The 271,901-nt window shown below is 41.3% G+C and overlaps 1 protein-coding gene across 1 annotated transcript; it reads right to left on the bottom strand.

Annotated features, from left to right (window-relative positions):
* Positions 1-55,952: 55,952 nt before the first annotated feature.
* LOC140476800 (uncharacterized) lies at positions 55,953-236,179 on the bottom strand. The gene is made up of 30 exons (XM_072569595.1): positions 235,834-236,179; positions 213,419-213,511; positions 210,521-211,081; positions 199,393-199,558; positions 195,477-195,702; positions 183,122-183,295; positions 174,591-174,668; positions 167,190-167,201; positions 166,988-167,071; positions 164,093-164,146; positions 153,072-153,125; positions 150,458-150,511; positions 146,301-146,354; positions 144,572-144,625; positions 140,028-140,081; positions 134,897-134,950; positions 118,712-118,765; positions 92,244-92,288; positions 90,101-90,154; positions 83,403-83,456; positions 75,528-75,581; positions 67,964-68,035; positions 67,562-67,597; positions 65,721-65,765; positions 65,571-65,603; positions 61,950-62,096; positions 61,798-61,852; positions 60,595-60,780; positions 57,356-57,433; positions 55,953-56,456 (listed from the first exon to the last, which is right to left on the bottom strand). The coding sequence occupies exons 2-30, from the start codon at positions 213,504-213,506 to the stop codon at positions 56,266-56,268; spliced, it is 2,871 nt and encodes a 956-aa protein (XP_072425696.1). The 5' UTR covers positions 213,507-213,511; positions 235,834-236,179; the 3' UTR covers positions 55,953-56,265.
* Between the last annotated feature and the right edge of the window lie 35,722 nt (positions 236,180-271,901).

Genomic DNA, 271,901 nt, shown 5'->3' with positions numbered 1-271,901 from the left:
TGCAAACTACCTGGAATTATCTTGCAATTACCTCTCTGCCTATAAATTCTGTGCCTGTGCGCTTCCCTCCAGTTCACCTGATGAAGGAGCAGCGCTCAAAAAGCTTGTGATTTCAAATAAACCTGTTGGACTAAACCTGGTGTCGTGTGACCTCTGACTTTGTCCACCCCAATCCAACACATCATCCAAATGCTAAGAGTACAGCCTCTACTTACTTGACAGGACTGATTTTACATGCTTAGAATTGATTTTTAAGGTGTGTTTATACAACTTCAATCCATCACAGTGAATTACTTCACTAAATAACTGAAAAGTAATCTTTTCAATTGAACTGAAAATGCTTGACCCTGTTAAAGTTCTGATTTTCATACAAGGGCTACACTATTTCTAGGAACCAAAGCATAACATTACAAATAGGAATTTATTCTAAATCTTAGTTTATGATCAATTGAGGAGCTTCTCATTTTTTCTATGCCATTTAGCAGGATAGAGAACTTGTGTTCTGGCTTCTAGGCAACATGCAAATTTTGATCCTTCCTCTGTTGTAGTAAAAGGTTTACTGTTTTCCACAACATTCGAATCAGTAGCAATTGACAAGATGAATTTGAAAGATGGCTGCCTAGGCAGTTGATATTTGACAAAGATAAACATCTCTGATCACAGAAAAAAACATATTTTATTTAGTGAATAACCTTTCCAAGGAAAATTACTGTTCCTTGCTGTGTAAGGGCCCTGCAGCAACCTTATGATAATGTCAGAGAGCTGCATACAACTGAGCATAAATAGTACAAAGTGGGTGGTGTTGGAACAGCCTAGTCTGCACTAATATATTACACTAAACTACACTTGTCTACAACACCCTGTCTGGAAGACTCGTGTGAGCAAATGGATATGAACAAGATAAATGAGTCCTCACCTAATGTTACTATAAGATCAGAACCTGGTATAGCTATGGTTAATTTGCATAACAGTGTGAAGTACAGACAGTCCCTAGGTTGTGAGCAGATTTCTTTTACGTTTGCAAGTCAATTTGTACCCAAGTTGGAACATAGTGCAGGACAATATAAAACAGTTGTTTGTAAGTGCAGGAAAATTTCACATGTTGTATCTTTAAAGTTACACCCGTGTGGGATCACGTAAGTACAAGCATTTATAAGTAAGACATTTGTAAATTGTGGACCCCCTTTATGATTGTACAATAAGTAGTTTTACTTTGAAGTCTCAGCCTGAAGAGAATATGTGGCTTTGCCTTCTCTCAAACCAGTCTGTCTTGAACCTAAACTCATAGTGCATCACGCACTAAAATATCTTGATCCCATTCCACAGAATAGGGGAACAGGATTGTTTGATACTTGAGTCAAGAATGTGGTGCTGGAAAATCACAGCAGGTCAGGCAGCATTCAAGGAGCAGAAAACTCATCGTTTTGGGAATAAGCCCTTCAGCAGGAATGAGGCAGGGGCTGAGTGATAAGTTGGGGGGAGGTGTGTTTGGGGGAAGTTAACTTGGGATGTGATAGGTCGATGAGGTGGAGGGGGGAAGCCGGTGATAGGTCGGAGAGGAGGGTGGAGCAGTTAGGTAGGAAGCAAGATGGATAGGTCAAGATGGCGGTGCCAAGTTGGAGGCTTGGGACTGTGATAAGATGGGGGGAGGGGTAATGAGGAAACTGGTGAAATCCATATTGATCCCATGAGGTTGCAGTGTCCCAAGGTGGAAGATGAGATGTTCTTCCTCCAGACGTCAGGTGATTAGGGTTTGGTGATGGAGGAGGCCCAGGATCTGCATGTCCTTGGTGGAGTGGGAGAGGGAGTTAAAGTGTTCGGCCGCGGGGCGGTGGAGTTAGTTGGTGTGCATGTCCCAGAGGTATTCTCTGAAATGATCTGCAAGTCGGCTTCCTGTCTCCTATCGGGTAAATGAGACATAACTTTATTGAAACACGTAAGATTCTGAAGGGACTTAACAGTGTAGATGTGAAAAGATTGTTTCTTTGGTCCTTGAAATAGGAGGCCACCTATAATTTTCTGGAGTGGACTTGCTCCTCCTGGGAGCAAATACAGTGAATGCAGAGGAATTGGGAATAAGTGATAGCAGTTTTACAAGAGGTGGGGTGTGAGCAGGTGTAGTCCAGGGAGCTGAGGGAGTCAATGGGTTTGAAGTAGATGTCCGTGTTGAGTCAGTCACCGGAGATGGAGACAGAGAGGTCCAGGAAGGGGAGGGAGGTGTCTGAGATGGTCCAGGTGAACTTGAGGTCAGGGTGGAAGGAGTTCATGAAGTTGATGAACAGTTCAACTCCTCATGGGAGCATGAGGTGGTGCCGATAGAGTCATCAATGTGATGGAGGAAAAGGTTGGGAATGGTGCCAGTGTAACTACGAAAGTTGGACTGTTCCACGTATCTGACGAAGAGGCAGGCATAGCTAGGGCCCATGCTGGTGCCCATGGTCACCCCTTTGGTCTAAAGAAAGTGGGAGGATTTGAAGTAGAAGTCCTTGAGGTGAGGACCAGTTTGTCCAATCAAATGAGTGTGATGGTGGAGGGGTAGTAGTTGGGTTGGCAGGAGAGGAAGATAAGGAGGGCTTGGACGCCTTCACCATGGTGGATGGACATATATAGGGACTGGAAACAAAAGTCACGGAGGAGGTGGAGGGTGTGGGTGGTGTCCCAAATGTATGTGGGAAGTTCCTGGACCAAGGGATCAGGACGGTGTCAAGGTATAGGGAGATATTTTCGGTGGGGCAGGAGCAGATGGAAACAATGGGTCAACCCAACCTCCTCAGCCCTCTGTAGTAAAGAATTCCATAGATACACCATCCTCTAAGAAAATAAGTTTCTCATTTTTGTCTTAAATAGGTAAGCCCTTGCTCTCAGATTATGCCCTCTGGTCTTTAGACTCTCCCACAAGGGGAAACAATCTTTTCACATCTACACTGTTCAGTCCCTTCAGAATCTTATGTGTTTCAATAAAGTTATGTCTCATTTACCCCTCTCACATGGTCAATGATGCCCTCCAGCACATCTCCTCCACTTCCCACACCTCCGCCATTGAACCTTATCCCTCCAACTGCAACAAAGATAGAACGCCCCCTGTCGACACCTTCCACCCCACCAATCTCTGGATACAGCGCATCATCCTCCACCATTTCCTCCATCTACAGTCAGACCCCACCACCAGAGATATATTTCCCTCCCCACCCCTACCAGCATTCCGCAGAGACCATCCCTTCACAACTCCCTCATTAGGTCTACGCACCAGACCAATCCACCCTCCACTCCTGGCACCTTCCCTTGCCATGGCAAGAATGTAAAACCTGCGCCCACACATTCCCCCTCACTTCCATCCCAGGCCCCAACAGATCCTTCCACATTGGCAGAGATTTTCTTGCACATCCAATCACCTCATCTATTGTATCCATTGCTGTCGATTGTGGCCTCCTCTACATTGGGGAGACTGGATGCCAACTCATGGAACATTTCAGGGAGCATCTCTGGGATACACACACCAAACAACCCCACTACTCTGTGGCCAACCACTTCAACTCCCCCTCCCACTCAGCCAAGGACATGGAAGTTCTGGACCTCCACTACCTCCAAGACCTAGTCATCTGACACCTGGAGGAATATCGCCTCCTCCACCTTGGGACCCTCTAACCACATGGCATCAATGTCAATTTCACCAGTTTCTTGTCTTCCTTTTTTCACCTTATCCCAGATCCAACCCTCCAACCCTCTTGAACTGTCCTACCCGTCCATCTTCCTTCCCACCTATCCACTCCACCCTCCTCTCTGACCCATCACTATCACCACACCCCCCCCCACCTATCGCCTTCCAAGCTATTTTGCCCCCAGCCAACCGCCCACCTCCTATTTACCTCTCAGCCCTCTTTGCCCCCACCCCACATTCCTGATGAAGGGCTTAAGCCTGAAACATCGATTCTCTTGTTCCTCGGAAGCTGCCTGACCTGCTGGGCTTTTCCAGTGCCATGCCTTTTGACTCATTAACTATATCATAGGCTGAGATGGACACATTTTTAATCAGTAAGGGAATCAAGGGTCATGGGGAAAAGTTAGGAAAGTGGGATTGAGAATTATTAAATCAACCATGATGTCATTGAACGGTGAAGCAGATTTGATGGACTGAACAGCCTACACGTCTCCTATATCTTTTGGTCTCCTCAGGAGACTGGGACACGTAGGAATATATAATGGAATTCAATATTTAATGCATAGGTGAAAGTGGAACTACAAATATTTCCCTTCCATATCAATTGCTAACTGAAAACATCATAAAATCCTTGCGTAAACCTCTTCATGAAAACTCCTTGGGAAGGACTTATTATAGACAGTGTTGCAGCACCAGCTCAGGCATCTAATGTTTTAACCTAATGTCTAAAATTCAGTTGGCAGCGAAGACAAAAGCACAGAAGTTATTCTCTACTTTTACAAATTACACCTTAAACCCCAGCCTCAGTATATTTTGTCTAATTGCAGGCACCACATTTTGAAAAGGATGTCACATCCTTCAAGAGGCCATAGAAGAAATGAATTAATATACCAGGGGTTTCAGTTTGGTAATAAAGCCTTGGCAAGTTAATATTGTTCTGCCTAGAACAGTGAACATTAAGAAGAAAGCTAATAGAAGTATTCTAAAATTTGAGTGGATTGGTAGAGTGACTAAGGACAAAATGCTTTTACTGCTGGGAGGGTCAGTAGCCACAGATTTGAGAACTGCCAAGAAAATCAAGGATGCCAAAAGTTCAGTCCTATAATTCCATAAATAAGGACTTTCTTTTTATCGTACAACTTGTTACACCCTAGAATACACTGCCTTGGATGCTGGTGCAAGTAGATTCAATAGTAACTTTTAAAATGGAATTAGCCATGTACTTGAAATGGAGAAGATTGTAGAGTGATGGAGAAGGCTTGAGAACTGATGGTGGGGGAGCAGAGGAGTCAATTTGAAAGGGCACTCTCTTCATTGGCACACAAACATGTTCTCCATCTAATTAATGCTGGTGAATAGGCTGTGGAAGCTAGAAGGCCACTCAGATATCTACTATCTCGAAAGCAGCAACAAGCTACAATAGAAAGTGATTAAGAGAGAGGACAATTCAAGAATGAGCAGTTTTCTTTTTCTTGCTGTTGCTCTAACCTCTGAAATTTTGATGAGAAAATGGCGTTTGTAGCCAGCGCACCTTTCTGGGTGTGAGGGGAACGTGGAGGGGGGAGTCAGATGATGTTGGGAGGGAAGAGATCCCCTCTATTGGGAAGCCTGAGCTGCTCTTGAATCCCATCAGAGTACGAGGGCCTTCCTGGATTGGTGGCTCCTAGCTTACCGCTGAAGGTCACCACTCCACACCTAAACCGCCCCCCTTGGCCTTCAGGAACCTGGAGGTTGACTGGAAAATTCCAAATCAACCTCCTTGAATTGGCCTCAGTTAGGTTTCTAATGAGCCTGTTGGCTACCTGTCTTGTGTAGATGAAAAGCCCTGCTGACACCTAATCTAGTGTCCGTAAAAATAGCTTGGAAATGGGATGCATCCTGGGACTGGCACACTGGTGGGCAGAAGTATATTTAGCTCCCACACATGTCTAATTCTCCACCACAGAGGATGCCCAAAGGTCAGCCCTATAATTCCATAAATCCTGAAATGTTTGGAAAAATATGATGATAACTTGGGCCTCATGTGCACTTCTAGTTAGAGCACAGAATTGGCAAAGGTTTGGTTTTGATCATCTTCACTGACCAGCAGCCAATGATAGAAAAAAGGGTGTGGACAAAAGTAGCTAAAATAAGATGTATTCTTTAGCTTGAATTTGTGGAGATTGGCACCCCCAGTATTGTCAACATTGAGCCAGGCCACAGTTTATACTAGCAAACCCTAATCAACAAATTAGTTTTTAATAGAAAATACTTTGGGAGCGGAAAAGAAGAATCATCATAGGATTACTGTGACTTGCTGGCACTTGCAGTTCTTCGTGGATGTTTAAGTATTTTCATCTCTGTGCTTTGAGCAAACATTTGGTTGCACAAACAAGCCAACCAATCCATAACCTGGTGACACTGCAATACTTTCCAGACACTTTAAACAGCAATGCAAACATGTGATGATGTAGATTAGAATTACATAGTGGCCTTGAAATTATTCTGTGTAAATACACACAAAAATAAACACTTCACCATGAACTTCTCACCCTTCTATTCTCTTGGTCATAAAGGGGTGGCATGGTGGCTCAGTGGTTAGCACTGCTGCCTCATAGCACCAGGGTCCCAGGTTCAATTCCAGCCTCAGGTGACTGTCTATGTGGAGTTTGCACATTCTCCCAGTATCTGCGTGGGTTTCCACCCACAGTCCAAAGATGTGCAGGTCAGGTGAATTGGCCATAGTGATAGGTGCATTAGTCAGAGGGGGGTGAGTTACTCTTCGGAGGGTCGGTGTGGACTGGTTGGGCCGAAGGACCTGCTTCCACACTGTAGGGAATCTAATATTAACTTTACATTCATTACTGCTTCCCATCAAATACCAATTCATATCAATGGAAGTTCTGCCAAATGCTCACATTATTCGAATCGTATCTTTTCAAGGCCAATGATTTTAGTGCAGCATCTAAAGCTCTGCTATGATTATAAGCTATTGTGAAGCATATCTTTCACACCGGATTCGAATAGAAGCAGTGCAACAATCTATGTGAAAGTCTCAGCAAAGTGCCTGTCTGTTCTCACCAATGCAGTCTAACTAGTGTAGCAAGAGGCTGGCTTGTCAAGCCCTATGTAACTTTAACCACAATGATTATAGTGTGAGTAGGAAAGAATGTCATGTTAAGAGTTCTGGGGAACAAGAAACATCATTTGCACAAGCATGTTTCAGTGATGATCTTACTTTGAGTTTCTTGAAATCTGAATTTACAATGTGAATCCTGGCATCTGAACTGATCCTAAAGGAATTTTCCATCATGTGATAATGATCTGTGAGTAACTCTTCACATCATATCTTTGCCCGATGAATTACAATACTTATTACTCTGAGTATTTAATGTATTGCACCATAGGAAAAAAATTAAACCAAAATGTTTTCGGCATGTGCTAAAATGGCATACATGTGATAATCTCGACTCACGAACTCAAATCTCTCTAATTGGTACGAACAACTCCACTCTGGAGTGTTGTGAAACTGATCGCACATATTAATGGTCTGTCTCTACTTCTGCCCACTTAAATTCCAGTGCTTTCTGTCAGTTTCACTGCTCCACTACACTTAAGGAGTGTATGTTTAGTGCTGATATCTCGGTTCTCCTGATAATTATAAATACTGCAGTTAAGGTAAATAGCTATTTATAAAGTCAACACGTTCTGTTAGACACCACATTAAATCTCCTTGGTTTATATTGTAGTGTGAGTAGAGTACATGTTAACTGTGTAACATTAGCTTCCAGCAAAGTGTAAATTATTATACTATTCCCCCCAGGACTGGGGAATGACAAAGCATCTGGATTAAAATAACTATAAAGCGGTGGTGAATGTAAAAGTTAAAACCCTATAGAAACGGGGCAGTGTTACCAGCACTGCAATTTTTGCTTTTAGGGTCTAAAAATAATGCAGAATGTTTAGTACACACTGAAACCCAGGTCACACAAAATGCAGGTATAGAGTATGATCAAATTACAGAGTTCACAACAAGTCAAGCCTCAAGGTTATATGGACGGAGTAATTGTACTTCCAGGTGTTTTTAGTTTAAGTATGAGAATTTCACACACCTTTCATTCCAATTTAACGAAATGCTAAATTATGTTTTACTAAATGCTAAATTTGATTATGTTTTAACATTACAACCAAATGGCATTCAGTCAAATACTAATCAAGTCTTGTTCTTCTCTTCAGTGCTGTTTTAATCTGGACATGACTTTTTTTTTCTAAATGAGACATAATGATAGTTGTGGCATCCAGGCTAAATCTTGATTTTTTTTTGGCTAATTCCATGGTGCGTCAGGTTTGTGGAGGGATTTTTGCTGTGAGACGTAGTGAGTTTTCTTGCCACATCAAACACGCCTCATTAACTACCTACCATCTATGTTCAGCATCCAAGCTCACCAAAGCATCTGCAGAATACTCCCACGATATCACTTTGTTCCATTATATATAACTCAGCCAACATTAGGCTCTAGTACGCCAATTACTGCATATCTACTCACAGCAGCAATCACTAGTTTTGAAAACTGTTTGCAGGATAAGCCCTGTGTTAGGATAAGTGATTAAAGTCTCAGCCTCTGTTAAAGGAAGAAAAAGAGGTACAGAGGTTTCGAGAGGGAGCTCCAGAGCTCAGTGCAGGAGTAGTTGAGAGCACAGTGACTACTGGTGCAATAAATAAAATTGGGAAAGTGAGAAAGGCTAGAATTGGAGGATTGCAGACTGGAGGATAGGAGGAGGCTGCAGACACTGGAAATTGTGGAACCATGAAGGAATATGAAAACAAGGCTTGAATTTTAAAATTGAGGCCTTGCTCAACCATGGTCAATGGTGAAAGATAGGAAGCTGAATGGGAGTACAGTCATGTAAGTGGGTAAAAAAAAGGGCATGATTGAATGCAGCGAGAACAATAAGCTGAGGCTGAGTTGGGTGATGCTGCACATAAACAATTGAACTTATTATACAGTAGGAACCACAAAGCAGGAATGAGAAGACAAGGAAAATTGTTGAAGGCACAGTCAATGAGGCTACATATTGCAGATGCTTATGCATAATGGGACAGAGCGAATAAGGCAAAGAGGTTTGACATAAAAATTCCAGGTTACGTCATGTGTTGGCTGAAAGCTGTATCATAGAAAGAAATATTCCTTTGTTTTAAACTATAATTGGAAACAACATCAGCCCAAGGAGAACATGAAAGGAAGGTTTATTAGAATAATGTCAGTGGTGAAGGGTTTTAGTTACATTGTGAAAATAGAGAAATTTAATTCTCCTTATTGAGGAGAGGGAGATTTAACAGGAGAGTTGAAAATTATGTGGTAGAATAGGCAGAGAGAAACTATTCCACTGACAGGAAGGTCTAGAATAGGGAATGCAAAATTTAAATAATTGGCAAAAAGCCAAAATGAGGAGATTCTTTTCCAGTGAGTTGGATAAAGGTGCGTGAAAGTGTAGTGGCAGCAGATTCAACAATAATTTTCAGGTCGGTGGTTGAGAATCCTGCAGCGAGTAATTCATCTCCTGACTTAGAGTCATAGAGTCATAGATATGTACAGCATGGAAACAGACCCTTCGGTCCAACCCGTCCATGCCAACCAGATATCCCATCCCAATCACTCCTACCTGCCAGCACCTGGTGCATATCTATCCAAACCCTTCCTATTCAAATACCCATCCAAATGCCTTTTCAATGATGTAATTGTAACTAGCCTTCACCACTTACTCTGGCAGCTCACATGTACCAGCTCTGCGTGAAAAACTTACCCCTTAGGTCTCTTTTATATATTTCTCCACTCACCCTAAACCTATGCCCTCTAGTTCTGGACTCCCCGACCCCAGGGAAAATATCTTTTTCTATTTATCCTATCCATGTCCCTCATGATTTTATAAACCTCTATAAGGTCACCCCTCAGCCTCTGATGCTCCAGGGAAAACAGCCTTAGTCTATTCAAACTCTCCCTATAGCTCAACTCCTCCTACCCTGGCAACATCCTTGTAAACCTTTTCTGAACCCTTTCAAGTTTCACAACCTCTTTCCAATAGGAAGGAGACCAGAATTGCACACAATATTCCAACAGTAGCCTAAGCAATGTCCTGTACAGCTGCAACATGACCTCCCAACTCCTGTACTCAATACTCTGACCAATAAAGGAAAGCATACCAAACGCCTTCTTCACTATCCTATCTACCTGCGACTCCACTTTCAAGGAGCTATGAACCTGCACTCCAAGGTCTCTTTGTTCAGCAACATTCCTGAGGACCTTACCATTTAGTGTATAAGTTCTGCTAAGATTTGCTCTCCCAAAATGCAGCACCTCGCATTTATCTAAATTAAACTCCAGCTGATACTCCTCAGCCCATTGGCCCATCTAATCAAGATCCTGTTGTAATCTGAGGTAACCTTCTTCGCTGTCCACTACACCTCCAATTTTGGTGTCATCTGCAAACTTATTAACTCTACCTCTTATGCTCACATCAAAATCATTTATATCAATGTTGAAAAATAGTGGACCCAGCACCGATCCTTGTGGCACTCCACTGGTCACAGGCCTCCAGTCTGAAAAACAACCCTCCACCACCACCCTCTCTGTCTTCTACCTTTGAACCAGTTCTGTATCCAAATGGCGAGTTCACCCTGTATTCCATGAGATCTAATCTGGCTAACCAGTCTCCCAAGGGGAATCTTGTCAAACGCCTTACTGAAGCCCATATAGATCATATCTACCACTCTGCCTACATCAATCCTCTTTGTTACTTCTTCAAAAAACTCAATCAAGTTTGTGAGACATGATTTCCCACACACAAAGCCATGTTGACTATCCCTAATCAGTCCTTGCCTTTCCAAATACATGTACATCCTGTCCCTCAGAATTCCTTCCAGCAACTTGCCCACCACCGATGTCAGGCTCACTGGTCTATAGTTCCCTGGCTGGCTTCTCAAAATCTGTCCACCATTAAAAGACACAAATCATGATGGAATACTCTTCACACGCCTGGATAAGTGCAGCTCCAACAACAGTCAAGAAGCTTGACACTGTCCAGGACAAAGCAGCCCACTTGATTGGTATTCCGTTCACCGCTAACGCACATTAGCAGCAGTATATCGCATCCACAGGTGCACTGCAGTAACTCACCTTGGTTCCTTCAACAGTTTGTTCGAAATCTGTAACCTCTGCCACTTAGAAGGACAAGGGAACCAAATAAATGGAAAGACCACAACCTGCATGTATCCAAGTTCCGCATCATCCTGATGTGGAATTATATCATCATTCCTTCACTGTTATTGGTTCAAAATTCTGCAACTCCTTTCCTGACAGCACTGTGGGAGTGCTAATACCAGTTGGACTGTGGTAGTTTTTTTAATAATATATTTTTATTGAGAAAAAATAGATCTTTTTAACACTGTAACAAGTACAAAACAATGCAATTCAAAACAGTACAAAATTAAACCCAAATAAAAATAAAAAAGATCCCCAACCTACCCTCCTGTACAAATGTATAAACATATATAGAAAAGTATAAAATTAAAAAACAACCTAAACAGGCTATTTAACTAACTAAATAAATAAATAACCAACAACAAACAAATAAATAGCAATAACTCAGCCCAGCCAAACAAAACACTCATACATTCACAGTCTATCCTCCCTGGATATTGGACTCGTGAAACATAATTGTTATGGCTATAAAAAAGCCCTTGTTAGTGTGGCAGGTAAATCTGTGTCCAGGTATTCCAAAAAGGGCTGCCATGTCTTGTAAGAATTCTCAGTTTTGTGGTGTACCATATTTGTGAGAAAATCCAGGGGAATATGCTCCATAACAATCTTCCGCCAACCCGACAGGCCTGGGATTTTTTCGGATATCCAACCTAGCAAGATATTCTTTCTTGCACAGATTGTGAGAATATTGAAAAGTTTTTTTCTTATTCATGTCCGCAGGAATTACAGTGGATAGGCCCAAAAGGAGAGAGATAGGGTCCTTCTCCACCCTTACACCCAAAATCCTCTCAGTTGCACCCACCACAGTGCTCCAATATGTTTGAAGCCTATCGCAAGACCAAAGTCAATGGGTAAGAATGCCCGTACAGACCTTGCACTTCGGACATGCTGAAGATACCTCTGGCTTAAATGTAGACAAATGGTCTGGAGCCAAGTGGACCCTATGGAGAATCTTCAACTGTAAAGCATGGGTCCTATTGCAAATTGATATCTTCCTTGTATTCTCCCAAATATCCTCGCATGCCTCTGAGGAAACTTCAATACCCAGCTCTCTTTCCCACATCATGCAGAGTCGCTCAGACTCATCTGAGGGGGCACCCCCCAATTGATGATATAAAGTACTGACAGAGAGTGTATTCTTAGCCCTTGGCACCCCCCTCGCTATGTCAGATTTGCAGGGATCATTCAAAAGTTTAGTTTTTTTAAAAATAAAATCTCTAACTTGAAAAAAACAAAGGAGGTCTCTATTAGATAACTTGTACTTCCGTACTAACTGATTGAAGGACATCATTACGTCTCCCTCAAATATATCACCCATGGAAGACATACTCCTAGCTGCCCAATGTTTAAATTTTGAATCTATCATCTTCGGCTGAAAACCTGGCATATCCACTAAAGGTGTAAACAAAGATGTTTTGCCAATATTGCCTTCCCTCTGCCAAATTGCCCTCCATGCTTTAACAGTATTGATGACTATTGGGTTGTGGCAATATTCCCTAACTGTCCTCACCTTGTCGAAAAACAGCAAACTGGTAAGAGGGCACCTTGCCTGGGAGGCTTCGATATCTAACCATATTGAAAGAGGATCCCCACAAACCCAATCACTCATGTAGATCAAAAGTGAACTTAATTGGTAATTTCTAATGTCTGGAAGGATTTCCACCCACAATCTGTGAGGCAACTGCAGTTTGGTTAATTTAATGAGGGGCGGCTTATAATGCCAAATAAAGGAACTGAACCAGCTGTTCAGTCTCCTGCGTGTTTGTTTATTGAAAATGAGGGGGAGCATCCGTATAGGGTATAGCAAATGAGGGAGAATATTCATCTTATTAAGCGCTATTTGACCCTACCATGAGCCTGGAAGTGCCTCCCATCTTTGAAGATCTTGTTTAATTTTTCCAAATAATTGAATAAAATTGGCTTTAAACAGCCAATCCAGAACTGGAGTGATGAATATGCCCAAATACACAAAACCCCCTGTGACCACCTGAATGGGAATCTATAGTCACTCTCAAGAGCTAGCTCCTTCATAAGGCCATCCATAGGCATAGCCTCTGATTTTGCAAAATTAATCTTATATCCTGAAAAAGCACCAAACGCACGAATGCATTGTATCAGGCGAGGCACTGAAACTGCTGGATTTGTCAAAAAAATTAGGACAACGTCCACATACAATGAAATCTTATGTAAGTTTGATCCCACTTCTGGAGCTGATATATTGAGATCCCCACAAATGGCCACCGCCAACGGTTCAATCACTAACCTGAAAAACAGTGGTGAAAGGGGACAGCCCTGCTGGTTGCCCCTAAAAATATTAAAATTGCTTGATCATACTCTGTTGGTAATGACCTCCCCGAGAGGTAAACTGTAGAGAACCTTTACCCCTCTTATGAAGACTTCGCCCAAACCAAACCGCTCTAGAGTATAGAAAAGCTACGGCCACTCAACTTGGTCAAATGCCTTCTCTGCATCTAAAGAAATCACCAGTCCTTGAATTACGTTAAACATTGTTGGAGGATCTACAATCCTTTATAAAGCCCGTCTGATCCTCTTTAATAATAGAAGGTAGCACAGTCTCCAGCCTTAACGCAAGAGCCTTAAAGAGGATTTTAAGGTCCACATTTAGGAGCAAGATGGACCTGTATGAAGCACAGTCTTCTGGGTCCTTCCCTTTTTTAAGGATAAGTGAAATATTGGCCTCTCTCAGAGATGGTGGGAGACAATCATGAATGTATGAGTCATTAAACATATTCAGCATCGGGCCTGACAGCATACTTATAAATTCCTTCTAGAATTCACTGGGAAGTCCATCAGGACCGGGCGTCTTTCCACTCTGAAGCTGCATCTCAGCTTCCTGCACTTCTTGCTCTGATAATGGGGCATTGAGAAAGGACTGTTGTTCGGGAGTCACACCTGGGAGCTTCAAGTCTCTAAAAAAGGATTCCATTTTGGCCTGTCCCTCCTCACAATCCTCAGATTGGTATAATCTCAAGTAAAATCTCTGGAACGCCACATTAATCTTTTTAGAATCACATGTTAGGTTCCCAGACCCTTCCCTAATCACTGTAATGGTTTGTGGGCCACTCCTCTTTCTGGCAAGGTATGCTAGGTATTTGCCTGGCTTGTCACCATGCTCGTATAACCTTTGCTTTGCAAAAGCCAGCTCCTTCTTTACCGTCTGCATGAACACGGAATTTAGTGCAGACCGCAGCACTGTAATCTTCTGTAGTTTGACCAACGAGGATCTGTCAAAGAAAGCCTTCTCGGCTGCCTTCAACCGTGCTTTAAGGAGATGTTGCTGCTCACCCTTCTACCCCTTCCTACTGGCGGAATATGAAATAACTAACCCTCTAGCATAGGCTTTGGCAGTTTCCCAGAGAACGGATGAGCTATCAACCAAGCCTCTGTTGATGTCGACGAAATCCCGAAATTCCCTAGAGAAATGCTCCACAAACTTACTATCCTTGAGAATAAAGGGGTCCATTCGCCAGTACCTTCAATCCACTGTAACGTCCTTAGTCTTAACCATTAGGTACAATGGATCATGATCAGAGATGGTAATATTACCAATCGTATAAGATGCCTCCAGATCCAGGGTTTCCGCAGGGGTCAGAAAAAAAAATCAATCCTGGTGTGACATCTGTGCGAATTGGAGAAAAATGTGAAATCCCTACCTGAAGGGTGGAGACGCCTCCAGATGTTCCACCAACCCTAACTCCCCACACAGACCGACTAACTGTTTAGTTTGTACAGAGGGTGTCGAAGGATGTTTGGGCAACCTGTCTACTGTGAGATCCATGAGGCAGTTAAAATCTCCCCCTATAATGGTGTGCCAGGATTCGAGACTTATCAATTTAGAAAAAGCATCTACCAAAAATTTAGGGGGATGAGCTGGGGGACAATAAACATTTAAAACACCGTATTCTTCCCCATTCATCAAGGCTTTAAGAATTACAAACCTCCCAGATGTGTCTTTAACACATTCCAACAATTTAAATGGGAGATACTTCCTAACCAATATGGCCACTCCCCTACTTCTGGTATTAAATTCTGAAAAATAAAGTCAGTCAAAGCCATTCTGCTGTAATCTCAGATGCTCCTTGTCATCCAAATGTGTCTACTGTAACAAAGCAATATCCACCTTCTCCTTTCTAAGACTCAAGAGTACCTTCTTCCTTTTATTTGGTGAGTGACTTCCCTTGATATTCCAGGTATACCATTTAATCAAATCATTGGCCATAATTTTCTGCAATTACATTTAAATTCCAAAGCGGAGGAACCCGAACCACAAACTGCTGAGCCTTAGTGTCACATGATCCACCAAATATAAAAACTACATAAAATAAAACCACTACATTTAACAAACCTACAAAATTATTAAAAATAAAAAACAACAAAAACCAAAAAACAGACCAACATATAAAACGCCAACAGCACTGAGTAGAGGAACTCTCTCTGCCCAGAGGGGGCAAGTACCAATCCAAAACTGCCCATAAATAGGCAGCTAACCATCCCAACCACCTTCACTTCTCCCAGCTAGAGCCGCACCGCAAACGCAAGCAGAAAAGAATAAACACCCCATAGAATATCGATATGAATAAAAAAACATTATTTTATATATAAAAAGAGGGGGAAATAAATACCCCACGCAACATTTGGTATACCTTAACTTAGAAATTGAAAATGTATGTCTTAACCACTGCCAGACATAGTTAAACCAAATTATTAACAATAGAGGGAAAAAATAAGGAAAAATAAAGCTCCAACCGGATTTCCTCCATTTCTTTTATAAAGTGATAAACACATACTCAAACAACACTATTTATACATACTACAATTGTTCAAATTAGATTAGTTTGTCCACAAAGTCTCTTGCCTTCTGCGATGTGTCAAAGAGATGCATGGATCCATCTAAGGTGATCCAAAGCACTGCTGGATATCTCAGAGAATACTGAATCCCAAGCTCCCTCAATCTCCTCTTGACACCATTGTATGATTTTCATTTCTGGATCACTGCCGCTGAAAAGTCCTGAAAAAACATGATTTTAGAGCCATCGTAAATTAGGGCCTTCGGATCCTTCCCTTGGACTCTGGAAGCCTTCATGACCCTCTCCTTATCCTGGTAATGATGGAAACGCACCAGGAGAGGACAAGGATGTTGACCCAGACCCGATCTGCGTGCTGCGACCCAGGGTAAGCCCTCTCTATCTTTAATCCTCTCATACCAGCCTCCAAGTCAAGGAATTTCAGAATCCAATCCTCAACAAATTCCACAGGCCGGTCACCTTCCTTACCCTCAGGCAGACCAATGATCCGAATGTTTTTTCTCCTGCCCCTGTTTTCAAGATCATCCACTTGGTCACACAAATTACAGACCTGCATCTTCAGGGCTTGGATCTCATCCTTGGATGAACTGGCATCAACTTCCACCACTGTGACCCTGTGCTCCACCTCATCTGTCCTCTTCTCCAAGTCTCCTAGCTGCTGCTCATACTTCTGCAGCATGAGAGAGATTGGAGCCAACTTTTCTTCAATTTGCTTCCCCAGCATCTCACAAGTCTTCGAGAGCTAGTTCACTAGATCCTGGAGAGTAATTGGCTCCGAGGCTGCTGCAGGCTGAACTCCAGACCCGGCCTCAGATGCTCCTCCTCCTTTCTTCGGCATCTCTGGATGGCTGAAAATAAAGGTAAGTTAGTTTTTGGATGTTTCTTAGGATTCCACAATCTTTCCAGAGTCCCAAGAAATCCCGATGATCTGGGTTGGGCGGGTTAAAGGACAGTCCCGCTTCTGCTGTGATGCGAAGCTCTGCAGTGTGATCTTCTCAGATCGCCGCCATCTTAGATCCCCCCCGGACTGTAGTAGTTTAAGTAGACAGCTCAGCAATACCTTCTCAAGGACAAGAAGAAGTGGGCTATAAATGCTAGTGTCAGGAGTGTGGTGCTGGAAAAGCACAGCAGATCAGGCAGCATCCATGGAGCAGGAGAATTGACGTTTCATGAAAAAGCCCTTCATCAGGAATGAGGCTTGTGAGCCAAGCAGGTGGTGAGATAAATGGGAGGGAGGTGGGGCTGGGGGGGTGAAGGTAGCTAAGAGTGCGATTGGTGGATGGAGGTAGAAGCAATGGTGATAGGTCAGAGAGGAGGGTGGAGCGGATAGGTGGGATGGAAGATTGACAGGTGGGACAGGTCATGTGGGTGGTGCTAATTTGGAGGATTGGATCTGGGATAAGGTGGGGGCAGGGGAAATGAGGAAACTGGTGAAATCCAATGATCCCATGTGGTTGAAGGGTCCCAAGGCGGAAGATGAGGCATTCATCCTCCAGGCGTCGGGTGGTAAGGGTTTGGCCCCACCCCACTCCCATTTATCTCTCCACCCCCTTGGCTCATAAGCCTTATTCCTGATGAAGGGCTTTTGCCCAAAACATCGATTCCCCTGCCCCTTGGATGCTGCCTGACCTGCTGTGCTTTTCCAGCACCACACTCTCAACTCTGATGTCCAGCATCTGCAGTCCTCACTTTCTCCTATAAATGCTCGTCATCGAGCCAGTGACACCCACATCCTATGAATGAAAGGAAAAGGATCACAGAACTATGGGAAAGCAGTAAGGAAATTAGACTGTGAATAATGCTGTCTGAGAACAGGCTGAGGCAAAATAGGCCAAATGGCCTCTTTACATGCTGTGTCATTCCAAAACTCTGAAAATGGAAGGAATGTACAGATGAATCTTGATGATCCAAATCTCAATTATCAAAATATCAGATTATTTGAAGAAGATTTCAAGGTCCTGATCAAGAGGTAAGTGTACTGTACTGAAGAAGGTTTGAAAATGCTGGCAAAAATAAAGAAACACAAGCACCTCAAACATCAGTGACTGGATATTTTTGAGGTAAGGGTTGTTGCAAAAGTCACTTTACGGGGCCGTTCATTTAAAAATAAAATGGCCGAGAACGTAAACACATGCGTGAGGCGGTGGTTCCGTCTTTCTATTGCGAGACTGACTTCCCAGAAACTGATCCTGGAAATGGTCTTGTGATCATGGAAGCTGTTCGGGACCTTGTCTGGTGCTGGGATTTCATGGTGAGGGTTTAGTTCTTCTCATTTTAACCTGTAATTTGCATCCTGCAAAGATTCGTTTGTTTAAATGGCAGACTGATTAAAATTATAGATATAAGCAAATTCTCCAGTCGAACACAATGTTAGATCAATATGGCTCCCCCTGTTCAAGCTAAAATCGATTATCCGAATAATCAATTATCTGAACGAAATAGTGCCCGCCGATGTTGTTTGGATATTCGAAGTTCCTCTATATTGAAAATAAAGTGGTAGAAATACATCGCAAACAGTGGCGAAAACAGACAGGAGCAAATAAGCTGTTTAATAGATATGATGCCTAGAATTTAATCCTATTATGTCGAAAGAATGGACTATGCTTTGGTTAGCGTGCAGCTGACCCAATATCACCCATTTTGCCCTGCCACCTGAGAGGCATTTCCAGTCCAATATCCTTTAAAGGCAATATAATTGGTTGGTCAAAGTAGTTAGTTCCAATATGCAGGAAAAATGATTGAAATGAGGTCAAATGCTTTAGCTATGTGACAGTATTCTGGTAAATTCAATGAGTGAACTGCACCAAAATTATTAATCAATTTCCTTCTCTTTTCAAACACTTGTTGATCTCTGTTTTTGCAACATTTTGTATTTTATTGTTTGCAAATTGTTTTTTGCTTGTTTGTGACCATGTTCTACCTAGAATATGTTTTAAATGACTGCTTGTAATCCAGATTCCTCGACACACATATTGAGATCATATAAAGAAAATAATATCAGAAACAAGACAGATTTTGCATTAAAATTAAATAAAATGATCAGTCTGAAGTACTGGTGGTGCCACTGGAGACAGAAATTCTGCCTACCATAGAGTGATGGCATCGATTCTTCTATAAATTGCAGGTCATGTCAGTTCAGCCATGAGCAGAGGGAATCAGATAAAATTGAGTTGGGTGGAAACCTGCTGCAACAGCAGTGAAAATATGAGTAGGAAGACTGTTGGTCCTGCTTGAAGGCAATGTTGAGTTGGAAGTAAGATATAAGGATGGCTACCAGGCTAAGGAACTGAGCAGCAAACCTCAGGGAACTGGAATGTTTTGTCTTCCGAGTGGAATTATTGAGCTGCTGGATTAGACTGGAGAGTGATCTGTGAGCTCTCCCGCAAGCCACGCACCACTGTCTGGGTGCTCCTTCGACGTCGCTGGGTCAAATTTCTGGAACCCTCTCCCTGATGGCATCTCCCTGTACCAGATGAAATGCAGTGGTCCAAGAAGGTGGCACACAATTGCCTTCTCAGGGGCAATTAGGATGGGGAATAAATGCTACCCTTGCCAGTGCCAAGCCACATTACAAATATGAATAAGGAAACGGCACTTTGTGTAAACAGGTGCCTACAGCAGCAACGTAGGATTCACTTTTGATGCTGCAAGATAACTCTAGATCAATTAGGGGAAGGCCCATGCTGCCCGACGTTTTCTTGCAGTCCCTGTTACAACGTAACCCGACCCAATCCAAACCAACACTATTGTGTGTGACTCCTTTATCTTCTTCACCCTTTCCTGTTTCTGGCCCCATTATAAAGACAAACGGAAATGGCTCGAGTGAACCATAAGCAAACAGATCTGTGAAAGAAAGCTGAACCTGCAGAAAGGCATGTTACAGAAAATTTCCCTTACAGCAAAACTGCATCAAGAATTTTCTAATCACTCCCATCAACGATGGTAATTCAAATGAAGAATATGAATAGTCAACGCCTCAACTATTTGTCACATTGATACTGATGTCCAGGTTTTTATTCACATTATCCCTTGAATAACCTCAGGATGTCCCAAAGCACTTTGTAGCTAAAAGCACCTTTGAAGAGTCGTCACTATTGTAATGCAAGGAACCGTGCAGCCAATGTGCATTCAAGGGTGTGTGACCCTTTTTAAAAATAGAATTAAGCTTCATCAGGTTTGATTAGAGCACAATTGTTGTAATATCTGGAATAGCAAGCTCTGTCTCTATTATTCTGTTACTTATATTCATACATTTCTTAGGGAATGAGTGCATTCATAAACATGTATCCCTGCCACTTGGGTGAGGGGTGGGGGAAGAGGCATTAGTTTAATGGCAATGTCACTGCACTAGTAATCCAGAGTCTCAGGCTAATATTCTGTGGACTTGGGTTTAAATCACAGCACGGCAGTTGTAAAATTTGGATTCAATAAAAATCTGGAATTTAAAAAGAATACTAGCCCAATGTGACCACGTACTCAAATCTAATGTTTTTTAGTGAAGGAAACCTGCTATCCTACATGTTCTGGCCTAAACTGGCTCCAAACCCACAGCAATGTAGTTGACTTTTAACTGCTCTCCACCAACTCACCCTCCACTCCCGGCACCTTCCCTGCCACTGCAGGAGGTGTAAAACCTGCGCCACACGTTCCCCCCTCACCTTCATCCAAGGCCCCAAAGGATCCTTCCACATCTAGCAGAGATTTTCTTGCACTTCCAAACTCCTCATCTGCTGTGTCTGTTGCTCTCGACGTGATGTTCTCTATGTTGGGGAGACAGGACACCAACTCACAGAATGTTTCAAAGAACATCTCTGGGACACATGCACCAAACAACCCCACCACCTTGTGGCTGACCACTTCAAATCCCCCTAACACTCCGCCAAGGACATGCACATCCTGGGCCTCCTCCACTGCCATATCCTGGCCACCCAGTGCCTGGAGGAAGAAATCCTCATCTTCTGCCACATGGACCCTCCAACCACATGGCATCAACGTCGACTTCACCAGTTTCCTGATCTCCCCTCCTCCCACTTCATCCTAGATCCAACCCTCCAACTCGGCACTGCCATCTTCTACTGTGCTACCTGTCCAGCTTCCTTCCCACCTATCCGTTCCACCCTCCCCTCTGACCTGGCGTCTTCCCCCCAAACTGCACCTACCCATCGCCTTCCCAGCTACCTTACCCTAGCCCTACCTCACTCGTATTATTTCATAGCCCCCTTTCCCCCACTCCACATTCCTGATGAAGGGCTTATGCCCGAAACATCGACTCTCCTGTTCCTCGGATACTGCCTGACGGGCTGTGCTTTTCCAGCGCCACACTTTTTGATTCTTAACTGCCCTCTGGACAATTTGAAAGGAAGCCAAATTCTGTCTAAGTATTTCATGTGCACATTCTACTCTGGAACTACAGCAATTTTAAATTCCAAACATTGCAGGGTTTCAAGTCTTGTCTCAAATTTTACTCCTTTTTTTCACTTTGAATTGTCAAGATGTCTCTTCTTAAAGTTGAGGGTTACTAATGACCACTTGGCATGATGTGCACTTCCAACTGAAAAATGGAGAAAAATAGAACCTGGCAAAGACTTGGAAATCAATAAAACATAGATTCAGAAATGTTGGTGGTACACAGTAACACCAATACCTTCTGAAGAAAAGAAGCTGGGTTAATACAAACTCTTCATCAGAGCTGGCATCAAAGTTTTAGAAAAATATTCATCAGCTTTCGATAATAATTCTGCCTGGATGTCTTCACTTTACAGCACAATACCTACAACTTGCCAACTTTATCTTGTCACTACTCAACATGTTCCAGTATGTGGAGAAAATCTGATGATTGTAAAAAGCAATCCACTTGCTAGCTTTCGGAACATTGGAACTCGACAAACCCTTCCAATAAGGTTATGACTGACCTGCATCTCAACTTCAATGATCCAACAATTCCATATGCCTTAATACTGTTTAACCACAGAAACAATGACAGCACACAGAGAGAGAGATATCATTTAGCCCAAAATGTTTGCACCTGCTCTCCAAATGAGTATTTTACTCCATGCTATTCCCCTACCTTCTCCCTGTAATGTATCCTTTTCAGTAATAAAAAACATTTCTTTTAAAAAATAGCAAAGAACAGAAACTTGAAGTAAAAGAAAAACAGAAGTCTACAAAGACGCAAAGTGAGTCAGCAATGGAGAAGAATATAGACGAGTTAATGTTTGATGTGGTCCACCTGAAACATTAACTTGCCCTGTTCCCATCGTATCTGCAACTGACCCACTGAGCATTGCCTCCATTTTCAGCTTTGTGTCCTTTACAGGTTGCAGCATCTGTCTTAAACAGAGTTTGACAAAGAGGGTGGAAACCATGTGATGAAGTGGTGAGAAGACTTGGGGGAGACCATAAATATTGGTATAAACCTGTTAGGATGAGTGGCCTGTTTCAATGCTGTAAATTCTATGTAAAATATGCACATTTCTATTTTATTATTGCAGTGAATAGATTGGTTTCCTGGCACTGGAGTACTGCTGAAACTCAATCTCTTTTTCAACCTTGAGCATTTTACTTGAAAGCAAATAAAAAGGAAATTTAAAGCAAATCAAAAATCTAAACAGGAGTTGGACTTTAAAATGTGCTGCAAGGGTTTTGCAGAACCAGACTAGTTTTGTTTATAATTTGCTTTTCATCTTGTGATATTCCTTTCATGGCCTCTTTATAATCTCCTCAAGCCCCAGAACACTCTGAGACATCTACACTTTCTAATTCTAACTTCTTGTGCTCCACCAAGTGAATTGCTCCAGCATTTTGGCCAAGACCATAAGCTCTGAAATTCTTTTCCCAAGTGTTTATAAATCTACTGTGTTTCCTCCTTTAGGTCAATTCTTATTTCCTGTCTCTATGACCAAGCAACTGTTCCCATCTATCATCATGTGTGTTAGTGTCAAATTTTGACTGATAATGTTCCGATGATTTGTGCTTTACCGCATTAAAGGTACCATATTAATGCAAGCTATTGTTGGTATGGAAATTTGGTGTTTGTCTCCAGCAGATAATGTTTATTCTTGCGAGTTAACTAGGGTCATGATTGTAACAGAAGGTTAATTGGTAATATTGTTTAAAGTGCAATTGTATTTACCAATATTTACCAGAGGACCTGGGTCCTTAGTGACAACCTGGTCAAGACTCCTTGACACTGCATCAACCTCTTTACATCGTAACCAACACAAAAATGACCTACTGGGAAAGCCAGAAAAGGAACAAGAACTGCAGTACATATAGACATACTTCCCTATTTGGCTATTCATGCATTCCAATGTGTGGTTTAAAGACAGATTTGGTGCTAGAGAGAAGATTTGATTAAGGTGAAGAATCCAAAATATAAAGTGGGCTGGATGACACTTCACTCAAATCAAGTATGTTTTTTTTGGGACTTATCTGACTGCATGTACTATTCCGACATGATTAATTTAAAACCAGCAAAACAGAAAAAAGTTATTTCATTCAATAATCTGTAAAAATTCAAGAGACCAAGAACTATTTAAAGCAAAAATTAACAACTTTATTTCTAAAATTATAATAGAGGATAATTAACTAACCACTAGGTACAAGTATTTACTCTAACCTATCTTTTACCTTCCCTTGTATAATACTAGCCCAATAAAATTCCCAATAAAGATTTACAAAACAAAACTTCTCATCTCAAAGCCAAGCAGCTTTTGGTTCTTCTATTTGTATCTCCCTGTGTCTTATTTTCTTCTTCTTAGGGATTCTGCTTCCCAGGTTACTGATCAATAAAGGTACTTTTAGGAGAGCTATTTTTCAGGCTGTCTTTTACCCGCTGAGATTGGCATTTTTCCTCCCAACTGTTCAATTTTTCCCTGCTCTTATACACCCCAAAGCATTGGATTGTGTCATTGGCTTTTAAGATTGTCAATATACTCAATTCAAACTGGTTTGGAGTTTCGTATTTTTCAGGGTATAATTTAAACTGATTGGCCGAATTTGAATTTGTTTTTGTCACCAGGCAACAAGCTTATTGAGTTGTTCGACCAAGTGTTACATTGTTAACTTATTGAGAACACTTGGTGCTGTGTCTGGTAGTTCTGCTGCTTTTGATTCTCTTAAAGTACTCCCATAACTTCATAACAGTACCTTCAATGTATGCCTCATTGTAGAAATTACATTTCAAAATCAAAAGATTCTGCTATTAGATATTACATGTTACAGGACTAAGAAATCAGATTACTCAAGATCTCAAGCATTTGCATTTTACTCTGAAGCTTTTGCCTTTCAAGACTATCCAGTATGTAGCTTAATGTGTAACTGCTATACCGTATTGATCAGACAGCACAGGTTTGATTGTGGTTCATGTTGATTTAGTTAGGTCACCAAACTTAGCGTCAAGTATCTTCAGTTAGAAGGGTAAAAAAACAGTTTTCATTCACTACTTAGTGCCTATTCTGGAGTATGGACACCAGAGGAGAATGACAATGAAAGGTATGCCAACAAATATATTACAATTTTGTTGCTTTCTCATTCTTGAAAGATGCATCCCCTGGATTCTTAGAATTTTTGTCTTAGACATGAGCTGTCACAGAGTGATAGAGATGTACAGCATGGAAACAGACCCTTCTGTCCAACTCATCCATGCTGACCCATCTAGTCCCACTTGCCAGCACCCGGCCCATATCCTCCAAACCCTTCCTATTCATATACCCATCAATATGCCTTTTAAATGTTGCAACTGTACCAGCCTCCACTACATCCTCTGGCAGTTCATTCCATATACTCACCACCCTCTCCATGAAAAAGTTGCCCCTTAGGTCTCTTTTATATCTTTCCCCTCTCACCCTGAATCTATGCCCTCTAGTTCTGGACTCCCCCACCCCATGGAAAAGACTTTGTCTATTTATCCTATCCATGCCCCTGATGATTTTATAAACCTCCATAAGGTCACCCCTCAGCCTCCGACGCTCCAGGGAAAACAGGCCCAGCCTGTTCAGTCTCTCCCCATAGCTCAAATCCTCCAACCCTGGTAATATCCTTGAAAATCTTTTCCGAACCATTTCAAGTTTCACAACATCCTTCCAAGAGGAAGGAGACCAGAATTGCACACAATATTTCAAAAGTGGCCTAACTAACGTCCTGTACAGCCACAACATGACCTCCCAACTCCTTTACTCACTACTCTGACCAATAAAGGAAAGCATACCAAACACATTCTTCACTATCCTATCTACCTCCGACTCCAGTTTCAAGGAACTATGAACCTGCACTTCAACATCTCTTTGTTCAGCAACACTCCCTAGGACCTTACCATTAAGTGTATACATTGTGCTAAGATTTGCTTTCCCAAAATGCAGAACCTCACATTTATCTAAATTAAACTCCATCTGCCACTCCTCAGCCCATTGGCACATCTGATCAAGATCCCATTGTAATCTGAGGTAACCCTCTTCGCTGTCCACTACACCTCCAATTTTGGCGTCATCTGTAAACTTACTAACTATATCTCCTATGTTCACATCCAAATCATTTATATAAATGATGAAAAGTAGTGAATCCAGCACTGATCTTTGTAGCACTCCACTGGTCACTGGCCTCCAGTCTGAAAAACAACCCTCCACCATTACCCTCTGTCTTGTACCTTCGAGCCAGCTTTGTATCCAAATAGCAAGTTTTCCCTGTATCCCATGAGATCTAACCTTGCTAACCAGTCTCCCATGGGGAACCTTGTCAAATGCCTTACTGAAGTCCATATAGGTCACATCTACCACTCTGCCGTCATCAATCTGCTTTGTTACTTCTTCAAAACACTCAATCAAGTTCGTGAGACATGATTTCCCATGCACAAAGCCATGTTGACTATCCCAAATTAGTCCTTGCCTTTCCAAACATGTGTAAATCCTGTCCCTCAGAATTCCCTCCAACAATTTGCCCATCACTGATGTCAAGCTCACTGGTCTATAGTTCCCTGGCTTTTCCTTACCATCTATGTTAAATAGTGGCATCACGTTATCCAATGTAAATCTTCCGGCACCACACCTGTCACTATCGATGATACACATATCTCAGCAAGGGGCCCAACAATCATTTCCCTAGCTTCCCAAAGAGTTCTGGGGGTACACCTGATCAGGTCCTAGTGATTTATTCACCTTTTTGCATTTCAAGACATCCAGCACTTCCTCCGCTGTATGTGGATATTTTTCAAGATGTCACCATCTTTTTCTCGACATTCTATATCTTCCCAGTCCTTCTCCACAGTTAATACTGATGCAAAATACTCAATAAGTATCTCCCCCATCTCCTGCGGCTCACACAAAGGCTGCCTTGCTGATCTTTGAGGGGCCCTATTCTCTCCCTAGTTACCCTTTTGTCCTTAATGTATTTGTAAAAACCCTTTGGATTCTCCTTAACCCTATTTGCCAAAGCTATCTCATGTCCCCTTTTTGCCCTCCTGATTTCCCTCTTCAGTATACTCCTACTGCCCTTATACTCTTCTAAGGATTCATTCAATCTATCTTGTCTATACCTGACATATGCTTCCTTCTTTTTCTTAAACAATCCATCAATTTCTCCAGTTATCCAGCATTCCCTATACCTACCAGCCTTTCCTTTTACCCTCACAGGAATATACTTTCTCTGGAATCTCATTATCTCAGTTCTGAAGGCTTCCCATTTTCCAGCCGTCCCTTTACCTGTGAACATCTGCCCTAATCAGCTTTTGAAAGTTCTTGCCTAATACCGTCAAAATTAGCCTTCCTCCAAATTAGAACTTCAACTTTTAGATCTGACCTAACCTTTTTCCATCACTATTTTAAAACGAATAGAATTATGGTCGCTGGCCCCAAAATGCTTCCCCACTGACATCTCAGTCACCTGCCCTACCTTATTTCCCAAGAGTAGGTCAAGTTTTGCACCTTCTCTAGTAGGCACATCCAAATACTGAATCAGAAAATCTTCTTGTACAAATAACAAATTCCTCTTAATTTAAACACTTAACACTATGGCAGTCCCAGTCTAGGTTTGGAAAGTTAAAATTCTGGATCTTCATATTGATTTGGAGATGCCGGTGTTGGACTGGAGTGTACAAAGTTTAAAATCACACAACACCAGGTTATAGTCCAACAGGTTTAATTGGAAGCACTAGCTTTCAGAGCGCTGCTCCTTCATCAGGTGGTTCTGGAGTACATAATTGCAAGACACAGAATTTGTAGCAAAAGTTTACAGTGTGATGTAACTGACATTATACATTGAAAAATACCTGATTTGTTTGTTAAGTCTCTCATCTGTCACCAGTAGTAGCAAAGCCCACCCTGGCCACAGTGGATAACATTGTCACTGCGGGGAAGTCGATGATCTACTTATCGGACCATACCCTTCAACCAGAAGAGATTGAAGTCCTGAGCAGGGGTCTCAATTTCTGCCCCACAGCCAAAATGGACCGCTTGGTTCTTGCAGCAGACACAGAGGAGTTCATCAGATGAACGAGACTCCAGGAATTCTTTCAAGGTGCCAGCAGATCCCAACGAGCCCATTGATGAACTGGAACAGTCATCACAGGGATCTGTAGAGGTGCAACTAAAGAAGGAGTCAATTTGGACCCCACCTGAGGGCCGCAGCCCTGGGCTTGACATGTATGCTCAAACCGTCAGGGAATATATAAATGCCAGGTTCATCAGCCGTACCTACAAGATAGAGCAAAACATCATCCGTTCACAACGCAATATCATCCATGCTCTCAAAACCAATCACAACATTGTCATCAAACCAGCAGAGGAGGACCCATCATCATTCAGAAGAGAACAGATTACTGGAAGGAAGTGTACCGACAACTGAACAACCAGGAACACTGCAGACAACTACCAGTTGATCCGACCAAAGAACACACCCGTGAACTAACCACATTGATCAGGACTTTGGATCCAGTCCTTCAGAGCTCCCTATGCGCCCTCATCCCACGTACTTCTTGCGTCGGCGACTTCTACTGCCTTCTAAAGATACACAAAGCCAATACAACAGAACATCCTATCGTACCAGGCAATGGGACCCTGTGTGAGAATCTCTTCAGCTATGTTAAAGACATCTTGAAACTCATTGTACTGGGGATCCCCAGCTTCTGTCACAACACTACAGATTTCTTACATAAACTCAGCACCCACGGACCAGTCGAACCGGGAACATTCCTCGTCACAATGGACATTTCAGCACGCTACACCAGCATCCCCCACAATGATGGCATCGCGGCAACAGGCTCAAGTACTCAACACCAACAACTGCCAATCTCCGAACACCATCCTACAACTCATCTGCTTTATTCTCTTCACCTTTGATAACCAGTTCTTCATCCAGACACATGGAACAGCCATGGAGACCAAATTTGCACCCCAATATGCCAACATCTTCATGCACAGGTTTGAACAAGAATTCTTCTCTGTGCAGGACCTCCAACCAACATTATACACCAGGTACATTGACAACATTTTCTTCCTCTGGACCCATGGCGAGGAGTCACTGATAAAACTACACAGTGATATCAACAAGTTTCATCCCACCATCAAACTCACCATGGACTACTCTCGACTATCTGTCTCATTCTTGGACACATGCATCGCCATCAAGGATGGACACCTCAGCACCACACTCTACCGCAAACCCACAGACAACCTCATAATGCTACACTTCTCCAGCTTCTACCCAAAACATATTAAAACAGCCATTCCCTAAGGACAAGCCCAATGCATACACCGGATCTGTTCAGATGAGGAGGAATGTGACAGGCATCTGGAAATACTCAGGGATGCCCTCATAAGAACAGGGTACGATGCTCAACTCATCAACTGCCAGTTCTGATGTGCCACAGCGAGGAACCGTAGTGACTTCCTCAGGAGACAGACACGTGCTGCCACCGACAGGGTACCCTTCGTTGTCCAGTACTTCCCAGGGGCTGAAAAACTACGCCATGTTCTTCGCAACCTGGAACACATTATCAATGAGGATGAGCACCTAACCAAGACCTTCCCCACACCTCCACTGCTTGCCTTTAAACAACTGCCAAACCTCAAACAGACCATTGTTCGTAGCAAACTGCCCGGCTTTCAGGACAATTCGACACAACCCTGTCATGGTAGGCACTACAAGATGTGTCAGAGTGTGGACATGGACACCACCTTTGTGCGTGGAGACATCTTCCACTATGTACGTGGCAGGTACTCGTGCAACTCAGCCAATGTTGTCTATCTCATACGCTGCAGGGAAGGATGCCCTAAGGCATGGTACATTGGTGAAACTGAGCAGAGGCTATGGCACTGGATAAATGGGCACCACACAACAATCAACAGACAGGAGTGTTCCCTCCCAGTTGGGGAACACTTCAGTGGTCCAGGACATTCAACCTCGGACCTTCGGGTGACCATCCTCCAAGGCGGACTTCGGGACATGCAGCAGAGAAAAGTGGCCGAGCAGAGGCTGATAGCAGAGGCTGGTACCCATAGGGAGAACCTCAACCGGGACCTTGGGTTCATGTCACATTACAGGTGACCACCAATGCACTACACACACACAAACACACCACACACACACACACACACACACACACACACACACACACTCCTTTACACAGGCAGACACACCTATATACAGACATGCACACACTCTCACACACACTCCCACACTCACACATGAACCCTGTCACAGACTTTGACCCCTTTACACTCTCACACACACAGACACACACACACACAAACCCACATGCACACATACACATATATGTTTGTGGGGTGAATTTATACTTGCAGAGTTACATTGTACTTTGCTCAAAAACTGCATGAATCCATGTAAGACTCTGTTAACTCACTTTTTTGATTAGAATCAGTCTAAACATTATGGCACAGACAACAGAACACAGGGGGCTAACTCCTTCAACATCTTATCTGGGCTGACACCAATTGTTACGGTTATTCTGAGAATGTAACATTTTAAAAAGGTTTTGTGATTTACATATGAAAGTGAAACTACCATGGTCATTCTAACAGATGAGAGACTTAACAAGCAGTCAAGGTATTTTTTAATGTATAATTTCAGTTACATCACACTGTAAACTTTTGCTATAGATTTTGTGTCTTACAATTGTGCACTCCACAACCACCTGATGAAGGAGCAGCACTCCGAAAGCTAGTGCTTCCAATTAAACCTGTTGGACTATAACCTGGTGTTATGTGATTTTTTAACTCAGTCTCAGATTGATCTCTTTCCTCACTATCTCCCTTCCCCCACCTTGCTTGTTTAAATCCTCCTGTGCAGCTCTAGCAAATTTCCCTGCCAATATATTAGTCCCCTTCCAATTCAGGTGCAATCCATCCTTCTTATATAGGTCACTACTACCCCAGAAGAGCTCCCAATAGTCCAAAAATGTGAATCCTTTTCCCATACACCAGCTCCTCAGCCATGCATTCATCTGCTCTTTCCTCCTATTCCTACCCTCTCTAACTTGTAGGACTAGGAGTAATCCAGATATTACTACCCTAGAGGTGCTCCTTTTCAAATTTCTGCCTAACTTTCTATATTCTCCCTTTGGAATCTCATCCTTTTCCCTTCCTATGTCATTGGTTGTGCTGCTCCCTCTCCCTTTTGAGAACATTCTGCACCCTCTCTGAGACATTCTTGACCCTGGAACTAGGGAGGCAACACACCATTTTGATTTTTTGCTGCTGACCACAGAAACATCTGTCTCTGCCTCTGAGCAGAGAGTCCCCTATCACAATTGATTGCTTGGAACCTGAAGTACCCCTCATTACATTAGGTCCATTCCCAGTACCAGAAACTTGGCTTTTCATGCTACATTCCCCTGAGAATTCATCACCCCTTATATTTTCCAAAACAGCATACTTATTTGAAATGGGGACAGCCACAGAAGACTCCTGCACAACCTGCCGACCTCTCTTACCTTTCCTGGAGTTACCATTTATGTGACTATATCTGCAGCTTTTCTCCCTTCCTATAACTGCCATCCATTACACCCCTTGCTCTTGTAAATTCCTCATTGCCTCTAACTGATCCATTCGATCTGATAGGATTCTCAACCAACGGCATTTATTACAAATATAATCCTCAGTAACATGTAAACTCTCCCTGAACTCCCACATCCAACAAGAAGAGGGCGGCACGGTGGCACAGTGGTTAGCACTGCTGCCTCACAGCGCCAGAGACCCGCGTTCAATTCCCGCCTCAGGCAACTCTCTGTGTGGAGTTTGCACATTCTCCCTGTGTCTGTGTGGGTTTCCTCCGGGTGCTCCGGTTTCCTCCCACACTCCAAAGATGTGCAGGTCAGGTGAATTAGCCATGCTAAATTGCCCGTAGTGTTAGGTAAGGGGTAGATGTAGGGGAATGGGTGGGTTGCGCTTCGGCGGGGCGGTGTGGACTTGTTGGGCCGAAGGGCCTGTTTCCACACTGTAAGTAATCTAATCTAATCTAAAAGAGCCTATCACTCTGCTCAAGGCCATTTTTGCTTCTTCCAATCTACAAACCCAGAAAATAGCACCGTCTTATTCCTCTACAAAACACTGCTCCAGGCTAACTTAATACTTATGACTTCAGAGACATATCTCAATAAAACATGTAATCAATAAAGAACCCACTCTACTCACTATTGTAGATTTGCAGCAAGGCTATAGTTAAAACTATTCACTTATCTGTTTCTGTGCTGTGACAACTGAGTTAGAAAGCTGAGGCTCCACTTAAAAGAATACTTTGTTGCATTGTCCGAACAGATATATGCTAAGGAACAAAATATATCTTTAATAACTAGCAATCTATTGACTGCCCACCAACCTCCCCCAAAAAAAGACTTGCGAAAGTACCCTTTTTAAATCTGTTGTGTTAAACCAAGCAAACATAAAAAGACTGCCTCCAAACTAAAACCATCATCAGCCCATGGCTTTCTTTAATAAACACAAAAAACTTCTGCTCTTGCTAACTGATTATACTACAGACTGGACTTGTGTAAAAGTAGCTCTACTATATTCTCCTACATTTAAATGAAGCAGAATGACATATGCACTGGCTAGGCTTCATTCGTCTTTCATTTTTCAAATTATTCCACACAAATGGGGAGATGTGACATCTTTATCTCAGTGCTTTTCTTAAATTATGAGAGTTCTTTCAAAACAATTTTACAACGCCATAAAGGATTCCCTTATATATACACAGATCTCCTAGTGAAATTCACTTAGAGGCTTTAAGGCTTAATTGCTTGGGACCTCCCTCAGTTCAACCTGACTGTGTGTTTGTGTTAACTAAAAGCCTTCAAAACCAAAAGCTGACCTCTATATAGGTGTATATAGAACATCAATAAGTACAGGACAGGCACAGGCCCTTCGGCCCACCATGTCTGCACCAACCATGGTTCTATTCTAAACAAATCCCTTCTGACTGCACACGGTTCATATTCCTTTATACCCTAACTTAGATGGTTTCCATGATGTGGAGGTGCCAGTGTTGGACTGGTGTGGACTAAGTCAGAAGGAGCATTACTCCTTCATCAGGTAAAGACTTCGCCTGATAAAGGAGCAGCTCTCCAAAAGCTTGTGATTTCAAACAAACCTGTTGCGCCATAACCTGGTGTCATGTGACTTCTGACTAAATAGTTCCCAGGCATTGCCATTAAGAATATCAAAAGTGCCTTTCAGGCAACTTACAGATACTTTTGTACACATCCAACATTGAAAGTATGATTGAAGCAAAAAATTCATAAGTTTTATAAGATAATAACCAAAAGTGTATTTGATGAGTATTATAAACTTTTCTGCAACTTAGAAAAATTGATCTGGAGATGAACAAGAAGAGTCAGAAGATGGCGAAAACTTTTTTCCCCTTTGAAAAGGTCAAGTAATTCAAATCAACCACAACAATTGTCATTTTAATTTTCAGGATGTTGTCCGTACAGGCACCTTGCTAATTATCTTGAAAAGTTGAGGTGCACAGGTATTTATCCATTTCCCTTGTGAAGGCAGCTCTGAATCTGTATTAATCTTTCTATTATAGAATCATCAGACAATGCACCTTCAATGTGATTGACACATGGACACTTACATTTTTAAGGTTCAACCTTGTATAAGTGCCATTTAACTAAGATACTGAAGGCCATAGAACTGCAAGGAGTCATGTATAAACAAAGCCATTAACAAAAATAAATAATGATGGGATTTCTCAAAACAATTAAAGAGATTGTTAATGTTCCAAATACTGAAGTTGTTGCGAAAAGTGAGTTGTAGTTCTGAACAGTATCAGATTTGAAATGATGGTCTAAAGAAATTGAGGGCCAAAAAAAGAAATCAAACTTCTGTTTAATCTTTGCCAGATCCACAGAATTACAAATCTAATTGCAATGTAAATCATGGATTGTATGCTGGAAAATCACTTGAAGACTATGGGGCACTTTGGTGTCTGTTATTCTGCTGTAAAATAGGCACAGCACCAATGAGTTTCTTGGCCATGAGTTTAAAATAATCGGGAAACAGGTTAATTTTAATCTCTAAACATTGGGTGAGTTGAGATATAATCATTTTAAAAGTCTTAAACCTAAACCCAATCCATTCACTTCTTTGTTTAACACAGGAAGATACAAGGGATAGACAGTCATCAGTATCAACTTTATATTTATGTAGTGCCTCTAGCATTAATTTTATTGAAGAACCCATAAACAGGTTGTGGGTTGTTTATTTAAATATTATTACTGGGCAAGTTGCCTCACATTTAACCTGTATTCCAGGAACAGCAGAGAAATTGGCCCTGACAACCAACCTCCCTGTTTCTCCCCCTCCAAAATGCCTCTGGTTTGTCTACCACTGTTTCTCATCCTGGCTGGGTCCCCCCTGCCATTTCTCTCCACCCATATCTCCCCAACCCCCCCCAACTTTCTCCCCAACCCATTTCTCACCCCACCCCATTTCTCAACCCAACATTTTTCTCAGTCTCTGATTCCATTCCCCTTTTTCTCCCTCTGTGTTTCTCACACTCTCTTTCTCAGTCTCAGAGGGGGAGAAAGAGAGGGTGGAAATCAGAGGGGAAGAAACAGAGGGGGAGAAACAGGGTGGAATCAGAGACTGAGAAAGAGATGGGGACAAAGAGAGGGGGAGTAGGAGAGGAAGGGAATCAGAGGGTGAGAAACAGATGTCGAAAAGCTGAGGGGGTGAAACAGAAGGAGAAAAGGATGATGTTGCAGGAAAACAGGTAAGTGATTGATGGGTATTTCCTCCATGTCTCTTTTGATTGTCTAAGTTGTTTAAATGAAGAGATATTATTATAGCTGAAGAGTACAGTTATAAAATGCACTTTGAAAATATTTAACATCCAAATTAATGAAATAAACAGAACAGAAGTGACTGGGCAGGTGATCTGTTGGAACTGTAGCATTTGGGTTCTGGTTAATGCTGGTACAAACCATAGTGACCAGCAAACGTAGCAGCAAATGTTTGCTGCTTGACAAACTTCAACTCGGAACTGAGCTGAAGTCCAAGCTGTGAACACTACATCAGGGCGGGGGAGAGATACTTGCTTGCTGTGCTTCAGGAGGCAGACACTCCCCCTTAAGGTAGTTCTGTTAATTTTAGTTCTTGGTTGGGAACTGAAAGGTGTGACTGTAAATGAGACTAATATGAAGATCCAGAATTTAGCTCTGGTGGATCCTCAGCTAGTGTCCTTGTCCAATATGTATGAGGTTCTTGCTCTCAGTATCAATGAGCACACAGGTTTAGGGAGGTTTAAGGAACAACCTGACTCCGGAACTTGGTAGGGTCTGGGCAGTGTTGCCAAACAAAGAAACCTTGGAGTGCAGGTTCATAGCTCCTTGAAGGTGGAATTGCAGGTAGTTGGGCTAATGATGAAGGCCTTTGGCATGCTTGCCTTTATTGGTCAATGCATCGTGTATAGGAGTTGGGATGCCATGTTGGCAGTTTTATAGGATATTGGTTAGGCCACTTTTAATTCTGGTCTCCCTGCTATAGGAAAGATGTTGTGAAATTTGAGAGGGTGCAGAAAAAAATTACAAGGATGTTGCTGGGGTTGGAGGGTCTTGAACTATAAGGAGAGGCTGAATAGGTTGGGGCTATTTTCCTTGGAGCATCAGAGGCTGAGGGGTGACCTTATAGAAGTTTGTAAAATTATGAGGGGCATGGAAAGGGTGAATAGCCAAGGTCTTTTTTCCAGGATAGAGGAGTTCAAAACTGGAGGGCATAGGCTAAGGTAAGAGGGAAAAGATTTAAAAAGGATCTGAGGGGCAACTTTTTCACCTGGAGTGCAGTCTGTGTATGGAACGAGCTGCCAGAAGAAGTACCAGAAGTACAATTGCAATATTTAAAAGATATCTGGGGAGGGTATTTGAATAGGAAGGGTTTAGAGGAATATGGGCCAAATGCTGGCAAATGGGACTACATTAATTTAGGATATCTGGTCAGTATGGATGAGTTGGAACAAAGTGTTATGTTTCTGTGCTGTACAACCATGACTGTATAACTTGTGGGGCAGAGCACCATTCAGATGGGGGAGAGAAAAGAGAAATGTGATTGTAATTGTGGTAGCATAGAAAGGGGAGTAGGTATTGTTCTTTGCAACACAGTCCTGAAGCTGTCTGCATTGATGCCATCTCTTCTGGGCTGGGAGAAACTTGGAGTGAGAGTTAAACAATCCAATTGTCATCCATATAGGTAGCAACAACACAGTTCGGACTAGGAAAGAGTTTCAGCTGAGGGAATATGGGCAGCTCAGGGCTAAATTATAAACCACAAAGATAATAATCTCTAGATTTCTACCTGAGCCACTGAAAATTGGCATAATGTAATTATGATTGGAAAGGTAAATACTTGGCTCAAAGATTGGTGTGGGAGAAATGAATTCCGATTTATCAGGGATTGGCATCAATACTGGGAAAAGAGAGAGCTGTACCATGGGAGTGAGCTTCATTTTAACCTGCTGGGACCAGCATTCCAGTAAATCATATAAATGGGGCCTTTAAGAAAGGCCTTTAACATAAATAATGGAGGGGAGCATTCAAGTGCAAGTTACTTTAAAAAATCAAAAATAAGCAAGAGAGCAGAGGTGCTGGATAATGAAAAGGTGACGGATAATCAAAGTGTGACAGGGATAGGTAAAAAATATACAGAGAAGAGTTCAGCAGAAATTAGAACCAAAGTAAGGTAATAATGGTAAAAGAGGTCAAAGTTTAAGACTTTTTATCTGAATTTGTAACAAGATAGATGAGTTAGAAATAAATGATTTGATAGTTATTGTGGAGACATAAATGCAATTATGGAAAATAAAGAGCATGAAAGGGTTAAAGCATGAAGACCACGAGCAACCTGTGTTCTGTGGAAGGCAGGGGCAGGATGGGATAACCATAGTGGAACATTCTTACACCAATTAGCAGAGTAAGGTTAAGGCTGAAAGGTCACTATGGCGAGATGAGATAACACAAGTAATAAAGCAAGTTTCTGTGTTAAGCGTTATTATGACAGGATTGGGACAATAAATATCTGGGACATGACATTAAAATATCTAATTAATAGTTAGTCGAGTCAGCTTGAGACAGGAGACTATTGTAACAGATGGAATAGCTAAATATCTATCATGACAGGTTAGTCTGTAATTGAAGATCACTGTAGCACAGTTAGCAATAAATATCTAACCCTGACATTAGAATAACATCAAGTAGAATGTACAACTAAAGAGATAATGGGAACTAATATCACTGGTTTATTGTGTAGCTAGAGTGAGGTACTTTGATTAATATAGTTGGACATGCTGTCCAACAAAAACATAATAATAAAAAAATATAAAAATCCACGGACCCCGAGGTTCGTGGGCATTTGAGAATCAGCTTTCTCAGTGTCACGGTTTTTTGTTTGCAAATAAAAGACCTACTTCTTGAAGAACTCTCTGTGTCTCCTGGTGGTTCTGTATATTTTCTCCACAACACAATATGACCAAAACTGGGAATTCATTATTCAAGGGTAAATGAGGTTCCAGAAGAGTATGCAAAAAAGGAAATGGAAGCAAGGTAGCTTTGTTCATAAAGGAAGGTATTAGTTCAGTGGTGAGTGGTGAAATAGGCACAGTAGCTCATGATGTGGAATTAGTTTGGGTGGAAATAAGGAATAACAAGCAAATAAAGTCACAATGGGAGTTGACTGTAGACCCCCAAAGAATTGCTTCGCCTTAGGACGAAGTATAAATTGGGAAATAATGGAGGTGTGTAAGAAAGTTGCTACAATTGTCATGGGTGATTTTAATCTGCACATCAATTGGGCAAGTCCATTGTGCATTGGCAACATGGAAGGTGAATTTGCAGAGAGGATCAGGAATTATTTCTTAGAGCAGTGCATTGTAGAACCTACCCAAAAACAGGCTATTTTAGTCTGTTAATGTTTAATGAGATATGATTAGTAAGAAATCACATGGATAAGGATCCTCTAGTGGGTGGCAATCACAACGTGGTGAAATTTCGAGTTCAGTTTGAGGGAGAACAATTCAGGTCTCAAATCAATGTCCTCAACGTAAATAAAGACAGTTACAGAAGCGTGAAGAAAGAGTTACCCAATGGAAGCTGAGAAAATAGAGTAAGGAGGAAGTCAGTGGATGACCAGTGGCAGACATTTGAGCAGATATTTCATCATGCTCACTTTTACATATAGATCGTGGATTTTCTGAACGCATTTGATAAAGAGGCATATACAGTTACAGGTTATTCCACAAGATAGGAGTACATGGTATTGAAGGTAATACATTAGAGGTTTAGTTAACACTCACAAAACAAAGAGTTGTGAATTAAAGTGTATTTTTCTGGTTGGAAAAGTCATTACTTGTGGAGTGCCACAAAGAGCAGAGGAGGAGACAAAGCCCCAATGCATCCAAATTTGTTGAGGATACAAAAATGGGTGGGAAGGCATGTTGTGAAGACATAATGAAGCTGCAAGATAGGGAGTTCACATTGTTGATTAAACTATAAATTGTTTGAGTGAGAGGGCAAAAAGCTGTTAGATGGAGTTTAACATATGAAAGTGTGAGGTCATGGACTTTAATATGAAGAATCAAAGGCAGATTATTATTTAAATAGGGAAAAATGCCAAAAAAAAAGAGCTGCCAAGTGATCTGGGTGTTCTTGTGCATGGAACACAAAATATTAACATGTAGGTGCACTAAGTATTCAAAAAAGGTCAATGGAGTTTTGGCCTTTATTGCTAAAGTATTGGAGTTTGAAAATAGGGAACAAAAACAGAAATTGCTAGAAAAGCTCAGCAGGTCTGACAGAATCTGTGGAAAGAAATCAGAGTTAACATTTTGGATCGAGTGAACATTCCTCAGAACTGTTTCTGGTTTTGTTCGGTTAAAAATAGGGAAATCTTTTAACAAATGTGCAGTACAAGATTTTGGTGAGGCAGCACCTGGAGTGCTGTGCACAGGTTTGGTCTTTGTATTTTTAAACATTATATACTGACATTGGAGGCAGGACAAAAGAGATTCACTCAATTGATTCCTGGGATGAAGGAGCATTAATAAATCTGACCTGCCTATCTTCTTTTCCACCTATCCACTCCACCCTCCTCCCTGACCTTCATCCCCTCCCCTACTCACCTATTGTACTCTATGCTACTTTCTCCCCACCCCACCCTCCTCTAGCTTATCTCTCCACCCTTCAGGCTCTCTGCCTTTATTCCTGATGAAGGCCTTTTGCCCAAAGCGTCGATTTTACTGCTCCTCGGATGCTGCCTGAACTGCTGTGCTCTTCCAGCACCACTAATCCAGAATCTGGTTTCCAGCTTCTGCAGTCATTGTTTTTACCTACCTTTATTCATTAACGTTTACAAGAATGAGGTGTAATCTTCTTGAAATGTAACAGATTCTGAGGAAGCTTGATCGGGTATAGTTTTAGGTGTTTCCACTAGTGGGAAAATAGCAAACTCGCAGACATAAATGGTACCCCCCCCATTTAAAACCTAGTGAGCAAGAATTTCTTCTCCCAGAGGTTTGCAATTGTCTATTTCAGAGAGTTGTGGAGGTTCGATCACTACAAATATTCAGAGAGAGATAGATTTTTGAAATATCATGAAATTGAGGACTGTGAGGAACTGGCATGAAAGAGGAGGTCAGTTCTGGGGCAGATCAGCCATAATCTTAATCAGTGGTAGAGTTGAGGGGTCAAATGACTTACTCTATTCCTATTTCTTATGTTTCAATTGAAAATAAAATTTCTGAAGCCATGCTGCTGTAAGTGATGGTACTTCCTCCTTTGATCCTAATATGATTGTAAGGCAAAACAAAAACAGAAATTAATGGAGAAACACAGCAGGTCCTGCAGCACCTATGGAGAGAAAGCAGAGTTTTAGGTCCAGTAACTCTTCTTCAGCACTGCAAGGGCTTTAGTTAATGAAGTGAACTTCCTATCTTCCAGGGATTTGTTGCAACTTTGTAACCCATATTTGACCGTTATTGCCACTTTTGAACTTTTATTCTGACTTTGTTAAAATTTGTGAAGACTATGAGCCTTCTCATCGTCATCCATTTTGTGAGATAGCATCACCCCTACTCCCTGTGATGAGGGATCACAAGCCAAAACTCAGTGTTTCTTGGGATCTCAGTAGGTCAAAACAACACCATTCATTAGTATTTTCTTCACATCTTCAAATTTGTTTTTCCGACAACTCCCATTCTATTTGATCTCTGAACAGTGATACACAGGAACAGATCTGTTAGCGAATTTGGGGATAAACTAAGAATCATACATTACCAACCCTTTGAATGTTCAATATACTTGTTTGTTCTCTGCTTTCAAAATCCCCTCAATATTTTCCTGCAGTGAGTCGATATTAGATACCGTCACACCATCTTTTTACCAGGCGTGTTACATTTGACACCTGGAAGCAGCTCTTGTGCTTTTACCTTGGATGCTATTCTCTTGAAGTTGATCTGGTACTTTGTTCAAGTTTGCAATGTGCTTTCTCTCTCTGCCTTACTATTTGCTAATTACACTGTCATACAACAAGCATATTATTCCTCTCTCACTTACAGCCTGATCCACAATGCTCCAGAACACCATGGGAGAGGTAGATATCCCAAATGATAACATTTCATACTGGTCCAACGCTTTGTTCAGTTGGATGGTGGGACTGGCCTAGTCTTCCTAAGACATTGGCTAAAAGTTATCCTTTATCTTGCCTTAGACCTTGTGATGCCTACTTTTGTCGTTTGGTCCTCCCTGCTCAGGGACCACTTTGTGCTTTCTGATCACTTTCCCAATATCAGACATACCATTACTGATCCTTATGATAACTCGAACCAACAATCATATATTCTGAAGCCAACTTCGTATTTCACTCTAACCCTAACTTCACTTAATAACAGAATAATGTTATTAGAATAACTAGTACATTACCCTCAGTTTTGTGTTGGGACTTAGAGACTTTCTTTCTGAAATTACAGATACTGCTGCAGCTGCAAATGATGAAAGTAGTTACAAGTCTCAACATTAATTTCTGCTGCAGGCACTCAAATTACATTTTCAGCCCTCTTACTTTCATCTTCCATGTGACCATAAGATGTTGGAGCAGAAGTAGGGCATCATTTGGCTCCATACTATTTTTGGTGCTATAACTCATGGGTGGCATGGTGGCTCAGTGGTTAGCATTGCTGCCTCACAGTAGCAGGGTCCCAGGTTCGATTCCAGCCTTGGGTGACTGTCTGTGTGGAGTTTACACATTCTCCCTGTGTCTCTGTGGGTTTCCTCCGGATGCTCCAGTTCCTCCCAGTCACAATGATGTGCAGGTCAGATGAATTGGCCATGCTAAATTGCCCATAGTGCCAGGTGCATTAGTCAGAGGGAAGTGGGTCTGGGTGGGTTACTCTTCGGAGGGTCGGTGTGGACTGGTTGGGCTAAAGGGCCTGTTTCCACACTGTAGAGAAACTAATCTAAAAAAATCTCTGTTCGTCCTGCTCAGTAGCATCAACTACTATCTCCAAATCTGATGTATATACTTTTGATGACTTCCAAACTCCTGATCCAACTTTCAATTTGACCTGGTACATAGCTGTAACCTGGAACTTTTCCATGTCCTGTTTCCTGCATCCTACATGCTATCTGGATTTGACAAACTTTCCCACAAGTACTGCACTTTGACTGGAAAGGGAGGCATTTAGATGGCTGATGGTAACTGCAGAAATGGTACCATCTAAATTCCTAACTCTGGGATTGTGAATTTTGTTGTTGTGACCTGGATCTCAGTGAAATCTAGTGAACCACCCCTGCCATCTTAGGAAAAGAACTTCCTTGCAATAGCAAATATTTCTTTCTGTCCTTATCACAGGCTCCTGCCATTGGCCCTTTTTTTGCCATTACTCAAAAGATTGACCTAAAATTCATTATTCTTTGGGCCTCCTACTAAATCGTTCCCAAGGGTGATTTCTAAACTAGCACCAAATTGCAACTCTCAGTGCAATTTCATTCTTTGTTGCATCAAAATGAGGGGCCATTATATTATTTGCTTCAGAATATTCCAGTTATAGTGCTTCTCAGTCATCATTGATTAAACACTTTATTAAAAGTATCCAGCCCCATAATAGTGAGAAAATCTTTTATCTTAATCTCACCTCATCTTTAATTCATATTAACAAATGAATAACCTTCAATCATAATTACGCTAGTATTCTTTGTGACAGTGTATTTCCACAATGACTCCAAATATGCCTTCAGTGACATGTTATTATTTATTTATATATGGTTTGACTCGGTTTACCTGTGTGCAGTACATGACATGCACAAAGAATAAAACTTAAAACTGCCTAAACATCCTCCAAATTATTATTTGGAATTTTAAATAGGGTGCCACAACATTCTTCAGGCCTTAATTTCTGAAATGAAACACGAAGAGAAAAATTCTATCCCAGCATCATTGTGACCTTTTTGCAGTGTATGACATTGAGCAAAGACACACCATTAGATTAATTGTAAGAAACAACAATTGCACTAACTATCTTGACTCCTTCCTAACAGGGAGGGAAGCAGTAAGGCATCTCTACAATAACATCGCCAATAAGGTCACAAAAGCTTACTGCAGGACCTGAAAATCATTTAGGCTCAGGGGAAGTGACAGATCACATTAATGACAAATAGAAATGAATAATTTGCACATGGATTACAGCAGTTTAAGGAGGCAGCTGACCACTATCTCCATGAAGACAATTAGGAGTGGACAATAAATATTACCTTTGTGTAATTTCATAGCCAGTTGAGCATGGATCAGCTAAATGAACTTTGGTTCTTCCACAAGACTAGGTTATTCCCCACCAATTATCTCACCAATACCATCTCCTCCAGATTTAATGACTAATGCAAACATATTGCTGAGTGTAGGACAGACCACCACAAATCTCGGCGGATCTCGACATTTTGCATCATAAGAAAAGACATCACGGAAAACCTGACAGTCACTTGGAATCATCATTCTCTTTTAGATTTGCAGATCACCAACTGCTGAGATATTAAGACCCACCACCTGGTGGCATCGCTGAACTATTATCTAGATTTACCAAGAGTCACCATCTGTGTGATCTTAACTCAAAACACTCAAATGTTTTAGGAGTACATTTTATTCGAATATACATTCCTAATAGCTACACATTTTTGGATCATCAGACTGGAGTGAAAATTAGCACTATCCATCTTTTACAGTTATTGTAACAACTTAAATATAAAATATACCCATTATTCCACTACAATGTTCACAAATATGTGTTATTTAACTTAGACATTAAGGGAATGGGTCAATATAATTTTATTTTCAAATCATATGCATTTTGAAATAAACCCAAAACTATAGAAAAAAGTTCAATTGCAGTCATTTTACAGACAGTATTGTCCAAACATTTGGCACTGCTTGTTGAAATGAATTCAATTTTATCGAATGATTTATTGTCACTGTATATAAGGGAAGGAATAGTGAAAAGAGTCAACTGTTGTCACATTCCAGAGCCTTTTTGAATAACTTACAAACAAAAAGAAACTGAGAGAAACTCCATTTTTGTTCTTTCTCAGCTGCTCCAGTTCAAAGCCTCACTCGGCTTTGCCGGACCCATCAATGTCAGAGTCATCAGGCTTCAGGCACCATCTCTCACCACTAGGCCCACCGCACTGATGCTGCCATTGATGTTGATCACATCCTTCTGCCACTGCCTTGCTGCCAGCCTGTGAACCTGACCTTTTTTTGCTTGACATATGCTTCTCAACAAATGATGTTTTTTTGTATTCATTCAAGTGATGTGGACATTTATTGACTTGTCCGAAATACCCCGGAGAAGATAGTGGTGAGCAGGCGCCATGAATTGCATTATGGATGTAGCCACACCCATTGCTAAGAAGGGAGTTTCAGGATTTTGACTCAGCAACAGTGAAAAAATGGTGCATACAGTTCCACAGCAGGATAGTGTGTTGCTTGGAGGGGTTTTTTTCATTCACCTGCAGAACGTGGCTGGCCAGCCTTTAAGAATGTGATGGTGAGCTGCCTTCTTGAACTGCTGCAGCCCACATGCTGTAGGCTGACCATAATTCCCTTAGGGAAAGAATTCCAGGATTTTGACCCAACAATAGTGAAGGTATATTTCCAAGTCAGGGTGGTGAGTGGCTTGGAAGGAAACTTGCAAGTGATAGTGTTCCCAAGTATCTACTGCCCTTGTTCTAGATGGAAGTGTTCATGGGTTTGGAAGGTATTGTCCAAGGATCTCTGGGGAATTTCTGCAGTGCATCTTGGAGTGCACATTGTTCCTACTGAGTGTTGGTGGTGGAGAAAATGGACGCCTCTGGATCTGGTGCCAATCAAGCAGGCTGCTTTGTCCTGGATGGTTTTTAAAATTCATTTGTGGGACTTGGGATTCGCTGGCTGGCCAGCATTGATAGTCCATCCCTATTTGTCCTTGAGAAGGTGGTGATGAGCTGCCTTCTTGAATCGCTGCAGTCCACTTGCTGTGGATTGTTTGTTGTGACTTTCCAGCAATTGATACAACTGAGTGGCTTGCTAGGCTATTTTAGAGGGCAGTTGAGAGTCAACCACATGGCTCTGGAGTCACATGTTGCCTAGACCAGGTAAGGATGGCAGATTTCCTTCCCTAAAGGACATTAGCAAATCAGATGGACGTTTCCAACGATTGACAATAGTTTCATGGTTATCAGTCAACCCTAAATTCCAGATTCAATTTTTTATTGAATTCAAATTCAACCATCTGCCATGGTGGGATTCAAACCCAGGTCCCCAGAACATTATTCTGGGTTTCTGGATTAATAGTCGAGCGATAATACCACTAGGCCATCACCTCCCTCCTTTCTTGACAAGCGTCTTCAGTGTTGTTGGTGCTGTACCCATCCAGACAAGTGGGGGGTATTCCATCACACTCCTGACTTATGCCTTGTAGATAGTGGACAAGCTCTAGGGACTCAGGAGGTGAGTTTCCCACTGCAATATTCCTTGCCTCTGGCCTGCGCTTGTAGACACTGTGGTTGTGTGATGAGTCCAGTTGTGTTTCTGGTCGATGATAACACCAAGGATGTTGATACTGGAGATCCAGTGATGGTGACACAATTGAATATCAAGAGGTTGTGGTTAGATTGTCTCTTATTGCAAATAGTTATAGCCTGGCATTTATGTTACACAAATATTGCCTGTCACTTGTCAACCTAAGCATGATATTGTCAGGATCTTGTCGCATTTGAACACGGACTACTTCAGTATCTGAGGAGTTGCAAATGGTGCTGAACATTGTGCAATCATCAGCGAACATCTCCATACCTAACCTCATAATGGAGGGAAAGTCATTGATGAAACAGCCGTGACAATGGTTGAACCTACAACATTACCCTGAAGAATTCTAATAGAGATGTCATGGAGCTGAGATGACTTACCTCCAACAACTACAACCATCTTCCTGTGTGACAGGTATGACTCCTACCAGTGATGAGTTGCCCTGATACCTATTGATTCCAATTTGTTAGGGCTCTTTGATGCCACACACAGTTGAATGTGGCCTTGATATCAAGGGCTGCCACTCTCACTTAATTTGAATCAAGGCTGTAATGAGGTCTGGAGCTGAGTTTACCTGAAGGAACCTAAAGTGGGTGTAATTGAGCAGGTTATTGATGAGCAGGAGCTACTTGATAGTATTGTTGATGATACCTTCCATCACTTCATTGATGATTGAGAGTATACTAAAAGGGTGGTGATTGGCCAGTTTGGATTTGTCCTTCTCTTTGTGTTCAGAACATACCTGGGCAATTTTCCACACTGTCAGATAGATGCCAGTGTTGTAACAGTGCTGGAAGAGCTTGACTAGAGGAGCCACAAGTTCTAGAGCACAAGTCTTCAATACTGTTGCTGCAATGTTGTCAGGGCTCGTAGCTTTTATAGTATTCAGTGCCTCCAACTGTTTTTTGATATCACATAGAGTGAATTGAATTGTCTGAAGACTGGTATTTGTGATGGTGGGGACCACTGGAGGAGGCCAAGACGGATCATCCACTTCTGGCTGAAGATTGATGCAAATATTTCAGTCTTATCTTTTGCACTGATGTGTCTGGCTATTTCAACATTGAAGATGAGGATATTTGTGCAGTCTCCTCCTCCAGAGAGTTGTGGCCTCTCCTTCAACTTAAATTTCCACCCAGCTTTGTATCATTGGCATATTTCAATATATTACTAAGGGAAGGTGGTACTGCAGTGGTAATGTCACAGAATTAGTAATGGATGCCCTCAGGTTAATGCTCTGGGATCATAAGTTCAAATCCCACCAGAGAGTGCCATTTAAAATCAATAAGATCCAGATTTTTCTTAAAGAAAGCTAGTCTAATAGCAACTGTGTAACGATTGTTGAAAATACCCATTTGGTTCACTAGAAAGAAAATCTGCTGCCCTTATCTACAAGTGACTCCAGATCCACAGTAATGTGGCTGACTCTGAAGTCCCCTCTGAAATGGGCTAGCAAGCCTCTCAGATCAAGGGCAATTAGGGATGGGCAACAAATGCTGCCTTTTTCAGTGACATCCATTTCTTGTGAAAGCGTTTAAAAGTTCTGTCCCTTCCTCCAAGTCAGTAATGGTAAAGACACAAAGTCCCAGAGGACCATAGGCCTGTTCTCTCCTTAGAGAGCGACAACTAGTGGTGACTTTAACCTAAGGGTCACAACACCTTAGGCGAGGGCTAATGTTGAGAAGGGGGGACCTTCATGATGATGTCAGCCCATTTAGAAATTGAATGCATACTGTTGGGATCACTCTGATTACAAACTAGACATCCAGCCAAATGAGCTAACTGACCACAAATTTTAAGTTAGTAATGCAGATTTCTAAATAGTTAAGGCTCCATGATTGATCCTTGCAGCACTCCACTATTACAGCCTACCCCCAAATTGAAAATTCCTCACTTACTCCCCATCTGGTTCCTACAATCCTACATTGATGCTAATATATCATCCCTAAACCCATGAATCCTTAGCTTGTGAAGTAAGTTTTTGTGTCACACCTTATCAAATGCCTTTTGGAAATCCAAAAATACTACATCTACTGGCTCATCTTTGGCAACCCAATTAGTTGCATCCTCAAAGAAGTATTATATTTGTTAAACATGATTATCCTTTCTTACTTTGACTTCCTTAGTAATAGAATGCAACATTTCCCCAACAACTCATGCCAAACTAACTGGCCCATTGTTCCCAATGTTTTTCTCTTCCCTCTTCCTTGGAATAGGTGTAACATTTCCTCACTCTTAGTCCAATTACATTGTTCTAGAAAACACAGTATTATGCAAACTTATAACCAGTGCATTTACCATCTCTACAGGTATCACTTTTAGAACCAGAAGATGTAGACCCTGAGGTCTCGGTGATTTGTTACTTTAGATCTCTTATGTTTCTTCAATATCTCCCCTCTGTTCTTATTTTATTACCTATGTCCCTCATTCTTATTAGGTCTTTAGTTACCACCCTTTATTTAGAGTTTATAAGTGTATTTTAATGTGAATACAAGCACAATTTTTAAAAATGTCTGTGCTAATTCCTCATTTTTCTTGGTAATTTCATCTATTTCTGTCAACATTTACTTTACTCACTCTCCCCTTTTCTACAGATATTTTCCCAATCAACCTGTTCAGAGATGTTACGACCAGGTGGGACCTGAAACCAGGCCTCCTGGTTCAGAGGTACGGGGTCTATCACGGCAGCACAGGTCCCTTAAGATCTAGTTTTATATATTTGCCTAGTTCATTAACTTTTTTGATGACATGCATTCACTTGGAAGTTATTTATTCCTGGATACATTGTTCTGGAATTAATTATTTTTATAAAGTCTGGTAGTTATACGTTAAAAATATTTTAAAATGCCATCTGTCTGTTTGTCTGTATACTGGAGGTATTATAGTTATACAGATTACAATCTTTTCAATCCCCACTTACATACATTACTGGATGAGAAAATATTGGAATACATAATTTAAAATTATTATTTAACAGCAAAGCAACACATTATGGACGCAACTGTATAAAAGTTGTTCATAATTGTACAAATCAATCATCTAAGGCAATCTGACAGTAGAAACTCTGATGATATTGTGTGTTGGAATATGTGGCAGCCTTGCATGACAAGAACACCGATTCAGGAAAGGGGAGATCTGAGGGTAGGTTTTCAAATCTTGGCATAATTCAGTCAAGAATTCAGATGCAAATCCAATTGGATAAGCATGCACTATTTTCCATGATCAGGCCATTTAAGTAATTATTCCTTGCGCTGAGTGCAGGTTGCTTCTTTACAGGGTGTGTCGAATGGGAAAAGCTAGAGTGCAAATCTAAAGTTATTTGAGTACTTAAATGGCAGTATAATCATTGCAGTAGGTAAATTTCTTACAGGCTTTATAATGGTTTGGAAAGGCATTTCAAAGTGTTGGCAGCTCTTGAGAAGGCTGAAGTTAAAGGAAGCAAAATATAGATGACAGTGAAGTGAGGGGGAGGCACTGGAACGGGTGGAGAGGAGGTTTACCAGGATGTTGCCTGGTACGGTAGGAAGATCGTATAAGGAAAGGCTGAGGCACTTGGGGCTGTTTTCATTGGAGAAAAGAAAGTTTAGGGGTGACTTGATAGAGGTGTACAAGATTATTAGGGGTTTAGATAGGGTTGACCATGAGAACCTTTTTCCACGTATGGAGTCAGCTATTACGAGGGGGCATAGCTTTAAATTAAGGGGTGGTTGGTATAGGACAGATGTTAGGGGTAGATTCTTTACTCAGCGAGTCGTGAGTTCATGGAATGCCCTGCCAGTAGCAGTGGTGGACTCTCCCTCTTTATGGGCATTTAAACGGGCATTGGATAGGCATATGGAGGATAGTGGGCTAGTGTAGGTTAGGTGGGCTTGGATCGGCGCAACATCGAGGGCCAAAGGGCCTGTACTGCGCTGTATTTTTCTATGTTCTATGTTCTATGAATAGAAACCCAATATGGAGACACGATTGGCAGTATTTTGAATTGTGGGTTAGGACCCTGACATCAGAATTCCCACACTGTCTGAGGAACAGTCATCCTGCAATGACCAGCCCCAAATGGGTCAATTAGTGGTGAAAGGATGACAGGCATTTGAAACCAGAGAAAACTCAAAACCAACTCTATTCAAGATAGAAGGAATGTAGGAGCAGCCTGAAGTTTAGGTAAGGAAAGATACCTTTACCTTGAGGTCCATGTCAGAAACATTTACGTATTTTAATAAACAATAGTTTGAAATGTGTGCACACATTGGAGAATACAAGAAGCAATCAGGCAGCATATTTTCAGTCAAAGGACTCATGAACAACATGTCGATCAATGACTCCACACATGTTATGGCATTGTTAAATATTTTCTGCACTTTCAAAACTGTGCAGATCATCTAAAAATCAACACGGAACATTTGTGTGGGCCAGAAATAAGCTGTGGAGTGAGCTTAATGCAACATGTGCACCCATGTCATGGCATCACGTTGTTATATAATAGGCCAAATGGTCTGATCAACATATGACAAAACACATTGGTAAAAAATGCACTTCCTGCAATCATCATTCCTTTTTGCACTTGTCACAGTTGGTTTATATTTGGTAGTGCTGTTACATTCAATATTACCACTGGGCAATATCACCCCATCGTCCCTGTATCTCTAACCAGTGCCTTTTAAAATATATCTTAGCTGAAACAGTGAGTTTTACATAATTAACTTCACAGTTGAACCCAATCCTGTCTTTACCTGATATTATATATATATTTTTACACACACATACATGGTTTACTTTCCAGGAAGCATTGCTGGAGAGTAAGAACATACAAATTCAGCTTTTCAAGCCTGTTTACCTGAAGCGGAACTCTTGTTCTCACCTGCCTAGGCTATGGAATAGTGAAGCTAATTTGAGTGTCCAGTTACTGCCCAGCTCAACATTAAAGTCAGCAATACTGTACATTTACTCTTATGAACTTCACTGCATAAAAGTGATACATGGTTAGTAACAAAATGTCTTATCAACTCAGCTTTTAAGTTAGCCGTAGGTTTGAAAGGGTAATCAGAAAATTATATAGTATAAATATATAATACTTGTAAGAGTAGATTGATAAACTCAATTTAAAAAATCAACCCATGAATGGGCAGCATGGAAATCAGTTGTTGGCACTGCTACCTCACATTGCCAGGGAGCAGGTTTCAATTATAGCCTCGGGCGACTGTGTGAAGTTTTCACATTCCCCCATGTCTGTGTTTAGGTTTCTGCTGGTACTCCTGTTTCCTCCCACAGTCCAAAGATGTGCAGGTAAGAAGAATTAGCCATACTAAATTGCCTCATTGTGTGTAGGCTAGATGGATTAACCATGGTAAATATAGGGTTACTGAATAAGGTTGAGGGCTGGTTTTTCAGAGGGTTGATGCAGACTTCATGGGCTGAGTGGCCTCTTTCCATGCTGTTGCGATCCTATGACCTAAAGCAAGGATATATCCCAAAGAGCAAGGAGGATCCTAACAAGGAGATAAACTAATTATTTTTAACCAGGGAAAGGACAGTACCAAATTGAAAGTAAAAACATACAATGTGGCAAATATTAATAGTAAATCAGAGTCATAGAGTTATACAGCTCTAACTATTCCTATACAGGAAACAGACCCTTCAGTCCATGCTGATCAGATATTCTAAACAGATCTAGTCTCATGTGTTAGCATTTAGCCCATATCCCTCTAAACCCTTCCTATTCATATACCCATCCAGATGCATTTTAAATGTTGTAATTTTACCAGCCTCCACCACTTCCTTTGGTAGCTCATTCCATACACACACCACCCTCTGCATGAAAAAATTGCCCCTTAGGGTCTTTTTAAATCTTTCCCCTCTCTCCTTAAATCTATGCCCTCTAGTTCTGGACTCCCCCTATCCTAGGTAAAAGACTTTCGGTATTCACCTTATCCATGTCCCTCATGATTTTATAAACTTCCATAAGGTCACCCACAGCCTTCGATGCTCCAGGGTAAATAGCCACAGTCTATTCAGCCTCTCCATCCAGCTCAAACCCTCCATTGCCAGCAACATCCTTGCAAATCTTTTCTGAAATCTTTCAAGTTTAACAACATCCTTCCTATAGCAAGCAGATCGAATTGAATGCAATATGCTAATAGTGGCCTAACCAATGGCCTGTACAGCCACAATATGATGTTTCAACTCCTATACTCAATGCACTGACAAATGAAGGCAAGTGTCCCAAACACCACTAACACCAACCTGTCTACCTGCAATTTCACTTTCAAGTGACTATGCACCTGCACTCCGAGGTCTCTTTGTTTGGCCTTAGTATTAACTGTATAAGTCCTACCCTGGTTTGCCTTACCAAAATGCAATACCTCAGGCATGGTAGAGGCAGGCACGGTAGATTCATTTAAGATGTGTCTGGACAGATGCATGAGTGCGTGGGGAGCAGAGGGATACAAATGCTTAGGAATTGACCGATAGGTTTAGACAGTACATTTGGATCGGCTCAGGCTTGGAGGGCCGAAGGGCCTGTTCCTGGGCTGTAAATTTTCTTTGTTCTTTGTTCATATTTATTTATATTAAATTCCATCTGTCACTTCTCAGCCCATTGACTCACCTGATCAAGATCCCATTGTCTATTGAGATAACGTTATTTCCCTGTCTACTACATCATTAATTTTGGTGTCATCTGCAAACTTCCTAACTATACCATCTACATTCCCATCAAAATAATTTATGTAAATGACAAAAAAAGCAGCACACCCAGCATCTATCCTTGTGGCACACCTCTGGTCACAGGCCTCCAGTCCGAAAAACAATAGTCTATCGCCACCTTCTGTCTCCTACCTTCATGCCAATTTTGTATCCATTGGCTAGCTTCCCCTGGATTTCATGTGATCAAACCCTACTAACCAGTCTACCTTGTCAAACACCTTGCTGAAGTCCATATAGACAATCTCTACTAATCTGACTTCATCAATCTTTTTTGTCACCTTTTCAAAAAAACTCAAATTAGTGAATCACAAATTTCCATGCACAAAGCCATGTTGACTAATCATAAGCAGTCCTTGCCTTTCCAAATGCATGTAAATCCTAACCCTCAGAATCCCCTCCAACAACTTACTCACCACTGAAGTCAGGCTCAGTGGTCTATAGTTCCTTGGCTCTCCCTTACCACCTTTTCAAAACAATGGCACCACGTTAGCCAACCTCCAGTCTTCTGGCACCTCACCTGTGACTCAGCAAATATCTCAGCAACGAGCCCAGCAATCTTTTCCCTAGTTTCCACAAAGTTCTGGGATACACCTGATTAGGTCCAGTGATTTATCCACAGTTATGCATTTTAAGACCTCCAGCAGCTCCTCTGCAGTAATATGGACACTTATCGAGACATTATTATTTATTTCCCCAAGTTCTCTTGCTTCTGTATGTTTCTCCTAGTAAAAACTGCTGCAAAATATTTATTTAGTATCTCACCCATCTCCTCTGTCTTCACATCTGTCTGACTTTGCTGATCTTTAAAGGATCAAGTTTTGCTCCTTCTCTAATAGGTACATCCGCATCCTGAATAAGAAACTTTTTGTACACATAACAAATTCCTCTTCATCCAAGTCATTAATGCTATGGCATTCTCAATGTATATGTGGAAATTTAAATTGCCTACCATTACTCATACAGATATCTGAGATCTCCTTACATATTTGATTCTCAATTTCTCACTGACTATTTTGGGGGCCTATAGTACAATCCCAATCAGTTGATTATCCCTTTCTTCTCAGTTCGACCCAGATAATTTGTTGGACTTTTTCACAGGATTATCCTCCCGAAGTAAAACTGTAACGTTATCCTTAACCAAAAATGCCATGGCCCCTTCCCTTCTCTTGGTGGCATGGTGGCTCAGTGGTCAGCACTGCTGCCTCATCGTGCATTGGAATTGGGTTCAATTTCACCCTCGGGTGAGTCTCTGTGTGAAGTTTGCACATTCTCCCCATGTCCGTGTGGATTTCCTCCGGCTGCTCCAGTTTACTCCCACAATCCAAAGATGTGCAGGTTAATGTGAATTGGCCATGCTATATTACCCGTAGTGTTCAGGAATGTGTAGGTTAGGTGCACTAGTCAGGGGTAAATGTAGAGAAAAGGGTAGGGGAGTGGGTTTGGGTGGGATACTCTTTGGAAGGTTGATGTGGACTTGTTGGGCTGAAGGGCCTGTTTCCACACTGTAGGGATTCTATGATCTATTCTGCTCACCCCAGCAGACCCCTCACCCCATCCTTCCGACAGTACCTATAACTAGGACCATTAAACTGCCAATCCTGCCCCCCCCCCCCGATAGATATGATGTCCCAGTCCCATGTTCCCACCCTTGCACTAAGTTCATCTGCCTTTCCTGTCAGGCCTCTTGCATTAAAATAAATGTAATTTAATGTATCAATCTTACCTCGTTCTCTTGCCTGCATTGACTATTTAACTTGCTCCCCTTCTCTACTGTACCAGCCTCAGACTTATCTCTGTTCTCCCTAGCTCTTTAGGTCCCACCTCCTTACTAGTTTAAAGCTTCCCAAGTAGCACTAGCAAATCTCTCTGCCCGGATACTGTCCCCTTCCAATGCGGATGCAACCAGCCTTCTTATAAAGGTTACTTCTAGCTCCGAAGAGGTTTCAGTGGTCCAAAAATATGAATCCTTGGATTAGGAAAGGTTTAAAAGCCAACAAGTTATCCAAAAGGTAATACAAGGGGAGAAAATAAGCTGACTGCAAAATAGCTAGTAACATAAAAATGGAGAAAAAGAGTTTCTTTAAATATAGAAAAAGGAAGAGAGAGGAAACAATGAACACGGGTCCCTTACTGAATGAAGCTGGGGAAATAATAACGAGGACCGAGGAAATGACATTTGAACAAATACTTTGTATCAGTCGTCATGACAGAGGAATTTAATAGCATTCTAGGGGAGGAAATAAACACAACTATCACTGGACAAAAAAATACTAAAGAAACTAATGAGTATAAAGACCAAAGGTCACCTAGATCTCATGGGTTGCAACCTGGGATTTTAAAGGGTTTAATTGCAGAGATAGTGGATGCATTGGTAGTAATCATCCAAGAATCTCTAGATTCTGGAAATGTCCCAAAGGATAAGAAAACTGCCAATAATTCCTTTAATTATAAAGGGAGTAAGACATAAAAATAACTAACTATAGGCCAGTTAACTTAACATTCATCAATAGGAAAATATTATGAATCTATTATAAAAGATGTGATAGCAGAGCATTTAAAGCCACACCATAGCATCAAGCAGAGTTAGCAAAGCTTCATGAAGGAGAAATCATACCTGATAAACTTATTACAGTTCTTTGAGGAAATAACAAGCAGACAAGATAAAGGGGGACTAGTAGATATAATACATTTGGATTTCCACAAGGCTTTCCATGTGGTACTGCATGTTTGCATTACTTAATAAAATGGTTTTGGTGATAGTATATTAACTATAATTGGCTTACTAATAGAAGTCAGAGAGTTGGGATGAAGCATGTATTTTCAGAATGGGCAATGGGATATTAGTGGAGTGCCACAGGAATCAATGCTGGGATGAAAATTATTTACAAAATATACTGATGACAGAATTAAATATACTATCACCAAGTTAATACTTTGTGTAGAAATAGATAAGAAGGAAAGTAGTGAGGATGACATAAGGAGTCTATGGAGGGATCTAGATAGGTTCAGTGAGTGGGCTAAAACTTGGCAGATGGAATACAATGTGGGAAAATGAGGACTTATGCATTTTTACAGGAAAAGCTGAATTTATTTAAAAACGGAAGGACTGCAAAAAGCATAGAGTGATTTGATGTCCTGATGCTTGAATCACAAAAAGACTAGCATCCGATTCAGTGAAGAGAAGTGGGACATCGGCCTATATTTCAAAGGGAATGGAATTTAAAAGTAGGGAGGACTTACTAAAACTACACAAAGCTCTAGTCAGACAACAGTTGGAATACTGTGAACAGTTTTAGGCTCCTTATCTTAGCAAAGATATACTGGCATTGCAGACAGTTCGGAGAAGGTTCACCAGATGGATCCCGGGTATGGAGGAACTGTCTTATGAGGAAAGGTTGAGTAGTTGGGATGTACTTATTAGAGTTTAGAAGAACAAGAGGCAACCGTATTTAAGCATATAAGAATCATAAGGGACTTGACAATATGGATGTGGAGAGTCTAGGCTCATTCATAAAGTCAGGAAGTGTGGGATACAGGGAGATTTAGCTGACTGGATACAGAATTGATTGGCGGACAGAAGGCAGAGAGTGATTTAGATGGAAACTATTCTGCTTGGAGGTCAGTGGTGAGTGGTGTCCTGCAGAGCTCTGTTCTTGGGCCTCTGCTCTTTGTAGTTTTTATAAATGATGTGGACAAGGATGTTGAGGAGTGGGTCGGTGAATTTGCCGATGACACAAGGGTTGGAGGTACCGTTGATGGTATCGAGGGCTATTGCAGGCTGCAGCGCGACATAGACAGGATGCAGAGCTGGGCTGAGAAATGGCAGATGGAGTTCAACCTGTATAACTGCGAAGTGATGCATTTTGGAAGGTTGAAATTGAATGCTGAATATAAGATTAAAGACAGGATTCTTGGCAGTGTGGAGGAACAGAGGGATCTTGATATTCTAGCGCATAGATCCCTCAAAGTTGCCACCCAAGTGGATAGAGTTGTTAAGAAAGCATATGGTTTTTGGCTTTTATTAACAGGGCCATCAAGTTTAACAGCCGTGAGGTTTTGCTGCAGCTCTACAAGACCCTGGTGAGACCACACTTGGAATATTGTGTCCAGTTCTGGTTGCCCTATTAGGGAAGATATGGAGGCTTTGGAGAAAGTTGCAAAGAAGGTTTACCAGGATGCTGCCTGGACTGGAGGGCTTGCCTTACGAAGGGAGGTTAAATAAGCTTGGACTTTTCTCTCTGGAGAGAAGGATGAAGAGAGGTGACCTGATTGAGGTATACAAGGTAATGAGAGGCATGGATAGAGTCAATAGCCAGAGACTTTTCCCCCGGGCAGGATTAACTGGCGCAAGGGGTCGTAGTTTGAAGATATTAGGAAGAAGGTATACAGGAGACTTCAGAGGTAGGTTCTTTACGCAGAGAGTTGTGAATGCATGGAATGCATTGCCAGTGGTGATGGAAACAGAGTCATTAGGGACATTTCGGCGACTCCTGAACATGCACATGGATAGCAGTGAATTGAGGAGTGCGTAGGTTAGGTTATTTTATTTTAGATGAGGAATAATCCTCGGCACAACATCATGGGCTGAAGGGCCTGTTCGGTGCTGTCCTTTTCTATGTTCCACATTCTATATTCTCGACTGAGACAGACAGATTTCTAAATATTAATAGAATCAAGGGTACAGTAGAAAGCAGGAGAGTGGAGATGAGGATTATCCGATCAACCATGATCTCAGTAACAGGCAGAGCAAACTCGATTGGCCAAATGGCCTACTTCTGCTCCTCCTTCTTATGGCCTAAAAAAGTCAAAGATGGTAAAACATTCAAAACAAATGGTCAAGCCCACAGATGTCAAATGCAGCTTCTCAGCCTCATCAGTAATCTCTGATGGACTCTCTGCTGGATTTTCCTTCCCACTGCAAAAAATGGGATGAATATAAGGCTTAACAATAGCAAGCAATCACTGCCAACCATCACATTTGTAATTTTTTTCTCTTCAAGAACTAGCTACAGAGTCAACAGCAAAGCTGCTATCAAAATTTATTTTAAAAAAAATCTGTAGGGGATAAACATACATGCACAGCACGTGGTGTGTTTAAAATGTTTGTATTGAAGTATTCCAAAATCAGTAGCATACCGTATAACAGACTGTAACTTGTAATAATTCGCTATTGGTTCATGTGCCAATTGTTTTCTTCCTGAGAAACTGTTCCTCCTATTTGGCAGCAAGTAAAGGACACATCAGATGACATGACTGGATGCAACTCCCAGACTCTGAACCGCATAAGACCGTCAAAAATTTGGTCCTTTGTTAAAAGGGCTTCGGCCATTATTATAGGAATTATAACAGCTGGATATATCGCATACTCCGGGTGGGCCTGGTGGTCCACGCTTTCCTGGGCTCCCGAGTGCTCCATTTCTTCCAGGTTCCCCATCCACTCCAGGCACTCCATGACCAGTCGGACCTGGTAATCCTGGTAGACCTAGAATTACAGATAATTCTTAAGTTTTCTTTCTTGGGTGTGCAGTGTACATTAGATATGACATGGCTAGTGATTTTTTTTGTGTGCTTCTGTTCTGCTTAACAGTTCTCACAGCATTGGACTAATTAGTAGACGGATTGTCAGATTGGGCTGCATAAAGGACTTACTATCTTTCTTTAATGAAGGAGTCTGAAGCACAGAAGAAAATAAATATAAAAATCAACTGTAAGTTAAGAATTTATGAATTCTCTAATTTACAATTAACAATTATGTTTAGGATGGACCTTCTTGCATATAAGTTTCAAGATTTGCTACTGAACCATTATGCTAGATTTTCTATAAAGCAGAACTAAAACTAGGGCTTCTGTGACACTTCTGCCGAAGCTATAGTGAATGCTTAGCAGATTCCTGTGGAAATTCTCCCTGACAGACTGTATACTGGGTATATTAGGGAAAGAAGGAGCTCTGAAATAAAATAAATTACAGTAACCCTTTATCTAAAATCTCACTCCTTTTCAATTAATTGGGCCCTAACTTCGCACATTGCTCTTAAAATTATTATTGCAACATTGTTGCAAAACAACATTGCTGTAGCAAACAATGTGAATGCACCTAGAAAAAGCATGGGAAGACGGACATGGTTCAAAGACTGATCATATCACAATAACATCAGCTAAGCATGTCCGACTTTCTGATTTTGCCTCTATGCTAAAATAACCTGGAAATCAGTGGCTAGCTTGCTAATGAAAGCACTTCCAAGATTAAAATTCATCTTATGGAAAGTCAGACATGATCTGACTCTGTACCAACACTTAGCATAATATGTTGGAACACTAAGCACACTCCATCACCTTACCTGTGTTTTTGTTTTAATTGTTTGCAGTTTTTCTAAACCTCACCTGATTGACCAGGCGGGCCAGGTAACCCTGGATGCTCTTCACCTTTCATGCCTTTAGCTCCTTTTGGTCCCCGCTCACCTAAAAATATTGATGAACTTTAAGACAATTTATTGCAGAAATTGGCATAAAATAACAGTTAATGCCAATACATCATTATGAGAACCTTGGAAGATTGGTTTTGGCAGTACTGCACCACTTGAACTACACCTCATCTACTTGTCCGAAATGTTCCTCATATGTCACACAATGGTAGCAATTTGGAATGAGTAATAAAAGTTAATGTAGGAGCAAAGAATCCTGAGAATTCAAGTCAATTCTATAAGATCATAGTTGATCTGTGGCCTAACTTCAAATAACTGCTTTTGCCTTCTATCCTTAGATTTTTCCAGCATCCACTGCCATTGGCAAAACAGAGGTCCAAGCATATGTAGAATATTTTCCTAATTTCACTTCTGAATGAAGTTGGTCCTAGACTTCCCAATTAATGGAACTAATTTTGTTCTATCCACCCTTTGTTTTCCCTTTAAAATCTCAAACTACACTTCAAATTACTGTCTAACCTCCTAATTTCTGAGGTTTATTATCCTAACTTAACCCTGCAGTCCAGGTATCAGTGTGGTACTCTCTCCCAGGCCAATGCTGTTTTGGGTTTCTCTTGGATATAAACACAACCACCTTCTCAAAGACAACTAGGGACGGGCAATACATGCTGGCCAGCCAGCGACTTCCACATCCCACAGAAAAATACCAATCACACAGGGGGGATGGTGAAACAACAAAATAGGTTCTCTATTTGAAGAGAAGACTATATACAGCCAAGTGAGATTTCTCACCATAGCTTAGGAAATGAACATCATCGATGACTTAACCCAGTCCTACAGTGCTCCTCATATCTGATTTTATGCCCATTTCACCAGGTAATATTCCACAGCAACTCACCACTCCCTGGATATCTGCTAAATGGCCAAATTCCTTGTGCCTGTGTTATCTTTGAAAGGCTGCTATGCACCTGGCCAAGCACTGGCAATCTGGCGTTACCACTCACTGGCATTGACATGATACAGCAGCTAGAAAGTCATGCTGCTAATGGGGTATAGCCAGCATGACTGACATTCCCTAAAACACACACACATAGCCCCATTCTTTTAGCCTAGTCACTGTGGAACTGTAGTCACCAGGTTGTACAGTTTTCCTGTCCTGAAATCTATCCCACCTGAACAGAGAAAAATAGGGTGGATAAAGATAAACTAATTCCACCCTTTGTTTTCCCTTTAAAAGCTCAAACTACACTTCAAATTACTGTCTAACCTCCTAATTTCTGAGGTTTATTATCCTAATTTAACCCTGCAGTCCAGGTATCAGTGTGGTACTCTCTCCCAGGCCAATGCTGTTTTGGGTTTCTCTTGGATATAAACACAACCATTCTAGAACCATATTCTAAAGGGAGAAAGTGTCATTCCTGATGAAGGGTTTATGCCCGAAATGTCAATTCTCCTGCTCCTTGGATGCTGCCTGATCTGCTGTGCTTTTCCAGCACCACACTCTCGACCATATCCTAAAAACTAAGGTCAGAGATGTTAGGAAGCACTTCTACACACGAAGGGTGGTAGATGTTTGGAACTCTTTCCACAAATAAGGTTGATAGTTGTTAGTTTGAAATCAGGGATAGATATATCTTTATTAAGCAAAGATATTGAGGGATATGGGTCAAAGGTAGGTCCATGCAGTTAGGCCATGGGTTAGCCATGATCTCATTGAATGGCAGAACAGGCTCAAGGGACTGAATGGCCTACTTCTGTCCCTATGTAATACTCTTCCTACGTCATAGCTACTCTGTCCCTAATGCCCTCTGGATACCCTCATCTGGTATTTGTCCAGTCATGGAACATACCATACAGGCAAGTAATTGGGGACAAATCTAAACATGAGCTTACAGACAGAAAAAGAGGAACACAAACCAATACAGGGTACAGGTCACACTCAAAATTGCAAACCATATGCTGGCCTAGTCACGTTGACAGTCCTTGATGGTCTTCTACAGTCAAATGTGCATCTACCAGATCCAGGTGTTGATCAGGTCCTGTCTGCTTGTACAGCATACTGCAGCTAGGTTTTGTCAAGCAAAAGGATAGCATCCTCCAACTTAATGTGCTCATCCTTCTCCCATTCCCTCAGCTTCAGTCACATCACCTCATTGCCTGCTGTGATTGTGGTAAAAACATTGACTGCAGATGCTGGAAACCAGATTCTGGACTAGTGGTGCTGGAAGAGCACAGCAGTTCAGGCACATCCAAGTAGCTTCATGCAGATCACAGCACACCAGCATAATGCTCCACACTCTGTCTGATTATACTGGAGGGCCCCCTAGACAGGTTCTATCAGCAGAAACATGTCTACAACAGCCCTATTGTCTACTCCACTATGGCCCTGGCCATAACATAGGCAAAAACTGGGTGAAGCTGCGGCACCAGCTGATCAAAAGGAAGTGCCTGCTGTACATCAACTCCCTTCCTATCAACTCCCTTCCTATCCCAGACCCACCTCAACCGTGAAACATATTCTTGAATTCAGTAGAGTCCATTATCATACTACATGACTTTTGATGGAGTGATGTTCTCCTTGATGTTCTACAAGTTATGGAGTGCCTTTGCTCAACATGCACCTCCTTTTAAATTATTCTCACTAACTCTGCGTCATTGAGATGACAATGTAAGTTGGGCCAGCACCAATGGCATGTTGTAATCTGCCTCTAACCAGCATTTGAAGCCTATGCACATTCACTCTGTATGCATTACAAATGTGTGAGAAACAATTGCAAAGAAAATGAAGCTGGAATTTGCAAACAACACTTCACGTATTTCTGCTTCAGTATCCTAATGTCCAGGGGATGTGAATCCTGCACTTTCACCCATCAAACCGACATCAACTTCATCCATTGGGCATTGTCCCAACCATTACACATCTAAAGAATGGTAAGTGATAGCCGTAAACAGAGCTCACGATGGTCACCATGAGCAATAGCTCTGCTTGGTCACCAGGTACCTCACCCTGAGCCTCCATGATCCCTTTCATCCCTCTGTACCCTGACAGCTCATTTCCACCTATATTGCCCTCCTAAATGTGGAGACCCATCACATCTGCTACCCCTCACCACTAATTAGTTGTAAAAAAGCCAGTAATGGAACAACTTGTACTGTGAACAAAGCCCCATGGGAAAGGTTTCCTGAACTTTATTGTACCTTTCATCCCTGGTAGTCCAGGTACACCAGGTAGCCCTCGATATCCTCGTCTGGCTGCCCTGCCTGGGTAGCCAGGTAATCCCCGTTGTCCTTGCTGTCCTGGCATTCCTGGTTGTCCAGGTGTTCCCTTAATTCCTTCACATTGACAGTTGGGCCTCATGCTTTGAAGTAATGATGGCAACTGAGCTGTATAATTGAATGCAAAGGATATATTTACATTGCGCCTTTCACCATCACTAGGTGTTCCAAAGCATTTTATGGGGATGCAATATTTTGGAAGTGTAATCCATGTTGTAATGTGGGACACATGTTTGCACATGCAAACTCCCACATTGTCACCATTGTGAGAATGGCCAGATAACCTGGTTAAGTGATGTTCATTGAGTGATTGATATTGATTGGAATATCAAACAGAGATAACTCCCCTGCTCTTCAAAACAGCATCATTGACATCCATCCAAGTAGGAAGGTAGGGGTTTAATTTCTCATCTGAAAAACAGTGCCTCTGACAGTGCAGCACTCCCTCAGTGCTACACTGGAGTGTCAGACTTAAATTCAGAATCTTATGATGCAGAAACAAGAGTGATACCAACTGAATCACATGTGACAAAAAATAAGATGGCATCTAAAAGTTTTCACTGTACATCACCATTCAGCAAAAATGCAGTATTAATGTGTTCAACACTCTCTATACCCTACTGATTTCAAGGTAAGTCCTACAATAAGGTGGCACTGGCCTAAGGAAAGCACACATATTCAGGATGCCAGATCCTGTCTGCTACTCCTTTACCCCCACCCAGGGAATGTACTGGCAATGAATAGGGACAGGACTTGTCTCTTGTGTTACAAGTTCCATGGTTGTCAACTGTTTAGACATGAAGAGCAGCTATAGAATATATAATAAAGTATATGATAATGTATAATAACGGAAACGTTCAGCAAATTCTAGCAACCCATGCTCGACAGCTTTATTAGAACTGGAGCATCATTCCAGCTGTTTGGCCCACTGAATTCATTCCAGCTCTCTGTAGAATTATCCAATCAGTTCCAATCACCTCACCTACGCCCATAATCCGATCAGTTTATTTGCCTCAAGTATTCAGCCAATGACTTGGAAATAGGAGTGAAAAAATATATTGCACTATCGGTCAAGCTGTAATAGTTCTATTTCAAGAAGTGAGACTGTAGTTTATATGTACTCACTGCGAAGCATGTTACTGCAAAGTTTCATTACCCGTTCGTCCGTGACAGGCTTTGCCTTAATATAACAAAGATGAGTTAATGTACAACGTATGTGCATATCCTATATGCCTCAAAACATCAATTCACTAAACTGGTATTCTAAATGTACTTACAGGTTTCCCAGGAAGTCCAGGTACACCAGGCAGTCCATATGGGCCTTCCTGACCTGAAGGTCCACGAGGTCCTATCGGGCCCATTAGACCAGGTTCTCCATTCTTGCCATCAATTCCCCTCTCACCAGATGGTCCCACATTACCTTTCTAGGTTACATACAAGAAAAGTGCACACATTACATTTGAAGATATATCACAAGAAATGGAAGAGTAAGCCATATGGCTGAACTTCTACTTCAACACCAGCTTGACAGTCTATCCTTATGTCCCTTAATTCTTTAGAACTCAGTCTTGAATAAAGTCAACACCTGAGCAGTCACAAGCCCCTGAGGTTGAGAATTCTGAGGATTCATACTGAGTGAAGGAATTCTTGCTCATCCCTGTCCCGAATGGACAATCCCTTATCCTGAGATTATGACACTTCATTGTAAATTCTCCATCCAGCTTCTCAGTATCTACCCTGTCAAAACCACTATGCTACTCAATCCTTTCACATATGATAATCTTCTAATGTCAGAGTCCAGAAATCACACAGATATTGTTTTGCACAGAAAGTAGCCATTTTGACACCAGGGGTCAAATGTTCATCGCCCAATGGATGTGGAAAATGGGTCATGAAATGGTGATATAATTATTTTGCTGGAAGAACAACTTCCTGAACACACATCATTCCTTTCATGTGGTGTTTTCATAGTTCAGGAAGATCAGGGTGTAAAACACGCATGTAAATCTTCAGTGATTGAGGTCCCATTCCATAAGAAAATTGCATGTCCTCCCACACACAATTTTCACGTACTGGTGTGGGTTTGTAAAGCTGTGATATAATACACAAAACCTCTGTTTTAAGTTCATCACCTTTGGGAAACCGGCTGAGGAGCCAGATACTAAGTAAAATTAAAATGTAAATGTTTGGACATCCTCAAATGTCACTATTTTATGGCAGGGATTCATCCTAGGACTCTGACTTGCAAAGGTAAGTGGATCTTGCATTGCCAATAGTTGTGGATGTGCAACAATTTCCATTACCTTTTCCTTTGAAGTGCCATAATATATACTAAAAATGTAAAATAAAGTTCTGCTTGTATTATTTTTTGTGCTGTGATTTAAACTAACCACTAGCTCTGGCTATTACAGATTTCTGCCTTTGTAAGTTAAAAAATATATTTGTACCTATTGCTTTCCATTGATTGAGAGGCAATTTGCCTGAAAGGGAAATTAAACCATTCTTTTCTGTTAGTTTCAGACAATATGGCTGAAAGCTTTTGTTAGGATCGCACAATGGCTCAGTGGTTAGCACTGCTACCTCAGAGTGCCAGGGACCAGGGTTCGATTCCAGCCTCGGGTGACTGTCTGTGTGGAGTTTGCACACTCTCCCCATGTCTGTGCGAGTTTACTCCAGTTTCTTCCCATAATCCAAAGATATGCAGGTTAGGTGGATTGTATTCAGAGATGTGTAGGTTACATGAATTAGTCAGGGGTAATATAGGGTAGGGGAATGGGTCTGGGTGGGTTACTCTTCAGAGGGTGTGTACTTGTTGGGCCGAAGGGGCTGTTTCCACACTGTAAGGATTATAATGCCAGCTGAAACCACTATGAATGTATGATTGGGTTTCAATAGCTCAATTGGCCTCAGTTTAGTGTATGGAATGATTTGACATTTTAAGAAACTGGGATAACAGAAAATGTCTTTGGCATGGCTTCTTGTTTGCTTATATACCTAACAGGCAACTGAAAATTTACATTTTTGGTTACACACTAGCACATGTTTGGTTTCTTTTCAGTATCTATAATAATGGGTTTGAATTCAGCATGTTATTAGATTGTCAATAGCTTATTTTTCTCCATAATTTTAAAGTAATTACCATTGCTACTGCATAGCTCCTGAGGACAATACCCAATGTATATCAGGCGAGTGTCTATGTGGGATATATGGGAGGAATGAAGTTGGCAAGGGGGAAATCTGAGGGGAATATGGATGGCGTGGGGGTTGCTACTGGTGAGGGCTTTAAATGCTGGAAAGAAGCTGAGCTATTGTATAGCAAATTGAAGCAGATTTTCTATCTTTTCCACATCCACACTCCATCATGGCTCCTAAAATGCATTGCAAACACAACTGTAGTGTGAAAAGGCAAACATCCCAGGCAAAGTTACATAATGTTGTGGCATTTTGGTAGGTGCAAGAATGCCCAGGTTGACACGTTCTGATTCCACAGCAGATCCAGACAATGTCTATAACATATGAAACATATTGATCTCTGTTCAACCTTCTCTTCATACCTTTCATATTCGTGATTTTAAGCAATTACTTTTTCTTTTAGAATTCCTCATGGATACTGCTTCAACAAAGGTTTGTGACAAAGAATCATATCGCAGAGGGAAACATCTAGAGGTCATTTTCACTAGTCACTAGGATGGCAACAAAAAGGCACTTAGTAAAAATTTACTTCTTTGGCAAAAATGGCACAGTGAAAAGGGTATTTTCCTTCAATCAGATATCAATGTTATTTTTAAATGTTCAGATGGCCTTTGTTTCAAACTTAACATCCCACAGCCTCACTTCATTCTCTGCAAAATGTTTTGTTCCACTCTCTATACCAAACATCTTGCATTTAATCTTGAAAAGAAAGTCTTGCATTTCTATTGTGCAGCTTAGGGCATTCCAAAGTGATTTAAGCAAATGAAGTAGTGTTGCCATGTCGTTGTTACTTTAATGCAGGAGATGCGGCAGCCAGTTTGTACCAGCAAGCTCCTACAAATTGTAATGCAAGCATGACAAGACAATGTGTCACGTAATGTTGCTTGAGAACTAAACATTGACCAAAGAGAACTTTGCTTCTCTTTCATTAAATTAATGGCATAGGATCTTTTCTCATTTGATATAGTAGAAAGAACCTTCATTTAATGTCTCATTCAATAGATGGAACTTCCAGCAATACAGCATTTACTCAGTGCTGCAGTAGAATATCAGTGTAGATTTATGTCCTCAAATCCCTGCAACAAACTTAAATCTTCAGCCTTCTGATCTTTGATTGTTATCTATTGAGTCACAGCTGGAGTTCTCTTGTCCAGGGCACCTGGAACACTTAAAATAATCTGCTTCTATTTATCCTGCCTAATCCCTTCACAAGGATGCTATGCTCCATCCAGTATCCACTTGAGATCCAGCCAAGGTGGGATCTGCAGATATATTTGTGGGGTAAGAAAGGGCAAAAGTGTAACTTTGACTTTCACAACACCAGCTATGTCACTGCCACTCCAGGATCCCGCCCTGCTCCCACATTCCACCACTCCCATATATCTAACTTCTTATGGTTTCCATGTTTGGCTGACTATCCAGTATTGAGGTGAACTGGAGTTGATGGGCTGTTCTGAACCATCTGATTTCTAGTTGCAGCCCACCAGCCAATAATAATGAAGCATTGCCCACCCACCAATCAAAATTGAAGCAAGTCCCCATTGCTGGGGCTACATGTGTTGCTGGCTGTCTGCCTCAGGTTGCCTGTAAGGGAACAGCTACGTTTATATGTAAGTTGGCAATGGACAGTAATTTTGATAGGAAAGTATTAGGCAGCAAAGTAAAGGATAATTACGTTTTATTTTGGTTAATTTGCAGACAATTACCTCGCCTTTTGCTCCTTTAGCACCAATAGCTCCCTGAGGAAATGTGAACACAGCAGGTTACTAATGAAACACTTTAATGAAAATAAATTACATTTGCAAACAGTGACATAAGTAGATATTCCGTATACACAAACATTTCTTTTTGATTACCTGTGGCCCTGGTGAGCCAGGGGCTCCTTCTTTGCCTTTCTCAGCCTGGATGAGAAAATACATAATACTATTACATTCAAGTATACTCCCCTGGGTACAGCTCTCTGCCAACAATATCAAATCACAGAGTCACTCTTTATTTACAAGCAAATTTATCAAAGAATTGATTCATGATTTTATCACAAAAATAAAAACTCATCCTGTCTTGGGAAAACTTCCATCTAAATTGAAAATTGATTCACTAGATTAAAATATTCCAATGTCACATTTAACAATCAAGTTTACAGCATGAACAATAAATAATGCTTCATCAGGCATTCAGTCGTCCATGTGCTACAAGTGATGAGACAATCTTAGAGAGAGTGGAAACAAGATTCAGGAGAACGGTCCCATAATGAGGAACTTCGGTTACGTGGGTTGATTTCTAAAGCTGTAGCTGTTATCCTTGGAGAAGAGAACATTTGGGTGGCACAGTGGTTCAGTGCCAGGGAGCTGGGTTCAATTCCAACCTCTGGTGACTGTGTGGAGTTTGTACAATTTCCCCATGTCTGCGTGGGTTTTCTCCGGGTGCTCCAGCTTCCTCTCACAATCCAAAAGATGTGCAGGTCAGGAGAAGTGGCCAAGTTAAATTGCCCATACTGTTAGGTGCATTAGTCATGGGTAAATGTAGCAAAATGAGTCTGGGTGGGTTACTCTTTGGAGGGTCAGTGTGGATTTGTTGGGCCGAAGGGCCTGTTTCCATACTGTAGGGAATCTAATGTAAATTCAATATAAGTGTTCAAATTTATGCAAGGTCATGACCAAGGAGATAAGCAGAAACTGTCCTTGGTTGGTTGAATAATCATCTAGAAAATCCTGATGTGAGGTTATTGACAAAAGAAGCAACAGTGACATGAGGAAAGGTTTCCTCACACAGTGAATGGTTAGAACTAAGAATGTGTTGTCCAAGAGTGTGGTGGCTGCAGATTCAGGCTTTTGAAAGAGAACTGCATAATAATGAGTAAAAAACAGGGTAACCTCCAACAAATTAAAATGTGATTGGAGAAATAGCTGACACAGACAGAACTAGACAAATGGTTGACTTTAATGCTGTAACCATTCCATGATACAATGGTCATTGCTTTACAGGATACTTAAAATACCACATTTAATTCCATATTTGTTGAGAATCAAAGTAACAGTTTTAAAATTATGGCAGGAGCAAATTAATGTGCCACTAATCCTGGAGTTGAACTGAACATACCATGGTTACTCATCATACTTCTTCTGTTGTCTTAGAAAGACTTGCAAAATGAATAATTCTGCTTTCTCTTTTATCAGTTGCACTAAAGCAAAATCTGATATTGCTATTGGACTTTTCCAAAGGAGAATGGCAAAGCTTAAATTGAGAGTGGAGGGATCCATTGAAAAACGAAAATGCGAACAAAATCAATGACAGATTTGCACAGTGTATTAACGAGCTTCAACACATTTCAGTGTCATGAAGGTTAGTAACCATGAGACATGGATGCAAGATTATCAGCAAAGAAAAAAGAAACAAGATTAGAATAAACCCAGTGCTATGATATGGACGCAATGCACGAAAGAGTCATGGAAACATATTCAATTGCCATTCAAGTGGGAATTAGATAGATACCTGAAGTAGTTAAAAAATTTCATGTCTATGAGGAAAGGGACAAATTGACCTTGCAAGGAGCCAGCATGGACACAATGGGTTGAAAGGCATTCTTCAGTGCTGTCTCACTCTATGGTTCTACAATGCTCAAGAACCGTCCCACTTCTGGGAGCCAGATGCCATTAGTATTACTTAAAACAGCAATTAGAGAGGAAGTCATTAATACCTGGCTCCCTTTCCTCCCAGGATTTCCTGGCTCACCCTGTAAAATAATATTATATAACATGAAAGTGTTAAGTGTGAATATGTCAGTGGTAAAACCAAGATATTCATTTATTACAAGCTTTCATTTAAAATGTGGATATACCTTTTGCTACAATGATTTTTGTCATTTTACAAACATTAACACATACTTTCATTTTAATTCCTTTTTGTAACATTATTATTCCAGTTGAAGAACAGTTTTTGTAAGCAATGATTTTATAAGCCAAAATCAATATGGAGTTGGTTTGGTCAAAATTTGGGGTTCGTTCAAGTTCAAACAAATACATTATTCAGAAGGTAGAATGCAATTTGGAACAGTATGTGAACTTCATGTTTAGCCCAGTCATGGATTTATAATCCCTACCTTATTTCCCTTTGCTCCAGGAATCCCAATTGGGCCAGTCTGGCCTGGAAGTCCTGGCTCGCCTCTTAAACCCTGCAAGTGTAAAAATAAAACAAATCTGAGCTCCTATTAAACTGGGGACTATTTCTTGGCTACTGCTCTGTCATACAAGTTAAATATTGGATAGAAATAATAAATGATTAATGTAATTCATGCTGATAAATTCAACCCTTTGCAACCTCAAAATTGACAAATACTTATGCTGGCAAGCACAAAATTCAGTGGGTTTAATATATTGAATTATTTGTTTCTTGTGACACTCCATTCATACTACAGTTGCCCCACATGAAGGCCCACCATTATTTGGCAGCAATTAGAGATGAATATACATGTCACCTATACACCAACAACAAATTAAAAATATATGCACTGGGATGCCAAAATGTGCATAGTTAAAATACAAGCTACATAAAAAGGACTAGATTTTCAATGCAGCAGATGGGTGTAAAACTGGATATGTGTATTCCAAACTGCATGATTTCCATTTCCATTGAAATGAAATTCAGAGCTTACTATAATAGGTACAACATATTCAATAGGTACAACATACTCATGTGCAGCAAGGTCAATGCAAAATGCAGGTAGAACTGATAAATGGCAAGTAACATTCGTGCCACCACACAAGTGCCAGGCAAATATCATCTTCAACAAGGGAGAATCTAACTACTTGTCTTTGACAATCAGAGTCATAAGCATCCATTACCATCAATGTCCTGGAAAATTGTTTTTGATTCTGAAAGCATGCTAGGACATAGTGGTGGAATCTTCCCCTGCCTGGAGTGCCATAGGCAATGATGAGAAAATTGGAAGAATAAGGCAAGAATGAAGATGTTAGAAGTTTTGTTCATTGAGTATAAATTTGCTGCTTTAAAGTTCAAACAATGACTTCAAAATCTCACCATTAAGGAGCAACTGCCCCATTTCCATGCATTTGCAGTGCAGTACTGCACCGATACCTTACTTGTACACACCACAGCTGGAGCTGACAAATGGGGTGGAATTTCTTGGATGCAGGAGAAATGGGGGATCGTTAGAAATCTTCTGAGGATGAAGCTGAGAAGCAAGGAGCAGTACATTGACCTGGAGTAACGTCCATGAGAGCGTCATAGAGCAATGTGTTGTCTAATGTGAGAAACCAGAAAGAACTAACTCAAATCCCTCTATTTGCTTAACATTGTCAGTTAAATGGTAAGCAATTAGTGCAAAGAACAAGTGGTCCCTATATTGTTGCCGAAAGGCTCTCACCTTTTCTGTTGCTGAATAAATGTTTCATTATCCACTTGATTGTATGCTTCATATCTGTGGGTGATCACATTTTCAAGTGTCTACACATTGCTGCTTTTTCTCTTAAATTCAGCAGGAAAAGTATTCAGTGGGACAGTGCACTAACATTGCAGGCTGCTAACGTTTCATGGCTCTTAAGGCTTCAACCAGCATATCATGTCTGAGTACTGTGCAGGGAAGTCCCTCATGATAGGCAGCAGATTGAGAAGAATCCTGAGGCATCTCCATTTGATCCATCCATCATTAGTTAGCCTTCAATATTTCCGAGTGAGTGTTAACTGCTACGCTGCCCTCACATGCTTGAGCATTCTCTAGGACATTGCGAAAGACAATGCTTTGTGCAGCTTTTCTCAGAAGATCAATGTGTTATGAGGGAGATTGAACATGTGAACTGCTGATAGGACACCCCTAAGCCTTGAATTTGTGTGGATCCTTCTCCCTATTGGTACCTGAAGTCACTAACCTATCTCCCTTGAACAAGAGACACCTGGAGTGAGGTCAAGATCTCTTGTTCCTTTCTTGTTTTGCCACTGATACTGAGCACCAATGGCTAAAGTGATGGAGTGCAGATCCATGCACCTAGTTGGCCGACATTGGGTGCACTGGACCTAGATTTCCATGGCTTGTATATATGAGGTGGGTTAGAACCGTTCCGTTGAGTAGTCATGATGCATGCAATGGCAAGAGTTGCAATACATGAGCCTTGGTGAGATGTGTGTGGAGAAGTTAGTTGAGGCCCTCAAGTGAGAGGGAGAAGATGGTGACAGTTACTCTGGCAGAATGCAGAAGTTTAATGGTCCTCTTCCTACAGTACCACGTGTTGCTTTTGACCCATGGCACAGCACGAATTTGGCCAGCCATCTTGGTGCAGGTTGGCTGTGTCTGATTGTGTGACCTCTTTTGCTGGTCAGCAGAATAAAACACTGTCATCTCTTCACCACCCAGCATCCACCAGCAGCCCCAGGACCCTGTTGGCAAAGTGAAGTGCCAGCTTCCCTTTCTGAGATGTGCTCTCAAGCAACACCGAGGAAGGACCAATTCCGATCTGAAATGGTGTGCCGCTGGTGCAAGTGGCCTGAATGCTTGAATTTCCTGACATTACTGACAGTTCCACCTTTCCTGCAGTGTGTTTCCAAGAGAAGGGGAGTGCAGAGGCTGGATGTAAAATGATTAAGGCAAAGAGTGAAAGATTACACGAGAAAAGTTATTGATGGACTGGGTGCCATGCAGCTCACTTGTCAGCACACTAACACAAAATCTAAAAGTTCAGTCTATCATTCAGCATGCAAACATGCAAAAATATATCAACTGATCACAGGATAGCTGAAGAATTACAAGTTGGATCTGTACACTCCACAGGCCACTGTGTATTTGAATTCTCTTAGGTTAAAAGCTAGGCCAGGAATACCTGCTCTCCTCATTTGTAGTAGTGGCATGACAGTTTGGGAATCTCATGGTTAAAGAGAGCTCCTATGATCGTCAATGCTAATAGATGAGGACAGCAAGTTTTAAATTGACTACATTAATGTATTTCTGGCAAGAAGATTACCTTTGCTATACATATCATTTACATTGCATTTACCACACATTATAATCTTCTGTAACATTTGTAATTTAACTCGAAAAACACTCTGGAGTACTGCTTTATGACAGGCTTAGTCAAAAAGGTAAATTCAAATCACCGCACTAAACTTACTCATTTTACTAAATATTTAATAAAAGCCTCTTTAACAGAGTTTGGTTTATTATTAAACTGGATATTAATTGATTAAAAACTCAATTAGCTCTGAAATATGTAATGTAGCTCATTAAATGATATTTTACACCCACCACCACTCATGCTGTATTCTAAATTAAACCACATATGCATGATTCTTTAAAAAAAATCTACTATTTTCCAGTTTTAGGGGAAACCAGAACAGAATGAGATTCATTGTAAGTGTGGAAAAGCAGAGTCAAACTTAAGGTGTAGGGTTGGGAAAAGAAAAAGTTCTACAAGATAAAAAGGGATTAGGCCTTTAGTAATCAGGCAAAAAATCTAGTGAAGTGATCCACCTGAGGACACAGAAATAGAAAGTCAAACAAGATGGACAAATTGGAAAATAGACTTATTGCCAAATGGTAAGATTGAGTGCTCTTATCAAATAATAGAGTTCTGTGGAAAACTAAAGAGATCAAATCTAAGAAGGAACTTAAAATGCACTCATTATAAATCTGAGGCTAATGAAATCTCTGATAATAAGAAATCTAGAAAGTGATGTAGAGATGTACACAGGGGCATTGGAAGAGCTAAAAGAAGAAAAGTTGTAAATTTTCAGCAGAAAATGTTTAATGAATTAGAAATTGTTTTATTTACTTCAAAAAAGGTTGCAGTACTTATTGATGAATCACAGGGTGTGATGGACTGCAGTCTAGACTGTTAAAAGAAGTCAAGGAGGAGCAAGTAGAGGCTATCACTATTTTTATAGTATACATTAGAGTAGTGGAGATTTTGAGACAATGTCATCATATCCCTCTCTCTGGATGGGTGCATTTGAGTCCTGCACCAGAACTTATTGACCATGGAAGGTATCTTTGTAAAGCAACAATTGATTATCAGCCTTTAAACTTCCCATTATACCCAAAGATAGATGGTAAAAGGAAGACAGCTTTATGATCAACTATCCTGCAGAAAACAATGGCAAATCATTGCAATATTTTGCCCGTAAGTACGTACCAATTCAACGGAAATCCATAGCCCAATGCTTAGAAATGAGGATAGTAGAAACGACCGACAGTAAAGTAAGATAGTTGTGGTATGCAACTGGGAAATACTGATATCCAAAAATGTAGAAGAGGCTGAACTGGGTAACAACTGATCAGTTCCTTGAATACCAGCAATGGGAAAGCCCTAGAAAGGTAACTTTCACTGCGTAATTTAGGCTATGGGGAGCAAGTATGCATTTTGATCATTCCTAGGCACTGCTATGGACTCATTTCCACCTTTATACATATGGACTATTTAAAATTTTCTGCTGCCCCTTAACAGAATGGACTTGAAATCCATAGCAAGGCTAAAGCATGAACTGACCAAGGTAATGCTGTGGATTGGAAGTTGTAGATGATAAATTTTTAATAAAAAAAACATACATAACCACCAGATGTTTCAAAGTGCTTTACAGTCAATGGGATACTTATGACAGTTAATCAATATTGTCTTGTGGAAAACGCAACAATTGTGCACATTGAGCTGCTACAAACAGCAAGAGATGATGACTGGGTCATCTATTTTTGTGAGAGAAAGATATTGGCCTTGGCACCAGGGGTAACTCTCCTGTTCTGCTTCGAAATAATGGCATGGCATTTTTTTTTCCTCTATCCTCCTAAGGGTGTGGAGAGGCCTCAGTTTAATGGCTTATCAGTTTCACTGTCGGTACTGCACTGGAATAGCAGTTTGGATTCTTGTGCTCCAAGACCTGGAGTGGTACTTGAAGCTACAACCTCGTGAGTCTAAGATGAGAGTGTTACCAGTTGAGCCAGAGTTGACTCAAAGAAGACAATCTTGCCATACGAGCACTATACTACCATTGAAGAGACGATGAAGAGACACAATACAGATTACTGAGATTAGGGAGGGTTTTGATGGAACGAATAAGTAAAGATTATTTCCTCTGTTTGGAGGAGATCAATGATAAGAATTTGTTGATTTAAAATTATTGTTCAAATTGACAAGGTGTGTCAGGAGAGAAAAAAATATTTGCAGAAAGTGCTGTTGGAGTACAAATGGTGTATTGCAACATTGGAAAAGACATTAAATCAAGGTCCTATTTACCTTCTGATGTGGACGTATAAGATCCCATATGGCCTTTACTTCAAAGCTGAATATGAGAAATCTTCCTCTTGTCTTTATCAATATACATAGAGTCATAGAGTCTTTCCACCAACAAATTAAAATAGATTATTTCAGCATGACCTCACTCTTGTTTAGGGGAGCTTGCTGTGTACATTATGGCTGCTGTGTTTCTGACATAATAGCAGTGACTGAAATTCAAAAAAAGGTCCTTGCTGTAATAAAAGCAAAATACTGTGCAGACACTGGAAATCTGAAACTAACACAGAAAATGCCAAAGAAACTCAGCTGGTCCAGTAGCACCTATGGAGAGAGAAACCGCTTTAATGTTTTGAGTTGGATATGACTCTTTCCTGGAATCTCTTCACTGTAAAATGTTTTACGACAGCCTTAAGATCATTGGGATGTTACATAAATTGAACATAGTACAATATAGTGCAGAACAGGCCCTTTGACCCTCGATGTTGCACCAACCTGTGAATTAATCTAAGCCCATCCCCTACACCATCCCATCATCATCCAAGGATTGGTTAAATCTCACTAATGTTGCTGAGAAATTGAAATATTTTGTTCTCAGGGAACACTGCCAAACGAGTGACTGGGGCAGACACCACTACATCTCTTAAAAATAATGAATAAATGTTAAAATCAGAGGATGATACAGGGCACAGGGAGAGTACCAGTTGAGAGCTGCTTAAACATGATTGATTAAACAGCTCATCTGTGTGAGTGTGTGTGTGTGTGTGTGTGTGTGTGTGTGATGTGCACATGCACATAAGTCCACAGTATATTTTGCATAGCGGAGAGATGAAAGATGTAAAGAGATTGGGGGGAATGTGAAGTAATCAGATCAGCCGTGATCTTGTTGAGTAAGCTTTAAGGGCCTATTCCTACTCCTAACTCATACATTCATACGTATATTATCCCAGGGTATTTCACAGGAGCAACTTAAATTAAGTTTGACACCTAACCAGACAAGGATGCAGGCAACTTTTAGCAATTGTCTTTAAGGGGGAACATGAGACAGAAAGATGGAGAGAAAGAAGGAAGAAATTCCAGAACTTAGGACCTTGTCAACTGAAGGCACTGCCACCTACTGAGCAGTGATTAAAATTAGGGATGTGCAAGAGTCCTCAATTAGATGAATGTAGTTGGGAGTTGGAGGGAATTACAGAGATAGTGAGAGGTGAGGCCATGAAGTGAATTGGAAACAAAGATTGAAATTTTAAAATTGGGGTACTGCCATATTACGAGCCAGTGAGCAGACAAATATTGGGTGAATGGGACTTGGGGTGTATTAGAATGGAGGTATAAGAGTTTTGGGTGTTATCATGCCTGCCTTCATGTTATAGTCTTCTATTTTATACAATACAATATAGCACAGGAACAGGCCCTTCACCAATTCCCAATCTTTATTGAGACCTTAGTGCTCATATGTAGTTTCTATCCCTCTGTTCACCTCAAGTACATGTATCTATCAAGATACACGTTAAATGTTGTTAATGTGCCTGCTTCCATCACCTCCACTGACAGTGCGTTCCAGACACCCACCACGCTCTGTGTGAAACATTTTCCCTGTACATCTCCCCTAAACCTTCCCCCTCTCACCTTGAACCTGTGCCCTCTTGTAGTTGACCTTTCCACCCTGGGAAAAAGCCTCTAACTATCCACCCTATCTATGCCTCTCATAATTCTGTAAACCTCTTACCAAGTTGCCCCTTAGCCTCTGTCTTTTCAATCTAAGTTTATCCGACCTCGTCTCATAACTAAAACCCTCCAGACCTGGCACCATCCTGGTAAACCTTCTCAACACCCTCTCCAAAGCATCTACATCCTTTTGGTAGTGTTGTGTTCAGAGCTGTACATAATATTCCAAATGCGGCCTAACCATAGTTTTATACAGCTAACATAACTTGCCAATTTTTATATTCGAAGCTCAGGAAAATGAAGGCAAGCTTTTAATGGTTACTTTTAAAACCACTGTCAGCAATCGCATTTAAACTGAGAAGTGTTGTCTTACAAAAACTGAATGTATAAGCACATTTTTTTATTTATATGCTACACATAACCCATTAATATTGACCTGAATCAGTACGAGGAATGTCATTTAGCATTATTCTCACTGTCTGCTCTTAAGATAACATCAAATGAAATATCTAATGCTGTTGATCACATGGATGTGAACTATAGGAAATCATTTATTGGAACTGTTTCAATAATTATATATAAGAATAATATGAATAAATAAATAATGAATACTTTCCAATTCTTTCAAACACATAGATCCAAACTTAGGTTTGCAACATCATCATGAACTTTAAAAGAAACCTATAATTTAAAGAGTTATAATTACACAAAATTTGATATCAAATGCATTAATTGAAATTAACTTGAAATTTGAATACTACTCACAGCTGAGCCTGAATGCCCTGGAAGACCTGGTAGTCCTGGTGCACCAATGTCTCCCTAAACAAACATCAAACAATAACATGAAAAGGTAAGCTATAAAGAAGCAAAGCACCCCACCAACCTTCGCATAAATTACATCATCCGCTGACATTTCAGCCACCTAGAAGTGGACCCCACCACCAGTGATATATTTCCCTCCCCACCCCTATCCACTTTTCGTAAAGACCGCTCCCTCCACGATTACCTGGTCAGGTCCATGACCCCCGCCAATCTACCCTCGCCTCCCGGCACCTTCTCTTGCCACTGCAGGAATTGGAAAACCTGCACCCACACCTCCCCCCTCACCTCCGTCCAAGGCCCCAAAGGAGCCTTCCACATCCATCAAAGTTTTACCTGCACTTCCACACGTCATTTATTGTATCTGTTGCTCCCAATGCGGTCTCCTCTATACTGGTGAGACCGAACGCCTTATCGCAGAGTGCTTCAAAGAACATCTCCGGGACACCTGCACCAATCAGGCCCATCGCTCCGTGGCTGAACATTTCAACTCCCCCTCCCACTCTGCCGAGGACTTGCAGGTCCTGGACCTCCTCCATCACCAATCCCTCACCACCCGACACCTGGAGGAAGAACGCCTCATCTTCTGCCTCGGGACCCTTCAACCCCAGGGCATCAATGTGGACTTCACCAGTTTCCTCATTTCCCCTCTCCCCCACCTTACCGCAGTTCCAACCTTCCAGCTCAGCACCATCCTCATGACCTGTCCCATCTGTCAATCTTCCTTCCCATCTATCCGCTCCTCTATCCTCTCCAACCTATCAGCTTTACCCCCACCTCCATCCACCTATTGCACTCTCAGCTACCTTCTCCCCAACTCCACCCCCCCCTTCCATTTATCTCTTCACCCTCATTCCTGATGAAGGGCACTTGCCCGAAACGTCGATTTTCCTGCTCCTTAGATGCTGCCTGACCTGCTGTGCTTTTCCAGCACCACTCTAATCTTGACTTCCATTAATCAATATCAATGACCAACAAGTGCTGGCCATGTCAGTGAGGTTCATGTTCAATGAGATAGTAAAAAAAATATATATTTATCAATCTCCTGTGACATTTTCAGATGATCAAAGAAAGTGTGGATTTGTAAAGGGCAAATCATGCTTGACAAACCTGACTAACTCTTTTGAAAAGATAACTAGTGTACAAGGGCATGTCTCTTTTCAAAAGCAATTAGATATGGGCAACAAATTTTGAGCTTCCACTTTGGTAAAAGCAGAAGTTCTGTTCTAAGGGTTACAACTGAAGTGTGTTTCCTCATTTGGAAAAGCCAATAAGATATAGCAGCAGAAGTAGGCTGCTATAAGTAACTCCAAGGTCTCTTTGTTCAGCAACACTCGCTAGGACCTTACCATTAAGTGTATAAGTCCTGCTACGATTTGCTTTCCCAAAATGCAGTACCTCGCATTTATCTGAATTAAACTCCATCTGCCACATCTCAGCCCATTGGCCCATCTAGTCCAGATCCTGTTGTAATCTGAGCTAAGCTTCTTTGCTGTCCACTACACCTGCAATTTTTGTGTGATCTGCAAACGTACTAACTATACCTCTTATGCTCACATCCAAATCATTTATATAAATGACGGAAAGCAGTGGACCCAGCACCAATCCTTGTGGCAGTCCACTGGTCACAGGCCTCCAGTCTGAAAAACAACCCTCTGCCACGACCCTCTGTCTTCTACCTTCAAGTCAGTTCTGTATCCAAATGGCTAGTTCTCCCTGTATTCCATGAGATCTAACCTTGCTAACCAGTCTCCCATGGGGAACCTTGTCGAACGCCTTACTGAAGTCCATATAGATCACATCTATCGCTCTGCCCTCATCAATCTTTTTTGTTACTTCCTCAAAAAACTCAACCAAGTTTGTGAGACATGATTTCCCATGCACAAAGCCACATTGACTATCCCTAATCAGCCCTTGCCTTTCCAAATACATGTACATCCTGTTCCTCAGGATTCCCTCCAACAACTTGCCCACCACCGACATCAGTTCACACATCTATTGTTCTCTGGCTTGTCCTTACCGCCCTTCTTAAGCAGTGACACCATGTTTGCCAACCTCCAGTCTTCCGGCACCTCACCTGTGACTATCGATGATACAAATATTTCAGCAAGAGGCTCAGCAATCACTTCTCTAGCTGCCCACAGAGTTCAAGGTTATGACCAGGTCCTGGGGATTTAGCCATTTTTATGTGTTTCAAGACATCCAGCACTTCCTCCTCTGTAATATGGACATTTTTCAAAATGTCACCATCTATTTCCCTATATTCTATATCTTCCATGTCCTTTTCCACAGTAAATACTGGTGCAGTATTTAGTATCTCCCCCATCTCCTGCAGCTCCACACAAAGGCCACTTTGCTGATCTTTGAGGATCCCTATTGTCTCCCCAGTTACCCTTTTGTCCTTAATGTATTTGTAAAAATCCTTTAGATTCTCCTTAATTCTATTTGCCAAAGCTATCTCATGTCCCCTTTTTGCCCTCCTGATTTCCCTCTTAAGTATACTCCTATTGCCTTTATACTCTTCTAAGGGTTCACTTGATCTATCCTGTCTATACCTGACATATATTTCCTTCTTTTCCAAAGCCTCAATTTTTTTTAGTCATCCAGCATTCCCTGTAGCTACCAGCCTTTTCTTTCACTCTAACAAGAATATACTTTCTCTGGACTCTTGTTATCTAATTTCTGAAGGCTTCCCATTTTGCAGCCATCCCTTTACCTGCGAACATTTGTCCCCAATCAGCTTTTGAAAGGTCTTGCCTAATACTGTCAAAATTGGCCTTTCTTCAATTTAGAACTTCAATTTTTAGATCTGATCTAATCTTTTTCCATCATTATTTTAAAACTAATAGAATTATGGTCGCTGGCCCCAAAGTGCTCACCCACTGACACCTCAGACACCTGCCCTGCCTTATTTCCCAAGAGTAGGTCAAGTTTTGCACCTTCTATAGTAGGCATATCCAAATACTGAATCAGAAAATTTTCTTGTACACACCAAACAAATTCCTCTCCATCTAAACCATTAACACTAAGGCATTCCAGTCTATGTTTGGACAGTTAAAATCCCCCACCCTATTATTCTAACAAATAACTGAGATATCCTTACAAATTTGTTTCTCAATTTCCTGCTGACTATTAGGGGGTCTATAATACAATCCCAGTAAGATGATCATCCCTTTCTTATTTCTCAGTTCCACCCAAATAACTTCCCTGGATGTATTTCCAGGAATATCCTCCTTCAGTACAGCTGTAATGCTGTCCCTTATCAAAAACACCACTCCCCCTCCTCTCTTACCTCCCTTTCTATCTTTCCTGTAGCATTTGTATCCTGGAACATTAAGCTTCCAGTCCTGCCCATCCCTGAGCCATGTTTCTATAATTGCTATGATACCCTAGTCCCATGTTCCTAACTATGCCCTGAGTTCATCTGCCTTCCCTGTTAGGCCCCTTGCATTGAAATAAATGCAGTTTAATTGATCAATCTCACCTTGTTCTCTGCTTTATCCCTGCCTGCCCTGACTGTTTGACTCGCTTCTGTTCTCAACTGTACCAGTCTCAGATTGATCTCTTTCCTCACTATCTCCCCTGGTCCCACCAACCCTCTAACCCCCCTCCCCCTCCACCACCACCACCAGTATATTAGTCCCCTTCATCTTCACATTGAAGATATTCTCTATTGACTTGTGTAGCACTGTCATCATACTAAATGGGATAGACTTTGAACAGATTTAACAGCTCAAGACTGGGCATCCATGAGGCACTATGGGCAATCAGCAGCAGCAGAATAGTATTATACCAATACAATCTGCAACCTTGTGGTCTGGAAAATCAAGCTGGGGAGTAATCCCAGTTCAACTAAGAATACAGGAGGACACACCAAAAACAGCACCATGACTAAAAATAAAGTGTAAACCGGTGAAACTACTGGGCAGTATTACATTCTAGGCATTCAGCATAAGCAGCAAATAACAGACAAGTGACTTCACAACCATTAACTCAGATCTAATTTCTGCAGTCCTGCCACATCTAGTCATGAGTAAACAGTTAAACAACTCACTGGAAGGGGAAGCTCCACAAATATCCCTATCCTCAATGATGTGGAAGCCAGATAACTTCAGCCAGAAGTGTTGAATGGATGATCCATTTCGGCTTCCTGCAGTGGTCCCCAGCATCACAAATGGCAGTAATCAGCCAATTTGGTGCACTCCACGTGACATCAAGAAACAGCTGGAAACACTGAATACTGCAAAATCTATGGACCTTGACACCATTTTGGCAACAGTACTGAAAACCTGTGCTCCAGAACATGCCATGCTCCTTCCTGCTATTCTAGTACAGTGACATCTACCCAATAACGTGAAAGATTGCCCAGGTGCATTCTGTACACAAACACAGAGCAAATTCAACCTGGTCAATTACTGCCCTTCTGGTCTACAATTGGTCAGCAATAAAATAATGGAGGTGGTCACCAATAATGTGAAAATACTATGGCTTTAAGAGATGCATTTTGTCCTTTCTTTTTATGAAGAAAGTTTGAAACAGAGGTGATGATCATTCTGCACAAGCCAATAAACAGCTTGTGAGGCCTTGGGGCATTTTACAAACAAAAATTGCAACATTAGAAGCAGCCTGAATGAGTAGGGTCAAGCTCCCCCAGTGCATGTTCTCTCAGTCTTCATTCCCCTTCATGACTAGATGGAATAGTGTTACAAAGGACAGATGGTATAGCAACTGGCAATTTGGCACATCCAATCCATGTGGATGTTTCCAATCAGGCTTCTTCTCCTCTTTCATCATTTAAATTTACCACGGTAACCTTGCATTTGATTCTCCCTCATATGTCTCTCTTGCTTCCCCTCCCTCTTTCACCTCCTCCAAGTTGTTGGGTAAAAATGTTCCTTCTCCAATCACTATTGGATTTTTTGAAGCTGAATTTATTTTTGTTTTGGCTAAGTGCTAGCACTATCAAGTTTTTTTTGGAGAGTTTTTCACCACAATGATATATGTCACTTATCGTACCAAACTCACCTTATTATACCTACCCAGCCTCTGCAACATTCTCCTTGTCCAATTCTATTCCTATCTTACTAAGCATTGATCCTAGAATAACTTGCCACTCAGCAGATAGCGACCAAAAGGCAGCCCATTCCTGGTATCTTTAAAATGGCTGCTGTGTATGGACAAGTATTGGCACTCCAGCGTTGCCTTTCACTGTCAACCAAATGGCACAGACACCACAAAATCATGCTGCCCATGGCACAGAGCTCATGGATGAGACTCCCTTGAATGTACAATGTCATTCTCTCACCAGCCCACAGCGTTTACCTGTCTTTAGCTACATCGTGTCCAAACACCCTCTGAAGCATCACTACCCTGTCCCCAGTGCTCACTGTGGTCCCACACTTTTTCATTGGCTTAGTAGGGGAGCATCAGATACAGACAAGCAATCAGACAATTCCAAACATGAACTTTTATTTACAGCCAGCAAAAGGGGACACAAACAAACCAAATAGAGACTGCAGTTCACACTGTACAATGCAAATTAAATGTTGGCATCAAGAGTATTTTACAGTCCATGATGGTCTGCTGCACCCAATTCTTATCTATTAGAATCAGCCTACCCGGTAGTATCACCACACCCTCCCCAGTAGCATCATCCTTCTCCTCAGAAAACTACTCCCGTTCCCCAGTTCCTCAATGACTGCTTTTACAGGTCACTCTTGCACTTTCCTCAGTGCAAGTTGCCCCAGGATTCTATTCACGCCAGACCTATGACTGAGTTTATCGAGCAGCTCCTCGACATGACTGAGTGGACCCCTGACCGATATCCTTGCAGCTCCCTACCTGATGAAATACGACTCCCATGAATGCTTGTAATGGCTTAACAGGACTGACCATTTCCCAATCCCCAGACAGTTATTGGATAAATTCCTTAACCATGACTAGCCCGAGTGGATAGCTGGCTGTGGCTAATCCCTTAGATGTGCTGATGACTGACACTCCTGGGGACGTGCCCCTCCTTCACTGAATTGAGGACTAACCTCTACCAATATTAAATCATGGCTATTGGTCGAATAAATGTGCAGTGTTACTATCCAGGCAGCTAGCACATGTTGTACGTTAACATCTCAGTCTGCTGTACAGAAATACATCATCCAAGCCCCAGGAAATCCCTACTGACAAACATAACAAGCTGTCAGTATGAGTGACTATGCAAAAGAGCATGCCTGTAGGAAAGGACTAATTAGTCTTTATCTCTGGTTGAAGGATCAAAACCTTAACAGACATAGTAAAGCAAGGTAAGCCTGCAAGCATACAGGTCAGTGTGAGATTAGGGTCCATTCCTGAGAGGCAGCTTGATCCAACTGTGACCTGGGTGTCTGTTCATGCTTAATCTTGCAACGCTATTTGCGAGTGCTCCCTGTAATACACGACTGCCCTTTCAAAGCGCCCTGCAGGTGGATTGGAGAAGTGCCATGAGGATTCTAAGGGGGTTGCCAAATCACATATGCCAATGTCTGTGGACATCTCATGTCCGTGGACCATGTCCTGAGAGCCAGCGGTGAACAGAAACCGCTAGGTATCTGCTCTTGCTTCAGTGTCGAGAATTCTCATTGTCTAGCTTTCTGCAGCTTTTTAGTCAGTATTAAGCTGAATATTATTGAGGTGGGTTACACAATTAATAAACTATAATCCCCCTTAATTGCAGCTTGCTGCAGCCTAATGAGAATCTTGCCTTGGCTCATGACATACATTTAAACATTAGAGTAAGCTGCTTCCCCTTCCTGATGTTGAGGTAAGCCTTGCTGGACCTCTCGTGTAATTCTGTCACAAATCTCACCATAGTCCACATTGTTCAGGCCCCTTTAAGATTCCACCATTGCTAATTATCATGCGTTGACAGCCTCTGGTTAGGATGCACCCCAAAAGAGGACGCATTCTCTCTGTATCCACTCGAACAAAACCTTTCATTATGTGTACATCTCTACAACTCTATGCTGAAGACTGCTATTAGGAGACTCCTCAGTCTACTTTTCCAACAGAGTTTCAGTGGAACTACAACTAAGCATGAATAAAGTTCTATATTTGGTTTCTCTTTTGATTGACTGCCATGCCTTCAAATTTGAGGTAATTGTTCTGCTCACTGCTGCTAACGATTCCATTTCATATTTTGATGTAAACCACAGCAATTGGCGGTACCATTGAGCAAGGGAGCCAAACAGGTCATTATAGAATCCCTACAGTGCGAAAGCAGGTCATTTGGCTCATTGAGTCCGCACCGATCCTCCAAAGAGGAGTCCACCTCCCTGTAACCCTGCATTCCCCATGCACACCCCTGGAAACTAGAGGGCAATTTAGCATGACCAATCCACCTAACCTGCACACCTTTGGACTGTGGGAGGAAACCCACACAGGCACTGCAAGAATGTGCAAACTCCACATAGACAGTCGCCCGAGTGTGGAATCAAACCTGAGTCCCTGGCGCTGTGAAACAACAGTACTAACTACTGAGCCACCATGTCACCCCCTTGGAGCATCTGAACGAAACAACTCTAGAACAAAAGGTGTCTTTGCGAGAAGGAGGACTCAGAGAGAGAAGGTTCAGACAGACAAAGGATTTCCTCCAGCTTAATCCCGTATTGTTTCATTCTTATTTGACTTTAATTTCCCCATCTACTTGTAATGACTTGATACCAGTGGAATAAACAAAATCTCTGTTTTATGGTTCTTGGGCCATCCATGTGCTCAAATCTCATATTACATTTCCATTGTAATAGGAAATCGTCCACTGCAGAGAATGATTAAAAAAAACCTTCACAGTACCGTTGGCCCTGGTGGTCCATCACGCCCAGGTGACCCCTGACGTCCTTGCTTACCCTGTAAAGAATTAAACGAATATGATTAGTTGTCCAAACATTTTCAATATGAATTATCAGTATTCAGTTCCAAGTTCATCACCACCCCCATACTTACCTGGGCTCTTTTGCCCTTTTTGGTTCACCCATTTTCCTATGGGGTGATGGAATAATACTGGACTGATGTTAAACTTGAGCAGATGCAGAAAGGATTTACAAGGAATGCTGCTGGGGTTGGAGGATTTGAGCTATAGGGACAGGCTGAACAGGCTGGGGCTATTTTCCCTTGAGCATCGGAGGCTGATGGGGTGACCTTATAGAGGTTTATAAAATCATGAGAGGCATGGATAGTATAAATAAACAAGATCTTTTTCCAGGGTTGGGGAATCCAAAACTGGATGGCATAGGTTTAAGGTTAGAGAGGAAAGATTCAAAAGGACCTAAGAGGCAACTTTTTCAGGCAGAGGGTGGCGTGTGTATGGAGGAAGTAGTGGAAGTGGGTACAATTACTATATTTGAGGAGAAAGTGAGGACTGCAGAATGCTGGAGATCAGAGCTGAAAATGTGTTGTTGGAAAAGCGCAGCAGGTCAGGCAGCATCCAAGGAACAGGAGAATCGACGTTTCGGGCATCAGCATCCTGAAGAAGGGCTGATGCCCAAAATGTCGATTCTCCTGTTCCTTGGATGCTGCCTGACCTGCTGCACTTTTCCAGCAACACATTTTCAGCCACAATTACAATATTTAAAGGGCATTTGATTGATGCATGAATAGGAAATGTTTAGAGAGATAGGGGGCCCATCCGCTGGCAAGTGGGACTAGGTTGCTTTGGGATATCTGGTCATCATGGGCGAGTTGGACCGAAGGGTATACCTCCACGTTGTGCAACTGTATGACTCTATGACAGGGTGGATGGGGAGAGACAGCGTGGGAATGGTTGGTGGGGTTTGGGATGAGCTGTAGACAATGATCTCTCTCAAATAAGCAGCCAAGCCAATGTCCAAATGGTTGGTGAAAATGGGTTCCAAATGTGATTCCTAAACCACAGTTGCACCTGCCTGATTCATTCAAGGATGTTGGCTGCCCATGGACTACACAAATCTCCTGGCTGACAGCAGTTTGACAGGGCATTGTGCCCAAACCTGCAGGGTGGATTTCTACCCTTGAAAATTTAAGATTTTTTGTTTAAATTAGGTGGATTCCTTACAATATATCCAGATTTCCCAGAGTCCAAACCTCTTCGCTGCTTCAATTCAAACAATGAAATGACAAACACCTGATGAAGGAGCAGCGCTCCAAAAGCTAGTGCTTCCAAATAAACCTGTTGGACTATAACCTGGTGTTTTGCGATTTTTAACTTTGTACACCCCAGTCTAACACTGGCATCTCCAAATCATGACTGAAATAAGTGCATTCCCATTATCAAGCAAGGTCATCTCTATTATAAAATCAAAATAATGTGAATGCTGGAATTCTGAAACAAAATAAGAAAATGTCTGAGAAACCTTTTGGCAACTGGAAGGTTTTCATCTCAATAAACCATCTTGCTCCCAGGTTAACATTTCTGTCATGGGCCTGCTGCAGTGAAGCTCGGCACAAACAGCTCCTCGTTTTCCTCTTGCTTTATGTTCTTCAGGACTCAACATTAAGTTTAACAACTTCACAGCATGACCTCTGTCCTCCAGTTTCAATACAGCTGCCTGCCCCCACCTCATTCTTAGAGCAGAACCAATTTCCACTCCTCACCCATTTTCATTCGTTTACATCTCTATTTCTCCTTTGTCACCATTTGCATTCCCTTTGTCTTTTGCCATGGGCCCCCTCAATCATTATCAGTTCCACTCACTCTGTCAATAGCATGAACACTACCATTTTCCAGTAGCTATCTGTTCTGATGAAGAGTCATATTGGACTCAAAACATCAACTCTGTTTCTCTCTGCACACATGGTGCCAGACCTGCTGAGTTTCTTCAGTATTTTTTGTATTTGGGTCAGTTGTATCACAAACCTTCACCTATATAAAAGCAAACACACATTAAATAACTCCTGTAGATTTGTGTTCTGTGATTAATATAAATTCTTCTTGTTGCAGAAGTGGTAAAACAGAGGTCTCTAAAGCTCACAGCATAGGAACTGATGCCAATGAAAGTACAAATAAATTTGTTGGCCAGTACTACTTCCCCCGACAACACCCACCTCCTCAATTTCAGTCCTTTCTCTGCTGAAGACACTAAAGTCTTTAACATTCATTTCATATAACTTGGATGACCCTCTTGTTGACTGGAGAGGCCCAGATGATGAAAAACAAGCTGTTCAAATATTTATCCTTCTATGAAAAAGACTATTTTTTTACAAAAAGAAAAAGGCTATTTCATGAAAGCCTTGAGCTAGATATGACTGAATGGCTGTCGTTTATTTAGCCACAAAGGAAATAATGAAAAATGTCAAAGAGGCAGACTTTGGTGTGTTGACTGGCTGGTTCTTTAGATGACTGTTTAGGTCCCCATCATGTTTCATTGCTTAAATCAGGTGAAATACAAACCCATACATTCACCATCCATGCTTATTGTGGCCAATTGCCCATACATTGCACAAATGGTGAGCAGCATTTGCCATTAAAGGAATCAATTATGAAGGTGCCATTTATAACATGTTAAGTGGTCTGACATTTCGAGAAGTTCAAGCAGCTTCGGTCAGCTCTTCCCATCTTATTAAAATGCAATTACACTAGTGAGAGGCCAGTATGTAAATGTAAACTGAATTTTCTGCCTCCCCTTTTGTGCATTCTGCAAGATTAGTCAAGCAATTCTCTGCCATCCACCCCCAGCGGTCCATCTTGAGATCTCTGTACCTCCTTTAGGTCCTTATTGCTCGCTGCTATTCTGCCATCCATAATGGCTTAACAGCCGCATTTCTTGGCAGGATCTGGATACTGACCAGGACGCTGCACTGGGACTGGCCAAGACAATTAAAATCCCACCCCTCTATACCCCTGGGGATTGGGCTGCTGGTCATTGTGGACAACAAACTACAAATGGATGAAATGGTGCATAATATATCACTTATTACCTATCGATGCTGGAATCCTGGTCATTGAGCACTTGAGAATGACTTTTGAGTTGACTGGCACTCCAGCACTGACCATTGTTACTTGCCCTAAGCAGGAAACAGGCACTCATATCTGAGCATTTGCAGGTCTCTCCAAGATGAATATGTTTTGGCCTTTGCGAGAATTTTATTTCTGGAAAGAGTTGAGCACTCTTTTTAAATTACATCGATATGGTTTTACCATTGACAAACCCATTCTAGGTGATCGGGACTGGAGCTGTAATGTGAACACTAGGTCACTGGAAACTTTTGAAGTTGTTTAGCCACCTTTTTCTTAAATGTAGGGAACTTGCTGTGAATAGACTGCCCTCATTAAGCTGCACGATTTTGGAGTGTAACTAGTCCCATGAAAGGGATATTCTCTATATGCTGAAAAACATCATGTTAATAATCTCATAATAAGGCCAAGCCATATGACCATCTCCAACTTTGCTCTGCTAAGTAATTTGGATGGTTATTAAACTTAGGAACTGTGCGTTCAAAAATTTGAAAAAGTATCGCCACCACAATCAATACTGTCAATACAGTTTGGCACTTGATCTCCACATGTCTGAAGATTACATACCATTAGTCCCCGTAATGACCAATTCACCCTCAATGACTCAATTACAGCCTATTGGATGTTAGTTACTGCAGCAACTATGTCATCAACAAAGAATACAACATTACTTATGATGACATCAGCCAGCTCACAGCTAGTGGGGAAAATATGAGGCTGGGCACATGTTACCAAATATTTACTGTGATAAAAAACATAAAACTCCATTTATATTACCTGAGATTCAAGTTTTCTTCTAAGATCTACACCTAATCCAAAAATATATACTTGCCGCTGCATCAGGAAAACAACTAACATAATCAAAGACCCCTCCAACCCCGGTTAGAATCTCTTCCATTCTCTTCTATCAGGCAGAAGATATTAAGGTTCATACATACTTATGAACAGCTTCTTCCCCCTTGTTATAAGACATTTGACGGGAGCTTTTTAATGCAAAAGTTGATCTCTCTCTGCACTTCTCAGCAGGTGTACCATTATATCCTGCACTCTGTCTGTTACCCTGATGTACTTGTATAGTATGCTCTGCCTGTAAAGCATGTAACACAACATTTTGCAGCGTACCTTGGTACACATGATAATAATAAATCAAATCAAATGAAAAAACAAAATTGAGGGGAATATGTCACAGTGTTTCAACGGTGAGTCACAGACAAGTAAAAGCTTCGCAAATGTGAAGTTTTTATTTTCTTGAACCCCACTGAGTACCCTTGGACTAATTTTTATCAAAGTCTCAATATTCCTTTGTGGCCAATTCGGGGTTTGTTAAGAGAGAAATATAGGGTTTGGAGCTTTAGCACAAAGATCTAAGAAATCTGTTGGAAAATTCCTGCATGAGTGCTGAAATCCCGTCCACCTCATTCAAGTTAGAATTAAGCAAAGCTTAAATATTAGCTTCTCCATGTCTGTTCCTGATCACTTGTGGCTCGCCTCACTAATTGAACACATGCAAGGAGATGGCTTTAGTTGCAAGAATGTGTTAGACTTTAATGGGCTTCCTTCTTGACTTAATGTTAATAGATGACACACTACCTTGCAACCTTAAGTTTAAATCTACCTCCATAGTTCTCTCTTTCTGGTGTCTCCATTCCTTCTCCTCAAAGAAATTCAGCACAGGAGAGACGAATGTTGATTTCACTGGGGATTTCACTTTGCTTCGTTGAAGATGAAAGGAAGGTGAGGGTGAGTCCTCAGAGATGCCCGAGGTGTTGAGAAACATCTGGTAAACAGTCTACCATAAACAACGAGTGCGAAACTTGTGCTACCTTTGAGGTGCTCATGGCAGATCTGGAATCTTTTTCCACGAGAGGACGTCACTATAATCCTCAACCATTATGTCTCCAGGTCCCCTGAGAGGGCATGAAATCATATCCCTCAATTGGTTGTATAATGTAAAATCACAAAGGTGAAAAATACATGGTTCTCCCAAACAGGACTCTATCACTCTCAACTACCCACCTGGATGTAAAGACTAGATTAAACTGGCAAGCCATATGGATCATTGGCATCAATGTTATAGTGGGAGGTGATGGCCTAGTGGTATTATTGCTGGGCTGTTAATCCAGGGACCTAGGTAATGTTCTGGGGACCAGGTTCAAGTCCTGTTGTGGTAGATAGTGGAATTAGAATTCAATCAAAATCTGGAATTAAGAGTCAAATGATGACCATGAATCCATTGCTGATTGTCAACAAAAAAGCCCATCTTGTTCATTAATGTCCTTTTGGGAAGAAACTGCCATCCTTACCTGGTCCAGCCTACATTTGACTCCAGACCCTCAACCAATGTGTTTGACTCTTAATGGGGATGGTCAATAAGCCAGCAACAAAATCATCCTATACATGAATAAAAAAGGAGTGGTTGGGGGTCGGGAGCTTCTTGCCCATTTGGAAATTTTACAGAGGGTGGGGAGGGGCTGGACTTTCTATAAGCCTTTGGGCCATTAAGTTAGCCATTTAAGGGCATTACCCATTCCCGTTATTAATTTATTTGTGGTGGGGGGGGGGTGGCCATGCCATGCGGGCTGGTGTTGGGCATGTGCTTGGGGGGCCATGGAGCACACCTTACTGTGCCCGAGTCTATCGGAGGCAACTCCATCTTTTCCCTCCGTATTTCAAGGCCATACTGTCTACTTTACTCTCCTTCAGCCCGGCCTCTCAAACCTGCCCTCCTTCACCCCCCACTTCCCTCCATCCTCATCACTGGGAACTGCCAGCTTGATCCAGTGAAACCTTAGATTTAACATTGTGTCTGTTCTCACCTTCAACAGGATAGGCTGCTTCCCAAGCCTGACCACCACTCCTGCCTTGCACTGAAGGGGCAACACAATTTCAGCCATCCAGTCAGCTGCCAGCTCCCTAACATGGGACTTCTATCCGAGAAAGGGGGGAGAAAGTTTCACCCTAAAGCAATTATTGTTGCTCCCATTGTTAAAGCAGTGTAGGCAGCTGCTGGTATCATGGGTGGGTCCCCTCTCCCCACCCCCCCAGCACACTTTTGTGGGTTGAATCAGGAGCTGGAGAGCTGGCAGGAACAACAGAGCCCCAGAAAATCCAACCAAGTCATTATCACAGAACAAAATCATTCAATCTTTCCAACCCTGAGTTGGCTCTCTGCCTGATTACATGATTAAGTCTGGGATAACCAGATTTTCAATCTGTCAGGGAATCAAGTGATATGGGGAATGGCAAGAACATGGAGTTGATTTCCAAGATCAACCACGGTCGTGTTACATTATAGAACATGCTCGGCTGGCCTGTGTGAGGGGTGCAATCCATGAACATCTGAACACGTGCTTTATTTTCTAAAACAGATTTGATTTGTAACTCCTCACCATTTTACGATTTCTCAATTTCAGAGGCTAAGGAAGAATAAATGCATTGTTTATTGTGTGATACAGTAGTATTTCTGGTGGAATAAAATTTTACTTCTTTCTCCTTCCAGCTTGTGGCTGGTGGAAATGTGGGGGCGGATTTTATTTTAAAATAGAGAAAGATGATCACTCACCGGTATCCCAGGCAGCCCTTCAGCTCCCTTTTGACCAATCATTCCTTTTTGTCCCTTGAAAAAAATGGTTACAATTTGACAAAACCATATTTATTCATAATCTAACCCCTGAAGTCCATCAAATATCACTACCCCAGGAAGTGGTCTTTCCTTTGACATGTGACCACAGAGTTTCCTAAAGTTGTGCGCCATGCTAGGCAAAATGAGTAGAGAAAACCATCAAGCAATAAAGTATCCCTCAGGAGTTCTGAAAAACAATGTAGGCCTTCTTTGGAAGCCTTTATCTACAATAATCTACAAATACAAGTGGCTAATTCACAACGGTATATTTCAGACTACTACTGTGCTCATCCTTGAGGAATACTCACTAAAATGTTTAGCCTGTCATGTAAGAGACAGTTTTCAGAAAGTAACAATACCTATCTTCCCTATATTCAAAAAGTAACAATACCCATCTTCCTTATTTATTTCCCTATTGAATGACAAACCTTTAAAAATGCAATTCAATGCAGTCAATATCTTTTGGCGTTTTACACTAAACATTATTTTGACTTCAGTGTCATCAGTTAACCGGTAACAAAAAGTCCCCCTCCTTCATGGGACCTAGTAATTCAGCCAACATTGAATGAATCTGGGATTCATTCATGCATCTGTGAAAATTTGCAAGCTCAATGGTAAGAGACTTCTTCTGCTCTGGCCTTGTATAAAACACCATGACTGGCATCACAGAAAAAAATTTTTACTTTTCATTTAAACTTGATCACCTGTCAACCCTATCCTAAAATTCACAACCAAAAAGTTCAGTAGACTTGGGTGGATGTCCTGGAACAAATGGGATGTGAAGAATGTTGTCATTTGGAGACTGTTAAAGATCCAACTGGGTTGCCATTTTTATTTTCTTCATTATCTGCATCAGCAGAAGTTAAGCTAAAACAATATGATTGGAAGAGAAGGTCACCATGATTAAGTTACTACCTAAATAACTCTATATATACACACAGTGTAAATTAGATATGGTTTGATAGGAAGATTAGGAACTGCAAATGGGTTAGGGTTAGGGTTAAGTTCCCCTGGTCTGTCAGCCCTGCAGTGTTGGAAGAGGAATGTGTATGATGCTGGCATTGGTTATAACCCAGTACTGCCATACATATCCATCTCTGAAGTAGAGAATGATTAAAAGCAGCTAGAATTAAAAGGGAAAATGCCAAGGCATCTTTGACCTTCCTAGACATCACTTTTTCTGCTTCCTCACTGTCTCCAGTGCCGTGACAATGTAAAACACCAAGGAACACAGTGTTAGATGACCCTCTTCTGACTGGAGACAGTAGCACCAGTTACATGTGACCTTCCCCTGTGCGCAAATGGAAAAGGCACATTTGTTGGAGTAAAGCACTTAAGTTCAATGCTTCTTTCCCATGCTTTATTCCAACAATGAAGGTGCAGCTGTATGGGTAGTATTTTTTGATGTTTTATTTGTCCTGTTTGTTTAATGATCCATACGGAAAATGCATTGTTCTGGTAGCAATTGTAGTTAAAAAAAGGACATGTCTGAGCATTTGAAAATCATATGAAGATTTGGCAGTGCAATGTATTCGCTCTTTCTGTGATGACATGCCATGTATTCTTAAGGTCTACTTTTAACCAATGTTATAAAATCAAACCAAATGTCTGCAATATGTCTTCTTATGAGCATATTTCTTCCTCACCTATATCCAGTTTCAGAACTCACTGAAGACATTGCTTACATTTCCCTGCTTCGGTCCAGGATGCACTAATAATGTTTACTGTTGTGGACTTCTCTTATGGCCTTTGAATTGAGCAGTTGCCTGGCTCTAATCACTGTATCAAGGCACTATTAGAAGGTAGCCTGCAGCCCTTTAAGAGCTGTTGATCACTGATAACCCATTCTGATTCCAGCCTGTACCTAGTTTAACACGAGCAATATGTAACAAGCCCTAGAACTGCATGATAATGGATTGGGCACCCATTATGCAACCCTCAGCTCAGTTCAATATATGCTCATGCATTGCCCAAACAGCACCGGTTTAAGTAAACCTAGATTTGTTCCTCTTTATATGTGCGAATGTCACATGGACAATTAAACTCACACATGTATTAGATATATTCAGGGGAGTATACCTACCTTGAGCCCTTGTAGACCTTGGGGTCCAGGAAGACCTCGAAAGCCCTGTAACAGTGAACAAATTCAATAATGACTTTCCGTACAGTTGTTCAGAGGATGCTTTACCATTTTGGAGAGCTGCTGAGAAATTCAAAAACAGCAATACAATGACAGTTTCATCAGTATCACTGGGAACATTTTTACAATCAGGCCTCAAAGCAGGCAAGGAATCTTACTCAACTTGTTGGATGAGACTTCTATTACTTTTGTCTACTTTAACACATTCAAAAGACATGCCAACATGCAATGCAACAGATCAAGAAGATTTGACCATTTTTGAAACAGCTCAGAGTTGAATCCTGGTTTGATGTTAATTCAAATGCGACAATTTGAGACAAACAGATTGACATTTTTGGAATTTCTCAGTTGTGCTTTAGCTTTCTCTCAAGTGATATTTTTTCCCATCAATGTTCCAAAAGGGCACCACAAGAAAGCACACTTGCCTTTATGCCTCAGTCTGGTTAACTGGATAATGTACATGGGCTGGAGTTTATTAGTTCGCTAGAGACCAAGTCTTAGTGATAGTGCAGAAAAGATTTACAAAAATGATTCTGGAGTGAGGGATTACGTAGGAAAGGTGGAGAAGCTGTTGCTGTTCTCCTTAGCGAAGAGGATATTGACAGGAGATTCAATAAAAGATTTCGAAATCATGACAGGTCTAGACAGAGTACATAGAAACTCTCCCAGTTTGAGAAAGGGCACCAGTGGGGAATAATACAAAATGCTTGACAAAACAACCAATGGCAATATGAAGAATTTTTTTGTGCAGCAAATCTTTAGGATCTGGAATACACCAGCCATATTTGAGAAGATTTATAGCACAGGTTGATGATAAGTATTTAAGTTAGCTTGCTGAGTTTGAAGGTTTATTTTCAGACATTTCGTCCCCATACTAGGTAAAGTCATCAGTGAGAGTCTCTGGGGAAGCGCTGGTGGTATATCCCACCTCGCTATTTATAGGTCTTGGTTTCTTAAGGTGGGTGATGTCATTGCCGGTTCTTTTTTTCAAGGGGATGTAGACAGGGTCTAAAGTGATGTGTTTATTGATGGAGTTCTGGTTAGAATGCCATGCCTCTAAGAATTCTCATGCGTGAATTTGTTTCACCTATTCTAGGATGTGTGTGTTCTCCCGTCAAAGTGGTGTCCTTCTTTGTCTGTAGATACAGAAACTAGTGATAGTGGGTCATGTCTTTTGGTGGCCAGTTGGTGTTCATTATGCTGGGTGGCAGGTTTCCTGCTGGCTTGTCTAATGTAGTGTTTTTTACAGTTCTTGCATGGCATCTTGTAAATTATGTTAGTTTTGCTGGTTGAATCTAATGGATCTTTTAGGTTCACTAGACGCTGGTGAATTTTATGCCTGTCAGGATATTGTTGATGGTGTTGTATGTTTCCTCTAATTTGTTCCATAAAATTCACAAAACAGGAGGAGAACGACAACAGACTCCCATTCCTAGACGTGACAGTTGAACGTACTGTTAACAGAGAGCTTCAAACCAGTGTCTACAGAAAAACAACACATACTGACCAAATACTTAACTTCAGAAGCAATCATTCCAACACCCACAAATGGAGCTGCATCAGACATTATTTCAATGAGGTACATCATACTGTAGCACCCAAGAACTACAAAAAGCAGAAGAAAAATATCTACATAACGTTTTCAAGAAAAACGGGTACCCAATAAACACAATCCGCTGATTCCTCAGAAACAAACCCAAACAAGCTGACACAACGCAACCAAAAACTATAGCCACATTACCTTATGTCAAAGATGTTTCAGAACTGACTTCCAGACAACTCAAGACCCCTTGGCATCATGGTAGCCCACAAAACTACCAACACACTTAAACAGTGACTAATGAACCTAAAGGATCCATTAGATACTACCAGCAAAACTAACACAATTTACAAAATACCTTGCAAGAACTATAAAAAAAAACTAGCAGGAAAATTGCCACCAGGATACATGAACACCAACTGGCCACCAAATGACATGATCCACTATCACAGACAGAGAAGGACACCACTTTGACTGGGAGAACACACACATCCTAGGACAGGCAAAACAAAGACACGCACGAGAATTCTTAGAGGCATGGCATTCTAACCACAATTCCATTAATAAATATATCAATTTAGACCCATCTACCTTCCCTTGAGAAAAAAAGAGCCGGCAATGACATCACTCACCTTAAGAAACCAAGACCTATAAATAGAGAGGCAGGACACACCACCAGCGCTTCACCGGAGACTCTCACTGATGGTGTTACCTAGTATGGTAATGAAACATCTAAAAACAAACCTTCAAGCTCAACGAGCTAACTTACATACTTATCTGGAATACACGTTCAGGAGTCTCATGAAGACAGATTTAATAATAATTTAAAAAGTAAATTGGATAAACACCTAAATAGAATAATTTTGCTGGGTTATGGGAAAGACTGGGCTGTGTTACTAGCTGAGTTGCATTGGCGGAAAAGCAGCATGAATGTAACATTCTGAATGGTCCCCTGTTCTCCAGTTCCATGATGTACTTTTTCAACTGGGGGAGCCATAGCTAGAATTGATGAAGAAAGTGGATCTTGGCAAAACCCCTGTCTGGCAGGGGTAAGCAGAGGCTCGCTGTTTTTGGTTACCATGTGTAGGTAAGCAGTGGAAATAGCACCAAAGTGTCCTGTCACAGTAATGAAGTGCCCCTTCCCTGGACAACCCCTGCAAGCTTCGATTGGATCACCACTGGAGGGCACTGATGAGCAAAATCCCGGTGAAACCACGGAAACTTAAATCCTGGATTTTCAACTCTAATTCTTTGGCCTACAATTGAAACAACCTTTTTAAAACTCAACAGTTGTTCATTCTCCTTGCACTTACCTATTATTTGCATTTTCTGTAGAGAGCTGAAATAGTGCCACACACTACCAGGGATCAGCAATGCAAGCAACTGCCTGTATCCTAAAAACCACTCAGACTAAACAATCAGTAGTGAGTAGAGTCTGAAGCAGGAAATATTAAAATATTTAAGTTAATGTTAAGTCAGTTACAAAAAATATTAACCAGAGAGCAAAAGACAGATGGCTTTGAGAGAATGAAATAAGAGACAGAAAGAAAAAGAATATAAAGAAAATCTCCAACAAGAATTGAAAGAATGAAATTCCATCCTTGTCAAATTAATTTTCAGTGTGAGAATGGCTGTGCAATATTCATTAAAACTTAGCATACTACTCAACATTAATTGCATTAAAATGGACAAGAGTCCAATTTTCCAGTGAATTAGTAAGTAGTTGTCAATACCTTTCTATATACCTCATTGCAGCATTGCTCAGCTATGTTATGATATGAAAAATAGATAGCATATTACATATTTTTGCATTTTGTTGCACAATTGGTCATTGGAAGTTGTAATTTAATAATGATGAGCACTGATAGCATTGCTAATGTTCACAGGAGATTCTGTCACATTGAAATTACAGGAAATATTGCATTTTCCGGGAAAATATTCAGTTACCTATGTCGCACAACAATGCTAAAAGGGAGTCATATAACTGCACTACGTAAACACCAATCATTCATATCGTATGTCATTTAAATTTAGTCAGCAAATGTTTGAACCTGGGAAAATAATTTTATAATCATTTTAGTTTACCTGGGCTTCTGCTTTAAATCCTGTCTTTTATATACTAACAGGGGAAAGGCAACTTTGTATGCTTTTCATTGTATTCCTGTACTCAAGTACATGTGACAATATAGATCTACATCACTGGCATCCATTTCTTATTCTAAACAAATATATTTTGAGAACCTTCTCACAGGCCCATTTCCTATTGCTTGCAGATGTCCATTTTAAGTTCAAAAGTTGAAGCCCAGCTGCAGCTTAAACTCGGTCCATCTTTGAAGTCAAAATAAGATTCAGTCATGACATCTGTTTAAATGCCAAATAGTAATTCATGAGTCTAATCTGGATACTCTAAGACAAGAATTGCCATTGTAACCTTTGGGAGTATTTCCAGTGACACAACTCCAGTGCACACTTGGATGCCAGTAATCCTGATCCTGTGCTAGTCACAGACAAGAGCTGTCCCATCATTGTAGCTTCTTGATAAACAGCTATAATTGCCAAAATTGAGCAAATCACTCAAGGGCTTTTTTCTTTATATATTCTGCAGATGAATTCCAAATGGACAGTGGACAAATGGCATGAATCTGAATGGTTGACCTTTATTTACATCTTATTGGTGGGCTGCCAACTGGAAGGTGGTATCTTCAAGTGGATCTAGTGTCATTTCAAAGAGGAAAGGCAACTCCAAGCACAAGTGCAGTGGAAACCATGTGTAAATCCGTGCTGCTTGGAGGTTTCTGGAGAATTAATTTGTGGATTCACTGCTGCACGTGCCTGTGAGAAGGTGAGGGAACACACATTGGATAATGGAATGAGTATTCACCCTGATGCTGGACAAAGGTGAGCAATAATGTCAGATTTGCTCACATCTACAGGGGTGGAAAACAGTACAATTGAGAGTCTAATGCAGGTCTGTATTGGACTGAAGGCTGGTATTCAACACTGGAATGCCACTGTGTCCAAATGTTGCCAACTCATTTGAGGCAGCCTCCTGGCAGCAGGCCAGGGAATCATGAGGCTCCAGGTCCTAATTATCGAGCTTTGGGTGGAAAGCCTATCAGTGAATAGGCCTGCAGGGGAGGTGCCCCTCCAATGCTTGGACTCCATCAGCTTTAAGCCTCTTAGAGTCATAGAGTCATAGAGATGTGCAGCATGGAAACAGACCCTTCAGTCCAACCCGTCCATGCAGACCAGATATCCTAACCTAATCTAGTCTCATTTGCCAGCACTTGGCCCATATCTCTCAAAACCCTTCCTATTCATATACCTGACCAGACACCATTTAAATGTTGTTATTGTCCCAGCCTCCACCACTTCTTCTGACACCTCATTCCATACATGCACCACTCTCTGCATGAAAAGATTGCCTCTCAGGTCCCTTTTAAATTTTTCCCTCTCACCCTAAACCTATGCTCTCTAGTTCTGGACGCCCCCACCCCAGGGAAAATACCTTGTCTATTTACCCTATCCATGCCCCTCATGACTTTATAAACCTTTTATATGGTCATCCCTCAGCCTCCGATGCTCCAGGGAAAACAGCCCCAGCCTATTCAGTCTCTTCTTATAGCTCAAATCCTCCAACCCTGGCAACATCCTTGTAAACCTTTTCTGAACCCTTTCAAGTTTCATAACATCTCTCCGATAGGAAGGAGACCAGAATTGCACACAATATTCCAACAGTGGCCTAACCAATGTCCTGTACAGCTGCAACATGACCTCCCAACTCCTGTACTCAATACACTGACCAAGAAAGGAAAGCATACTAAATGCCTTCTTCACTATCCTATCGACCTGCGAATCCACTTTCAAGGAGCTATGAACCTGCATTCCAAGGTCTCTTTGTTCAGCAACACTCCCTAGGACCTTACCATTAAGTGTATAAGTCCTACTAAGATTTGCTTTCCCAAAATGCAGTACCTTGCATTTATCTGAATTAAATTCCATCTGCCACTTCTCAGCCCATTGGCCCATCTGGTCCAGATCCTGTTGTAATCTGAGGTAACCCTCTTCGCTGTCCACTACACCTCCAATTTTGGTGTCATCTGCAAACTTACTGACTGTACCACTTATGCTCTTCTCCAAATCATTTATGTAAATGACAAAAAGTAGAGGACCCAGCACTGATCCTTGTGGCACTCTACTGGTCACAGGCCTCCAGTCTGAAAAACAACCCTCCACCACCACCACCCTTCTACCTTTGAGCCAGTTCTGTATCCAAATGGCTAGTTCTCCCTGTATTCCGTGAGATCTAACCTTGCTAATCAGTCTCCCATGGGGAACCTTGTCGAACGCCTTACTGAATCCCATATAGATCACATCTACCGCTTTGCCCTCATCAATTCTCTTGAATTTAATAATTATCTGCGCTGGCAGTGGAGTGGCGCTTTCATGTTGAGATGCCCTTACGTTTTCACATCTATCCCAGCAGCATCTGCATCTCCTCATGGGTCTTGACATCGCTGTGAGCTCTCTGTTGCAGCCCACAGCATTGGGAAGCTTGCTGTCCTTAAAATGGAGCCAATTAAAAGGCCACCATTGGGAAAGGTTGCATTGGTGGGTGCACTGAGTAGCTGGGTATGAGCAACATCACCTGAAATTGAGCTCCATCACCCACAAGACATGTGTTCAATGCCACTAATGTTGCAACATAAAGGAAAGTAAAATGTGTCCCTCTTTCCACCTATTTAACATGGTCATAGTTCTTCGCCTTACCGTTGTGTTACATCTCACAGCAGATAGGTGATATGAGATTAAGAGATAGGCTCACGACACATTCACTCTATCATGGCACATGACCTGATGATGTAAAGTTCTCAGTACCACCTTATTAAGCTCTGTCCTCTTGCAGCATGGTGTAATGAGGGCAATTTGCTGCAGTACATCTGATTTGATTAGCTTATGCCCAGACACATGACTGCCTGCAATTATAAAATGCATATGTAATAAGGTCCTGTAATAAATATTTGTTGCATTCTTCAGTACAATGTGACCAGTGTCTCAACCTTATTGCTACAAGAACTGCCATACGAATTACAGCACAATAGTGGCATCAATATTTCTCACTTCATCACACCATCTCACATCATGATGGCAATGCAGCAGTACACATCAATAAATGCTTATAAAAGAATCCTCACTGAAGATTACACAGCCCTGGATCAAACAATCGAATGACCAACCACAATAACTTGATGTGTGTACAGATTTCCAACTTACATAGCTAGGAGACAGACTATCTTTTTTCTACTTCAAGTTCAAATCCTATTGAGCTAGAATCCCACTATCTCTCTCACAAAAATAAAAACAAAGTTTCAGCCTACTTCCCAACATGTAGAGCAGTCAAAAGGCTTCTCACAGGATTAGATGTAAAATTGGCATCTAATTTGTGGGCAGCACGGTGGCACAGTGGCACAGTGGTTAGCACTGCTGCCTCACAGCGCCAGAGACCTGGGTTCAGTTCCCGCCTCAGGCGACTCTCTGTGTGGAGTTTGCACATTCTCCCCGTGTCTGCGTGGGTTTCCTCCGGGTGCTCCGGTTTCCTCCCACAGTCCAAAGATGTGCAGGTCAGGTGAATTGGCCATGTTAAATTGTCCATAGTGTTAGGTAAGGGGTAGATGTAGGGGTATGGGTGGGTTGCGCTTCGGCGGGGCGGTGTGGACTTGTTGGGCCGAAGGGCCTGTTTCCACACTGTAAGTAATCTAATCTAATCTAAAAAAAAGGTTTCTTACAGGTTCAGAATTAACATAAGTAGTCAAAGGATATTGTCAGTTTAACTCCATAGCCTAACTGTTCAGGAATCTGATATTTTAAACACCAGAAAAATTTATTGTCTATTGTGGAGCAGTTTACCTGCATTGAACAGGATGCTGAGTTGGATAATGATCAATGAGCTCATGTTGAATGGTGGAGCAGGCTGAATGGGCTGAATGGCCCACTTCTATCCTATTTTCCATGTTTTTACACTCCAACAAAAAATTAAAGGCAGTGATTTGACTATGGATTGAGCAGTGAGTGACATCTTCACCCAACTACAGCTATTTCAACAACACATACATCTTTAGCTCATAGATCAAGCCAGGAGACCTCTTAAATTATTACTTACTATTGCTAAGAAGGACTTAGATAATAAACGCATCAATTGTTTCAGTGAAGATCTGGAGAGTACTTGATAGCCAGCACAAGATATGAGTCAACTTCTGGGTTAACAGACTCACATTCATGTTGAACAGATGGAAATTCCAAGAGATCATTGATGGATTTGTCACCACATTCCACAGCAAAAGGCATGAGTAGGATTTAATCAAGTGAGTAATTGTCTCTACTCCAAACAAAGCATGCTGTAAACATCTCCTGTGCAAGAAAAAGGACCATACTGTTGAACCTTTGTTGGAAGTTGGACATCAGCATGAAGTCATAGTTGCAGACCAAAATTAACAACCTGCTGTGGGTGCAGGCAGCACTATTGCTATGGTCAGCAAAGTGCATCCAACCAGCAAGGTCTGTAATAGATACAATATGTCACAGCCATCCAGAAGCTGTCAAGAATTTTCTCATGTCTTGCAAAGCATATCACTCCAAAAGCCAATGGGCAAAAATTCTGCTTTCAAAAGCTAAACTAAACCCCAGAACAAAGCTCAACAGACCAACAAAACAGCACACCACCACAATTCTGAAAATTCATCCAATGTAAACAAACATATCAATGAAGTGAACAGTCAATCAACTGAAAAGCAACCTTTGGAAGTTGACCAAACCTCTCATTTGTCAACCTCACACACATGTCAATGTTATAAGACAAGCCATCAACATTGTAACTCATCAAAAGGCAGGTTGACCCACCCTGCTGGAGCTAGTGCGAACACACTATCACTTTGCATCCTAAAAGACGTGTGCCACAACAAGTGGTGCTCCACAGTACAATCTATAAAAGACTGTCTCAGTATCTAATGGACCATCAATTCTGCACAGTAGCACAATCGCACTGAGGTAGCAATCAGCTTGGATTCCCAAAATCCTCTACCTGCTGGCATTGATAGTCCAGCATTGGCAGAACTATCAGTATGCACAGAGCTTAGCATTGTGACCATTCACGAGATTCAAACCACATCCACAGTGATGAAAATGGATGAGCCACAGGACTTTCCCATCACAAACAAAGAAAACTAAGCAGAAACACACCAGTGAAGAAAACTATTGCAACAATGCACTGGACAGGGAGTACAAGCTGGCAACCCAGTTACAAATAGCTGGAGATGCACAAAGATTTCAAAGATGTGTGAGGTCATTACTGAATCTAATGCTATAGTGTGAAGTTTCCCTCTTAAGGTGATATCATAGTAGCTGGTAGGTGAAGGGGTAAGCTGGCAGGTTGGTAAAGGAGTAGGATAGCAGGTTGGTGTATGAAGGGGCAGAGTGGCAAGTTGATAAGAGGGTACAGTGGGTCAAGGAGATTATCCTTGTGGGTCAAGGGGTGGAGTCAGAAAGTATTCAATTGGCAGGAATGGAATGTGGTGGTGGGGTGAATGCAGTAGAATAGTTACACAGGATTCGGACATGTTTCTTATTTATTTTACATTCAACGGATAACAATTCAGGCAAGTAGGTCAGAACTTGTTTCTGATTCTAACTCAGAATTGGAGAGTTTCTCATAAGGTTCTGGACACAGGGTAATTAATTGCCCATCAGAAATTTGCATTTTCTGGGCATGTTTGTGCAGTTAGTATGTCAACATTCCAAGCGTGATTATCTGAAGACAGGAAGATCTGAGGATGCATGTTTTCTTAAAATGGCAAAAAATATATCAACATCTGGTGTACTTACTTGCCTGGCAAAATCCCAGTGGACGGGCACTTAAATTGCTGTTGGGAACCCACAAGCAGTATCCTGCAGACTGTCATTTGGATTCATGATGGAGAGAAGAAGTGTCTATCTGAAGATGAGGGCAATCATCGAAACAGAGGGGAGGGGATGACCTCGTGGTATTATATCTGAACTGTCAACCCAGAGACCCAGGGGACCCTGGATCAAATCCTGCCATGGCAAATATTAATATTGAATTAAATTAAAAGAAATTTGGAATGAAGAGTTAAATGATGACCATAAATCCATTGACAATTGTCAGAAAAATCCATCTGTTTCACTAGTATCCTTTAGGGAAGGAAACTACCATCCTTACTAGTCTGGCCTGCATGTGATTCCAGACCCACAGCAATGTGGTTGACTCCTATCTGCCCCCTGGGCAATTAAGGATGGGCAATATATTCTGGCTTGCAAAGTGTCACTCTCATCTGGTGAATTAATTAAAAAAAAACATTGGGCTGGACCTTGCTTCTTACCTTTCCACTCTGCACTGAGCTAAAATACAGTGCGACAACATCGAGTCAGCAATTCAATGTCATCCTGCCAGTCTCTGATATCACAGAGGGTAAGCAGATATCTAAATCAGAAGCTTGCCTATTCCTTTTTGAAAAACATTGACAAACTAGCTTGTTAAAGGCCAAATCAATTATCATTTTTCAGTCATTGCATGGAGATTAAAATCTCAGAATATAAGCCAGGTTTGAGGAAAGAGCACCCAGCTGAATGGAAAAGTTTGTAATTGGAACTGTGGCTGTATGTAGCAGCAGGGTCTACCACTGAAGCTGACAGAGTGTGGGCATTAGTGTACTTTATTCCATCACTTTAAAGCTGACATAGAGAAAGTACAGAGCAAAGGGCAGGGGTGTAGGAGCTGAGACTGGAACCCTTTCAGTTCACAGCCTAACCCCTCTCCTGCTTGGTGTCCTACCCAAGGTTTGGCACACTGATCCTCCCCTCCCTTCCTAATACTTGCCTGCTGGCCACTAATTGCCTGGTGAACTCTTGATTTGACAGAGACATGAGCAAACTGACTTCCTATTCTGTCCCCTCCCCAGTCAGAACCATAAATTCCAGTGTGTGGACTCACAGAAGCAGGCCAATTAGCCCATCAAGTCTTTTTTTTAGTAGACAGGTCATGGTATATTCACATTAATATAAGGCCCTATCCTGGCGCCACAGGGAAGCTCAAAGACAGTTGGGTCATGCAGGGAAGGCCAAACGTGTTTTTATTCAAAAAAGAAAATTTGCCTTTCTTTGCACATCCAGAAATCTCCTAAAAAACAATGCAATTGCCTTGCTTACGATTCATCCAAAGCCCAGTTTGCCATTCCCATGCTGGCAGAAAGACCAATAGTTGCTTCCTGCACATTACAAACAGGATGTGAAAAAGTGGAATGCTAATACGGTCTCGGAGTTAGAATAGGTCAGACATCAAATTTTCATCAACACATGCTCTTCTCTCAAGTATGATCAAAATCTGCCCAGAATGGTCCCAGACCACCTATTATAACAATTATAAATTCATCTAAGTATTATGTATTTCATGCCCATAACAGCTTCTGAAAATAGGGTCTAAAATTTTAAAGTTAATGTCCAATATACTTCATTACCATTCCTTGTTCCAGTCATCAGTAATTATTTGGATGTCACTGTAAGATAAACAATGTTTCTCTCCTAATTATATATTCAGGTAATTGGGACATTGGAAATAAAAATTTTGGTCTTCACAAAAATATCTTTAATAATTGTTGTAAAAATGTTTTTAAGCATCTAAAATAGTTTAAAAGTATTGTGAACAAAGACAAAATAACCATTGAAAAATGTTGAGAATAATTTGGAAACATACATCTTTCTGTCAAATGTTTGAACACTAAACTTTAAACTTCTAAATAAAACTACTCCCATTCATGTAATGGGGCTGTAACCTACACAGCAAATGACTCCAACAATCATACACAGTTTTGTTTCTCTCATTATGTTCTTCAGAAAGGTTAATTCAATATGCTTTGCATATTAGAAATATTCTGAATGTTACTAAAATTATATGAATTTCACGGTAAAGTACTGAGGAACTGATTGGTGACCTCTGATTAGTGGCTTGCATTGTGTAACACAGCAAGTCTATCTTCTATTTTGGCACTAAGCAGCAATGTAAAACCTTTGACTTTTATGAGACAAAAATGGTTATTGTACAAAATGTTATGACCGCTGTCTCTCTCTCTCCCACCTTTTACATTTTCATTAAAACAAATAACATACTGTGTTACAGTCGTCCTGTATAAATTAAAGCCTAAAGTTCAATTGTTAGACTACTTTGAGGATTGAATCAGAGGCCTAAACATAAAGTACTTTATCATTCTGCTTACAAATGAAAATTCATATTGAACGCTCAACTCCATTGTGCACTTTTTAAACTGTTCATTTGGCCATGATGACAAAAATATCTCAGGAGAAATGCAGATGCTGGAGAGTCAGAGTTGATAAAGCGTGGTGCTGGAAAAAGCAGGTCAGGCAGCATCCAAGGAGCACAGTTTTGTTCTGGCTCCATCACAAATAAATATCTTTAACTAACTCTTGTTGCCTCCAGTTTTATTTATGCCCAGTCACAACTGTATTAAATAGTACCTTTCGCATAAAATGTTGCAAGATGCTTAACAAGTGCATTATAAAACAAATATACACACAGCCACTTAATTAAATAATGGACACAATCTTTGATGAGGCGATGCTGTCTTGAACACTCATTAGATCAGATGATAGCAGCATTGCCAAAAAGCTAGGTTTTAATGGTCCTTTTAAAGAAGGAAAGCGAGGTACAGTGGAAGAGAGGTTTAGGAAGGGAATTCCAGTGGTAAGGCCAAAGTAATTGAAGGCATAACCACCAATGATGAAGCAAATAAAATTGTAAAGAGGAGCACAGGGATCTCAGAGAGTTGTAGGGCTGGAAGGCTACAGAATCAAGAGTCTGGATTAGTGGTGCTGGAAGAGCACAGCAGTTCAGGCAGCATCCAAGGAGCTTCGAAATCAACATTTCGGGCAAAAGCCCTTCATCAGGAATGAATTAAGAGTGGCTAGGCCATGAAGGGATTTGAAAACAAGATTTCAAAGATTTTAACTAGGAACCAAAGTAGGTCAGTGAGCACAGATTTAGTAGGTAAATTTAATGTGAGACATGCCAAAGCAGAGTTTTCTGTGTTTGAATTTTTCTGTGTTTGAAAAGTCATGTTTGAAAGAAGCTAAGGCATGGATGAGGTTTTCAATGACAAAAGAGCTGGGATGGGGCAGAGTTGTGGGTTATATTTCAGAATTGGGGACAAACAGTCTTAGAAGGGATATAGACAAACATACATAAAATATCAAGGTTATGAACAATCTGGTTTAGCTTCAGCCAGTCACCTGGGAGAGATGGAATCAGTAGCTAGGGAACCTTTGTTTGAGGTGGGGACTAATGACAATGGCACTGATCTCCCTAGTATTTAACTGGAGTACATTTTTGCTGCATGTTTCATGAGTTTGAGATATTGGGGGAATTGAGACAGGGAGCGATGGCTGGGTGCCATCAGTTTCCAGGCAGAACTGTTGTTGAGTTTTCACATGATATTTGTGATGGTCAGCATGTAATTGAGGAATGGAAGGCAGTGAAGGATAGATTGCATTGACCCTATCTTTCCTAAAGGCGCTGCTGTGTTTTGGGTTAAATTCTATGGGTACTGGCCATGTTTTTTGTAATTTAAATAATTTTTTGCTCTTATGGTTGAACCAATATTTTTAGGTGAAATCTTATGGGAGCCTGAATGACATGGGCTAGGACAAAGAATGTGGCAGAATCACACGAGAAGTCCAGCAAGGCCTATCTCAATGTCGGGAGCAACTTAGAGTCATAGAGTCATAGAGATGTATGGCACAGAAACAGATCCTTTGGTCCAACTGACCAGATATCCTAAACTAATCTGGATCACATCCACCTCTCTGCCCTCATCAATCCTCTTCGTCACTTCTTCAAAATTACAGTATCATCTAACTAAGTTCTAAGTGTTAGGGTGAGTTTCTTGCTGAGCAGCTGTGGATCACCTATCAAGGGGGATTATTGCTTGTTGACATTTTTATTAACCATATACCTTGCCCCAGTAACTCATAACTTTCCAATTTACTGCCTGTCATGAGCAAACTAAATGCTGAATTCTCAAAACAGAAGTCAGAGCAGGTACCTGGCGACATAACCTCAACTCTGGCTCTGAGGAGCCTCCATGCTGTTCACCATACAACAATGTCTCAGGGATAGATCCACGAGCACCTCTACAAACCCCTCATCAATGGACACTACAAACCCCTCCAGATCCTCATGCCAATCTTCAATCCACTTCAGGATGCTCAGGAAGCATAGACAACACAGGGCACACATTGGTAACCAGCACTGAAAGGCTACTGCAAGACCACGTTGTATACATAACAGGCATGCAGCTTACAGATTGGAACATGCTACATCGCAGGGCTAAAAACAGAAATTGCTGGAGATCTTCAACAGGTCTGGCAGTGTCTGTGGAAAGAAAACAGAGTCAATGTTTCAGGTTCAGGGACACTTTTTTAGCTTTGAAGAAGCAGACCACAGCAGCACAGCTGCACTCTCACAGTCACAGGATATGTCCACCCACAGTCCAGAGAGTGGGCAATGATCACCATGAACAGTCAGGAAATTGCATGTTGTCAGTCAGGGGCATATACTGTACAGAGCATCTGCATGTTGATTTCTGAGGAGGGTGTGGGGGAGTCAGGGTGTACCTGTAGGAGCTCAGGTTCGATTCCAGCCTTGGGAGACTGTCTCTGTGGAGTTTGCATGTTCTCCCTGTGCCTGCTTGGCTTTCCTCCAGATGTTCCAGTTTCCTCCCACAGTCCAAAGATGTGCAGGTCAGGTGGATTAGCCATGGTAAATGTAGAGTTGACAGGGATGGGAGAGGGTATGGTTCTGGGTGGTTGCTCATGGCAGACTTGATGGGCTGAATAGCCTCTTTCTGCCCTGTAGCAATTATATGATCCTCACTGTCCGATTGTTTGCCTGCATGTGATATTTTCCAACTGAACAATGACATGATGTGGGTTTACAGTGGGCATTAAGAACAGAGTAGCTGAGACTTAAATCAGGTATTCAGATGGAATGTAGATAAGGAAAGGTAAAGTGAGTGGTCTGGTAGTTAAATAATGACAAGGATGAGAGAATGGGGTTATACTTGTGAGGAAGTCTCAGCCAAGACAGCTATGTGCCATGAGAAACTTAGCTCTGTGTCGCTATGCCATTATGCTGCCAGTGAAGGGTAATATTGGATTACCAACATTTGCCCAGGTGCACTGCAGCCTTTCAAATGTGGCACAGGTGCCAGGGATGTTTAGCTTTTGGTGAATATCCACTGAGTGGCAAATTGTTTTGTCAATGACAAACATCTAGTTGAAGCTAGAATCAAGCAAGAAGAGCATCATAGATAGGTAGTTAATGAGGTGAGTTTGGTGAGATATGGTGAAAAAATCTTGCTAGGCCTCACAGTGAGATACCCTCCACGAAAGTCAACAGAACTGACACAGCCAGAAAAACACAAGTTTGGCCTAAACAAAAACAAGAAATTGCTGGAAAAACTCAGCAGGTCTGACAGGATCTGAGGAGACAAAAGCAGAGTTAATGTTTTGGGTCCAATGACCCAAAGGGTTTAACCTTCTTTCTCTCTAGAGGTGCTGCCAGACCTGCCGAGTTTCTTCAGCAATTTCAGTTTATCTCTCAGATTTCCAGCAACCACTGTTCTTAGGGTTTTTTTGTAAGATTCAGCCCAATGAGTTTAGTGAGTAATATGGCCATAGGTTACAGTAGTTCAGCACCAATTCTGATTGTTGCTAAGGTCAACCTGAGTAATTGTTTTGTATTTGTACTCGAAGGGAAATCAGAAGCAGAATCTTTGCCATTCCCTAAACCGGGGCCAGGGAGAACAACTGTCACATTCCAACTATTGCTCTGCTGGGATTACTGTAGCCTGTGGCATTGCACAATTGAACCTCAATCACCTGATGAAGGAGCAGCGCTCCGAAAGCTACTGTTTCCAAATAAACCTGTTGGACTATAACCTGGTGTTGTGTGATTTTTAACTTTAGGATCTTCTAGTTTGCATGATCCAGTGCAGTTCCACATTAGTGCACATACTGCCTGAGCATCATTGCTGTCATTAAACACTCGGTTCAGCCGCAGATGATGGAGAACATTGGAGATACAGGTTTTGTAATGAAGTAAGAGTTAGGGTTAGGGTTAGAGTTAGGGTTAGGGTTAGGGTTAGGGTTAGGGTTAGGGATAGGGATAGGGTTAGGGTCACTAGACATAATTGTCAAAACCTTAAAAGAAGTAATAATGAAAATTACACTTCCTCACTAATATTAAGGCAAAATAACTTTGCACGAGCATTGCTCATATGGTAATACTCCATCACAAGACCTTTAGCTTAAGCCTTAATATGGAACTTCAATGTATAATCTTGGTTGACACTCCAGTAGTTTGCTGCATTGTCAAAGATAGTTTCCTTTTGCATATACAACTCTCAGCCTCCATCTCTCTTTACCCGAAAGCCATGCTGCTGTTGCCAAATACTGACTTCCCAAGTTTGAAATTACAGAATAATATAATTGACAGCGTTTTACAGCAATTGTGAGTAACACAAAGTGCAATCACAAAAGATAACAAGCAGTAAGTTTAATTTTGTTCTTAATATAATAATTTGTAAACTATTGTGATTGCAATCCCATAATGATTTTGAACAAATTCTTCATGCCAAAGTGTAGAAGATTACCTGAAGACTTCTAATATTATTTTTTGTTAAGTGCTACCAGTTGGTCAAATGATATTTTAAAAATAATGTGCAATTGCAGAGAATTTGATGAATTAATGGATAAAAAGGAATACGAGAAACAAAAAGACTTCTGTACACTTTTTGATTCAGCATTTTTCGGATTACTTGCAAAAGTGACCATTTCATTGATCGAAATCACAATCTATTTACCATATGGTACCAATGAACCTCATATTGAAGTGGTATATTCATTGAAATTATTGGCACAATATTGTTCATAAAAGAAATGATATCACAAACAGGATTAAGCCTTCAAGGAAAATGTAACAGATGTTTTCTTCTGTAGTACTTAAACTTTGTCAGTACAACATGTACAGAGCCACAACGTATTATTAGAAATACCTAGAAAAGGTACTTTGAGTAGCTTTCCAACAGTTCAAGAGACATCAGAATTAACAGTGCTAGCATTACAAAATGAAAAGGAAGAGAAAATGGTGAGCAAGATCCGAGGAGGGCATCAATAACTAATGTGTTTATTTTTGTCCAGAAATGCCTAGTGTTTGTAAAAGGTCAATAATGAGAAATTCGATTGGAATGAATGAAACAGAAATAAAACAAAGATCAACTTTTATTGTAAAAACAAGATTTTAATAGCCTACACACTTCTGCTGATTTAATTTGTGCTTTACTAGAAGATGCAATGCATTGTCCAATAAATAAACAACAAATATTTATCTTAGAATTATTTTGAGGTGGAAAGCAGTGGATAGTTGCTCTTCACACTCGGGTTTTTTTTTATTTATTTATCAAAAGCCATATTGAAATGGGGCTGTGAGTTAATTCAGTTTCTTACACTGGGCTTTGGACAAGATGCCAGTTCAATTAATTCCTCCTTTTGTGCTGTTCAAAACTTATTTTTGTAGTATTAGAAAAGGTTATCATCTGTTTTGCTACTTAGGAAGTGGTCTGAAATAATACTGCAATCTACTTCTAAGAGGGATAATGTTCCAGAATATAAATCAGCCTCATGGTATGATATGGTTCTGAACAGGTAGGATAAAATGTTGAAGAGGAACTTTACCTTTTTGAAGAGATGCACTCAGTTTATGATCTACCATGATATATTACATAGAATTATGTAATTGGTCAATATTGGTATTTATGTTCAATTGGTCAATATTGGTATTTATGCTACTTGCAAGCCCTCTCCTCCTCCAAATGTTGCTCCCCCACTCCCTACTATCTTTCAATTCTCTCTCTAATATCCACTGTGTATGTGTCACATTATTTATTAACAACTTGGATAATGGCATAGAAAGAATTACGTCCAAACTTGCTAATGACACAAACATAGGCAGCATTGTAATAGAGTGTAGATGATAGCATAAATTTACAAAGGGATATTGACAAACTAAATGAATGGCAAAACAATGGAAGATGAAGTTCAATGAAGCAAGTGTCAGCTGTTCCATTTTGGAGTGAAAACAAATAGATCAGTGGACTTTCTAGATTGTGTGAAATTAAATAAAGTGCATGTAAAAAGATGCTTGAGGGGTCCAGGTGCACAGTATTTTAAAATGTCACGAAAAGGTACAGAAAACAATCAGGAAAGCAAATGGTTGCTAGCCTTGATATCTAGAGGACTAGAGTACAAGGATGCAGACATTATACTGCAGTTACACAAAAGCCTGGTTAGAGCACCCTCCCCCCACTCCACCCCCTTCCCCCCCCCCCCCCCACCCCCCACCACTGGAGTACTATGAGTAGATGCGGTCACCACATTTTAGAAAGGATGTATTGGCCTTAGAGGGAGTACAATGTAGGTTTACAAGAATGCTACCTGGACTTCAAGTATGAAGTTATGAGAAGAAATTACACAAATTAGTCTGTTTTCTCTAGAATTTAGAAGGTTAAAGGATGAGGTTTGTTTAGAAGATTAAGGTTAAGGGGTCTAACGGGAAAAGACAGGTAAATATAAATAATTTCCACTGGTTGGGGATTCTAGGGGGCATAGCCTGTGAATTAGGGCTAGACCATTTATTCATAGAATCCCTACCATGTGGAAGCAGGCCATTTGGCCCATCGGTCCACACTAACCCTCCGAAGAGCATCCCACCCAGACCCACTCTCCTATCCTAGCTTTGTACCCCTACATTTCCCATGGCTAATTCACCTAGTCTACATATCCTTGGACACCATGAGCAATTTAGAATGGTAACCCATCTAACCAGCAAACCTTTGGATTCTGGGAGGAAAATCAGAGCACTCAGAGGAAACCCATGCAGACACAGACAGAATTTACAAACTCCACACAGACAGTCACCGAGGGTGGAATCAAACCTGGGTCCCTGGCACTGTGAGGCAACAGTGCTAACCACTGAGCTACTGTGCATCCCACATTTTGGAGAGACGTGAGAAAGCACTCACACTCACAAGGGCTGGTAGATGTTTAGAACTCCTTTCCACTGCTGGCAGTGGATGCAGGATCAGTTGTTAAATTTAAACCTGAGATTGATTAATTTTTGTTAAGCAAAGGCAAAGAGCTAACGACGAGAATATGGAGTTAGGCCACATAACAGCCATGATCTCATTGAATGGTGGAAGACTTGAGAGGCTGAATGGCTTACCCATGTTCCTATGTTCCTCTGTCCCAAGTCTCTCCATCAATGTGTCAATGGTGTCTACTTCATTGCTACATGTGGCAATTGGCTACATATTCTCAGATACTGAAAATATTTATCCTAAATCTAGATTTGATCTGTTGAGGCAATCTCCTCATCCGGTCGAAATAGCTTCTCCACATTAATTCTATCAAACCATTTTATAATTTTAAAATCCTCTATCTAATATGCTCTTAAACTTCTATTTTCTGGAGAAAACACCTGGAGCTGGATCAATCCAACTTGATTTTGCATCCAATCTTCTGGTGACATCCTTGGAAATCTTTCCTGCACTTTCTCCTTTGGTCACTGTCCTTTTTTCTCATGAGTCTGGAGTCCAGAGATCAACACTTTACCATGGATGTATGCAAATCTAATGCTAGGCTGTATTTAACAGATCTGACAGAGTTTCTCACCCACTGGCTGCACAGCCGGTGAAAATCTCACATCACTTCTTTCAGGCATGTTCTGTTGAATTATGGGAACATTACAGTGGTGCTGGAAATGCACAGCAGGTCAGGCAGCATCCGAGGAACAGGAAATTCAACGTTTCGGGCAGGAGGCCTTCATCAGGAACCATTCCTGATGAAGAGCTCCTGCCCGAAACATCGATTCTCCTGCTCCTCGGATGCTGCCTGACCTGCTGTGCATTTCCAGCACCACTCTAATCTTGACTCTAATTTCCAACATCTTCAGTCCTCACTTTCACCCTGTTGAATTATGTGCCATTTGAGCATTTGACTGCCCAGAGGTTGGCCTTCCCAGAATCAAGGATCCTGCTGGAGTGATGGAAGTCCTGCCAACTGAGGCTGGCTAGCCACTGAGAGGTTGGCAGATCAACTGAACACAGTGCCACCAGAGAGGCAATAGCTTCTGCTGGAATGACAACAATGCAAGGCCATCAACTGATCCCAGGCTCACAGATAGGCGATAGTGGGAGGGGATTCACAGGATGTGGGTTACAGTGGATAGGCGATTTATGGAGTTAGCAGTGAAAGGGGATGGCTGTCAGCAGGCCATCCCACTTCCTAATGTTGGGTCCCTTGATCAGGGACTGGAATCTATTTTAACAACAAACTCATCCAGAAGCCTGGAAGTAAATATGCCAGGGTTTGCTTACTGTGATCATGGCATGGTGAATTCCCTGCCTGACATGGGGTTACCCAGAGACGGGATGAGACCCTGAAATGGGCAGACTGATTTAAGAGTCTCAATTGGCAATGGGGCTGGATGCTTGGGTGGAGTTGCAAAGATGGACTGGTCCCCATTTCCGACTCTCCTTCCTGATTAAATGCTTCCCCAGCCACCACCAAACCCCTGATGGGATGAAATTATGGGGATCGCATCTGCACTCATTAAATCCCACTCATTCGCTACTTGCTTTTGTAAAAGATTCCTCAATAATGAATTCCAAGTGTTGTTTACATTCTTTATGGATTTATCAATGCATGTTGCTGCTCTACCCACCTCTCAAGTGATGAGTGAAGCTATTCATGATAATAATGCAAAAGGAGAAATATTGGCCAAGGAATCAAAAAAAATGACTGGCTCTTCTTCAAAGAGTGAAAGAAACTTTTACATTTACCTGAGCAGTCAGAACCCTGAAAGATACCTTTGGAAATATGTCTCTTCCTTCACTAAACTGTTATCCTTGTTTGTGCTCAAACCCTAGAATAGCTTCGCATCCACGATCTTCTAACCAAAAGAAATGAATGCCACCAGGGAGGCAAGCAAAGAATTGTTTCATTGTTCTTTCTGAGGACTTGCAATTAGAAGGTCAATGCCAGTCAGTATTAACAAAGGAAGTGTGGGCTTTTCACTGGAAATTATTTTATCAGGTCTCGCTAATGTTCCTAATTTTATAGTATAAACAGATGCATAGGAATGTCGAGGGCAAAAGCTATATATTCAAAAAGGAATATTACATTAAAATACTATGAAGTTATTTTATAATTAAGTCAGCGTATCAAAAGTTGACAAAACAAATGTCATATGAAATGCCAGAATGCTGACTTTCAAGAACTTACATTGCATTTTGTTTCTCGTTGCTTTCATCAGCCACTTACATCTTCTGTTGAACTCAATCTAATTTTGAAAATTCATTGGCAAGCCAGCCAGAAACAGGAGCAATTATGGAACATTTTATCCGGAATATTCCATCCAAGTAATGACGATACCTTATGGCAATAGGAAATCATTAAATATTGAATGTTTTCCCCAGTGACTAAGACTGTGCGGTAAAATTGCTGCTCAAAACATATATTGTACATGAGGAGATGGCATAGAAAGGATAACTAATCCTTCCAGCCTGTTAGAACTGGACAGAAAAATAGTTAAATGAAATGATGTCGCAATCGAATCCTGCTGTGGTGAAGCTGACCATCCAAAGCCAGTGGGATCTTTATACATAAAGTTTGGGTCATGTAAAAGCATCAGGTTTTGAATGCAATCTTAACTCAGGTCTCCCACCAGCTGAAGGCCTGTCAGGCAAAGATCTGGTTTCAAAGAGGTCACACAGGCTAAACTGGCCAGGAAGAGCTGACAATCAAGGGTATATACCCAACTTTTAATAAAATTACAACCACTGAGCTCAAATTTTGAATGTTTTGGGTATCACAGAATCTGTACAATGTAAAACAGGCCATTTGGCCCAACAAGTCCACCCCACCAAGCCTCCAAAGAGAAACCCACCCAGACCCATTCCCCTACCCTATTATTCTACATTTAGCCCTGACTAATGCACCTAAACTACACATCCCAGAACACTATGGGCAATTTAACATGGCCAATTCACCTAGCCTATCTTTGGACTATGGGAGGAAACCAGAGTACCTGGAGGAAACCCATGCAGACACGGGGAGTATGTGCAAACTCCATGCAGGCAGTGGCTCGAGGCTGAAACCAAACCAGGCCCCCTGGTGCTGTGAGGCAGCAGTGCTAACCACTGAGCCACTGTACCGCCATATGAAGACCTACATTAAATAAATGTGTGAACCATTATTGGGTTCTCATTTCTGATTGGAGGTAGACTGTCCAAAGAAAAGGTCTGCACAACTTAGTTAAATTGTAAGCTATTTTAAATTCTAGGCTCCTGCAATAGTTTGACTAGAAAATATTCATTTTTCTTTTTAATTAAGCAACGTTATTCATTTCCGTATCTCCGTCTATGGTGATTCATACTGGATAAAGTTTCATCATGAACTGGCAGCCCACGGAGGACTTGAATTGTTAAATATAATAATGAACTGGTGACAAACTAACCTTCTACTTTGATTTCTAGGCTGCAACTACACATTTCATATTTTGCTTTCCATCGTAAAAAGCCAATTTGTCAAAATGGAGGTGAAAGATGAACTAACAATTTCTGACTCTCGACAAACTGTTCCGTAAATCTGAACTGGCATTATGGGACATTAGGGAAGAAAATCACTAGTAAAGTTGCAGGCTTGTAAAGAACAATTCATGCTCATGATCACACAGACTATGTGGTTGCTTCTTCTGGCTTTCCTTGTTCTATAAATGGAATGAATTCCAGAGCACCACTACCCCACTGCAACTCAGCATGGATCACCACAGAGGAACACAGAACATAGAACATAGAAAAGTACAGCACAGTTCAGGCCCTATGGTCCACAATCTTGTGCTGAGGGAATAGATTAGATTTGATTCCCTACAGTGTGGAAACAGGCCCTTACGCCCAACCAGTCCACACCAACCCTCTGAAGAGTAACCCACCCAGATCCATTTCCCTCTGACTAATGCACCTAACATTATGGGCAATTTACCATTACCAATTCACCTGACCTGCATATCTTTGGATTGTGGGAGGAAACAGTAGTACCCAGAGGAAACCCACACAGACACGGGGAGAATGTGCAAACTCCACACAGACATTCTGAGGTTGGAATCGAACCTGATACCCTGGTGCTGTGAGGCAGCAGTGCTAATCACTGAACCACTGAGGAAGAAATAAAACTGAATAAAGTTGCCGAACTAAAATGAAATATGAATGGATTCCAGTCAAAACTGTTGCAAGAGGCCAGAACTTGAAATTGTTAATAGTTCACTACAAGTAGCTCAGTTGGCAGTGACTGCAACAGGAGCAATTCAATTCCCATGCCATCTGAGGTCACTTCAAAGGCCTCAACTCTTCAACTTGGCTTGAAATGTGGTGACCCTAAGGGAATACTCACCACCAGTTATCTCTCTTAGATGAGAGAGCAGCATGTAATACTCTGGGACCATGACAATTTTTAGGTCGATGCCTATTCATGATTACTCATTCATGAGGAAAAAGGCACTTGTCAGAGCCACCACTAGTAACAAGTGGGTCTAACTGCAACCCCATGACTCCCGCATCTCATGATCCCAAATCACAGTCATCACTGTTAAGTGTTGCTTAGAAACTTTTACAAATAATTACTTGTACATCTATAAAAACATTACACAAAGCATTTTTTTGACATTGTGGTAGAGGCTGATATAATTATAACATTTAAAAGGCATCTGGATAAATACACGAACAGGAAAGGTTTAGAGGGATATGGGTCAAATGCTGGAAAATGGGACTTGATTAATTTAGGATATTTGGTCAGCATGGACGAGTTGGATCAAAGGGTCTGTTTCTGTGCTGTACAACTCTATGATTCTACATGAAAATACAACAACATATGAGAAGCAGTTCTTCAAAATCACAACCCTTAGCAGGGAGCTATGCTTATGAGTCATATGTAGCATGTATTCTGATATCAATTCAACCTATTTTCTGTCCATAAATGGAAGATGGTGCATCTAAATTCTTGATTTTATACTCCAGATAGGCAACACTCTCTGTCACAAGTGAAAGTATTCACCTCGAGTCCATTTAGCTTAAATCGCACGTGTAAACATCCTCACGTGTAAAACAGAGATTAAAGTTTGCATTATTTGTTATTTTTCTTATTCAATTAATTTCAATGGTTAGTACAAATGAAATATTGATTCACATTAATTCTCTCAGTTTCCTATTCAAATATGTTAAGTATTAAATCTTTAACAGTCTGCTAGTATAGTAAAAAGAATCCAAATGTCTGGTTTTCATTTACAGGAAATTAAATGTTAAGTCTGTCATAAAAAAGACCACATGAGCCTTTTATAGGTTATGATTTTCTTATTCCATTTGCTGATCAGGCTCTAAGTACAGACACCAAAGTGCTTATCTGTCGAAAACGCCCCTTCTTCCTTACTGGGCTGCATTTCCAGCAATCCACAGATTAACCACACAAAATCTTAAAAGGAAGTGACAGGGCATCTTTAAACCAGCAGGTAAAGCATGCTCCTTAAAGAAAATTAGTGCAGCTTCTCAGACAGAAGGAAGGGGAAATACAACACTGGTGAATGGTTGATAACATCAGAGGCTAAGTAGAGGAGGCAGGACTAAACCAAAACTGGAAAAAAAACGTCAATTGATCTTCCCATTGCTAGTGCACTCCAATTAATTTTCATAAGCCCACTGTATTGGGATCCCATGCTCTATGCCATCCAAGGCTTATGAATGAAGTTTGGATTCTTGTACAGTCTCAGCATATTTTCATACTTGTCACCAACTTGAAAAATGTGTTGAGAATCCTGGGTGCGAATCTTATAATGACAACTTTAGAATAATTATTAAATGACAATTTCATACAAACCCCACCTTCAGCTTCCTAAGGTGGGATATATAGCTTATGTTGTTTTCTTAATATCGTTATTTATTTATCACTCTATAAATGCCACTGCATTGGCAAACAGCTCACAAAGAAAATAATTACACAGAAGTTGAAACATAGGTATGATAGCAACCAATATCTCATTCATATCTTCATCATCTGCCAAACCTCTAGGCCTGACAGAAATTATTTCAAAAGTCTTGTCCAAATGACATTCAACCTGGTCTGTGGAATATATAAAACACCACTTAAACTTGATGGATTATAATATTAATTTAATATTGTGCATTTAGCGTAGTTATCAAGACAAGATATATGCTCAGTTAACTTTATAATATGCAACATTTGATTCTGACAAATTTGCTTAGATAATAGAATGATCTGTATTTTGTCATGATACCATGAATAATGGATTGTCAGATGTAGCAGCAAGAATAAATAATTCAGCACATTCTCATTTTACAATATCGATCCTATCATAGAATCCCTACAGTGTGGAAGCAGGCCATTCAGCCCATCGAGTCCACACGGACCCACCCTATTCCTGTGACCATGCATTTCTCAAAGTTAACCTGCCAGCCTGCACACTGCAGTATGGTCAATCCACCTAACCTGCATATTTTTGGACTGTGGGAGGAAACTGGAGCACCCGAAGGACGCAGGGAGAATGTGTAAACACTACACAGACAGTCGCTCAGGGTGGAATCGAACCAGGGTCTCTAACACTGTGAGGCAGCAGTGCTAACCACTGAGCCACCATGCTGCCTTAAGTCAGGGTTATTGTTCACCTCTGACAGAATCATTGTAATCATATAGGCATTACACCAAATCAAATATAAAGTGATGATCAAGTAATAATGCTACCTATCTATTTTTGTTTTGCTCTGAGGATTTAGATATCAGCTCATGCACTCAGTGCACAGTTGCTAATCTTGGACAAGGTGAAGAGCAAAAAGCTCAGGTGAACCAAAAAACTATGGTTGCGTTACTGGAGTATCATGGGCAGGGGCTTCAGGTCTTTTTCTGGACTTAAATCTCTTATTTGTTATTAATACATCTTTGGAACAATCTTTATAGATGTTAAGATGGTTACTGAAAAAGCCATGTGTTACAATTGAAAGGGAAATGAATTTCCAACCAAGAATGGGAATAAACCAAGAATGTACCTATCAAAGGATTTTGAGAGAGGTTATTTGTATGGTGATACTTCTAATTGTCAGCATCTTCATCTAAATAATGATTGATACCTAACCTTTTTTAATTAAACTCCATTAGAGAATAATAAGTTACAAATACAAGATACAGATCAGAAACCAGTGTTCTCTCCCTATAACGGTCCATTGTGTAAACATACCATCCAGAAGTATTACAAACCACAAAGATAAACAGCACATCCCAATTATATTGCTTTCCTATTGTGAGATGGCTGATCTCAGACATAGTGGCATAATTAGCTTGAGCTTTAGATAAGTGTCTGAAGTTTTCACTTTCCAATACTATCCAGCGAAGTCTGAAGAAGATTGTGTGTGCCTACTTTGTTTTAATATATGATAATACCAGGGGGAAGTGTGTCCTCCACCTCTCCCCTGTATCAAATTGCCCAGTGACATTCTACACTGAGGCTCAGACAAGAAGGATGACCATTGAGTTAAGGTACTGAACACCTGCTGGATGCACAGTAAAACAATTAGATAATGGTAACCAATGGGTTCAAAAGGAAACGAAAGAAAGAACAAAAAATACAAATAAGAGATTACATAACATGGTCTGAGATATGCTTCAATCTTACCATTGGGCCATGTTGTCCATTTCTCCCTGGCAAACCTGGATTGCCATTTTCTCCCTGGAAGAGCAGAGAGGTATTTTAAACTCTGCTGATGGAAAAAAAATTGTTCAAAAATTGTTCAATTTCTTTTCTTACCAATTATGAGGAAACAAGTTCAATGGATTCAGATAAGACCGAATTCTACAAACATTTTTTTAAAAGCTGTATAAAATAATTCTAAACACTGATTTAGAAGTAAAATAAACCCAACAAACTGTGGGTGCTGGAAATCTGAAACAAAAACAGAGTGCTGGAGAAACAGGTGCAGCTGGTCTTGCAGCTCCTGAAGAGAGAAACCAGTGTTAATGTTCCAAATTAAATGCCAAGGCAGGCTGCTCAGATAGCCTGTCTCAGTTCTCTGGGACTTTATCCCAATTGTGTTAAAAGATTTTAGTTCATCTCACAGTCACCTAGATCTCACCCTTCACAATCCCTCATCCATCTCCCCATGGTCCTTCAGACCCACCCCAATTCAAGCTAACCCTGTTTCCCGATCAACCCCTAATAACTGCTTACGCTCCACGCCAACTCATCAATACTCTCCCAGTAATTTTAATGGGCAATTTCCAAGAGTTAAGCGTTAGTTAAAAATTACAATGTTCTGAAAATATAATGCAGATTTCACTATACAGCATGAAATTAAAAATCTCACATTGAAAGCCCATTCAAAGCTTTTATCTTAAATCTCAAGCAGTTACCTGCTCATAAAAGTAAAACAAAAGGTTTGACTCAGACCCCATATCACAGAGACAGCCAATCCTTTAGTAACCCCTTTAAACTGTCAACCTAACTGAACTCAGAACCCAACTGAGATAATTGTAGATTTTAGAAATCAACCAAACATTCATAAAAAACATTGGGGAAATGTCAACACACAGCTAATGAAATTGCTTGAACCATGTTTTTTGATACTCTCACTGACATCTATATGCTGTCCGTTTGCATATAGTATACTTTTTTAAAGTATTGCAGATTTTCATAACTTCAGATCATGATAGCTAACTAGAGCATATCACCCATTTCATCTGACCTGTAAATGTGTGACTCCTACATTGCAAGTCAAGTCCCCTGCAGGAGCCAAAATGTAGTCTGTTTGAACTCAGCACCAACTGTTTGAACATTATCCTGCCAAGTCCAGGCTTTGATGATATGTGTATCATTCTCTGCTCCTGTTCCCCTCTCACCAAAAATCAATCTGTTTAAAATGGGACAGGACTTCCACATCTGGGTCCAGGCCACCATTTGGAAGTTCCATGGAGCCTTCACAAAAATCGGAGTCCAAGATTATGGAATGGAACTTGAGCATGAGCACAGAAATAAAGTAACACTTATAAATATAAACATAAACATATGCAACGAATACAAGTCACTCAATGTAAAGATAATTATTTGCCTGTTGAAACTTGGCATATGAAACTAATTCTTTCCTTGTCTTGAACAGAGCCCTGTCTTCAAAACTAGAGTAGTGTGAATGAGGTGAACTGTGATCAGCAGTTACCTCCGATTCTCAGTAATTTTACAATAACTCCATGAAATGTTATACAACCAAATTTCACGGTTCTACCAGGTAGCAAATAATTACATGTATGGAGAGATTGGAACTGTCAATATAATAAACACAGTTCAGAAGCACCGAAGTCTTTTATTTGTGGCAACATTTATGAAATGAAGAATATTTTGCATTCAGATAGAAAGTATTCAGTTATTGACCGGACTCTTTTTCCGAGGTCACATCTGAACATGGCTTAAGTTTTGATTATATTAGATTAGATTCCCTACAGTGTGGAAACAGCCCTTCGGCCCAACCAGTCCACACCGACCCTCCAAAGAGTAACCCACCCAGACCCATTTCCCTCTGACTAATGCACCAAGTACTACGGGCAATTTAGCATGGCCAATTCACCTGATGTGCACCCGGAGGAAACCCACACAGACACGGGAAGAATGTGCAAACTCCACACAGACAGTCGCCCGAGGCTGGAATCGAAGCTAGGACAGCACCAGGGTTCCCAGGTTCGATTCCAGCCTCAGGCGACTGTCTGTGTGGAGTTTGCACATTCTCCCCACGTGTTTTTTTGAGAGAAATAGAAATGTCGTGGTTGAGGGTATGTTCACCAAGCTGGGATGTTGATTTGCAGACAATTTATCCCCTCTCTATGTGGCATCTTCAGTGCCTTGGAGCCTCCGTGAAGCTAGGCTCCAAAGCTCTGAAGATGCCAGTGAGTCAGGGGACAAAATGTCTGCAAAACAACTTCCCAGCTCGGTGAACATAACCACAGCCACGACAACCGGCACCCGAGCTACAAATCTTTACACAAACGTTGAGAATTAAAAATATTGATTTTGGCAAATTCACAATATTTTGCATTAATTCTATTTTTGAGAGTCCAATAATGATTTACTATGTGTACAAAACAAAGAATTCTTTGTCCATTTCCTGTTGAACATCTGACCATGACAAACATCTGCTTCACATTCATTTTAGAACAGTTTAGGCTAAATTAAACAGTCTTCAGATGTACTATTTTAATAGTCTCTGGCTACTAATTTTATATCAAGGCTTTATTAGTCAATCTATAGTTTGGTACAGCACTCAGATCAAAATCAAATAAAAGGGCAATAGATAATAATTCTTTGTGTCATCACATAAAAGATAATAATTAATGCCAACATCATGAGGGGCATCGATAGGATCCTTAGTCAAGGTCTTTTCCCCAGGGCAGGGGAGTCCAAAACTAGAGGTTTAAAGTGAGTAAGAAAAGGTTTAAAAGGGATTTTTTAAAGAACAACTTTTTCACCACAGAGCATTGCTCATGTATGGAATGAGCTGCCAGAGGAGGTTGTGGAAGCTGGTATAATTACATTTAAAAGGCATCTGGATGTGTAAATGAATGGGAAGGGTTTAGAGGGATATGGGCCAAATGCTGGCAAATGGGACTAGAGTAATGTAGAATATCTGGTCAGCATGGGAAACTTGGACTGAAAGGTCTGTTTCCATGTTGTAAATATCTATGACTCTGTCACTCTAACATAAATGACAAAAGAAAATCAAGCTAAATTCTGTAGTAACAATTCAGATAAGAGTACCGGATAGTGAGAAGGTAATTCACGAAACAAAGCTTAACCTACTAACACACATACTCTGAATCGTATTTTTCCAGATCTCTGCATTGCTTCACTTTACTCTAAACGGCAAAATCAGCAATCCTGTGCTCACAGTGTGGACCAGACTCTTTGGAAATAGGGATGGAAGCAAATCCAAAATCATTTTGTGCAGATCTTCTAATCTGTGCTTCACACAGGTACAGCCACACGCTGGGACCATGAGAGCTCTGAACATACCCGAACTTCATATTTGTTTGCGCTTGGTATCTTTTTCAGGTTTTGATGCAGAATTAAACCATAGTGCCCATTTGAGCTGATCTTCCATTTGATACATCATGTCTGATCTGATTGTGGCCTCAATTCCGCTGTCTGTCTGCCCTCCAAACTCCTGGATTCTTTTGTATATCAAAAACAGTTCTAGCTCAACCTTGAATACATTCAATGGCCCAGCCTCCACTACATTGTGGACAACAGAATTTCACAGACCAAGGACCCTTAGAGAGAAAAAAACTCTTTATTGCCATGTTTAAAGGAAGATCCCTTATTCTGAGCTGTTCCCCCACACCATACATCACCACCTATGACTTCTTTACTCATGTCCTTATAAAACCACGTACCATCTGATTTATTGTAAGTCATAGAGGCATTTTCAGACTAGTATGGCTGCTGCACCTGGTATTCCCAGATGGTCTCCCATCCACATTCTAACCAGGCCTGAGTCTGCTTAGGTTCTGAGATCTGACAAGATCAGGTGAAGTCAAACCTTGAGCAGCTCCCGGGAGCAGGAAGCAATGCAGGCAGAGATCCTAATCGCTTGACAAGGTAAACAAATTAGTCCCAACAATGGAATGAAAGTTTACAGTTAAGATTAGGTTAGATTCTCTACAGTGTGGAAACAGGCCCTTCAGCCCAAGCAGTCCACACCGACCCTCCGAAGAGTAACCCACCCAGACCCATTTCCCTCTGTCTAATGCACCTAACACTATGGGCAATTTAGCATGGCCAATTCACCTGCCCTGCATAGCTTTGGACTGTGGGAGGAAACCAGAGCACCCAGAGGAAACCTACACAGACATGGGGAGAATGTGCAAACTCCACACAGACAGTTGCCCAAGGCTGGTTCTCAAGAATTTAAAGATGGGTCAAGCTTCCAGGAAGTTCTTCTGTATGCATTTGTAAATCATGCATACTTGTTGAAAGGTAAGCCTGTCAACATCACATTCCCACTCCCAATTAAGATCTCCACAAATAAGAAATAAGTTCTGATATAAGAGCAATATAGTAGGCAAGATACATAAGTCCTGGCTTTGGAGTGAGAAGCTATTGCATTGTTTTCTTTTAGGGAACTGTTATATGTGCCTTGTCGTGATTTGACATCAGTTGACAGCACATTAAGCTGCATAGGGCTCAGAGGAAAAACACTGGACTGTAATGAACATAAGTCAAGGAAGCTAGCCAAGGCTGACCAGAGAAAGGCGGAGGTTTGGGTGGATGAAGGGTAGCAGGCTGACTGGTGTGGAAAGTCCAGAATGTCTAGCTGCAATCAACCACTCAGAAGCTGGGTGAAGTTCCTAGCTTGCAGGAAATGAATGCCTATCTGGGGGATCTTTAAATCTGGTACAAGGACACTTGGCTGCAGAAGATAATGGCAGGTATGTAAACTTATAAGACAAGATTTGCATGTTCTTCATTTGTGCATATATAATGAGGTCAGAACCAACCTTATTATCAAATGGAAGTTGCCATTCCTGCACCCAATCTTAAGACAGAATCTTCCGCAGCATAAGATTCATAGAAAGTTCACCAGTAATAGAACAAAGGCAAATGTGATTAGTACACAAAATATTCTTCTTACACCTATGACACAAACTTTTCAACTATCATGTAATCAAGACCTTTCAATATTGATTACAGAAACATACAGCTATAGTTAGGGTTGGGAGGGGATTTAACTATAACTTTAATAAACTGCTATCTATAATCCAACTCAACTGCAACACCTTTCACTTATTTTACAGTCTGCAATAACTTAAGAGTTTACAATGTACACAGGATTACTGGAACTTTTTTATTATTGGCTTGTTTGTGTAAAATGTTCAATTCTGCTAAAAATACTAACAAATTCTCAAAATCATTATTTGAAAATTGATCATCTCTTGCGATCACTGAACAAACACAGCAGTGTGCATTTCAGAAGGTATTACCTAATTTTGACAATGTTATCTAACTCAACTTTAATGTCACCTTCACAACTACAGTTCCTGAATCATATTCTTACTTGTATTAAAATTGCAAGCTACATCACCAATATTATCCAGTAACAATTAAATTTAAGTTTCATTGCAACACAATGCTGTTAAACCAAAGCATGTAATTCACATGACAATATTTTTGTTCTTTTGCATTGATGTCTTTATATTTGTTATGTAACAAATTGACACTTCAGCAAGCAACAAGAATATCCAAGTTCCAATTAAAAATAAGTTGACCTTTAAAATCTCGAAGGTAAGGTTGTCCTACAAATGCTAGCACATCATTTCCAGAGAAGCTTTAAATATTTCATTTTTAAATGCTTGGCTTGAAAGCTGTTTCAGACAAGGTTGACTGAGTGGACTAATTATGTGCAGGCTCCTTGGTTACAATCCACATTCCGTAATTAGCACAGATTAACTGTTCTTCCAAAAGATGCACACCCATCATTCAACTTTTTGGTGAATGACAGACTCCTTTGCAATTTCCAATGGCATGGCCTCATTATCTAACACTGCCCATTCATGTTGTCCTTCAGGTGAGACATTTGAAGAGTTATCTTTTCACAAAGTTGAGTGGTCCATTTATTCTAATGTTTGAACACTCTTATCATGTTGCAGCAATATTTTCTAAGCACCAGTGGTTTGTAATTTTTACTATAGTAAAATTAAGTACAAATCTGAAAATCTACAAATACATTGATACTGAACACTACTGGGTAAGGGGAGTCACATAAAAGATGAGTTTCTGTGGGATTTCTGACTGTGTTCCACTTGCTTTATGGAAGTGTTCAATTTTGCTGCAGCTGCCCCTAAGTTCAGGAAAAGGAACATCTGCTTTAAAGCTCTGATCTTCCTTGTCTATTGATGCATACAATTCCACTCTGTGGAAACAGTTCTACCCACAGTAGTTGCACATGTGGAAAAGTACGATTACTGAAGTTGCCAAATACCCACTCAATGAGGCACATGCTGTTTCTAGCAGGGATCTTGTGATGGACTACTTACCTGATGCAGAGTTTGGGGGGAGCTTCATTATTCATGCATAAATTCTCCTTGATATGTTAATGAAGGGCTTACTGCAATCTTAGGGTCCCGAAGGGACATTGGTTTAATACCAAATTGAAAGCATCATTAAGATGCCCCATTTTAATAAAGCAATTCATTTGACCAGTTCCTTAATATCTACTTGTTAAGGGCTAACTCTACAATGCAGATGTGCTGTATTTAACAGGCTAGCCAAGATTAGGATGTCAAATGGACAATGGCTTTTCATCACAACACATACATTTCTCATCTCACCCAAAAACCTCCTTATTTGTTAAAATTCATATTTGGATGTGGGTTTGACTGGCCAGACTAGCATTATTATTACTCATTCTTAACTACCCTTTAGAAGATGGTGATCTGCAGTCTATGTAGTGTAGGTACATCCTCAGTGCTGCTAAGGGAAGAGTTCCAGGATTAAGTAGGTGAGTTAACAAAATGCAATAGAGGATGAAACGACACAAAGCACTCTAGATGTGGTGCCACTGATATCTGAAATACAATTGTATCAAAACTTCCCAACTTTTTGTATTCCTTACTCACATATGTAACTTATCTATATCCCTTTGCAGACTGTTTGTGTCCTCTTCACAACTTTCCCACCTATCGTTATCAGCAAATTCAAGGCATTGTTGAATAGTTTGTAAATAGTTTAGTCTCCAGCATTAATCCTTGTTGCATTCCTCTAGTTACTCTTTGTTAATCCACAAAATGAAGCATTCTTCCCGATTCTGTTTCCTGTTATTTTCTGATGATACCTCTTGATATGTAGCCTACTGTACCACAAGCTCTTACCTTATGAGTCACCTTTGATGTGGCACCATTTCAAATACCTCTCAGAAGTCTAAGTACAGAATACTTACAGTTCCCCAATATTCACGTTGCTTATTACTCCTAAAAACACAACAATAACTCAGTCAAGCAGGATTTTCCTTTAGAACATAAAAACAAGGATCAGGAGTATCCCAATCTGTACTACATCCTCAGGAGAATTCATACTCTCAACAAACAGTATTTCAATTCCATCTCAAACATCAAAAACTGTAAGTACAACAAACTTTTATCCACCCACCTCCATAACCAGCGCTCCTCAAACATTCCAGAAGATTCCCCTGGCCTCGGAAACGCCATTAGCCATGCGGCTGACGCAGCTACTACCCCCACGCTGAGTGATGATGTCACTTCCGCCCCCATCATGGCCACTCCCACAGCCACTTCCTCACATCATCGCTGATGCCACATGCTCAGTGACCTCCACCACCCCTACTGCCATGATCACCACCACTTCCACCCCCACCAGCGCCACTCACCTGCATTCTGCTGACACGGCCCCCACAGACCCCCCTGTCACCATACCCACACCCCAGAACCCCGAGGGCAACATTGCCCCTGCTCATGCCTCCACCCCCATTCCCCCCACCATCACACCCACTCCAGGTACTGGCTCCGACCCCACTCCCAGCTCCACACCCACACCAGATCCCAGCTCCTGGCCCTGCCGAGTTTTCACCATCCCTCCAGACCTCCCACTCACTGAGGACGAACGATCAGTCCTCAGCAAGGACTCACCTTCATCCCCCTCCGTCCACGCATCAATGAATTTAATACACGACGTGACATCGAACAATTCTTCCGTCGCCTCCGCCTCTGAGCTTACTTTCACAATCAGGACCCCCGCCCACCTTCCGAGGACCCCTTCGCCCACCTCCAACACACTGCATCCACCTGGACACCATGCGCTGGCCTATTACCTGCCCTCGACCTCTTCATTTCCAACTGCCGCCGGGACATTAACCGCCTCAACCTGTCTACCTCACTCCCCCACTCCAACCTCTCACCCTCACAACGCGCAGCCCTCCAATCCCTCTGCTCCAATCCCAACCTCACCATTAAGCCAGCGGATAAAGGAGGCGCAGTGGTAGTCTGGCGCACTGACCTCTACACCGCTGAAGCCAAACGTCAACTCGAGGACACCTCTTCCTACTGCTCCCTCAACCATGACCCCACCCCCCATCACCAAACCATCATCTCCCAGACCATACAGAACCTCATCACCTCAGGAGATCTCCCACCCACAGCTTCCAACCTCATAGTCCGGGAACCCCGCACTGCCTGGTTCTACCTCCTTCCCAAGATCCACAAGCCTGACCACCCTGGCCGACCCATTGTCTCAGCATGCTCCTGCCCCACTGAACTCATCTCTACCTACCTTGACACTGTCCTATCCCCCCTAGTCCAGGAACTCCCCACATGCGTTCGAGACACCACCCACGCCCTCCACCTCCTCCAAGACTTCCGTTTCCCTGGCCCCCAACGCCTTATCTTCACCATGGATATCCAATCCCTCTACACCTCCATTCGCCATGACCAGGGCCTCCAAGCCCTCCGTTTTTTCCTCTCCAGACGTCCCCAACAGTACCCTTCCACTGACACTCTCATTCGTTTGGCCGAACTGGTCCTCACCCTTAACAATTTCTCCTTTGAATCCTCCCACTTCCTCCAGACCAAAGGCGTAGCCATGGGCACATGTATGGGCCCCAGCTATGCCTGTCTCTTTGTTGGCTATGTAGAACAGTTGATCTTCCGTAATTACACCGGCACCACTCCCCACCTCTTCCTCCGCTACATTGATGACTGCATTGGCGCCACCTCGTGCTCCCGTGAGGAGGTTGAGCAATTCATCAACTTCACCAACACATTCCACCCTGACCTTAAATTTACCTGGACTATCTCTGACACCTCACTCCCCTTCCTGGACCTCTCCATCTCCATTAGTGACGACCGACTTGACACTGACATTTTTTACAAACCCACTGACTCCCATAGCTACCTGGATTACACCTCTTCCCACCCTATCTCTTGCAAAAATGCCATCCCGTATTCCCAATTTCTCCGCCTCTGCCGTATCTGCTCCCAGGAGGACAAGTTCCACCATAGGACACACCAGATGGCCTCCTTCTTTAGAGACCGCAATTTCCCTTCCCACGTGGTTAAAGATGCCCTCCAACGCATCTCGTCCACATCCCGCACCTCCGCCCTCAGACCCCACCCCTCCAACCGTAACAAGGACAGAACGCCCGTGGTGCTCACCTTCCACCCTACAAACCTTCGCATCAACCAAATCATCCACCGACATTTCCGCCACCTCCAAAAAGACCCCACCACCAGGGATATATTTCCCTCCCCACCCCTTTCCGCCTTCCACAAAGACCGTTCCCTCCGTGACTACCTGGTCAGGTCCACACCCCCCTACGACCCACCCTCCCATTCTGGCACTTTCCCCTGCCACCACAGGAACTGTAAAACCTGTGCCCACACCTCCTCCCTCACCTCTATCCAAGGCCCTAAAGGAGCCTTCCACATCCATCAAAGTTTCACCTGCACATCCACTGATATCATCTATTGTATCCGTTGCTCCCGATGTGGTCTGCTCTACATTGGGGAGACTGGGCGCCTCCTAGCAGAGCGCTTTAGGGAACATCTCCGAGACACCCGCACCAATCAACCAAACCGCCCTGTGGCCCAACATTTCAACTCCCCCTCCCATTCTGCCGAGGACATGGAGGTCCTGGGCCTCCTTCACCGCCGCTCCCTCACCACCCGACGCCTGGAGGAAGAACGCCTCATCTTCCGCCTCGGAACACTTCAACCCCAGGGCATCAATGTGGACTTCAACAGCTTCCTCATTTCCCCTTCCCCCACCTCATCCTAGTTTCAAACTTGCAGCTCAGTTACTGTCTCCTTGACTTGTCCGGACTTGTCCGACCTGCCTATCTTCTTTTCCACCTATCCACTCCACCCTCTCCTCCTTGACCTATCACCTTCATCTCCTCCCCCACTCACCCATTGCACTCTATGCTACTCTCTCCCCACCCCCACCCTCCTCTAGCTTATCTCTCCATGCTTCAGGCTCACTGCCTTTATTCCTGATGAAGGGCTTTTGCCCGAAACGTTGATTTCGCTGCTCGTTGGATGCTGCCTGAACTGCTGTGCTCTTCCAGCACCACTAATCCAGTATTTGATTTTCAGCATCTGCAGTCATTGTTTTTACCAAGGATCAGGAGTAGGCAATTCAGCTCCTTGAGCTTTTTCCACCATTTAATACGATTATGGCTGTTCTCATCTTGGCCTCAAATCCACTTTGCTGCCTGCTTCCCATAACCCTTCAATCCATTACTAATTAAGAATCTGTCTTTCTTCTCCTTAAGTTTATTTAAAATCTCCTGGCATCCATCACACTCTGGGATAGTGAATTCCTCAGACTCCTGAGAGTAGTAGTTTCTCCTCATCTCTGTTTTAAACCTTCTACCCCAAAACCATGCATTAAGGTTTTATAAGTGTACTGGAACCTGCTTAATAATATGTGCTAGCACTTTCCAAATGACTCCTGTCTCCCCCCGTTGCTCAATAGAGAAGTTACATAGGGTAATACGATGGCTCAGTGGTTAGCACTGAGGCCTCACTGCACCGTGGACCCAGGTTTGATTCCGCCCTCAGGTGACTGTCTGTGTGTAGTTTGCACATTTTTCCTGTGTCTGCATATGTTTCCTCCGGGTGCTCTGGTTTCCTCCCACAGATCAAAGATGTGCAATTTAGGTGGATTGGCCATGGCACGTATCCCATAGTAGGTAAAAACAATGACTGCAGATGCTGAAAATCAAATACTGGATTAGTGGTGCTGGAAGAGCACAGCAGTTCAGGCAGCATCCAACAAGCAGCGAAATCAACGTTTCGGGCAAAAGCCCTTCATCAGGAATAAAGGCAGTGAGCCTGAAGCATGGAGAGATAAGCTAGAGGAGGGTGGGGGTGGGGAGAGAGTAGCATAGAGTACAATGGGTGAGTGGGGGAGGAGATGAAGGTGATAGGTCAAGGAGGAGAGGGTGGAGTGGATAGGTGGAAAAGAAGATAGGCAGGTCGGACAAGTCAAGGAGACAGTAACTGAGCTGGAAGTTTGAAACTAGGATGAGGTGGGGGAAGGGGAAATGAGGAAGCTGTTAAAGTCCACATTGATGCCCTGGGGTTGAAGTGTTCTGAGGCGGAAGATGAGGCGTTCTTGCTCCAGGCGTCTGGTGGTGAGGGAGCGGCGGTGAAGGAGGCCCAGGACCTCCATGTCCTCGGCAGAGTGGGAGGGGGAGTTGAAATGTTGGGCCACGGGGCGGTTTGGTTGATTGGTGCGGGTGTCTCGGAGATGTTCCCTAAAGCGCTCTGCTAGGAGGCGCCCAGTCTCCCCAATGTAGAGGGGACCACATCGGGAGCAACGGATACAATAAATGATATTGGTGGATGTGCAGGTGAAACTTTGATGGATGTGGAAGGCTCCTTTAGGGCCTTGGATAGAGGTGAGGGAGGAGGTGTGGGCACAGGTTTTACAGTTCCTGTGGTGGCAGGGGAAAGTGCCAGAATGGGAGGGTGGGTTGTAGGGGGGTGTGGACCTGACCAGGTAGTCACGGAGGAAACGGTCTCCTTTATTCCTGATGAAGGGCTTTTGCCCGAAACGTTGATTTCGCTGCTCGTTGGATGCTGCCTGAACTGCTGTGCTCTTCCAGCACCACTAATCCAGTATCAAGTATCCCATAGTGTCCACAGATGAGCAGGCAAGGTGGATTAGTTATGGGAATTGCAGGGTTAGGGTAGGAGTGTGGGTCTCGGAGGGATGCTCTTCAGAGGGTCGGTGTGGACCCGATGGGCCAAATGGCCTACGCCCGCACTGTAGGGATTCTATTTTTCTAACCTGAGATGGGACCTTTCTAGATCTTGGAAGTTTGGAAAATCAGTGTGAATTCATCTATTATTTCACTTCATTTAAAAATCGAGACTGATGGACCATCAAGGCCTGGGAACCTTTCAAGATGCAATTTTAAATATTCTCTCAATACCTTTTCTCTGGTGCTTATAATTGTTTTAAGTTCCTCCATCCTTTTCACTTTTTGATATACAAGTATTTCTGAGATGCAGTAGAAAAGACACAAATATCTGTTCAATGCATCTGTCATTTGCTTTTCTCTTCTTATTAATTCCTCAGATTCTCTCCCTGGAGGACCAACAGTAACTTTAGTTAATCTTTACCTTTTTAAATACTAATAGAACCTCTTCCTATCTGTTTCTTTATTTCTAGCTAGACTTCTCTTTTACTTTCTTTCTCACTATTTTTAAATAATTCTTTGCTGGTTTCATATTTTGTCCAATCTTCTGGCCTGCCATTAATCTTTGAGCAATTGCATGCCTTTTTTATTCTCAATTTTTAAAAAAAATCCATACATGGATATTGTTGGTTAAGCAAGCATTTATTACCTGTCCCTAATTGCCCAAAAAGCATTTGAGAGTCAACCACATTACAATGAGTCTATACTTAGGCCAAACAAGATGAGGACATTAGTAAACAGACGGGTTTTTGTGACAATCAACATGGTAATGATAAGGCTAACTGTTAATTCCAGAGTTTTGCTTAATTCAAATTTCACCATTTGCTATAGTGGGATTTGAGCCCACGTCCTCAGAACATTAGCCTGGATTTCTAGATTACGAGTCTATTACGCCATTGCCTCCCCATAGTGATATTTAACTTCCTTAGTTAGCAATGAATGATGTATCTTTCTCTTAGAATCTTTCTCACTGGAATGTATGAATGTTATGAAATATCTCTGAAAAGTTTGCATCTGCAACTCTTGTGACCTATCCTTTAACCAAATTTCCTGTTCACTTTAGCCAGACCTGTCTTTGAACCCTCACAACTTTAAGTTTTCCACAATTTAAGTGTTTCACACTAGTCTTGGAACAGGTCTACCCTCCCACAAATTGAATGGAACATTCAATCATTTTATGATAATTGTTATCTAATGACTCCTGCACTATGAGATCATTTGTTCATCCAATCTTATTGCACAGTACCAGATATGGAATAGCTGGTTCCCAGGTTGGGCCTAGAACATGTTGATTTAAAATATTGTCCTGAAAACATTCTATAACTCCAGCTCAGATACTTCTGCAAATTTGATTCATTCAATTCATATGTAGATTATGAAAGATATGTAGTATCTTTCTCACAAGCTCCCATTATTTCTTCCTAATCAACAATACGATTACAGTTCAGGAAATTATGTACCACTCATACATGTGCAATCTTTTGCTGTTTCTTATTTCTATCTAAACTGATGCTACATCTTGATCTTTAGATAACCACCAATATCCATACAAATGCAACTCCGTGTACACCAGTCTTTGTGCGTGGCTTTCAGCTAATTCACAATCCAGCTCAATTGATTGCCACTAAGGTCTTATAGGCGAAAGTGAGCATTGCAGATGCTGGAGATCAGAATCAAGATTAGAGTGGTGTATCAGGGAGTCTCCTATGTGACACCTAATCCAAAGTTTTTTGAAGTTGAGTTAGATCTTTCAACAGTCATTGATTCAACAGTAATTAATTCAACAGCCATTGATTCAACAGTTGTTCATTCAACAGTCATTCATTTGACAGTCATTGATTCGAATAGCCATTGATTCAACAGTTGTTCATTCAACAGTCATTCATTTGACAGTCATTGATTCGAACAGTCATTGATTCAACAGTTGTTCATTCAACAGTCATTCATTTAACAGTCATTGATTCAACAGTTGTTCATTCAACAGTCATTCATTCAAGTCATTGATTTGACAGCCAATGATTCAACAGTTATTCACTCAACAGTCATTAATTCAACAGTTGTTCATTCAACAGTCATTCATTCAACAGTCATTGATTCAACAGTCATTCATTTAACAGTCATTCATTTAACAGTCATTCCAACTACCAAATTGGAGATTTCAATTGCCAAATTCACAAAATCATAGTGATGCTTCAACAGGACAGTTTCTCCATAACAGAAGAGATGGATGAGCATTTGAAGCCACAGTAAGCCTATATAGTAAATTAATGGGGGTAAGGTAAAATTGGAGGGAGAAGAGACTGTACAGTACTTCAGGTACCTGAGGACCACTACTGCTGTTTACCAGGGATTAATGCCATGTACTTTACACAGTATCAAAGTCTCACAAACCCATTTGTCCCTCTTTTCTAGTGTTACCCCATGCAAACATTTAGTACAACCTGCAACAGTCAAGATTTCTAGCAAGTTATCAGAAATACAAACTTAATCTGAAATCTGAACACAAGGAATATCCGAAGATTATGAAGCGGGGATTCTTTATTCTATCTGTATTAGGTACTTACAAACATGATGGGAAATTAAGGTTAAACAAGAACATTTTTGCAATACTTACATTAATTGAAGCCTGTGATATACACTATGTTCAGTCTGCCATTGATTCCCATAATACCTTCTTCGCCAAAAGAGAGTCTTCTCAACTGCTCCAGTTACACTCCCTCACTGTAACCAGAGATGCTGGAATAACTACATGTTTTGTTGCTTATCACTCTCCCCTGCCATTGCTACCTACTGCTAGAAATTCCTTTACATAAAATCAATCTAAAAGATCATTATTGATGCAAAGAAATGTTTACCTCACGCTGAAGTTATATTCACCACAAACCAGTCTCTGACTCAGTTTCAAGGTTCATCAGTCATTTCCGACTGCCAAGAGGAATCCCAAAAAGTGTCCTGATTGAATTGAAGTAAGTTTGTTTCTGATCCAAATGGAGATGTCATTTCTCATCAATTTGTGCTGTTATGTTGCTTAAAGTAAAGCTCACAAATATGATTATCACATTATAATCCCAGATTATAATAATTAAAACCCAGGATAATTGCCAAAACCAATGGAAAATAAAAATATCTGTAACCAGACTTCATTAATTATAGAAGAAAACTTAGCTCATCACGTAAAATTATATAAAATACAAGCACTGAAATAGCCATTCAGTCTAAATCATCAACATCAATGTTTATCTATCACATGAGCCTCATCTTCTTTGTCTTATACTATTTTATATTAATCTATTTATTTCTCCCTCTTGAACTTCTCCAGCTGGGTCAGAATGCATTGTTACTATCTACCTCACCTACACTATGTGGTTGCAGATTCCTCAGTCCCACTACTGACATATGATTGTTTCATGTACCTACTCCAAATAAGAGTCAACATATTCAGTCTTTGAAATAAAATTACTTTGCTGCCAAAACGCATGTGATGAAGCTCCTTCATGCAAACAAGAAGCCATCAAGTGATTCTACTACCAGCCAACAATCATATTTGGTTCTGGCTCACTTACAAAACATAAATAGCACTGATTCTGCATGAAAGCAAACATCAAAAGGTCATTGGAAGTACCAGCTGGATGTAAACAACTCAGGAGCAAATCGCTCAATCCAACACAGTAATGCTCAGTTATAAAATGATAAAAACTAGTACAAGAGGAATAATATGCACTCCCCTTCAGTTTGGTGTTTATTATTTTATTTTCACTCAGCTACACCACACAACTACAGTGTGTACAAAATACCAAAAGTGCTTACCATTCAACTATGCAAAGTACCTTTTGGCATAGACCACTAGTTTCATTTATTTTAAATTGACTTTAAAGGCCTCTGTGAAAGACCAATGTGCATACTTTATTAAACAGAACACCTGTCCTGCTGCAAGGAAGGTTCCAGTTCAGTTCTCATAAACAAGCCACTAATCTGCCAAGAAATGTTTGATTTGGAGCAGGAGTTATGTATCATTGGAGCAAGTAGAAGCTGCAGATTGGAATTCTAAACTGGATCCAATTATTCAGCCACAACTTTAATAACACCATATTTCAAACACATCTTACCTTTAACCCAAGTAACCCTGGAAGGCCATTAGTTCCTGGAATTCCAGGTTCTCCCTGAAAGCAAGTAAGACCAAAAAAAAACCATGGTCAAAGTGCTAAAGCAGAATGAAATATTAACTTATTTCTTTGTTCATCGCATTATCTCATTATAGAATTCCTACAGTGTGGAAGCAGGCCATTCAGCCCATCAAGACCAGACTGACCCTCTGAAGAGCACCCCAGCCAGACCCACATCCCAACCCTATCCCTGTAACCCTGTATTTACCTTAGCTAACCTACCTAACCTACACATTTCTGGACACCATTGGCAATTTAGTACGGCCATCCACCTTACCTGCACATCTTTGGACTGTGGGAGGACACCAGAGCACCCAACAAAACCCACGCAGATACAGAGAGAATGTGTAAACTCCATACAGACAGTTGCCCGAGGGTGGAATCGAACCTGAGTCTCTGGCACAGTGAGGCAGCAGTGCTAACCACTGAGCCACTGTGCCATCCATTACGTGGCTTAATGACAATCTTTTTAAGCACTGTGTAAGACCCTTAGACATGTTATTATATTAGAGGCACTGCATAAATAGAAGTTGAACTGTGATGATTAATATTCAGATTATTTTCTTTCAACTTACTCTTTACATGGTGCTTAGACCACAACACGATCACTAGTCATTTGGCCTGACATATCCATTCCAGTGTTAATGTTCCACTTGAGTGCCTGCACCTACCATTCTTCAACAAGGCTTGTCTACATTTATCTCTATTATTTTCATCCTCAGATCTTATCTAGCATTTCCTTCAATGTTTCGATGTTAATTGACTTAGCTACTCCTTGTTCTCGTGATTCCCTAATTATAATTACAACACCATTTTACCACCAAAATTGTAGTACTGTAATCTACAACATAGAGTCATAGAGATGTACAGCACAGAATTGGACTCTTTGGTCCAACCCATCCATGCTGACCAGATATCTTAATACTAATCTAGTTCCATTTGCCAGCATTTAGCTCATGCCCCTCTAAACCATTCATACTGAACATGTTTTCCTTGCACACAATAGCGACTGCCATACTTTAACTGTCGTACAAGTACAGTCCAATGGAAGCTTAATGGTTTCACTCCTGTTGAAAAGAAAATACTGAATTTCTGAAAGCAAATTGTAAATAGCCAGTCAGTATAAAATAAAAAAAAATTCAAAGAGCAAACAGAATGAAATTACTAATCATTGCCAGAGTTGGAGGGTTTGAGCTATATGGAGAGGCTGAACAAGCTGGGGCTGTTTTCCCTGGAGTGTTGGAGGCTGAGGGATGACCTTACAGAGGTTTATAAAATCATGAGGGGCATGGATAGGATAAATAGACAAAATCTTTTCCCTGGGATGGGGGAGGTTCAGAACTAGAGGGCATAGGTTTAGGGTGAGATGGGGAAAGATTTAAAAGGGACCTAAGGGACAACTTTTTCCATGCAGAGGGTGGTGCGTGTGTGGAATGAGCTGCCAGAGTAAGTGGTGGAGGCTGGTACAATTACAGCATGTAAAAGGCATCTGGATGGGTTTATGAATAGGAAGGATATGGGCCAACTGCTGGCCTGGGGTTCAGGTGGTGAAGTGGGAAGAAGAGCACTTATGTAATTGGGTTGGGAGTTAGAGCAGTGGGTGGGGAAGATCAAATCTGATGCAGTTGACAGAGAGAGGTACCAAGAAGGGATTGTGAAGGTTTTGCAGATCACCTACACTGAGAGGCTGAGCTTGTAACTCAGTGAAATGTAACTGCTGTTTCCTTCATCATATCCAAATTACAGAGTTCAACAGAAATAAAATACAACTGCTGCCACACCCAGGATGGGTGAAGTAGGTATTTCATTTCCCAAGTGGGCCTACTTTTGTGCAACTTGAGGTCCATCAAAGAGTAATAGCATTAAACAACTCTAAGCCCCACACAGTACAGAGGAAAGATATCTGTAATCACACAACGCAGCATGAGGACCTCATGTGACCAACTGTGACAACTAAAAAACCCACTCACAAGCACTCTTGCCCACATCATTGAACATTACAAATTATTGGCTATGGGGCACATGAAATGTCTTGCAGCCTGGAAAGATTAATCCTAGTTACCAAAGTAGCAATGACCTTCGAACATCTTAAAGCCTGCACCAGATACAGGAGCAGCCCACTTCACACCATTGACTATTAAACATTATGCTATGTTCAATGCTGCCTTTCTTGGAAGTGTGGATGAGAGCTGAGGTTCTCATTATTGTTCAACCTGCTACTGTATGTGCACTAAAATACTTGAACAAGGTGTAAACAATATGCATGCCCATGTCGAGGCAGCCCATTGGTTTCCTTCATAGGAGTCTCCGTATCCCAGTATTTGATGGATGATGTTATACTTGTGTGTGCTGTGACTGCTGATTGCTCATGTTACTGAGGACTGCTTTGTTTCTGTTCTTGCCCACACAGGTTCATTGGAATGGTCCCCATTGCTTCTAGGCACACTAACTGTGGTCTCCCCCATAGCTGCTGTACAAAGGACTGCTACATGAAGGGATGAGGAACATATGCGTCTACAAGCTCAGGACCAGCACCAACCTCCAGGCAATGTGAAGCCAATTTGCTGCTGAGGAACATCCAGCCACTTGAACTGTCACTGTGCGGTGACAGTGCAGAAAAGACAGAGTTGCTTATCTTCCATGGAATATGTGCAGATGGAAGCGGGGCAGGGGCAGAGATGGAGGTCAGAACAGTACAGCGGGCTGTCTAGTGTATCTGCAACACTTTCACTGAGGCCACTGAGAGGAATTGGACAACCCCTCCACATCAGGTTTCCATGTAGGTCATGTGTGAGGTGTTGTCCAGTCCAGACAGAAGATGCTGCTTGATCCTTGGAGTTTCTGCTCTGAACAACTGGAGCACAGACTGAGGTGATGGCATGGACAATGGGAATCAATGAGAGCCTCGGCATTGCAATGAATAGGACATTGTCCCAACAGCATCTTCGGCATCCTACAGTGTAGCAGTGCTGGCCAAAGCACCACAATCATGTCTTCCTTACAAAGGTCTTTCAAAGGAGCTGAGTTGCATGAAACTATCTTTCACTGACGGTGCATGCTCTGAAGCTGCTGCTGTATAATCCCAACCACAGATGCAGTCTAATATTTCGAACTTTCACAATATTCACAACATCTAATGCTCCATCATTCAATCCTGATGCAGTGTAGGTGCTATGGCAAGGACAGCCATTGTTCAGACAGGGTTAGAACATCATCTGCTGCTAAAGGTGACCAGCCTCTCTCACTTCATTCTTGCAGCTGCCGCTAACATAGCATTCACTCACACAGCTGATGATGAAAAGTAAACATATATTAACAAATGTGAAAATGCATTTACATTGAATTGTCACCATTCCATCTATGAGCTCTGATCACTCCCACTGAGTCCAGGTGCTTTCCCAGGGTCCCCAGCTGGGGTGGAACAGGGCCTGTTAGCCTTGGGGTTTTGGGTGCGTGACCAACCCAGGGTCCCCGGCTGGGGTGGTGTAGGGCCTGTTAGGCTTGGGGTTTTGGGTGCATGACCAACCCAGGGGACAGCTGTGACTAGAAAGCTAGCACATGCTGAGTGTCGTCTGCCCAGGTACACTTTCACCTTCCTCACCTTGAATTTCCCACAGGGTTGAGGGTGGCAGGTCTGGCCATCTCAGGAGTGTTCTTAGAGGAAACCTCTGGGGGAGGGGGAGCAGTCTGTATGCAGTTCCTCCTCCAGCAGATGCCTACGGAATCACAAAGTCTCCATGAGGCAAAGGGGCGCCTGTAGTGAAGGCAAAGTCTCTCAGCCCTCTGTCACCATGCCATTGGTGCTAAATACCAATGGCTAGAGTGATGGAGTGCACATCTGTGCTCATATAAAACAGTCACAGAGACTGCTAGGCCTGGCTTTCCATTGACAGCTTCCAACATCACCATGGGGGCGACTTACAAAGGCAAACAAACAGTACTGGTGAAACCCTATAACCTTTGAGTCAGTTTACCTAGTAGCTCTGTAAAAGCTGCCTGATGCTCCTGTGTCTGCCTGTGTACTTATATGAAGTCAACACCATGGGCTCTTGTCCTGTCCTATCCGAGCAGGTGCCTGACAGCTGTGGGGACATGGCAGTGAAATGCTCACCCTGACTCTAATCTAGCTCATGTTTCCAATAAGGTGCCAGTATCAGAGATGGTTGGAGGGAGGATGCAGAAGACACCATACCATTGTATCCTTCATGGAGGAGGAAATAACTTGCAAAGCAACTCTCAGAGACCCTTGGGTCTGAGTTTCTCCTACTAGTGGAAGCATCTTCGAAACATCCATTATATCCAAGTAAGTTTCAATGAGATTCTCCCGTCACCATTCTAAACTCCATCTAGAATAGATCCAGAGTCCTCAACCACTTCTCATATGACATGCCCTTCATTCCTGGGATCATTCTTGTAAACCTCCACTGGACCTTCTCCAACGCCTTCATTTGATACAAGCCAAAACTGCTCTCAATATTCCAATTCCAAATGCAGTCTGACCAGAGCCTTATACAACTCAGCAATACATTCTTGCTCTTACATTTTAGTCCTTCAAAATGAATGCTAACATTGTGTTTGCCTTCCTAACTGCCACAGACCCTGCATGTTAAACCGAAGAGAATCCTGAGCTAGGATGCCTGAGTCCTTTTGTGGTTCAGTCTACCCCTATTTTTCCTACCAAAGTGCATAATTTTCCCACATTATATTCCATCTGTTATTTCTTTGCTCACTCTCCTAGCCTGTGAAAGTCACCCCGCCTCTTCAATACTATCTGTTCCTCCCCCTATTTTTGTATCAACTGCAAATTTAGCAACAATTCCCTCAGTTCCTTCATCCCGATCATCATTATATAACATGAACAGTTGAGGTCCCAAAACTGACCCTTGCGGAATTCCACTAGTCACCGGCTGCCATCCTAAAAAAGATCCCTTTATTTCATTACTTAAACAATTAAAATTATTTTTAAATATGTGATTGATATTAAACTTGTGTATAAGACAAATACAACAATTTTACTAAATTAGTAAAATTTACTTAATTTCTTGAAAATGCTCACACATTTAAGATTGCTTACCGAAGGACCATGCTGTCCTGGAGAGCCAGGTATTCCTTTTTCACCTTTATTACCCTGCAATAGAATGATTGATAATTAACAATTAATGGGCTGTACAGTGGCACAGTGGTTAGCACTGCTGCCTCACAGCGCCAGAGACCTGGGTTCAATTCCCAACTCAGGCAACTGTCTGTGTGGAGTTTGCACATTCTCTCCGTGTCTGCGTGGGTTTCCTCCGGGTGCGCTGGTTTCCTCCCACAGTCCAAAAACATGCAGGTTTAGTCAACTGGCCATGCTAAATTGCCTGTAGTGTTATATGTAGGGGAATAGGTCTGGGTGGATTGCTCCCCGGAGGGTCGGTGTGGACATGTTGGGCCGAAGGGCCTGTTTCCACACTGTTAGTAATCTAAAAAAAAATGCCTTGAGCCACACAAGTAAGAATTATTGAGTTATATGATTAGATAAACACTGAAAACATACAATCGAAATCTGTGCAATAAATAATATTAAGTTGCTTATCTCTTTGATCAAGCTTTACGGGATTTTAGCATGCAATTATTTCAAATCTTGGAGTTGCAAGTTTCCCTTAAGAACATTTGCAGATTACTGCTTCTCTCCAAAAGTTGGGAGGGGGGAAAAGGTGAGGTTTTTGTGCATCAATAGCCACGTCTGTAAGGCTTGATAGACTTCAGATGGGCATACAGTATTCAAATTATTTTATATAATTTCAGCGGCAATTTAACAACACTGTTATGATTCATATAAATTCTTTGGCAGTCATGTCTACTTGGTTCAAAGTAAATAGCTTAAACTATAGTAAGCAGTGTAAACCTTTATTTGTTACAAAGCTTACTGCTTCATGGTACAAAGTTAAAAATCACACAACACCAAGTTATAGTCCAACAGGTTTAATTGCAAGCACACTAGCTTTCGGAGCGACGCTCCTTCATCAGGTGGTTGAAGGAGCAGCGCTCCGAAAGCTAGTGATGTGACGAGAGAACAATCCCGATTATCTGAACGAGACAGCAGGGAGTATTTTGTTCCGATAACTAGTTGTTTGGATAACTGATCTGATCGTAAACAAAGGAAGCATTCTCAAGTGCAAATGGAACCCCATGACACAAAGCCTCAGCCAGAAGCATTGACTTGTGTGTTACACCAGGCAATTTGATCAAATCAAATCGAAAGACACTCTGGGACAGGGTTGAGCCATCTTTAAGCAGATGTAAAGTGAATATTTCAGAAACGAGACAGCTAGTCAAACCATTCAGTTTTAAACAAAACTGAATTTATTTACACATGACCAAAAGGAAACCGAATTCAGAATAACATAACTATTTGAAAACCCAAACCGACATGAAAACACAACTTGACAAAGAGTTGTTCCAATTTCCTGCTACATCCCCTTGGCAAAAAGGTAAATTCAAACACAGGTTCTTATAAGAGAGAGATGTCAGCAAGAGTGAGGATCAGCATGAAACTGTTTCTTTGGGTCCCCAGCTAAAATTAACCCAAAACAAAAAGAAATTATGACAATACTGCGCCTTTAACAAGGTTATTCTATCTTTGAATTTTTTTTTCTGAGAGGGGTTGTAAACAAAAAGAAACCCTGAACTGGGAGAACAGACCACTCCCCTCTCATTGTACAAGTGTTTTTAAATAAAATGGAATCTGAAAGCTTTTTCTGATTATTGACTTAGCACAATCTGTTGGCCATTATTAAAGTAGTCAGTTCAGACATTTCAGCACCACTGTCTTTACAACCCCTCTCAGAAAAAAAAATCAAAGATAGAATAACCTTGTTAAAGGCGCAGTATTGTCATAGTGGAGGCTGCCACAATTTACCTGGCAATCTCCCAATGTAGCAACAGCCCTTCCCAACAAAATTAAAATGCTAGTGGGTGAAGGAACTGACTGGTCATTGGCTTCATAATTGGTTTAACTGGCTGCCAACTTCTAGGATTTGCTGAACTTCCTGACAATATCCTGTGGTGAACCAGAACATCTGACTTCCCTCCCAATGCCTTCTGCTGCCACTTTACAAGGCTTCACACCTCCCATCCTGTCTCCAGATGGCTGATAAAATCTAGGCCACCCACCTTTGCATGCAGTGATGTTAATTTGGCAGAGTATATGCAACCAATGAATGCACAAAGACAATTTTTGTTATGGTTTTGTGTATCATCAGTTCCACAAAATCACTGTCTTTATTTAATAACCCTTTTACTTTAAGGACTCCTTTTAAGGATTACCATTTGATTTTCAAGGTCAATGTTTTGTTTCTCAGGGGCTAATATTTTTTTTCACTAACTGCCTTATTAAGTGATATATTCACATTATCTTCTGGATTTGTACTGAAATATGGAATATTTGGACTCTCACTGACAGAAGCAGAAGAATTGATCAAATCCTCAACAATTATCAACCATCGATTAAAATTAAATTCGCAACATACAAGGAAAGCATTAATTTTCTGTACACAACAGTATTTAAATTTTCAGAAGGTAGCAGTCACAAGTTAAGAACATAGGTTTTTTTCAAAATAGCTGACATACATCTGTACACAAAAAGCCCTCAACACCTCCCCACCCCTCGAACACTCAACTCCTCCAAAGAATGCAGCGATGCAGCCCTACCCACCACCAGACATACGCTTCTCCAGTGACACCCATCACCACTGACACTTAACTTCCTCAAACACAGTTTCCTTCTCTCTCCTGTAGTCTTTGCTGATGGGCTCACCAATACCAATCAGCAGCGAGCACAGACTACAAGCAACCTGTCATTTCATTCTACTTACTGGGTTGAATTTTCCTGACTGGCCATGCCCAAGTATGAATTTTATTCTGGCAGTTTTGGGTGCTTATCCTCTCTGTCCATTTAGCATGCTGTTCCACAGTAATTGCTAATATACACAAAATCTATCAGTTAATCCTTGGTCTGATGGCATTACTTTGGAGCACGTTGAGTCAAGCATTTGCCAGCCATAATAAATTGCATGGATTTATGTGTAGTTATTAGTGAACATTAGGAAATGAACAGCACTATCACCCACTTGAAAAGCACAGAATGAAGCCAAGTTGTGCAGCCAACAACATAAGGGCCAGGAGGTTCCCATTGGAATTGAAACTGCATGCAAATCTGAGATTTGTTTGTAATTGGAGTGGAACTGGATGAGAGGTCCAAGTACTATTGTACAATTTTGCTCTCGCTCTGCAGCCAATAATGACAACCTTTACATTATTATGAGCCAAGTCTTATTGGGAAAATGGCAGGTTCATGACACACACTGACATTTATATACAAATTGGCCAGCAGTAAGTTCATGCAGAAAGGAGACACTCCACGAGTTACTATTAGATTAGATTAGATTACTTACAATGTGGAAACAGGCCCTTCGGCCCAACAAGTCCACACCGCCCCGCCGAAGCGCAACCCACCAATACCCTTACATCTACCCCTTACCTAACACTACGGGCAATTTAGCATGGTCAATTCACCTGACCTGCACATCTTTGGAGTGTGGGAGGAAACCGGAGCACCCGGAGGAAACCCACGCAGACACGGGGAGAATGTGCAAACTCCACACAGAAAGTCACCTGAGGCGGGAATTGAACCTGGGTCTCTGGCGCTGTGACGCAGCAGTGCTAACCACTGTGCCACCGTGCCGCCCACGGTGATTTATGCTGGTCCACCATTTGCCTTGCACAAACAGCTCACCATCAACCTCCCATAATTTTAAGGAATTTGTCAAATTTGCACATTAGTTGTTCAGTAAACTCACCACAGACATTTTAGTGCTTGAATTTAACAGTGTGACACTTTTCTTAATGAGGTGATAATGCAATGCCAATTCACCTTGCCAGCCCAGAAAGGGAAGTATTTAAACTGTTGAGCCTCATGACTCAATGTAGTACATTTGCCTCAATGATTTAAATCATTTATTTCATTCTTGCTTTATTTATTTCTTTTCACTCCCTTTTTGTTCCCTTTTCTCTCTCCTCTTTATTACTTCTTCTATCCCTTAATAGACCCTATTCTCCACTGTTCCCGCAGTTTCTTTCTCAACCTTTAGAGCTCAGTGGTTGAAGAGACAGACCAATGGGTCCAGCATTCACTGAAGTCCCAGAATAATATGTTAGCTTTTGGCAATTTTCAGCGAAATATTTAAACTGAAGGGCACAGGAAAATGAATCGCAGTGCATGTCAAAAGATGCCTTCTCTGGCAACATTTGCTTCCATAGTTTCATTCATGTTTGAGGGATGGGGTTGCCTCATGCAACCCCATGATATTTCCTTATCTGCCCTCTGTGGAGACGGGTGGGAACGTAGTGAGCTGACCATCCCTCCTTACTTTACCTTCAAATATATTGGCTGATGAGGTTGGGAGAGGAAGGGGCGGGGATTGTTGGAGTGTAAGATTCATCCCACAATCTTAGAAGTGGTAGCAGTTTTTCTGTTTTGTAAAAGGTATCATCATAACTGGACTGTAATCTAATTATGACGACCTGCATTATTAACGCAAGGCCAAACATTGATCTGGGAATGTAAATGATACTACACACCTTTATTCCAGGTATTCCTGGTATCCCTTGTGGCCCAGTTGGTCCTTCAGGTCCCTTTAAAAAATTGTAGGAAAACAAAAACAAATATTTTACATTTTAACACAAAAGAAACTAGAAAAACCGAATGGCCTGAAGGTGGATAAATCACCTGGACCATATGGACTACACCCCAGAGTCCGAAGGGAGATAGCTGAAGAGATAGTGGAGGAGTTAGTGGTGGCCTTTCAGAAATCACTAGAATCAGGGAGAGTCACAGAGAACTGGAAAATTGTCAGTGTGACACACCTGTTCAAAACAGGAGTAAGGCAAAAGACTGAAAATTACAGACCTAAAAGCCTAACATCGGCTATGGGTAAGATCCTAGAATCCATTATGAAGGATGAGATTTCTGAATACTTGGAAATATTTGGTAAAAATAGAGCAAAGTCAGCATGGTTTCATCAAGGGGAGGTCATGCCTGACAAATCTGTTACAATTCTTTGAGGAAGTAACAAGCAGTTAGACCAAGGAGAGCCAATGGATGTTATCTACCTGGACTTCAAGAAAACCTTTGACAAGGTGCTGCACAGGAAGCTGCTGATCAGGGCCCACGGTGTGAGAGGAAAGATACTAGCATGGAGAGAAGCTTGGCTGTCTGGCAGAAAGAAGGGAATGGGGATAAAAGGATCCTTCTCAGGATGGCAGCTGGTGACAAGTGGTGTTCCACAAGACTCCGTGTTGGGACCACAACTTTTCACTTTATATGTTAACAATCTAGATGAAGGTACTTAGGGCATTCTGGTTAAGTTTGAAGATAATACAAGATAGAGGGGCAGGTCACATTGAGAAGGGAGGGAGTCTGCAGAAGGACAGGTTTGAAGAAGGGACAAAGAAATGGCAGATGGAGTACAATGTGAGAAAGTATGAGGTCATGCGCTTTAGTTGGAAGAATAGAGGGATGGACTATTTTCTAAATGGGGAGAAAATTCAGAAATCTGAAGTAAAAAGAGACTTTGAGGTTCTAGTCCAGGATTCTCTCAAGGCAAACTTGCAGGTTGAGTCAGTAGTTAGGAAGACAATTGCAACAATGGCATTTATTTTGAGAGGACTTGAATATAAAAGCAGGGATGTAATTTTAAGGCTTGAATAAGGATCTGGTTAGACCACACTTGGAATATTCTGTGCAATTTTGGACCCCATATCTCAGGAAGGATGTATTAGCCTTGGAGCGTGTTCATAGAAGGTTCACGAGAATGGTCCCAGGAATGAAAAGCTTAACATATGAGGAACTTTTGAGGACTCTGGGTCTATACTCAATGGAGATTAAAAGGATGAGGGGGGAGCTAATTGAAATGTACAGAATACTGAATGGCCTGGACTGAGTAGGTGCTGGGAAAATGTTTCCATTGGTAGGAGAGACTAGGACCCAAGGGCACAGTCTTAAAGTAATGGGAAGACATTTTTGAATGGAGATAAAGAGAAATTTCCTCAGCCAGAGAGTGGTGAATCTATGGAATTCATCACCCTAGAGGGCTGTGGAAGCCAAATCATTGAAGACTGAGATAGATAGGTTCGTGAGTATCAAGGGGATCAAGGGTTATGGAGAGAAAGCCGGAGAATGGGGTCAAGAAACCTATCAGCCATGATTGAATGGTGGAGTGAACTCAATGGGCTGAATGGCCTAATTTCTGCTTCTATGTCGTATGGTCTTCTGGTTTTAAATGAAAGATTAAATCTGTTAAAATAGTACCTGTGGACCTGAAAGCCCTTCAATACCAGGCAAACCACGTGGTCCTTTTTCACCCTGAAAGGTATAATTTGACAAAAACATAAATTTTTGAATATTCTTTTCTTTATAAATTATTAATTCTACGAGAGATTGACCATGAACACTGATTTTAGATCAGGGTCATCTCACTGACGTTGCCAGTCAATTGTGTCTAATTTTTACTGGTTAAATCAGAATACTGTTGACTGATTATTTCTAAAAAGTACTTCAGAATATGACTGATTCACAGCTTGAGACTTTTCTTTGCCCGAATAGTTTTGAAGATTATTTTCATTTGAAAACTGGATTCTAGAACGCCAAAGGTTCGAAAAGCTGTAGACTTACTTAAAGTCAGGAAATATGGTTTCTCAGTGTCGTGAAAATTCATGTAAACATGCTTCTCTTTTATTGTTGAGGAAACCTACACAATTGAGCTCAGTATGAAATCTCAATACAGAATGTACACTCCAGAGATTTGGATCATAGATCCAGCGATAAATCTCTGAGTGGCTAAGGGGAGCTTCAGACACTTAGGGCAAGCTTTTCAATGTGTCTAGAGGGCGAAGGTCAGGTGCGTACTTAGAGAGTCATAGAGCTATAGTCATACAGTGGAGAAACAGACCCTTCGATACAACCAGTCCATGCCGAACATAATCCCAAACTAAACTAGTCCTACCAGCCTGCTCCTGGACCACATCCTTCCAAATCTTTCCTATTCATGTATCTATTCAAATGCCTTTTAAATGTTGTAATTATGTCCACATCCACCATTTCCTCAGGAAGTTCATTCACACACAAACCATCCTCTGTGTAAAAAAAATTGTCTCTTACATCTTTTTAAAGTCTCTCCCCTCTCACCTTACAAATGTGTTCCTTAGTCTTGACATTCCTCACCTGAGGGAAAAGACAACTACCATTAACTCTAACTATACCCCTCATTATTTTGTAAACTTCTATCAGGTCACTTCTTATCCTCCTATACGCCAGTGGAAAAAAGTCTCCGCCTCTGCAGCCTTTCTTTGTAACTCAAACCTTCCATACCCGGCAACATCCTGGTAAATCTCCTTTGAATCCTTTCCAGCTTAATAATATCCTTCCTATAGTTGGGTGACCAGAACTGGAAACAGTACTCCAGAAGAGGCCTCACCAATGTCCTGTACAACCTGAACATGACTTCCCAACTCCTAAATTCAAAAGACTGAGCAATGAAGGCAAGTGTGCCAAATGTCTTTTTAACCACCCTGGACATATGTGACACAAACTTTAAAGAATTTTGCACCTGCACCCCTAGGTCTCTCTGTTCTACAATACTATCTAAGGCCCTGCCATTAATTGTATAAGACCTACACATGTTTGCACATCTCGCATTTATCCAAACTTATTTTGAAACTGGTGCTCCTGGATGGCAACCATCTGTGCCTCTGGATGGTGCTGTACTTTTCAAAGTGAGAGCAGGGATAGGAAAGTGCAACTTGCCTCCAATAAACTGGCCTTTAAACTCATTGAACAGCTTGTTAATGTGCTTTAAACAGACAGAAGCACATTACATAGCTGGCAATGGGAAGAATGATGTTAAGGGAGCTATGTGTCAGTGGTATGTATTGCTGCTAATTTAAAGTTTTGTTAAGAAAGGGAAGTTATTAAGTTTTGACAAGATTTGTAGCTCAGGTTGAGGTTCTGGATGTGGGTTTGCTTGCTGAGCTGGATGTTTTCAGATGTTTCCAGATGTTTCATCACCCTACTAGGTAACATCTTCAGTGGGCCTCCAGGAGAAGCATTACTGATAATTCCTGCTTTCTATTTATATGTTTGGGTTTCTTTGAGTTGGTGATGTCATTTCCCATGGTGATGTCATTTCCTGTTCTTTTTCTCAGGGGGTGAAAGATGGGGTCTAATACAATGTGTTTGTTGATAGAGGTCCAGTTGGAATGCCATGCTTCTAGGACTTCTTGTGCGTGTCTCTGTTTGGCTTATTCTAGGATAGATGGGTTGTCCCAGTCGAAGTGGTGTCCTTCCTTATCTGAATGTAAGGATACTAGTGAGAGAGGGTCAGGTCCTTTTGTGGCTAGTTGATGTTCATGTAAACTGGTGGCTAGTTTTCTGCCTGATTGTCCAATGTGGTGTTTGTTTCAGTTCTTGCACAGTATTTTGTAAATGACATTAGTTTTGCTTGTTGTCTGTATAGGCTGTTTCAAGTTCATTAGCTGCTGTTTTAGTGTGGTGGTGAATTTGTGGGCTACCATGATGCTAAGGGGTCTGAGTAGTCTGGCAATCATTTCTGAGATGTCTTTGATGTAGGGGAGAGTGGCTAGGGTTTCTGGATGTGTTTTGTCTGCTTGTTTGGGTTTGTTGTTGAGAAATCAGTGGACTGTGTTCATTGGGTACCCATTCTTTTTCAATACACAATATAGGTGATTTTCCTCTGCTCTACAGTGTGTGTTGGCCCGTTGAAATAATGCTCTGATGCAGCTTTGATTGTGGATGTTGGGATGACTGCTTCAGTAGTTCAATATTTGGTCTGTATGTGTTGTTTTCCTACAGATGCTAGTTTGAAGTTCCCCATTGGCTGTTCGCTCTACTGTGACATCTAGGAATGGCAATTTGTTGTTGTTTTCCTCCTCTTTAGTGAATTTTATGCCAGTAAGGGTATTATTTACCACAGGAAATGACATCACTAACCCACAGAAACCCAAACATATAAATAGAAAGCAGGAATTGTCAGCAATGCTTTGCCCGGAGGCCCACTGACAATGTTACCTAGTAGGATGACAAAATGTCTGGAAATGAAACTTGCAGCTCAGCGAGCAAACCTACATCCAAAGGGAAGTTCTAACTGAGGTGAAGGCTCAGAATTAATGTTGTTTGAGCAGAATGAATCAAGAATACGATTGACTGCTTGGCACCTCGTTGGTCCATAACACTGTCATCTGCCTGCTTTCTTGTCTGCTCCATTCTACAATACAAATATATTTTCCAATCAACCTGTTTAGTGTTGTTATTGCACACTTCTGGAGTGGTTGAGACTTGAACTTTGCTCAGAGGTAGAGTTACTATCACTGTGCCACAAGAACCCTTTATTCTACAAGCCCAGTCATGGCTTTCACCTCCCCCTGAGATTTGACTTCCAGCACCTGTTCCCTCTCCGAGGCTGTGTTTAGCTGGCACCAAATTATGGACATTGTGGGCACAATAGCATCACTTCAGCAATACAGGGTCAGGAACCAGAAACCAGGTTCCCTAATTTAGGTTGAAAATCCAGCCCCAATCTTACCTCTCCCAATTAATGTAAACAGCAGAATGGCAAAATGGAAAAATGGCTGTGGATCAGGTTTTAAAGTACAGATTGCAAGAGACTAACCGAAACCTATCGTCCAAGATGCACAAATTCATCATTTGTATTTCCAGGTTGCCCTGAAAGAAAATTGTTTCTGAAAGCATGCCAGTCCATCACAGAGACTGGAATATTATTAATTTTTTCTTCTCATTTTCACAAAGAAGTGAAAAGCGCTTACAACTAAGGAAGTGTTTACAACTATTGGTTCAGTTGTAAAATAAAGCAGTTCAGCATTTAGTATCTGATTTTAAAGTTCTAATGCTCTATTCTCAGATCTACTAAAAGATTGGAGAACCACATGCAAACATATGGATAGAAGACAGAATCTCTCATTCATTATCATGAATGATATTATTGAATATTTAGATAGTGAGCAGTGCAGGCATATTTTGGAATTAAAGTACTGCTTATAGGAATGGCTAGAACTTTGGTACCTAAGAGAATATCTAAGTCAGACTTGAAATTTATAACAGCGTCCTTCAACACATGAGAGGGGGGAGTAACATTAACCTGAAAACATTCTGATTACTCATGTCGAATTAATACAATGACCTTAATCAGTATGAAGCATCTGCTAAGAATGCACTCTGCAAGAAAAGACACAAGAATCTTTCCTGATGTCATGATTTTTCTTGAAATGTCAAAGACAATTGGAGATGAATCAAATATATATCCAACTTTAATGATATATCTTCCCAATAAACTCTTCCTTTAGTATCAGTGCTTTAATTTTTATTGAAGAAGACACACATTGCATGGTTGCAAACTGATTTTGATGGTGAAGGAATAAAAATAGATAGCCTACAGTGTCTCCTTTTGGTCCAGGCTCCCCGGAAGATCCAGGCACACCAGGCTGACCCTGAATTGGGAATAAGAAATTATAAATGTTAGAAAGAATTGCAAGTGTAGATCATGCAGGTCAAAAGGTACAATATCAATTACATATATTACATATTAATTTTACAAATTAAGGAGGCTATAAAGTTATATCTGGCCTTGGTAAGATTACGATGAATGTGGCAGAAACATGAAAAAGACACTGCAACGAGAGGATAGACTACTGTATAATAGTGAATGATCTTTATTGAGGACGGTATTATAGACTTTCACGTGAAGAAAAGAGATTGCAGATCCTCTCAGAGTCAGACAGCGCTCACTCATTTCAGGCTACATAGTACTAATGAAGACAAGGATAACTACCAACACAAACCAATAATGTGCTAGATTGGTATTACAGAAAATTACAGTCATGGACTGCTTTAGAGTATTAGGTTACTCCCTCACCATTGAGGACTGAATTGATTAATTGCCCTCAAACTTTCCTTTCTGCCGGAACAAAGTCATGTTTAATCAAGTTCTTTTGCACAAGCGAATAATTAGATAGTTAAAGGAAATGTTGTCATTTTATGGGTTTTCTGAAGGCATTCTATATGATCTTACAAGAAACACTTTGAAATAAAGCAGCAGCATGGAACAGAAATAAAAGCAAAACACTGAGGATGCTGGAAATCTAAAGTAAAAATCAAAAATGCTGTAAATACTCAGCAGGTCAGTCAGCACTGTGAGTTAATTATATCAGATTAGATCAGATTCCCTACAGTGTGGAAACAGGCCCTTCGGCCCAACAAGTCCACAACGTCCCTCCGATCCAGACCCATTTTCCTCTGGCTAAAGCACCTAACACTATGGGCAATTTAGCATGGCCAATTCACCTAAATCTGCACATCTTTGGACTGTGGGAGGAAACCGGAGCACCCAGAGGAAACCCACGCAGACAAGGGGAGAAAGTCACTCGAGGCCGGAATCGAATCTGGGACCTTGGTCCTAGGAAATGTTTTTTTCCAGAACTTCCCAGTTGTGAGGAGAGTCATGACTTAACCATTAAGTCTTCCTCTCTCTTTCTACAGAAACTGCCAAGCCTGCTGAGTATTTCCATGTTTTTATTGTGAAACAGAAGTTGGTTGGTGAAGCTTAAACAGAATTAGGCTAAATAAATGTCCATTCAATTGAGAGGATTAGAACTGGTATTCCCCAGACGAGCACTGTCCAATGGAGATCATTCTAGTTATGGATATGATAATGCCACATTAGCTCCAGGGAATAAGTTTCATAGAAAATGTCTTCCGCACAATACAAGTCAATGTACTTCACTTGTATAGTTACTTATCAAACACACCACCATTTAATGCAAAACTTTGCAGTCCTTCATCTTCAATTACATTTGGAATTCTCACCTGAATTTATCAGACAGATCTCATCCTCGTGCAGGTTTTAGGTAATTTTCTCGGAAGGTTAGTCCCCTGGCTGGGGAGAGAGTGTATTTAAGTCTGAGGCGAGGAGGAATTCCTTTAATCAGAGGACGGTAAATCTTTGGGAATTTTTCTACTCGAGAAGGCTGTGGAAAGCTCAGCCATATCAGTATATTCACGACACAGATTTATAGGTTTCTAGATCATAAAGCCATCAACAGATGTAAGATAGTGCAGGAAAATGTATGGAGGTAGAAGGTCAGCCATTATCTAACTGAATGGTAGTGTGGGGTCAAGGCCTGTAGTATAGAGTTGGATGGGAAAGTGATGGGTTGCATACCTGCTCTATTTTTCCTGTCCCCACCGCGTCCACGTATGCGACTGAGCAGCTGTAAAACTCACCCATATAAATTTGTAAAACCTTTGGCTTGGCCAGTTGGAAGGCTGTGTGCATTTTCCAGTGTTCCATTTCAGACAGAGAACTGAAAATCTAGAGAGTTCAGTGTATAAGTTCACCAGGATAAATGGCTGGGAATTGAAGTTCCAATTATGAGGGGAAATGTAAGGTACTCAGACTACTTCCATTGAAGAACTGAAAATTATGAAAGGTTTTGAGTCAGTAAATGCATCAAAATGTCTTTGGTTGGGAATCCATAATGAGGAGATATCACTTTCATATTGCTATTTAGAAAATTAAGTGAAGAAAATCCTCCACTGGAAAATGAAGGATTGGAGCACAGAATGATTAAATATGAAGCATTTAGAAACAGTTATATTGTTTAAAGGAAACATAGAAAAGTATTGGTGGAAAATCGGTGGAAAGGTGGGAAAAGAGATTATCAGAATGAGGTTTATGGATTGCACTATGATACATCCTGAACGGAGATCATTGGCTAAACAGTTCCTTTTCTGTAGACTTGAGTTACGTATGTCAAAAGAAATTTTAAAACTTATGTGGAAATGTTTTCATTCGAAACTAGTCAGATTTGGTTTTTAACTATTTTTCAGGGCTCAATAGGACTGGATGAACTCATTTAGTAAATAGAGCAAGGGTCTTTAGTTTTTAGAATTGTGGCATGGAAACGATGGATGGTGTGCAAGCACAAGGCAAGACTATGTTACAGTAAGATTACTTCATTAAAAAGACCGAAAATAGATGTAATGCCCTACCTGCATGCCTTGAGAGCCAGGAATACCTGGAACACCTTGATCACCAGGTCGTCCCTTAGAAATGAAATATAAATTAAAGGTACAGTACATCTTACTGATTATCAGCACTATGTTAACATGTATGTCATTGGTGGCTCTAAGCAGAGAACATCCTGAAATTCAAGGTTCTGCATTTAAATTCCACCTCACAGCTTAAGCATAAAATAAAGGGCTGTTACTCCCGTACAATATTTAGGAAGCAGAAGTGTCAAAGGTTCTGTCTTCTTGAGATGTTAAACAGAGGCCACATCTGGGCAGAGGCAAAAGATTCCAGGGCCTTATTTCAAAATAGAGCAGTGGAAACCTCCCCAATGCACTGGTTACAATTTATCCATCAATAAGCATCACAGAAACAAAAAATAGATCATATGGTCATTATCGCATTGTTGTTTGTGGGCACTTGCTCTGCACAAGTTAGCTGCCACATTTTGTACAGTAAACAATGACAACATTTTTACATTTTTAAAAAAGTACTTCTTTATGTGTAAAATGCTTTGAGGTAACCCGTGGCTGTGAAAATCACTGCATCAATGCAAGCCTTTCATCTTTTTAGTCCCAAATATAAAGGAGTTGAAATTCAGCCACAGTGATATCTCAAGGAAAGTGTTACCCCATGCTGACCGAGAATTTCTTACACTGACATCTCGAAGATTTGCGAGGTCAGGGAGGGAAATTCCCCTCATGACTTTGTAAACCTCTATAAGGTCACCCCGCAGCCTCTGACGCTCCAGGGAAAACAAGCTCAACCTATTCAACCTCTCCCTATAGCTCAAATCCTCCAACCCTAGCAACATCCTTGTAAATCTTTTCTGAACCCTTTCAAGTTTCACAACATCTTTCCGGTAGGAAGGAGACCAGAATTGCACGCAATATTCCAACAGTGGCCTAACCAATCTCTTGCTCAGCCACAACATGACCTCCCGCCTCCTTTACTCAATACTCTGACCAATAAAGGAAAGCATAACAAACACCTTCTTCACTATCCTATCTACCTGCGATTCCACTTTCAAGGAGCTATGAAGCTGCACTCTAAGGTCTCTTTGTTCAGCAACACTCCCTAGGACCTTACCATTAAGTGTATAAGTCCTGCTAAGATTTGCTTTCCCAAAATGCAGCACCTCGCAGTTATCTGAATTAAACTCCATCTGCCACTTCTCAGCCCATTGGCCCATCTGATCAAGATTCCATTGTAGTCTGAGGTAACCTTTTTCGCTGTCCAGTACATCTCCAGTTATGTTGTCATCTGCAAACTTACTAACTATACCTCTTATGCTCACATCCAAAATTAGTAATCGGATTAGTGAGGGATGCAGGGAACTAGTTCAGAAGCATTCAGCAAATGATTCCATCAGTTCTCTTCATAAAGGGGGCAAATAGCTTTATTAAATAGTTATTTCAAACTTCTGGGGAGTTGGCACTCTTCTACTGGCCTATGCCCCACTTCCACTAGCTAAACATGTTCAGACAGCAGTCGTTTTCCAGCCATGTTTCACGAGCCATATCAACAGCTAATGATCCAACTGCCAGTTCAGGCATCAAGGACACAGGGCTGAATTTCCCCAGTCCCTGAATGATGTGGATACTATGTAGTCAATAGGGAAATTATGACAAGATTTGAAAAATTTGGTTCTTGATGTCAAGAAAAAAAGTCCAATTTTGCACCCAAATTTTGAACAATTCGATGAGACTCTCACTAGTGAGTGCCGAGAGACCGATTTGCATGCATTAATATCGCATCATTATTTATTCGAACCTCGTTTCCACGTAGTTTGCTATTCTCTCATGTACCTGAGAGAAACAAGTTGGCAACAATTCCTAAAGTCACAGCAGGTACCTGGTGACTCCAGCTCACTGCTTGCTTCCCTATGCCTGCAATTTTTTTTATCCGTACAGGTTAGAAATGGCCACCTGCCGGCCTCATATTATCATCGTGGCACATCTTCAACTCATTTAAAATATAGTCTCCATTTCAATAATACACTTTGGAGTGTACCAACACCTTTCATTGTAATGCAGCTGCCAGGCTGCTGTCAGATAGATATAAAGAAGTGGCTTCCCCTTGTGGGAGAATCTAGGACAACAGGGCATAACCTCAACATAAAGGGTCATCGATTTAAGACAGAGTTGAAAGTGAATTTCTTCTCTCAGACTGTACAGAATCCATGGAATTCTTTATCACTGGAGCTGTACAGGTTGGGCCATTAAGGATATTCAAGGCTGAGAAAGGGTTTTAATCAGTAAGGGAATCAAGGTGAATGGGGGATAAAGCAGGAAAGTGGAGTTGAAGATTATCAGATGAACCATGATCTCAGTGAAAGGCAAAGGAGACTCAATGGGCTGAACAGCCTACTTCAGCTCCTAGTTTTATGCCTGCTTTCCTTCTTCATGGCTGACCTGTTGTGTATTTTAGTTTTCCAATACTAACTTGTGCATTGTATTACATTATCCATTCAGAGGATGAAGGCTTTGCTGACTGGACCAGTATTTATTGCCTATCCCCAACTGCCCTTAAGAAGGTGGTGGTGACCTTTTGATATAGAGCCTTTAATGCTCTTTTCCATCAGAAATGCATCAAATCTCTCGTAATCTAAGAAGACTTTTATGACACAAGTAGTGAACTACATAATGTCAAAGCTGAATACTTTGAAATGAACTTGGCTGAAACCACTTCACATAGAACATTACTTGTGGCACATTCTTTCTGTAGTCATTTGGGCATTTATTATGTGACCATATTAGTGTTTTATATTTTATATTTCATTAATGGAAGTAAGTATTGAAGAGTTGAGCATGTCGGCAGTGACTCAGTCAGTGGCGTCTTATTTCTGAGTCTGAACTGTGCGCATTCAAGGCTACTCAGGGTTGAGCACAAAGGGCTGGGCTGACATTTCAATACAGCAGGAGTGCTGTTAGGGACAGGAACAGAAATCAAGGACACCAATGCTGCTCCTGGCCTAGGTCCCCCCATCTGAGCATAGCAGCCCCATCCCTACAGTGGGCCACCTAGAGTGCTGGACCTCAGTTATTCGGCCTTTGATCTTGTTGAAGTGCTTCTTATGAAAGAGATGTGAAACATCCACTGTCTCTTGCAGATATAAAAGATTCAATGACATTTTTTGGAAGAAGTGCCTAGGCAGTTATCCCTGCAGTCCTGGCTGACCATTTATCTTGTAACCAACATCACAAAACCTGACTGAACAATATCAGCTTTGAGCTTTGAAGAGGCTCCTGTGGACAAACTGGCACTTGTGTCTCTTGTATTATGTGTATTATATTATTAATATATATTAAGTGACATAAAATACAATGTGATTGCTTGGCTATGAAGCAATTAGAGAGATGTACTGAAAAGCATTGTACAAGTCTTTGTATTTCCTTTGAAACTTACTCTACTCGTTAAAAAAAAGTGTCCATCCAGAGAATCAGACATTGAACTGTGACTGCATTACTCTTTATATAATGAAAAGTGAATTTGCATCACAAATGAATTAACTTTTCTGGGACATGCAGTGTTGAGGTTGTGGCTGCATTCAAGACAAAATAATCAATGTGTTCTAAATGTTTGAACTGCCATGAACAATGGGCACTCACACGAGACATTGGAAAATACTTGTTGGCCCTGGAATTATACCACTGTGTAAGTCACCAACAGTAAGAAAGGAGAGGAAAGAACTGAAGGTAAATAGTCCCAATCATATATCATTCTATATTCTGGTGCTTATTCAATGTTCTTTTTGAATGGCACGTTTCTCTTGTTTTCAGCAAAACAGCAGTTAACTCATAATTAATGTTGCTCAATCAAAGAATTAATTTGTTTGCATTCTTGTGTCATAAACTTAATTATTTTCAGAGGACGGGATCTTTCAGCACTCCTGCATGACCAACAAAGAAGGAAAAATAATCACAATGTAGCCATTCATTGTGAAATACAAGACTTTTCTTTCAGTACTGCTTAATTTAGATGCAAGGACATAATTCCTTTTCTAGCTTACTGTGCTGTGGACACACACCAAGTAAAGAGCAAGTAATCAGTAATGCTATTCATCAACATCAAAATGCACTTGGTGGGCACACTGGCAGATAATGTTTCACAATGTAAGGAGATGAGTCATTGTGACCACAAAACCATTACAGTGGGATGTATTTCAATTGAATGCAAGCAATTGGGTGAAAATTACCACTTTGCCTTGTGCACAGAAAGAAAAGGAAAGTTTTTTTGAAATAATGTATACAGGGCAAAGACAACAGGCATAGCATTTCAAAACAGTTTCATTATACCTTATGTCACTACCTTATTAAAACAACATTTTAAATGATATAGGACTTTAGAAGATAAAAGTAGATTAGATTAGACTGCCTATAGTATGGAAACAGGCCATTTAACCCAACAAGTCCACACTGACTCTCTGAAGAGTAACCCACCCAGACCCATTCCCGTACCTTATATTTACCCTGACTAATGCACCTAACACTTTGGGCAATTTAGCATGGCCAATTCTCCTAACCTGCACATCTTTAAATTATGGGAGGAAACTGGAGCACCTGGAGGAAACCTACACAGACACGGGGAGAATGTGTAAACTCCACACAGACAATCGCCCGAGGTGGGAATCGAACCCTGTTGAGCAGCAGGGTCCTGGGTTCGATTCCCACCTTGGGTGATTGCCTGTGTGGAGTTTGCATAGTCCAAAGATGTGCAGGGGCTAGGTGAATTGGCCATGCTAAATTGTCCATAGTGTTCATGGATCTGTAGGTTGGGTGCATTGGTCCGGGGTAAATATAGGGTAATAGGGTAGGGAATGAGTCTGGGTGGGTTGCTCTTTGGAGGGTCAGTGTGGATTTGTTGGGCCGAAGGGCCTGTTTCCGCACTGTAGGGATTCTATATTTTAAAAAGTACTATATGAAAACTATCAGTGCTTACTGTTAACTGAATTTGAAATTCATGTCACCCTACTTTTCATGGGTACTTTGGTTGTGTGAATAGTGCAGCTGTACACTTAGATTTTCATCAATTCAATTGCCCTTTTATTTTGTTGAAAACTTAAGTGTGTAAAAATGCTGTTCTGTCTTGGATTTAGAGCTGGTAGAATAGGAGGACACACAGATAGATTTCAATGTAGCAAAGTGTGAGGGATAAGTTCTTGGAGGAAGAACGAGGGGAATCAACAGATGACAAATAGCACAGTTTTGCTATGGTGCAAGAACAGAGAATTACAGAGGCATTTGTGCACTAATCTTTGAATGCTGAAAAGCAGTGGTTAAAGTCTTTAGAATGCTAGGTTTTATAGATGCATCGAGCTGGATTTTATGGTTAAGATTAGAGTGATGTTGAAAAGCACAGCAGGTCAGGCAGCATACGAGGAGCAGGAAAATTGACATTTCGGGCAAAAGCCCTTCATCAGGAATGAGGCTGGGAGTCTCGGGGGTGGAGAGATAAATGGGAGGGGGTGGGGCTGGAGAGAAGGTAGCTGAGAGTGCAATAGGTGGATGGAGGTGGGGGTGAAGGTAATAGGTCGGAGAGGAGGGTGGAATGGATAGGTAGGAAGGAAGATTGACAGATGGGACAGGTCATGAGGATGGTGCTTCTGCCTTGTGGATTTTATGGTTATCTAGCATTGGGTTTGAAGACAGTGGGTGGGAGTGGGCATATAAAATCCAGTGTGTGACTCTTCCCTCCACAGCATCCCAAACCTAGTTGAAGTTTCATAATGGTCACTGTGGCTTTAGCAGGCCTGTTCACTTCTTGTTTATTAATGCAAATGATGACTGGATCACTCTTAGCACAGTGAGAAGAGAAGTCAGCATTAATGCTATCAAGCATGGTCTCAAGACACCCTCGCAAATTAATGATCACAGGAAAATCACTTTCAGCGGCTGAAGTCAAACCAAACACAAAAGAAGATGGTTTTCAGAATCTAATGATCAAAGCACTAGGGTTTCATTGGCAGAATTCCTCAGGGATGTAATTTTATTCAACTGCTTCATCAATGACCTTCCTTCCATCATTATGGCCAATGAGTGGGGCTGTTCACTAACCAGTCCAGAGTGTTCAGTTCCACTGATAACAGAGTGATCCATGCCAGCCTGCAGAAGAATGACCATGCACTGTGGACCAGGACTGCCATGCAAATGACAATGAGCCTTGCCAAACACTGAATGGAGTCAGTCAGTGCACAGCAGTTCCTATCTTCATTCTGCCTAGATTGTATATCATCAGCACAATTGTGATTTTTAAAATGAATTTTGTTCAACATGTTTTGTTGCTGCTTTGAATTACTGATATTTTTGTTTCATTCCAACAGCTGAACTTCTGGCCCCAATGTGGAAATATGCTATATATGCACAGAAATGAGTTCACAACTGCTAGAGATCACTAGGAGGTCATTTTACTAATGTATGCAGGTGAGATGATAAACGATGGCAGTAAATTACAAGTATGTTGCACTTTTGTGTGATTGCTAGAACAACAGCATTGATAAACCCATTCAGTTGTGCCAGTAATAAAAGGTTACCTTTCTTTTCTTATCCTCACATTTTTATCTTCACTGTGATGATACGCAGCCAAAAATGTATAGCACTTCCCTCACATTCCTGCTCATAACCAAAGTAGGAGCATTCTAGGACAACTACATAATTGCTTGGTGGTGGTATATACTAAGTTCATATCCATTTTGGGAATTGCACGGTCTATAAGCATCAGTAATTTCAGTTTGAGTGCACAATTTTTAGTCCCCGCCCACCCCCCGCCACACATTTAAACAAAATCTGACTGGCACTCAAATTAGAACCAAAGTGACTAAAATGCCCATGCTCAAATGAACAGCGAACATCGTATGCTAGTGGAAGACAATCCTTCCCATCCATTCTCTCAGCCCTTAATTAATGGTATTTCCACATTGAACCCATTTATCAATATGTAGCATCACAGACTTCTCCTGCCATCTTTACACATTTGAAATTCACAGATTTTTATAATTATTTATACAGCAGGAACAAGTGGAATTTTCCATTGACAGGATGTTGCCATCAAGCTACAGAGCCATTCTGCCAATCATATAAATCAGTTATGGGGTGTATGGATTTCAGATCTGGCACAATCTCAGATACTTAGCCCATATGTTCTAAACACTGACAGATCATATCAAACAGTATGTTTTTTGGCTGTTCATAGCAGGCACAACATACTCAACCAATCCGTACCTGCAAAATTCAGAAAATAATGTTTAACTTAGTATAATTTCATTTTTGCACCCTGGCAGAAATTTTCAAGTGCTCTCTGGCCACAAGAGAGGTGCCGGAGTCCGGAGGACAGGCTGTCATTCAAGAAGAGAGCATGGAATAAACCGGGAAACTGCATGCCAGTCAGTCTAACCTCAGAGAGCAAAGATGCTGGAAATCTGATACAAAACCAGAAATTGTTGGAGAATCTCAGCAGGTCTGGCAACTTCTCTGGAGAGAAAATAAAGTTAACATTTCAACTTTAGTGACCCTGAAGGACAGAAGAACAGGAATTCTGAAGAAGGATTTGAAATGTTAACTTTGCTTTCTCTCCACAGATGCTGCCAGACTAATGAGTTTCTCCAGCAATTTCTGTTTTTGTTTCCATCTAACCCCAATGGTGGGGTAACTAGTGGAAGTAATTCTGAAAGACAGGATTAATCTGCATTTGGAGAGGCAGAGATTAATCAAGAACAGTTTTGTTAATGGGAGGCCAACTTAACTGTTTCTTTCAAAGAAGTGACCAAGTGTGTTGATGAGAGCAATGTATTCAATGTAGTTTACTTGAACTTCAAGGCTTTTGATAAGATGCTGTCTGGGAGACTGTCTGATAGCAACATTAAGAGCCTTTGGGATCTAAGGAAATTTGGCTAATTAGATCCAGAATTAGCTGAGTGGCAGGAATAAAAAGGTGATGGTTGAGGGGTTTTTTTACAACTGAAAACCTATGACCAGTGGGGTTCTGCAGGGACTCTTGTTAGGACCTTTGCTGTTTGTGGTATATATAAGTCATTTAGATGTGAAAGTGGGAGAATTGATCAGTCAGTTCACAGATGATTTTAAAAAATGGCAATGTAATAAATAGTGAGGAGGATAGCTTTAGATTATGGGAAGATTTCGATGGGCTAGTCAAATGGGCTGATCAGCGGTAAGTGGAATTTGAACCAGATAAGTGTGGGCGGCACGGTGGCACAGTGGTTAGCACTGCTGCCTCACAGTGCCAGAGACCTGGGTTCAATTCCCGCTCAGGTGACTCTCTGTGTGGAGTTTGCACGTTCCCCCCATGTCTGCGTGTGTTTCCCCTGGGTGCTCCGGTTTCCTCCCACAATCCAAAAATGTGTAGGTTAGGTGAATTGGCCATGCAAAATTGTTAGGTGAAGGGGTAAATGTAGGAGAATGGGTCTGGGTGGGTTAAGCTTCGGCGGGTTGGTGTGGACTTCTTGGGCCGAAGGGCCTGTTTCCACACTGTAAGTAATCCAATCTAATAAGTGTGAGGTGATGCACTTAGGTAGTACATACAGGCAAGGGAATACATGATGAAATGGTAGGAGCCTGGGAAGCATCAAGGATCCAAGGGACCTTGGTATGCATGTCCACTGATCCCTTAGGCTAGCAAGACAAATAGATAAACTGATTAACAAGGCTTGTGGAATATTTGCCTTTATTAGCCAAGGCATGGAGTTTAGAGCAGGGAGGTTATGCTGGAAGGTATATAAAATAATTAAGCCATAGCTAGAATAATGTGTGCAGTTCTGGAATCTATATTAAAGTAGAATGCGGCAGCAGTAAAGAGGTTGCAGTGGAGATTTATCAGGAAGTTGGAGAGTTTTCGTTATGAAGAGAGATTGGACAGCCTGGGGTTGTTTTCCTTGGAACAGAGGAAACTGAGAGGGACATGATTGAGATGTCCTCCTCAATTCAGTCCTAAATCTGCTCTCCCTAATTTTGAGGCTATGCCCTCTTGTCCTAGTTTCATCCACTAGTGGAAACATCCCCTCTACTTCTATCTTATCTATTCTCTTCATAATTTTATATGTTTCTATAAGATGCCCCTCATACTTCTAAATTCCAATGAATATAATCCCAGCCTACACAGTCTCTCCTTATAAGCCAACCCACTCAACTCCGGAAACAACCAAGTGAACCTCCTCTGCACCCCCTCTAGTGCCAGAACATCCTTTTTCAAGTAAGGAGACCAAAACTGCACACAGTACTCCAGATGTGACTTCACCAGCACCCTATACAGCTGCAACATAACCTCCCTGCTTTTAAACTCAATCCCTTTAGCAATGAAGGACAAAATTCCATTTGCCTCTTGATTACTTGTTGCACTATAGACCAACCTTCCGTGATTCATGCACAAGGACACCCAGGTCCCTCTGCACAGCAGCATGCTGCAACTTTTTACCATTCAAATAATAATCCTTTTTATTGTTATTCCTACCGAAATGAATGACTCGACATTTATTAACATTGTACTCCATCTGCCAGACCTTGCCCACTCACTTGAACTATCTATGCCCCTCTGCAAAGTTTCACAGTCCTCTGCACACTTTGCTCTACCACTCATCTTAGTGTCATTTGCAAACTTTGACACACTACATATGATCCCCAACTCCAAATCATCTATGTAAATTGTGAATAATTGTCCCAACACTTATCCCTGAGACACACCACTACTCACTGATCGCCAACCAGAAAAGCATTAATTTATCCCCATTCTTTGCTTCCTGTTAGATTCCATTCTATCCACTCTAATACATTACCCATAACACCATGCACCTTTATCTTATGCAGCAGCGTTTTATGTAGCACCTTGTTGAATACCTTTTGAAAATCTAGATACACCACATCCACTGGGTCCCTGTTGTCCACTGTGCTCGTAATATCTTCATAGACTTCCACTAGATTATTTAAGCATGACCTGCCTTCCATGAACCCATGCTGCATCTGCGAAACCTTCGTAACAATTAAGAAATATTTAAGTGTACACTTGTGAGGCCAAGCGCTGGAAATTGGGATTAGAATAGTCAAATGGTTGTTTCTGCCTGGGAAGACTTGATGTGCTGAAGGGTCTTTTTCTGTGCCTCTATGATCAACCCAGAGTGCACTACCAATTACACTAATAACCAATTTCAGATTATCATTTGGTTTGCAATGTGGATTATTTATCCTTGCTAGAAGCTACATATATTTGTAATCAGGAGCTTTTCCTCTGCAGAAGATACAATCTAGGTTTTGCACTTTATTGAATTAAACAAGGTCATGGGGTAAGATAGTTCCCTGGTGTATTTCCTATGGCAACAGTTTAACCAATCAGTCAGCTTGATAGCCAGTGTGCAGTCTTTCTCATCCAGTATAAATCCTTACTCCCTCTAAATGTTTGACATATTTACAGTCCTGATGACTGCAAGATGTAAATATTTGACAGCAGATCTTTTTTTTTCAGCAAAATTGATGTATTTCATGAAACATTTTACTCTGTATTGAGTATTGAGATTGGGGTCGGGTTTAAGAGACCAGGAGAGGGTTAGAGAGTGGACGCATGACTTTGGGTGGGGAGCCTCTGATGGGCCCAGGAGACTGATGTAGGAGGTGTTTGCCCTCTTTCCAGACAATCAACCCTCACAGCTAAAGTTGCCAGGCCTCCTTCATGATATGGGCCTCCCTCCCCCCACCCGGGTAGAATAGCAATGGGGGGGGGGGGGGGGGGCGGTGGCGCGGGGTGAGATGAGGACCTTAAGTGGACATTAACTAGCCACTTAGGATGACAATGGGCCCCAGGTCCAGTCTTCACCATGCCCTTCAAAATTTCAGTCAGGTTGGAAGGGATCATGTAGGTAGCTTGATGGCCATCTACTGAGTTTTACATGCCCCTTTACCCACTGCTCACAAGCCTAAAATTGAGGCTTAAAATCAGCCACATGAGTATGATCACTTCTTATAGCAATGTAGAAATATATAGAAAATGGAGTAATACTCACAGGTAGACCATTCATTCCTGATTTTCCTGGTTTACCAGATTCTCCCTTAGATCCCTGGTTAAAAGAAAAATAATAATCATTGGACTCCAATACGTTGTGCTGTAAACCTGATAGGTCTTGCTTCTTAACCTAGACAGAATTGTGGGACAAGGGATTAAAGTTGAGGCCATTTCATTTCCACTACATTTCCATCAAAATCATCGATGAGGAATTGAAGTAGTTTTCCCATACATTTGTTTTAAAGATATAAAGTGTAAGGTACCTTTTTTGGTGTTTGCTTTTAAAAAGAAGTGGCAGATGGATTTGGCTTCAGTTTCGTGAAACTTTTTTTAAAAAAAGGTCAGAAATTCATTTGGAACAGTGACCTAAATAATAATTCCCAATAAAGCATGTCATTTAGAAAACATGTGGTGTTAATTGATGAAATGTTTATGCAACTGATTTTTTGACAGATTGAGGAAACAGAGCAGGGGCCATTGGTTTAGCTTTTGACTTCAGTTCAGAAGAGTGTTTCCATTGTAACAGAAGGGTTTTAGTTTGTGAAGTTGCTGAGCTGTGAGAGGTTGTGTAGAAATGTTCAAGTTGTCAGAACTGAGAGACATTTATGGCAGAAGAACTGGCAAGAACTGGTAGAGTTATCTCAGTCCCAGAACGAGAACTTGAGTCAGTTAAGTAAGAAATTAAAGGGTTGAGAAAAGAGTGATATTACTCTAGAATTTGAGTATCTTGATGGATATTGCTGGGAAACAAGTTGAAAGTTTTTTCTGATTTATGTTAACAACTTTCTAAACTATCATTTATACATAGCTTTATTTTACTTCACTTTCGTGTAACAAACTTTTGTTCTGTCGTTAAGGAACATCTGCAGACTTGCCTGATTATGTTCAGTGACTAAATCAAGCTCAGACTGAAACATTATCTATCAAGTCAAGTCTCACTCTGGGAGTTGGCTTATCAACTACCACCATCAGCTGGAGATCATAACATATTTAACTCCTTGTTAACCTCAAGTTTCCAGAAAGAATAATCAAAAACTCACACTCTAAATGTAGTTTGATGGCAACTTCCTTCCAACTGCCCTGAATGTAAAAGATAGCACCATGTTCAAGATAGTAGCAGTAAAGGTACTCAGGTCTGTTGGTGAAGGAATTCAGACCCTGATTCTAATTCAGATTCTGCACTTAACTACTGTGATATTATAGACCTCAGAACTTTTCTAACTGTTCATAGATTGAATGAATCAGCAAAAGATAAGCTGTTATACTCAAAAGAAACAACAATAAACTTTATCTGGAATAAACTACTAAAGACTATTAAACCTAAACAGGAATGGAAAGGAATTAGCCATATCTTGGAGAGAAGAGAGTTGACATTAGATAGACAAAACTGCTTTGACACCTGCTTGATAAACTCAAAACTTTATTACCACAAGGACAACTGATTAGCCTGAGGAAAACATTAAGAAGTTAACTACAAGAAAGCTGTGTCTCTGAACAGAGTGTGGTGTTGGAAAAGTATAGCCAGTAAGGCAGCATCCGAGGAGCAGGAGGATCAATGTTTCTACCATAAGCCCTTCATCATGGATGAGCTTGTGGCTCAAGGGGGCTGAGAGATAAATGGGGAGGGGGGGTGATGGTGGTGGGATGTGGGGCTGGAGGAATGTAGCTGGGAATACAATAAGTGGATGAAGGTGGGGGTGAAGGTGATAGGTTGGAGTGGAGGGTGGAGCAAATAGGTGAGAAGGAACAGACAGTTAACCTCAATGTAACAAGAGACAAAGAAGCTACTTCTGATAAGAAGGCATGCGGCAGATTTGTAGTAATTTGAATGAAAAGACTTTAAGAAATCATCAATATATTACCTCATAGACCTAAAGGACAAAAATTTGTATAAAAATCAAACACCAGAATTTCCCTTTAACATAAATTTGAAGAATAACACTGACAATGATCAAACAGTGACAAGATTGAACCCTGGGCAGACTACCATTGGTTGAAATCCTGGCCAAATTCCCCAATAAGCGAGTAATAGTCAAGTTGGGTTGTGAGACTTAACTTGCTTGCTTGAGGGGTCTTATTTTGTTTGGTACATGCAATAAAGCTTAAATCAGTATTGTGTCCGTGTCTGGTTGCTTGTAAGTCACAAATTAAAGGTAACTACTGGTGGTGATTTACCCACAACACTATCCAAGCCCAATGGATTAAGTGTGGCCTTCTTTGGGGTAAAGGGAATTACTTAGTTTTAGTGCTACCTCTGCCCTCTTAAAAGTCCCTTGTTGCCTCATTCATATTCCAGCAATATGCCGAGTGCACTGCTGTTGGAATATTTCTCTTCACATGGTCCTGCTTACTCTCAGCAGTATGAATTCTGCCAGGAATCCCACACCAACAAAAAACCCAGGGAAATGGGTCAGTATTAGGACAGATTAAATGAGTCAAACCTTTGGAACTTTAGTTTAAAATATACTAGTCAGGAAGTCAAAATAAAAGCAAGAATACATTATAGTGCTACACTATCTTTGATGAGGACTCAAACGCTCAAAATTTGGTTTATTGAATTGAAAATAAAAATGAAGCCCAGAATAAGTGCTAAGGAAAATATGAGCTAGCGAGTCACTGATTCCTACAGTAATCTTTACATGGTTCAGGAAAAAAGGATGACAGTGCAATTTTTCACATACATCAAGTGTCTACGTTTTATATAAACTCCAGAGCTAATACTGCTAATGTTACCCTGTACATGTGTTAACTATTGAGTAGGTTGCAATAATTTCAAGCCGTCTGTTGTAGAATAGATTGCTAAAACCACAAATTTAACCAGTTTTGAAATCAACAATATGTGTAATGTTGTGAATTGTTACCCTTGTCAGATATAGATATTCAATTGTGAACTTACTTTTCGTCCAGGAATGCCACGTAATCCTGGTGGGCCTGGTGGACACGCACAGACGGTCTTCGGCTCCATTCTGTCAGGAGGGCACTTGTCAAAATTAAATAAAAGAGTTTTAGAACAGGTCACATTTTGGTCAAGCGATAAAATTTGAATTGAAAAATTGCTAGGACTTGGTTCTCCTTCTACACACAAAAATATTACTCACCCTCTCGTCATCCTAAGTAAGAGAAAATATGAAAGAAATTAGTTAAATATGAAAAAGCATTTTTTATATATGTATATACAATATACATACATAAATATATGAATAAAATAGTTATTACACTTTGGTAGTTCTCCATTTGCTGTAAGGCATTCTGGGAAACCATGGCATCACATAAAGAAGTACTTTTGTTTATATCTTAAAATATTAAACTCTAGTTGCCAGCTCATTAACTTCTAGGAAATCATTGCACTGTATAAACACATTTTTGTTAATTAATTAATCTATTACGGCCGTTTAATGTTTCTTTCTCCTTTTCTTTCAATGCAGCTAGAAATTTACTAGAAATCCATTATTAGTAGTTCTGATTTACAGCATCTTCAAATAAACTTTTCTGATTTTGGAAAAATACCACAAACAGAACAATGTTTTCCAATTTAATTTCACAACAGACATTATCTAGCACAGTCTAGCTGATCTTATAAAGAATGTCATGCAGGTTTGAAATCAAAAACAAAGCACCTCTGACAAAAACAAAGCACTACTGACAAAAAGAAAACTGAAATGATTTTAAAGTTCACAATTTATCAGTAAATTTGGAGCGCTCAGCTTTTAAGTCTGAGGATTTTCAATTGATCCAATGTAATGTTCGTGCTGAGACAGACAAATTTTCACCAAGTCATAAGGAACAGAGAAAGAATCAAAGAAATGGAATTCTAAAGAGGTGAACTTTACTGGTGGGGAAGAGTTGAGAATGTCAGAAAAATGATTGAAAACAAGTGAGACTTGAACACAGTGAATCAGAAAATGTTACAATGGCTGTCTCCAAAATGACATGCACCATTTGCATATGTTGTCCAGGAATGCGCTGGCTAGATGGATTATCTATGGGACATGCAGGGTTACAGGGATAGGTGGGTCTGGATAGGATGATCTTTAGAGGGTCAGTGTGGACTCAATCGGCAAAATGGCCTGCTTCTACACTGTGAGGATTCTATGATTTAAGTGAGTAGCAACCCTTCAATTCAATTGTGCTCCAGCAAGGATGACAACCGAAACCTTTAGTATAATACTCTTGGTCTCATTCTGCTACAGAATATTTAAGAATCCACTAAAGTAAGTAAAACAATTAATTTAAGAAGCATCTTGTTGAGTCTGCAAGAAACAACAAAATAAGGTGAAACTACATCACTTCCTGTATGCTGTCTCATTAGCATATCATACAATCAGAATTAACCCTTTATATTACATTTAGTGCAAGCATTAAAGCAGTTTTGTCACTCCAGCAGAGACCTCTTTGCTGGAATTGCTAGGATTCTCCTCATGCTTCCCTTTGGAGACAAGAATTCTGCCATGCATTATAGTGGTCAAGTATCAGATTTTCCTATTAGGAGATAGGATTTGTACAGTGGGCTTGATTCAGGGTCAAGAGCCTGGCATGGAAGAGCTGTATATCAAATCCACAGTGGAGGAGCTTGGCAAAGCTATTGATTTGCTGTTATGTCGAGTTCAAGGAATAACAGCAATCTGATTGAGAAGACCAAATTGCACGTTTACCAAACCTCAAATCCTCAGCTCACTCCTCTACAATAGTGAACATAAGCTTGGCAAAACAAAAGGCTGAATAGTTTGTTCCTTCACTGTCTCAGCCATATCTGTAATATCTCTTAGTAGGACTCGGTCACCAGCTCAAAGGTCCTGAAGTGTGTTAATTCCATCAGTGTACAATCATTGTAAAGCCAATGCCACCTATTCTGATTTGACATGTTCATCAGACGGATGATGGCCATATGGTTAAAACCCTTCTGTATGGTGAACTAGCCAGGGGGTCACAGTACCCTGCATGTCTATACTTCCACTAGTCCACTATAATTACACTTGGAAGTGAGGTCTGATGATGGATTTTCATTCTGATGACTAAGAGATGTTCATCAACAACAGGGACCTCTGGTGACTAACTGTTTAGAAGAACATTGAAAGAAATGAGGAGAAACAAATACCTCAGCTGAGTGAAGACAGCTCAGAGAAAATAAAGGCCAGCAAATTGTGCACATTCTCAGCCTTGGTCTTTCTTTGCAGTGTCTGTCATGCCTGAATGGGAAGCCTGAGCCACACCAATGAGTAAAACAGGGTTGATCATGTTGTAAGATATTATCGTACAGGATGCAAGGCTGCCACATAATGACACAATGATCCAATGCATGGTTTTCTGATTCATAGGATGATGTGTTCTGAATTTTTGTACTAATGTATAGCACCTAAATACTATAGAAATTATAAAGGAAGTTGAGCGATGCCAAATATATTTCAACTCTACAAATAATTAGCTAGCACTTTCTACTGTTTATTTTGAATGCTTGGGCCAGCTGAAGATTTTATCATTCCTCATTTATTTTCTCTCCATGGTTCTGAAATAATGTCATGAGATAGACCTGATATTCTCACAGCTTTATTCATATTGTTTTGACTGGCTAAGAAAATTAGCAATTCAAAATTTGAGATCAGCAAAGTGAAACAATCTTTAACTGAAATTGAAAATCAAAAGATTAAGGTGAAGTCTGATCGTTGTTTCAAAATGTCATACACAGCCTTTGATCTTGCTAAGAGTAGTTCATTGTGCTTAAAGCACTCCTCTTCTGGTTAAATGTGGAGAATTATTGGTAAGGTAATGGAAATAGGTGTTTTTCTCTTAAATCTTCAAATAGATATTTTAATTTGTTCATGGGATGTGAACGGACTAACAAGGCCAAAATTATTACCCATTCTTAATTGCTCTTGAGAATCAGCTACTTGAACTGCTGCAGTCAGTGTGATGTAGATACACCTGTAATGATAATTTTGTTCCAATGGTGATGAAGAAATGGCAATATAATTGCAATGTGTATACAACAGCATTAAGATTATGAGACTTTAATGTTAAATTCCAGTTAGTAACCCACTCACTGGAAGATATGGCTTCCACATTATCAGAGAGCTTTACTGATGAAGGTGCAAATACATTTTGGTCAAGATTAGATTAGACTATCTACAGTGTGGAAATAGGCCATTCAGCCCAACAAGTCCACACTGAAATTGCAGCTGCAATGACTGACCAACAATGATGAAATAAATAGAATAGACAATTCTGCTTTGATCAAGTATTTTCTTAAAACTTGATTGTAAATTGATGTCAGATCATTCATCGATCTAGTCTACTGCAAAGTATGCCCATCAAGAGAACACCTGAGCCAGTATGTCTGAGTACCATCTGTGAGATTGGCACCAAATTCTAGAAATAATTTGGTTCCAAACAGTCTGTTATTAGAAGTGATTAATTCCAATAGTTTGGATTTTGCAGTTGCAACAAAGTTATGTTGTTCTATGGCACAAGAGCAGCATGGTGACTCAATTGTTAACACTGGTGCCTCACAGCACCAGGGACACGGGTTTGATTCCAACCTCAGGTGACTGTCTGTGCAGAGTCTGCATATTCTCCCCATGTCTGCATGGGTTTCCTCCCACAATCCAAAGATGTGCAGGTTTGGTTAACTGGCCATGCTAAATTACCCATAGTGTTCAGTGATGTGTAGGTTAGGTGTATTAATCAGGGATAAATATTAGGATAATAGGGTAGGGGAATGGGTCTGGGTGGGTTACTCTTTGGAAGGTGGATGTGGTTGTTGGGCCCAATTAGCCTGTTTCCACACTTTAGGAATTCTAATTCCAATTAAGCAAACATTGCTTACCACTGATCTCAATGAAAGTCCACAAAGATCTTCTGATCTCTGTCACCTTTCTTGATGTTAATTTGACTGTGGATCCGACAATAGAGGATCTCAGGCAACAGGGATAAATGATATCATTAAGCAGGCCAAATAGCTAATGGCAAATGAAGAATTATTATCGGCAGCAAAGAGAAATCAAGATGGATTGATAATCTTTCAATTGTTAATAATTTCACAAGAGCAAAATAAGGATTGGAATATATACATGGAATTAAAGGTAGAAACTGAAATATGAAATATTTATTATGAAAAGAATTCTGGGTAATCCAATATAAAAGCAAATTACTGCGGATGCTGGAATCTGAAACCAAAAGAGAAAATGCTGGAAAATTTCAGCAGGTCTGGCAGCATCTATAAGGAGAGAAAAGAGCTGACATTTTGAGTCTAACTGACCCTTTGTCAAAGCTAAAAAAGGAAGAAATAGGGAGGTCACACCTAACACCTCTCTCATCACACACGGCACCTTCCCATGCAATCACAGAAGGTGCAACACCTGCCCCTTTACCTTTTCCATGCTCACCATCCTAGGCCCCAAACACTCATTTCAGATTAAGCAGCGTTTCACTTGTACCTCTTTCAATTTGATCTATTGCATTCGTTGCTCCCAATGTGGTCTCCTCTATATCGGAGAGACAAAACGCCAACTGGGTGATCACTTCGCTGAGCACCTTCAGTCTACATGCAATCAGGTCCCGGACCTTCCCGTGGCTTGCCACTTCAACACCTAATCCTGCTCCCATGCCCACATGTCTGTCCTTGGCCTGCTGCAATGTTCCAGTGAAGCTCAATGCAAACTGGAGGAACAGCATCTTCCGACTAGGCACGTTACAGCCTGCCGGTCTCAACATTGAATTCAACAACATCAGATGATTATCCCATCTCGACCCCTCTGTTTTCATTCTGCTCCGTAATTTTATTTCATTTATTTTATTTTATTTTTCACTGTTCTGTACTTCTTAGTTCTTGATTGTCTCTCTTTCTCTCGCTCCCCACTCTCTCATCAGCTTTTTCCTCTCCTCTTCCCCCTTTGCTAACCTTCTCCCCTGTTTTCCATTTTGCCTCTGCTTCACCCATCCCCCCATCCCCCACATATTTTGTCACATAGCACTGGTTTCAACCTTGGTCATTCACAGCTCCTAATCTCTTTATAATCTCTCTATGCAGTCAGTATCACCTCTTTATTGCTACCTTTGCTTCTGGAGCCATGACTCACCTTCTCTCAGCCTCTTATAAATACCTCCCTATTTCTCCCTTTTTTTAGCTTTGACAAAGGGTCAGTTAGACTCAAGACGTTAGCTCTTTTCTCTCCTTACAGATGCTGCCAGACCTGCTGAGATTTTCCAGCATTTTCTCTTTTGGTTTCTGGGAAATCCAAGATGGAGGATGGGAAAAAGTTGTGGCAATAAGAGATTATGCTTTTTCGAGGTATTTTAGGTATTGGAGTTCATTTCCTCAAATTCCAGGAGCAGTAATTACAGCTTATGGAACTTTGGGGACAAAAGATCAAAACAATAGCATTTTTAAAAGGAGGAACAGAAATAAAGGCAAGTACCACATGGTCAGTGAGAGAGAGAGCGAGAGTTAAAGAAACCTAAACTAGTGTTTGACCTAGCAGTGAAAATGCACAGCTACTGCCTTTGCTGTTTGAGTTCAAGTATCTCTGGACATTGGAGTGCACATAAGAAAAATTAACAGACAGCGAAAATCACAGGCAACCTTGGAGGAACCTGTGTGGGAGAACTCACAGCAGAGGAGCAGATAAGTGCATGGTTTTTAAGTGTAAATTTGCTGGGTTTTTTTGTGAATCTACAATAGTGAGTTCTTTTTGGTTATATGTTTTTTTCAGATCTGTCTCTTGATTAAAATTTAAAATTAAAAACATAGGTACTAAGTTAGCCTGGAGCAGTGAGGCATAGAGATGTACAGCACGGAAACAGATCCTTCGGCCCAACTCATCCATGCCGACCAGATATTCCAGCCCAATTTAGTCCCACCTGTCAGCACCTGGCCCATATCCCTCCAAACCCTTCCTATTCATATACCCATCCAGGTGCCTTTTAAATGTTACAATTGTACCAGCCTCCACCACTTCCTATGGCAGCTCATTCCATACACACACACCACCCTCTGAGTGAAAACTTTGCCCCGTAGGTCACTTTTATATCTTTCCTCTCTCACCCTAAACTTATGCCCTCTAGTTCTGGACTCACCCACTTTGTCTATTTATCCTATCCATGCCCCTCATGATTTTATAAACCTCTATAATGTCACCCCTCAGCCTCCGATGTTTCAGGGAAACAGTCCTAGCCTATTCAACCTCTCCCTGTAGCTTAAATCCTCCAACCCTGGCAACATCCTTAAAAATCTTTTCTGAAAGGAGACCAGCATTTTCTCTTTGGTTTCAGATTCCAGCATCTGCAGTAATTTGCTTTTATTATTATTACAACTTTGTTGGCAAATTATCACTCGCAAATGTATGAAAAAATATTTAAAAGTTAATATTTACATTCATCTGCTGTTGAACAAATTTTCCCTGAGCATAGGGGACTGTCAAAGAATATAGGAGAATATAGATAAAAAAAACCCACCAATTCGACTGGGACAATACATCTATCCTGGGACAGGCTAAGCAAATACATGCCAGAGAATTCCTAGAGGCCTGGCACTCCAACCACAACGCCATAAACATAGATCTAGATACCATCTATCATTTTGGGGCAGCATGGTGGCACAGTGGTTAGCACTGCTGCCTCACAGTGTCAGAGTACCCGGGTTCAATTCCAGCCTCGGGCTGTGTGGAGTTTGCACATTCTCCCCGTGTCTGCGTGGGTTTCCTCCGGGTGCTCCGGTTTCCTTCCACAATCCAAAAATGTGCAGGTTAGGTGAATTGGCTATGCTAAATTGCTTGTAATGTTAGGTGAAGGGGTAAATGTAGGGGAATGGGTCTGGGTGGGTTGCGCTTCGGCGGGTCGGTATGGACTTGTTGGGCCGAAGGCTGTTTCCACACTGTAAGTAATCTAATCATTCTCACTCCAGAAGGATTAAGGAGAACTGGCAAAAGCTCAATGTCTGGATATGAGCAAGCAAAATAATGCTGTTTTTGATGTTGCTGCTAGGCCAAAAAAAACAAGAAACAACATCCAGAAAAGGCAAGCGGGCATAATCCTTGATGTCAGGGAATTCATATTTTATATTAAAAAAACACAAATGGAGATACTGAGAAGATACCTGTTAGTAAAAGAGATGTTAGAGAGATTGTGTCAATCGCTGCACAGTTGTATGCAGTTTTTTAAATTGGAAAATGATTTATAAATTGTAGAGTTAGATATTCGTGGAATATACTCAACATGCAAATATTATGTACAAATTAAAAGAGTTTTCCAGGCTGAGATGTTAAGTGGACTATTTTGTTCATCACAGCAGGGGTTTGATTAGCTCAGTTGACCAGATAGCTACAATATGATGCAGAATGATGACAAAAGTATTAGTTCAGTCCCAGACCTGATTCATGGAGGTCTGTCTCCTCGACTTGCCCCATGCTTGCAGACTTGTGTCCCTCAAGCCAAATAAGCATATACTGTATATGGTTTTCTCTCCTGTGGTCCTTTGTGGGTTATGGCTAATTATCTAAATTACTCACCACTGAAGGGATTTCACAGGCAGTTTCCCGATCACTTTGCTGTGGATCACAGTAGAGTCGAAGCTTCTGTATTTCTAACTAATTAATGAAAATAAAGGAAGTATCAGTCATAAAGAAAACAAAGGACACGGTCACTGCGAAAATGGTTTCTATTATCCAACTTATGACATGGAGGTGCCAGTGTAGGACTCGGGTGGACACTAGGTTTAATCCAATAGGTTTATTTGGAAGTACAAGCTTTTGGAGCACTGCTCCTTCATCAGGTAGATTGTGGGGAAAGATACATAGAACACGGAATTTATAAACGATCAGTGTCATAAAACTGATGCAATATATTAGACAAACCTAGATGTAATCACTCAGAATTGTGAGGCAGGTTTTGATTGATTAATATGCAAATCCCAGAATTTACTGCCCCAAGATAACTTAAGGTTTTATCAGTATTTGTAGGATAAATATAAGGAGACAGCCCAGCTCAGACAATGCATTAAAGGTGTGAAGTTAGAGTCTGTTTTGCCCCAACCTGGAATCACACTGTTGTTATTTCCAAAGTAGGAATTTAAAATTGTCACATTGACTGACTGTCGATAGATTGTGTGCTTTTTGAACAAAGTATAATGTATCTGCAAACTCAAATCCGCAAATTTAAATTCACCCCGTGTGTGTGTTTGTGTGTGTGTGAGGGATAGGGACGTGTGTGTGTTTGTGTGTGCGCTTGAGAGAGTGTGTAAGTTAGTGATGACGTATTTCTCTGTGACAGTGGGTGGGTGTGTGAGTGTGTTTGTGTGAGAGAGTGTGTGTATATGTTTGTATATATGTGCGTGTATGTGTATGTATGTGTGATTGTATGTGAGTGTGAGTGTGTGTGTGTGTATAGTGTGGTGGGGTCACCTGTCGTATGACATGAACCCAAGATCCTGGTCGAGACTGTCCTCATGGGTACTAAGCTTGGCTATCAGTCTCTGCTCAGCGATTCTGCATTGTCGTCGATCCCAAAGTTCGCCTTGGAGGATGGTCACCCGGAGATCCGAGGCCAAATGTCTTTGGCTGCTGAAGTCTTCCCCGACAGGGAGAGAACATTCCTGTCCGGCGATCGTTGCGCGGTGTCCATTCAAGTGTTGTCATAGCGTCTGCATGGTCTCGCCAATATACCATGTCTTGGAATATCTTATATGCCTTGGAGTATCTTAGCCTGCAGCATACGAGAGAGACAATGCTGGCCAAGTCACACGAGTACCTGCCACATACATGTGTCCCGATGTGAACTGGTAGTATCCATGTCAATGATCTGACACATCTTACAGTGGTTGCCAATGACAGGGTTGTGTGGTGTTATGGTTGATGTTGTCCTGAAGGCTGGATAGTTTACTGCGAGCAATGGTATGTTTAAAGTTTGCCAGTTGTTTAAAGGCAAGAAGGGGAGGCGTAGGGAGGATCTTAGCGAGGTGCTCATCTTCATTGATAATGTGTTGCAGACTGTGAAGAACATGGCGTAGTTTCTCTGCTCCTGGGGTGTAGTGGATGATGAAAGGTACTCTATTGGTTGTATCCTGTGTCTGTCTCCCGAGAAGGTCATGACAGTTCTTTGCTGTGGCACGTTGGAACTGGATCTGATGAGTTGAGCATTGTATCCCGTTCTTATGAGGGCATCCTTCAACACTTATGATGTCTGCTGCATTCCTCCGCATCTGAACAGATGGGACACGACAGACTCTAGCCTCACACCTTTAATGCATTTTCTGAGCTGAGATGTCACCTTTTTCTTATATACTGATAAAACCTTAAATTATCTCAGGACAGTAAATTCTGGGATTTACATACTAATCAACCAAAACCTGCATCACCATTCTAAGTGATTACAGACTTAACAGCCATCTAGGTTTGTCTAATACATCGCATCAGATGTTTGATACTTTGATCTTTTTCTTATAAATTCTGTGTCCTACGTAACCTGCCTCACTAGCTACCTGACGAAGAAGCAGCACTCTGAAAGCTTGTAATTTCAAATAAACCTGTTGGACTATAACCTGGTATCATGTGATTTTTGATTTTATCCAACTTAGTGCAAAACCAGGTGACTGCAGCTAACATTTAAAAGGTTTTTACAATGTCAACTTAAATATAATTTTTAAAAAAAGATTTACAGGATGTGGGTATCACTGGCAAGGCTAACAATTATTTCCCATCCTAAAGTGCCCTTGAGAAGGTAGTGGCAAGCTGCCTCTTGAATCACTGTAAGTAAAGAAGAAACCTGGGATCCAAATCCTAGAAACCCTTCCCTAACAGCACTCTGGATGTATCTACATCACATTGACTGCAGCAGTTCAAGATATGAGCTCACCATTACCACCTTCTTGATGGCATTTAGAGAGTGGTGACACATGATGGCCCAGCCAGCAACACCCCCATGACGTGAATAAACAAATAACATTCTGAAGGCTTCCTGAGATGTTATATATGCTCATATATATTACGATTACACAAATATCATTAGTTTATGCTAATTGTTTATGCAATTATTAGTTTATGCAATAGGTGGATAATATTCACTTACCTGAGTCATAAGTGTTTTTGAATCTGGAACATTTTTAAAGTTCTTGCACTCTGATCCACTCCCATATCAAAATTATTTTATTTCTGAATGTGAAGTGCCATTATTTTTAATTATTAAACATCAACTCCATAACAGTATTCCGTGCCTCACAAATTTGGCACTGCCACTTCCCACTCAAGCTATTTATATAATCCAACCAGTGAAGACTGATTTTGGGACAGTTTACATTATGGACACATTCTTAGCAAGAACAACACTCGGTCCTTCCAAACTCACTTAGCTCCTTTACAAGCAGCACAGTGGGGAGAATTATTGTTGTCTTACTCTTGTCTGGTTCCAGCCTCTGATCCACGAGGAAACAGGACATTACTCTAATCTACTTCACAACATGGTGCTTGCATAATTAACTTCTGACATGGTTGTGTGGATCACAATTGTGTTTTAAATCACCCTTTCCAATGAACAAAACACCATATCATTGGCTCCTGAATCTACTGGAAAGACAAGTCAAGATCCAAAAGACATAGAACATAGAACATAGAACTGCCTGCTTATGGGACATTATTATGAAGTAAAGTACCATTATTTATTTGTATACCATTATTTACTTATGAACTGTCTATTTTCTTTAAAAAATTTGACAACTTTAAACAGAGCCATATTGAGAGCATATTAAGAAAATAACCATTAAGGAACAATTCACAGTTAAATTATTAGCTACATGTTACGAAGAGAATGTACTCCTACAGGTTCGGCCTCTGCACGAGGAGGAGGACTAAGAAGCTGTGCCTCTCAGAGTGGATGCAGCGATGTGACTGCCAGCAACATTAAATCAGTCACAATTAAACAGTAAACAACAGGAATTGCACAAACAAGGAAAACCTTGCTGACTACTCATTAAATTGCTATTGATTTGGACAGTAGTACATGAGAAAAGCCAGTTGACTGAAACAGCAGTAAACTCTTGTGAAATAAGAGGAGAAAACATTGCTGTTGGTCATTAATAAAGTGCCTATAACTGGGGGAGGTTTTGGATGGAGTGTGGATAGTGGGTTTGCAAGCCTAAAGCTGGCAACACCAGGCAGGATCTCACTGATTCATGTGCAGGGTCCTGGCATGACTCTATGCAGGGTCCAAGGAGGTCCAGAGCTGGCAAAATCTCAGCAGCCAGGCTGCACTCTGCCACTGTACTTGACTTTTACACTCAATAATCGCAGAGAAACATTGAAAAATTCTGTGTCACATGTCCAAAACAGAAATACTGTAAGACCATAAGACTTAAGATCAGAATTAGGCTGTGTGACCCATCGAGTTTTCTTCACCTTTCAATCATGCCTGATACGTTTCTCAACGCCATTCTCTTGCCTTCTCCCTACAACCCTTGATTCCCTTACTGATCAAAAACCTACCTAAATCTATCATCAATACACTGAATGACTTGGCCTCCACAACCGTCTGTGGTGATGAGTTCCACAGATTAGCCAGCCTCTGGCCAAAGAAATTCCTCCTCATGTAGTTCTAAAGAATTGTCCATTCAGTCTGATGCTGTGCACTTGTGTCCTGCTCTCTCCTACTAATGGAAATATATTCTCCAGGTCTACTCTATCCAGGCATCTCAATATTCTGTAAGTTTCAATTAGACTCCCCTCCTCCCTATCCCGACTTCATCACTTTAAACTCTATCGAGAGTCCTCAACCACCCAAAAACTGCTCACAATATTCCTTGTGTCCTTATATACCTGAATCTTATAAGGCATCAGCAGTACATCTTTGGTCTTGTACTCTAGCTGTCCTGAAATAAATGGCATTATTTGGCTGCCTGACTACCCATTGAACCTGCATGTTAACCTTAAGAGAATTTCAAACTAGGACTCTCAAGTCCCTTTGTGCTTCAGATTTCCAAAGACTATTTTCTAGATGGGGAAAGGTTATGCTTCTATTCTTCCTACCAAAGTGCATAACCTCACACTTGACCACAATGTATTCCATCTGCCAGTTCTTTGCCCACTTGCCTAGTAATGTCCAAGTCCTTCTGTTTCCTCAGCACCACTGTCCCTACACCTATCTTTGCGCTATCTGCAAGTGTAGTAGTCATGCCCTAACCAGTAATAATTTCTGCAGAGTCAGCACTAGTTTTTCCCCCAAAGGTACATGCTCTGCTTAGAGTGATTTTGTGATTACACTTAAAAAAGCACATTTATGGTGGCTGTATGTCAATGTAAAGATCCTGGTCTGACGCTGTTTACATCATCCTCCTTCAATGTTTTTACTCTTTTGTGAAGAAAAGTAATGGAAGTTTAAGCACACATTGATGACCTAGTGTGAGCAGGTGTATGGAGATTGAATTGTATGGCTTGTTTGATCGAGTCATATAAATCCCTGCTTCCAAATCAGCAATCATTTTGCTATTTTCCAGACGTAAATATTGTAGGTGCTCTACTTACATCTGTTCTTTGTTCAAAAATGTCGCTAAAGAAGGTAACTATAGTCTCCCAAGAACATTTCTTGCATTTTAACCTCACCAACAAATAATGACCTGATGGCGCCAGAGTTTGACTAGGATGGACAAAGTTAAAAATCACACAACATCAGGCTATGGTCCAACAAGTTTATTTAGAAGCACTAGCTTTCAAAGTGCTGCTCCTTCATCAAGTGGTTGTGGAGAATAAGACCATAATGGGTACATAAATTATTTCAAAATTAATAAAGGATTGGATTGTAGGGAAATAACCAATGACCTATATTATCCAATTCTAGAATAATCACAAGCCCTGGAGATTCATTGACAACTCCTTTTCTATTCATGCAAACTACATCAGTTACCTGCTGTACAGGGCATTCTGTAATAACACATGTTTTGTTAACATGAATTTGCTGTAATGCAATTGACGAGTTAAGGACACTGTTTCTAAACCTACAGCCTACAGCCCAGAGGACTCAACATTGACTTCTCCAATTTCAAATAACCTTCTCTCCCATCCCCTGATTTCCTTTCCAGCCTGTCCTCCTCCCTTCCATTCCACTTACTGACCCTTCCTTCCAGCCACCAACCGGATTCGTTCCTCCCATCGACCAACCTGGTCGTACCCACCATCTGCGCTCGCCTATCACTACCTCACCATTCTGCCCCTCTCCCCACCCAAAACTGTCCCCCACTCCCTCTTTATCTGCAGCTCCCCTCACGCCCACACCAGTCTTGAAGAAGGGTTATACCCAAAACATTGACTTCTCCACTTCCTGATGTTGCCCGGCTTGCTGTGTACTTCCAGCCTTCTGCTTGTCTACATGTAGAGTCGGCAAATCATCAGGCACAGAACACATCATCTCGGTCTCAATGAATCTGTTCCATTTATGATGCTCACATTGGTCTGGCCAAGAGAGATGTGATTCTGGATTAGTGGTGCTGGAAGAGCACAGCAGTTCAGGCAGCATCCAAGAAGCTCCTTGGATGCTGCCTGAACTGCTGTGCTCTTCCAGCACCACTAATCCAGAATCTGGTTTCCAGCATCTGCAGTAATTGCTTTTACCAAGAGAGATATGAAGCTACTGACTCAAATCTTGATTGAAATCACATCTTGAAAAATTTAATCCATAGCACATGGCGCACTTCAGAGGAAACAAAGAAAAACCTCAGGAATAAAGAAGGAAGATACACACAGTCCAACAAGTTCTCCATTGCCTTTGATTGATATCAGTCTCATAGAAACCAAAACATATGGTGAAGCACAGAACCATTGATGAGAAATAGAAAAGATTCAAAGAAAAATGTTACAAGTCTGCTGTTCTCTAATGAAAGTCATTTCCAATTTTGACAACAGTTTAACCCTGTTCTTGGTATACGTACTTGTTGTCACAATGTGATCTCCTCTATAATGTGAAGACCAAATACAAACATGGGTGATCACTTTACACAACGGTTCTGTTGTGGCGTGTCAGAATGTTGACTCTCTCAGTGCTTGTTAGAGGTAACAAATGTTTCTCTACCAGTTGAGAAGTTGATTACAATGTAAAAGATAACAAAGTGCCTGCAAAATTCCCCATGATTTTCCCATTTGCCCCAAAAACAATTTAATGGGGCTAGTGATAGCTGCCCCCAATGAACTATCTTAACTGGACAATTACTGGACAATTAAGGGCCACTTCCTACACAGCCTCTATTTTGGTGACTCCAGCAGGTAAATGCTCAGGCAGGAGCTTATCCAGCACTCCCTCTCTTTCCAGATCAGGAACCGTCAGCCCCCGCTCCAAGATCTGTACCTTCTTAGTTTAAATTAGTTACTTATATAATTCTGTCCATGAGAAACTTAACTTCAATGGAATGACCCCTAACCTCCTACTTTTTCCATATTGTCTATTGTCCTATTTGAATAAACATCTGCATTTAAGTATTTCCTACCACACCATAATGAGCTGCATTCTATGTTTTAAAAAGTGGAGTAATTTAACAAGCTCTCTTCCTGTAAAATTCAACTGAAGGACCTTGAGTTCCTGCTACTGCCTACTGCAAAACGATCTTCACGAGACAACTTATACAATGAGATTCTTCCATTTCCATACTCTGTAAGATTGGTCTCAGCAACAACCACATAAAAAGGGCACATGTCATTTGCTCACTATTCAATCCTGACACTGAAATAGGGCACATCATGCTAATCTGCTGTTTCAATCAGATCATTGGTTATTGTGCATCACACAAATTCATCAATAGGTCTAAGGGCACTATTTCTGGTTGAAAAAAGCACATTCTATCAGAAAGGCAAGGTGTCTCAACAATTTGAGCAATAGGTGAAACTGTTTCATGTTTCTGGGAGAAAGTGAGGACTGCAGATGCTGGAGAGTCAGAGTCACAAAGGGTGGTGCTTGAAAAGCACAGCAGATAAGGCAACATCCAAAGAACAGGAGAGTCGACATTCTTGATGAAGAGCTTCTGCCAGAAACGTTGATTCTCTTGCTCCTTGGATACTGCCTGACCTGCTGTGCTTTCCCAGTGCCACCCTTTTCGACTCTGTTTCAAGTTGCTACCATTAAGTAGCTCGCCACTAACAGGACGCTATCATCAAACCAAAAGTATTCTCTCCCTGCTGCACAAATGATTAATGTAGTATATGAATTTCAGTCCTAGTGCGATATCAACCATATGTCTCAACTGGAAGGTCATATTTAGCAGCATGTCCATTCAACTGATTACAGCAGGCACAGTATTCACCATGCTCAATTAACCTGTATGAGCAAAACTCAGAACATATTGTCCAACATTAAATGTGATTCCGCAATTGGATAGTACTTGCTAAATAATACTGATTGTGTTCAGAATTATACTAACAATCAATTTATGACTAGCAGTCAAGATTGCAGGGTCGTTCCCTTATACATAGTAAAAGCCATATATATTCAGATGCAGAACCGTGCCCTATGCACACAGAAAGAACATGTCCATGCATTAAAACTTTTTCAACAAAATCTTGAGGGATTGTCATTCCCTGGTGCATTCCTCTTGACAATTCAAAAACCAATCAGAGTCAACTTGCCTTCGTTTGAATTTAAACAAAAACTTGGCAGTTAACTGTTCTTTGTTTGCTATTGCACTGCCTAAACTAATTTGAGTTCACTTGCCAACCTTCTTTCTCTTGTAGCATAAACTGTTGTTCACTTTAAGATGTGGAATTCTTAAGATGCTTCTCTGATGATCGCAAGATTTATGACTCTATGAAAATGTTTACCAATATACCCTTTTAAACAGTAGTCCTCAAGTTCTGTACTACTAAGCAACGTTTGGTAAAACAAGTAATCCAAATAAGAACTCAAAGTGTTCTAATCCTCCTTGACAAAATATACTGCACGACTGTGTTTATGTACATAATTCTCTTAAATAATGAAAAGAACTGTTTCTAAAACACATGAAGACAATTGTGTCTGAAAAGAAAACCTCTACTAAGTTCATGTAGTCATGTAAGGAGCACTTATATCTTTTACTTACAGGTATAGACGTCTCTCTTTTCACATGTTTTGCCACCTGGGTTTTCCCATTTATAAATATAGGAATGACTTGCTCAAGGTTTCTGCTCTGAATCTTTACGTCATCCAAAAAACAGGTGACCTCCACTTCTAATACCAGTAACTTTAACTGATGCCAGTCTTCATCAAACAATTCCTATTGAATGAAATAAAAGCATATTTAAGTTATTTTGAAATTGGTGATACTCTTTCAGTAATCCTATCACTCTTTTATGTGTTTACTGTCAGGTCTGAGTTGAGCTTCAAAGCTGCATATTTATTTCTACACTGTGCAATGCTACATCAATTGCTCTTGATTGTCCTCCAATACGCTCTAAGCAAAGATCTTCTTCCCCCACCATTTCCCTTCCCTCCCCTTCCAATGATTTACATAGAACATAACAGTGCAGTACAGGCCCTTTGGTCCTCAATGTTGCACCAACCTATGAAACCAATCTGAAGCCCATCTAATCCAACTTATTCCATTCTTGTCCATATGCTTATCCAATGACTATTTAAATGCCCTTAAAGTTGCCGAGTCTACTACTGTTGTAGGCAATGAGTTCCATGCTCCTACTACTCTCTTTACCTTGTTCCATTTTGTGATGGGAGTAGAGACTTGAAAGACAATATTCTGATCATTCAGATTTTTCATAATTTCACAAAAAGTTATATTTATCTCAATGCACTAGTTAATTATTTTTCTAAGATATGGAAAAATGTGACAAGTTTTATTAGGTACCCAATAATGATAGCTTCCCTTAATATACGAACATGGTATTTGTCACTTTATTAGTTCCCTCCTGAAGTGAGTTTATTAGGGGTCAACTTTAGCAGGGCAACACACAAAAAGCCCTCCTGGTACTCTGTAATTCACATCAGGATGGCATTGGCAGATGTTCATCTCACCTTATTTGGATAATGCAGGAGGTGGGCAAGTTCAAACGTTGGAACCCACATGGATTAAAAGAACTTAATTAGCAATTAAATAAGTTGACACTGACCATTTGCATAGATTGGGGCATGAACGAGCAGATATGAATGGCCACAAGTACTTCGTGGGTGAACAAGAGCAGGAAAAAAACGCCATCGGCAAATGGCAGAGTGTGGAGTTTGGAGTCAGCTCTCAAGGTGATGGCGTTTTCTGGCAAGGCTTTTCTTTTTACTTTCACCACCTACAGAAGATGGTGCAAAGATGACCATCTTCGCAAAGCCATCAGGGACACCGAGAGAACAGACTAAACTAGAGTTTTAGTTTACCTACATGAACACGCATTGACTGTGGCAAAGCGTACTCTATATTATGGGTTGCAAAGCAAAGTCAAGTAGAATTGTTGACAGCAATGCATCCCTCCCGAGTGAGCTCAATACATTCTATGCTCATTTTGAACAAAAGGTCAGTGAAAGTATGTCACCTTCCCCGACAGCCCCAGGTGCACCTGTACCCACAGTCGCCTCCACAGGTGTCTGATCGGCCTTCTTGAACGTGAACACATGGAAAGTGACTGGCCCGGATGAAGTCCTCAGCTCAATCCTACTTGACCAGTTGGCCAGAGTATTTGCAGACATCCTTAACCTCACCTTACTACAATGTGAGGTTCCCACCTGTTTCAAAAGACCATTATCATCCCAGCGCTAAAGGAAAATCAGATAGTATGCCTTAATAACTACCCCCCGGTGGCTCTGACATCCATCATTATGAAGTGCTTTGAGATGTTAGTAATGGCACGCATCCACTCCAGCCTCCCAGATTGCCTTGATCCATTATAATTCACCGAGCATCACTATAGGTCCACAACAGACACATCCCTGGAAAATCTGGATAACAAGGACACCTGCATCAGACTCCAGGTTTTGACTTTAATTCCACCTTCAGTACCATAATTCCAACAGAAGTCATCAAGTTCCAAAACCCAGGACTCTGCTCCCCCTTCTGCAACTGGATCCTTGAATTCCTGACCCGCAGATCATCACCAGCAAGGACAGGCCACAACACCTCCTCCATAATACTCAACACCAGTGCCCTGCAAGGCTGCGTACTAGGCCCTTACTATACTCCTTATACACTCACAACTGTTAGGCCAAATTCTGTTCTAACTCTATCTACAAGTTTGCTGATGACACCACTGTGGTGGGTTGGATCTCAAACAACAAAACAAAGTACAGGAAGGAGATGAAAGCTTGGTGTAAAGACAATAATCTCACCCTCCATGTCTGCAAAATTAAGGAGCTGGTCATTGACTTCAGGAAGCTCAGTGGAGTACATGCCAATGTCTATCAATGGTACCAAGGTTGAGGTGTTCGAGGGTTTCAAGTTCCTGGGAGTAAATATCACCAACAATCTATCCTGGTCCATCCATGTCAATGCTACAGTCAAGAAACCACACCAGCGCCTCTACTTCCTCAGAAGGCTAAGCAAATTCGGCATTTCCACAATGACTCTAATCAATTTTTATAGATGCAGCATAGAAAACATCCTATCCAGATGCACTACAGTTTAGTATGGCAACTGCTCTTCCAAGTCCTCAAGAAATTACAGAGAGCAGTGAAGGCAGCCCATTCCATCACAAAAACCAGTCTTCTTTCCATTGATTCCATCTATACTTCTCGCTACCTCAGGGAAGCAGCCAACATAATCAAAAACCTCTCCCAACCATGTTATACTCTCTTCAACCCTCTTCCATCAGTCAGAAGATACAAAAGTTTGAAAACACGTACTAGATTTAATAACAGCTTCTTCCCCACTGTTATCAGACTTATGAATGTACCTCTCATACATTAGAGTTGACCTTTCTCTGCACCTTCTTGTAGCTGTATCACTATATTCTGCATTCTGTTCTATTATCCTGTTGTACTTATATAAAGTATGATATGTCTGTTTAGCACACAAAACTAACCTTTTCATTTTAACTCAGTACATGCAACAATAATAAATCAAATCAAATCTGTGCTGTCATTTGTCCCAGTCATTAGTTTTCAAGGAAACTACTGTCAGAGTCAACTGTGAAGAACTTTGACTTTAGCTCCCAAATCCTCTTTCAGCTAAATGAGGGTTGTGCTTACTGGTGGAAGCACCTCATCTGAGGAGGAGGATAGGACAAGGAGGGAGAGGAGGGAGCTGGCTCAGTCAGCAGCAACATGCCTGCCATCAAGTGTGGCCTAAAGACAGTGGAGGCCAGCAAGGGTTGTGAGGGAGACAGGGCCAGCGGGGAATCATGAACCTATCAAGAGTGTTCAAATTAATGTGATACTATAGGGACACAGTGTAGGAGGAAGCTGCTCATTTCAAGCACAGTCATTGCTTGAAAGGGGATATGAATCTGCTAAGGATGATGCAGAACTAGTGATATAAGCCTGACAAAATAAAAATAAAATGCTGTGGATGTTGGAGAACGACAACAAACAAAGAAAGATGCTGGAGAAACTCAGCAGATCTGCCAGCATCTGTGGATGAGATACAGAAATACTGTTTCAAGCCCAGTCTGGTTCTTCTTCAGAATCCTGCATTCAGCATTTTCTGTGATACGACTCTGATGTTAGCAGAGTAGATGAGAAGAACAGACCAGACAGAAGCATGAAAGGAGCTGGAATATACACTATTCTGGAGAGGTGTATTCAGTAATACGCACATATTTAGATGTAACTAAAGAGTGTCACAGTGTAGGAGAGAGTGAAAAAGCCTTACTTGCACATAGGAGTGTACTAGGATGCTAGAGACCAAGGATAATGGCAATCTAGTTAAAAAAAGGAAAGAGAGTGGATGGGTAGTAGACATCCAATTCCCAGAGAAACACAAGATAGTAAAATTGTGCTCTGAAGATAATGACCACCTAAAGTTTGATTGTAGTGGCACAAGCATGTTAAACTTTGATGCCAGCATGGGATACTTCAAACCTGCAGGATTTTAGGCAGGTCACAGTCTATGAGGCATGAGAGAAAAAGTGGAAAGATTCCAAAGTACAGATCAATACTTCTGAACAATTTGCAGACTTTGCAGCAAAATGGGAAGACTCTGGACAACAATTATTTGCATTATTTTGAGTGAAGAAAGGGGAACAAAATTAATCATTTGCCCAGGTCAGTATGGTTCAGTAAAAAATCGTGATTCAGAAAGACATTGCCATTAATCTAATAATATATTTATTTGACTTCAAAGGGAAGACACCTTTAATCCTATTCAAGATTACTATTCAAGATAATTCAAGACTTCATATAAATACAGCAGAGTTGGTGATCATAGCACTTTAAGGATGCTTTGCAACACAAAGTTTAATAGTTTTGTATAACAGTCCTAGATTTGTGAACAAGGAATTTAATTTAGACAGTTCACTACAGATGCAGGTTACAAACAGGTTACAAGTTCTTCATGACATCCTCAGTCATACAGAGAAGCAGAGAGGGTGGTCAAGGCCAGAAAGTTACTCATGTCCAATAATGCAGACTGGACATCAGCATTATTCAGCAACTGATTAGACAAAATTCACCAGCAGAACTGCTTCTGGAAGAAAGATTAAAAACAGAAAAACCACCGTGGAGGTGTAATCTCTGTTTGAACATAACGTTTCATGACCGTTCAAAGATCAAGGAGGTAGACAAATACAGAAGAAAGCAGTAGAATTGGTATAAAACAGGTTAAAAAAATCTGTTAATTTTGACAGCAAGTCAAAAAATCTGATTAAGGGACAGAGAATTAGACATTTCTAAGGGGCGCAGATTAACTGAGACCATACATAGTCAATACACCTGAAAAAATGTTCAGCAGAAATGTGAATGCATCTTACTTAAGCCCAGAAATGAGACCGTGTATCATTACTACAGGATGAATGAGAGAGACGATTGTACTGCATCTTGGGGTGGCACGGTAGCACAGTGGTTAGCACTGCTGCCTCACAGCACTCGGGATCCAGGTTCAATTCCAGCCTCGGGTGACTGTCTGTGTGGAGTTTGCACATTCTCCCAGTGTCTGCATGGGTTTCCTCCCACAACCCAAAGATGTGCAGGTTAGGTGAATTGGCCATGCTAAATTGTCCATAGTGATAGGTGCATTAGTCAGAGGGAAATGGGTCTGGCTGGGTTACTCTTCAGAGTGTTGGTGTGGACTTGATGGCCCAAAGGGCCTGTTTCCACTCTGTAGCGAATCTAATCTAATACCATTACAGAATGGTACAACAATTGTAGGAATTCTGGAGAATTATCCTCATGTGGAAATTAAGCAAATCAGAGCGGGGCGACTACTCAAGAGTTCAAAATCATATTGACTGTGAGATAGACTTTGTGGAGGGTAGGGGTGGCAATAATGATGTTAATGATAAGAATGGCAGTATACATAATTATAACCTTGAAGGTAGTGAGGACTGCAGATGTCAGAAAGTCAGAATCGATAAAATGCGGAGCTGGAAAAAGCACAGCAGGTCAAGTAGCATCAGAGCAGTAGGAAAGTCGACGTTTTGAGAAGGGCACTTCAAGCAGGGCAGATTTGCATTTTCTTGATAGAATTATAAACTAATTGCTAGAATTATACAAGCCAAATAAGAAAGAAATGTGGACTGTGTTGTAGTATAATGGGAAGTATAATATATAAACAAATACAATAATGTGTTAATGATGGCGATGTAACTGATTACTCTGACATCAACAGACCAGAGGAAAGTGGAAAAACAGAATAGAAGAAAGCGCAGAAATGGAAGGTGAGTTACGCGCATTAACACATACGTGGAAATTTTACATGAAAGGTTAAAATGACCTGTTGCTTTTAACTACCGTCATCTGATTTTAATACAAAGACATTCAAGTCACCAAAATTGGATTTACAAAATAAACAAACAATGACTTAAAATGGCTGCACTGATCACCTGACTAGGAAGAGGCAAGCTTATGAAAACATCAATAAACCAGATCTGAAATTAATGTCATGAAAATGACTGAAACCAGGTAGTCGGACCTATATCTTCCATCATGTTTTATTATTTTTCTTGAGGTTAGTAAGTAATAAAACTCCTCTTTCTTTCACCCAAAAAATCCTGTAATTGGCTCCTTAATTCTGATCTGATGAATTTTGCTTTAAATGAAATGTGACGTAGCTGCATGGTAAATATTTCTGCCGCTGACCTAGCAGGTTAAAAAATGGGAGCTGATTCACCTGGTCATAACAAAATGAAGAGTAATACAGTATTGAAAAGAGCAAGAGAACCTTATTGTAAGATAAGGAAAGAGAAATGGCAGCCCGGAATAAAGGAGCAGCCTCAAAGACATTTTTTGTAAAGATTGCCAACACTCAGAGAATCGAGAGATGGTGCAGAGGTGGCTGATGTCACCAGTCAGACGTTCATGAACCTATGCTGAGGATAGTTATAGTACAAACCCTGTCTTCAAAACGGTCACTGTCAAATAAATGATTGTTCTACTGAAGATTTGGTTCTTCCCTTGGGCTGTTCTGGTGGCTCTCTGATATCCTCTGGATTGACTTTCATTGACTATTCTCTTCTGCTGTGCTCTGCACAGTCTTGTTCTTCCTCAGGTTGAGGAGAATGGAAGGGACACCATTAAATATCAGAGTATGAGTCCATGAGCAATTCAGATGAGAACCCTATGGAGCCACAGTGGAACAGTAAACAAAGCAGCAGGGATCTCAATGCTGGGAAGAGAAGGAAAACCCTGAACCCAAGGTACTTCCAACAGGATGTCTCAGGACTCATGAAACATCATTAAGAAGTGACATCTAGGGACTTTGCTAAACCCTCAGTACACTTTCTGCAGTCACTGACATTACACAATCTGCTTTAATGGCATCTGAGGCTCAGAAAGACCATTGTATTGCAGCCCCATAGCCATCCTCCCAGTGCTCACATCACACAGTACCCAGTGAAAATAACAAATACATCTGACCAACACCCACACACAAAGCAGACAACTACATATTGCCAACTAAAAATTTGTCAATGCTGTCAATCAGAAACAAAAACTGAAATTAATAGAAAAGCCTAGCAGGTCTGGCAGCATCTGTGAAGAGAAATCAGAGTTAACAATTTCAGGTCCAGTGACTCTTCGTCAGAACTGATGGCAGCTAGGAAATGTCAGTTTTTATGCAGAAGGTAGGGTTGGGGGAGGGGGGGGGGGGGTAAAGAGTAAACAATAGATAGGTATAGAGCCCAAAGAGAGAAAGAAGAGCAGTTGGACAGACAAAGGAGTGGATAATGATCTGGCTGGGAGGGTGAATGAAACCTGTTAGTGGCTAACAAATGGGTTGTGTGTAATAGCAAACAATATGATCACAAGGCCTGGTGTGTTTGGATGGGAGCTAGGACATAGCAGAGTTCAAGCTCTGAAGTTATTGAACTTGATATTGAGTCCAGAAGGCCGCCAAGTCTCCGGGCAGAAAACGAGGTGTTGTTCTTCCAGCTTCCAGCTGAGCTTCACTGGAGCATCGCAGCAAGCCTGAGACACAGATGTTGACCACGCAATAGGGTGGTGTGCTGAAGTGTCAGGCAACTGGAAGCTCTGCTTCTTCCTGGAGCAAAGACCTGAACCATTCCAACCCACCACCACCGTCCTCTGGTTGGCAGGGTTCCTCCTCACCCTAAACAACTTCTCATTTAACTCCTCCCATTTTCTTCAGGTCAGGGGGTAGTTATGGGCATCTGCATAGGCCCTGTTATGCCTGTCTCTTTGTGGGGTACATGGAACATTCCTTGTTCCAGTCCTATTCTGACACCCATCCACAACTCTTTCTTTGATATATTGATGCTATCACCGGTGCTGCTTCCCTCACTCATCCAGAATTGGAAAGGTTTATCGATTTCACTTCCAATTTCCACTCTGCCTCACTTTCACCTGGTTCAACTCTGACTCCGCCCCTCCCTTCTTCGACATCTCTGTTCCCATTTTGGACGATAGACTGGCCACTAATATCCACTTTAAATCCACCGATTCCCACAGTAACCTGGGCTATACATCTTCACACTCAACTTCCTATAAAAACTCTATTCCATTCTCCCAATTCCTCTATCTCTGTCACATATGATGATGCCAATTTCAACAAGGGAGCCTCCGAAATGTCCACCTTCTTCCTCAACTGAGAATTCCCCAGCACTGTTGTCAACAGAGTCACCAGCCGGGTCTGACTGATCTCCCGTGCTTCAGCCCTCATCCCCTCTCTTCCCACCCACAACAGTGAGTTCCCCTTGTCCTTACCAGCATCCACATCCAGAATATCATTAGCTGCCACTTCCGCCACCTCCACGATATGCCCTCCCCTCCCTTGTCCACTTTCCATAGAGAATTGTCCCTCCAGGACACCCTAGTCCACTGTTCCTTCACACCTACACCCACCAACCTCCCCCCCCCCCCCCCCCCAACTCACAGCACTTTTCCCTGCAATCATAAAAGCTGTAACACTTGCCCATTTACTCCCCTCTCCTCAGTATCTAATGGCCCAAACATATCTTCCAGATGAAGTAGTGCTTTACCTGCATTTCACACAATCTAGTCGACAGCATCTGCTGCTCACAATGTGGACTCCTCTACACTGAGGAAATGAAGCATAGACTAGGTGCACACTTCACAGAACACCTTCATTCTGTCTGCAAAAATGACCCTGACCTTCCAGTTGCCTGCCACTCCAACACCCTGTTTCATGGCCAATATCTCTGTCTCAGGTTTGCTGCAGTGCTCCAGCGAAGCCCAGCATAAACTAGAAGAACACCACCTCATTTTCCGTGTGGGGACCCTGCAGCCCTCTGGACTTAATATCGAGTTAAATAATTTTAGAGCTTGAACTCTGCTACGTCTTAGCTCCCACCCCTACACACTAGGCCTTGTTATCACATAGGTAAAAACAATGACTGCAGATGCTGAAAATCAAATACTGGATTAGTGGTGCTGGAAGAGCACAGCAGTTCAGGCAGCATCCAACGAGCAGCGAAATCAACGTTTCGGGCAAAAGCCCTTCATCAGGAATAAAGGCAGTGAGCCTGAAGCATGGAGAGATAAGCTAGAGGAGGGTGGGGGTGGGGAGAGAGTAGCATAGAGTACAATGGGTGAGTGGGGGAGGAGATGAAGGTGATAGGTCAAGGAGGAGAGGGTGGAGTGGATAGGTGGAAAAGAAGATAGGCAGTCGGACAAGTCAAGGAGGCAGTAACTGAGCTGGAAGTTTGAAACTAGGATGAGGTGGGGGAAGGGGAAATGAGGAAGCTGTTGAAGTCCACATTGATGCCCTGGGGTTGAAGTGTTCCGAGGCGGAAGATGAGGCGTTCTTCCTCCAGGCGTCTGGTGGTGAGGGAGCGGCGGTGAAGGAGGCCCAGGACCTCCATGTCCTCGGCAGAGTGGGAGGGGGAGTTGAAATGTTGGGCCACGGGGCGGTTTGGTTGATTGGTGCAGGTGTCTCAGAGATGTTCCCTAAAGCGCTCTGCTAGGAGGCGCCCAGTCTCCCCAATGTAGAGGAGACCGCATCGGGAGCAACGGATACAATAAATGATATTGGTGGATGTGCAGGTGAAACTTTGATGGATGTGGAAGGCTCCTTTAGGGCCTTGGATAGAGGTGAGGGAGGAGGTGTGGGCACAGGTTTTACAGTTCCTGCGGTGGCAGGGGAAAGTGCCAGAATGGGAGGGTGGGTCGTAGGGGGGTGTGGACCTGACCAGGTAGTCACGGAGGGAACGGTCTTTGCGGAAGGCGGAAAGGGGTGGGGAGGGAAATATATCCCTGGTGGTGGGGTCTTTTTGGAGGTGGCGGAAATGTCGGTGGATGATTTGGTTGATGCGAAGGTTTGTAGGGTGGAAGGTGAGCACCAGGGGCGTTCTGTCCTTGTTACGGTTGGAGGGGTGGGGTCTGAGGGCGGAGGTGCGGGATGTGGACGAGATGCATTGGAGGGCATCTTTAACCACGTGGGAAGGGAAATTGCGGTCTCTAAAGAAGGAGGCCATCTGGTGTGTCCTATGGTGGAACTGGTCCTCCTGGGAGCAGATACGGCGGAGGCGGAGAAGGCTGCTATTACAAGCAACCCATTGTTAGCCACTAAAAGTCTCCATTAGTAGCTATTCACCCTCCTAGCCAGATTGTTATCCACTCCTTTGTCTGTCCAACTGCTCTTCACTCCCTTTGGGATCTATTCCAAACTATTGTTTACTCCTTACCGCCAGCCACTACTCTATCTTCTGCATAAAAACTGACATTTTCCTCATTAACATCAGTTTTGAGGAAGGGTCATCAGACCCGAAACATTAAATCTGATTTCTCTTTACAGTTGCTGGCAGATCTGCTGAGCATCTCCATATTGCTCATGACTAACCTTGAGTTTCTCATTTTGACCCAGCTGTTGAACAAGTGTTACCCTGTTACTGTCAGCTATCATGAGGGTAGGCCATGACCCTGATGGTCCCTAGTCTGGATGACCCTGGCAGCTGCCATCTGTCTGCCTGAAGCTGTGAGGCCCCAAACAGTGTGAAAGGGCAGACACTTCAGCCAATGTGCAAGTGTATAAACATCACTTTATCTTAATTGACAAATTAATCTTGAAATAAATAATATTGTCAAAAAAAAATTTTTCACCACTATATTTTAAGATACATTCTTATTTTCTTGATGCCAAAATACACAAGTCTGTATTTTCACATTTTCCTCACAGTATGTTTAGTTTTAGTCAAAAACTTGGAAGCTATTCCACTGTTTCTTTTCACAGCTGAAATGGTCCATTATTGATATTATCTGAGGGTGGATGGGTTAGAGAAAAGGACATCAAGCTGGTGAATGGAACATTTTCCCTCTTTGGGCACCCAGCCATAGCCCATACTCCAACTCAGGTAACCAGGGGAGATGCAAAGAAAAACTCAATGCAACAGTATTATTAAACAATACATTAAAATGTCAAAATTCACTATAACTTAAATGATGTCAAATAATGCGCAGTTGTAGTTGGTACATCAATGCACATCAAATGAAGGGCAACAGCATTCTATTTATCTCTATGATGCAACATCAAATACACTCACATAGAAACTTGATACTTGATCAATTAGGCTGAGTGATATTTAAAACAAACTGCATTAGCCCAATACATGAATTAATCCTTGACAATGCAATGGCATTGACAAAGCTAGAAAACAAATGGGTGTGATACACTGAATGCCCTTATAACATGCAGTTGGAACAACATCCCTGTAACTGTCATAGCTTACGACTCAGCTGAAGTTCTTGATCCATATTGGGCCTTGTGCTAAAACCTTGTTGACAAGTGAGTGGAAATTGGGAAAATAAGGAGCATTGCAAAAATATAAAATTATTGCAGTTAAAAGTAGCCACATAAATATTGTCAGTGCACTGATAGTTATACAAAAGACTCAGACAGCTTTAACGCTCTTTCATTGTTAATCATTCGTTCCCATATTCCAACAAACAAATATTCATGCTCCAAATTACAATCAAAAGTCTTGACATATTCATATATTAAAATGTCTTTACAGACAAAGCCACTGTGCAGAATACAACACACAAATCAGACTGTAGATTAAACATATGTTACTCTTTTCACTTAAGACAACAGCGAGACCTGTATGAGTAGATAGTACAATATACCAGAAAATGTGGAAGAGGTTCTAAAAATTATAACCCTTGCTTTCCTTTGGAACAAGTTGATCTGAACATCATTGCATCAAAAAGGAACAGGCAAGGTAAAGCCACTAGCTTCCATCAAGCACAGGATTAGCACCTTCTAGTTCTTCCATTTGGAGTGATATCAGGAATATTCAGGCAGCTGGGTAAGGCCTACAATGTCACTAAATGAAACTAAACAAAGCATGAGGCTGGTACATTTGCAACATTTAAAAGGCATCTTGAATAGGAAGAATTTAGAGGGATATGGGCCAAGTGCTGGTAAATGGGACTAGATTAGGTTGGGATATCTGGTCGGCATCGACGACTTGGACCGAAGGGTCTGTTTCTGTCCTGTACATCTCTATGACTCTATGTGGCCATTGATTTAATATATGCTAATATATATCTGTAAATATGATTAAAAAAATCTTTTTAAATTGAAGTAGTGGCAATAATACATCTTAAAATTTTCAAATACTTAAGGGATAGAAGGTCAACCTTGGGCATATTCCTAAAGAGGTGGTACCCCATTAGCTATCTCAATCAATATTCACCACCAATGGAACTGAACATAGGTGAGGGGCTTTAACAAGTAGGTTAAGACTACCCGTTAATTAATCTCCAAATTAATCCAGATAAGCATTCAAACTCCAAAACTGAAAAAAAGATACAATTGATCAGTTTATAGAATTTACTCAGCCTATTCCATTGATCATGAATTCGAAGAAAAATATAATAACAAGCACACTGACCTGTAGTTTACCATCTTTAAAAGTCACTGTCTGGATTTCATTGACCAGACTTGTAGTGGTAAAGAACACAGCCTGTTGTTCACCATCAATTGTGACAGCTGCTTGAATAATTCCTTCTTTAGATAAGATTCGCCATAAGTCAAATCTCTGTTTGTTAGCTGGACTTTGCAAACGTAGTGTAGCAACAAATACATAAGAAGGAGGCAAGCCTTCTGGAAATATGTCTCTGAAAGTATATAAACATTACATTTTGCAAACAAACATTCAATTACTCATACAAACAGAGGTGGATGTAGGCTCTGATTTCATAATTATAAGTCTGTATTTTTCATGGGTACCTGCCACTTTATCAAAGTTTTTCTGTTATAGAAATGCATTCTTTAAATCTTCCTTCGACTTTACTTGGAAACACTGCGATCATAAATCTGCTGTGGCAAAACGCCAATCATAAGTTAGACTTGCCTTTACACATTTAGGTTTTTATTATTTTATTTGAACGGCAAGCTGGTGGATATTTATGTTAATAGCATTGCAGTGAGGGAATTAGGACTTCTGGGACCTGGTGAACATGGCAAACATTGAAGGCGAACATGGCCTTCGCCAATTAGAATAAAGGATTTTGAAATTTACAGAATAACTTCGGAGAAGGAATAGCTGAGCTTAATGTCAATTTTTTTCTCTAACGCCTGGGGTCTGGATGTCACTGGCTTGGCCAGCATTTATTGTCCATCACAGTTGCTCTTGAAAAGGTGGTGATGAGCAGCTTTCTTGAACTGCTACAATTAATATGATGTAGGTACACCCACAGCGCTGCTGAGGAGTTCCAGAGTTTTGATCCAGTGACAGCGAAGAAGCAGAAATGTAGTTCCAAGCCAAGACAGTGTGTGGATTAGAGAGAAACTTGCAGGTGATGACATTGCCATCCCTGCTGAGGTTTGGAAGATCCTGGGTGAGTTGCTACAGTGGATGCTGTAGATGGTACAAATTTCTAGCTCTGTCTGTCAGTGGTAAAAGGATTGAATGTTGAAAGTGGTGGATATGGTGCTAATCAAGCAGTCTGCTTTGTCCTGGATATACGTTGAGCTTCTTGAATGTTTTGGAACTGCACTCATTCAGGCAAATGGGAAGTATTCCATCATACTCCTGACTTATGCCTTGTTGGTGATGGACAGGCTTTGAGATGGTCGCAGTCTGGAATTTATGTGGCATGGATGTATACTTGCCACTTATCAGCCCAAGTCTGCTTGCTGCCCAGGTATTGCTACATGTGGATATGGGCAGTAACTGAGAACTGGTGAATGGCACTGAGCATTGTGCAGTCATCAGAGAACATTCTGAATTTGACCTTAGGTTTGGGTGCAGATAATTAAGTGGTGAAAGAGAAATAAACAACAGAATATTGGAGTCAGAAATGTGACAAAGAAAAAGCATGTTTTGAACTACAAAGATTGATATTTGTGATAGTTAATTTCAGAGTCAGAGAAACTACCCAATGGAACCTAACACATAGGAGAGGAGACAGAGGGTATTTAAGTAAAAATGGACAGGACATAACAGTCTGTGGCTTGTTTAATTCGTATATTGTCTACCAATAAAACAATATCAATTTGTTCAATGATTTTCAATGGTGAAGGAGACATTGTGGGGCAGGATAACTTATAAAGCAACCATGGATACTTGCGCTTAACTGGGCATCTGCCACTCCTCTGAACTTGGTGTACCATTTGTATACATGCAACAGGAACAGCACTGACACACTGTTATCTTGAAGGGAAAATTTGTAGTGCTGGTATCAAAATGTCAATTCAGAAAAAAGTTTAACACTTAAAAGGTTCCTAAGCTAGTGGGAGGATACATATTAATAAAAGGAAAGGACAGGAAAAAAAAATCAACTCTACCCTATTGAGTTAAGGACCATTCTCATGCACCATTTACCCAACTGTTTTCCATGCTATTCCATGTGAGAAACAAAGAAAACATAATCTTTTGTCAATTTAGAAAGAAAAACTGAGAAATCCCTCTCCAACCAGTGGAGACAATCTATTCAGCATTAGTTACACAATGAATCATCGCAAATTACAATTAATGAGCAACTTGTCATCTGTAACTGGAGATTACTTCTTATCTCAGTAATCTAACAAATTCTTTTTTTATTTCCTCATGGGATATGGACATCACTGGTTGCCCAGCATTTTATTGCCTGACTCTTGCTGTCCTGGAGAAGGTGGTGGTGAGCTTCCTTCTTGAACCGCTGCAGTCTATATGTTGTAGGTTAACCCACAATGCCCTTGGAGAGGGTCTTCCAAGATCTCATTTAAAGAAATATATCATCACCATGCCCACCAAATGTCTCAATGGCGTATTTCCAAAGAACTTCTTCTAAAGAAATACTGGTATCTAGCTCGATTTGGGGTGACTTCTAACCCCACCTTCACTATCTATTCTAAACAATGTGGTGGTTGGGGAGGTCTTGAAGAGCATTGCAAAAAGGGTAATGAAGACGGAAACTCGGTGGGGTGCAAATCCACTCAAAACTAATTTTACCATTTCCAATTTTTAATCAATAAAAGGGAAGGTGTATTTTACACAGAAACTCTCTAATTGTCTACAGAACCCAGATACTCAGGTTAATACTGGTAAAGGGTATGACTTTTCTCCCAAGCCACACTAAAAGCCATGTTATGATGAAGTGAAATTATGTACAGACACATTATTTAGCACCAAGATGCAAATAGCCAAAACTGTGGTTCAGATAGGAAGTTACAAGGTTGCAAGCATAAACATCACCAATGGCTCCAGATAATCTAGTAATCAAATATTCTGACTGATGTACTGGATTTCAATAACATAAACCATTTAGCACTTGTTTCTAGTACGAATGATTCCTGAGGAAATATTACCAATGATAATATCTCAACCGGGCTGGTAGGGCACAACAAGGAATCAGAACTTGGTCATTTCTTTTATAATCGGCCTGATTTTCTTATACACAACCAAAAAAGCAAATCAAGAAGGAAACATAACATTGGCTAAATGTTATACTTAAGTGCAACATCATGATCCAAAATACAGTTTGCATTTATCTTTTCTTAAATGATGTAACTGTTTAACCTTATCTGTTGCCAATGCTGTCAAAGTGTTAGTACAAATTACTTTGCCAGTAGATGCTTAATTTAGTTTTATTATATCAGTTCAGCTTAAACTATTATACTAATGGATATAAAAGTATGTGATTAAATTTCCTGTATGAGATCACTACAAATTTTATTCTAAGAATAATATTTCTTGGCAAGATACCAATGCTTTTCAAAGGATGCACCTTATATGAACATTTTCTAACTCTCATCACAATATTCAGGACTTCCCATGGAATCTACAGCAAATGAAACATATAACACAATTTCTTTTTAATTATTTGTACAGATAATGCCTTCCAAGAGAACGCCTCCATTTTAACATTAGAAATCCTGCAAAATTACCACTAATCTAATCTGAAATAAATGCTGTTGTTTTAAAATTATGGACTCCTGATTTTACTGGCTTTCAAAGCAAACATTTTGGTCAAATTGGATTTGCAAGGTCTAAGGACAAAAGAAAAGGTGGGGACTTCCTCATGATCAAGCAGTTCATATATACAGATAATATTGTGGTTAATTCCATTAAAGAAAAGTACAGCCCAAAATGTATCTCCTTTGTTAGCTCCACCAGTCGAAAACCTTGACCTTAGATGTGCTTTTGACATGTTACAGTATCGACTTGATTTATTTTCCTACCATTTATTTTGTGAATTAGAATATGTTAAGGTATCTGGCTGGGTGTATGAATAGGAAGGGCTGAGAGGGATATGGGCCAAGCACTGGCAACTGAGACAAAATGAGGTTCGACATTTTATTAGCATTTCAATTGTAAGCCATACCTAGTGTTCTCCGTTATGTCTGTTTGAGATGTCAATAAGAAACCTGCTTCTGTTGTCAATGATCCAGATATTTCCCGAGCTTTTTGTGGTATTTTAAAGCCCACAATTAATTCAAAACCTTTCTCATCACGTGCAGCTACAGGGATTCTTGTAGGACATACCGATTCTGAAGAACAAATGAGACAGAATAAGGTCAATATTATTGTGTACAGGAACCTGCTTCATATTGTTTAGCGTACACAAGATTCAATTAAGTTAGATTAGATTCAAGTTTACCTTGCTTTCCCTCAGCCTTATTTATGCTATCTTGTTTTCAATTACAATCACATTGCAAGAACATTGTAGCAATGCCAAAAACAGCAGGTCTTTGACAAAAAAGATCACTTTGCTGCAAAAATTGTGTCCAGAGATCATGACAACTGAACGTAGGTGAAGCATGATTTTAACTCTTAAACCATGCAGTTGATTTCCAACCTGTCTGCTCAGCTGAAACCAGGTAGCTTAGCAGTTAAAATAGACTACATCACTTCCCCACCAATGCCCCACATGCTCTTCAACTTGAGCCTGGTGATCAGAAATTCCAGTGAGTTCCTTTATTCTACACTATACATTTGAGTTCTCATGACATCATACAGCAAAGGCCACAGCTTTTATTTCAAAGTCAAGTGAGTTTATCTCTAGAAGTTTGTCATTCAAAATCTGTGTTCATTTTTCCTTTCTGATCCACGACGCCACACAGTTAAAGTTAGATCACTGACTCTCAAACTCTATCCTGCTTTTACACCAGGAGAACTCACTGGAAACCACAGTAAGTGTTGGTGTCTGTTGTGATTCTAGGTTCTTCATCCAAACTCACTAATTAACTCCATAAGATGGGTAAATTATAAGCAATTTTAATTTATTTCAAGACTCCATCTAATATATATCTTATGTATAATACATAATATATACATGTTACAGAATAGCTCACAAACGGGTATAATCTAAACATTCAGCAACCACAGTATCTCCTAGTAATAGCTGTAACCACTCACATGTATAATTAAGTGTCTGCTGGTTACTTCTTCGTTAATATTCTGGTCTCTTGATTGTTTACATCTTCTCTTATCGTGACGTGCCCTTTTTTTCAAAGTTTACTTCACATAACTTGAGAGTGAAAAGACACAGTAGGGTGGTTGCAAAACTGTTTACATAAAAGATAGGTTGGGAAACATGGTGGACCAGTGGTTAGCACTGCTGCCTCACGGCGCCAGGAACCTGGTTATGATTCCAACCTCGGACATCTACCAGTGTGGAGTCTGCACGCTCTTCCCGTACCTGCGTGGGTTTCTGCCGGCTGCTGCCCATAGTGTCCATGGATGTGTAGGCTAGGTGGATTAGCCATCATAAGAATAAGAGGGTGGGGTTATGGAGTTTGGATGCACTGCACTTTGGAGGGTTGGTTAGACATATTGGCCTCAGGGCCTCCTTCTGCACTGTAGAGATTCTAAGGATTCTATGGTCTCTGGATAATCCATTTGTAATGCATTTCTCCCTTTTAATCTCCCTTGACACCTTCAGGTATGACATTCCAGAGCAGCTAAGTAACTAGCTTGCCATCCACTTTGTAATGGATTTCATAGATGATATCTCTTCATCTTTATTTCAAGTCACTGTAATCTGGGTATACACTTATCAGTGGCTTATGCCAAATTATTTCCAATTGTTTGCCATCAATTTCCATAACAAATCATCTACTAAATAGGTATATGTGGAATCTTGAGATGCCAGAATGAGTTCTCACTCTCCATGTTTGAATAGTCGGATTGCTGTTGCAAAACATGTTTGGAGGCAAATGCAGTTGGCTTTCCATCTTGCATAAGGTACGCTTGTAAGCGTTTTGGAGATGCACTGACCTCCAAAACTACATCCTTTCTTGGTTGTAATACCATAGAACATGTTTCTTCTGACAATACTTGTTTACATAACATTAGGATTAACATTAACATTAGGATTAAACTTTGGCACAATATTGTGGGCCAAAGGGCCTGTTCTGTGCTGTACTTTTCTATTTTCTATATTCTAAAATAAGAGCCATTTTTACTGGATGAGAGCTAGGTAACTTGTAGGCCAAGACTGCATGGTATCCTGAGTAAGAGGACATCAGAGTTGGCAATGCAGGAACATGATTCTGTTTGCAATCAGGAGGACAATCAGCACTTGTTTACATAACGTAAACAAGTGCCGATTGTCCTCCTGATTGCAAACAGAATCATGTTCCTGCATTGCCAACTCTGATGTCCTCTTACTCAGGATACCATGCAGTCTTGGCCTACAAGTTACCTAGCTCTCATCCAGTAAAAATGGCTCTTATTTTAGAATATAGAAAATAGAAAAGTACAGCACAGAACAGGCCCTTTGGCCCACAATATTGTGCCAAGGTTTAATCCTAATGTTAAATACAATAACAACCTACGCACCCCTCAATTCACTGCTGTCCAAGTGCATGTCCAGCAGTCGCTTTAATGTCCCTAATGACTATGCTTCCGCCACCACCGCTGGCAACGCATTCCTTGCATTCACAACTCTCTGCATAAAGAACCTTTCTCTGACGTCCTCTCTATACGTTTCTCCTAATATCTTAAAACCCCTCATACCAGTCAATCCTGCCCTGGGGAAAAGTCTCTGGCTATTGACCCTATCTATTCCTCTCATTATCTTTGATACCTCGATCAGGTCTCCTCTCTTCCTACTTCTCTCCAGAGGGAAAAGTCCGAGCTTATTCAATCTCTCTTCGTAAGGCAAGCCCTCCAGTCCAGGCAGCATCCTGGTAAACCTTCTTTGCACCCTCTTCAAAACCTCTGTATCTTTTCTATAATAGGGCGACCAGGACTGGACACAATATTCCAACTGTGGTCTCACCAAAGACTTGTAGAGCTGTAGCAAAACCTCATGCCTCTTAAACTCGATCCCCCTGTTAATGAAAGCCAAAACACCATATGCTTTCTTAACAACCCCATCCACTTGGGTGGCAACATTGAGGGATCTATGTACTTGCACACCCAGATCCTTCTGTTCCTCCACACTGCCAAGAATCCTGTCTTTAATCCTGTATTCAGCATTCGAGTTCGACCTTCCAAAATGCATCACTTCGCATTTATTCAGGTTAAACTCCATCTGCTATTTCTCAACTCAGCTCTGCATCCTGTCTGTGTCACGCTGCAGCCTGCAACAGCCCTCGATACTATCAACAGCACCTCCAACTTTTGTGTCATCTGCAAATTTACGAACCCACCCCTCAACTTCCACATCCAAGTCAATTATAAAAACTACAAAGGCCCAAGAACAGAACCCTGCGAGACCCCACTCAACAATGACCTCCAAGCAGAATACCTTCCATCTACTACCATTCTCAGCCAACCAATTCTGAATCCAGATAGCCAAATCTTCCTGTATCCCATACTTCCTGACTTTATGAATGAGTCTACCATGGGGAACCATATCAAATGCCTTGTTGAAGTCCATATACAGCACATCCACTGCTCGACCTTCATCGACCTGTCTTGTCACCTCCTCAAAGAACTCAATAAGATTTGTGTGGCATGACTTTATTTTCTGACATCTTTTAGCAGTGAGTCAATATCATAATTATTCCTCTTCTCCAGAAGACTACTTTCGGAAGACTTTGATCAGCATTGAAGCAACATTTAGCCCCATTACCCATTCAAACATTTGAGCTTCCAAAAATTGCAGTTCCTGCCTTGTCATAGTTGATCCTTGTGGCAGTTACCTATCAACCTTCAGCTCCTACTGGTGCATTCTGAAGTTCAATTTTTTACAAAGCTAATGCTCTAGCATATTTTAACATTTAATAGAGACTAGCTGGTCTTCCTCAGACAGGTTGATTCCATGCAGCTGCTTGCTTTCAAAACTGACAAGTTATTTTCAGCAATTGTTGCTCTGTGATAGATAATTCTGAATAGCATAATTCAATCCTTAGTTTATAATACCTACATTTTGGTAGGGTCTTTCATTTCATAATCTAAACTTTCAAACTCCCAACCACAGGGTATTTGTAACCCCTCTATACTGTGGAGAGATTCAGCAATGAAGTTTCATTTAAAAAAACTCTTTCTTTTCCAACTGCATTTCAGCATATGACTACACTCATTGTTTTTCAATTTCACACTTTTTTTTGTCACTTGTACAGGCATGGTACCCAAGACCAGCTCAATGGTCCTTCAGTTTTTCTACTCAATTCAAAACTGACTGCACAGTGCAACTCTAAATTAACTAGGAGAAAGTGAGGACTGCAGATGCTGGAGATCAGAGCTCAAAAATGTGTTGCTGGAAAAGCGCAGCAGGTCAGGCAGCATCCAAGGAACAGGAGAATCGACGTTTCGGGCATTAGGGCTCATGCCCGAAGGGCTCATGCCCGAAACGTCGATTCTCCTACTCCTTGGATGCTGCCTGACCTGCTGCGCTTTTCCAGCAACACATTTTTCAGCAACTCTAAATTAATCCAACTGTCCCTCCAGTTAAGGTACTCACCATTGAGGAAAGTATTATCTATTAAGGGGTGATTTTTGCTGAATTCAAGTTTCACCATCTGCTGTAGTGGGATTCGAATCCATGTCCCCAGAACATTAGCCTGGGTTTCTGGATTATGAATCCTGTGACGATTTGGATATGCCGGTGTTGAACTGGGGTGGACAAACTTAAAAATCACACAACATCAGGTTATAGTCCAACAGGTTTATTTGAAAACACTTGCTTTCGGAGCACTGCTCCTGCACAACTACCTGAAGAAGGAGCAGCGCTTCGAAAGTTAGTGCTTCCAAATAAGCCTGTTGGACTATAACCTGGTGTTGTGTGATCATTAACCTACTAAGGGACATTTCCTCCCAAGGCTTACACACAGCCTCTTTAAAGCAACAATTTTGTCTGTGGCTCCTTCTGTGGTCGACAAACTTACAATACCACTGCCAAGTTGTATTTCTGGGTTCCTTAATGCAAACTTACCAATCATCCACACGTGATTGGTAAACTATACATAGGTCCAATTTGTTTGAAGACTGCAGCTGACAAACATGACACAATAACTCGACAAAGCGGTCAACTTGAGGGCTTCAGCAACTATCATTACTTCCAGCAATAGCTACAATTACTCAAACAATCCACTGATGATATACATTCTCATTCCTTGATCATTTGTGTGATAGCACAACAGTGGACTGTCAACAGTCACCTTCATTTCCACAGTCCAGCAGTTGCTTTCCTTTTTCAATGGACAGGCAGTTGACCTGCAATAATATAAACAAGGCACAACACTTCCTATTGCCTAGCAGTTTCATCTTTTAAACCCAGAGAAGACTGGACATTCTGTGAGATTTGGCAATCCTAGCCATTCATGTTTTCATTTCTAATATTTTCTGCTCTACATTCTTTGATCTTTTAGCAGTTTGACAATTTTTGTTTGGTTGAACTTTAAGAATTCTGTGAGGCTTTTCAAAGAACTGGCAAATGCTCCTGGCATTTTGACTAGTACTTATCCCTCAAGATCGTGAAAAAGAAGGGATTATCTGGTCATTTGTTTCATTGCTATTTGTGGAACCTTGCTGCAAATAAAATGGCTTCTGCATTTTTCAATATACTACCATGACTATAATTCAAAAGTACCCAATTGGCTGCAAGTACTTTTAGGTGTCCCAGAGTTATGAAAGCTCTATATGGAAGTATTGTTTGTCCACCCTTGAGTGAAAATTTTCTACTTCATAGTGAAGATAAGATACGATGGAATCTAAGGAAATTTGGCTAATTGGATCCAGAATTGGCTTAGTGGCAGGAATCAGAGGATGATGGCCAAAGGATGTTTTTGTGATTGGATGCCTATGGCCAGTTGGGGTTCTACTGGGGTTAGAGTTGCTGTCCTCGATGTTTGTGGCATAAATAAACAATGTAGACTTGAATGTAAGAGAGTCAGTCAGTAAGTTTGTGGGATTTACGAAAGTTCTTGGGGTGCTAAATAACGAGGAGGGAACCCTCAAAATAATATGAATGGCTGGTCAGATGGGTAATAGGTGGCAAATAGAATTCAACTCAGCTAATTGTAAGGTGATGCACTTAGGCAGTACAAACAAGGCAAAGAAATACGCGATGAATGGTAGGACTCTGAGATGGACTGAGGCTCAGAGGAACCTTGGTGTGCCCATACACAGGTCACTTAAGGTAAAGGAACAGGTGGATTTAGCGGTTAAGAAAGCCTATGGAATTCCTGCTTTTATTAACCAAGACATACATTTCAAGAGCAGAAAGATTATGGTGGAACTGTAGAAAACATTGGTTAGGCCACAGCTAGATTGGGTGTAATTCTGGAGGGATTGGCATTATAGGAGGAATAAAATAACTAGGTAAAAGTGAGGACTGCAGAGGCTGGAGATCAGAGTCGAGAATGTGATGCTGGAAAAACACAGCAGGTCAGGCAGCATCCGAGGAGCAGGAGAGTTGATGTTTCAGGCAAAAGCCCTTCATCAGGAATTATAGGAGGGATGTCAGTGCACTAAAGATGATGCAGAGGAGATTTACCAGGTCGTTGCTTAGGGTGGGGAGTTTCACTTATAAGAAGAGATTAGAGAGAATGAGATTGCTTTCCTTTAAGCAGAGGAGGCTAAGGGGGAGGGGGGGTGCTGTGTGGGGGGGGAGGTATGATTGAGATGTGTAAAATTATGAGGGCCATAGATAGGGTAGATAAGAAAGAACATTTTCCATTTGATGGAGGGATTAATGACTAGGGAGCATAGATATAAGATCATAGGTAGGAAGCTTGGAGGGGATATGAGGAATCTATTTTTTAACCCAGAAGATGGTGAGAATCTGGAACTCACTGGCTGGAAGGGTGGCAAAGACAGAAACCCGTATAATATTTAAGAAGTATTTACATGTACACCAGATATACGGCAGGGTGTAAAAGCAATGGGCTGAGTGCTGGAAAATGGGATTAAAATAATAAGGTGGTTGGTTTGACCAGTACAATTTCAGTCAGTCAAAGTGTCTTTTTTGTTTGGTGCTGTAGACCTCCATGACTATAGCACAGTTAATTGTAAGGATGAATGAGTAAGTGACTTTGAGGAGTCAGCAGAGCATAAGAGCAGCACAAACAAAACGGTAAGTCAACTACCACCATCTAAACTGAAAAGGTATATGAGTGGGTTGGTGGGAAACATGTTAGAGAAGTGGAGAAGGAAGTACAGAGGCACAAAGCTCCAGTTCTTTCTCAGGTTTCTAGTAATAGTATCCAGATGATTCAGCTTTGGCCTCCAGAGGTACACAGATATTTTGAGAGTGTTGACAACCTTAAATGGTGGGTGAAAAATAGGAAGCAATTATTCCTGTCTATCCTACCTATGGCCCTCATAATTTTATACGTCTCAATCTTCTATTTGTGATCGTCTCCTTAAAATTGTACCTTTTGGATTTTTCCTCATGCACAAAAATCTTCAAAATGAATAAAGGTCTTCAGCTTACAAGGCATATATCCCACCATCTTAATGTACCAAAGCACTTTACAGCTACTGAGGTACTTTTGAAATCTAATGTACTTTGCAATGTAAGAAATACAGGAGACAATTTGCACACTGCAAGGTGGATGGCATGGTTGCTCAATGGTTAGAACTGCTGCCTTCACAGTGCCAGGGACCTGGGTTAGATTCCAGCCTTGGGCAACTGTCTGTGTGGAGTTTGCATGTGCTCTCTGTTTCTGCTGGGTGCTCCAGTCTCTTCCACAGTCTAAAGATGTTTTGGTTAGGTGGATTGGCCATGTATTGTGTCCAAGGATGTGTAGGCTAGGTGGATTAGTAAATTGGGAAGACGGGTCTGGGTGGGATTCTCTTTGGAGGGTTGGTGCAGACTTGATGGGTCAAATGATCTCTTTCTGCACTGTAGGGACTCTAATATCTCAACACAGAAATGTGATTAAAAACAAATCATCTGTTTTTGGGTGTTTATTGATAGCTAAATATTGACCAGGAATACCTCTATTTAGAAGTAATGCCATGGGAATGTTTTCATCCACTTCAAAAGGTAGACAGGGCCTTGGTTTAGCATCTCATCAAACTGACAGCACTTCCACCAGCGTAGCACTCCCTCAATAGTGCACTGGCAATGTAAGCCTACATCAAGAAATAAGGTTGAATAAATGTCTATATTAGATATGATTATGATTTTTTTTTCTTTTACGTCATATACTTAATGGGACAGACTTTAGAACAGTTTTTTTGTCAGCAGGCCTTTTGCTGTATTGGAATTAGAAAAATTGACTGACACAACTTATGGGTTAGCATACTAAAGTCAATCAGCTGGCTGTTGAGAACTCATCCCATTGATTTCAATTATCCCTATTACGTCTATGAAGAAAAGTATTTACATGCCTAGCCATATTCAGTGGCACTCCTTTCATTATTTTCCATTTATGAAGGGGATTGTTTTTAACTGTATTTGATATTGGCTGAGAACAGCAGAATCCCAGGAATAGAACAGCAACTGAACCCCAGACAAATTAACTATGTCCAATACAGTCCAACAAAATTGAAGGTAAATATATTACTATTTTGCCTGGGTGTTTCTTTCATAAATGGGTGAATTATTTTTGCATGTTTCTTTCAATAGCAGTAAGGGTGGCTCTATGCAGTTGTGGTTTCTGTGTAGATTCAGAATATTATCGCAATTTCCTTCTGTAATGTCTGGAATCATTCACTTGAACAGGATATTCCACAATCGAGCATTTAACGAAATCTATCACACAGATACTATATGTTTCCTATCCACCCAACAACCTTGACATCAGTCAGAAAGCTGGGATATTCAACAAAAGAGCCCTTACAAATCAAGCCAAGTTTATTTTAAGCACTATTTCGACATGCCAAATTGGATTGTAGGACAACATTATACTCCAGATTACCTGATTTCACTGTGCAAGTGAGAAAACAGGCAATAATTTATTATAGGAATAACAACAGGCCATTCAGGTCTGTTTACCTAAGCCCTGCCTCCTCTCTGGAGCACTGGAATGACCATCAAGTCCTGTTGTGACCAACTCAAGATTTTCTTTCAGACTGGTCAGAACAGCTCCAGCACATCCATCTTAAATTCTGAGACCGCTTAAAAAATCCCAAAAGGTTGGCAACCCTTGTACAAAAATGTTCAAGGGACAGTGAGAGATCCTATTTGGAAGGATGAAGTAGAATTATAATACTTATGCATAAACCCATACTTGCAAACTTATATTTGTTGGTGAATCCGCTGTTATAGATATGCAAAATTGCAACCATTATAATCTCTGGCTGCAATATCTTTTAAAGTATTTGGGGAACTTCCTGTCTTAAATGAAGAAGGATAGCAGGTATGGGAGTAATAAGAGAAAGATAGCTGTGTTCTCCTGAGATACTCATTTGGGCTTGGAATGAATAGTAATGGCTGCATTCACAAGCATGGACTGTCCAATGAGGTAAACACTGAGAAATGCCAGTCAATATTATTTTCACATGAACGGGAGGAATTATTGTGGAACTATAAAAAGAGAGGGTGGCACAGTGGCTCAGTGGTTAGCACTGCTGCCTCACAGCGCCAGGGACCCGAGTTTGATTCCTCAGGTGACTGTGTGTGGAGTTTGCACATTCTCCCCGTGTCTGAGTGGGTTTCCTCCAGGTGCTTCGCTTTCCTCCCACAGTCCAAAGGTATGCAGGTTAGGGCGAATTGGCCATGGTAAATTGCCCAGAGTGTCCAGGGATGTATAGGTTAGTTGCATTAGTCAGGGGAAATGTGGGTAGATTACTCTTTAGGTGGTCGGTTTGGACTTGTTGAGCCAAATGGCCTGTTTCCACACTGTAAGGATTCTATGAACTTGCCAAGACATTGCATCAACCTTCTTTCAGCAGATTTCCAATGCACTTTTCAGAGTTACAAAGTAGTCCTTTGCCGGACTGACGGTAGGTGAAGATGGTCAGATTCAATAAAAAGTGTAACGGCATCTCTTTGGTTCAAAGTGTGAATTTGGCAGAGGTTATGGGTTCAGGTCTTGGTGCATTCATTGAACACAATATAAACTGACACATCAGCGTAATATAGGGGCAATGCTGCCTTGTCAGAGTTGGTTTCTTTCGGATGAGATGTTAAACCAAGGACTCAGCAGTCAGTCATATGGATTGGTTACAGTAACTAGATCTATTAACCATAAACAATTTCCGTTGAATTTACCGATTAATAAATATCTTTACAGCAGATGTGTATCTAGAAAGAAAATCCCTGTGGATGTTTCTATATTAAGTTGTAGCCCGCAGAAGTTTCTATTTTTTGTTGTGTACCGTATATGACTTGGATATCCTGTTTGGATGAAAACCAAGAAGCTTTCATACTGTAAAGAGATATGGCATTGGAAGTGAAATGCTAATTATCTGCAAAAGCTATCAAGTACTACACGAAGGACTCAATAATATAACACCACCTGACTGAGGTAAACCCAGGAGAACTGGGAGAGGATGCAGTAATAAAAAGGGAGACACTAAACAGTAATTTATAATAAACTTTTTTTTGCATATGAACAGGAGGAAGAAGTTCAGTCATTTCATTGTCATAACTTCTTCATGATAAAGTGAAACTATATTAACTATGATTGTGGTTGCAGCTAATGATTAAAAGGATCAAAGGATTTGCTGGAATTTCTCAAGGAACAATGGATAGATCCCCACATATTTTTATCACTGGTTTCAATGCTTTGTTGACAAGTGCATTAATTGTTATTATTTCAACGTTCAGCTCTTCCAATCTTGCTTTGCAAACACTTTAACAGCACACATCTTCCTCCATCCAAGAGGGTAGGACATTCTTTACTGTGGATGTCTGTAGCCTTCCCCGTCATTTCATAACTATCTCATGGATGGTAAAATGTTAATAAATGACAAGGTAAACCAGATAATCTCTGAAGCAATTACTGAAGCAATTGCTTCTGAGCTGCATTATCAAGCTTTGCAGAAGTGGAAAAGCTCTGGGATTTGTGGTAAATTGCAACCATGAAAACTCAAAAGCAAAATGTTTCATCAGAATGTGGTTAAATTGCTATAATGTCAACAAGTAATTCTGGTAAGTCAACACTTACCTTCACATATCTTCTGCTGCATTGCTTCCTTAATTCTGTCTATAGTTCCATAATCATCAGCAAATATAACATAAGTTGTTGACGGCTTGTTGCCAATCATTTTAAGCTCTGATTCTGTTATTTCCGATCCGACTCCGACAGCAAACAGGATAATTTTGTCAGCACGTGCTTCAACAGAAGCATCAACAACATCATCCTGAGACTTTCCATCCGTGACAACAACAGCAATTTTGTTTTTAGCTGTCTTATTTCTTTGTGAAGATGGAAAAACAATTTCTGTTGCGAACTTGATAGCACGACCTGTTTGAGTATTTCCACCAAGGTATTGGATATTTTCTATTCCAGCAATTAGTTCTTTATTGGTCAGGAATTGGCCAAATGAAATCTCCAGACGTGGAGTGTCGCTGTACTGGATAACTGCTACTTGAGTGTATTCTGGTCCAATATCAAAGCCACTCGTGACATTAACAAGCCATGTTTTTGCTGTTTCAAAGTTGTTAAATCCCACACTCCAAGATCCATCCATGACGAAAACCAAATCATTCACTGCTGTTCTGCATCCTGTTGACAGATCAGAAATAACCAGTAGAAAAAAACCCTAAATATTTAAGTGCAAGCCAAAATGCTACTTCTGCTCTTGGCAAATTTTCCCACCAAGTTTACTGTTAAATCCATAGCACAATGCCACCAAAGTTTTGTGGAGTTGAAAGCATGAATATTGCTCAAAGGCCTGCAATGAGACTTTATTAAGGTACAAACAACAAGAACAACATTTGATACTTGCATGGTTCCCCTGGTTCCATTGGTCTCCATTTGATCAAAACATCCAGTTCAAATGTTAATCATGACCTCCAAAAAGGTGAAGAAGTATGGGAATCTAAGGTCCATGCTATTATTAAATACAACAGAAATACAGAACATTCATGATTTAAGGATTTTTTTTCAATAAATCAACAACTCATATGGGAATGGAGCTGCCAATGCCACATCAGGATGTGGGTAAAATCCAACTTTGCACTTTCCAGGAACAAGTAAGATGGAAATCAGAAATGACGATCTCAAAAAAGGCAAAATCGGTCTACTCACACACCATTCCTGATCATGAAATTCACACAATGATCTACTTCTCTGCCACTAACATCCCGGACTTACCACTGGCTGGAAGCTTAATCTTATCAATTCCACAATGTAGTCAGAGTGCAGATACTCTGTAATGAATGTCACAGCTCCTAACATCACTCCACCATCTACAAGGCTCAATTCAGGCATACCATAGAGTACTCACCACTTGTGTAACTGGCTTTGGTTGAAATATTCATGAATTTCATCGCCACCTGGTTTACCACACTTTGTTTGATGGTACCCCTGCTGTTAAACAATATATTCTTCCCTTTCGTCATCAGCAACATTCACCACTTACAGGATGTGTCGCTAAGTTTATTTGAACGCCAGAAGGAAAGAGCAAGATGGCAGCAGAGTAGGGTTCCTGAGCCCTGACTGAGTTTCATTTATTTTTGTTTTTTTTTCTTCTCTTTTCCTGTGTTTTTCTAGCTATACCTTTGCTTACCTCCTGTCCTGAGCTCAGACAGCATTTGTGACAGCGATAGCCCAGTGCGGACCTCGAGTGAATCTAGCGCAGAAGTGAATGGGCCCAGTGCAGACCTCAAGAGAACCCTTACTGACTTTCCCGGGGCAAGCACAGAACCTCGCATCGGAATCAGTGGCTGCTACATCGGCGGAGGTAACGTCAGTGAAGTAGGCCCAAAGGCAAACGATAGCAACTGAGGATTGATGACTTCGCTGTTGGTTGGGTCAGGAACTGGTAGTGACTAAGCAGTGGTGGAAGGGCATCACAGTGACATCGAGGAGGTGGGCCCAGCAGCAAGAGACCCAATTCTGATGTTGGTTGGTCTGGCACAGGTGGCAGCGAGGTGGAGAAATATTGGCCCAACAGCAAAAGATGACACCTGAGGGTAGGCAACTTGGTTGGGTCCAGTTTGGCGATGAAGCAATGGAGGAAGCATGGCTGCATAGGTGTCGCTGATAGTAATAAGCTGGTTCAAGACTGATGGACTCCCTTCAACCATATGATTTGTTTTATCTGTATTTGTAATATTACTCAAAAGGGTGCCAAACTGTGGCAACAAATGAAAACTTTTCATAGTATTTTATTTTTTCTAACTGTAAAATGCACCTGACAATAAAATAATTCATTCATAACTCCTAGCATTATAAACATCATGGTTAAGAATGAGAGCAGCAATGTCATAAGAAACTATCACCTCCAAGTTCCTCTCCAGGGCTCACATCAGGAACACTTTTTGAGTTATCACCTTTTCTTCATGCTGCCAGACCAAGACCCTGGAATTTCATTTTCACCACCATTATGAAAGCAACATCAACAAAAGGACTGCAGCAAGTCAAGAATGAAGGCAACCAGCAGCTTCCTGGGGCAACTGGGCTGGATTATAACTGCAGCACTGCCAGTGTCAATCACTCTCATTTGAAGAACAAGTTTAAAAAGCACTTATAAAATGATTACCTCTGTACTTATATTCAGACCAGGAAGCTAAATGGTTTACAGAAAATGTTGATCTATCTCTATGTTCATTCTTCGTCAAGTCATAGGCTAGAGGTATATTATTCTTCAATAAAAAAAAGGAAATACATAGTCCCCTAAGTTTTACATAAAACAAGGCTGAAAAGTACCGCCTTTTTCTTTAACTTCTCCAATATCGTGATATGGTTTGGATATGTATTCCAAAACAATCTTGGCATAATTTCAGAATCCTCAAACAATGATGGTACAAGCTACCTTATAATTACAGTCAAGAGTAAAGGGCAAGTTCTGATTGAGGTCTGATACTGACAACAAGATATGTAATGTAGAATTCTTACCTGCTCTTACGTTTTCATCCTGCACAGCTTCACTAAATAAATGAGATGACAAATAGATCACTACAGCTTGTAAAATGCATGACTTCATTGTATCTAAGGAGCAAAAGAAAACAAATATTTTACTGACAGTATGTTACAGTGCAAAGTACAATTTGTAAATCTGACTGCTGAAGGGACCCCATTATCAAGAAAACTCCGAATCACATTGTTGTTAGGTCATGAGAAACAGGAGAAGAATTAGGCTGTTTGGTTCCTTGAGGCTTCCACCATTAAATAATATCACGACTGATCCTCTAAATGAGTCCAGAAACTTTACAGTCATATAGGCATTACAGGCTGAAAACAACCATTCAGCCCAGTGAGTTCTGCATTATACTTTCTGATTATTATGATCTTTATTGAACTGTTCCAACAGTTTGCATTTACTTATGCCTCTTTAATATTGGAAAATATTCAAGATGCCTCGCAAATGCATAATGAAAAATCTTGTCTGTGTGAATACTGACCACAAGCTATGACACAAAATTAATTTACATATATTTATATAAACAAATATATATATAATATATTGATTTTTACCTATACTCATCTGTATCACAACTGATCTGGATGTCTAAATGTTTGCATATGTTGGTGATGTGCAATCCAAAATGTACTTTAGCTTATCCTGATATGTGAACTTCAGGCTCAAATAACATTTAACCAAGAAGTGTTACTTTTGGCTACTAAATTATTAGTTTAATCAAGATCAATTATCTTTCAGTTGAAGTAAAAGAAAAGTATTTAATCAAAGGAATTCAGAGCCTTGTGAAGTTTTATCCATAATCTAAGAAGTATTAAATTTGACTAATGTGAAGGTTTTCAGCTACAGTCAACCTCAATTCCAGTTAAACTAAGTGTAATTGATCAGAGAGCTCTCAGTCAGAATCTTTTCCCAACTGTGATAATCTTTATGGCTTGAATAATTGATTATACATTACCTTTATATTTGTAGTATAACATTCTTCCACCGTGGAAAAGAGGACAGAAATCACCACACAAATACCATAAGAAGTAAGAATTCTTTGATTCCCTGGAATTGTTGCATCACTGATAAACACTGTTAAGGTCCAAAAGATGTTCTAAAACCCTGGTATAATTGTGCTGTCTTGTTCAATTTGGATTTTGTCCCATTCTTATCACTGTCTCCAATGTTATTGACCCTAATTTAACTCAACATGCTTTCGATTGCACTGTGTCTTGGCCAAATATTTCCCTGCACTATATTCCCTTTATATTCTTTTAGCTCTGTTTAAACTTCTTTATCTTGTTTAACCTAACAGCCCGGTCCCACTGAATGTGAGTCAGTGGCAGAATATCATTTCAGGGGTATCAATCAATTAATTAATTGAATAGAATCCCTACAGCATGGGAATAGGCCATTCAGCCTAACTGACCTTCCATAGACCATCACACCCAGACCCATTTCCTACCCTGTCCCTATAACCTTGCAGTTCTCATGGCTAATACACCTAACCGACACATGCCTGAACACTATGGGGCAATTTAGTATGACCAATTCAACTAACCTGCATATCTTTGGATTGTGGGAGGAAAATGGAGCACCTGGAAGAAACATGCAACCGCCACACAGAAGTACCTGAAGGTGGAACTGAACCTGTGTCCTTGGTGCTGTGAGGCAGCAGTGCTAACCACTTAGCCACCGTGCTTAGTAGCAGTGGAAAGATATTTCATTAACAGACAATGATTTAATCCCATTAAAGTTATATGTGTTATTAAACTTTAATATCCAGGCATGCTTAGTGGTATGATGATTAATCAAAGGGATTTTCCAGCCACCTGACACATTACAGCTAAGGCAGCCATTGCTTCCTTTGGCATTGTAAGCAATAATATAAACGCCTCTGAAAAAAGTCACAACCAAAAGCAGAAAGTAACATTCCCTGTAGATATTGCCTTCAGACTGGGCCAGTATTGGTCATCTGGAATTTATTCAAAAAATTCAAATAAATCTCTTTTCTGAGATACTAACTTGTATGAATTATTCCAGTGAGTCAGAGTGCTAGTTTTGGACCCCATCATGAAACCTGATCAGCTCATGGAGGTATGACCAACACTGGCAGCTCACCCCAACTAAGCAGGTGGCCAGGGCTAAGTAATCCCAGAACCAATGGATCAGATCAAAGCACTAGGCATGAACCTTGATGGATAACTGAACAAACGACAAGAGAGGTAAGCTCAACAAATGCCCCTATCCTCAATGGTGGGGGAGCACTGAAAATTAGTGAAAAAGACAAGGCTGAAGCATTTGCAACAATCCTCAACCAAAACTCCTGAATCAATAATACATTCTAGTCTCTTGCTGAGGCCCCCAGCAGCAGAGCTGCCAGTCTTCAACCAAGTTAATTCACTCCATGAGGTATTAAGTATTAAGGACTGGTTTGCACTGCCACTGCAAAGGGTACTTCAACTGTTGTATTATCACATAGATTTTGGACAGACAGGATCGTACCTTGAAGAAAGTTACTGTGATGTTCCAAAATAAAGGTACCACGTTATAGGGTCATATAGTCACACAGCATGGAAACAAACCCTTTGGTCCAACCCATCCATGCCAACCACAATTCCAAACTAAACTCGTCCCACCTGCCTGCTCCTGACACATATCCCTGCAAACCTTTCCTATTCATGTCCTTATCCAAGTGTCTTTTAAACATTGTAACTGTGCCTGTATCCACCACTTCTTCAGGAAGTTCATACCACACATAAACGACACTCTATGTAAAAAAAAAGCCCCATGTCTTTTTTAAATCTCTCTTCTCTCACCTTAAAAATGTGTCCCTTAGTCTTGAAATCCACATCCTAGGGAAAAGACACTGACCATTAACCCTATCTCTACCCCTCATGATTTTATGAGTCTAAGAAGATCACCTCTCAACTTCCTACCACTCCAGTGAAAAAAGTCCCAGCCTATCAAGCCTTTCTTTATAACTCAATCCTTCAAAACCCAGCAACATCCTGAAAAATCCCTTCTGAACCCTCTCCACCTTAATAATATTCTTCCTACAATTGACCAACCAGCGTTGGACAGAGTATTCAGAAAAGGCCTCACTAATGTCCTGTACAACCTCAACATGACTCCCAACTCTTATACTCAAAGGACTGAGCAACGAAGGCAAGCATGCTAAATGTCCTTTTAACCACCCTGTCTATATGTGACGGAAACTTCAAAGAATTATGTACCTGTACCCCTAGGTCTCTCTATTCTACAACACTACCCAAACCCTTACCATTAATTATATAAGTTCTGCCCCTACTTGTTGTACCAAAATCTAATGCCTCACATTTATCCAAATTAAGCTCCAGCTGACATTTTTTAGCCCATTGACCCATTTGATCGAGATCCCATTGCACACTTACTAACCATGCCTTCCATATTCTCATCCAAATCGTTTATATAAATGACAAACAAAAGAGGACCCAGAACCAGTCCCTGAGGAACACCGCTGGTGACAGGCCTTCAGTCTGAAAAGCAACCCTCCCCCTCCACTCTCTGTCTCCTGCCATTAAGCCAATTAGGTATCCAATTGGAAAGCTCACCCTGAATCCCATGTGAGCTAGTATTATTCATTAATCTACCATACTGAACCTTGTCAAAGGCTTTACTAAGCCTAAGTAAACGTCTACTGCTCTGCCCTCATCAATCTTTTTGGTAACTTCCTCAAAAAACTTAATCAAGTTTGTGAGACATGATTTTCCTCGCACAAAACCATACTGATTATCCTAAACTATTTTTGCCTCTCTAAATGTCTATAAATCCTTTCTTTTAAAGTCATCGACAACAATTTACCCTCAACCGTAGTCAGACTCACAGGTCCATAGTTCCCCAGTTTCTCCTTAGAACCTTTCTTAAACAAAGGCACAACATTAGCTACCCTCCAGTCATCGGGCACCTCGCCTGTAGTTATAGATGATGCGAATATTTCTGCTTGGGGCCTTGCAATTTCCTCCCTTACGTCCCTCAACATTCTGGAATATATTAAATCAGGTCCCTTATGTCTACTTCTCTCTCCTTGTGTTTAATGAATTAAGCGTAGGGTCTTCAGTCAATCAGCTAGGAACATGTCATGAACTCTAACTTCAGTTACCACAGAACACAGATTATACAGCTAAGTCTGTGTCTCATACCTTGTAAATATTTAGTGTTGTAGGTAAACTTCAGGATACCAGACTCGACAGAACCTGGCTACCTATGCTATATGTCATATGGGCTAATGTTTATATTTTATATATGAAGAAATATCACAAATGGCGTCATGGGCACCAGAAGCTGGTTGTGACAGGAGGGTTTTGCATTAAGACTGGAAAAATGGTAGCAATATGGCAGTTGTACAAAGTCAATTTTTGTTACAATCATTCAAGACTTTAGGCTTAGTGTGGGAAAGTGAGACTAGTGTAGGTGATATTTAACTTTTGGGAGTACAGACAAGCATTTATTTCAATGCAAGAGGCCTAAAAGGGAAGGCAGATGAACTCAGGGCATGTTTAGGAACATGGGACTAGGATATCATAGCAATTACAGAAACGTGGCTCAGGGATGGATAGGACTGACAGCTTAATGTTCCAAAATACAAGTGCTACAGGAAGGACAGAAAGAGATGCAAGAGAGGAGGGGTTGTGGCATTCTTGATAAGGGATAGCATTACAACTGTACTGTGGGAGGATATTCCTGGAAATAGATCCAGTGAAGTTATTTAGGTGAAACTGAGAAATAAGAAAGGAATGATCATCATATTGGGATTGAATTATAGAGCCCCTAATAGACAGCGGAAAATTGAGAAGCAAATTTGTAAGGAGATCTCAGTTGTCCGTAAGAATAATAGGGTGTTTATGTAGGGATTTTAACTTTCCAAACATAAACTGGGACTGCCATAGTGTCAAGGATTTTAATGGAGAGGAATTTGTTAAGTGTGTACAAGAAAGTTTTCTGATTCAGTATGTGGATATATCTACTAGAGAAAGTGCAAACATGACCTACTCTTAGCAAATGAGGAAGGGCAGGTGACTGAGGTGTCAGTGGGGGAGCACTTTGGGGCCAGCGACCATAATTCTGTTAGTTTTAAAATAGTGATGGAAAAGGACAGACTGGATCTAAATGTTGAAGTTCTAAATTGAATGAATGCTAATTTTGACGGTATTAGTCAAGAACATTCAAAAGCTGATTGGGGGACAGATGTTCGCAGGTAAAGGGATGGCTGGAAAGTGAGATAACGAGAGTCCAGAGACCTTATGTTCCTCTTAGGGTGAAAGGAAAGGCTGGTATGTGTTGGGAATGCTGGATGACTAAAGAAATTGAGGGTTTGGTTAAGAAAAAGAAGGAAGCATATGTCAGGTATAGACAGGATAAATTCAGTGGATCCTTAAAACAGCATAAAGGCAGTAGGATTTTACTGAAGAGGGAAATCAGGAGGGCAAAATGGGGACATGAGATAGCTTTGGCAAGTAGGGTTAAGGAGAATCCAAAAGGTTTTTACAAATACATTAAGGACAAAAGGGTAACTAGGGAGAGAATAGGTCCCCTTAAAGATCAGCAAGGCGACCTTTGTGTGGAGCTGCAGGAGACGTTGCATCAGTGCTTACTGTGGACAAGTTCATGGAAGATATAGAATGTGGGGAAATAGTGACATCTTGAAAAAATGTCCATATTACAGAGGAGGAGATGCTGAGTGTCTTGAATAACATAGCAAAGATGGGCGGGAAGCCAGAGGACTATGAAACTTTTAAAGAGCAACAGAAGATAACTAAAAAGGCATTACGTGGAAAAAAAAACGACGTACAAAGGCAAACTAGCCAAAAACCTAAAGGAGGATAGTAAAGCTTTTTTAGGTATGTGAAAAGAAAAAAAATGGTTAAGACTAAAATTGGGCCCTTGAAGACAGAAACTGGTGAATTTGTTATGGGGAACAAGGAAATGGCAGAAGAGTTTAATAGGTACTTTGGAACTGTCTTCACTGGGGAAGACAGAAGCAATCTCCCAGATATAACAGTTGCTGAAGGATCTAGGGCAATGGATGAACTGAAGGGAATTTATATTAGGCAGGAAATGGTGTTGGAATAACTGTTAGGTCTGAAGGCTGATAAGTCACCAGGACCTGATGGTCTGCATTCCGGTGTACTTAAGGAGGGGGCTCTAGAAATCATGGACGCATTGGAAATCATTTTCCAATGTTCTATAGATTCAGGATCAGTTCCAGTGGATTGCAGGGTGGCTAATGTTGTCACACTTTTCAAGAAAGGAGGGAGAGAGAAAGACCGGTTAGCCTGACGTCAGTGGTGGGAAAGATGCTGGAATCAATGATAAAAGATGAAATTACGACTCATTTAGATAGCAGTAAGAGGATAGGCCAGAGTCAACATGGTTTTATGAAGGGGAAATCTTGCTTGACTAATCTTCTAGAATTTTTTGAGGATGTAACTATGAAGATGGACAAGGGAAAGCCAGTGGATGCACTGTACCTGGACTTTCAGAAAGCCTTTGATAAAGTCCCACATAGGAGATTAGTGAGCAAAATTAAGGCACAGGGTATTCGGGGCAAGGTACTGATTTGGATTGAAAATTGGCTGACTGACAGGAAGCAGAGTAGTGATAAATGTGTCCCTTTCAGAATGGTAGGCGGTGACCAGTAGGGTACCACAAGGTTCAGTGCTGGGACTGCAGCTGTTTACACTTACATTAATGATATAGATGAAGGTCTTAAAAGTAATATTAGCAAATTTGCTGATGACACAAAGCTGGGTGGCAGGGTGAAATGTGAGGAGGATGTTATGAGAATACAGGGTGACTTGCACAGGCCAGGTGAGTGGACGGATGCATATTTAATGTGGATAAATGTGTGGTTATCCACTTTGGTGGCAAGAACAGGAAGGCAGATTACTACCTAAATGGAGTCAAGTTATGTAAAGAGGAAGTTCAATGAGATCTAGGTGTTCTTGTACATCAGTCAATGAAAGCAAACATGCAGGTTCAGCAGGCAGTGAAGAAAACTAATGCCATGCTGGCCTTCATAACAAGAGAAATTGAATATAAGAACAAAGAGGTCCTTCTTCAGCTGTACAGAGCCCTGGTGAGACAACAACTGGAGTATTGTGTGCAGTTTTGGTGTCAAAATTTGAGGAAGGACATTCTGGCTATTGAGGGAGTGCAGCATAAGTTCACAAGGTCAATTCCCAGAATGGCGGGACTATCATATCTTGAAAGATTGGAGTGACTGGGCTTGTATATACTTGAGTTTAGAAGGATGAGAGGGGATCTGATTGAGACGCATAATATTATTAAAAGATTGAACACTCTGGAGACAGGAAACATGTTTTCACTGATGGGTGAGTCCAGAATCAGAGGACACAGTTTAGAACAGAGTTGAAGAGAAACTTCTTCACCCAGAGAGTGGTAGATATATGGAATGCTCTGCCCCAGAAGGCAGTGGAGGCCAAGTCTCTGGATACTTTCAAGAAAGAGATGGATAGAGCTCTTAAAGATAGTGGAATCAAGGGCAATGGGAATAAGACAGCAACAGAATACTGATTGTGGATGGTCAGCCACGATCATAATGAATGGTGCTGATGGCTTGAAAGGCCGAATGGCCTACTCCTGCACCTATTGTCTATTAGGTAAAAACAATGACTGCAGCTGCTGAAAATCAAATACTGGATTAGTGGTGCTGGAAGAGCACAGCAGTTCAGGCAGCATCCAATGAGCAGCGAAATCGACGTTTCGGGCAAAAGCCCTTCATCAGGAATAAAGGCAGTGAGCCTGAAGCGTGGACAGATAAGCTAGAGGAGGGTGGGGGTGGGGAGAGAGTAGCATAGAGTACAATGGGTGAGTGGGGGAGGAGATGAAGGTGATAGGTCAAGGAGGAGAGGGTGGAGTGGATAGGTGGAAAAGAAGATAGGCAGGTCGGACAAGTCCGGACAAGTCAAGGAGACAGTTACTAAGCTGGAAGTTTGAAACTAGGATGAGGTGGGGGAAGGGGAAATGAGGAAGCTGTTGAAGTCCACATTGATACCCTGGGGTTGAAGTGGTCCGAGGCGGAAGATGAGGCGTTCTTCCTCCAGGCGTCTGGTGGTGAGGGAGCGGCGGTGAAGGAGGCCCAGGACCTCCATGTCCTCGGCAGAGTGGGAGGGGGAGTTGAAATGTTGGGCCACGGGGCGGTTTGGTTGATTGGTGTGGGTGTCTCGGAGATGTTCCCTAAAGCGCTCTGCTAGGAGGCGCCCAGTCTCCCCAATGTAGAGGAGACCACATCGGGAGCAACGGATACAATAAATGATATTGGTGGATGTGCAGGTAAAACTTTGATGGATGTGGAAGGCTCCTTTAGGGCCTTGGATAGAGGTGAGGGAGGAGGTGTGGGCACAGGTTTTACAGTTCCTGCGGTGGCAGGGGAAAGTGCCAGAATGGGAGGGTGGGTCGTAGGGGGGTGTGGACCTGACCAGGTAGTCACGGAGGGAACGGTCTTTGCGGAAGGCGGAAAGGGGTGGGGAGGGAAATATATCCCTGGTGGTGGGGTCTTTTTGGAGGTGGCGGAAATGTCGGTGGATGATTTGGTTGATGCGAAGGTTTGTAGGGTGGAAGGTGAGCACCAGGGGCGTTCTGTCCTTGTTACGGTTGGAGGGGTGGGGTCTGAGGGCGGAGGTGCGGGATGTGGACGAGATGCGTTGGAGGGCATCTTTAACCACATGGGAAGGGAAATTGCGGTCTCTAAAGAAGGAGGCCATCTGGTGTGTCCTATGGTGGAACTGGTCCTCCTGGGAGCAGATACGGCGGAGGCGGAGAAATTGGGAATACGGGATGGCATTTTTGCAAGAGATAGGGTGGGAAGAGGTGTAATCCAGGTAGCTATGGGAGTCGGTGGGTTTGTAAAAAATGTCAGTGTCAAGTTGGTTGTCATTAATGGAGATGGAGAGGTCCAGGAAGGGGAGCGAGGTGTCAGAGATAGTCCAGATAAATTTAAGGTCAGGGTGGAATGTGTTGGTGAAGTTGATGAATTGCTCAACCTCCTCACGGGAGCACGAGGTGGCGCCAATGCAGTCATCAATGTAGCGGAGGAAGAGGTGGGGAGTGGTGCCGGTGTAATTACGAAAGATCAACTGTTCTACATAGCCAACAAAGAGACAGGCATAGCTGGGGCCCATACGTGTGCCCATGGCTACGCCTTTGGTCTGGAGAAAGTGGGAGGATTCAAAGGAGAAATTGTTAAGGGTGAGGACCAGTTCGGCCAAACGAATGAGAGTGTCAGTGGAAGGGTACTGTTGGGGACGTCTGGAGAGGAAAAAACGGAGGGCTTGGAGGCCCTGGTCATGGCGAATGGAGGTGTAGAGGCATTGGATATCCATGGTGAAGATAAGGCATTGGGGGCCGGGGAAACTGAAGTCTTGGAGGAGGTGGAGGGCGTGGGTGGTGTCTCGAACGTATGTGGGGAGTTCCTGGACTAGAGGGGATAGGACAGTGTCAAGGTAGGTAGAGATGAGTTCAGTGGGGCAGGAGCATGCTGAGACAATGGGTCGGCCAGGGTGGTCAGGCTTGTGGATCTTGGGAAGGAGGTAGAACCGGGCAGTGCGGGGTTCCCGGACTATGAGGTTGGAAGCTGTGGGTGGGAGATCTCCTGAGGTGATGAGGTTCTGTATGGTCTGGGAGATGATGGTTTGGTGATGGGGGGTGGGGTCATGGTTGAGGGAGCAGTAGGAAGAGGTGTCCTCGAGTTGGCGTTTGGCTTCAGCGGTGTAGAGGTCAGTGCGCCAGACTACCACTGCGCCCCCTTTATCTGCTGTCTATTGAAACACATAAAAGTGGATAAAGCCCCAGGACCTGATCAGGTATACCCTAGAACTCTGTGGGAAGCTAGGGAAGTGATTGGTGAGCCCCTTGCTGAGATATTTGCATCATCGATAGTCACAGGTGAGGTGCCGGAAGACTGGAGGTTGGCTAATGTGGTGCCATTATTTAAGAAAGGTGGTAAGGAAAAGCAAGAGAATTACAGACCAGTGAGCCTGACATCGGTGGTGGGCGGGTTGTTGGAGGGAATCCTGAGGGACAGGATGTGCATGCATTTGGAAAGGCAAGGACTGATTAGGGATAGTCAACATGGCTTTGTGCATGGGAAATCATGTCTCACAAACTTGATTGAGTTTTTTGAAGAAGTAATAAAGAGGATTGATGAGGACAGTGTGGTAGATATGATCTATACAGAGTCCAGTATGGCGTTCAACAAGGTTCCCCATGCGAGACTGATCAGTAAGGTTAGATCTCATGGAATATAGGGAGAACTAGCCATTTGGTTACAAAACTGGCTCGAAGGTAGAAGACAGAGGGTGTGGTGGAGGGTTGTTTTTCAGACTGGAGGCCTGTGACCAGTGGCGTTCCACAAGGATCGGTGCTGGGTTCACTACTTTTCGTCATTTATATGAATGTCTTGGATGTGAGCATAAGAGGTATAGTTAGTAAGTTTGCAGGTGACAACAAAATTGGAGGTGTAGTGTACAGTGAAGAAGGTTACCTCAGATTACAACAGGATCTGGACCAGATGGGTCAATGGGCTGAGGAGTGGCAGATGGAGCTTAGTTTAGATAAATGCGAGGTGTTGCATTTTGGGCAAGTAAATCTTAGCAGGACTTATACACTTAACAGTAAGGTCCTAGGGAGTCTTACTGAGCAAAGACACCTTGCAGTGCAGGTTCACAGCTCCTTGAAAGTAGAGTTGCAGGTAGATATGATAGTGAAGAAAGCGTTTGGTATGCTTTCCTTTATTGGTCAGAGTATTGATTACAGGAGTTGGGATGTCATGTTGCAGCTGTACAAGACATTGGTTAGGCCACTGTTGGAATATTGCATGCAATTCTGGTCGCCTTCCTATCGGAAAGATGTTGTGAAACTTGAAAGGATTCAGAAAAGATTTACAAGTATGTTGCCAGGGTTGGAGGATTTGAGCTATAGGGAGAGGCTGAACAGACTGAGGTTGTTTTCCCTGGAGTGTCGGAGGCTGAGGGGTGACCTTACAGAGGTTCATAAAATCATGAGGGGCATGGATAGGATAAATAGACAAAGTCTTTTCCCTGGGGTGTGGAGTCCAGAACTAGACGGGAAAGATATAAAAGAGACCTAAGGGGCAACTTTTTCACACAGAGGGTGGGACGTGTATGGAATGAGCTGCCAGAGGATGTGGTGGAGACTGGTACAATTGCAACATTCAAGAGGCATTTGGATGGGTATATGAATAGGAAGGGTTTGGAGGGATATGGGCTGGGTGCTGGCAGGTGGGACTAGATTAGGTTGGGATATCTGGTCGGCATGGACGGGTTGGACGAAGGGTCTGTTTCCGTGCTGTACATCTCTATGACTCTATGACTAAGATAAGTTGAAGAGCCTCTTTTGTATTGTATGATCCCATAATCCATCAATTTGTCTGAATTCAGGAGTGGAGTTAAGAAAAACAATCGAGTTGGAGTACAGCAACCTTGTTCTCAGCACTTACAATTGTAAGTACCTTGCCTTTACTGAAGATCAGGCTTTTCCAATCTCTCCAATGGTCTGATCCTTTTACCAATAAATTCCCAAATAGACTTTTCTCTGGACCACCAAGATCCCTAAGATAGCACAGGGTGACTCCTCTTCATTCGCGTTCACAGAACACAAGCAGAATTTTGGAAAAAGTGCAACTCTTGTTGGTCGAGTCCTACACTCTAAGATGTTAGTCCCATGATTTTGATTCTTAAAAAAAACGATGCAAAAGTTCCAAAAAGGCAACATGTGACTTACTCACGATTTCCATTTTGATGCCAACATTGTGCGGAGGCTCAGATTGTTGCTTTTTAAATGTAGCGACGGGGAAAAACAAAAGATAAAAGAAGCATAATAGAAAAAGTGAAAGGAAAACAAGCCAGGCCAATAAAAGGAAATCACCACACAGTGCACTGTACTCTACTTGGAAAAGTAAAGCAGGACCTGCAAAGAGAAATGGAAGGGAAACACTTCATTATGGATGACCACACCTTTGACATTCTGTCAGAACTTCAATTATTTGTTTTTTTTAAATATCAACCTTTACTTTAAGGATTAGCAGATAATTGACAAAGAACAAAATGCAGTAAACTGTCTCACTCTGGGCTCTGAAGGGCTAAGAAGATTCAAAACTTAATGAATTTCTGATGCTACCTGAAAGGATCTTGACAATTACTTTCTGGTTTGAGAAAATCAACTTAAAAGTGGAGTCAATTTCAGGATTCAAGGACTTGAGTTCATATCATACAACCAAACAGCCAGCTGAAATGATTGACCAATTTATACGCAGATATCAATGTAAAGTTGTGGAAAGTGATTTCACCAAAGTTAACTTAGCTGAAATGCTTACAGGACTGGTCAGTGCATCCACCACTATTATACATTCCTGAAAATCACTTCTGGACAAACCTAAGCAATGGATTATTGAATCACCTGGAAAAGAAGGGAGCACGTTATAATCTATTATAGCAGGCCAGCATTGTGTACAAGTGCTTAACTCTGGAACTACATCAAAAGATTTAGAGGAGCATCCAAATCTTACACTGAATGTGGCTTAATCCATCCTCCAAGCCAGTGTCTGGAATCTTGAGACATTTACAAAGCTATGTTCTATAATAGCACATTGGAATTAGATGTTCAATTACTGACAGGCACCCAAAATATAACACAAGGCTCCACAGGAGCATGTTTAGAAAACCAACCATGAACAATGCCAAAGAAGATTCCAAAGTTCCATCATGGCATGCAAGCATTTCAATGAAGTCCAAGAGGCTACTGCAATATTACAGCTTTCAGATACCCATCAGAGTACAGTGGTAAACTTAACACACCACATGGATAGCTTCAGTAAAGCTGAAGCTTTTACGTCTAAGCAAGTGATATACTCCAAAAGGAATGGACAAAATGCACAATATACCAAAATCGACATTGACGCGAATGCAAATTCAACTGTTTGTGCATCTTATACAGGATGTACTCAGCATGCGGCATTAGGTAAGCTAAATGCTTATAACAGATCCATGCATTGACATTAGCCATTATTGGTCTTCTAATATGCAAGGATCTACATATTATTATGATGCAGCAGGTTAACAAACCTATCAATTGGAACACCACAGATTCTAGGATGCAATATCAATCCCCCTGGTCACAAAACAGATGGACCAAATTTAATAAAGTACATGGGATGATGACCAGCTGCAACAGTTCAAGTAGATCACCATTAGTGGGTAGCCTGAACCCAACCAACAAGTTCCAAGGCTCGTATATTTGTTTTATTCATTCAGAGATGAACTAAGAGTCTCTAAGACTGTGATATCCAAAGGCAAACACGTTGTAATTCTGCAAGCTCTACCTCAAGACATGTTAGACCATACACATATAGGCCACATAGATATAGGAAAAAGCACAAGAAATTGTTGCATGAGTCTATGTATTGGCCCAGTATTAACAAAGATATCAATCAACTAATTGAGTTGTGCAAAACATGTTAATTCCAACAACCCTAATAATCTAGAAGATTTCTCCTTATGATCCAACAGATTAATAAACTCATCAACTGCAACATCAAAGATTTCAGACTGAAAAACTGGTCCCACATACATTAGTCACACAAGACTAATAATTTACATTTTCAAGGACACGATTACATTATGGTGACCACTTCACCATTTTATATGAAAAACCAAAGATACCACGAGTGCAACTGTTGATGGTGCATTGATCATCATCTTCAGCGTGTTCAAAATACCTCAACAAATTGTGTCTATCAGTTCACTAGTGCATCCTTCCAAATCATGTGCCAAACATGGGGGGTTCAACATTTTACCTATTCTCCTCACTACACTCAGTTGAATAGTCTCACAGAAGGCATTGATCACAATGTAAAATCCAAGATTAATCTCTAGACAATCACTTACCCTCACTGGCAGCTCTCATGTTTGGAAAACAGATCCGAACCGTTCTTTCCTTTCACATTCTCGCCACCCAACCATGGGTGAAATGCTTTAAAAGCCTGATCACAAACATGCAGTCACCCCAACCTGTACCCGGATAAAGCAATGGAGTTCAATATTTTTATACAAAAAACAAAAATTCCTGAGAAAGTACTACTTTTTTTGTGTCCAGACTAAGTCATATTACGTTGTATTGAGCAATAGTCAAGTTCTGAAAAGAAATAGAAAATGTATCAAACTGTAGTTCATCAACCACTTGCCACATTTCTAACAATCCTCAGACATTGTGTTTTGGTCAAGGGACAAGGGACAGCCAGTGGATGTCGTGTATCTGGACTTTCAGAAAGCCTTTGATATGGACCCACATAGGAGCTTAGTGAGCAAAATTAGGGCACATGGTATTGGGGCAAGGTACTGACTTGGACTGAAAATTGGCTGGCTGACAGGAAGCAAAGAGTAGTGATAAACTGGTCCCATTCAAAATGGCAGGTGGTGACCAGTGGGTTCGGTGTTGGGACTGTAGCTGTTTACAATATACATCAATGATATAGACGAAGGTATTAAAAGTAATATTAGCAAATTTGCTGATGACACAAAGCTGGGTGGCAGGGTGAACTGGGAGGAAGATGTTATGAGAATACAGGGTGACTTGGACAGACCAGGTGAGTGGACGGATCCATGGCAGATGCAGTTTAATGTGGATACATGTGTGGTTATCCACTTTGGTGGCAAGAACAGGAAGGCAGATTACTACCTAAATGGAGTCAAGTTAGGTAAAGAGGAAGTTCAACGAGATCTAGGTAATCTTGTACATCAGTCAATGAAAGCAAGCATGCAGGTTCAGCAGGCTGTGAAGAAAGCTACTGGCATGCTGGCCTTCATAACAAGAGTAATTGAGTATAGGAGCAAAGAGGTCCTTCTGCAGCTGTACAGAGCTCTGGTGAGACCGTACCGAGAGTACTGTGAGCAGTTTTAGTCTCCAAATTTGAGGAAGTACATTCTGGCTATTGAGGGAGTGCAGCGTAGGTTCACGAGGACAATTCCCAGAGGGGCGGGACTATCTTATGTTGAAAGATTGGAGTGACTGGGCTTGTATACATTTGAGTTTAGAAGGACGAGAGGGGATCTGATTGAGACGTATAAGATTATTAATGGATTGGACACTCTGGAGTCAGGAAGCATGTTTCAGCTGATGGGTGAGTCCAGAACCAGAGGACACAGTTTAAAAATAAGGGGTAGGCCATTTAGAACAGAGTTGAGGAAAAACGTCTTCACCTAGTGAGTAGTGGATATATGGAATGCTCTGCCCCAGAAGGCAGTGGAGGCCAAGTCTCTGGATACTCTCAAGAAAGAGATGGATAGAGTTGTTAGAGATAGTGAAATCAAGGGTTATGGGGATAAGGCAGGAACAGGATACTGATTGTGGATGATCAGCCATGATCATAATGAATGGTGGTGCTGACTCGAAGGGCCGAATGGCCGACTCCTGCACCTATTGTCTATTGAGTCCAATCCTATTTTCTTATATCCTTACATTGCCTTCATACTCAATTTACCCAGTTTTCTTTGAAAAGATGACATAGTCTTCCTATATGATGAAGCATTCTGTACATCAACAACCCCTCCTGAAGAGAATATTCCCTCACCTCTCCCTTTATTCTTTTCACAATAGTTGTCACTCTACGTATGTTTTGTTGCCACCTGTCCATCAGTGGAAAAAGTATTTTATTACTTACCATCGCTAAAGGAACATTGCACAATTTCAAAAACAACCAACTTCCACTTAGCCTTCGCTTCTCTCAGAAAAAGTGGAGCAGATATTTTTCATCTGTTCTTCCCACTTCATTCCCTTGCCATAACTCTAACATTATTCTTGGAAAGGGGTACTGAACTACATTCCAGACTCCAGTACTGGTCCAGATAATGTCTTGAACAAAACCAACATCAGTTTTAGATCTATTCATGACTGCTAGGCTGGCATTTATTGTCATCCTTATTGCCCCAGCGATGCTGATAGTGAGTTGCCTTCTAGAGCCATTAGAGTCATAGAGATGTGCAGCACGGAAACAGACCCTTCAGTCCAACCGTCCACGCCGACCAGACATCCCAACCCAATCTAGTCCCACCTGCTAGCACCCAGCCCATATCCCTCCAAACCCTTCCTATTCACATACCCATCCAAATGCCTTTTAAATGTTGCAATTATACTAGCATCCACCACTTCCTCTGCAAGCTCATTCTATACACGTACCACCCTCTGCATGAAAATGTTGCCCCTTAGGTCTCTTTTATATCTTTCCCCTCTCACCCTAAACCTATGCCCTCTTGTTCTGGACTCACCCACCCCAGGGAAAAGATTATGTCTATTTATCCTATCCATGCCCCTCATAATTTTGTAAACTTCTATATGGTCACCCCTCAGCCTCCGATGCTCCAGGGTAAACAGTCCCAGCCTGTTCAGCCTCTCCCTGTAGCTCAAATCCTCCAACCATGGCAACATCCTTGTAAATCTTTTCAAACACTTTCAAGTTTCACAACATCTTTCCGATAGGAAGGAGTCCAGAATTGCACACAATATTCCAACAGTGCTCTAACCAATGTCCTGTACAGCCGCAACATGACCTCCCAACTCCTGTACTCAATACTCTTAACCAATAAAGGAAAGCATACCAAACGCCTTCTTCACTATCCTATCTACCTGCAACTCCACTTTCAAGGAGCTATGAACCTGCACTCCAAGGTCTCTTTGTTCAGTAACACCCCCTAGGACCTTACCATTAAGTGTATATGTCCTACTAAGATTTGCTTTCCCAAAATGCAGCACCTCAAATTTATCCAAATTAAACTCCATCTGCCACTTCTCAGCCCATTAGCTCATCTCATCAAGATCCCGTTGTAATCTGAGGTAACCCTCTTCGCTGTCCACTACACCTCCAATTTTGTTGTCATCTGCAAACTTATTAACTATACCTCTTATGTTCACACCCAAATCATTTATATAAATCACGGAAAGCAGTGGACCTAGCACCAATCCTTGTGGCACTCCACTGGTCACACTGGTCACAGGCCTCCAGTCTGAAAAACAACCCTCCACCACCACCCTCTGTCTTCTACCTTTGAGCCAGTTTTGTATCCAAATGACTAGTTCTCCCTGTATTCCGTGAGATCTAACCTTGCTCACCAGTCTCCTATGGGGAGCCTTACTGAAGTTCATATAGATCACATCTACCGCTCTGTCCTCATCAATCCTCTTTGTTATTTCTTCAAAAAACTCAATCAAGTTTGTGAGATATGATTTCCCATGCACAAAGCCATGTTGACTGTCCTTGCCTTTCCAAATACATGTACATCCTGTCCCTCAGGATTCCCTCCAACAACTTGCCCACCACTGATGTCGATCTCACTGGTTTATAGTTCCCTGGCTTGTCCTTACCACCTTTCTCAAACATTGGCACCACGTTAGCCAACCTCCAGTCTTCCGGCACCTCACCTGTGACTATCGATGATACAACTATTTCAGCAAGAGGCTCAGCAATCACTTCTCTAGCTTCCCACGGAGTTCTCGGGTACACCTGATCAGGTCCTGGGGATTTATCCACTTTTATGTGTTTCAAGATATTCAGCACTTCCTCATCTGTAACATGTACATTTTTCAAGATGTTACCATCTATTTCCCTGCATTCTATATCTTCCATGCCCTTTCCACAGTAAATACTGACGCAAAATACTCATTTAGTATCTCCCCATTTTCTGCTGCTCCACACAAAGGCCACCTTGCTGATATTTGAGGGGCCCTATTCTCTCCCTAGTTATCCTTTTGTCCTTAATTGGTCCTTAGAGTGTATGAATATCCACATTGCTGTTAAGGAGAGGGTTCCAGGATCTTGACTCAGTAACAATGAACAATGTTCAGATATTACCAAGTTGGGATTGCAGTGGCTTGGTGGAGAATATGCAGGTGATGGTGCTTCTATACACCTGCCACCCTTGCCATTTAGGTGATAGATGTCATGGTTTGGAGGATGCTAATGAAGGTCCCTTGATGCCTTGATGCAATGCTTTGCAGATGGGACACACTGAAATGATTCCTAGTTTTTGTTCTGCTCCTGTAGCCATGGTTTCTGGTCAATAGTAACCCCCAGGATGCTAATAGTGAGAGAATCAGTATTAAGTGATGAACAAAAACAGAAATTGCTAGTGAAACTCATCAGGCCTGATAGCATCTGTGGGAAAAAATGCAGAGTTGACATTTGAGATGGTCATTGCCCAGAACCTATGAAGCATAAATGTTACTTGCCATTTCAGCCCAGGCTTGACAATTGTCCTGAATTGCTCCATGTGAACGTTGACTGTTTCCATATCTGTGGAGTTATGAATAGTGCTAAACATTGTTCACTGAGTCTGACCTTATGATGGAGGTTCAGTCATTGATGAAACAGCTGAAAATAGTTGGGTCTTAGACACTGTCCTGAGGAACTACTGACCTCCAACAACTGCAGCCATCTTCCTCTGTACAAGAAATGACTCCTTCCCCTGAAATCCATTGCTTCTAGTTTGGGAGGCTTCATGATATCACATTTGGTCAAATGTCAATGGCAGTGATCCTTACTTTCCCTTGAGTTCACCTCTTTCCTCCATGGTTGGACCAAAGCTATATTTTTATTCATGATTTTATTTAATCATGGGATTTGGGCATCATTGACTAGGCTAGTGCTCATTGACCATCCCTAATTGCCGAGATGGCAGTTAAGAGTTGACCACATTGAAGGTCTAGAGTCACATGTAGGCCAGACTAGGCAAATATGGCACATTTCCTTCCCTAGAGGATATTAGTGAAACAAATCAGGTTTTACAACAGCTGATGGTGGTCTGATGGTCACCATTAGGCTAGCTTTTAATTCCAGACCATGGTAGAGTTCAAACCCATGTTCCCAAAACATTAGCTTGGTGTTCGGCATTGCTGGTCCAGTGACATTATAACAGTACATCCCCTTAATGTGCGGAATTGTGTGGCCCTGCCAGGACCCAAACTACACATGAGTGAGGAAATTATTGTTGAATAAGTATTGCTTGAAGTTCTGTCCATGATCCCTTCCATCACTTTACTGATGCTTAAATGTAGACAGATTGAGGAGTAATTGGCCAATTTGGATTTATCCTGCTTTTTAGTGAACAACACACCAAATTTTCTGCATTGCTGGGTAGATGACAGTGTCGTAGGTGTACTGGAACAGCTCATTCTAGAGTACATGTCTTTAGCACTATCACCAGAATGCTGTCAAAGCCCATAGTCTTTGGAGTGTCCGAACCTTCAGTGTTTCTTGTAATTGCCATTTCCAGGGTCTTGGTGGTATCAATTGACCCATTCAATTTCATTACTTTCCTTATACTATGTAACAGTTAGATATAGCTGAATATATATATATATATATATATATATAGTTAGATAGACTCACAGAGTCATAAAGTTGTACAGAACGGAAAATAGACCCTTCGGTCCAATTCGTCCATGCCAACTAAATATCCTAACCTAATCTAGTCCCATTTGCCAGCACTTGGCCCATATCCTTCTAAACCCTTCCTATTCATGTACCCATCCAGGTGCCTTTTAAATGCTGCAATTGTACCAGCATCCACCACTTCCTCTGGCAGCTCATTCCATACACACATCACCCTCTGTGTGAATAAAGTTGCCCCTTAGATCCCTTTTATATCTTTCCCCTCTCACCCTAAACCTATGCCTTCTAGTTCTGGACTCCCCACCCCAGAGAAAAGACATTGCCTATTTGCAGTGTGTCTCACCAAACCTGTTGAGGATGACAGATGTTCTTTCCCTAAAGGACATTAGTGAGCCATGGATGTTTATAACAATGGTTTCATGATGCCTATTAATCCAGAATTTTAATTAACCAGATGTATTTATGAACTCAAATGTCACCATCTGCCGTGATAAGACATGAACCCATGTTCCCAGAGCTTTAGCCTGGGTTCTGGATTATCAGTACAGTGATTATACCATTACAACATTTAGAGTCATAGAGTCATAGAGATGTACAGCGTGGAAACAGACCCTTCAGTCCAACCGTCCATGCCGACCAGATATACCAACCCAATCTATTCCCACCTGCCAGCACCCGGCCCATATCCCTCCAAACCCTTCCTATTCATATACCCATCCAAATGCCTCTTAAATGTTGCAATTGTACCAGCCTCCAATACATCCTCTGGCAGCTCATTCCATATACGTACCACCCTCTGCGTGAAAAGGTTGCCCCTTAGGTCTCTTTTATATCTTTTCCCTCTCACCCTAAACCTATGCTCTCTTGTTCTGGACTCCCAGGGAAAAGACTTTGTCTATTTACCCTATCCATGCCCCTCATAATTTTGTAAACCTCTATAAGGTCACCCCTCAGCCTGCGACGCTGCAGGGAAAAATGCCCCAACATGTTCAGCCTCTCCCTGTAGCTCAGATCCTCCAACCCTGGCAACATCCTTGTAAATCTTTTCTGAACACTTTCAAGTTTCACAACATCTTTCCGATAGGAAGGAGACCAGAATTGCACACAATATTCCAACAGTGGCCTAACCAATGTCCTGTACAGCCGCAACATGACCTCCCAACTCCTGTACTCAATACTCTGACCAATAAAGGAAAGCATACCAAACGCCTTCTTCACTATCCTATCTACCTGCGACTCCACTTTCAAGGAGCTATGAACCTGCACTCCAAGGTCTCTTTGTTCAGCAACATTCCCTAGGACCTTACCATTAAGTGTATAAGTCCTGCTAAGTTTTGCTTTCCCAAAATGCAGCACCTCACATTTATCTGAATTAATGCCCATTGGCCCATCTGGTCCAGATCCTGTTTGTAATCTGAGGTAACCCTCTTTGCAATCCACTACACCTCCAATTTTGTTGTCATCTGCAAACTTACGAACTGTACCTCTTATGCTTGCATCCAAATCATTTACGTAAATGACAAAAAGTAGAGGGCCCAGCACCGATCCTTGTGGCACTCCAGTGGTCACAGGCCTCCAGTCTGAAAAACAACTCTCCACCACCACTCTCTGCCTTCTACTTTGAGCCAGTTCTGTATCCAAATGGCTAGCTCTCCTTGTATTCCATGAGATCTAACCTTGCTAATCAGTCTCCCATGCGGAACCTTGTCGAATGCCTTACTGAAGTCCATATAGATCACATCTACTACTCTGCCCTCATCAATCCTCTTTGTTGCTTCTTCAAAAAACTCAGTGTGAAGCTTCTGCATGAAATATGCAAAACCCAGAATCTATTTGCTTTCATTGCATAGACATCCAATTGATACATTTCTCTAACTGTACATTTAATTAATAATCTTATAGCTACATGTTTCATTCTTTACTTCCAAAATACTTCACATTTTCTGTAACAAACTGGAAATACCATGTGCTTATATTCCTCTGTATACTTCCTCACACTCCACAATGCTACCTCACTTGATTATCATTAAGTTTGGAAATAATTCCCCTTGTGTTGGGCTAAAATCATTTAGAATGGAAAGTCAATGAGGTCTCAACATAGGTCCCTAGTTTCCAGCATCCTGCCATCAGAAGCACACCAATTACCTATTATCTTTCCCACTAACGGGGCTACGTTCTGTTAAACGTGGGCATAATTTTTGCAACAAGTCTTTCAAGTGGCACCTTTTGAGAAACCTTCTGAAAATCAGTGCACACATATACCTATGCATGCCACAACTTGACTCAAAAACTTAGTTCAGGTCACCACACATCTCTGTGTTTCACTAACCTATCCTAAGCAATAACCCGTCCCCTCAATGCACACCCAGAGCAAAAGTCTACGTACAAAATAACCCCAAAGCAACGCTCTTCAATTTCGCGCTACGCTGATCGCAAAATATCACGGATAACGAACATTCTTAAGCAGCATGCAAGCACAGAAAGAGTAAATGTGCTACATGGTAACTAAACGTATCCATTAACAAAATCGCGTTGTCCGAACTGTAGCACTTTAAAAAAAAACACTACTTTAAAAAGTGTCAATCCAAATTCGGGGTTTTGTTTATGTAACAGGTAAGAGATTGACTCCGTCTGGCAGATGAACAGACGTGAAAACGTTGGCAGAAATGTATTTGTACAGGCATACTACTGTAAGGCAAAAAAGTACTGTACTTGAAGCAAAAGTCGTCAGAAAATACAGAATCTGAAATATATTGTGTTAGCAAAAGTATATTAATTAAAAGTTGAATGGCATTTACTCGTTCTAATCAATGGTATAGTCCAGGATTACTGGAAACAGAGAAAGCAATGGGTATTTTAATGTCCAGGTTTTGTTACTACCGTAATTTAAACTAATCCTAAAACAATTGAAGGAAAGGACAGCATCTGTTTCGAGCGTCACATACTCACTGCTGAAAGATTTCCGTACTCCCGAGTCTGGGATGCTAGCTCTGATCACTGGGAAGTTGCTTGTTGCTCTCTGTCACTGCGTCGCTGTAATGACTTCGACAGTTTGTGTCTCAATCGCAACTTTCTGGCCAGTTTATTCGTGGTCACTCTGCATCGCTGTCACAGTGCTCTCCCTTCGTCACTTCTGTATATCTGATTTCTAGATGTGTTTCTGCCCACTTATGCCTGCTCTCTCAGTGGTCAGGTTAATCTCTGAGCACTCAATAACTCCCCTCGCTTGTACATGCACATAGCCTCTATCAGTCCCACCCCTTTCTCCGTCTATTACATCCATCCACACTCCAGGATCTGACATTCAGTCCCGCACGCGTTCTGACAACTGCAGTGCGCGCTCCCCAGGTTAACGCGCGCACCACAGTCCAAGTCTTGGTGCGCGTCCCCCTCCCCCCTCAGGCTCGGAGGCGCGCCCTGCAGATCTGCAACAGCAGCTGTTTAACCCACACTGCAAGGTGCACTCGTTGCCTGTGCAGTGTTCCCTTGTGTCTAACAAGAAATAGGAGTAGGCCCAAAGAACCTGCACCCACCATTCAGTAGCTGATCTCTTCCTGGACTCATTTCCAGATGCATCGGCTCACCATAACCCTTTATTCTTTAAAATCTATCTTTGCCTTAAAAACATTCAAAGGGGTAGCCTCAACTGTTTCACTGGGCAGGGAATTTCACAGATTCACAACCCTTTGGGTGAAGAAGTTCCTCCTCAACTCAATTCTGGCATCTACCAACCACTTTTCCCCAGATAATTTAGCATCAGCTTTCATGCTGTTTGATCCTGTTCAGCATGTTGTATTTTTGATCCGGGATAATATCTGTCAGACTAAATGACTTTCACTATCAAATCAGTCAGTGCTAGGAACATTTCTTGCCCTGTAGTCACATGGTTGTGTCTTCACCACTGAAATGAGAGATGTGGAATATTACTTGGGGGCGATGTACTAACAGCACTATTGTAATTGGAAGCTTTAAACCTGATTAGTAAGAAAATAATGAAATATTGCAGATACTGTACATCTGAAATAAAACAAAAAGCACTGGAGAAGCTCAGCAGGTCTGGCAGCATATGAGAAGAGAGAAATAATATTTGGATTCAGATAAGATTTCCCCAGACGCTCTTCTTCAGCTCTGAGTCATATCGGACTTGCAAAACTAACTGTTTCTCTCTCCACAGATGCTGACAGACCTGCTGAAATTTGGTGTCTGATTGAAGAGTTATCTAGATTCGAAAAGTTAGCTTGTTCTCTCTCTCCACAGATGCTGCCTGACCCGCTGTGATTTCCAAGTTTGTTTTTGTTTTCAGTTACTGAAATTTGGTCTCAGTTTTCCAGATTGAGGCAGTCACAGACTTTAGGCATTCAATCCTTAAGTTATGTCCATTGCGTACTTACAAAGTACATTGAGGGCACTGCTCCATTTGGAAACTTAAAAAGGCCTTCACTTGTCCTAATGACAGCATGCATTTAGAGAGTATAGTTTGACAAGAGCCATATATCATAAGTAATAGCTGATTAATATTTATTGAGAATTAATAGTCTGTTTTTTAAGTAATTCTTAATAAGTGTTAATTTTGTATTATGATTGAAAGTCAAGCTTATTCCTTGCTTTGCCTCAAAAATACAAGGATAAAGTAACTGCCATCCAGCAACTTAATTTTCTCTTTCTGTTGGAAAAACAGTTTGTGATTTCATATTTAATGCAAATTTGTTTATCATTGTATATAGTTTGTATGTAATTAGGTATACATGACTTGTTTACACGGATACAGTATGTGCAGAATTTGTCATGTAAGGCTGACAATTCTTTTCAACAAAAACAACACTTTTAGTTCAATTTTGTACTGTGACTTGTCACTTCCTTGAGGTTCAGCAATAGTGATACACATCCCAAGGGTTAAAATAGTTTTTGGGAAGTTCTCCTCTTTGCAAGAGATGTTTTTGTTAGCACAGGATCCATTTGCTTCATGAGAACTTCAGTAAGTAAATGACATGTCAAACAGATATTATTATTCCCTTATAGGAAATGAAACATTGACAGGGAAAACAAAATGTTAATTATCAGAATTTGATGGTACAAATTGCTTGCTTGAATTGATTCCCAATCCTGGATCCCTGACATGATAAAATTATTCCTTTAACCACTGCTCCATTGAAAGTAACAAGTAAAATTTCATGATGTCAGAAAACAACATATGTTAAGGAAAAAGTCCTTGTGTAAAGGCACAACTTAAAAATAATGAGTTTGCTTTTGATTTGAGTACCACTGCGAGGTGAGCTATATTGCTCATTCCTAATTACCTTTGTGAAGAAGGTGGTGGTAAGCTATCTTTTTGAGTTGTCACATGTGGTGAATGCTATCAAGTATAAAATCAAAAGACTTGCATTCTCTGGACTTGAACAATATGTTAGAGAGGAAAGCCACCACTATCTAACACCCTGCTGAATGAAAGACCTGCACTTATCTTGATACATTTTGTGTGGGTGTCTATGACCAACGCATACCAGAAGCAGATGAGTGGAAGATTAGATACCATAAAATAATTTATTGTGTATATAGGAAATGCAAGCATTTGCTACTGGCATGAACTTAATTCACAACATCCAGCCGCACACAATGACTGGACAAGGTAAAGTCAATACTGGTCTGACAATCTTATCTGCAGGTAATTGACTGCTGTACATCCTATTTATATTTTGTTACATTCCCTAACCCTGAGTTGCTTAGCTGGTGCCATTCACTGTTCTCTTGGACAAAAGTAATTTTATGTAAATATGTAAAGTTAATTCAACAAAGCAATCGATTGTTAAAAGTTGACACATGCAGATTCAGCACTAAGCTATTAAGACAGCCATTCAGCTGAATGTACAAATGGCAAAGCTCAGACTACATTAATTATACTCTGATAATAATTGATCAGAGTAATTGATCTTACAGATTCAATTGAAATTTACAATTTTACACATTACTCCCCAGCTTCTATACCAAATAAATAGGTATAGGTGGCTATTATGAAGCTGTGCTTTCTTCTTTTGCATTTGCCTGTTACTTAACCCTAGCTGTAGAAAATAATTCCATATATTTAGATTTAAGCCTTCTGTTTAATGCAGATCATTTTTACCCAATTAGCCATGATTGAAGTACTAAACGATAAATAACAGTTTTAACAACAAATAAGCTGAGTCAGTGCTGAAGTCCAGTGATTTTACAGAGGTGGCAATAGATGGGTTTTAGTTGTTGCATGAACATATAGTTGCAAGCTTATCTTGGGTTAAACATGATTTGCAAGAGTCTGGTTTAGCCTGCAAGGGAGAGAGATGGAGTCAGTAGATCGAAAATTGGGATCAGGGTGTGCACTGAAGACAATGGCTTCAGTCTGCTCAATATGTAATTGTAATTGTAATTTCAGCTCTTGCAGTACTGGATTTCAGATCCACAATCCGGTAATTTAACAGGAAGTGTTGAGAGATATGGCGTGAGGTCAGTCTGTGTCATCAGTGTGTGTGTGATAATCCTGCTGAGCTTGAGGATGAAGCTACTGAGGAGCAGTATGCAGATGAGAAATCATTGGGAGGCAATGATAGTTCCTCAATGAACACTAGCGGTAATAGTGTGGGAACAGGAAGAGAAGATAATGCAATTGATTCTGTGGTTTCAATTAGATAGGAATGGAACTAGTTGAGTGTGTTAGCTGGATGACAGTGGAGGGTCTTTAGAGGAGGATGGTGTTATCAAATGTGTCAAAAGATACAAATTCTTTGTCACATCACACATGGTTTCAATTGTGATTTTAATGAGCGTTGTCATGGCGGAATCCAGATTGGAGGGCTTCCAGTAGGGAGTTCGGGGAAAGGTGACCACAGATTTAGCAGGTGATTTAGCACATATTCAAGGACTTTGGAGAGGAAGAGGAGGTTGGAGATGGGATAAAAGATTACAAAAGCCACAGGGTCAATAGGCTTTCTTTGATGATGGGTTCTGACAGCAGGGCAATGGATCATCACCTAAAGAGAGAGAAATGTCAACAATATCTACTAACGTGGGGAAAGGTTGGGTGGCCAGGAGTTTATGGGAATAAGGTATGAGGAGGTGGATCAAATTAACTTGGAGACAGCAAAAGGGGAGGTAGAAGAGAAATGAGAGAAAAACACAAATTCAGGTCCATGGCAGAGGAGAACATTTTTTGTAAATATTTTTATTGAGAAAAAGATTTTGAATTTTTTACAAAATTATAGAATTACTACAAAACAGTATAACAATCTTATAATATAACGACAATAACAGTAAACAAACTACTATTCTACTCCACAAACAATTTACAAGAAAAAACAAAAAATAAAGAGTAAAAAAACCTACACAAACTACAATTTAATAAATTACTAAGTTTAAAAAAAAAGAAACTAAGTTAAACCGAATTGAACCAAGGCAAATTAAATTAAATTATGTTACAACACTCAGCGTAATCCCACCAAAGCTCCCCATCACCGGGAGCATCAGTTGGCATACCCGTATTTGTTTGGAATTCTTCATCCCAGGGATCCCCTGCCCTCCAGATACAGCCGTCATGGCTACACAAAGGCCCGGACCAATATAGCCGACAGGTCTGCATCTATATAATTCAAAAAGGGCCTCCACATCCTATAAAAAAGTTCCATTTTCTGGTGCACCATATTCGTAAGGAAGTCCAGGGGTGTGTGCTCCATAACTAACCTATGCCACCCAGAGAGCCCTGGGGGATTTTCCAGCACCCAGCTTGTCATAATGTTCTTACTCACACAAATTGAAAGCGTATTAAACAGTTTCTTCCCATGCACGTCCAAAGAAGGGAGATTCACCAAGAGGAGGGATATCTGATCTACCTTGACCTTGGTTCCCAAGATCCCTTCCAAAACACTCACTGTGGCGCCCCAATACCAATGAAGCTTTTAGCATGACCACAAGCAATGAGTAAGAGTACCAATATCTGTTTTACATTTGGGGCACATTGCAGATGCTCCTGTCTTAAATTTCGCAAGCCGCTCCGGTGCCAAATAAGCCCAGTAGAGTACCTTCAGCTGCATGGCCTGCATCTTACTGCAAATTGAAATCTTCCTTACATTCTCCCAAATATCTTCCCATGTCTCTGACGAGATCTCCACCCCGAGTTCTTGAGTCCAAATACCGCACAGCCACTCAATGTCCTTCGAGACACCACCTCCTAATAAATGAGAGAGTATCCATGGTCCGAAGTACACTCCGACTTATAGGGACTCACCATTGATGTAGTCTTTTTCTGTATAAAGTCCCTAATCTGAAAGTAACAAAAGAGGTCCCTCTTAGATGGTTCATATTTCTGGCTCAGCTGCTCAAAAGACATCATGACCTCCCAGTCAAACAAATCTCCCAACAGGAGACTACTCTATACTCCCAAATCCATCGATCCCAGCCGGAATCCTAACATTCCTACTGTGGGAGTTTAAGGGGAAGTTTTATCTAAATTACCCTCACCTTGTCGCATCATTCTCCATGCTTTAACCATATTCAGGGCATTCGGATGTCTACAATGGTCTATAACAGTCCTCATCTTGTTCATAAACAACAGATTAATGAGGGGGCCTTTTGCCTGGGAGGCCTTGATGTCCAGCCAAATTGACCTCAGGTCCTGACAAGCTCAATCAGCCACATAGAATAATAGGGAACTTAATTGATATTTTTTAAAATCTGAGAAATCCACACCTTCCATTCCTTATGGAAGATACAATTTGTCCAGCTTAATAAGAGGTCGCCTATGACCCCAGATGAAAGAACGGAGCCAACTGTAAAGCCTCCATAGTGCTTGTCTTGGCAGCATCAAGCTTCACAACATCTTTCTGATAGGAAAGAGGCCAGAATTGCACGCAATATTCCAACAGTGGCCTAACCAATGTCCTGTACAGCCGCAACATGACCTCCCAACTCCTGTACTCAATACTCTGACCAATAAAGGAAAGCATACCAAACGCCTTCTTCACTATCCTATGTACCTGCAACTCCACTTTCAAGGAACTGTGAACCTGCACTCCAAGGTCTCTTTGTCAGCAACACTCCCTAGTGGGTGGCACGGTGGCACATTGGTTAGCACTGCTGCCTCACAGTGCTAGAGACCCGGGTTCAATTCCTGCCTCAGGCGACTGACTGTGTGGAGTTTGCACGCTCTCCCTGTGTCTGCGTGGGTTTCCTCCAGATGCTCCGGTTTCCTCCCACAATCCAAAGATGTGCAGGTCAGGTGAATTAGCCATGCTAAATTGCCCGTAGTGTTAGGTAAGGGGAAAATGTATGGGTGGGTTGCGCTTCGGCGGGTCAGTGTGGACTTGTTGGGCCGAAGGGCCGTTTCCACAATGTAATGTATCTAATCTAAAAAGTTAAGTGTATAAGTCCTGCTAAAATTTGCTTCATTTTACAACAAGAAAATTAAAAGTGGGCATTCAACCCATCCTATCCATACATTGACCGTAGGCAATCCTGGTAAACCCTCAGACCCCCACCAACCCCCAGTCCCTGCTAAGAGAGAGAAATGAAAAGGAAATGGTAGAAAAACAAAGGATCATGCGAGGGCAGAAAGAAGGGAGAAGAGAGAGAAAGAGAAAAAAAGGGACTCAAAACCAGGTAAGCCGGGCAAACTACAGAGGAAACAAGTGAACACTATTGTCCATATTATTTTAACCCTACCGTGAATCCTCTTGTAAGGATGCCTGCCTTGAAGAGGTTTTCCTCCTTTCTCTACAAGAATCTCAGGGAGTCCCTCTCCCACTGCAACTCCCAGGTCATTTCCTCTGCCCTGAAGCACCCATTGTACTCTATGCTACTTTCTCCCCACCCCCACCCTCCTCTAGCTTATCCCTCCACACTTCAGGCTCACTGCCTTTATTCCTGATGAAGGGCTTTTGCCTGAAACGTCAATTTCGAAGCTACTTGGATGCTGCCTGAACTGCTGTGCTCTTCCAGCACCACTAATCCAGAATCCATATTATTTGAGCCAGTCAGTCTATTTTAAGGTGTCCAGGAAGTCCTTTGCCTTTTCCAGTGAATCAAAATTAAATTAGGACCTTCCATGGCTGAAACATAATATTACTGGATATCTTATGGAGTACTGAATATTGAAGTCCCTCAGCCTCCTTTTTAACTCATCATAATGAGGGTCCTAATAAATATTCTCTGTTGTTCATCACAGACAAATCATGCTGGCTCTACTCAGGATTCTTCTAAAAGAAGAATTTCCTGTTAGAGAATGAGACAGGAATATAGTACCAATCTTCCTGTTACATCAACAAAGTGGAAATTGTATTCTGTAAATAGGTTAAGTGCTTTGTAGAATGAATCTCACTAGATTTATTGCATAACTATATCCTGCATGTCCAGTTCTACCTATTTTGTAATATTTGGTTATCTCACTAACCTTTTTGTAGCACTCTGTGCTACACATATTACAAAGAACTTCATTGTCCACCACCAAGAGTGACTCAGCAGCTGCACTCCTGATCAAGCTGGTCAGGTCCTAAAAGACATAGCTACTAGACTGAGTCTGCAGCAGGTGAGGAGGGAACCAACAAGAGGGAAAAACATACTTGACCTCATCCTTACCAATCTGCCCGCTGCAGATGCATCTGTCCATGACAGTATCAGTCAGCATGACTATCTCACAGTCCCTGTGGAGACAAAGGCCCACCTTCACATTCAGAATAACTCCCATCGTGCTAAATGGGACAAATTTCAAATGGATGCAGCAACTTAAGACGAGGCATCCATGATGCACTGTGGGCCATCAACAGCAGCAAAATTGTACTCCAGCATCATTTGCAACTTCATGGCCTGGCATATCCCAACTTAACCATGACCATTAAGGCAGGGGATCAACCCTGGTTCAATGGAGAATGCAGGAGGGCATGCTAGGAGTGGAACTGGACATACATAAACCTGAGGTGTCAACCTAGTGAAGCTCCAAACAGGACTATTTGCATGCCAAACAGCATAAGCATCAAGTGATAGAGAGAGCTAAATGGTCCCATAACCAATCGATGAGATCTAAGCTCTGCTGTCCTGCCACCTCCAGTTGTGAATGATGAATTAAATAACTCACTGGAGGAAGAGGGTCCACAAATATCCCCATCCTCAATGATGAATGAGCCCAGTATATCAATGCAGAAGATAAGCTGAAGCTTCTGTGACAATCTTCAGCCAGAAATGTCAAGTAGATGATCCATCTTGGCCTCCTCCAGTGATCCCAGCATTACAGATATCAGTCTTCGGCCAATTTGACTCACTGCATGTGATATCAAGAAACAATGAGAGGCACTGGATACTGCAGAGGCTCTGGACCCTTGACAACATTCTGACAATTGTACTCCAGAACTTGCTGTACCCTTAACCAAGCTGTTACAAAACAGTTATAACATTGGCATCATACTAGGTAATGGAAATGTTAAGCCAGTGTGTCCTGGGCAAAAAAAAGGACAAATCCAACACAGCCAATTACCATCCCATTAGTTTACTTTTGATCATCAGTAACGTGATGGAAGGTGTCATCAATAGTGCTATCAAGTAGCACCTGTTCAGTGTTATCAACGTTGGCTTCCAACAGGACCAGTCAGCTCCTAACCTCATCAAAACATTGGCTCAAACATGGACAAAAGAGCTAAATTCCAGAGGTGAGATGGCAATGACAGCCCTTGACACCAAGACCGTATTTGACTGAGTGTTGCATTACCGAGCCCTACCTATTTTATAATACTTGCTTATCTCACTAACCTTTTTGTAGCATTCTGTGCTACACATATTGCAATGAACTTCATTGTCCACCACCAAAAGTGACTCAGCTGGAATCAATTGGAATCAGAAGACAAACTCTCCACTGGCACATAGATTGATGGGTGTCGTTATTGGAGGTCAATCATCTCAGCTCCAGGACGTCTGTGCAGGAGTTCCACAGGGTAGTATCCTAGACCCAGTTATCTTCAGCTGCTTCATCATAAGGTCAGACCTTCCCTCCATCTTAAGGTCAGAAATGGGGATGTTACCAAAGATTGCACAATATTCAGAACAATTCATGACTTTTCAGATAATGAAACAGTCCATGTTCAAATGCAACAAGATCTGAACAATATCCATTTAGGCTGACCAGTGGCAAGTAACATTCATGCCACACACATCACTGAATCTCCCACTATCAACGTCCTGAGGGCAATCATTATCCTGAAAAGCAGTTGTTCTTATCGCATAAACACAGTAGCAACAAGGGCAGGTCAGAGGCTAGGAATACTGCAGCGAGTAAAGGAACTCCTAACATCTTAAAGCCTGTCCACCATCTATAAGATACAAGTCAGGAGTGTGATGGAATACTCCCCACTTGTCTGGATGCTAGCAATTCCAACAACACTCAAGAAGCTTTACACTATCCAGGACAAAGTAGCCTGTTTGATTGGTACTACACCCACAAACATCTACTCCTACCATCGCAGATGCACAGCAATAACAGTGTGAATGATCTACAGGATGCCCTGCAGAAATTTATCCAAGATTCTTAGAAGGCACCTTCCAAATACATGACTGCTTTCATCTATAAAGATAAGGGCAGCAGAGATATGGGAAGAACACCACCTCCAATTTCCCCTTCAAGTCACTCACCATCCTGACTTGGAAATATATTGCTGTTCCGTCACTGTCACTGGGCCAAAAACTTGGAAGTCCCTCCCTAGTGGCACTATGGGTCTACCACAGTGGGCACATGGACTACAGGGGGCCAAGAAGGCAGCTCCCCACCAGCTTCTCAAGATCAACTAGGGATGGGCAATAAACACTGGCCAGCCAGTGACCCCCCCACGTCCCACAACCAAAAAAAGCTTCTTTTCTTTGAACTCAATTTTCCTGAACAGTGCTGAGCAAAATTAGTTGAATAGTGTGGTGTTAGGTTTACAGAACTGCCACCTGACAGGATATGCTTTCCACCAGGAGCATGAGTTTTTAAAAATAGCAACATTGAAACTCACTTTGATAGTACAACATTTGATAGAGCATATAGGTAGAAAACATTTGATCCATCATGTATGTGCCACTCTTTGAAGGAGCTACTTGATTACTCTTCTTTACTTCATTGCCCTTTTCCTAATTCCTTTAATTGTTTTTGTGATTTAAGTACATGTATCCAATTCCCTTTAAATGTTGTGCTTAAATCTGCTTCCACCACATTCCAAATTGATTTGATTAGATTAGATTTAGAGTCATAAAGTCATACAGCATGGAAACAGACCATTTCGTCCAATTCATTCTCACCAACTGGACATCACAATCTGACCTAGTTCCAAATCCTTCTAAACCCTTTCTATTCATGTATCCATCCAGATGCCTTTTAAATATTGTAATTGTACCAGCCTTCACCACTTCCTCTGAAGGGTGGTGAAGAAGGCATTTAGCACGTTTGCCTTCATTAGTCACTCCATACACACACCACCCTCTGCATGAAAAAGTTAAATCTTTCCCTTCTCACCTTAAACCTATGCCCTCTAGATGTGGACTCCCCCACCCCAGGAAAAAGACCTTGGCTATTCGCCCTAACCATGCTCCTCATGATTTTATAAATCTCTATAAGGTCACCCCTCAGCCTCCGCGCTTTATGGATAAAAGTCCCAACCTATTCAACCTCTTCCTATAACTTAAACCCTCCAGTCCCAGCAACATCCTTGTAAATATTTTCTGCACACTCTCAAGTTTAACAACATCCTTCCTATAGAAGGGCAACCAGAACTGTATGCCGTATTCTAAAAGCGGCCTCACCCAACATCCTATACAACCGCAACATGACATCCTAACTCCTATTCTCAATATTCTGACCAATGAAGGCAAGTATGCCAGATGCCTTCTTCACTGTCCTGTCTATCTGTGACTCCACTTTCAAGGAACTATGCTTCTGCACCCCTAGGTTTCCTTGACTGGAAACAGTCGCCAGGGCCCTACCATTACTGTACAAGTCCTGCCCTGGTTTGCCTTACCAAAATGCAACACCTTCCATTTATTTAAATTAAACTACATCTGCCATTGCTCAGCCCATTGGACCATCTGATCAAGGTCCCATAATACTTTGAGATAATCTTCTTCACTGTCCACTGTACCACCAATTTTGGTGTCATCTGCAAACTCACTAACCATTGATAATTTACTAATATCTCCAATACTTGCATCCAAGTCATTCATTTAAATGAAAAAAAGCAGTGGACCCAGCACAAATCTTTTGATTGATTATAGTGAAAAGTATTGTTTTGCGGGCTAGCCAGACAAAGCATACCTTAGAGGTAAAAACAATGGTTGCAGATGCTGGAAACCAGATTCTGGATTAGTGGTGCTAGAAGAGCACAGCAGTTCAGGCAGCATCCAAGTAGCTTCAAAATCGACGTTTCGGGCAAAAGCCTGAATTACCTTAGGTAATTACATCAAGGTAATCAAACAGAATGCAGAATATAGTGTTACAACAACAGAGAAGATGCAGCGAAAGAACAACTCTCTCATATATGAGGGATCCATTCATATATCTGATAATAGCGGGGAGGAAGCTGATCTTAAACCTAATGGTACATGTTTTTAAACCTTTGTATTTTCTGCCTGTGATGCAAAAGAGTGGAAGAGAATATAAGCAGAGTGGGTGGGGGTCTTTGATTATTTTAACTGCTTTCCTGAGGCAACTGGAAGTGCAGACAGAGTCGATGGAAGGAAGGCTGGTTGTTGTGATGGATTGGGCTGCATTCACAACTCTGTAATTTTTTGATCAAAGCAGTTGCCAAACCAAGCTGTGATACATCTGTATAGGATGCTTTCTACGGTATATCGATAAAAATTGGTGAGAGTCATTGTGGACATGTCGAATTTCCTGAGGAAGTAGAAGCGTTGGTGTGCTTTCTTGACTGTAGCATTGACACAACTTGGTGCAGATGTAGCCTTTGATCTTCCTGTCATAGCTGTTTCTTTTGATAATAATCTTAAATTTACTATTCAGTAAAACCCATATGCCCCTAGCTACTCTATTCAAACCTTTCAAATGTGAAACAAGTACTAACCTGAATTGTCAAACGATAGTTACTCTAAATGTGATGCACTGTCAAGGGAACATGACCAAACATATCCCCTCCATTTTTTTGCCCATACTCGTATTTGTCTCCAGAGAATCTTTCTACAGGTTAACCTATTGGGTCTCTTTACATAAGGCAACTGTTTACATTGATCTCTCCCCACAACAGGCATAGTTGAACAAGCTGGTTATCAAAGTAAGTGGTTCAAAGTAAATGAAAGTAATGTCACTGTTAAAACACTGTTAAATCAAAATGTTTATCTTGTTCAATACAAAATTTGTGAAATAAATCTAAAGCTAGATTATACTATGTAAACTAGGTATGCACCTAAGTCCACCACTTTTTGGTCTCCAACTCAATAAACTCTGGCCCGGTTTCCTGTTGTTTCATTCTCCTTCAGTGGTAGTATTTTCAGGAGAGGAATGATTTCTTTTTTACAGTGTTATCTTAGCTCTGTAGCATCAAAGGCTTCATGTTCTGAAAAATAAAGATCTGACAATATTGCTTGGCAAGACACAGAATGGGAATGATTGTATATCATTTTCATCATGATTTTACCACATGGAAGTGATACAGTTATATTTTCATATCTAAGCAAGAGTGAGGTCATCCACTTTAAACCTAAAACAAAGAATGAGAATACAGGAACTGTTTCCCAGTAAAAAAAATAATTTACAGCGCATAAACACAAGCTAAGTACAGAATTATCAAAAAATCCTTTGGAATATTTGTTTTTATTTCAAGTGGCTGGATTACAAAGAGGATAAAGTTGTCCTTGATTTGTATAGAGCCTGATGAGACCTCATCTGAAGTACTGTATTCAATGTTGTAAACAACACATCAGGAACAATATAAAAGCCTTTACCTATTCGCCAGAATGATACTGGGCTTAGATGATTAAATTAAACTGTTGGAATCTAAAGTTAAGGATAAGCTGTCTAAAAGTATTCAAATTTACAGCCCATTAGTGAGAGCAAACATGGATTTGTAAAGGAGAGGTCCCACCTGACAAGCTTGAGGAGACAGCTAAAGTACTGGACTGGAAATGTCTACGGCATTATTTATATGAACTTCCAGGAAGCATTTGGTGAAGTATTTCATAAGATATTGTTAGCTGAATTAAAGCTCATAGGCAAACTCTGAAGAATTGGAGACAAGGAGGAAGGATAATTGGCAGGCACTCTAATTGGCAGAATGTGACCACTGGTGTCCCACAAGTGTACTGTCATAGAATCATAGAGTTATTGAGATGTACAGCTTAGAAACAGAGTCTTTGGTCCATCTCGTACATGCCAACCAGATATCCTAACCTATTCTAGTCCCATTTGCCAGCACTTGGCCCATATTCCTCTAAACCCTTTCTATATATGTACCCGTCCAGATGCCTTTTAAATGTTGTAATTGTATCAGCCTCCACCACTTCCTCTGGCAGCTCATTGCATACACACATCACCCACTGTATGAAAAAATTGTTCCTTAGGTCCCTTTTAAATTTTTCCCTTTCACCCTAAACCTATGCCCCCTAGATCTGGACTCCACCATCCCAGGGAAAAGACTTTGTCTATTTATCCTAGCCATGCCTCTCATGATTTTATAAACCTCAGTAAGGTTTATAAAATCATGAGAGGCATGGCTAGGATAAATAGACAAAGTCTTTTCCCTAATTCTCCGATCCTCCAGGGAAAACAATCCCAGCCTATTCAGCCTCTCCCTGTACTCCAAATACTCCAACCATGGCAACATCCTTGTAAGTCTTTTCTGAACCCTTTCATGTTTCACAACATCTTTCTGATAGGAGGGAGACCAGAATTGCACACAACATTCCAAAAGTGCCCTAAGTAATGTTCTGTACAGCCGCAACATGACCTCCCAACTCCTGTATTCAATACTCTTACCAATAAAGGAAAGCATACCAAACGTCATCTTCACTATCCTATCTACCTGTGACTCCACTTTCAAGGAACTATGAGCCTGCACTCCAAAGTCTCTTTATTCAGCAACACTCCCCAGGACCTTACCATTAAGTGTATAAGTGCTGCTCTGATTTGCCTTTCCAAAATGCAGCACCTCACATTTATCTGACTTAAACTCCATCTGCCACTCCTCAGCCCATTGGCCCATCTGATCAAGATCCTGTTATACTCTGAGGTAACCTTCTTTGTTGTCCACTATACTGCCAATTCTAGTGTCATCTGCAAACTTACTAACAATACCTCTCATGTTTACATCCAAATCATTTGTATAAATGACCAAAAGCAGTGGAACCAGCACTGATCCTTGTGAAACAACACTGGTCACAGGCCTCTACCGCCACTCTTTGTCTTTACCTTTGGGCTAGTTCTTTATCCAAATGGCTAGTTTTCCCTGTATTCTATTAGATCCAACCTTGCTAACTAGTCTACCTTGAGGAACCTTGTCGAATGCCTTACTGAAGTCCGTATAGATCACATCCACCACTTTGCCCTCATCAATCCTCTCCATTACTTGTATAAAAAATATAATCAAGTTCGTGAGACACGATTTCCCACGCACAAAGCCACGTTGACTGTCCTTAATCAGTCCTTGCCTTTCCAAATACATGTACATCCTGTCCCTCAGGATTCCCTCCAACCACATTTCCCACCACCGATGTTAGGCTCACCGGTCTATAGTTCCCTGGCTTGTCCTTACCACCTTTCTTAAACAGTGGCACCACATTTGCCAACCTCCCGTCTTCCGACACCTCACCTGTGACTATCGATGATACAAATATCACAGCAAGCGGCCCAGCAATCACTTCCCTAGCGTCCCCCAGAGTTCTAGGGTACACCTAATCAAGTCCTGGGGATTTATCCACCTTTATACATTTTAAGGCCTCCAGCACCTCCTCCTCTGTATTATGGACATTTTTCAAGATGTCACCAACTATTTCCCCACATTCTATATCTTCCATGTCCTTCTCCACAGTAAACACTGATGCAAAACACTCATTTAGTATCTCTCCCATTTCCTGCGGTTCCGTACATAGGCTGCCTTGCTGATCTTTGAGCAGCCCTATTCTCTCCCTAGTTACCCTTTCATCCTTAATGTATTTATAGAATCCCTTTGGATTATCCTTAACCCTATTTGTCAAAGCTAACTCATGTCCCCTTTTTGCCCTCCTGATTTTCCTCTAAAGTATACTCCTACTGCCTTTATACACTTGTAAGGATTCACTCGATCTATCTTATCTATAATTGACATATTCTTCCTTCATTTTCTTTACCAAAACTTCAATTTCTCTAGTCCTCCAGCATTCCCTACACCTACCGGCCCTTTCTTTCACCCTAACAGGAATGTACTGTCTCTGGATTCTTGTTATCTCATTTCTGAAGGCTTCCCATTTTCCAGCCGTCCCTTTACCTGAGAACATCTGCCCCCAATCTACTTTTGAAAGTTCTTGGCTCATACCATCAAAATTAGCCTTCCTCCAATTTAGAACTTCAATTTTTAGATCTGGTCTATCCTTTTCCATCACTATTTTAAAATTATAGAATTATGGTCGCTGGTTCCAAAGTGCTCCCCCACTGACACCTCAGGCACCTGCCCTGCCTTATTTCCAAATAGTAGGACAAGTTTTGCACCTTCTCAAGTAGGTCACATCCACATACTGAATCAGAAACTTTTGTTATACACACTTAACAAATTCCTTTACATCCAAACCCTTAACACTATGTCAGTCCAAATCAATGTTTGGAAATCTCCTGCCATAAACACCCTATTATTCTTACAGATAACTGAGATCTTCTTACAAAAGAGATGGGGGGGAGGGCAAATGTTCGAAGGTAAAGGGATGGCTGGAAAATGGGAAGCCTTCTGAACTGAGATTATGAGAGTCCAGAGACCATATGTTCCTGTTAGGGTGACAGGCAAGGGTGGTGGGTGTAGGGAAATCTTAATTTCTTGCTGATTATTGGGGGGGGGGGGGTGTCTATAATACAATCCCATTAAAGTGATCATCTTTTCTTATTTTTCACCCAAATAACGTGCCTGGATGTAATCCCAGGAATATCCTCCCTAAGCACAGCCATAATGCTATCCCTTATAATAAACACCACTTCTCCTCCCCTCCTGTCCCCTTTCTATCCTACCTATAGCATTTGTATCCTGGAACATCAAGCTGCCAGTCCTGTCCATCCCTGAGCCATGTTTCTATAATTGCTATGATATCCCAGTCCCATGTTCCTAACCATGCCCTGAGTTCATCTGCCTTCCCTGTTTGGCCTCTTGTATTGAAGTAAATGTAGTTTAATTTATCAGTCCTTCCTTGCTCTGTGCTTTGTTCCTTCCTACCCTGACTGTTTGACCTTCTCCTTTTCTCTACTGTACCAGTCTCAGACTGATCTCTTTCCTTACTATCTCCCTGGGTCCCATCCTCCCCCACCTTACTAGCTTAAATCCTCCCGAGCAACTCTAGCAAATCTCCCTGCCAGTATATTAGTCCCCTTCCAACTCAGGTGCAATCCGTCCTTCTAGTACAGGTCACTTCTATTCTAGAAGAGATTCCAATGATTCAAAAATGTGAACTTTTCTCCCCTGCACCAGCTCCTCTGTTATCCATTCATCTGCTTTATCTTCCTATTCCTAACCTGTTGGGAGTTCAGTTGTTCACTGTGTACCATAAAGACTTACAGATGGGGTGGAAAACCATGTTTTTTGATGATGATACAAGAATTGGGGTGATTTTTGTTTTGTTTATTTTTATTAATTTATGGGACGTGAGTGTCTCTTGCTGAGCCAGTATTTATTCTCCATTCCAGTTTCCTTTGAGACAGTCGTAGTGAGCTGCATTTTTGAACTGCTACATACCAAGTGTTGTAGATAGACCCACAATGCAATGGGCAATGTCAAGGAGCAAGGTTAGGTTGTCTCTTATTGGAGATAATCACTGTCTGGCATTTGTGTGGTGCAGACGTTACTTGCCAATTGTCAGACCAAGCCTGGATTTTGTTAAGGGTTTGTTGCATTTGAACATGGACTGCTTCACTATCTGAGGAGTTGCAAATGGTGCTGAACATTGTGCAATCATCAGCAAACATTTCCACTTCTGATCTTATTATAAAGGGAAGGTCATTGAAGCAGGTGATGATCACTGTGCCTAAGGCACTATGCTGAGGAAATTCCTGCAGAGCTGTCGAAGATTACAAAGGGACCTAGATTAAATGGGTCAATGGGTTGAAAAATTATAGATGGAGTTCAATTTAGATTTTAGTACACCAAACAAGGATAGGGCTAATACAACTAATGATAGGACCTTGGATAGAACAGAGGGACCCATGGGTGCAGGTACATAATTCTTTGAAGTTTGTTTCACATATAGACAGCGTGGTTAAAAAAGCATTTGGCACGTTTGCCTTTATTGCTCAGTTCTTTGAGTATAGGAGTTGGGACGTGATGTTGAGGTTGTACAGGACATTGGTGATCCACCTCTGGAGTACTGTGTCCAGTTCTGGTCACCCAGTTATCGGAAGGATATATTATTATGCTGGGGAGGGTTCAGAAGAGATTTATCAGGATGTTGTCAGGTATGGAAGGTTTGAGTTAAAAAGAAGGGCTGGATAGGCTGGGACTTTTTTCACTGGAGCGTAGGAGGTTGAGAGGCAATCTGATAGAAGTTTATAAAATAATGAGGGGTATAGATAGGGTTAATGATAGTTGTCTTTTTTCTAGGATGGGGTATTTCAAGATGGAGGCATACTTTTACGGTGAGAGCAGAGATATTGAAAAAAGAGATGAGCGCAAATAATTATACAGAGGGTGGTTCACATGTGAAATTAACTTCCTGAGGAAGTATTGGATGTGGATATAATTGCAATGTTTAAAAGACATTTGGAAAAGTACATAAATAGGAAAGGTTTGGAGGGATATGGACCAGGAGCAGGCAGGTAGGAGCACTTTAGTTTGGGATTATGTTCAGCGTGGACTGGTTGGACTAAAGGGTCTGTTTCTGTGCTGTATGATTCTATGAGTCTATGTCCTGGAGCTGAGATAACTAACCTCTAACTACCACAGCCATCTTTCTATGTCTCAGAAATAACTGACTATGAAGTAGATGGAAGCTTAAAAAATTGAGAAATATTAATAGATTAATTGAATGGGCAAAACTGTGGCAAATGGATTTCAGTGCAGCAAATGTAATGTCATCTACTTTGCACCTGACCCTGATAAAAGATGTTGCATTCTAAATTGTGGAAATCCAGAAAGAGAAGAAGTCCAAAGAGATCTGAAGGTCCAGATGCATAGACTATTATAATATTGTTAAATAGTATGGAAAAGGATCAAAAATGTAAATGTAATATTGCCCTTTGAAGCTAGAGGATGAGAATAAATGAGGTAGATGTCAGGCTTCAGCTATGTAAAGGTCTGCTAAACCCACACATGGAAGGGTGTACTGGCCTTGGAGGGAATGTTGCTAAGGTTTATTAGAATGATACTTGCATTCCAGGGGTAAAGCCGTGAAAAGAGATTAAACAAAGATGAGCTGTGTTCCTTTAAGTTTAAGATTATGGAGTTTTCGGGGACTCAGCAAGATGCCGGCAATTCTGTAGAACTGCTGTGGACAGCTCTGCCTAATAGCCAAAGCATACTGGTGTGTTTTTCCATCCTTGGCCAACTTCTGCGGTGGAATGATTAGTTTAAAACCTTACAGAACACATATTTGTTAATATTTGGGAGTGGGAAGGATGCCAAAGGGAAAAGGAACAAGCGAACAGCAGCAGGGAGGACACTCCCCTGCAGTACCTACAACACCAGAGACTGCAGCAGCAGCAGTCTCTCCTGAACCCCCCTGGGACCTGACAGACTCTCAGGAATTGGCTGTGGTGATGGAGAGACTTACCTTGAAAGTTGGGGCTGAGATTGAGGAGATTCGTGGGGAGATTTGTGCCCAGGTCCAACCTATCGCATCCATGCTGCAGAAGCATGAGCAGGAGATCCAGGGCTCAGGGAGAAGCTGGAGGAGGTGGAGGGTCAAACTAAGGCCTCAGAAACTGTAATGGAATCCTCATCTAGTTGGATCCAGGTGCTGGAGCGAGAGGTGCGGGCCTTGCGAGACCATATCAACGACCTTGAAAATCGAGGTTGGAGGATAAATCTCTGAATTGTCAGACCCCCTGAAGGTGAAAAAGATGAGCAGCCAGTCAGCTTCTATGAAAGCTGGCTGCCGAAGTTTTTGGGCCTTCACATTGAGTCCAGCAGGTTGCAAATTGAAAGGGCTGATCAGGTTACAGTGCAATAGACAATAGACAATAGATGCAGGAGTAGGCCATTCTGCCCTTCAAGCCTGCACCACCATTCATCATGATCATGGCTAATCATCCTCAATCTGTATCCTGTTCCTGTCTTATCTCCATAACCCTTGATTCCACTATCCTTGAGAGCTCTATCCAACTCTTTCTTAAACGAATCCAGAGACTGGACCTCCACTGCTTTTTGCACACCCACCACTCTCTGGGTGAAGAAGTTTCTCCTCATTTCTGTCCTAAATGGCCTACCCCTTATTTTTAAGCTGTGTCCTCTGGTTCGGGACTCACCCATCAGCGGAAACATGTTTCCTGCCTCCAGAATGTCCAATCCTTTAATAATCTTATACGTCTCAATCAGATCCCCTCTCAGACTTCTAAACACAAGGGTATACAAGCCCAGTTGCTCCAATCTTTCAACATAAGATAGTCCTGCCATTCCAGGAATTGACCTTGTGAACCTACGCTGCACTCCCTTAATAGCCAGAATGTCTTTCCTCAAATTTGGAGGTCAGAACTGGACACAATATTCCGGATGCGGTCTCACCAGGGCCCTGTACAGCTGCAGAAGAACCTCTTTGCTTCTATACTCAATCCCTCTTGTTACGAACGCCAGCATGCTATTAGCTTTTTTCACTACCTGCTGTACCTGCATGCTTGCCTTCATTGATGGTGTACAAGAACACCCAGATCTCTTTGTACTGACCCTTTACCTAACTTGACTCCATTTAGGTAGTAATCTGCCTTCCTGTTCTTGCCACCAAAGTGGATAACCATATATTTATCCACATTAAACTGCATCTGCCATGCATCTGCCCACTTACCTAACCTGTCCAGGTCACCCTGTAATCTCCTAACATCCTCCTCACATTTCACCCTGCCACTCAGCTTTGTATCATCAGCAAATTTGTTAATGTTACTATTAATACCATCTTCTATATCATTAATATATATTGTAAAAAGCTGCGGTCCCAACACTGATCCCTGCGGTACCCCACTGGTCACCGCCTGCCATTCCGAAAGGGAGCTGTTTATCACTACTCTTTGTTTCCTGTCAGCTAACCAATTTTCAATCCAAGTCAGTACTTTGCCCCCAATACCATGCGCCCTAATTTTGCTCACTAACCTCCTATGTGGGACTTTATCAAAGGCTTTCTGAAAGTCCAGGTACACTACATCCACTGGATCTCCCTTGTCCATCTTCAGAGTTACATCCTCAAAAAGTTCCAGAAGATTAGTCAAGCATGATTTCCCCTTCATAAATCCATACTGACTCTGACCTATCTTGTTACTGCTATCTAGATGTGTCGTAATTTTATCCTTTATAATTGACTCCAGCATCTTTCCCACCACTGAGGTCAGACTAACTGGTCTATAATTTCCTGCTTTCTCTCTCGCTCCTTTCTTAAAAAGTGGTACAACATTAGCCACTCTCCAATCCGCAGGAACTGATCCTGAATCTATCGAACTCTGGAAAATAATCACCAACGCATCCACGATTTCTAGAGCCACTTCCTTCAGTACCCTGGGATGTAGACCATCAGGCCCCAGGGACTTATCAGGTCAGGCCCAGTGCAGTGCCCCCACTCGGTCATAGTGCACTTCTACTCATATAAAGACAAGCAAAAAGTCATAGAAGCTTCCAGATCCCTGGCAAAAGATCCACAGGCACTGTTGTACAAGAGGCCAAATATCATGTTTTTCCAGGATTTCTCTTCAGTTATATTTTGAAAGAGGAAGTCCTTCGATGAAGTTAAAAAGAGGCTGAGGAGCCTAGGCATCCATGAGGTACCCCGCGGTGTTCCATTTCAACCACGAGGACTCAGTTTATACATTTGACTCAGCAGATAAAGCTAAAAACTTTGTAGACACTTTAAAGTAGACGGATTGGCCTGAAGAATACAGTTAATGTTTGTTCCCTTTTCTATCTTTCCCCATGTTTTCCCTTCCTTTTTTTATTCCTTTCTTTCTCCCTAATAATTTCCTTTTTGGAAAGGGGGCGGAAAAGACCTTTGAATAAATTGTTCCTTTTTTTTAATAACTGGATTTTCTGATGGGAAATTTTGTGGATGTTCTTTGTTGTCTCTCCCCTTTTTTTTATTTGTTCTGTTTCTCTTTTAGTCACAAGTAGGAGTGACATAAAGCCAGGGATGGGTGGCGTGCTCATCCTGACTTTGTCTTTTTTCTGTTGATTTAAGGATCATCTCCTTGTTTTTTTTTCTGGCCTAAGGCTAGGGCACAGCCCAGGTTTGAAGGAGCTATGAAGAAGGGGCTGGGTAGGGTGAGTGCCCCTATGGGCAGGCGGAAGAGTCTTCCATTCAAGGTTTTTTGGTAGTAATGATAGTTATGATAGAATTGTTTTTGTATACATAGTTCTTCGACTCTATGAGTTTTATTTACTTATGCTTGGCACTTTTTAAGCAGGGTTCTCCCTCTAAGGGGTTCAAGGGTCTCTGAAAGGGGATATGGCTAAGTGTCTTATTAAATGGTGCACCTGGAACATTAAGGGAAGTCATTTGCCTGTTGAAAAGAAAAAAGTACTTTCTAGCCTTAAGAGGGAAAGGGTTGATATCGCTTTGTTGCAGGAAACCCATCTTGATGATGGGGAACACCTGAAATTACAACAGGGGGGGTTATGACCGGGTATTCTTTCTATCCTTTACTACTAAAAGTAGGGGAGTGGCGGTACTAATCCAGAAAAATCTCCTGTTCACATTATTAGAGCAGGTGAAAGATGAGCAGGGATGGTTTGTGATACTTAAAGCCCTGATACATGGGAAGGAATTGGCATTTTAAATGTCTACAGTCTTCCGGCACGTCCCCTCAAATTTTTGATTCGTGCTTTCTCTAAGTTGAGTGCTTTTGGAACACGGCACATTACTATAGGGGGGAATTTTAATTGTCTTTTGGATCTGACAGTGAACAGGATACATTGTGGGCCCCCAATTATTTCTTCACAGGCCAAGCAGGTGGTTGACTTATGCGAGGAGTTGGGGCTGGTGGATATTTGGAGGTGTCTTCACCCTACCGGCAGGGAGTTCACCTTTTTTTCAAACCCAGATAAATGTTGCACAAGGATTGATCTCTTTCTGGCTCCCTCGGCCCTTCTGGATTCGATTATGGGTTGTAAAATTGGGAATATAACTATCTCTAATCACACGGCAGTATATTTGGAAGTTAAGGCCAAGAATGAAGGGCTAGGTTTGCGGCACTGGTATTTGGACCCTTTTCTCCTTAAGGATTCCAAATTTGTGGAATACTTTTTGAAGGAGTTTCAGGAATTTTTGACTATCAACTCAGGCATGGCTAGTAGTCTGTCTATGCTATAGGAGACCGCTAAGCCCTTTGCGAGGGGATTAGCTATTTCCTATTCGGCTAGCCAGAAATTACAGAAGGAGGAACAGCAGCATCTACTTGAGACACGGTTGAAAGCCACCAAGGCAGAACATTTTGCACGGCCTTCGGTGACTAAGCTACAACGGATCACGGCCCTCCGGGCTGCCTTGAATTCAATACTGAAACAAAGCCCAAAGGAAGAACATGCTTTTGCTAGACAAAGGCTGTTCGAATATGGCAATAGGCCAGGTAAGTATTTAGCATATCTGACTTGGAAAAAGCATGCTTTCCAATCCATTACTGCAATCAGAGACTGTGCCGGGGTCCTTACATACGATGCTAAAAAGACTCATGAGGCTTTTCAGAGCTTTTACTCTAAATTGTATCGATCTGAAGGTTGCAAGGACTTGAGGGCTAAAATGGAGACCTTTTTTAAGAACTTGGACCTCCCGGGGTAACCTTGGAACAGGGCCCTCTCTTTAATGCCACCTTGACATTTCAGGAAATACAGGAGGCAGCATGGCAACTTCAGAGTGGGAAAGCACCTGGCCCTGATGGTCTTCCGGGTGAGTTTTATAAGGAGTTTATAAGGATTCTGTCCGGGTCGATGTTGGAGATGTACAATCACTCCTATATGCATGAATGCCTACCACCATCTTTCAGAGAAGCTAATATTTCCTTAATTCTTAAGAAGGGGAAGGTTCCTGAGGATTGTGCCTCATACAGGCCCATCTCTCTATTAAATTCAGATTTCAAGATTCTGTCCAAGATCCTGGCGCAGAAATTGGAAAGGGTGTTGCCCCATATTGTTAAAGAGGACCTGGCAGGCTTTATAAGGGGCCGTAGCTCCTCTAATAATATTAGAAGGTTGCTGAATATGGTCCAAGTTTGTCAGCAACGATCAATTCAGGGGTTGGTGATTTCCTTAGATGCAGAGAAAGCATTTGACCAGGTGGAATAGCAGTATCTTTTTTATGTCTTAGAACAGTTTGGGTTGGGTGATGTCTTTGCTAGGTGGGTGGAGGCTTTATATCACCACCCTCTGGCCGCGGTCATCACTAATGGGGTGAAGTCTGGGAATTTTAGGATTGGTAGGGGTAGTCAGCAAGGCTGTCCCCTCTCACCATTGTTGTTTATGTTGGTGATAGAGCCGCTGGCAGAGGCCATTCGTCAGAATGTCCACATGACCGCTTCGGAAGTGGGATCAAGGGCACACAAGATTACACTGTATACGGATGATGTTCTTCTGTTTTTATCAAACCTGATGTCCTCTGTACCCCATTTGATACAATATATCAATTCATTTGGGGCTATTTCAGGATATAAGATTCACTTTGCAAAATCGGAGACTATGTCTTTGGGGAACCTTAAGGATGTGCCAGAAGTTGAAGGTGACCCTAAGTTCCCTTTTAAGTGGTCACAGGCAGGGTTCAGATACCTAGGCATTTTTATTACCCCCAAGTTTGATCTGTTATTTTGAACTAACTTTGCTCACTTGCTCGACAATATTAGGCGAGATCTCCAGAGATGGGAGGCTCTTCCAATTTCATGGCTGGGCCGAATATCTCTCATTAAGATGAATGTTCTTCCTCATTTGCTTTATCCCATGCGTCTGCGCCTTATAATGTTTCCCAGGTCAATGCTGCGGAAGCTTATGGGATGGTTTGGTTCCTTTATCTGGCATCGTGGGCCATCAAACTTCAAACTTACTAAATTGCAGTTGCCTCAAGGATGGGGAGGAGTTGATTTCCCAGACATCAGGAGGCATCAATTGAGTTCCCTGCTGCCCTTTGTCTGGGATTGGGTAGGTAATGATCCAAACTCAATATGGCTGGATATTGAGGCCTCCCAGCCAAAGTGCCCTCATTTTAACCTATTGTTCATGGATAAGATGAGGACAGTTATGGATCACTGCTGGAACCCAATTGTCATTAGTACAGTCAAAGCATGGAGGGCGATGCGTCAGAGTGAGGGTTGTTTATCCAAGACTTCACCACATTACACCTATAGTTGGCATGCCAGGGTTCCGACCAGGGATGATGGACTCAGAGTTCAAACCATGGGCAACAAGAGGAGTTTCTAGTTTGGGAGACTTGTTTGAGGGGGAGGTTATGATATCTTTTGAGCAACTGAGCGGCAAATACAGGTTACCCAGCAGAGATCTTTTCTGTTATTTTCAGGTTAGGGATTTCACCAGAAGAAGACTACGCTTCTCTCTAAGCCCTATAAGCCCGATACAGAGAGGTTGTTGCTATGTTCCACAAGCGCCCTTTCGGTTAGTGCCCTCTATCACCTGCTGGGTGGCAGGGCCTGGCAGGATATTAACCGATTATGTGAGGTCTGGGAGCAAGAGCTGGGAGTGGAGATCTCTTCTGAAACATGAGAGAACAAATGGGAGAATACTCAAAAGATCTCAATCTGTAATAGGACATGCGCTACGCAGTTAAAAGTTCTGCACAGGGCTCATCTGGCACCAGACCATCTGGTGAAGTTTAAAAAAGGGACATCTTCAGTGTGCCCCAAATGTAAAATAAGTGTAGGTACTCTTACCTATTGCTTCTGGACGTGCCACAGGCTCCGTGTGTATTGGAGCGTTGTAGCGGGAGAGATCGGGAGGGTATTGAGGACTGAAGTCAAAATAGACCTGATATCTCTCCTCTTAGGTCTACCGAATTTACCACCTTTAGACAGACAGGGGAAACTATTTAATATTCTTGCATACTGTGCACTGAAGAGTATTCTGGTGAACTGGGTGTCTGAGAACCCGCCAGACTTGCTGGGATGGCAGAAATTAATTATGGAGCACATTCCCTTGGACATTTACACAAACATGGTGCAGCACACAACAGACCATTTTTATATGACATGGCAGCCCTACTTGAGTTATTTGGATATAGATTTGTCAGTTATCTTAACTAGGGCGTTTGTTTAACCAGGATGGTTAGATTTGTCAAGCCCTGGGCCCTGGAGGGGGTCACCTGTGTTAATATGGGTATATATATAATGCTCCCATTCCTTTGTTTGGGAGCTTTGCGCCTAGCATAGCTGTTCTGTATTTTGTGTTTTTTTGTGGGTTTTTTTGCTTTTTTTTTGGTGTTGCTTTGCATAATGTTAGGGTTTGTTTTGTATTATAGGGTGGGTTAACAGTTATTGGACAGTAGTTGTATTGTGGAGAAGGGCTTATGCCCAAAACGTCGATTCTCCTGCTCCTTGGATGCTGCCTGACCTGCTGCGCTTTCCTAGCAACACATTTTTCAGTAGTTGTATTGTAACTTGTGGTTTTTTTCTTTTTATTATACTGATATTTGTTATTGATTGTATTTTTCAATAATTTTATATGTTTGTAAAGTTAAAAAAATTGCTAATAAATATATTTACAAAAAAAAATTGAGTTTTCAAAAACAAGACATCAAATATAGCAATAAACTTTCCATTGTTCGTGAACTCCAGGACTGGGGAGCTTAGTTGAAAAATAAGAGGTGACACTAATAAATTTGTAAACTTGTTCAGAGGTTTGGAACTCTTCTCTATCAATAACAATTTATACTAGATGATTTGTTAAATCTAAAACTGCGGTGAGTATATGGAATCAGTTTACTGATCAGCCATGATCTCATTGAATAGCACAGTAGGTTCAAGAAGCTGAATGAAGTAGGAGAAAGTGAGGACTGCAGGTGCTGGAGATCAGAGTCAAGAGTGTGATGCTGGAAAAGCACAGCAGGTCAGGCAGCATCCGATGAGCAGGAGAATCGACTTTTTGGGCATAAGCCCTTCATCAGGAATGAGGCTTGTGGGCCAGTGGGCTAAGAGATAAATAGGAGGGGAGTGGAGCTGAGGGGAAGGTAGCTGGGAATGTGATAGGTCGATGAAGGTTGAGGAGAGAGGTGACAGGTCAGAGAGGAGGGTAGAACGAATGGATGGGGCAAGAGGGCAATGCTGAGACTTGGGACTGCAATAAGGTGGGGAGAGGGGAAATGAGGAAATTGGTGAAATCCACGTTGATCCCGTGTGGCTGCAGGTTCTCAAGGCGGAAGATGAGGTGTTCTTCCTCCAGGCGTCGGGTGGTAAGGGTTTGGCAATGGAGGAGCCCCAGGACCTGCATGTCCTTGATGGAATGGAAGAGGGAGTTAAAGTGTTCTGCCACGGGGATCTTCCACAGCTATACCAGCACCATTCCCCACCTTTTCCTCCGCGACATCAATGACTGTATTGGTGCTACCTCGTGCTCTCTCGAGGAGGTTTAACAGTTCATCAAATTCACCAACACCTTCCACCCTGACCTCAAATTCACCTGAACCATCTCGAACACCTCCCTCCCTTTCATGGACCTCTCCATCTCTATCTCCGGTGACCGACTAACCACGGACATCTACTATAAACCCATCGACTTCCACAGCTACCTGGACTACACCTTCTCCCACCCTGCATCCTGTAAAAATGCCATCTCTTATTCCCAATTCCTCCATCTCCATCGCATCTGTTCCCAGGATGACCAATTCCATCTTAGAAAATCCCAGATGGCCTTCTTCTTCAACGACTGCAATTTCCCTTCCCATGTGGTCAACAATGCCCTCCAGCACATCTCCTCCACTCTCTGTACCACTGCCCTTGAACCCCACTCCTCCAATCGCAAACAAGGACACAACCCACGGTACTCAGCTTCCACCCCACCAACCTCCGATTGCATCACATCATCCTCTGCCAATTCCACCACCTACAAACAGACCCCACCACTAGGGATATATTCCCTCCCCACCCCTAAAAGCATTTCAGAGAGACTATTCCCTCCGTGACTCCCTTGTCAGATCCACCCTCCCTGACCCCGCCCACCAGCCAACACCCCACTCCTGGCACCTTCCCCTGTCAACACAAGAAATGCAAAGCCTGCGCCCACACCTCCACCCTCACCTCTGCCAAGGCTCCAAAGGACCCTTCCACATCCGGCAGAAATTACCTGTACTTCCACACACATCAGCTACTGTATCGGTTGCACCCGGTGCAGTCTCCTATATACCGGGGAGACTGGACGCCAACTTGCGGATCGCTTCAGAAAACACCTCTGGGACATCCGCAGCAACCAACCCCACTGTCCTGTGGCCAAATACTTTAACTCCCCCTTCCACTCCACTAAGGAAGTGCAGGTCCTGGGCTTCCTCCACTGAGCCATCGAGTCTGCACTGATTCTCTGAAGAGCATCCCTCCCCGACCAAGTCTCCCACTCCATAACGCTTTAGCACAGCTAATCCATCAAGCTAATAGCCTGCACATCTTTGGACTGTGGGAGGAAACCGGATCACCTGGAAGACAAGCACAGGGAGAATGTGCCAACCCCCCATGTTCAAACCCGGGTCCCTGGTGCTGTGAAGCAGCAGTGCGAAATACTAAACCACCAAATTCAAAAAGTTGGTCTGACACTATTCATGAAAACACTACACCATTAATGTATTTTCACATTTATTTAGCAACAGCTGGTGAATTATTAGCTGCAAATATATAACAACCCAAAACTGTAAACATTTTAAAATTTACACTGTCCACTTTACCAATTAGAAAATCAGGATTTTAAGTTGCTGCATGTTCAAATTATATTGAAGCATTTAGCCTAACCAATATGCTAAAGAGAAAGTGACCATGCTTTAACTACAAATTGTTCAACGTTCATTCAAAGTTCCTCAGGCTCTAAGACTTCTCTAAAGTTGGCCTCATTAACATTTCAGTTAGAATCTCAATGCGCATCACTAAGACGATAATTATAGGAGCCAAATGCAAGATTGCTGTCGCTGTACTGAGGGGAAAAAGACTTCTTAAAGTCACAATTCACAAGTTCCACAGAAAGGACTGTGAGATAATTCTGAACCTGAAAGCCCTCTCCTTGTTTAGTTATGAATTTAAGTAATTAAAAAATAACATGAAATACTGAGAGTAAATTAAGTGAGTATACTGTAATTTGTTTTGAAACATTCATTTTTCTTGAAAAAATAATCTCAGCATTTTACTCATCTTTTGGAATTAAAGGCAGACCAAGCTACACTTGGTTCCTCCAAGGGAAACTAATCCAATCTTAAAACCAATGGAAAATGAGATTTTTTTCAGCAAACAAAGAAACCATGGAAGTTAAACATACAGGAGCAAAGTATTCCTGAGGGATTAAGTTTAATATTTCATCAATCCCCAAAAGCTTAACAGACCTATAGAAATTTAGGAAGTAAAGTTCCACAGAACAGACTTGTAACTTAAGGCAGAACTCATAGAGTAAAAGTGACAGCAGGGATGCAAAAATGGCTAAGTGACGGGAAATAGAAATTGGTAGTGAACACTTGCTGTTTTTAGACTGAAGTAAGGCTTGTCGTGGAATTGCTCAGGGCTCTGTCGCTTTTCCTAAATGATGCACAGGGCCCAATTTCAAATCTTTCAGGTTGTATAATATTTCCTTGGTATTGTAAATCATGAGGAAGAAAGTTAAATTTCAAACGGAAGTAGACGTGATGATTTTTGCAGACAAGTGGCAGATGAGATTTAATGCAGGGAAGTGCAAAGTCGTCCATTTTGTTAGATAGAAGATGGTGAGACCAAATAAAAGCACCATCCTAATGGGGATGTAGAACCAGTGGGACATATATGTGCACAAATCATTGAATATGGCAGTGCAGGTTGAGAAAGTGGGTAATAAAACATACATGATCATGGGGCTTTATAAAAAAGGCATTGAGCAGAAAAGTTGTAACAACTCTTTGTAAACACTGGTTTGGCCTCCATTAGAGTATTGCATCTGGGTTCTGGTCAATATACTGTATGAATCATGAAGGGATGCAGAAACATATCAGAAGAATTGTTCTGGAGATGAAAATCCTCAATTAAATTAATAGATTGGAGAAGATGGGAGTGCTCTCTTTGCTTGAGAAGAGATTTAATAGACCTCAGCTTCCAAATTTCCATTTTCAACGGCCCAGAAATTACTGTCTAACTTACTTCCACAATAACAATCAGCATTGTTTGCCTCACCATTATTCCCAACACAAAATCTTGGAAAATATTGATAAATATCAATTAATATATAGATATATTGTAACTTTATTCAAAATAGAAGGATGTAACTGTCTTCAGTTCAGAAAAGATTTTTAAAAAGTGCATTCATGAGATGCTGGCTAGACCAGCATTTATTGCCCATCCCTAATTAAATTAAGAGTCAACCACATTGATGGCAGTTTTCTTCCCTAAAGGGCTTTAGTGAACCAGATGGGTTATTCCCCCCAACAGTTTATTCATAGTCATCATTAGAGTCTTAATTCCAGATTTCTTTTCTGATGAATTCAAATTCTACCATGGCAAGATTCAAACCCTGGTCCCCAGAACGTTACCCAGGTGCCTTGATTAACAGTTCAGCGATAATACCAGCAGGCCATTGCCTCCTCTAGATCAGACTAACGTACTAGACAAAAACCCTGGAATGGCTGGGCTATCTTATGAGGAAAGGTTGAACAGACTGGGCTTGTATCGCCTGGAGTTTAGAAGGAGGCGAGATGGCTTGTTTGAAATATAGAAGTTTCTGAGGGGTTTTAATAAGGTGGAGGTGCGAAGGATGTTTCCTCTGTTTGGAGAATCTGGAATTAGAGATAACTGTTTAAATATAAGGGCTAATTCATTTGAGACAGAGATGAGGGGAATCTTTTTCTCTTAGCGAGTCATGAGTCTTTAGAACTCTTTTCCTGAAAATGTGGTGGAAGCAGAGCCTTTGAATATTTTTTAAGGCAGATGTTGATAGATTCTTGATAAGGGAGTGAAAGGTTATTTCAGTAGGCAAAAATGTGGAGTAATCAAATCAGCCATAATCTTATTGAAAGGCAGGCTAAAAGAGGGATTACTTCTAATTCATATAATTGTATGTAAGAGATTCTGAAAACTTAGAACGGAAGTACAGAAAGTTATGTTTTTCTCCCATGTTTTCTTTTACAAATGCTGCTTTGCTTCTTATTAAATGCAGCATTTACTTCATGTATTAGTCTAAATATTCTTTAATAGTAATGATCTCAGAAACCCTGAATGAAACACGTTCTGAGACTAGAGCAGTTTTAATATTTACCACCACCTAGTGGTCAAGCTGTTGAACAGTGCTTTTGTTTTATCCTCTGGGCCAGTTGCTAAATGTTCAATTAGCAAAAGACGAAGGTAATGCCTAACTTTCAAAATCTTTTTAATTATGAAACTTAGGTAAAGGAAGGGAAGACAGGGTCTTGAAAAACAGTTAAAGTGGAAGAAAAACAAATAGGGAGTGGAAAGCACCAAACATTTTCTTTAACTAACACAATAAAGTCACCAATTTTGAATTAAATTTACAAAGAAACCAGTATAACACTCCACCTCAAAACATTCAAAAATACAGAAATTCCAGAGAAACAGAAATACATAATTTTTATTTATTAGAATTCCTGTATTTGATAAGGAATCAAATGTTGGGCGGCACAGTGATTAGCACTGCTGCCTCACAGCGCCAGTAGACCCGGGTTCAATTCCTGCCTCAGGCGACTGACTGTGTGGAGTTTGCACATTCTCCCCATGTCTGCGTGGGTTTCTTCCCCCAGTCCAAAAATGTGCAGGTTAGGTGAATTGGCCACGCTAAATTGCCTGTAGTGTTAGGTGCAGCGGTAAATGTAGGGGAATGGGTCTGGGTGGGTGCACTTCAGCGGGTTAGTGTGGACTTGTTGGGCCAAAGGGCCTGTTTCCACACTGTAAGTAATCTAATCCTATCACACAGAGCTTTCTTGATTCTATGTTAAATTAAAATTTCATTCCTAAATTTGAATATCATTAATTTTGTTTATTGAAATTACTAAAAGTAGCAAGAAATATATAAAAGTGATTTGATCTGATTCATGCAGTGGTGAAATGATATTGATTGGAGGCATAGCAATATAGCAACATTTCACCATCAATAAATACATTGTTGGATCAATATTATTGTAAAATTACAAACCTGCTTCAGGTTTTGTTTAAAAGTCAGACATTTCTGACAATGAACGTCCTTTAACAATGCAGTAAAATTCTTTGCTGTGCCTGGGTTTCTGCAGCCAGTGACAGTGAAGACAAGAGCATGCCATGAAAATATAATTAAGTATGAACATGAAAAATATTCTAGCATTGGCCATACGTAACTCACCTGTGGGCACTCCCACCATTCCTAACAGCCACTTGCAAACAAAATAGTTTTGATCTTTGACCTATAACTGATGTTTACATCTTGGCTGCATTGGGCATGGCACAAAACTAAATGAACTGAGCCTTTATATAGTGCCTCAAAGCATCCATTGGAGTACCATTGCATAGGAGCAAAGAGCCAGGCAAAGGCACATGGAAGACAGACACACTGCAGAAGAATAAACAGGAGACGAGATGGCGACTCAATGGTAATTTCACTAGAGTAAGCCAGCATTCCAAACTACTGCTCTGAGGATTTGGATTCAATTCCCATTTCAAAAGCTGCTGGAATTTGAATTAAATTTATTAATAAATTCCATTTTTAAAAACTGGTATTAGGAATTACTGCTATGAAACTATAATTGATTGCTATAAAAAGCGATCTTGTTCACTTGATTTTCAGGGTTTGTGATCACAGTTACCTAATATAGGTAGTTAATGATTTCTAAGTAATTTTCTAAGTTTGTTAAAAAAACAGCAATTTAGATATGTCATTTGTTAATTAGACAAAGAACATATACATACACCTGCGATAACTGGGGAAAATTCACCAATGCTAGAGGACAAACAGGCTGTTGGTGTGTGGGCAGCATCCTACTCTTTAATTGAGGTGTTAGAGAACTTTTCGCTAACTCTCCCCCTGTCCTTTGGATATACCTTCCATCTGCCTGGTGAAGATTGTTCATTGAAGACTGCTCTCTGGGATCCACCTGATGAGAACTGCTGCCTGCAAGGTCTCCTTGATAAGAACTGCCCGCTTCCCCCAGCATTTATTGGTACATCGTATTTTTAGGGCAGATAATTAATGCTGTGGCAATCAATTGTTTGGAGTCTTTTGGCCAATGGCCATTAACAGCAACCATTGTCCCCTTGTCTGCTTTCATCTGAGGACTTGTTCTTCCTAAGAGCAAATACTTCTTATTTTTGAAAACAACACAATGATAGTAGGGTGCATTTGGTGCCTCATAAATTGTTGATGCGTGTGCAATGGGAGTTGAATTCTGCACTTTTTATGATACTTACCTTTGTTTTTATATGCTACAGTTTTGGAAAGTTATATACTGCGAGAACCTGTTAAATCTCATGCTATACAGCAAATACCAAGAAAATTCAGTTTTTAACAGATCCCAATATTCAGCATTAACTAAAGTTCAGGGAAGGAAGTGTGCTTTGTTCTACACGTAATTCCAGATCCACAGTAATGAGACTGACTCTTTACTGCTCTCTGCAATGGTCTCACAAAGTCACTCAGTTCAATCGCATTAAGAATAGGCAACAAATATTGTCCTTCCCAGCAACACCCACATCCTATTAAAGAATTGTTTTTCCCTTAGTTTGCAAAACAATACAATTTAATTTATAGATTTGATTTTGGTTCCTGGTGCCTTTTTTAAAATTAATCAAATGGTCAATAATGATTGAATGGAGAGAAAGAGTGTAGGGTTGGGAAACGGAATTGGACAGGCAATTATTGGTAAAAAAATTCTATTTGTCTTTGCTCATCCTCTTCTCAGTTGCTTGCTGAATAAATGGCAGCAAGGAGCATGAAATCACAGAGCGTTAACAGTACAGAGGTAGGCCATTTGGCCTGTTGGATCTATGCTAGTTCTCTGCAAGAGCAACTCACCCATGTGGCAAACGACTAAAACATTTTTACAAATCTGTTTGAAATATTATATTCTTTGCATTTGCTCTTTAATCCTTTTGGCTTTAACATTGAATCCTCTTTAGTTAATCAGGTAGTTGCACTCAATTGTTTAATAGATGCCTCTGTGCCTATATAAAAAAGACTTAAAACCTCCTTTGATGTATCATTTTCTTTAATAAGAAAGCATTGTTAGTGTTATTTTGTGCCATTCGGTGTTGAATATTATGTTGATTTGATGTTGTACTGTTGTTAGTGAACTTGGGTCAAATGTACACTTTTTTGGATAAGATATGTGTATTTTCTGAGACTATTCTTTTTGCCAGCTCACATGTAAAAGACATTTGGACATTGCGATTTTTCCAAAGCATATTGGCAGTAAGGTAAGTTCCATTGCTATAGGCACTACAGGAAATTGACCTGATAATATCAAAATCTGTTTGCTTGAAACACATTGCTGAGTTCCAATACAAACAGGGTAGCTCCCTTTTATGCAGAATAATAATCTCCTATTCCTACGCTAAAATCAGCAACAAGAAATAAAAGACCAGTGTTACCCCTTCTTGAAATACAAATACAAGTGAAAGAGTTGGCTTGATGGCTGTATATTTTGACTATTGTGAGTGCCCTTAGAATTCAAATTGGTGCCTGTGGTGAATTATGTCAGATAGCACATCAGAGAGTGGCCTTTAGTTGGTACATAGTGGACAGCTCATGGAAACGTGAAGCTCAGACACATCACGACATCAATCTTGGTGCCACCATTTTGGAATGTAACACTCGAGCTAACACTCTTATTTTCATATTATTTAACCCGCGGTTATTGGCAAAAGACTGCAGATGCTGGGAAAATTTCCAAAATAGACAGGCAGGAGGATGGAAGAGCACAGCAAGCAAGGCAGCATCAAGAGGGAGAGAAGTCGACATTTCAGGTAAAGGGCTTTCAAAAGGGCTCATCAACAACTGACAGTTTAGATGCTGATAAGTTTCGGTTCGTTCTTGTTGAGATTGTAGAAGCGTTTGATGATATGTAGTGTTATTTAAACATTGCTAAGGTCTATGAAATATGATATTGATGGACTTGATTTCAAGGATTATGCACAGATCACTTGTTCTCCAGGCAACAAGACCTGACCATCTTCCCTTCCAAATCCCTGTCCCCAGCAATCCCAGTGCTGGGTTGAAAGACAATAGAGCTGCAATGCAGTGGGGGAACCTGAAAGCCTCTGTGCATACTGATAGCTGCAGCCAGGGGTAAACTTGCGTGACCTCACCTGGCAACAGGCTGAGCTTGGATGGCTTTACCCTGAAGTTCCAATGCAGCACCCACATGTTGAGTGGCTTCTGTTGGTCACACTGCCACATGGATGGGTCCATAATGTTCATTCTCTTCCTGCTCTTCCACCAGCTTCTCTTTCACCACTGCCTGCCCATGTTGTAGTGCATGGGGTGGTTAGGGTGAAGGATGGCAGGGGGATGGAGATTTTAAACAAGATGTGTACGCTTACACCTCCGGTAACTTGTAAATCAGAAAAAAAGATTGTGGGCTGAGGGCTCCATAGGGTGTAAGAAAGAGAGTTAGATATGACCACACCAAACCCACCACAGATGACAGACACAGTCATAGCAAGTCTAATTATGGTAAGCATCGTCTTCACCATAAGATTGAAGACATACAGTGCCTGGTTGCTACCACTTATCTGCTGCTGCTGCAGTTGCACACTGCCTTATCCTGCAAGTGAGATGGGTGTGTGTGTATGTGCGTGTGTGTGTGTGTGAGAGAGAGAGAGAGAGAGATTGATCGATTGAATGAATGAATGGCTGGCAGTGTGCTAAGGCCATGAGCTGTGGGTTTCAGGGTGCTAAGCGTCAGAAGCTGAACTGAAGCTATGAACGTGAGCTATATTGTTCATAATTGAGTCGTAGTCCATAAGACCATAAGACCATAAGACATAGGAGTGGAAGTAAGGCCATTCGGCCCATCGAGTCCACTCCGCCATTCAATCATGGCTGATGCGCATTTCAGCTCCACTTGCCAGCGTTCTCCCCGTAGCCCTTAATTCCTCTAGACAACAAGAACCTATCAATCTCGGCCTTGAAGACATTTAGCGTCCCGGCTTCCACTGCACTCCGTGGCAATGAATTCCACAGGCCCACCACTCTCTGGCTGAAGAAATGTCTCCGCATTTCCGTTCTGAAATGACCCCCTCTAATTCTAAGGCTGTGTCCACGGGTCCTAGTCTCCTCGCCTAACAGAAACAATTTTCTAGCATCCACCTTTTCAAAGTCAATGATTAATTTCTGTGAAATAATGTTTGAAGATATGTTCACTGATCTTAAGGTCAGGATACCTAGATCACATTCTCCACTGATGCTTAGTAGCTGCAGTATGTACCATCTACAAGATACACTGCAGAATTTCATCAAAAGTTCCCTGGACAGCATCTTCTAAAACTAGCTCCACTACCAGCCAGAAGGATAAGGACAGCAAGTACACAGCAACACAGCCTGCAATTT

The sequence above is a fragment of the Chiloscyllium punctatum genome, chromosome 5 (assembly GCF_047496795.1).
Source record: "Chiloscyllium punctatum isolate Juve2018m chromosome 5, sChiPun1.3, whole genome shotgun sequence".
Lineage (NCBI taxonomy): Eukaryota > Metazoa > Chordata > Chondrichthyes > Orectolobiformes > Hemiscylliidae > Chiloscyllium > Chiloscyllium punctatum.
This window is presented reverse-complemented; position numbering and strand designations above follow the sequence as displayed.

Bases quoted from the DNA above. Each gene is read 5' to 3' on its own strand.
- LOC140476800 (XM_072569595.1), bottom strand. From the start codon at position 213,506: ATGAAGTCATGCATTTTACAAGCTGTAGTGATCTATTTGTCATCTCAT. The intron at 134,951-140,027 runs GTAAGCAATCTT...ACTTGCTTTCAG, and splicing joins CAGGACAGCATGGTCCTTCG to GGAGAACCTGGAATTCCAGG. The intron at 57,434-60,594 runs GTACAATAAAGT...CAATATTTTTAG, and splicing joins TGGACTACCAGGGATGAAAG to GTGAGCGGGGACCAAAAGGA.